The following is a 207278-nucleotide window of genomic DNA, read 5'->3' as shown; positions in this document are numbered from 1 at the left end:
CATTCAGTTCGTTCAGTTTGCTGAATATACGTATCTGCCAGATAGCAAAGCTTTGCAACCCAGTCCGTATTCTCGAACAAGGTGGCATGGGGAGATCCGTGCTCTGTCAGAAAGGTGTGCACTTCAGCTCGTAACTCCAACAGCCTGTTGAGTATCTTCCCTTGAGAGAGCCAGCGCACTTCTGTATGCAGGAGGAGTTGCGTGTGTTCAGCTCCCATGTTTTCACAGAGGCGGCGGAACAAACGTGGCCTTGACTTGATGAAGTTGATCACTGTGATGCTGTCGTTCAAAACATCATGCAACACGGGGCTCATTTTCTTGGACGCTAACGCTTCCCTGTGAATCACACAGTGAGTCCACTTAATGTCGGGATTTTCCTTTTTAATCCGCGCAATGAGCCCTTTCGCACTGCCCGTCATTGATGCAGTCGCATCTGTACAGACGCTGCTGCAGGATTTCCAGCTGATAAAATTTTCCGAGAAAAATGTGTTAACGACATTAAAAATGTCCTCTCCGGTTGTTCTCCCCTCCAGACTTTTGCAGAAAAGTATGTGTTCACAAATGTCAGTCTCAATGTATCTCACAAAAGCAACAAGCTGTGCATTTCCACTGAAATCTGTGGATTCATCCAGCGGGAGTGAAAAAGAGTCGCCAAGTTTTCCCACAACTTGTTCGACAATGTCTGCACCCATTCTGTCTATTCTGCGGCAAACGGTCTCATTGGACAAAGGCACAGTTTTTAATGTATCCGCAGATTTTTTGTCTAGCATAGTTTCGGCCAATACAACAGCGGCGGGGAGCAGCAGCTCTTCAGCTGTGGTGAACGGTTTTTTGGCTTTAGCTATGAGCAAAGAAATCGCATAAGAAGCCTTCAGGGCTAAAGACCAGAAATGTGTTGCGCGGGATCAGCGGCCCGCGCTGATGTAGTGGAGGCTTTTCGCATTGTGTCTTGGGATGACTTGAAGTCAGAAAGTTTCCTCCTGAAGAACTCCAGTGGCTTACCAACATGGCATCCGTGTTTTGTGGTGAGATGCCGCCGGAGATATGCCGGCTTCATGCTAGCGTTGGCAAATTTCTCCCCGCGAAAAAAGCACAGCGCTTTGGGTGGGTTACAACTTGTGGACGTAAATCCCATCAAACAATAGTCTTCTATGTACTGTCGGTACTTCATTGGCTCTGGTTTGGCCTTCATTTTTACTTGTTTCTCCGTGCTTTCAACAGCAGCACCGCTGCTACTCTTTAGCCACATCTCCACGTTACAGTGCGTCATCAAGGCAACCGCAGGTGACTGCTATTGGTTTGTGGAGAGTCCGTTTATTAAGGATTAAAATTGAATACTGAATATAAAACATACATTTGTATTTCATCAAACTTTTTATAACCAATTCTCAAGACGATCAGGCTTACTGTTTTTTGTTTTGTTTTTATATATTTTTGTAAAATCTCAGGTACCCCCTGGAGTACCTCCACGTACCCTGTTGGATTTTGTCCACAATTTAGGGAGCGCGCTATCTGCGCCTCACGGCAAAAGCCATTGCCAATCACCTGTTATCCAATTTACTCACTGCGTGCTCGTGTTTTACTCTGACACCATGTAATATTCTATACTACACGCTAGGTACAAAATGTAGAAGGACGACGACATGCAAACTAATCTTTTAATGAAGATTGCGGGAGCAGGAAAATATGCTGCGTTCAGGAAGGCGTATGCTTTCAACATCCGGCTACGTCACTACGTGCTGCGCCATCTTAATGCTACGCACCAATCAGGCAAGACATTTGGTAGCTAGATACCCAATACGATAGGCTAACGTTACTGGACCGGCAGTCCGAACATATTCTAAGAGAACATTACATCCCCCTTCTTAAATGTAAACAAATGTATTTCAGAATACAGTCCTTTTAGGATAAACAGTATACCAACACACATAACCGATTGCTCTAAACATCACAGGTTAATCACATAGGCTAACTGTATAGCAAAATCACAACTCAGGTTATATGCATTAAACAGAACAGTGCACATGTTTGTCAAGTATCACTATCCTTGTTCAACATCAGTGTATGCCTATAAACAAATGCTTAGTAGTATACCTCAAACAATATTACTAATCATTGATTAGATCATTAAACCAAAATCACATCACAAATGAATCTGGAACTCTTTTACATTCAAAGCACTCAAAAGAACAGTGACAAGATTTTTTTTTTTCCGAAGGGCAGCGATCCGCCTACACCCTTTTACATAGTATTACAAGTCCAGAACCCGTCTGGGCTTGACTTCCCGTCCATACCGTGTCTGGTAGGGAACAGTGTGAGGGACAGCCTCAGATGCCTCTGAGGCGAGGGTAGCAATGCCGGGATCCAAGTCACTGTCCATGTTGTGTGTCTCTTTTGTGTCCAGGAGGTGACGTCTATTTCGCCGATACTCATGTCCTTCAGCTGTGCGGACGTGATATGATCTGTCAGTACCAGCTGGCTGGACGACGGTTGCTGGTTTCCAACAGCCACGCTCTTGCATTCTGATGCTTTGGGCCTCCTGCAGCGGTGACAGTGGTTTCGAAGATCTGTCGTAGTATCGTTTCTGATGCTGCTGCTGGTGTATTCTCCTGGCGTATGGTTGACCACCTTGGGCTGGAGTTGCTGGTGGGTGCTGGGGAGGACTGAGCGTAAGCATCGGCTCATAAGCAGCAGGGCTGGTGATCGGAGATTATCCACTGGGGTGTTTCGATACTCGATGGGGGGTCTCGATGATCAGCTTTGGCCTTTTCCACCAGAGATTTACAGATGGAAACAGATTTCTCTGCAAGACCATTGCTCTGTGGAAAGAACGGTGAGCTTGTGAGGTGGGTGAACTCCCAGGCATTTGTGAAGGCCTCAAACTCTTTGCACTTGTACTGGGGTCCATTGTCCGATACTACAGTCTCTGGTACTCCGTGCCGGGCAAAGGCAGCTTTCATCTTGTGTATCACAGCAGAGGATGTTGTGTTGTTTAACTTGTCCAGCTCGAAGTATCTGCTGTAGTAGTCCACGGTGACTATGTAGTCGTCATTGTTCCAGGTGAAGAGGTCAGTGGCGACTGTTTGCCATGGCCTGCCTGGGATTTTGTGGTTAATCAGGGGCTCTTTTGTGTTGGATGGTCTGTGCCCCAGACAGATGGGGCACTTTCCCACCATGTCCGCAATCTGTTTGTTCATCCCAGGCCAAAAGAGAATGTCACGCGCTCTCTGCTTGCACTTCTCTGCCCATGTGACCTGAATGCACCCGGGACAGCATCTCCGTGCGCAGTGAGGTAGGTATGATGATTTTCTCACCTTTGAAGAGGATGCCGTTCATCTGGGAGAGTTCATCTCGGTGGTTCCAGTAATCGGCTATGCTCTGAGGGCATCTTCTCCTCTCCTCAGGCCAGCCGTTCTGGATAGTGTCTCTTAGCGCCATGAGCTGAATGTCTTTTCCAGTCTCAGCTCTGACCTGTTCCATGCCTTCCCGCAGGCTGTCGTCCTTGTTAGACAGGGACTTCCTGGAGAGGGTGTCCGCCACAGGAATGTCTTTGCCTGGACGGTGGATGATATTGAAGTCGTACCTCTGTAACTGAAGCATCATCCTCTGTAGTCTTGGAGGCGCTGCGTTGAGAGGTTTCCGCATGATAGACTCCAATGGCTTGTGGTCACTTTCGATAATGACGTGGCGGCCATACACAGACTGGTGGTAGCGTTTAAATCCAAACAGAATGGCGTACAGCTCCTTTTCTATCTGAGCGTAGTTGACTTTGCTGTCTGTTAGCGATTTAGATGCATAGCCGATGGGTTTCTCTTCTTGCAGTAGGACTGCACCGAGGCCATATATGGACGCGTCGACTTGCAGCCTGAGCTCTTTGCTGGGGTTGTAGAAGGCTAAGACCGGGCCAGGCTCTCGTGTGACAAGCTCTTTTATCTTTTTGAAAGCCTCGTCGTGCTGTACGTCCCACCTGAACTCACTGGACTCTTTCAGCAGGTGACGCACGGGGGCGTTGATGTCCGAGAGCATGGGAACGAACTTTGACAGGTAATTAACCATGCCAAGGATTGTCTCTAACTCACCCTTGTCCTTGGGTGGTTCCATGTCTCTCACGGCAGCGATTTTGGCTGGATCGGGCCTGATTCCATCCTTGGAGATGCGGTGCCCGAAGAAGCTGACCTCTGTGGCGCAGATCGTGCTCTTCTCTGGGTTGAGTTTTACTCCCCGCTCTCTGGAGCGCTTCAGCATTGCGCGGAGGTTGCTGTCGTGTTCTTTTTTTGTGCGCCCGTAGATTAGCACATCATCTACGATCGCGGTCACTCCCTGGAGGCCTTCGTAGGTCTCATCAACCTTGCGTTGAAACTCGTCCTGGGCCGATATCAGTCCAAACGGTAGACGGAGGAAACGGTACCGACCGAACACCGTGTTGAATGTGGTCAGTTTGGAAGACTCCTCTGTGAGTTTGATTGCCCAGTAACCAGACCTGGCATCCATAACACTGAAAAAGCCGGCATCTGCCAACTTGGACGTGACATCTTCGAGCGTAGGTAAGGGGTAGTGCGGTCGCCTTATGGCCTTGTTGAGATCTTTCAGGTCGAGGCACAATCTCAGCTTGCCGGTGCATGGCTTCTCGGCTACGACCATTGAACTGACCCACTCAGTTGGTTGCGTGACTTTCACGATGATCTGCTGTTTTTCCATGTTTTGAAGTTCCTCTTTGAGGCGGCCACGAAGTGCGTGTGGGACTCGCCTAGGTGGGTGGACTACTGGGACTGCGTTGGGGTCAATGTGAATTTTACACTCACCAGGAAACAGTCCGATTCCAGTGAAAACGTCTTTAAACTCGTCGATGATCAGGATCTCGGGTTTGCTAGATACGGACAGGATGAGCTGTATGACTCCAAAGTCCAGGCATGCCTTCAGTCCTAGAATTGGAGGTGCCTGCGTGTCGACGATGTGGAACTTCAGCATCAACTCCTTGTCCTTGTATTTACACTTCATGTTGCACTTGCCTTTGACAGTGAGACATTCACCACCGTAGCCATACAGTGGGTGATTGAAGGGTTGTAACGTGGGCTGTATTCCCAGTCCTCTGAAGGTGCGTGTGGGAATGACATTAGCTGAGGCCCGAGTGTCTAGCTTGAAGCTAAATACAGTCCTGTCTGGGCCAATTTGCACATCTGCCAAAGCTTGCTCCGTTTCATTGGTGCTACTTGCTTGTGTTAAAGTGTCAATAAACACCTCCTTACTGTCTGCATTCATGTCTGACGTATGTTCATCTACTGTATGTACTCCCTTTCCTTGTTTGGAACGACACACAGATTCAAAATGGTCCCACTTGGAACAGAATTTGCACTGTTTACCTTTGGCTGGACAAAGGTTCTTGTCTTTGTGAGGCTGGAAACCACAGAAGCCACAGGTTGTGTTTCTCTGTGGTCCTCTGGCTCTGTCCGCTGGTTTAGGGGTGCAACTGCGCTCTACGTGTCCCTTTGTGCTGTCCTGCCGCTTTTTCCATGGAGAACTCTTTGAAGTCTTCCGACTGATTGCATGAACAGTTTGTGGGAATGTGTTGCCGCTAGCCATGGTTTTCAGCTGTGCCTGTGCCATATCATGCTACCTGGCAATGTCTATTGCTCTCTCCAGCGTTAGGGTGGAGCCTACATTTAGTAGCTTCTCTCTGATTTTGGGTGAGTAAATTCCAAAAACGAACCGGTCTCTCAGCATCTCGTCTCTATTTGCATAATTGCAATCTTGCACAAGCAGTCTCAACTCTGTCAAAAACTGTTCTAGTGGCTCATTTGCTGCCTGTTTCCTCTCGGAAAATGTGTAACGTGCAAAAATCTCATTATTTTTCGGCATAACATATGCTTCAAAGCCATCATAGTATGTTTTCAGTGCCTTCCGTTCACGTTCTGTGAGTGTCCAAGTGTAGTAGATATCTCTACCTTTGTCACCGACCCAGAGAAGTAGGTCGCTGCACCGCTCTTCCTCTTCTTTCGCCTTGAACGGACCAGAAAACATCAAAGAAACATGGAGTTTGAACTTGCACCATGCTTCGGGCAGATTAAAAATTGAAGTTAAAGTCCCAATGATTGTCACACACACAACTGGGTGCGGTGACTAGCATCCCAGTCCATGACTGGTGCAGGGACTCCAGCGATGTCCATCTTGTCCTTTCTTCTCTTCTATTATCTTCGTGTTTTACTCTGACACCATGTAATATTCTATACTACATGCTAGGTACAAAATGTAGAAGGACGACAACATGCAAACTAATCTTATAATGAAGATTGCGGGAGCAGGAAAACATGCTGCATTCAGGAAGGCGTATGCTTCCAACATCCGGCTACGTCACTACGTGCTGCGCCATCTTAATGCTACGTACCAATCAGGCAAGACATTTGGTAGATACCCAATACGATAGGCTAACGTTACTGGACTGGCAGTCCGAACATATTCTAAGAGAATATTACAACAGGTTGGTTGAGTTCAATCACAATTCTTGTTCAGAAAGCTCTGTTTTCAGGAAAGTACAATACCTGGGCCTTTTTGGCGACAATCCTTAAGAGCAGAAAGTCTCCGTTCAAAAAAAGGCCACTTTCAAGGTTCTTTGGTCAGCTTATATTCAGTTGCACATGCCAGGGTGGGCCGAGTTTGATGGGTGATGAGTCCTTGGGGCGGGGCAAGTTCGCAGGAGAGTCTGATTCCATGGGAGTGGGTGCTGGTTCGGTAAGAGCTGGTTCCGTGGGGTTGGGTGCTGATTATGGGCGATTCGATGTGTGGGGGCTGTTGTTTTCCTTTCCGTCTTTCAGCCTTGACAATCATCTTTGGCTGGGCTGTCTCCCTCTGGCACCTGCTGGTTTTATCTCCAAGTGACCTTCCTGTAAACATTCTCCTCCATTCTTGCACATACACTGTTCCACCTCACCCATTCATCATTCTTTCAATTTTGTACGGAATTATGTGAGCTTTGGGCTGTGACATCATCTATGTATTTATTAATGTTCCCTGACTATGCAAAGTTTGTACTCACCACTTACCATGTTTTTGTTTGTTTATTCTTTTGATCTCCATGTACTTGTTTACGTCATCATATTCTTAGTTTAATTATGCTTTCAACCATATCTTTTCTTTGTTAGGCAAAATATTTCCCTCTGTCCAGAACGTTCAGTAGTAATCGAAAACTGGCGTCTAGCATTCGTCAAAACATAAGATACAATCAAGTACTGAACATTTTTAGACGACTTTGGCAGTGTCAGTGATTTAGAAAGACATCAGGCATGCATTAAACAGTTCCTTAAGGGTCATTAAGCTATTTAGGCAATATATCAAAAGACATTTGTTATTTCAAAGTGCTCAGAAATACATATCAGATCATAAAGTTATAAAACCTTTGTCATTACCACCTATCAAAAATGTCTAGTTATGTCTTCTTTATTGATTTGGTGTGTAGGTATAATTATAAGCTTTAAGTGTTTCTTTTATTGATTTAATATGTGAATATACTTTTCTGCTTATGTACTTTATTCAATGAGGTTTTAGCATATCTGTTTTTGTAGCTAGGCAGGACTTTTTGTATTTCCACCCCATTCCTTCACTATTATATACAGTAAAAGCTACAAAACAAACTGACAAATAACTCGTTTTCAAATCAGACGAGTAAAAACTGGTCAAATATTTTTAAAAAAAGATATTAAAAGTGAAGACAATTTGCAATTCTAGTAATGACACACAAATTTGATGCACAATTTGTCTTCGTGGGCCACGTAGAATGATGTGGCCGGCCGTATCTGGCCCCGGGCCTTGAGTTTGACACCAGTGCTCTAAACCCTTTCTCTTACTCTGCCATGTGACTCAGAGATTCAAGAGTTTTTATTCGCCATGTTTGAGCGTGCCAAACAAGGAATTTGACTTCGGTAAATCACAGCCTCTGTTCAACATTTAGGTGACTAACAATAACACTCAGGACATGTGAAAACTGTAAGATATTCTCAAACATCCCCTGATCTTAAACTCCCAGGAGTGCAAGGAAAACTCAAAACTCCAGCTAGGGGAAATGAGAAACCTTGAGAAGAGACCACAGATGGGAGGGTCCCTCTTCTAGGATGACCAGGCTGCAATGGATGCAGAGAGGACACATAGTACAAACAGTGTAGACAAAAAAGGTTTGGAGAGCAGGATGTTATTGCACAGTAATGACTCTGAGACTCTAAGAGTGGGGTGAGTTCATCAGAGCAACAGCCTGGGGGAAGAAGCTGTCTCTGTGTCTGCTGGTTTTAGTGTACAGAGCTCTATAACGCCGTCCGGAGGGGAGTAGTTCAAACAGACTGCAGCCTGGGTGAGAAGGGTCTGTAGAGATGTGACTTGCACGTTTCCTGGTCCTGGACAGGTACAAGTCTTGGATAGATGGGAGGTTGATTCCAATTATCTTTTCTGCAGTCCTTATTGTCCGTTGCAGTCTGTGCTTGTCTTGTTTGCAGGCCGATCCAAACCAGACAGTGATGGAGGTGCAGAGGACAGACTGGATGATGGCAATGTAGAAGGTCTTCAGCAGCTCCCGTGGCAGGTTGAACTTCTTGAGCTGTCTCAGGAAGTACAGCCTCTGCTCGGCCTTCTTCCGGACAGAGTCTATGTGGCCGGTCCATTTCAGGTCCCGAGAAATTGTGGTTCCCGGGAACTTGAAGGTGTCTGTTGAGAGAATAGTATTACTGCGGATAGTGAGGGGTGGAAGTGGTGAAGGGCCTCGCCTGAAGTCCACTGTCATCTCCATGGTCTTGAGCGGGTTCAGCTCCAGGTGGTTTTGGCTGCACCAGTGGACCAGCCGCTCCACCTCCTGTCTGTACGCAGTCTCATCACCATTCTGGATCAGTCCGATGAGAGTGGTGTCGTCTGCATACTTCAGGAGGTTCACAGGAGAGTCACCTGCGGAGAAATCATTGGTGTAGAGGGAGAAGAGCAGTGGGGAGAGGACGCACCCCTGAGGGGCTCCAGTATTGGTGGTCCGGGTGTCAGATGTGATGCTCCCCAGCCTCACACGCTGTCTCCTGTTGGTCAGGAAGCTGGTGATCCACTGACAGGTGGAGGCAGGCACCGCGAGCTGGATGAGCTTCTGTTGGAGGATGTCAGGAGCGATGGCGTTGAACGCCGAGCTGAAGTCCACAAACAGGATCCTGGCGTACGTTCCTGGGGTGTCCAGGTGTTGCAGGATGTAGTGCAGTCCCATGTTGACCGCATCATCAACCGACCTGTTTGCCCGGTAGGCAAACTGGAGGGGGTCAAGCAGGGGGCCCGTGACATCCTTCAGGTGGTTCAGCACTAACCTCTCGAAAGATTTCATGACCACAGATGTCAGTGCAACAGGTCTATAGTCATTCAGACCTGGGATGGCGGGCTTCTTGGCCACTGGAACGATGGTGGAGCTCTTGAAGCACGAGGGCACCTCACACAGCTCCAGGGAACGATTGAAGATCCGTGCAAAGGTGGGCGCCAGCTGCTCAGCGCAGACTTTCAAGCAGGAAGGTGACACGCCGTCTGGGCCCGGTGCCTTCCTGATCTTTTGTCTCCGGAACATCTGGCGCACTTCCTCCTCGCGGATCTGGAGTGCGGGCGCGGCCTCTGCAAGAGAGAGAGTCGTGACCACGGTGATGGAGGTGTGGACAGAGCAGTTGTGGGGGGAGATGAGTATGTAGATTGTGCTGCAGGAGGTCCCGTTGTGTGGGAGGACCGATCAAACCTGCAGTAGAACCTGTTTAGCTGGTTAGCAAGCCTTGGGCTCTCCACAGGACGGGGAGTTCGTTTCTTGAAGCCCGTGATGCTCTGCAGACCTTTCCACACTGTTGAGGGATCAGGATTGGCAGAGAGGTGTCTCTCCAGGCTCTCCCCGTAACACCTCCTGGCTTTCCCGACCTCTCGGTTCAGTGTGTTTCTGGTCTGCTTGAACAGGTCCCGGTCACCGCTCCTGTAGGCCTCCTCCTTGACTTTGCGCAGCCTCCTGAGGTTCGGTCTAAACCAAGGTTTGTCGTTGTTGTACGTGCAGAAGGTCTTAGTCTGCACACACAGATAACAAAAACTGATGTATGATGTGACAGTGTCAGTGAGTTCATGCAGGTCTGAAGTTGCAGCTTCAAAAACTCTCCAATCGGTGCAGTCAAAGCTGGCTTGGAGGTCCTGCCTTGACTCCACTGTCCACTTCCTCACAGTCCTCACCACAGGCTTAGAAGTTTTTAGTTTCTGTCTGTAGGCCGGGATCAGATGAACTAGACAGTGGTCCGAGAGTCCTAAAGCTGCACGAGCCACAGAGTGGTATGCATCCTTAATTACGGTGTAGCAGTGGTCCAGTGTTTGTGCCCCTCTGGTGGGACACGTTATGTGCTGTCTGTATCTGGGGAGTTCGTGTGCGAGGTTCGCCCTGTTAAGATCACCCAGAACAATGATGAGTGAATTTGGTAGAAGTTTCTCCATGTCTGTCACCTGGTCAGCCAGCATCTGCGTGGCTTCACTCGCGCGTGCGTGTGGTGGAATGTAAACAGCCGCCATGACGATCAAGGAGAACTCCCGTGGTGAATAGAACGTCCGGCAGTTTATGAAAAGTGTTTCTAGGAGAGGGCTGCAAAACTCTTTCAACACCATGACATCAGTACACCAACGTTCATTAATGTAGAAACAGAGACCACCTCCCTTTGATTTTCCGGAGAGCTCCGCGCTGCGATCTTCACGCGTTAGCCGAAACCCAGCTAACTCCATGGCGTGGTGGGGGGGGTTTGTTCGCTAAGCCACGTTTCAACAAAACACAGCGCAGCGGATCTGCTGAAGTGCGTGTTCCTTGAAGTGAGGAGCAGCAGTTCGTCCACCTTGTTCGCCAGGGAGCGGACATTCGCCAGATAAATTGACGGTAGGGCAGAACGGAACCCTCTCTGCCTCAGCTTTACGAGGGCTCCGGCTCGTTCTCCGCGTCGCTGCCGTCGTGCTAGCTTGTATAACACCGCCGCTCCAGCTAAAATCTCCGACAAACAGTCTGAATCAGAGAGAACAGGAGAGAAAATACCAGAAGAAGACTGACCGATGTTTAACAATGCTTCTCTAGTAAAAGTGATCCGGGATGGACAGCAGAAGACACAGAAAGAGATTACACAAAGCAGTGGCGCTGTTTGGACCATTTGCATTGTATTAAAACCCAGTCAATCAGCATTTAAATTCAATTCTTCTGACATTTTGCTCACCAAAAACAAGTTGTAATGAATGTGAACTTTTAATGCATTTTATTCAGAAGGTTACTTTGAACCCTGAGGCGCGGCGTACTTATGGATTTTTACGGCCTCCGGCCTCCAGGGGGCGCACTAGCAGGAAGCAAGAGCGAGACAGGCGAAGAAGAGATAATGCGCCAAAGAAGACGTGCTAGTTTGTGTTTACAACATTTCGCACATCACGCAGAACGCGGTCAAGACGGACATGACTGAAAGGAAGCTTTTATACACAAACCGTCATTATGGGGGACAAAAGAAATGCATATGATGCCGCTTTTAAACTAAAGGCAGTCGATGTTGATGACATTGTGTTGCGGCACCCTTTTCTTTATTTCGTGGTCCCGTCTACGTGTCGCTCGCTAGTTTAATGTAATTTAGCGCTTCGTGCATGAATAAGATTAGCATGAACAGACCCTCATCATGGAAAATGCTAGAAGAAATGGATAAAAACGACGACGAAAGAGATACTGAGAAAGTGTGTGGCGAAGGATATCTAACGCTATTCCAATCGGAAATTGAGGAGGACGACTTCGACGGTTTCACTGCACAGGAGGAAGATGAAGACGATGAAGCTCTTTTTAAACTTTTACTTTAACCAGCCCTGTTAGTGCTGTGCGACCGTGTTGCTGCTGTGATACCACCGCGTTTCAGTGACTTTTACCGATATGTTTTATTTAATCAAACCCTATTAGTGCTGTGTTACTTCCATGTTGCTGCGGTATTACTGCCGCGTCACAGGCAGTGTTTGGAAAGAAATGTTAAGGTATGTTATTAAAACTTTAAAAAAGCTTTCTGTGTCCAGTATTTCTTTGTTAATAACTCGCGTGCACACTTCCGTGTTGCTGCGGTACTTCTGCTGCGTCACAGGCAATGTTCAGAAAGACATGTTAAAGCATGTTATTCAAACTTCAAAAAGGCTTTCTGTGTACTGTCTTTCTTTGTAAAAAAACTCATGTGCACGTGCGGCTTATAGTCCGGTGCGGCTTATGCAAGAAAAAAAAACAAAAATATCCCCGAATTTTAGCTGGTGCGGTTTATACACCGGTGCGGCTTATACACCGGAAATTACGGTATATTCTTAATGTGCTTGTGCCAAAGGAAAGCGTTTCCGAGATTAGTTACAGTATCGCTCTGAGTGATAGTACGGTTATCTATAGTTATGGTGGTTTCCTTAAATAGTGTTGATAACGAGCTGGACCAATTATCAACATCTCAGTTTTATCTGGGTTAAGATGAAGGAAGTTAAGAGACATCCATTGCTTGATCTCCGCAAGGCACGCCCCAAGATTACAACAGTCCCCCGGATCTGTCATCGATAACGGCATATATAATTGGGTGTCATCCGGGTAACATTGAAAACTAATATTATATTTACGTATTATGTCCCCAAACAGAATCATATAAATATTGAATAGAATTGGTCCGAGTACCGATCCCTGTGGGACACCACACCTAACATTATAGAGCACAGAGGACATATTGCCATGGACCACTCGGTGCGTCCTGTCTGATAGATAGGAATAGAACCAGCCTAGTGCTGACCCTGAAATACCAACACAACTTTTAAGACGCTCTAATAAAATATCGAAGTCTACAGTGTCGAAGGCAGCACTAAGATGGAGAAGTAACAATACCGATGAAGTGTTTGAATCCATAGCTATGAGGAGATCATTAGTCATTTTAGCAAGTGCTGTCTCAGTGGAATGATTAGCGCTAAAACCAGACTGAAAAGATTCATATCGATTAATGGCGACCATGTAATCAATAAGCTGCGGTGCTACTACTTTTTCAAGAAGTTTTGCTATGAACGGGAGGTTTGAAACTGGCCTAAAATTACTGAGACAGTCCGGGTCAAGATTTGGTCGTTTAAGTAGCGGTTTAGATAGTGGTTTTAAAGGCTGTTGGCACTATCCCAGAGGAGACAGACAGATTAATTATATTTAAGACGGATGGTCCTAAAATTTGAAATAATTCTTTAAATAGTTTGGCTGGAAGCCCGTCGAGTAAACATGTTGTTTGTTTAGCCGCACTAACCAATAGTGTAAGTCTTTCAAGGGACACGCTTTTGAAATTTGAGGGGGTTATTGCATGATCGTCAGCGCCGGTAATCAGCGGTCTCGACTGAGCGATTGGAATGGACATCTTGATCTCATCCCTAATGGATTCAATCTTTTGAGCGAAAAATTTCATGAACTCGTCAGCTGAGTGGAAGGAGCTATCGGGGGTCGGCTGGCGTAGTGTTAGTTTTGCCACTGTATCAAATAAGTATTTAGGATTGTTTCTATTGAGATTAATGACTTGCGAAAAATAACGAGTTTTTGCTAAGATAAGCGCATCTTTATATTTCAGGAGGCTGTCACGCCATGCCTGATGGAAAACCTCAAGTTTGGTTAAACACCATTTGCGCTCATCCTTTCTACATAATTGCTTAAGTGTACGTGTTTCATCTGTGAACCATGGAGGAGGCAATCTACGGCGAGTTTTCAGACGTAGCGGCACCACAGAGTTGATCGCATTTAACAACGTCGCATTGAATTAATTTGTAAGATTATCAATAGAGCCGATATATGCGGGAAATATGGCAGTTGCCGGCGACAGTAACTCAGATAGCGCAGTTGCAGTCATGGAGTTAATATTACGGCTGCTATAATTCTGATTGCTCTCTTGCCTTTGACAAAGAACTAAAATTTCAAATTTTATTAAGTACCGTATTTTTCGGACTATAAATCGCTGTTTTTTTCATAGTTTGGGTGGGGGGGGCGACTTATACTGAGGAGCGACATATGTGAATTTTTTGCTGATGCCACAAATATCTTTTGTGAAGGAGAGAACTTACAACAACTAATGAAGACCGTCTCTGATGAGCTTGCCAAGCTAAAACTGTGGTTTGACTCAAATAAATGATCTCTTAACATAAAGAAAAACCAATTTTATGATTTTTGGGAAACGAAAAATCCCAGAAGACATAACTATTGAAGTATTGTGTGATAACACCAGATTAGATGGAGTTTATGAAAACTCCTTTCTGGGAGTAATAATTGACCACAGTCTCAGCTGGAAACGCAATTAAAACGCATCTGTTCAAAACTGGCAAAGACCGTGGGTATACTTTGTAAAGTCAGACGCTTACTGAACCAGAAAACAATGTACAATATATACTGCTTGCTGTTTCTTCCTTACATGTCCTACGGTGTTGAGGTATGGGGTAATACCTACAAAACCACCCTAAAGACCAGACCTGGGCAAAATACAGCCCGCGGGCCACATCCCTTTGTGCTTCCCTGTCCGGCCCGCATGAGGTCAATTGTAAATTATATTTGATTACAACTTAATTTAAAAATATATATACCGTATTTGCCGGTGTACAGGTCGACTCGGTGTATAAGTCGACCCCCTAAAATTCGACGGAAATTTACGATTTTATGATATATCCTTTGTATAAGTCGAGCTCAATTGTTGCATTATATTAAACTTCAAAATTCAATATGCGAAATTTATTGACGAAATGTGTTCAAATTCCGGGAGGCCGTGCGCATGCGGCTGTTTATAAGCACCGCGGAGGAGATCGCGGCAGGCGAGCTCGCGCACGCCGCCCGGCACCAACGGGAGGCCGGAAATAGCTCCAAGCCGAGCGGATCGGCACTTTATAAGCACCGCGGAGGAGATCGCGGCGCCTCATTGGACTTCCAGCGGCCGGCGAGCTCGCGCACCCGCCCGGCACATCCGGGAGGCCGTGCGCACGAGCCAAGTGGCCGAAAATAGCCCCCGCCGAGCGGATCGGCTGTTTATAAGCACCGCGGAGGTGCTCGCGGCGCCTCATTCGACTTCCAGCGGCCGGCGAGCTCGCGCACCCGCCCGGCACATCCGGGAGGCCGTGCGCACGAGCCAAGTGGCCGAAAATAGCCCCCGCCGAGCGGATCGGCTGTTTATAAGCACCGCGGAGGTGGCCGCGGCGCCTCATTCGACTTCCAGCGGGCCGCACACTCGCGCACGCCGCCCGGTTCAAATTTTCTAAGTGCAACGCACAATGAGATGCATGAGAAACGGCCTTGGTTATCATCACATTTGAAGCGATGAATACGAAGTTAAATTTTATGACTCGGTGTATAAGTCGAGGTCGATTTTTTTCGGTCGGTTTTGGATCGAAAAAGGTCGACCAATACACCGGCAAATACGGTATATATGTGTCGTGCGTGCAATACAACTGTTTTGCTTTTATTTTGAAAGGCGTCGCACTTCCGTGTAGCATACGTGTATGTGAGCTGTGCGTGAAGGTGAACAATGCGAAGTAATGCTGCCCGAGAAATAAATGTGTGGTGACCCTCAGAAAAGAAAAGTTGACAAGGAGCGCCGTGTTTTCAACAAGACATGGAATGCCAAGTATTTCTTTACAGAGATGAAAGGTAAAGCCTTGTGCCGGATTTGTGGTACACAGGCCGCTGTGTTTAAAGAATATAATTTGAGTCGCCACTACACGACCAAGCATGAGAAAAAATACATCTGTCTGATAAACAGCGCGCATCAGAGGCTGATGCATTGCTAGCAAAACTGCAAGCCCAACAAGGACTTTTTATCAAACTTCACACCCAGAGATGCAGCGGCTTTGTCATTTGAGGAAAAGTTAAAGAAGTTAAGAATAAATTGTACTGATTAATGATTGTGTTTTTATTTGACCTATACACCACAATTTCACACAGCTTAATATAAATATAAACAGAATAATTGTATTCTTCTAATTACCAGTACCAGCTATTTAAAATAAATAATTTAGTGCATTTTACAATGGAAGAAAATTGAGCAGGTTTAAGTTATCGTAGGTGTGGCCCTCTGACACAACTGAGGTTTTTCATGTGGCCCCTTGTAAAAATTAATTGCCCATCCCTGCTAAAGACGGTATGCATAATGCAGAAAAAGGCAATTACCGTAATTTTCTGATTATAAATTGCCTTTTTTTTTCCATAGTTTGGGTGGGGGGCGACTTATAATAAGGGGCGACTAATATGTGTTGTTTTTTTTCAAAAATTCCCCCCCCCCCAAAAAAAAGTGAAACCACGATAAACGAACCGCGATGTAGCAAGGGATTACTGTAATTTGAATTTCAAGTGACATCAGCGGCGCAGCGGTTGTTTACATAAAGGACAAAGATTCGATCACAGTATGACGAAGATGACGAAGGGCCCCACGTACTACCGGCATCATTAGCGGCTTTGTTTGTAAGTGACACGGAGGATGAAGAGTTTAAAGGATTTAATGATTTGGAGTGACACAGAAGGTTTGAAAAACTATTATGGCTTTTAGGCACGCCCGGTCCTACTCTATGGAGCTCTCTGTCACCTCCGTGGATGGAAGTCGGGGGCCGGCGCTCGGCCGGGTGGCTGTCCGGGGACAGTGGATGGGGCTCAGACATGGCTTTTACACATGCCCGGTCCTACGCTACGGAACTCTCTTTCACCTATGTGGATGGAAGTCGGGGGCTGGCGCGCGGCCGGGTGGCTGTCCGGGGACGGTGGCTGGGGCTCGGACATGGCTTTTACGCACGCCCGGTCCTATTCTATGGCGCTCTTTTCCACCTCCGTGGTTGGAAGTGCCACCTCTGGGGATGGAAGTCCACGCCGCCACACGCCTGGATGTCCACGCCAGTGCTTGGGGCCGTGTGGCGGTGAACTACCGTATTTGCCGGTGTATTGGTCGACCTTTTTCGATCCAAAATCGACCGAAAAAAATCGACCTCGACTTATACACCGAGTCATAAAATTTAACTTCGTATTCATCGCTTCAAATGTGATGGTAACCAAGGCCGTTTCTCATGCATCTCATTGTGCGTTGCACTTAGAAAATTTGAACCGGGCGGCGTGCGCGAGTGCGCGGCCCGCTGGAAGTCGAATGAGGCTCCGCGATCTCCTCCGCGGTGCTTATAAACAGCCGATCCGCTCGGCAGGGGCTATTTTCGGCCACTTGGCGCAAAAGCTGATAGCAGCTAGCTGGATTCTCGGGGACCAATTCAAGATGAGGAAACTGCAGCTCAACCTCCTTGAAAACACTGCCAGGACAATCGAGGGCACCTCCGACATCCATTTTTTCATTGATTTTCATATTATGTATTACTTGTGCCCTCTCTGCATCCATTACAACCTGGTGATCCTGAAAGGGGGGTCCTTCCATCTGTGGTCCCTTCTCAAGGTTTCTCATTTTCCCCTGGTAGGGTTTTTTTGAGTTTTTCCTTGCCCTTTTAGGAGCTTAAGATCAGGGGATGCTTTGAGAATAATTGTCAATTTTTGTCTATGTGTAGCCCTTTGAGACTGTTTGTGATTTAGGGCTATACAAATAAACTTGACTAGATCTGTGGAATAACGACGAGGCACGCGCGGCATTGTTGACAAAGGACGAGGAATTTGATCGATGGATTTAATGATTTGGAGTGACACAGATGGTTTGATAATATTACTCCTTATTTAATAATTATTTGATATATAATTTATATATCGTTATATGGGCCTGTGGAATATTTTGAAGTGCAAGCGCCGTCAGCGGCGCGCCCCCGGCCGACATTGTTGACATAAAGGACGATCGATGGATTTAATGATTTGGAGTGACACAGATAGTTTAATAATATTATTGCTTATGTAATAGTTATTTGATATATAATTTATATATAACGTTATATGGGCCTGTGGAATATTTTGAAGTGCAACCGCTGTCAGCGGCATAAAGGACATAAAGGACGATCGATGGATTTAATGAACTGGAGTGACACAGATGGTTTTATAAACGTGTTATTTATGTAATAGTTATTTGAATAACTCTGAATGTTACGTCAGGCCCGTTCTCAGCTCTTCGTTTGTGTTTATGTCACGTTAGCATACCTATCGTTTAGCCTGTTGTTGCTCGTTCATGTCTGTTCTTGGTGTTGGATTTTCTCGAAAAAAATTCCCCCAAAATGCGACTTATACTCCGGAACGACTTCTATATGGGTTTTTTTTCACGTTATTGTGCATTTTATGGCTAATGCAACCTATATACCGGAGCGACTTTTAGTCCGAAAAATACGGTAATGGTCAGACAAAACAGGAGTATATGGCAGTACTGTTATATTTGAGGTTGCCAATCCTCGGGATAATACCAGATCTAAGGTATTTCCATTCTTATGCGTTGCTGCCTGTACGGCTTGCGTAAAACCAAACGTATCAGTTAAAGTCTGAAACGCCGAAGTAAGTGGCTCTGACGGTAAATTCATGTGGATATTGAAATCGCCCATGATTATTATACTATCCGCATTTGTCACTAGATCAGCCACGGATTCTGAAAATTCATCCAGGAAGCCAGAGTAAGTCCCGGGTGGACGGTAAATAACAGCAAGATAAAATGACGGTAAAGCGGTGGATCGGACAGTGAGAACTTCAAATGTTTTAAATACGTTAACCGAACGAGGCCTAAATCTAAGATCGGAATTTGAGATGAGGGTGACACCCCCACCTTTTTTTTGAGGACGCGCCACATGCGAGCCCACAAAATTTGGAGGCAAGGCCTCATTAAGCGGCAGCAGTTCATGAAAGTCAAGTTAAAGTTAAAGTCCCAATGATCATCATCACACACACATCTGGGTGTGGTGAAATTTGTCCTCTGCATTTAACCCATCCCCATGTGATTTTGATCCATCCCCTGGGGGAGAGGGGAGCAGTGAGCAGCAGCGGTGCCGCGCTCGGGAATCATTTGGTGATCTAACCCCCCAATTCCAACCCTTAATGCTGAGTGCCAAGCAGGAAGGCAATGGGTCCCATTTTTATAGTCTTTGGTATGACCCGGCCGGGGTTTGAACCCACAACCTTCCAGTCTCAGGGCGGACACTCTACTACTAGATCACTGAGCTGGTTTTAACCAGTTCTCGCAAAGACCAAAAACGTTTAGATTATGTTCCGTGATGAGGTCATTGACGAGAACTGCTTTCGAATGAATTCATAAAACCGGTTGATCAGGGTTCGTATCTATCAAAGGATTTTTTAAACGAAATGCAAGTAAGATTGTGTTCTCTAGGCCTGACATCACCTCTCAAATGTTTATTAGCGCGGTGGGACGATACGACTGTGGGAATTTGATAGTAAATATTTGGTACACATGTAACATTAAAACAGGCACCGTTTCATCAGCGATACCGGTTGGGGTAGAGTGACTGGATTTGTCTACTACCTCAGTAGAAAGTGTGATCACGTGTACTGTAGCACTATTCAAACTGTGACACTCTAGTCTACACAAGGACCTATGTGCATGCTGGAAGTCTAGCCTAGCGCTAGTTAACTTTAACTGAACAGACTCCAAACCCATCCTAACAGGTGGTCTAGTCACCTGTGCCCTGGCCTGCTCTAAAGTGACCTGTCATTAGTGGCTCAAACAGTAATCTATATTCCTAGAAAGAGTGAAGGCGCCTTCACGGTTAGGATGAAGGCCGTCCTTCCTCTGCAGGTCGGGGCATCCCCAGAAGGAGGACCAGTTATCTATAAAATACAGTCCCTGCTTTTTACAGAACCCAGCCATCCATCAATTAAGGGAGACTAATCTACTAAACTTCTAATCGGTGCCTCTCCCAGGCAGGGGGCCAGAGACAAATACTCGATGCCGACTCATCTTCTCGTGAGATCACAAGTCCTCACTATGTTTTTCTTTGTGATCTCTGATTGCCTCATCCTAACATCAATGGCGCCGACGTGTATCACTATGTCCGAGTAGCTTGTGTTGTTCGAACTACGCTGTTGACGAGGCCTATTGCGAGTCAGCTCCCTAAGATTAGCTTCTATGTTGGGTGCTCTGCCCCCAGGAATACACATTACCGTGGCTGGATTTTTAAGCGTGATATTTCGGGTAATGGAGTCACCTATGACCAAGGTGCGAGGGCCAGTAGACCGAGATGACTTTGGACGGCTATGCGACTTACCTGGCTCATCGTGATTAGCAAGCCACTTGGGGCTAATGGCCAGTGGCTAGCGGGCTGACTACAGTCCGCGTCTGTGTCCGCCACATCTACTGTTATTGCACTATTCTGCTCTAGCTGGCGGACACGTCCCTCTAGCAGGGACAACCTCTCTAAGAGAAGGGTGCAGTTGGTGCACGTAGCCGTACAAACCTCTTGATCCGCAGCCATACTTATCCGATGATCGACGGTAGACAAACGGCCATGAAGCCTCCGCTGAGAGCCAGACATTTGGGTTCTCCTACCGCAATTGGAAGTCTGTCTTTTCTTGACCACCTGTGGAGGAATTACAATTTGTTCTAACTAGCAGTGGTATGTTATATTAAATCCACTAGTAGGAAAAAATATTATAGAGTATTGTGTCATAAAATAATATAATATACACTATATATTATATATTTTTTTATAATATATTGGTTCTCAAATGGGGGTACGCGTACCCCTGGGCGTACGTGGAGGTACGTGAGATTTTACAAACATATATACCGGTATTAAAAAAAAACCTGTAAGCCTGATTGTCTTGAGAATTAGTTATAAAAAGTTTGATGAAATACAAATGTATGTTTTATATTCAGTATTCAATTTTAATACTTAATAAACGGACTCTCCACAAACCAATAGCAGTCACCTGCGGTTGCCTTGATGACGCACTGTAACGTGGAGATGTGGCTAAAGCGTAGCAGCGATGCTGCTGTTGAAAACACGGAGAAACAAGTAAAAATGAAGGCCAAACCAGAGCCGACGAAGTACCGACAGTACATGGAAGACTATTGTTTGATGGATTTACGTCCACAAGCTGTAACCCACCCAAAGCGCTGTGCTTTTTTCGCGGGGAGAAATTTGCCAACGCTAGCATTAAGCCGGCACATCTCCAGCGGCATCTCACCACAAAACACGGATGCCATGTTGGTAAGCCACCGGAATTCTTCAGGAGGAAACTTTCTAACTTCAAGTCATCCCAAGACACAATGCAAAAAGCCTCCACTACATCAGCCAAACCCCTGAAGGCTTCTTATGTGGTTTCTTTGCTCGTAGCTAAAGCCAAAAAAAGGTTCACCATAGCTGAAGAGCTGCTGCTCCCCGCCGCTGTTTTACTGGCCGAAACTATGCTAGACAAAAAATCTGCGGATACATTAAAAACTGTGCCTTTGTCCAATGAGACCGTTTGCCGCAGAATAGACAGAATGGGTGCAGACATTGTCGAACAAGTTGTGGGAAAACTTGTCGACTCTTTTTCACTCCCGCTGGATGAATCCACAGATTTCAGTGGAAATGCACAGCTTGTTGCTTTTGTGAGATACATTGAGACTGACATTTGTGAACACATACTTTTCTGCAAAAGTCTGGAGGGGAGAACAACCGGAGAGGACATTTTTAATGTCGTTAACGCATTTTTCTCTGAAAATTGTATCAGCTGGAAATCCTGCAGCAGCGTCTGTACAGATGCGGCTGCATCAATGACGGGCAGTGCGAAAGGGCTCATTGCGCGGATTAAAAAGGAAAATCCCGACATTAAGTGGACTCACTGTGTGATTCACAGGGAAGCGTTAGCGTCCAAGAAAATGAGCCCCGTGTTGCATGATGTTTTGAACGACAGCATCACAGTGATCAACTTCATCAAGTCAAGGCCACTTAATGCACGTTTCTTCTGCCGCCTCTGTGAAAACATGGGAGCTGAACACACGCAACTCCTCCTACATACAGAAGTGCGCTGGCTCTCTCGAGGGAAGATACTCAACAGGCTGTTGGAGTTACGAGCTGAAGTGCACACCTTTCTGACAGAGCACGGATCTCCCCATGCCACCTTGTTCGAGAATACGGACTGGGTTGCAAAGCTTTGCTATCTGGCAGATACGTATATTCAGCAAATTGAACGAATAAATGTGTCTCTGCAGGGCAAGGACACCAGCATCCTGAACCTGTATGACAAGGTGGGTGGTTTCCTGAAGAAAACAGAGCTGTGGAAAAGGGCATGTGGTTAGGAGGATTTCACCTGCTTTCCTCAGGTGGATGGTTTTCTTTCCAATGAAGATGTGGAGACAGCTCCAGTGAAGTTAGTCATAGTGGGACATTTGGCTAACTTGATAAAGGGCTTTCACTGCTACTTTGCTGACATGGAGGAGAAATCTGCACAGCTGAATTGGTTGAGAAACCCATTTCTCTTGTCTGAAGCAAAGAGAAGCAAGCTTCCTGTCACTCATCAGGAAAAACTGATGGAAGTGGCATCTGACCGTGGCCTGCAGATGAAGTTTGGCGCATCCACTCTCACACAGTTTTGGGTGCGTGTGAGGCAGGAGCACCCTGAGCTGGGACAGAAAGCTTTGGAGCAGCTGCTGCCCTTTGCCTCCACATATTTATGTGAGACCTCCTTCTCTGCAATGACTGTGATCAAAACAAAGCAAAGAAACAGACTGAGCCTGTAGAAGAACTTGATCACAGCAGTTGCCTCCCTGCCACCAAGGATGACAAAGTGAGGTACAAGCCCATGTTTCTCACTAAAATATAGTATGAGTGCAAAAGACTCATTCAAGCTTCAAGACTGTTCAATACTTGTTCAATGCTTGTCAAATCAAAATCAAATGTTCAATGCAACAATTCAATTTTAAGAGAGAAAAAAGTTTCTTTTTTTATCCCAAAAGATTTCAAGTGGATTATTTTTTATGAGCAAATCTTTATTAAGTTATCAATTTATTTTGTAAACAAGATATTTATTTACAATTAAGTTAATTTATTTTTGTGAACACATCTTTAGTTATGTATATTTTTATTTCCTTGCAAGAGATTATTACAAGAAAGATTCATATGAATTAGCAGTGTTCTGCATACAGTATTTGAGTTTTGAAAGGGTTTATGCCTTCTTGGTGGTTACTGTTTACTGTTTAACATTTTTGTTTCTATATGCAATGTTTGGAACATAAATGTGTCTATCAGGTACATTGGTACAAGTTGTTTAACTTTAATAAATCAAACACTGATGGGACATTCCTGTACCTCTTTCTTTCCGACCAGAAATGTGTTGCGCTGGTCAGGGGGTACTTGGCTGAAAATATATTTCAAAGGGGGTACATCACTGAAAAAAGTTTGAGAACCACTGGTCTAACCTGTAGTGGCCAATTCGGCTGGAGTTTGTTTTCGTTCCCTCTCCCCATCCCCCCCTTCCCCGGCTGGGGAGGCGGTTAGGTGACACCCAAGCTGACAGCGGCTATCTGGATTCTCGTGGACCAATTCAAGATGAGGGAACTGCAGCTTACCCTCCTCGAAGACACTGCCAGGACAATCGAGGGCACCTCCGGCAGCTCTTTGCTTTGACTTGGACATCCACTTTTTCATTGATTTTCATATTACGTAGTTTATGTGCCCTCTCTGCATCCATTGCAGCCTGGTGATCCTGAAAGGGGGATTCTTCCATCTGTGGTCCCTTCTCAAGGTTTCTCATTTTTCCCCTGGTAGTTTTTTTTTTTAGTTTTTCCTTGCCGTTTTGGGACCTTAAGATCAGGTGATGCTTTGAGAATAATTGTCAATTGTTTGTCTATGTGAAGCCCTTTGAGACTGCTTGTGATTCAGGGCTATACAAATAAACGTGACTTGAAATAATTGACATCAGCCCAAAAGTGAAAGACCTGGCGTGAGATAATTGTGCCATCTAGTGGTTGTAAATATTTATAACTTGTCACCGTCACGGAATAGAACATGTTTTCCATTTTGAGCATCTGCAGGAGGGTTTAATCATTAAACTCATTTGTTTCGCGGGCCACATTGTAGTCAGAGCTTCTTTCGGAGGGCCATTATGACTGCCAACCCAAATAAATGTATGAGCACCTTATATTATATACAGTAAAAGCTACAAAACAAACTGACAAATAACTCGTTTTCAAATCAGACAAGTAAAAACTGGTCAAATATTTAAAAAAAAAAGATATTAAAAGTGAAGACAATTTGCAATTCTAGGAATGAGACACGAATTTGATGCACAATTAGTCTTCGCGGGCCACATAAAATGATGTGGCGGGCCGTATCTGGCTCCCGGGCCTTGAGTTTGACACCTGTGGCTTAATGCATTTGTCATCTTCAGCCATCGCGCTCGTTCAAGAAAACATTTCACATTCAAGTCATTCGTTTGTTTCTTTGCCCCAGCCCCTCGTCCCCACTCCGATATTTGCTTTATCGTGTGATCCTGTGTGTCTCCTCAAGGAGCAGCACTGTAATTGGGCCATATTAATAGAGACGCTGCTTCCTAATTGGCTGCTGCCGGCTGGACGCAAAGAAGAGGGACAAAAAGCATGGCACGACCTTGAAAGGAACGCTTCACGTGAGTTGACTTCCCACAAGTCATAAAAAAAAAAATATTGGATTCTTCAATGGAGCCGCACAGTAGGATGATGCAATTAAGAGGGGACTGGATATACATTGTCTGAATAAAGTGGGGTCACTGGTGGCTCTTGAATTCACTTTTCATTTGGGAGATAATAACTCAAGGGCAGCTTAATCGATTTATTTCCGCATGCATGGCAAAGGACGATGTAGCTTTTAGGAATCCCCCCAGAGCAGAATAGCGGACATCCTAACTTGATTGCAACCTCAGCCATTCTTCTCCCTTTAATCTCTTCTCATTGACTTGACTCGTTTCTGCGCCGTTGTTTGGCCAACCTCCAGCGGCGTTGTCGTCAGACAAGTACACCCTCCCAAATCCCCTAGCTTCTTTTTTTTTTTTTTTTTTTTTGGTCACTCACAAAATCTTGCTTATTTCCCCATGGTGTCCTCACTTATCAATGTCTCCCTTGACTACCTATATTAATTGCAAAGATAAACCCGCTCCTATTTGAAGGTCAAGCAACGTCAATATTTGCACGGCGTCCGCGGGGATGCAGAACGACTTAAGTCTGGCTCGGCGTTTGACGGTGTCAAATGTTGACAGCTGTCCTTCATGTACTTGAAAGATGTAAGGGGGGAAAGGCTGATGTGATTTTGTCTTTAATGACAAGCGGGGGACTTGTCTGTCTCATTTAAATCAGCCAAGATGGCAGCAATCCAAAACGCGTGATGTCACCGCTGCTACAAATCGTCCGGGGTCATGATAGAGAAGCGACTTTGCCGCAGATGATCCGCATTCAGCTTCTTCTAAAGAGAAAGCCCGATGAAGCATAAACGCAAATTGCCTTCCTTCAAATCACGGTTTAATTGCTTTTGTGTCGGAGGCGAGTAAATGAAATCAGCCGTTGCCGTTTACACAACGGAGCCCGGAGAACGCCGGTTCCTCCCACCGGATTGCTTTGCGCAATAGCAGCTCTGGGAGGATTATCGCGCCGCTTAATTTACTATCAGAGCTCCGGTGGCTGCTGTCGTTGTTCATTGGGTTTTCTCATCACGCCTTTGTGTGGGTGGTGGAAGAGGAATTGAAGCTTTTGGATTTGACTACTGAATGTTAGAGCGTGGCAAAAGTTGACACGGAATTCACAAAGCCAAGACAGAGAGACGGAGATGCTGGCCCAGAGAGAAAAGAAAAATCCAGACAGAAGCTAGACTCAGTGTGCGTCATAACCATGGCAACAGCGGCCCCGCCCTTTCCCTGAACAGAGGCCTCCATCTGCTCCACCATCCGAGCGGGGTCCTACTTGCTGTAGTTCCGCTTTTTACCACCAGGTGCTCCCCTTTGTCCTTTGCCGCATTTCCGACTGACTATCGCACGTTTGAATTCATTTTTGAATGTTAGCAGGCTTGCCCGCAAGGTATTTTGTGGACGGAGTTACTTACGCCCCCTGGATGGACTAGCATGATTGCCTTGAGAGATTTAGTTGCCGGGCGCGGGGGCGTCTGGATCGTTAATTGTTATCCGCAGCCGTCGTGATCACTCGATTCTCCTCGACTGTCCTCGTCTGCACTCAAATTCTTTACAGGGGTGACCGGCACTGCTTAGCTGCCTCCTGCTTCATTTATCCCTTGCCCGTACGTTCTTTTCTCTCTGAGTCTGATGAAGGATTTATCTTTGTTTTATTTTTTTCTCCAGCAATAAGCCTTCTTTATCCCTACAATCAATAATCATGAAGGCCGGTTGCTTTTATTGGCAGTAGGAGGCTCCCCGTTTTGAGTGACAGATATGTCACAGAGATTCTCCATCGAATTGTTTGACATTGGCGCGTCTGGTGGAAGTTGCACGACGATCTTGTTTACGGTTCGTGCGTGGAGATGCAGCCGCTCCTCTCTGACTTATTAGCGCTTCAAATCAACCACTTGGTGGCTTGCCACAGCCCGGCGGGCCGATACACTGGGCGCCACGTTCAGGTGCGCTTGATTTAACTACAGCTGTCAGTGAGGACACAAAAACCCTGGGCCTTCTGCTCCCTTCGACTCGTCCTAATCTCACCCGCTGTGACCTCCTGGTGTTTCCTTCGCAGCTTTCTTCAGACAGCGCCGTGTTGCCAAAGGGTGTCTGCGACGATGATGTCGAACTCAGAAGACTTGGCACGGTGACGTCGGGGATGCGTCGGTCAGGAGGGTTCAGCCTCCTTTGATGATAGTTGTCAGTGGCTGAATGAGGTCACGATGTAGCGGTGGTGGGGGGAAAGCGAGGAGGAATTGTTTCATTGTCTGTAAATTTTCCTCTTTCGTCCAACTTTCACTTTCAGGGCAGCGAATCAATCGCAATTGGTCGTTTCCCCTCAATAATTTTAATTGGCTAGCTTGTAGCCTTCATGTCATTTTTTTTGGCAAAGCGAGCTAACGTCACGCTAATGTACATGTCGCTTACCTCTGCCCCTGAAATTAGCACTGGATTAGCGCGCTGCTCATATGCATAATAGAATCTCATGTTTCATATTTGCATACCAATCAGAAATTAAACAAACATGATCAGCCCAAATCAGTGACGCGCCTTTTTACCACCGCACTTTGGCTGTTTACCAAAGAAGGAGCGACGGCAAGGCTCCTCCGTGGGGAGCCTTATCAAAGCATCCAAAGGCGGCAGTCGGAGGCACGTGCATAATGCAGCAAGATAAATGGCCGGGCCACGACACAATGGCGCTAAATTAAATCACTGATGTAACACTTACCCACCAACCGGCCTCCCCTTTTTCTCACATCGTCCTCACGCAAGGACCTTTTTGTTCCACTGCCTCGAATGTATTCTCGAAGTCACGTTGGAATCGAGGCCGCATTTATGGTGGATTTTTGGTTTGTTACACAAATGATGTCTTGACCCTGTCTTGACTTGTTTTTAGCCTTGACTTGATGTAGACTCTTGGATCTTCTATCTCGTGCAGTTATCACGACGTAGTCCAAATTCCTTGAATTCATAATCTTGACACGGTCTTAACTTTTTGCCACAGTTGAGTGCTGCATAGTTTTAGTTCTCAGTTTTCAGCAATTATCTTCAAGCATTTAGAAACCAAATTCAATTGAGGGTCTTCAAGTATAGTCTTGAAGTCTTTGTACTTGTGTCCTCACACATAGGTGGGGTGGGGTGGGTCGGTTCCAGTCCACCGCACCATAACATCATCGGACAAAGCAGGAGCGGTAGAGCACAAACTGATGAGGATGGATTGATTAAGGAAGAAAAGCAGAGAGTGGGTAGTTTGGGAGCAGTAGGCAAGGTGGCTGGCGGGATTCTGCGTCCAAGTATTGCGCATGCGCACGGTAGGGAGAGCAGGAGAGAGAGGGAAGGGGAGGGAGCAAGCGGAGGAGGACGAGCCGAGCCACGGAGAGACGCAGTGGGGCCACGGTCAGAGCACATCGCTGCACCGATCGACCGAGCGACCGCCTCATCAGCATCTCAGCAGCTTCTTCCCTTTTCCCTCCTCCCCGTCCTTTTCTCTGTCATTTTTCTCTTTTGCTTTCCGCATTGATCCCGAACAAGACTGTGTGGCTCGAGCCTTGCAGGATGGAGAGCTTGCAGAAATACGCGCACTAAAACGTGAGATTTACCGGGTGGAGAGAGAGGAAGAGCGAGCGACAGAGAGGGAGAGAGACTACGTGTGCATGTAAGTGGCCGTTCTCTCTCCCCCCATCCCTCTCACACACACACACACACGCACGCACGCACGCACGCACGCACGCACGCACGCACGCACGCACGCACACACACACACACACACACACACACACACACACACACACACACACACACACACACGCCTCCTGCCACTTGTACTCATGCCCAACGTGTGCTCCCTTCCTTTGCGCAGTGACAAAAATGAAGAAGTTCAACATCAGGAAGGTGTTGGACGGCTTGAAAGAGGCGTCCTCCTCCTCCTCGTCCTCCTCCGCCCCCTCTTCGTCCTCCTGTAACCCGTCGGTCCAAGTGGGGCTGCATGAGAACCATCTGGTCCAGGAGCAGCTCCAGTCGGAGCATTTCCAGCTCTGTAAGGTAAAAGCAGAAATGGATGGTGTGGGCTGCCATGTCATCACCGTGCGATGATCATCTTGCTGGGTGGATGTTGTCAGCATGGAGCACAAGTGGGAGGGGGCGGGGCTTAGGGGGGTATTACCAAATGGATAAGAATGATGTTTTGAACAACAGCTACTTTGAGCATTTGTGTATTTTTAAGAAAGGAGAGGGGGGCGGCAAATGCTCTTGGCCTATGTGGGGTTCAGGATTCAGACACCCAATTGAAGTTCCCGTTGAGGTCCCGCCTCTTCACCACTGCTCATTTACATTGAAACACTACATCAGGGCACTTTGTTTTCATGTGGCGTGTTTTGGGCCTCAAGTGTCATATCGGAGGGGATGGGCTACACGCTGATCCCCTCTTGCATAATCAGCTTGCGTTAGATTAGCGGCATGGTGACGAATGGGACGCGTGTGCGTGAACGTTGGCCCCCTTCCGCACTTTATCCCAACGTCATTGATCCGTTTTGGGGCTGGGAGGGCGGGGGGACTGATGGCATCTTAAAGTGAGGTCTGTTAGCGCAATCAGATGGAAGAAATAGAAAGGTTTGGTCCCCTCCCCTCCACAGCATCCACAATAACAGCATGTGGATGGGTTGATAATGCAGCATGCGCCCCGCACGCTCTGTGGTTGCTCGGTCTCTGTGTCCTGTGGCGTGAAGTAGGGAGGCGCGCTTGTTTAATGTTTACACTATGCCGTGTGGGCTGGGCTAACGTGGAGTTAGCGTTACGCTCCACAGTCTCTGCTCGGCTGCCGTGGCCCGTTTTCTCGCTTCCCTTAACTCATTCAGCGATTGTGGCATTATACAGGCAGGGTAGATATTGCATGTAAATTGCTATGAAGTCTCAGTATTGACATATTATATTTCCATGCCACTCCAAACCGCAACAATCAAACGGAATCTGTCTCCTAGCGTCGTGAATTGAAACCCTTCTCACTCACTTGTGAAGGTAGCTGTCCCTTATGTGGCGGCCAGTGTGCGCAATTCACACCACGGCTCGTTTGCAAGCACAGCAGGTGTCCATGCTGCACCGGGATTCTCTTACGTAACAACCTTTGCGGTCTGCCACTGAGCAAACAAACTGCCAGATGACTGATGTCATAAAGCCACAGTTGCACACCTACAGAGGAGCAAAAAAACTGGTACAATCTTGGCATTTGTTGCAGATTTCCTGTATCTTCAGACTTAATCACGACTTCATGTGGGAGGCGGTTACAGAGAGGAAAAACACCATAAAAAAACGAGAGTCGGAATCTCAAAACAGAGCCGTGATTATAAAAGCATCCTAAATAGTCAAGCCAAATACTTTGACGTCAAGTGCATTGGCTGCGTTCACAATTATTCATGTCAAAGTCTTCTAGCTTAATGCTAATGCACAAAGAGAAACCCCATACATGGGCTAATGTAAATTAGCATAGATTGGGCTTGATATAGTGGAAAGGGATTGATTCAAACGCCGCCTTTGGCTTTTCCACTTCCACATCCATCTGCTGTGTTTGTTTACCCCAACCAGGTGCGCGATATTTCCCAAAGTAACATGGCAGCTGTCGAATGCTAATTGAAACTCTCCTGTCTCTGTGCAGACCGTCCGTCATGGCTTCCCGTACCAGCCATCGTCCATGGCGTTCGACCCCGTGCAGAAGATCCTGGCCATCGGCACTCAAAGCGGGGCACTCAGATTGTATCCTTTGAGCACTTGTTCCTTCCGTGACACCCCTAAAATCTCAGCATCCCCTGGAAACTGGCGGTGGGTAAGTGAACGTCCACAGTGCAGTGTTCACTCGTGCTGTTGTCACCAGTATCTGTGTTTATACTTGAATATGGCGTGTGAATCCACATAAAAGTTAGCAAAAGTGACATATGAGCAGAGCGTGCGAGCAAACAGCGACAACAGCTTGCAAACAAACGCCGCCGCAGGGAGTCGTACGACTTCAGAGGACACCGGGGAGCTTGCCGCTGTCAGGCCGCTTTTACAGGTCCTCCGTGTGTTCCTTTGCCTGTCCGGCAACCCGCGCCAGATCATTAGCGAGAGCTAACGGCTTGGCTGTTCCCTCACAGTCGCTCACGTGGGTTTAGTCATACGTTTGTGCTCATGTTTTTTAAGGGCCATGCCCTTTTATTGGGCTGCCTGACTGGGGAAAATTAAACAGGAAGTGAGCTTCCTGCCAGGCTGAGAACCGGCGGCTTTGAAATGGAACTGAGGGATGGGTTTGACTGATTGCTGGCTCAGATAAAAACAACAACAAAAAGTATTTTCGGAGTCAAGGTCAAGTGTGAGTCGTGCGTCTCCTTTGTTTGATGGCAGCGATAGCGGTGCAGTGCGCACAAATGGAGACGTAATGGAGACTTCATGTTGCAATGGGAGGAGAGGTAGGCGGGTTTTTTTTTGGGTGGGGGCCCAATCAAATTTTAACTTCTGTGTGTTGCCATGCCAATGTAATCTTCCCAGCGCTTTCGAAATCAGTAAATTCAAGCCCATGACTGGCTTGACCAATAGAATTGTTATTGATCTATGTGCGGTCGCGCTCTCAGGCCATCAAGGGCTACTCAGAATTCCCAGTTGTTTTCATAACGTGTTTGAATTCCCTTTCCCTAGTGTTATCGTGCGGTCTGGATATTTATATTGGCATTGACTCGTTCAATTTTTCACCGGTGCCCTTGAAAGATTGTTTCTCTAAAACAGCTATAAAGTATGTGCTACATTGCGCATCCATCCATCCGCTAAAGTGACGATTGAAACTTAATGGGGGATTCACACAGATGTTATGAATGGATGGGCAGATGTTTACATTATCCGTATGTGACTGGATAGGTAGATTTTTAAAAAATGGATGTGATTTTTTGTGTGTATGTGAATGGATATTTAGCATTAAGCTAGCAGACAAAAAGGAAAGCAGTGAATGCGTGTGTATGAATGTTTTAACCGTGACTTAATCAAAGCATCTTTCATGCTTTTCTGAAGCGCGACCTCCATTCCACCACTTCTCGCAAATAGAAAACAAATTGTCCTGTTACAGTGCCGCAACAATTTAGCTGCCGCTTCTTTCGCTGCTGCGGCGTCTGCTGACAGGCTCGTCCGCTAAAGTCCTTTCGCTCGGTCGGACAAGCGAGCCAAATAGGATGGCGCTGTGCAGGATCCATTCGGCTTCGCATCTACAAGGGTCGTGTACACGCTTAACCGAGACATATGACTTTTGAAATGTACTTACCGGGCCCTTAATGGAAAGATTTGGGGGAGTATTAGCTTTAATCCGAGGCAGCGTTGCACACACGCTCGCTCGGCCGTCGCTTTTCAAATGAGTCATCGTAATTCGGGATGCTATGCGCCCTCACGAGTGACTGATTTCAAAAATCTTGATGACCCCCATGCAAGGTTATCAATGAAGTTGTTTGACAGACAGCCTTTCAATTTGAAATAAATTGAAATTAAATACAATATAATCCAACTTTGTCCTCCCTTTTGAAACTAAACGACGAAAAGGTTCAATTGAGGATTAATGAGCAGCACTTCTGCTTCTGCTGCAGTGTTGATGGGCCTGCTTGTGTGACCCACTACATTGCCTATCGATTACGGCTCACGCCCGATATCCTCCTGTACTCTCACGGTGCCGCTACGCCGCCGCTTCTTCACTGTCATTTTCCCAAAGTGAACGCGCGTCCGTCTACGTCGCTGCGGATTCACAATGTGTGGTATCCGTTTGAAATATATATTTCAAATCCCACTCAAAGCCTGTACCACTCAAAGTTTTAACAAATATGTCATATTTGTTCTAATTTTGAAAGCACCCCCCCCATTACTATACAAATTGATTTCAAAGGCAGATTAGATTGACATGGCAACACAATGAAGCTGGGATCTAATTGGACCAAAAAATAATAGTATAGAAGCCCTTGCTAGCCACAACGTAGCGTACATCGATAGCCTTCTTGTCCGACCTGTGATGAAGGCTTCACGTTACGCCAGCTCTTTAATTCAGCGTGAGGCTAATCGTACACGACAGCGACACAAAACTTCATTGCGCTGAATCGAAAAAAAATGCAACCTTTAATTACTTGGGCTATGCACACAGACAGTGGTGACATCCGAGCCTCACGTTTAGAAAGACAATTCCCAGGCTTTTGGTGTGCTTACAGAAATAATGACCCCAAGGGGGAAATTGGAAAAGGCACCGTAAAATGTTGTCCTTTCTACTCGCATTTAGCCAAATATTTCTGGTCAGAGCGTCACGTATTCGCCAGCCTGATTCAAAGTTAACTTTAATTTGAAAAAATGGAAGCAACAGATTCAATTAGCCAACCAGCTTGCCACACTTTTACATTAGAATGTGATAAAAACCCTCATTGTGTTCCAAGCACAAACATAAAACCGCACCCGCCCGGCGAACATTTTTGGTAGTACGAAAAAAAACCCACACAGGAAAAAGCCAATTAAGTTGCAACATAATGCGCGGCGCAGGGGTCATCTTTCACAATTAATCAAAACGTCTTCTCATTCTGGCGATTGACTTATCAATCCATCCACTAATTGTCTTGGCATTCATTAAAACGACACAGCTAATTAGCGGCGGGCCTCGTTAGCCTGCGTCATTAAGGTAGAAATGAGCCATTCTTTGCTCATCAGTATTTTTGTATTTTTTACCAATATTTTTCTTTTATTATGTTGTTGTTGCATCCGTTTAGGTAAATCTGTTTTCTGCAGCCCCCCCCCCCCCCCAAATTACAGAAACTCCCGACTACAGTGTTCCGCTTCTGTGCTTCAGTTCCTTCTGTGGAACCTTGCGCCAACATGCACTTACCTTCTTTTGCTCAGGGCTTGCTATTACTTTTCCTCATGTTCTTCTAAACAACTCCAGCTGGAGAATATTAGCATCTACGTCTGCAGTTGCTAACAAGTCTGGACAGCCGGCCTGCCCATGTGGATAATGTTGCTCTCAGGCATTCCGTGGAGCACACACTATCGCTTGATATTTGACTTTTTTATTTATTTTTTTACTCTTTTTAACTTTACCAAATAGCCTCTAGTGCAGACAAGGATTCTATTTCTATTAGTGTTTGTGTTTGTACGCTACCTAAGCAAATGATGTAAAATGTTTATTTTATGATGGCACAGAAACATCTAAATGTTATTGCTACTTACATTTAGATTTTTAAAAATCCCAAATTTCTTCTGTCAAACAGATGACAGTGCAACGGCATTGTTATGCTAGCTTGTCAAAATTAGCCTGCTATTATACATTGTTTTTGTTTTGTTTTTATCTAACAGATTACGGTGCATCTGCGTTATGCTATCTTGTGAAAAGTTGCTTGCTATTACACTTTGTTTTGTTTTTAACACGAAACTAACATTGTAGGCGTAAATACTCCTGGCGGCTGGCAGCCTGACTGGATGGCATTTTGTTATGAACTTTACTTGAATGCGTCCGGGTGGCCTTTTGCTGGCTTGCTGCGGTGGAGGCTGTGATTCTCCCCCTGATTTGGCACTTAACGGCGCCTGTCAAACAGAGCCATGGTAGTCTTGACGTGCGGCCTCATCCCTGCTGGTTAAAACCTTTCACACAGACACACACGCACTCTGCTGGCTGCCCTCAAATCTGCCATCATGCCAAGACCGCTGTAGGGAAGACACTCATGTGTCCCATGACGGCATGACTCAGCCTTTAATGCCATGCCACATGGCTGATATAAACTCAGCTCCTCCCCTACTGCAGCCTGTTGGTATTTACGTATGTTTGTGTGATATATGCATGAGCGTGTCCAGAACAAAACCAGCCGGGGGGGGGGGGGGGGGGGGGGGGGGGGGGGGGGGCGTTTGTGCTTTTCTGTCCGATCCAAGCGTGGTGTGGATGTAATGTGAAGGAGGTCAGGAGGGACCGGGGGGACGAGTGGGCTAAAGGTTCAAAGCGGACAATTCTGGATGCTGTGTTTGTCACAAGAGAGTTTTATTTACATTTGTTCCCAGACAAAGTGTTGCGGCGAACAAAAGGAGGGAGAAATATGAAGAGGAGGAAAATAAATCACACGGCAAGGAAGAAGCGTCTGTATATGGAGAGCCGCCAGAAGCGATCGCAGCCGTTTCGCCGTGTGACTCAGTGTTGTGTGGGGGTGGGGCTTGCAGAATTTGGAAGTGAGGCCATTTGGAATCGAAGCCGTGTCCGGGGGCCGAAGCTGCCAATCGGACTGGTGTGACTCATAAGAAGTGCAGTCTCGGAGAGGGGAGGGATAAGCTAGCAGCTTTGATTTGGCCTGTAATTTGTTTGATAAGGCACAATTCCTCGCTATCTCGCCGACACAAGTGGATGTGAATGAGAGGTCTCGGCAAGTCGCGCCACCGGACCCCCATTAGGCCTTGATTGGCTTCTATGGGCCTGATTTCTATTGCTGTCTGTCGCCCGACGAGGCTTTCGCATAAAATCGCTGGTTGCGTTGATTGGATTGCCAATAAAACGACAAGCGTAAACAACGGCTAGCACACGCTCGGCGACACCGTTGGCATCCGGAGGGCTAACCCCCTTTTTGTGGGGCTGGTCTCTCTGCTGGCTGAGACACGCTGTAACGCGATGCTCTTACATGGGGCGACCAAATGATTTTCCATGCTCTCGCTCATAAATTGACATTGCGGAGACACTTCCCATCCTCCGTATCATGCTGCGTCCCCAGCTCTGCACGCTCATCAGCAGCTGGTCCCAATGCTCATTTTTAGACACTGTTGCTGCAGTGGCATGAATTTTTAATGGCTCAAGCCATTGTAGCAAGCTATGTTGAGTGTGTATTTGTGTGTGTGTGTGTGTGTGTGTGTGTGTGTGTGTGTGTGTGTGTGTGTGTGTGTGTGTGTGTGTGTGTGTGTGTGTGTGTGTGTGTGTGTGTGTGTGTGCATTTACTGTAGGTGCCTTTGGGAGTATTCAGGTAGAGCAAATGCCAGTATGCAGCGAAAACCTTGCATTGGTGTCAGCATATTGTGCGCAATCGAGTGTCTGTTTCTATTTGCGTTTGGACGTAGCTTTTTGTTTGCTCGCCATGATTGGACGCTGATGCGACGCGACACCTCTTTGCCTCTGACACAATCCCTGAAACCATTTTTGAATAAGACCGGTGGGGCCGTGATTCCCAGAGGTCTCCGCGTTAATGCTTCCGTGGTGTTTCTTCAAAATGAATTTGACGCTTGTTGGCCGACTCCAAAAAATGTTAAAGTACTCTAATTATATGCAGAGTCGTGCCACAAACCTTGCAAATGAATTAATTTAATAAAATAGAAGAGACGTCCAGTATACATTAGAATTCATCTGTCTGGCTAGCTAGCCATCTTGCTAGCTGACTAGCTAGTAATCTATCTAGCTAGCTAGCTATATCCAGTAAGAAATCAGGAATGAATCAAAACATTTCTAACATTAAAATTACTATTATTAAAAATAATTAACATCTTAAGGCCAGGGTATTTCCCAGCCTGCACACTCTCCGCATGTTTTTTTCTTTTGTTCTTTTGTAGTTTTAATGTTCTCACTTGGAACTAAGTGATGGATAGGGGTAGGACATGATAAGCTTAGGCTTCTTCCTACTCTTTTTCGAACAGTGATATATATTGGGTTTTTTTGTTGATTGTTTTTTATTGCTTTTATTCTTTAAATCATGTTCGAAATAAAGATTGATTGATTGATTGATTGATTGATTGATTGATTGATTGATTCATTCATTCATTCATTCATTCATTCATTCATTCATTCATTCATTCATTCATTCATTCAAAGACAAAAGCGGGGGTTCAATCCTTTGGACTTATGTTACCGCCTTTGTAGCATCACCACTGCCGACCCCTCCCCCATTACAATCTGCGTGTGGAGTTTCAGCGCTTATGTCTCTCTGTTCCGCATCCTATCTCTTTTCTAGTCTTAACCAAATTGTAATAATTTTGAGGTTGCCCAAGCCCTGACTGACTTGTGCATCAATGACTACGTGCCATCATTCCCGACCATAGAAAATTAACGTTTCACAGGTCGTAAGACAGACTAATGCTACTAATCAAAGTACATCTTCGGTTTATGAGTTCCGTTCCTACAGCGGAAAGGTAACTCGACGACTAACTTAACTACAACCACCTTTGGCAGGCTATTGAACAATACTTTTCTCCCATGAGACTTCCTGCAGTGTTTGTGACAAAGGTGACAGAACGCGTCCTTAAGCAGTCCGTCTGCTGTCAGTCAAGTGTTACAACTGATTGGCACCTTACAGCTACATGTCCTTGAAAGAGGATCACGGGCTCTTTTACTGGTCGTCTCACTGACAATCTTTCTGGTGGCGGCCAAGCGTGGCTAAGCTGCAAAGATTTGTTTGATAGCATTGCCAGAGGCTATGGGTACAGGCATGGAATTCTGAGTGCTGATGAAATCTGATGACGAATAGACGTTATGGTTTTGTTTGTTTACAGAAACAGCAGTCCTCAAGATCCTTGTTGAACATATTTGGAGTTTGACCCCTCACACACATTCTGAACACAGTTAAACCTATTAAATATTTTTGAAGGATTCTTTTGTTTGCACTCTTTAGTTTGCATAGGCCAAGCGTGCTTGTTTCAATCTGTCTCGGACAGAACATTACTGTGAAATTTACATGTAAAACTAGCCAACGTTTGCTAGCTTAATGCTACCATAGAGTGTTAACTGCCATTGACAGGCTAATGTAAATTAGCATAGATATTGCGATACTTGTAAAAATTTACGGTTAGTGGATGTTAGTACTAACGTGCGATTTTGTGACAGTTCACTGCAGTTCTCCATTTTCTTCTTGTCAAAGCGGCGGTGCGGTTTTAAACTGTCTGTCAGCGGATTCATACCGCGGAGGGACTCATGATCTCACAGAGCGACTATGTTAAAGGTTAATTTGGCACGATGATCCATTCTCCATCAAATATTCCCGCCGCCTGGCATTTTGAGAGGGTAATACATAAAGCCATCTAAATGCACGCATTGGCTCCCGGTCCCCGCTTTAATTATTCATAGACACAAGGAACTCCCGTTGCAAACTTATTCCCGACTTCACTTTCGTTTGCAATCAAGTCATCATCCTGTAAATCATGCTCCCATTTTTTTTTCTGTCTGATGAGATATGTAGGCAGAGAGCATTATATGCTCATTTTGAAAATGTCATTCTGATTTTGCTGAACCGTTCCACCAAAATTGCTAATTGCCACCAAATTTGAACCAAGTTGCTAAACTGTGACTCGTTTGAGTCGTCACTGTTGCGTGTGGGGACGAGAACGTCCGGGGAAATTTAACGAGCTGTAAAACGCTCCTCGCTCACAGCTTTAATTTCTACTTTCCCGCTCGTCCGTCCTCTTGTCTCGTTCCGTTTCACCTCTCCTGACACATTTTCATTCGTCATCATTTTGGTGCAAGCCACGAGCTGATTTGCTGCCTCGACATATTCCTTTGTTTTCCTTCAGGACCCTCCCCTCCCTTCAGTCAGTGAATTTCCAAAACGTCTTGCCACGGTTTCACTCTCTTCTTTTTAATTCCATCCATCGCTTTCCAGGTCATCGCTTCACATTCGCTGGCTTCCGCCCATGAAAGTATTTCATTATAAAAGCCGTAGGTCGAGTACAACCCAATGTTTTCCTGTTGATCTTTACAGGTCACTGAGAGCGACTTGAATATCGTCTTGCGTAATATTTGATGACTATTCATGAGAAAGAGCAGCAAGTGATTCACATCATCGTTAAGGGCAAATGTGAGTCGTATTGTGGGAAACTCATTTGTACTCAATGTTTAATAATAAATTAAAGCCCCAAGCATGTATGAATTGCCCTTTCACCCATTTTCCTTGACAAAACCTTGAAATGGTCTTCACATTTTTAAACTATCCTCAGCTCAAATAAAAAGCTGGGAGATTTAGTAAAGGTGCAATCATTCATTAATAAATCACTATTTGTGATTTTGGAAAATGTCTCAAATTAAGGCCCCACTTGAATAAGCGACATTACTCGAGGACAGAAGATGTTGAAATTGTTTGTCTGCATGATGAATCAAACACGCCTGGGGAAATTACCGTATTGGCCCGAATATAAGACGACCCCGAATATAAGACGACCCCCTCTTTTTCAAGACTCAAGTTTGAAAAAAGACTTTTTGAACATCAAATTAAAATTTTATACAGAAAATAATTACATCGGAAACAAATTATTATAACAATATAGTCGAGAGAAAAAGCATGTTATTTTGCCTCCTTCTAATCATGCAAAAACTGTCTATCACATCTTAATATCTGAACATTTAAATATGTAAACTAAAGTGCAATCACATTTGTAAATGAATGGCTTCTGGTTTTTGAAATGTAAATAAACCAATCTACTGTGATAAAACAACAAAATTGCAATAACTGCATTAACCATCAAGGTGGAGTCTAACTGTAGTCTTGAAACAAATCTGAATAAGGAAAAACATTGCAATAAAATAATGCAAACTGCTACCGCTATTGTTGGGGAGCCTGAGGACTGTATAGGGGGTTGGCTCGGATGGTTATGCTCTTTTCACCCTCGGGTATCAGTCAGAACACAGGAGGGAAGACGTGGTTCAGTTTTGATTGCCTTACTGAATTATTGGCAAAAAAAATGATAAAAAAAATAACCATAAATGAAACACACCAAACATAAGTTATCGATCGAGACAACAAAATACATTTGCTGGCGACCGTTAGTCGCCGTGCCGCTGCGTAACGGCTACGATGCGAGGCAAACTTAAAAGAGCGCGCCGGAGCTGTCAATCAAACGGTGCGCACATGAAGCAAACCGCGATTGGACAAACGGCACAACCGTGGACAGTAGTAACAATGAAATGTATATACTCACTTTGTGTCAAAGACGCACACGATCACAGCAACGTACTCAGTCGATACCAGCAACCTTTAATTTACCGCTGCGCACAAGTGATAATTGGTATAATGTCTAGACCCCGAATATAAGACGACCCCCATTTTTCAGTCTTATTTCAATGCAAAAAACATCATCTTATATTCGGGCCAAAATGGTATTTACACGAGGCCCGCGCCAAACAAATAAATCAGATTTTTTGTTTGTTTGTTCTGTGGCTGCCTTTCGCTTCATTTGCATGCACCCATGACAACAACCATCTTCTTCGGCACGTGCGACACGGATATTCATGAGCGCGTCGCAGTCAAAGCTGCTCCCTTCATGCGCCTTTTATTGATGGCTTTGTGGAACAATGCTTTTTTTTTTCGGGGAGGGGTTGGACCGAGTCACATGAACAGGTCGCATGGCCCTTCAAGAACAAGTCAGTCTGTACAACTCGCAGCCAGATTGTCCCCGCAGAGCATTGCTAGCTTGCCAACTAGTATCCCGCTGTAGTCATTGTTCTCGCTGTTGCTAAGCGACAGCTGCAAGCTTGGCTAAAGCTCAACTAGCAGCATTCTCGACTTTCAGCATGAAATATTGCATGAGACGTACTTGCGCTCTTAACAGTCAACAAGAAAAAATCTTTTAATTCACGTGACGAGATGTGAAGATGACCCAGTTTTTTTTTCCTTCCCTGTTGTCGGTTTGTTTTGTCCGTCTACTCGCTGCCTTGCCTTGTCCACTGTGAAGCGGCGCGACAAGGCCTCCCGAAGCGACACAATCGAGAGAGATGAGAAAACGCTCCTGTCAGCAAGTGTGACACATGCAGCCGGTCCGTCCCGCGCCGACGCGCCGAGAAGCGCTTGCTAACGCTTTAAGAATCGCTTGCCGTGTCATCTAGCTCGGGTTTTATTTTTAGCCCGCAGCTGACATGCATTCTTTATCTGCCGTTGTTTCACTTTGATATCCATCGTGGCACGGCGGGGCTGCTTTCTATTTTTAAATCTCCCTTTTGTTATTTTTATTCATGATGAAACTCCATCCATCCATTATCTAAAGCTGAGCTTTCTCCCAAAAATTTCAGTTGCAATACATTGTTTGTGTGTTCTCAAATCGGTTGTCTTATTTGAACAGGTCTCGGTTTAATTCGCTCTGCGAGTCAACCGATTGTCTCGGTGGCGCTAGTGATTTACAGTGCTAATTATATCTTCGAGGTTCGTCATTTGTCAGCAAAAAAAAAGTTAATCCAGGAGATGAATTACTCGACACTAAAAGTTGGCTTGATTAAAGAAGTTGGTTGAAGAAGTTGGTCCTATTACACCTCCGCCAGGAATCGTTCTGGACATGACTACTTAATAAGTGACACATGCGTCCGTCTGTAGCCTGAAAGCAAAAGTCTGGCTCGACGGGAGAGCAAAAGCTGATTAGACTTTGGGGTGCTCTTTTGGCCCTTTTTAAAATGTTAATTAAAGCCGTAACTCTTGTCCCACTTTTCCTGAATATTGTCCACTGACGAGCATGCATCTGTACAAATGACGTGGCTTTCTTTCCCCGTACAAAGAAAAGTCATTTTTATGTTTTTGACTTTTGCTAAACATTTTTTGTGGTTAGTTAAATTTGATGAACAATACTGTTCTAGCCCTTTGTACTGTATTACATGGTGCAGGTGTACCTAATAAGATGTCCAGTGAGCGCAGAGAGCAGCAGTGTTGGCAATGCTTTAAATATTGATAAGCGGCTGCAGTGGTGGTCTATATAGTTAATGTAGCACATTACAATCCATATGCGAGCCAGTATTTTGTGTGTGTAGTTAAAGCACACACAAACGCATACACACTTACACATACACGTTATGATGAGCAGCGCTGTCATTCGCTGGGTGCCCCCCCCTCCCGCTATGACAAATGGCCTCCCTTTACCGAGTCCGGGAATGAATGAATGAATATAATCAGCCAGCTCACCCGTGCACCTACAAAGAGCTTCTAATTATCCTCCCTGCGTGCATCTTTTTTTTTTGCGGCCATGATTTTTCCCTCAGCTCAAATGTTCACTTCCACTCGGTTGATTGTGTTTATTTCATTACCGTAAACGCCCCCATGCTGACCTCTGTCTTTAGTAGAACAAGCGTGTTCATTGAAGCATTTTAGGAAAGTGTGTGCGCCAGCAGTGATTGTGTATTTTTATTATTTTTTTTAAATATGTAATCTTCAGATCAGGAGTAACACACTGCATATGACCTTCAAATGCCGAGACTCCTGTCCTACGGCTGCCATTTTTTGAACAGATGCGCCGCTCCGGTGCATACTAAACCGCTCAAACACACACACACACACATACACACACACACACACACACACACACACACACACACACACACACACACACACACACACACACACACACACACACACACACAGAGAAAAATACACTTTTTGCCTAATGTATTGCAACAATTTCCTTGACCGTAAATCCTCCAGGTTCGGTCGCCCCGGCGTGGAGTGTTACTGCCAACACGAGAGTGGGGCGGCTGTCATCCAGCTGCAGTTTCTCATCAACGAGGTAGGGAACAAACTGTTTTATTACTCCACAGCGTACAGTTGTAAAGGTACAAGTGTTAGTATTCTGATTTTTCAGAGGTATAAACACATGTACTATAGATAAGAAGAAATGAAACTGCCTTTTTTTTTTTTTTTTTTTTTTCCTGTGCAGCTTGGCGGCCCGGTACCAAGTGACCCACGGACCGGTACCGGTCCGCGAACTGGGGATTGGGGACCCCTGCTTTATACGGTTTAAGTCTGGAATCTGTCATTGGCTCAATTTTGCAGTACAGAATAGCCGTTGACAAAAGCAAGTGGAGAAAGTAATTTGATTTATGATAGTTTGAAAGCTATAAAATCTAGAAGCAGTATTTCATCAACACATCCTAAGTGCTTTTCGACAGATTTATCACCAGAAAGTAAATCTGTATTTCTCCAGCCGTCATTGCGTGCTGTACATTTGAAAATGTTTAAGCAGACTTGCGTCCAGAATGTAATTATTCCAGCCGGGACATCATTTCATCACACTTTTTCCATTTCGGCGCTCCAGGCGACGCACAACTTTTCTGAGTGACAATCTTTAGCTTATCACCAAAGCACGTTAAGCCGTCAGTATTAGCTAAATTCAAAACACGCTGCACTTATTAGAGACATCGGAGCTAACGCTAGCGTCCATAGAATCTTCTTAAGTCTGTTTAGCTGATTTATTTGTAATATGTTTTCAGCAGAGGTGACATGAAAATTTTGCTCTGCAGCTTGTAGAAAAAGTCGTCACCAATACTGAGACTTGAGGGTGCTGTGTCGTGAATGTGACTCTGCAGCCCAACCGAGTCCCTCAGAGAGATGGAAATGATTTTGAGTGCCTCCTACACACATACTTTTATATACATCATGGCTAACCGGGAATGCGCCAGCTGACTCATTCCTGCGCAGAAGACTTTTTCTGACTTTATGTGTCTGCGAGCGTCATCACAATACATTTTTTCTCTCTCGACAGGGGGCGCTAGTGAGCGCCCTGGCTGATGACACAGTGCACCTGTGGAACCTGAGGCAGAAGAGACCGGCTATTCTGCACTCGCTCAAGTTCAGCAAAGAGAGGTGAGTGGGGAGGAAAAAAAAGGTAATCTGCAGCCCCAGTGGCTCATCGCCAAGCAGTAACAGGCGCGGAATCGATGGTTTAAATACCCACGGCTTATCTTTAAGGTTATTGAGTTCGACTGATAAGGCTGAGGTGGGTCGTAGCGTGCACACCAGGCTTCCTATTTTCCCCACAGTAATGAAAACTTAACATAAGGACCCTGTAAATATGCATTGATGCTGTATATGATGACACAACATTTTTCCAAATCACATCGCCAATATAATTCAACATCTCAAGGAAGTCCGACAAACTGTCTCCTCCCATCACCGACGCCGCGGTCACCCATCGGATGCGATCAGATCACGCCGTAGCGGTCGTTCTTCTAAAAAGTCGCAGGACGGTTTAAGTGTCAAAAGCAGTGATCTGACGCAGCGCTGACATGACGGACAGGTGGCCGCCAGCGACTTAAACGGGGCGGCTCGCGTCCTTACGGAATCGCTTGACTGACTCTGACATTTCGCTAACATCGCCGCAACCCCCGAGACACGTTTGCGCTTGGCGAGAGATGTCTTGCTTCCGGAGAGGCTGCAATAGTTCAGTTGTCATCTTTTTTATTTAGGGTTAGGCATTTAGGTTAGGTAGTTCCAGAAATTAATTAGGGCATTGCAGTTGTGTAAGGAAATACAATGTATTACTAGACGTCACTTCCATCCTCTAAAAAAAAAAAAAACATTTGAAGTGAGCTTGCCCACGCTCTAACATCACATCCATATTCGCATACTTAGCGCAGCCAGAAGCCTCCTTTTGTCTGCCGAGCGATCCAAATTTGAGTAGGACGGGCCGAGTGTAGCGTTGCGGAAAGCCCTTCGGGCGCCGGCATCCGTTCATTCGGGATAATCGAAATGAGGCGAGAAGCGAAGAGAGGCGGAGCTGAGACAGACTGGGCCTCCGCCAGACAGCGCTGAGTCAGTCTGTGGGATGCGCTGTTGGCGATGCGAGCGAGAGGAAGGAAGAAATCCTGCCGAGTCACTCTTGGTGGCTTAGGATGCTCCAGTTACCCCGTGGCCTCGCAGCAGACATCGACGTCGCTGATATGATCGGAGATAATAAGGGGTCGGCACACACGGATAACTCTCATTTGGGGGAATTTTATTTTTGCACATCACAAAATCTTTCACAGTGGAATGCGTCGCAAGTAAACAAACAAACCTGAATTCAACTCCTCCCTCTGTCTTTGGAGGACTTGGTCAAAACGCATCAAAGCGAACACCATAAAATATTTAAGCAGCCAGGTGAGCAAGGTTGCACATTATTATTCTTGGGATGATCTGGAGGTGGAACAGGAAGATGGATGAAAGAGCAAAATGATGAAAATGTATAGCCTCTTCTTAAACTCCAGTCTCGGAGTCAGTCTGGGAGTCTCCGATGGTGTTCAATGCGATGTCCGTCTTCGGGTTTTCTGTCGGCTAACTGATTTTGTGTTTTGATTTTTGCAGGATAACCTTCTGCCACCTGCCTTTCCAGAGCAAGTGGCTGTACATCGGCACCGAACGGGGGAACATCCACGTCGTCAACGTGGAGTCCTTCATGCTCTCAGGCTACGTCATCATGTGGAACAAAGCCATTGAACTGTGAGTGTTAGCTATGTCTACTACAAGCTAACGATTAATAATGATAATAACACATTTTATTTATAAGTGCCTTTCAGGTCACTCAAGGTCACTTTACAAAGAGTTTTAAACAAGTTAAAAACAAATTCAAACAATAGCATATACTATACAATACTAGACACAGTAAAACTGTAAAAACAGTCGGTGAGTAGCAAACCGCGCCAGCGTGCACTCAGACCAGTGTCCAAACCGGAATCATGAATTACTGTCAAATATGAACAGGATTACAATTGTGACCGATAGGAGCGGCATCACCTAGCAAGGTTGCATCGATATCCCTTCCAAAGACTTTCTACGGGCCTTTGGAGTAATGAGGAGTCCACGTTACATTTCATTTTTGTATTAGCATCTATGTGGTGCTGGTCTAATGCCTCAACATAAATGGTGCAGCAACACACGTGAACAAAAATATAGCAATACTCACGGGTATATATTCTTTATCCTCTGCAAAAAATGTATTTATTTCTGCCGGTTTCTGAATTACTGACAGTTTAGCAGTGGAAAATCCTGGCAAAGTAATCAGTGAGTCCAGATCAATACTTGAACTCAAGTAGGAACCGGACTCGTATTGCCGTCGTAGCATCACGCGGCCTATTGACTCAACTAAGTGCTGCTGCGTAATCACTACTTTACATTTTCAAGAGGTTATCGTTGTTTAAATTGTAATAATTAATATTAGAAAAGCAAAAAAAAAAATAAAAAAAAACATCATCAAAATTCTTCCTAGGTAGGCTGCCAAATGTTTCCCATAGCGCCTTCAATGGATCTGTCAGCTTGACAGGTTCCATTTTATTTCCCTTCTGTAGAAGCTTAAATTATTCACCGGAGCGTTTTGCTTCACACATTCCCCCTTCCTGTGTGTGTGAGCGCCGCCAGGGACTGGCAGAGGAGGCTTGGAACAGGTGTCCGCCAGGATCACTGTACACTACACGCAGACGTCTGAGCTACGGGGGAGATGAGATGAGGCCAGAGTGGAGCAGGGAGGCATGAAGGAGGAGGGGTGTGGATTTGGGAGAGGTAGGAGAGGAATGATAGCGGAGGAGAACGCCTGCGGTGATAAGAGAGCTTTTCCCGTTACGGGGAGGAGTGGTAGAAGATAGATGCGCATGATGAGATAGAAAGGGCCGATAAGGGCTGCTGGCTTTGAGGACACGCCGTAACTTTGACATCCCTTTGACAAATTGCTTTTTAATGGCGGCCGTGGTGTTCAATATGTATGCGTCATTACGATTACATTAAAATGTACTCAAAGCTATAGCCGGGACGATGCCGCTCGGAGGTCCGCCGACAAAAGAAGATCAGTTTAAAAGTTTTATGAGTGACTTGAAGATTTGGAGGCACATGGACAGGTGACGTAATATTGCGATTCATACACAAATTGCAAATTTATACATACACTTATTTGTATATTTATTCACATTAATATTTTGTGGCCACCTTCCCATGGGCTCACCACTTGTGGGAGGGGCCAAAGGGGTCTGGTGCAAAGTGAGCTGGGCGGCGGCCAAAGGCGGGGACCTTGGCGGTCCGATCCCCGGCTGCAGGGACATGGAATGTCACCTCTCTGGCTGGAAAGGAGCCCGAGCTGGTGTGTGAGGCAGAAAAGTTCAGACTAGACATAGTCGGACTTGCCTCCACACATAGTTTGGGCTCTGGTACAAGCCCTCTCGAGAGGGGCTGGACTCTCTTCCACTCTGGAGTTGCCCACGGTGAGAGGCGTCGAGCAGGTGTGGGCATACTTAATGCCCCCGGCTTGGCGCCTGCACATTGGGGTTCACCCCGGTGAACGAGAGGGTAGCCTCCCTCCGCCTTTGGGTGGGGGCACGGGTCCTGACTGTTGTTTATGTCTATGCACCAAGCAGCAGCTCAGAGTACCCACCCTTCTTGGAGTCCCTGGAGGAAGTGCTGGAGAGCGCTCCTTCTGGGGACTCCATCGTTCTATTGGGGGACTTCAATGCTCACGTGGGCAATGACAGTGAGACCTGGAAGGGCGTGATTGGAAGGAACGCCCCCCCTGATCTGAACCCGAGCGGTGTTCTATTATTGAACTTCTGTGATCGACACGGATTTTCTATAATGAACACCATGTTCAAACATAAGGGTGTCCATGTGCGCACTTGGCACCAGGACACCCTAAGCCGCAGTTCGATGATCGACTTTGTTGTCGTGTCATTGGATTTGCGGCCGCATGTTTTGGACACTCGGGTGAAGAGAAGGGCGGAGCTGTCAACTGATCACCTGGTGGTGGGTTGGCTTCGATGGTGGGGGAAGATGCCGGTCCGACCTGGCAGACACAAACGCTCTGTGAGGGTCTGTTGGGAATGTCTGGCAGAATCCCCTGTCAGGAAGAGGTTCAAGTCCCACCTCCGGCAGAGCTTTTCCCACGTCCTGGGAGAGGCGGGGGACATTGAGTCCGAGTGGACCATGTTCCGCGCCTCCATTGTTGAGGCAGCCGACCGGAGCTGTGGCCGTAAGGTCGTTGGTGCCTGTCATGGTGGCAATCCCCGAACCCGCTCGTGGACACCGGCGGTAAGGGATGCCGTCAAGCTGAAGAAGGAGTCCTATCGGGCCGTTTTGGCCTGCGGGACTCCGGAGGCAGCTGACAGGTACCGGAGGGCCAAGCGGAACACGGCTTCGGCGGTTGCTGAGGCAAAAACCTGGGCGTGGGAGGAGTTTGGCGAGGCCATGGAGAATGACTTCCGGACGGCTTTGAGGAAATTCTGGTCCACCATCCGGCGTCTCGGGAGGGGGAAGCAGTGCACTGTCAACACTGTTTACTGTGGAGATGGCGTGCTTCTGACCTCGACTCGGGACGTCGTGAGTCGGTGGGGAGAATACTTCGAAGCAGGGCCGTGGACTCGGACTCGGGGACTCGGACTCGGTCGGACTCGGTCATTTTTGCTGGACTCGGACTCGGTGCTGATTTTGACCGACAATAAAAAAAAATACGTTCAATTTTATTTTCATCATGCTGCTGAGAATGCGCGTAGGAATACTGTCCACAGCCCTGCTTACGATCAATGCGGCCACGTTAAGTTGCACTTAGGCTAATGTTTACATTATGTACCAATGTCAAGGACGATTATGTCACCCAGCTTATATCATTGATGTGTTTCGATAGTTGTGGGGTCGTCACTAATTATTTGTGTTTAGATAAATGTCTGAGCTATAATGGTTTAATTAATGATTTAAAAATATTATCTTACATGTCCTGTGTTTCAGAATGGTTATTGAATTGGGCGAGAGTGTGTGTTTTCAAGCGTTTTGCCTCATGCCAATGGCACTCAGGGCTAAGGGTGGGCTTCAATGACTATTTTTGTAAAGCCACGCATTTAATACCATGTCAAATAATATATTAGAGTGTAGGTCAGGGGTCACCAACACGGTGCCCGCGGGCACCAGGTCGCCCGTGAGGACCGCATGAGTCGCCCGCAGGACTGTTCGAAAATTAGCTCAAATAGCGGCACTTGTCAGTGAGCTGCATCTATTTATTTTACAGTCAAACCTCGGTTTTAGAACGTCCCGGTTCTCGAACAAATTGGAATTCGAACAAAAAAATCGAGATTTTTTTGCTTCGGTTGTCGAACAAAATTCGGAGGTCGAACCTCGCGAGAGGAGCCGGGAGGACCCGAGAAAACTCGATCGCACGGCCCGGATGCCGACTGACTCCGTTGTTATTGTATTTTCGTTACTTTGAGGATTGTATTAACCCCTAATCATGCCTCCAAAGAAAGCAAGTGGGAGCAGCCATCCTAAAACACAAAGACGCTCTTAAAGCAATGCGACAGTGAGCGCCCAGCGCGCAGCTGTTGCGCGATCGGACCAAATTAAGCTCCCTTCGCACTGAGGTCCACTTAAATTTTGGAAAGTACATCAGGACTTTAAAAATATTTTCTAAATTTTAGCGACGGATCTGTCACAATAATGCGACCAGCGCGGTGCAGTTGCGCGGTTGGCGACTCGCGACTGTTGCGCGTTCGGCGGTGCGCTGCAGTTGCGCGATTGGACAAAATTAAGCTCCCTGCGCACTTAGGTCCACTTAAATTTTGGAAAGTACATAAGGACTTTAAAGATATTTTCTAAATTTTAGCGACGGCTCTGTCACAATAATGCGACCAGCGCGGTGCAGTTGCGCGGTGGGCGACGCGCTACGGTTGCGCGTTCGGCGGTGCGCTGAAGTTGCGCGATCGGACAAATATGCGCAAATGAAATAATGCTTAAAAAAGGCGGGGGTGGGTTTGTTTTGAAACGGATAACATTTTTTCCATTATTTGTAATGGGAAAAGTAGATTCGGAATTCGACCGATTCGCTTCTCGAACCGCCTTCTGGAACGGATTGTGGTCAAAAACCAAGGTTTGACTGTATTTTTGCTATTCTTGTTAAAATCACACTTACGAACTGGAAATGACAATAATAACACAGTGAAAGCCAAATTGAGCAAATTGGCTATTTCAGAAGTGTGTGTCAAACAGGTAGCCCTTTGCCTTAATCAGTACCCAGGAAGTAGCTCTTGGTTTGAGAAAGGTTGGTGACCCCTGGTGTAGGTTATGTTCCAATGTATCCACTTCTATCGGTTAAATTGTCAACCGTACATTTATGACTACGCCATGAGTGATCTACGTTATGAACTAGCACAACTCCGGTAGGGCAGGGAAAATGTTATCGATCCGACATCCGATTGGAATGTCGCCTCACTTTTACGTCCGCGCTCTCAGCAAGGGATCCTATATAAGCCGAACCAGCCAGTGTGAAAGCAGTTGCGTTCGTTCTGGTAGATTTTGATCTAAATTAGCCTTGAATAAAGACTAAGCAGTCACATGAATTAACAGAAAAAATGGACAGCCGGACTCGGACTCAGTGGTCAAGAGGCCGGACTCGGACTCGGACTCGGTGCAAAAATCCGACCGAGTCCACAGCCCTGCTTTGAAGACCTCCTCAATTCCACCGACACGCCTTCCATTGTGGAAGCAGGGCCTGGAGACTCTGAGGCAAACTCTCCAATCTCTGGGGTCGAAGTCACTGAGGTAGTTAAAAAACTCCTCGGTGGCAAGGCCCCGGGGGTGGATGAGATCCACCTGTAGTTCTTAAAGGCTCTGGATGTTGTGGGGCTGTCATGGCTGACACGCTTCTACAACATTGCGTGGACATCGGGGACGGTGCCTCTGGATTGGCAGACTGGGGTGGTGGTTCCCCTCTTTATGAAGGGGGACCGGAGGGTGTGTTCCAATTACAGGGGAATCACACTCCTCAGCCTCCCTGGTAAGGTGTATTCAGGGGTGCTGGAGAGGAGGGTGCGTCGGGAGATCGAACCTCGGATTCAGAAGGAGCAGTGTGGCTTTTGTCCTGGCCGTGGAACAGTGGACCAGCTCTACACCCTCGGCAGGATCCTCGAGGGGGCATGGGAGTTCGCCCAACCAGTCCACATGTGTTTTGTGGACTTGGAGAAGGCGTTCGACAGTGTTCCTCGGGAGGTTCTGTGGAGGGTGCTTCGGGAGTAAGGGGTGCCGAGCCAACTGATAAGGGCGGTTCGGTCCCTGTATCACCGATGCCAGAGTTTGGTCCGCATTTCCGGGAGTAAGTCGGATTCGTTCCCAGTGAGGGTTGGACTCCGCCAAGGCTGCCCTTTGTCACCGATTCTGTTCATAATTTTTATGGACAGAATTTTTAGGCACAGCCGAGGCATTGAAGTTTGGGGACCTCAGCATCACGTCTCTGCTTTTTGCAGACAACACGGTGCTGTTGGCTTCTTCAAGCCGTGATCTCCAGCTCTCACTGGAGCGGTTCGCAGCCGAGTGTGAAGGGGTCGGGATGAGGGTCAACACCTCCAAATCCGAGTCCATGGTCCTCGGTCGGAAAAGGGTGGAATGCCCTCTCCGGATCGAGGATGAGATCCTGCCCCAAGTGGAGGAGTTCAAGTATCTTGGGGTCTTGTTCACGAGTGAGGGCAGGATGGAGCGCGAGATCGACAGGCGGATCGGTGCAGCGTCGGCAGTAATGCGGACTCTGTACCGTTCCGTCGTGGTAAAGAGAGAGCTGAGCCAAAAGGCAAAGCTCTCAGTTTACCGGTCAATCTATGGTCCTACCTTCACCTATGGTCACGAGCTATTGGTCGTGACCGAAAGAACGCGATCCAGAATACAAGTGGCCGAAATGAGTTTCCTCCGCAGGGTGTCCGGGCTCACCCTTATAGATAAGGTGAGAAGCTCGGTCATCCGGGAAAGACTCGGAGTAGAGCCGCTGCTCCTCCACGTTGAGAGGAGCCAGATGAGGTGGCTCAGGCATCTCATCAGGATGCCTCCTGGACGCCTCCCTGGGGAGGTGTTCCGGACAACCCAGGATGCGCTGGAGAGACTATTTCTCTCAGCTGGCCTTGGAACGCCTTGGGATCCCCCAGGATGAGCTGGATGAAGTGGCCGGGGAGAGGAAAGTTGGGGAGTCCCTCCTAAAGCTGCTGTCCCCGCGACCCGACCTCGGATAAGCGGAAGAAATTGGATGGATGGATGGATGGATGGATGGATGGATGGATGGATGGATGGATGGATGGATGGATGGATGGATGGATGGATGGATGGATTTTGTGGCCACAAATGAGCATTTTGTGTTGTTTCTAATATCATGTTAACTCCAGTTGTGGCAATGGTATGTTTAAAAAGTCCAATTGTATTCAGTTTTAGGAAGAAAAAAAAACATGTGGCAAACATCTGGTGTTGCTGGTGACATCAAAAGCCCTCACGACAGCAGCTTGTTTGTGGCATGCTCGCGACATGTGCAGTGTGTGGCCTCGTGTCACCTTGGACGAGGACGTGTTTGATGTAATACCGTTTTACATAAAACTCACATTTTCTAAAAGGCTGTGATATTTTTGATTCGGTGACAGAGTAAATTTACAGTCCTATACTTTACATATTTACTTGCCAAATGGAAACCCAAGGGTTCCGGGATTGACCCCTGGGGAACCCCGCAGGTCAAAGCCATTTGGTCTGTAAACTTTCATTTGTAAAGTCCCATGAGGTTAACACAGTTGGGTTGAAAGTCTTTAAACGAGAGAAAATAAACCATATGGCACAGGCAGACAAGTTACATCTGTAATCTAGCGAGAGGCTAATTGATTGTTATGGGTGTATGTTTCCCAAAGTGGGTGTTAAGATGTGCCTTAATTGCTGTTTGAGTGTGTGTGTGTGCGTGTGTGTGCGAATGTGTGTGTGTGTGTGTGTGTGTGTGTGTGTGTGTGTGTGTGTGTGTGTGTGTGTGTGTGCAGCACATGTGTGAAGGCGGTGAAGTGAGACAAGAAGAAGCATTAAAAAAAAAAGCTGCAGCAGTACAGCTTCAGTAATAAGCCTCCAATCATCCGGAAGCATCGGCCTAAGTATAGATGCGGCTGAATGATGCTTGTTATCGTTCTGAAAGCTGATACTTGTGATGTGAACGTCCAAAATGTAACAAAAATTAGAGCTAGAACTGTCACTGGTTAGAAAAGACAAAGAAAAATAACTTTGGGGTAAAAAAGGTGCTTTAATATTTTAATTTCTTCACAAGCGTGGATGTCTTTAAAGCACATTTCCTTTGCCGATTCGCAGACACTCCTGCGTCGACCTCGACCCCCTCGAGCGTTAAGGGACCCGAGTCAATTACGTTTGTCGCTCACTTCCTTCTTTCCCGCTTGTGTCTCCCCTTAGGTCCTCCAAGGCTCACCCTGGACCAGTCGTTCACATCAGTGACAACCCCATGGATGAGGGCAAGGTATTAAATACCACTGAGCACCCCAGAGATTGAAACGCTGCTGATAAGACATTGATATGATCCCCCCCCCTTGAGAAATAATGGAAATAGATTTTGCCATACATTTAACTGTACAGTCGAGTCAATGCTTAAAATAACAAACTTTATCCTCTATTAGGTGGCACATGAATGTCAAATGCGTCAAGCTTTTTTTTTTTTTTTTTTTGTGTCCCCGCATCTTTTAATGTCTCCACTCTCTATCTGTCATCTCGACCCGTCTCCCGGACCACTGTTTCCTCTCAGCTGATAATTGGATTCGAGTCCGGGATCGTGGTTCTGTGGGATCTCAAATCAAAGAAGGCCGACTATCGCTACACTTATGATGAGGTAGGCAAAGGCTTTTATTTGACGCCTTCCTTCCGGTATCTTTTAATGCTGGCTGGAATTGAAATTACATATTCATGAACAAATAAACGGAGCCATGGTAGACTCCGACAGCAGCTCGCTTTCGGAAAATAAATAAGCGCGTCAATAACTGCGAAAGTGATGATTGGACAAAAATAAGCCAAAAAAATCAACCAAATAATGATCCATAATGCAATTCCAAGAGGCCCTAAAAAAAAAAAACCTAAGTAGCTGTTCTAAAAATAAATCCCAGAAAACACAAAACCCACAAATGCTCACAATATATAATCATTAAGATGCATTTAATCGTTGCATCGTATTTTTTCATTAATTCCAAATCACCCTCAGAGGACTTCATAAAAAAAAAGCAAAATGGCCCCAGATAGGAAAGGTGAGAAATTAAAATTATTTAATTAGATTTCTACAAGGAGGGAACGATCAGCATCATCATTGACATAAAGAATCATCATCGGTCGGCTAATAACAGCCGCAGACGTCTCAGAAGAGTCATCAGCTACAAATACTTAAAATGTGTCTGGATCACCGACATATATATTTTTTGGGGGGGAAGCACAAACGAGTCTCTCGAAAGCTTGGATTGTATGTTGTCGGTAATTGCGCGTGGCTTGAGCCGTCCTCGTTAATTTGCTCTGCCGCCTCGTACACAATAACAACAGACGCAAAGGTCATTGAGCAATCAGAGCTGCAACGATGCGTCGCGGCGATACACCGTCATTGTCCTCGCCGTCGTTGCGTAGGGAACAAATGGAAAAGTTTGGAAATAGATAGCACATTCCATTGAGGTGCGGCGGCGTGGGGGGGGGGGGATAACCTCCATTCCGTCCGAGCAGAGAGCGAGAGAGAAGTGATCTTGAGCTCGGGGGGAGGGACAATGCGAAGGGGATTCTCCGACAGTGTTTGGAGAACCTTTTTGTTCTCATAGAGAAAGACAAAAAAAAAAGGAGAAGGTTTGCCCTTCACTGACCTTTGTGATTGTGTTTGCAATGATTGCTTGTAAAGAGTCGATGCGTTCAGAATGCAAAGCTGCCGTGCTAGTTTACTTCTGAGTCGATCTGATTCCAAAAAAGGCATGTTCCTGGAGGAAATAATGCAAAGCGGATTCATTCATTTATTCATCCTGACATCTTAAATGTCACCGTCATAAAACCTTTAATGAACTGTCAGGAGCATGTTTTAACTAGCATTTTAACTAACTGCCCTGCAAATAAAAATAGCAGTTAATTAATACATGGTGGAACTCAAAATAAAACAAACTTTGGCTAATTCCAATTCCTCTCCTTGTCCTTGCAAATAATACACTCGAAAGACAACCTTGTGCCATCATGTCCAACTGAAGCCTCCATCCCCCGTCTGTTGTTTCCCAGGCCATCCACTCAGTTGCTTGGCATCACGAGGGCAAGCAGTTCGTGTGCAGTCATTCAGACGGGACTCTGACCATATGGAATGTGAGAGGCCAGGGCAAGCCCATACAGACAATCACCCCACATGGTAAGCACCAGCAGCCTCAAAAGAGTCACCAAACTACCGTATTGGCCCGAATATAAGACGGTGTTTTTTGCATTGAAATAAGACTGAAAAAATGGGGGTCGTCTTACATTCGGGGTCTAGACATTATACCCATGCACAACGCTAGATGGTGCCGGATATCTGAACTTAACTCCCATGGCCAAAGCAAACCCCTGTCACGAAAAAGGAAAAATAAAAATAGCGGTAGCACGAAGAAGAAAAATAAAAAATAGCGGTAAGAAAGAAAAGAGAAGTAAATAAGAGAAGAGGTAACAGAAAATGGAAAAAACAGATGCCATTCATTTACAAATGTGATTGCACTTTAGTATACATATTTAAATGTTCAGATATTAAGATGTGATAGACAGTTTTTGCATGATTTGAATGAGGCAAAATAACATGCTTTTTCTCTCGAATATATTGTTATAATCATTTGTTTCAAATATACTGTAATTATTTTCTGTATAAAAATTAAATTTGGTGTCTTTTTTCAAACTTGAGTCTTGAAAAAGAGGGGGTCGTCTTATAATCAGGGTCGTCTTATATTCAGGCCAATACGGTAATTCTGACTCTTCTTTTGACTCTTCTGCTGACTCTACTTTTGTTTTCTCTTCTTCTGACTCTTAACTCTTCTTCTGACTCTTTTGACTCTTTTTCTTCCAACTCTTTTGATTCTTCTTCGGACTCTTTTGATTCTTCGTCTGACTCTTTTCTTCTCACCCTCGATTGATTCATTATTGAATTGTGTCCCAATACTTTTGTCTGTAATTCATCTGAGCCAATATTTGTCATCCCTCCAATGACTGAAAGGATTATTGTCACTTGAATTGTGCTTTTTTTTTTTTATCTTCACTTGCACACATTAGTGTTGCTGCTACATTTGTTTTTATCCTGCCACATCCAACGCTGCACCTGCTTTTCAGCCCTCAGAGGACTTTTGACACGTTCAAGGTCCTGTGAGAAGCCGATGCTCGGTGTGTTGCGGAAAGGATTGTAGTCCTGTGATTTTTTTTTGGTTTTGTTTCTCAACTGACGCTGCTTGCATAATTACTTTGGTATCGCAAATGCAATTATGCAAATTCCTTTGACGGTTTAAGCCGGGTTTATGCATTCTTTAATTGTCCCTCACTGTAGAACTAGTAAGGGAACATGCCTTTTTATTATTATTGTTATTATTATTTTAATCACATTAGTAATTAATGTTTCTTCAACCATGTTTTTTCCCCAATAAAAAAGCAGACAGGGGTTCAAAATTTTGTGTTTTGTGTTTGATTGCAGGAAAACAGCCCAAGGATGGAAAGAAGCCAGAGCCTTGTAAACCCATTCTCAAAGTGGAGTACAAAACCACCAGAATTGGGTCAGCACCGAATTTTGGGTTGAAATAATTCTCCATTTTTATATATATATATTTTTTTAATTGTCGAATGGTTACTAATTAGAATGACGACCACAGTAATAAAAACAAAGTAAAATACAGTAAAAGTACCATTAAATTTAGCCAAGACTGACTCCCATGCTGATGTTTTGGTTAGCAACAGGGTTCAATTTGAACTTGCCTTAGAACTGAGGTAATTACAGTTTTTGTTTCTTTTTCTTGTTTTCCCCAGGGAACCTTTCATCATCCTGTCCGGCGGTCTGTCATACGATACGGCGGGCCGGCGGCCGTGCCTGACGGTCATGCACGGCAAGAGCACGGCTGTCCTGGAAATGGACTACCCCATCGTAGACTTCCTCACACTGTGCGAGACGCCGTACCCCAACGGTGAGCCCCCCCCCACCGCTGCTTTGACAACACTTTCCGCATCTGTTCTTTAATTACATGCGCGCTGCGTTGTAATAAATGTGGAATTTCCCGAGGGTAGCTATGGAAATTGTTTTCTCGTGTCATCTTCTTTTTTTCCACACAATCGCCTCTGCATCCAAATAGAATTATCATATTTTCCACGTGTTGACGAGCTGAAACAAGCGGATGCGAATGTAGCGTAATCCTGTCGCATAAGAGCCTTGGTTTGGCATACGGGCAGCTGCGGGACGGATTAGCCGGCACATTATGTAACAGCGGTGACTTCATTATGTCACTGGCAGCCATCTGATCTCATCTGGTAATAGACATCGCTGAGGATTATTACATTGTGCGCATCTGTGTGTCTGGCTGCCGCAATGATACGGCAATGAGTGATGGGCTCAAGTGTGATGAAGACGTAAACATACCAGAAGAGACAACCGGCCACAGCCGAGTATTATTATATTCGGTCTACATGTGTTGATCCACCGTTTGTATTCAAATAGCCATTGCCTAAAGTGCTTTTATTTTTTTCTTTCTTCAAATTGTGCAATTTTGGACCTTGCAGACTTTCAGGAACCTTACGCTGTGGTGGTCCTTCTGGAGAAGGACTTAGTGGTGATTGACCTTGCACAAAACGGGTGAGTGCGCCCCAGCGTAAATCTCCATCAGCCCGCCGAGCTTACGCGACGGGGGCTTGACTGGCTGTCGCCGGTCTCAATCAGTTACCCCATCTTCGAGAACCCCTACCCCCTGACCATCCACGAGTCCCCGGTAACCTGCTGTGAGTACTTTGCCGACTGCCCCGCGGACCTCATACCAGCACTTTACTCGGTTGGCTCACGACAGAAGCGTCAGGGCTACAGCAAAAAGGTACTTTTCAAAAACACCAAGTCTACTCAACTCTTTTAATTGGCAAAAGATCTCCCTTTTTGGTATTTTGTCATTTCTAAATAGACTGAGTCAGATGCAAACAAAGACAGCTTTTATTGTGCAGGGCAAACAAATACGCCGTTAAGTGCCAAACACAATAAAATGCTGAACGCACACCTCTTTGTCCATTAATGACGCGGAACACAACGATATAATCACGGTTGATTTTTTATTTCACTTCCACCGCCCGACGGTGTTTGGCATGTAATTTTTTGCTTGCTGTGTTCCAGGAGTGGCCCATCAGTGGAGGAAACTGGGGTCAAGGCACACAAAGCTACCCAGAGATCATCATCACTGGGTAAGAGAACCTCGTATTCCAAGCACGCGCTCATGTTCGTTTTTGTCCACTTCCGTCTTGTGTGCCGCCGCTATCAGAATGTTCGGATGTTCGCCAGTGCACTCAGACAAATTGGCGAGGGAAACAAAGACCACTGAGTGGAAAAAGAAGAAAAGCAGTACAAGGAATGCAATTGTCTTGTCTATGTGATCCACTTTTTTAGCTCACAGAAGGTTTGCAAATAATTTATTCCGTTTCTGTCTTTCCTTCTGAAGCGATGCAAAAATGTTATATACAACAATATAAAATATATTGTGAATTAATATATGATGAATTTCTTATTTTATTTAATTTTTTACTGTCTTTTTTTATTTTCTCACTATTTCAGGCATGCCGATGGAACAGTGAAGTTTTGGGATGCCTCTGCAAGTGAGCTCTGTTTTTATTTTTTATTTTTTTCATTAAAGTCAACAGTCAAGAAGACAATTACACTTTTTTTTTTAAGTCTGAAATGTACCTAAGTACAGTATTTGTATTTTGTGACGTTGTGTTTGCCTCAGTAATGCTCCAGGTGCTCTACAAGCTGAAAACGGCCAAAGTGTTTGACCGGAGCCGCTCCAAAGAGGACAAGGGCGGCGCTGATGCATCCGACGAAGACCCTTTTGCCATCCAGCTGATGTCGTGGTGCGCCGAGAGCCGCATGCTGTGCGTGGCTGGCGTGTCAGCCAACATCATCGTCTACCGCTTCAGCAAACTGGAGGTCACCACAGAGGTCGTTCAGGTATACGTGCAATGTAAACAGTACAAAATGGCAAACGCACACGCATGTTGGAAGCTACCCCTTGTGAATGACAGTATGGTTGCCATGCCAACTGTCACGGTCGGGTGGAGCATGGAGCAGGACGACCAAGTGCAGCTTGAACCAGGGTTTATTGGTGAACTCAAAAAGGCAAACTAACAGACTCGGCAACCGACATGGCTCATTAACAAAACCTAACAACAAGACTGACCGAAAAAGACGTGAAACAAAATGACCGGGTGACATTACCAATGACAGCAACTGGAACCAAAAAGACATCATGACGTTGACACATAACATAACTCCAACACCGAACGACAGCAACCAATGATCCGACAGGGAGTGAGGGGCAGACAGGACTTATATACACGACAGGTAACGAGAGGCAGGTGGGAATAATCACACTGATCATGGGCACACAGGAGGGGAGGGGCGAGCACACAGACAGAAACCAAGACAACAGACACAGTGGAGCAGTTGGGGACGAGACGTGACACCAACAGACGGATCTGTGAGGTGGCAATTAAAGATAATCATTATAATCGGCCTCGATGGCGAAGTACTCACTGCCGAGACATTTAAAGTCAAGTTCTGTTTAAGCTCACGCTGGCTCGCTTTGGTTTTCACTGGCGAGCCGTCGCTAACATTTTTCATTCTAATACCGTTTCAGCTACTCGAGGTGCGAATGCAGTACGAACTGAACGATGTGGAGTCCCCCGAGGGCGGGGGTGAGCACACGTCGGCGCACCCCACCCCAGGCGCTTCCCCGCAGACAAGCGGGCCGCCTTCGCATCCCACCACCAGCAGCAACAACTCCGATGGGGGCAACACGCCCTGGCTCAAGTAAGCCATCGGGCGGGCCCCTCCGACGTCACTTCCACGCGCCTGAAATGTTATTCTGACTTTTTTACAGGGTGCGGAGTACACCACTAAAGCAGTCTGCCGGTTACCAGGTGGACTTGGTAGTCCAGTTGGTGTGGGTGAGCGGGGAACCTCCTCAGCAGATTACCAGCCTGGCGCTCAATTCCTCCTACGGCCTGTAAGTGAACGCATCACGGGCAACAGTGACGTCTCGGTGAAGCAGCATGTGGCTCAATGGTTATTTTTAAAGTCACTTGAGCTGTACCGCTAAACATTTTTGGTTTGTTTGTTGATGTGCGACCCTTCCTTCTTTCCTTCCTTCCTCAGTGCGGTGTTTGGCAACATTAACGGTGTCGCGGTCGTGGACTATATCCAGAAGACGGTGGTGTTGAACCTGGGAATGCTTGAGCTGTACGGGTTCAACGACCCGTACCAGAGACAACCGCGCTCACCCAGAAAGTCTCGACAGCCCTCTGGAGGTAAGTGGGGTTTATAAAACATATTTGGTGGATTTTGGGGAAAGATCGAACACAATTTTTGTATTAAAATCCATTCATTTTCATGGCGGATTATTCAGCTGCAGTTTACAACAGGAACAACAGCAAATGCGCCTTGACTTGTGAAATGAAGTGGTTATGGAGATTCATGACGTCATGAGTCACCATCACACACCAAAACAACTTGTTTGATGCAGAAAGGAACAGGTGTGCAGGATCAGCATGGACACACTGCCACCCAGTGGTGGATCGTCAGAGTGTGGTTTAAGTTTGATGACTGAAGTGTTAATGTGTGCGTATGTCGACCCTTCCGGAAAGCCCACGCCCACGCACACACCCACACATATGCATGTGCGGAGCATCTGGCATCAGCGAGTGGTGAGCGGTGGGCTGGCACCTGTCGCAGCTTGGCGAGCAATAGTCAGACGTCCAGCTGTGCTTGCCTGCGCCAATGCGCGGCTGCCTGCTTGGCTTTCTACCTCACTGGATCACCAACACAAATGGATAAAAACACATGAAAGAAATACGACTGCTTCCTGGAGTACAAACCAGGACTGAATGATTTTCAAAAATAACTTGACAATTTTTTCCATCTCAGTATTGCAACTTAATGTGTAATTGAGTTGTGGAGCTTTATTTAGACAAAAGTAGTAGTTTGCCATCATCTTGTCGCATCAACATAGAAAACGAAAATTAGCACGACTCTTTCTGGAGTTGGCCACCAGGGGGCAGTATATCAGTCAAAGAACACATTCACAGCTACTGTGGCTAAGCTAAGCTGCAGTAGCAATATTTATTTTTACTCTTGCGCTCTCCCTTTCAGGACTGTGTGACATCAACGAGGGTTCGGCCACATCAGAGGACCGCTGCAAATCTCCCACTTCAGGTACCACGTCCTTTAGTTTTTTTTAATTCCCATGTTTTGCTCATGCAAGCGTGCAATGAAAGTTTTCCAAAAATGGAGGCTTGTATTTCAAATAATCTTTTTATTGAAACCGTGGTTCACAAAACTGGAACTTTCATACCTACCCACCCCACTCAAAATTGTTATTCTATCACACAAATTTAATGCTCGACTTTCAGGCTTTTTGAGCCCGATTCCATTTTCGCGTTTATTTTATCCCCATTCCCTATTATGCAGAGCTCAATAGACAGGAATAAATGGCTTTCATGGCTTTCGCTAGCCTGCAAAAGCGCGCGATGGACTGGAACCGCGAAGATCCAGTCGAGGTGATGCAAAATGATGAAATAATTATAAACGGAGCGTGGTGACAACGTATTCTGCCGCAGAGACCTATTAAGCTATTCAGAGCGTTAAAGTCACACATGCGTGATTGTGGACTTGGGGAAAACAGGATGCTTTTGTCAAGGATTTGTTTTTTCATTTCAAGGTCCTTTTCACTTTTTAAATGAACTAAATGCTTGACAAAGTTAAATGATGAATAACAACTTTTATTTTAATAATAATGATGACTTCAGTACATACAGCTGTATTACTTTAAGAATGATGTCATGATTATGAGAATAAAATGGAAAATAGTTTGAAAACCAAATGGTAATTTTAAAGGAATTACAAACAATATTATGGCAGTAAAATATTTTTTTGTGAGTGGTGTACCTTAAAAAAAAAGACCATCTAACTTTGACTTTCCTTGACTTCTCCCTCATTGACACTCCCCAAAGTGTTGATGTCAAACAGCAATCTCCAGCAGTTCTACAATGGAGGTGGTAGAGGAGGTAAGATTGGCCAAAGACTTTCCTAAGCGGGTATGTAGGCAGGACAACGGTGGTCCACATTTGTCCCCCCGCACCGCACCTACTGACCCCCTCTTGTCTCTGTCCTCCATGTCACCATAGTGGGAATTGATTAGCTTGAACAAGCGCTAACTCAAGTTTGGGATAGCCTCTGTTCCCTTGGTGTTTGTTGTCTCTTTCTGTAAAAAAAAAAAATAAAATAAAAAAAAATATGTATGTATGTGTGTGTGTGTGTGTGTGTGTGTATATATATATATATATACTATATACTATATACTATATATATATATATAGTATATATAGTATAATATAGTATATATATATATATATATATATATATATATATATATATATATATATATATATATATATATATATATATATATATATATAGTATAATATAGTATATATATATATATATATATATATATATATATATATATATATATATATATATATATATATATATATATATATTCCCATCCAAATACTCAAGTCTGATCCACAAGAACAAAAAAAGCTTGTTTTGTAATACAAAGGAGACTTCATCGCACAGAAGCAGAGGCTAATCTTCCAGCTAGGTGGCAGCTAGACATTAGCATTGCATGCTACATGTATGTAGCACGAGCACCAAACATATGTTCCCGTGCCTGCGTCTGTGACGTGTGTACCCCTCCACCTCACGTCCTCGACACTCGTGGTTTTAGCGTCCTGTTTTCATCCAACGGGTCATACTATAGCACCACCTAGTCGAGCCACGGCAATGTATTTCATTGTGTATTTTTGATGACAGCCAATTTGCGTTTCGACTCCTTTGGGAACAGTGACTATGACTGCAGCTTAGCTGGGGACTTTCTCTGCCTCTTCTTCTTGCTCTTTATTGCATCATCATCAGATCACTTGATTTTCTCTGGGCAACAAGACAGAAGCAGTAATGAGACACTTAAGAACCTTCATCAAATCCACCTTATGGATGCTGCACATCTACATAAAGGATGTTGTGAAGCGGCGTTCATGGCCGGTCTTACCCACCATGTGTTTCCATGTGTTGTTCCGCACGCTGTTGGGTGCATGCATGACTGCCTTGACGTGACGGGTCGCGCTTGCTACGTCTTCATTCGTGTGGGCCAGGACTGTCGTCCCTCTTATTATTGTTTTTTGGTTTGGTTTTGTTCCCTTCTGGTCACAGCATGCCTCTGCTCTCGGAGGTCGCACTGCCGGACCTTTGCATGGCATCGTGTGTGAGCTTGGACGTGTGTTTTGTAAAGAGGGATGTTCTCTTTTTTCCAGCAAAGATGTCACGGAAATTAAGCTTGCCTACTGAGCTAAAGCCAGACTTGGGTAAGCCTTGACTCTGTGTCTCCAAAGAAACTTGTATGATGTGCAATGTAGTCCGGCCTCCAAATTGAGGCCATGTTTGGCCGTGGTGGGCGCGGTCCGCTGCGATCTAAGCTCCGCCCCCTCTGTAACACTCTTCTGCTTTCTATGCTGTCTTCCTATCTGTGCTGTCTTTTAACCGCATCTAAAATGGGGACATATATTTCTACATTTTCAACGGAATGTTTTGAACTCCTATTTCTACGTCTGTCCAAAATTTTGAGATTGTTGTCCTTACACCACAGGTGTCAAACTCAAGGCCCGGGGGCAAGATACGGCCCCCCACATCATTTTATGTGGCCCGCGAAGACAAATTGTGCATCAAATTCGTATGTCATTACTAGAATTGCAAATTGTCTTCATTTTTAATAATATCTATATTTTCTAATATTTGACCAGTTTTTACTCGTCTGATTTGAAAACGAGTTATTTGTCAGTTTGTTTTGTAGCTTTTACTGTATATGATATGAGGTGCTCATACATTTATTTGGGTTGACAGTCATAATGGCCCTCCGAAAGAAGCTATGACTACAATGCGGCCCGCGAAAAAAATTTGTTTGACACCCCTGCCTTGCACCATCACTGCGAAAAACGGAACTAGGTTTTACCGCCTGCGTTTATCTGCTGTTAAGTCAAGTCAAGTTTATTTGTATAGCCCTAAATCACAAACAGTCTCAAAGGGCTTCACATAGCCAAAATTGACAATTATTCTCAAAGCATCCCCTGATCTTAAGCTCCAGCTGTTGTGTCTATGTTGCAGTGCAGGTTCTTTACCTCCCTCTTTTTTTTTTTTTTCCCTCTCACTGTCCTCTTGTCCGTATGCCCGCCGCGGGGTGCCAACCCACTAGACCACCGGGACAATTCCTTCAGCCGTTCGCGGTCCTCTAGCGTCACCAGCATCGACAAGGAGGCCAAAGAAGCTGTCCTGTCCTTCCATTTCTGCGAGAGCTATGCCCGCAAGGGCGACGGCACCCCATCGCCGTGCCTGTTCCTGGGCACATCGCTGGGCGCCGTGCTGACTCTGCCCCTCACGCTGCCACCTCCTGGAGAGCAGAGGCAACTGCAGCCTGTTTTCCTTGCGCCCACAGGTGACTTGTCTCTTGGGAGCGATTTCGCCGCCGCCGCTTTTATTTTGACAACTTTTAACCCCCCCGCTATCGGTCAGGCGTGTTGATCCGACTGAAGGGAAGCATCTTGCGGTTGGCTTTCCTGGACTCGACCGGGTCCGTCTTGCCCCCCGCGTACGAGCCTTGGTTCGAACCCAACGTCTCGGCGGACGGCGAAGAACGGGAGAAGGTCCGCAAGCGTCGGCCCGTGTCACTTTCGCCGTCCGGCTCGCAGGATCTTAACGAGAGCCACTACGCCGTGATGTGCTCAGAGAAGCAGGCCAAGGTCCTGTTGCTGCCCAGCCAGACGTGCATCTACAAGCACAGTATCACGGAGGCCTCCTTTGTTTTACGCGCAGACGTGGTCCAGATGAGCCAAGGCGTGTGTCTGGCCTGCTTTTGCGCTAACGGCCATATCATGACCCTCAGGTGAGACAAACGCATTTCAGCTAGCGCCGCGCCGCCAGAGGCACTTTGAGCAATTCCTCCTTCTTGTTCCTTCGTCCAGTCTGCCGGGACTAAGACCCCTCATGGATGTAAACTATCTGCCTCTAACGGACATGAGGATAGCCAGGACCTTCTGCTTCACAAACTTGGGTCAGGCTATGTACCTTTGCTCCCCCACTGAAATCCAGAGGATCACGTACAGCCAGGACACCTGTGAGAACCTACAGGTCAGTGTAGCCCATGACCAAAACATGAGCTAATAATTGACAAGGCTTTGACTGCAACCAGTCTGATTTTCAGGAAATGCTTGGTGAATTATTTACACCAGTCGAGACGCCCGAGGCCCCCAACAGGGGCTTCTTCAAAGGTCTCTTTGGGGGCGGAGCGCAGTCGCTAGACAGAGAAGAGCTATGTACGTCGCACCGGCGCTAACATCGTTTTAAATTGGACTCTTGCGCTAATGCTAATCCTCTCGCAACTCAGTTGGCGAAGAAGTCGCTGGACGAGCTTCCCGGAGCCTGGCCCAGCACATCCCCGGCCCCGGCGGCATCGAGGGTATGAAGGGGACGGCTTCCGGCGTGGTGGGCGACCTGGCCCGCGCCCGGATAGCGCTGGACGAGCGAGGGCAGAAGCTAGGCGAGCTGGAGGAGCGGACGGCCGCCATGATGGCTAGCGCCGACTCCTTTTCCAAGCACGCCCATGAGGTAACAGATATTGTCTGTAACCACTAGAGGACAGTGTTGTTAGGTAAGTTGTTAAGTAAGTTTTATTCTTACCTGTCTCTTTTTCTGTCCAGATGATGCTGAAGTGCAAAGACAAAAAATGGTACCAGTTCTGATGGGCATTGGCCTTGGCCACCTTGGTCATGATGGCGACCCGCTGCTCTTTTCCGTTCAGCCATCCACCCCAAGCCTTTCTCGGCTCTCTCTGACACTTGGGATTTTCTTCCCTTAGCACAATGTCCCATACTCGTCGGACCTCACTCGGTTGTTGGGGGGGGGTGTCAGGAAGCAAGTACATCATGCGTGTGTATGCGAGTCCGTGTGCTCTCGTCCGTCTCTTATTTATGATTTCATTCTCATTTTGCCAAACCGTCCTTTGACTGATGTCAGTATTTAAACTTGACTAATAGGGAACACTTGGGAATACTGTTCAAATGTACAAACAAAGAAAAAAAAAATCTCAAAATATGTCATGATGTATACATACAAATCTAAATGTTGCAACGCTGTACTTCACTTCAGGACGACCACTACGGAAACAAAAAAGGAGAGGGACACTGGAAGGGACACCGCAGTGACGCCTCTATGCAGAGAGATTTTTTTTTGGCATCTTGCCCCCACTTGCAGACTCTTATCTCCTTCCCCTGTATGAATTCATCCCTTTCTGTCTTCTCATCACTCCTGTATTTATTACAGATTGTTTGGTTTCACAGCTCTGTCAATATTACTGGAAAAGCTCTTATTTTTCTATGGTTGTTAAAGTAAGTGATATTTTTGTTAAGGACTTAGTTATTTTTGTGCGTGCATGCGTGGCTTTCGTCTCACGTTTGGGTTCTCCTTATGAAAAGGGCTGGAATCTACAAGGAGGGCAAGATTAAACAAAGCATAATGTAGTATCTAATCAATCAGAAATCATCCATTGAGTATCCCCCATTGATTAGCCACATTTCTCTCTAGTGTACAAATGCTGCTAGGATCATTATTTTTAATTCTGTGTACTCCTGTCAAAAAAACATTCAACAGCCTTTATTTTTGTAACTTTGTTTCGTGTCAGGAACATTGATATTCACCCGCCCTTCCCATCTCACTATCAGGACGGTTTAGCGATGACGTGTGACAATCTGGAACGTATTAGTGCGTTATACAAATGCAAATATTGCGCGAAAAGGTCATTTATTGTTTCTGATGCCAAAGACTTGAGTTAAGATTAAATTATCATTAATACGAGCCAATTTTTTTCACTTGCAGTATCTCAAAAAGAAGAAATGCTGACTTTAATAATGTCTGTTGATTATATTTTCTTATCTTATATTTTAGTTGAACAAATATTATTTTATTAATATAAATAGAAAGTGTGACAAGAATAGATTTGTCGTTTTGAGAAAAGTCAGAATGTTATGAGCATAAAAAAGTGTAACGTTGGTAAAGCCTTATGAAGGATAAGTCGGAAAGAAGTCTCAAAATTTTGAGGGAGTTGTATAATACGGTAACCATAAAGTATTTTTTTTAATTAAAATTCTGTGGGGATAAAAGTTGGAATGTTGAAAGAATCCAGTTTCTGAAAGTCGCCATTTTACGTGAATAAAGTCTAAATATTACGAGGAGAAAAGCTGTACAGTTATGCTAAAGTTGAAATATAAATGAGAAGAAAGATTTGCATTCAAAAAGTCATACTGGAATAGTCATATGAGAAAAGTATAGCATTGACAAAAAATATTTTCCCACTGAAACTCCTTTGTAACTTTACAATCGCGCTTTAATTCACAACATTTCTCTCCCCCTGCCCTTTTGGTATTCAGACGCAATTTTTAAGTTTGTGTCCTTTGCAACGCTTTTTTCTTATGACTGAACCGTATCTGATTCATTTTCTCATTCATTTCATGAAGCTGTACTTTCCTCTTCACTACAACTCCAAATAAGGTTGATGGTTTTCACGTCTGTTTGCTCTTTTGTCCGTCTGTACTTTCGGGTTGTGCTCTTACGTCATTATTGCGTATTGTTGAACAATGCAAACGTCTTGCTCTGCAGTTTTTGTGTCCTGCTGGGTGTGTTTCATACCAACTTAAATCCAACATGTACAGCGAACCCTGCAATTCACGAGGGATTGGTCCCAAAAAAATTAATTTGCTTACAATTAGTATCCCTCCAAAAGTAATTTTGTACTTCAAACTGACATAAAGCATCAACACAATGCTCATAGACTTTAACAGGCAGACAAAAACCCTATTCAACCTACCAACAACGATGACGCTAATATTCCACGAGGGAGCACCAAAGTAACACGCAAATCTGCAAATTCTAATAATGCCTATGAATATGTGGAGGTTCGCTGTATATGATGAAAAGATCAATTCTTCAGTTCTTCCAGTGACTGTTGTAGCCACATAGCTACGTTGCATTAACTTTGTGTCAATCTTCCAAGGAAAAATAAGTGAAATGTCTGACACACAACCTTTCTTTCAGTACGCAGTATTAGTCCCATCACCAAATACAAAAACACGAAAGCGAGAGTGGAAGACGACAACCGCAGTCATGTTACGTCCTGCAGTCAACAGTTGTGTGAGTGGGTTGCAGTATTTTTCTCATAGTAGCCGACTTTTTCTTGTACAGTTTTATGCAACTTTCACTTGGATGTTAATGGATCTTTCGGATCTGCTGCCAATCACGGGAATTTAGGACGTAGAAGAGTAACTGTGCAATGGGGGTGGGGGGGTGGGGTTGGGGAATAAAAGTGGAAAATGTACCCGGGCTTGTAGTTTATTTTCACGCACTGGAAAGCAGCAAACACAAAATAATTGACTTTATTAATAAGATTGAATGATGTAAAATGAGGAGGGTTATTTAATTGGAAATAATTGGGGGGGGGGGGGGGTACCAATTAGTACCGGTCACTTCATCAGTGGGAATGCACTCCTTTATCGTGGCAGTTCTGGATGCTAGAGGCCAAATTGAATCATGTTGACACGTTCACTTTTTGACGAAAGCCATGTTTGTTGTGAACCCGGGTCGAATAAAGCCAAGATACTCTCAGTTTGGTGCAGGCAGGGGAGGGGAGAAGAGGTTAGGGCTACGCCGGGCCCCATCCGCCGCTCGTACATGACATGTCAGCCATCCTGTTGCCATGACGACGGCAACCGCAAATGACCAGCATCGTGGAAGCGTGGCGGGGGATCCTGCCGCCTACGTCGTAAGGGAGGTACTTGATAGGCACTGATGGAAGGTACTCAAAAACAATTTTTTACCTCATATTTATTTTAATCTGATGAAATATTGATGCGCCAGCACGGGTTGATTCCGTATATTCATATTAATCTGATGAAATATTGTTGTACCAACATGGGTTGAGTCCATTGTTCACGTGACATACTCAAGATGCCTTCGTGGGAACTGTAACGTCAATGTCATTCACCAGCAGGTGGCAGTGCAGACAAAATGGCAGCCCTCCCGAGATGGAGTCAAAGGGTGAATGTTATTCTACTTTATTCATATTCTATCCATCCATGCATTTTCTGTACCACTATTCCAATAATAATATTAATCATCTTTATTTTTGTCTTGACTTTTGCTTTAAAGACAAGTTGCTTTAAAGACACAACTCGGACTGTATTCAACACGACTGCCGAGCTGAGGAGCGTAACGCCATAGGTGAGTACAATGCTTTTATTTGATTTAAAGTTGGCACGTTTTTGTCATGTTATTTGATAAATATGGATTTTTGAACTACAGTATTGTAGTGTAGGCGTTTGGACTTGTTTGGAGGTGACGTACTGGACTGCAGTTGCATCCACAGTAGGTGTGTGGAAAAAATGTTAGAGGTGAATTTGCAAGATGGTCGACATATGTAATTTATATAACTATCATTTTACTGTGACAAATATGAAGCATGTTTGAAAAATGATTTAAATGCAAAAAATGATCGACAATGTCTTAATACATAGTCAATGGGACTTGAGTTGTGACTTATTTAAATCCGAGTTTTGCCCCCTGTTTTTGTAGCCCGTGTTTATGGAATGTTTATCAGTGTTTTTGAACAAACTACAAAGCTATTTTTGCGCATGCGGGAGGCTGGAAAGTTGAGGTTTAGATTTGCGCTACCTTGTGGCGGCCACCTGCCCTGTCGCGTGGTAAACCGTTAAATATCTGAATTCCTGGAGATTTGAATGATGCCTGACATTTTAAGTTTTAATCATATCTGCAGGCTGAGCTAGCACTTAAATCAGACAAGCACCAAAAACAGGAATGCTAAGGGCTTATTTTTTCTTTTTCTTTTTTTCATCTTTCTGTCAGCTGGCAGTCAGCAGGGATAGCAGCTCCCCCGTAAGAACGAATGAGGACGAGTGCTGTAGCAAATGAATGGCTTGCTGGATGCTGTAGCTGATTATATTCATCCTCTATTTGTTTGGCTTTTTGCTCACGGCTTTTGCCAAGCATCTTTTCTGAGAAACATGATCCTCATAACACCAAACCACATAAAGCTCTGTTTGCGGGGAACCCCTTAGATTAAGTTCAACACGCTGATGAAAAAGCACAGCAGCCTTTTTTGACTTTATTTAGACAGAGCTGGAGGGCGTGTGGGATGCGGCCGCCTGAGTAGGCTTAAAGTTGACCTTTGTGGCTCCGTCTGTTTCTTGACATACGTTCGTGCACACGGGGGCCACCCTTGCCTTTAAGTAAATTTAGTTGTGGCTGAAACTGCCACCAAATTGCAAGCGGGTGGCTTGCAGTCTGCTACTGTGCATTTGGTGAGTGATGGCTGCAACCAGCAGGGGCGCTGTTGAGTCAAATTGTTTTGCTTTGTGAAGACAGTATAGAAATAAATAAATAAAAACATAGAAGTCTTCAGCCTACCTGATGAGAGCTACTATAATAGTTTGAACACTTTTTTGGGGGGGGCTGCAATTTTATGCTTTCCTCTAGTATTATTTCATATTGGCTGAGGTGTCACTTCACTTTGCAGTGGATCCCTGATGAAAAAGCATCATTACTAGCTGGAAAGATGTGCTAAAACCACAGTTGAATAAGTCAGGAGGACTGCTTGTGACCTACAACTGTTTGAGTTGAACCACTCACGAATCCATTATGTTCTTTCCTGGCTCGATGTATCTTTAGCGCACAATGAGAAAATGCTTTTTAGTCATACAGTATGATGAGATAATGCCGAGCCGCCACAGTCATTTTCAAACATGGCCGAATTTGCCTCGACTTGACGTTCAAGGCCATGTTCACACTTGTCAGGTTTGATTTGGTTGCTCTACTGCACGTGGGTTGTTTGGTCAAGTGTGAACAGCTGAACTTTATCATCCGCAGGTGCGCGCAAAACAGGTCAAACACGTTGACGTGTTAGCATAGGGCTAGCAAAGGCAAAGTTATGCGTCTGTTTTAAATTCATGCTGGTTAAGGTAGGGCAAAAATATTTTATTCCCTCCGCTTCACTAGGCTGATCTTATTTTCATCCATATATTCTAAAAATGGCCTGTCAGCGTGGCGCATTAAAAGGCCTCGTTTAGCCAGGCACTACTGAAAGCGAACTTTATTTACTCTCCATTTATCACCTCGCATCTTCTTCATACTTGCAATTCACATGTAGTCTAGCGACTGCACGATGCACTCCTAATGGACGCGCGCGGTGCAAAAATGCAAATGAATATGGCTCACCAGGGGAAAGACTTAATAGAAGATTACGACTGACCCACATTTAAAGTAAACTCGCAAGCTACAACGTAGCCCTGCGGCTTTTTTTTTTCTCCCTTTTGACGTTCAAATATCCTTTCTAAATCACACAGTTGCCTTGGAAACGCCAGCAGCTGCCTCCCCCATCCCACCCAAAAAAAAAAAATCCTAAAAGGAACTGTGAGGATCTCTGAAGGTCTTTCTCAGCAACACCTTTGCTATGACAAAGGGAATAAATTAAACTGTCTGATTATTATTTCTACGGGTTAACATTGTCCTCCAGTTATCAATTACCAAACTTTGCTTATCACTTTTTTTTCTGACCTGACCTAGGGCTGCACGCTACACAAAGCAAAACAATCGACTACTCGGAAGATTTGAATGTAAATAAATCAACTTTGGTAACGGTGTGTCGGCCTTGACAGGTTATTAAATCCCCCCTGTGTTATTTGCGAAAGGGTATATGACATGAAAGCTGTTGTGATGTTGATGGGCTGACAGCTGTCGACGTATTTTTCTTCTTTACAACGACAACAAAAGTCTTTTACGGCTACGAATAAAGCGCAAATGAAGAGAGCCCAGAAAGCAGCATGCGAGCATCAGCATTAGACTTTTTTTTTGCGTCTCCAGATTCTCTTTGTGGGGGAAGCACACAGATCAAGCAACCCTGAAATGTCTTTTTTATGTACAAAGAAATGACTTGCTGAAAAATATTCTGTTTGTCTAATAAGCTGTCTTGAGAAAGCCTGTTAGCTCAAATGCTACACACTTTAAAATGCTAACACAAAAACTGCCTATTTAGTAGTTTTTATGTTTTTTCTTTATCTTGGTATCTTTTGGCTTCTCTGTTTAATATCCTCTTAATCTGTACCTCACGTGCTTATTAATATTCAAAACCATCAACGGCCGTCTACCGTGAGCTGTCACCGGGCTGGCGCACGTCGCATATTCGTTCCTCCCCCAGCAATTCTGTCATGGGGCACACTTTTAATTGTTGCGCTGCACTAAAGCTGTCAGCGTTCCACTCGTGTGTCTGCCACGTATATGTATGTGTGTGCGTGTGTGTGTGTGTGTGTGTGTGTGTGTGTGTGTGTGTGTGTGTGTGTGTGTGTGTGTGTGTGTGTATGTATATATATAAAAAAAAAATACTCCTCACCCCCCGTGGGTGGTCTCTTTTTCCCTTCAAGCTTGGGTCCTCTACCAGAGGCCTAGGAGCTTGAGGGTTCTACGCAGTATCTGTGCTGTTCCTAGTACTGCACTTTTCTGGACTGAGATGTCAGATGTTTTTCCTGGGATCTGTTTCAGCCACTCCTCCAGTTTGGGGGTTACTGTCCCTAGTGCTCCAATGACCACAGGTACCACTGAAGTCTTCACTCTCCAGGCCTTCTCCAGCTCTTCTCTGAGCCCTTGATATTTCTCAAGTTTCTCATGTTCCTTTTTCCTAATGTTACCATCATTTGGGATGGCTATGTCAACCACAACGGCTTTCCTCTGCTCTTTGTCCACCACCACAATGTCCGGTTGGTTCGCCATTACCATTCTGTCTGTCTGGATCTGGAAGTCCCAGAGGATCTTGGCTTGGTCATTCTCTACCACCTTTGGAGGTGTTTCCCACTTGGATCTTGGGACTTCCAGTCCATACTCTGCACAGATGTTCCTGTACACTATTCCAGCTACTTGGTTATGGCGCTCCATGTATGCTTTACCTGCCAGAATCTTACACCCTGCAGTTATGTGCTGGATTGTCTCAGGACCTTCTTTGCACAATCTGCACCTGGGGTCTTGTCTGGTGTGGTAGATTTGGGCCTCTATTGCTCTGGTGCTCAAGGCCTGTTCTTGTGCAGCCAGGATCAGTGCCTCTGTGCTGTCCTTCAGACCAGCTCTTTCTAGCCATTGGTAGGATTTCTGGATATCAGCCACTTCAGCTATGTTTCGGTGGTACATCCCATGTAGGGGCTTGTCCTCCCATGATGGTCCCTCCAGCACCTCATCTTCCTTTGATGCCCATTGTCTGAGACATTCACTGAGCACGTGATCCATTGGGGCCTTATCCCTGATGTACTTGTGGATCTTGGATGTTTCATCTTGGATAGTGGCTCTCACGCTCGCTAGTCCTCGGCCTCTTTCTTTACTGCTAGTGTACAGTCTCAGGGTGCTGGACTTGGGATGGAACCCTCCATGCATGGTTAGGAGCTTCCGTGTCTTGATATCTGTGGTCTGTATATCCTCCTTTGGCCACCGTATGATTCCTGCAGGGTATCTGATTACTGGTAGGGCGTAGCTGTTAATGGCTAGGGACTTGTTCTTGCCGTTGAGCTGACTTCTTAGGACTTGCCTTACTCGATGGAGGTATTTGGCTGTGGCTGCTTTCCTTGTTTCCTCGTCAAGGTTGGCATTTGCCTGTGGAATTCCAAGGTATTTGTAGCTGTCCTCAATGTCTGCTATTGTTCCTTCTGGGAGTGAGATCCCCTCTGTGCGGATTACCTTTCCTCTTTTAGTCACCATGCGGCCACATTTCTCAAGTCCCAATGACATTCCGATGTCAGAGCTGTAGATCCTGGTAGTGTGGATCAGGGAGTCAATGTCCCGCTCGTTCTTAGCGTACAGCTTTATGTCATCCATGTAGAGGAGGTGGCTGATGGTGGCCCCATTCCTGAGTTGGTATCCATAGCCCATCTTGTTGATTATTTGGCTGAGGGGGTTCAGTCCTATACAGAACAGCATTGGGGACAGAGCGTCTCCTTGGTATATACCACATTTGATGGTCACGTGTGCAAGTGGCTTGCCATTGGCTTCAAGTGTGGTTTTCCACTGTTTCATCGAGTTGGCGATGAAGGTTCTCAGAGTCCCATTGATGTTGTACAGCCTCAAGCATTCAGTGATCCAACTATGTGGCATTGAGTCATATGCTTTCTTGTAATCAATCCAGGCAGTGCTCAGGTTGGTACGTCTGGTTCTGCAGTCGTGGGTGACTGTTCTATCCACCAGGAGTTGATGTTTTGCTCCTCTGGTATTTTTACCAATCCCTTTCTGAGCAGTGCTCATGTATTGATCCATGTGCCCGCTGATCTTATCTGATATTATGCCCGACATCAGCTTCCATGTTGTGGAGAGGCAGGTGATTGCCCGGTAGTTGGATGGGGCTTTACCCTTTGAAGGATCCTTCTGGATCAGGATCGTACGCCCTTGGGTTAGCCATTCAGGGTGAGTCCCATCCCTTAGCAGCTGGTTCATTTGTGCTGCCAGGCGCTCATGGAGAGTTGTACGTTTCTTGAGACAGTAGCTGTGGATCATGTCAGGGCCTGGTGCTGTCCAGTTTTTCATTCCTGAGACTCTTCTCTGGATGTCTGCCACTGTGATGGTTACTGGGTTCTGTTCAGGGAGCTTGCTATGGTCCTTTCTCCGAGCCACCAGCCACTGTGCATCCTTCTTATGTGATGCCTCCCGCTCCCATGTATCCTTCCAGTCCTGTTCAGTTTCCAGCCTTGGTGGGTCTGCTCTGCTATATTCCTCTATTATATTCAGGGGAATATATATATATATATACATATATATATATATATATATATATATATATATATATATATATATATATATATATATATATATATATATATATATATATACACCTCAGCAGCAGTGATCCTAGAAATGCTTGGCTGCAAGAAGAATGACCATATGCGACCACAACAGTGCCCACCATGGAAGAGAAGGCTGGAGGCCAAAATCAAGATAGCACGGAGAGAAGTGAGCCAAATGACAGAGGCCCAGAAAGGTGCAATGAAAAAGCAAGTTCCCAAGAAATACAGCCAGATGCCCATACCTGAAGCACTCGAAACTGCCAAACAAAGACTCCAAGCCTTGGCCAGCCGCCTAAAGAGGTACACAAGAGAGAATGAAGCCAGACGAATAAACAGGTTGTTCACAACACAACCAGCGAAAGTGTACGCTCAGTGGCAGGGGAATAATAGCAGAGCAGACCCACCAAGGCTGGAAACTGAACAGTACTGGAAGGATATATGGGAGCGGGAGGCATCACATAAGAAGGATGCACAGTGGCTGGTGGCTCTGAGAAAGGACCACAGCAAGCTCCCTGAACAGAACCCAGTAACCATCACAGTAGCAGACATCCAGAGAAGAGTCTCAGGAATGAAAAACTGGACAGCACCAGGCCCTGACATGATCCACAGCTACTGGCTCAAGAAACTTACAACTCTCCATGAGCGCCTGGCAGCACAAATGAACCAGTTGCTAAGGGATGGGACTCACCCTGAATGGCTAACCCAAGGGCGTACGATCCTGATCCAGAAGGATCCATCAAAGGGTACAGTCCCATCCAACTACCGGCCAATCACCTGCCTCTCCACAACATGGAAGCTGATGTCGGGCATAATATCAGATAAGATCAGCAGGCACATGGATCAATACATGAGCACTGCTCAGAAAGGGATTGGTAAAAATACCAGAGGAGCAAAACATCAACTCCTGGTGGATAGAACAGTCACCCAAGACTGCAGAACTAGACGTACCAACCTGAGCACTGCCTGGATTGATTACAAGAAAGCATATGACTCAATGCCACATACTTGGATCACTGAATGCTTGAGGCTGTACAACATCAATGGGACTCTGAGAACCTTCATCGCCAACTCGATGAAACAGTGGAAAACCACACTTGAAGCCAATGGCAAGCCACTTGCACACGTGACCATCAAATGTGGTATATACCAAGGAGACGCTCTGTCCCCAATGCTGTTCTGTATAGGACTGAACCCCCTCAGCCAAATAATCAACAAGACGGGCTATGGATACCAACTCAGGAATGGGGCCACCATCAGCCACCTCCTCTACATGGATGACATAAAGCTGTACGCTAAGAACGAGCGGGACATTGACTCCCTGATCCACACTACCAGGATCTACAGCTCTGACATCGGAATGTCATTCGGACTTGAGAAATGTGGCCGCATGGTGACTAAAAGAGGAAAGGTAATCCACACAGAGGGGGTCTCACTCCCAGAAGGAACAATAGCAGACATTGAGGACAGCTACAAATACCTTGGAATTCCACAGGCAAATGGCAACCTTGACGAGGAAACAAGGAAAGCAGCCACAGCCAAATACCTCCATCGAGTAAGGCAAGTCCTAAGAAGTCAGCTCAATGGCAAGAACAAGTCCCTAGCCATTAACAGCTACGCCCTACCAGTAATCAAATACCCTGCAGGAATCATACGGTGGCCAAAGGAAGATATACAGACCACAGATATCAAGACACGGAAGCTCCTAACCATGCATGGAGGGTTCCATCCCAAGTCCAGCACCCTGAGACTGTACACGAGCCGTAAAGAAGGAGGCCGAGGACTAGCGAGCGTGAGAGCCACTATCCAAGATGAAACGTCCAAGATCCATAAGTACATCAGGGATAAGGCCCCAACGGATGACGTGCTCAGTGAATGTCTCAGACAATGGGCATCAAAGGAAGATGAGGTGCTGGAGGGACCATCATGGGAGGACAAGCCCCTACATGGGATGTACCACCGAAACATAGCTGAAGTAGCTGATATCCAGAAATCCTACCAATGGCTAGAAAGAGCTGGTCTGAAGGACAGCACAGAGGCACTGATCCTGGCTGCACAAGAACAGGCCTTGAGCACCAGAGCAATAGAGGCCCAAATCTACCACACCAGACAAGACCCCAGGTGTAGATTGTGCAAAGAAGGTCCTGAGACAATCCAGCACATAACTGCAGGGTGTAAGATGCTGGCAGGTAAAGCATACATGGAGCGCCATAACCAAGTAGCTGGAATAGTGTACAGGAACATCTGTGCAGAGTATGGACTGGAAGTCCCAAGATCCAAGTGGGAAACACCTCCAAAGGTGGTAGAGAATGACCAAGCCAAGATCCTCTGGGACTTCCAGATCCAGACAGACAGAATGGTAATGGCGAACCAACCGGACATTGTGGTAGTGGACAAAGAGCAGAGGAAAGCCGTTGTGGTTGACATAGCCATCCCAAATGATGGTAACATTAGGAAAAAGGAACATGAGAAACTTGAGAAATATCAAGGGCTCAGAGAAGAGCTGGAGAAGACCTGGAGAGTTAAGACTTCAGTGGTACCTGTGGTCATTGGAGCACTAGGGGCAGTAACCCCCAAACTGGAGGAGTGGCTCAAACAGATCCCAGGAAAAACATCTGACATCTCAGTCCAGAAAAGTGCAGTACTAGGAACAGCAAAGATACTGCGTAGAACCCTCAAGCTCCCAGGCCTCTGGTAGAGGACCCGAGCTTGAAGGGAAAAAGATACCACCCACGGGGGGTGAGGAAAAAGTTTTTATATATATATATATATATATATATATATATATATATATATATATATATATATATATATATATATATGTATGTATATATATGTATATATATGTATATGTATATATATGTGTGTGTGTGTGTATATATATATACACTACCGTTCAAAAGTTTGGGGTCACCCAAACAATTTTGTGTTTTCCATGAAAAGTCACACTTATTCACCACTAAACGTTGTGAAATGAATAGAAAATAGAGTCAAGACAATGACAAGGTTAGAAATAATGATTTGTATTTGAAATAAGATTTTTTTTACATCAAACTTTACTTTCGTCAAAGAATCCTCCATTTGCAGCAATTACGGCATTGCAGACCTTTGGCATTCTAGCTGTTAATTTGTTGAGGTAATCTGGAGAAATTGCACCCCACGCTTCCAGAAGCAGCTCCCACAAGTTGGATTGGTTGGATGGGCACTTCTTGCGTACCATACGGTCGAGCTGCTCCCACAACAGCTCAATGGGGTTCAGATCTGGTGACTGCGCTGGCCACTCCATTACCGATAGAATACCAGCTGCCTGCTTCTGCTCTAAATAGTTCTCGCACAATTTGGTGGTGTGTTTGGGGTCATTGTCCTGTTGTAGGATGAAATTGGCTCCAATCAAGCGCTGTCCACTGGGTATGGTAATGTGATGGTCTGGGGTTGCTTTGGTGCTGGTAAGGTGGGAGATTTGTACAGGGTAAAAGGGATTCTGAATAAGGAAGGCTATCACTCCATTTTGCAACGCCATGCCATACCCAGTGGACAGCGCTTGATTGGAGCCAATTTCATCCTACAACAGGACAATGACCCCAAACACACCTCCAAATTGTGCGAGAACTATTTAGAGCAGAAGCAGGCAGCTGGTATTCTATCGGTAATGGAGTGGCCAGTGCATTCACCAGATCTGAACCCCATTGAGCTGTTGTGGGAGCAGCTCGACCGTATGGTACGCAAGAAGTGCCCATCCAACCAATCCAACTTGTGGGAGCTGCTTCTGGAAGCGTGGGGTGCAATTTTTCCAGATTACCTCAACAAATTAACAGCTAGAATGCCAAAGGTCTGCAATGCTGTTATTGCTGCAAATGGAGGATTCTTTGACGAAAGCAAAGTTTGATATAAAAAAAATCTTATTTCAAATACAAATCATTATTTCTAACTTTGTCAATGTCTTGACTCTATTTTCTATTCATTTCACAACGTTTGGTGGTGAATAAGTGTGACTTTTCATGGAAAACACAAAATTGTTTGGGTGACCCCAAACTTTTGAACGGTAGTGTGTATATATATATATATATATATATATATATTTATTTATTGCCAAGAATGTCATTAGTGGTATCGTCACGACTCGTCCCCGGTTATATTATTGTGTGTAGGTTGTCATGGTTTCTGTCCGCGTCTGTGTACTCGCCCCTCCCTTCCTGTGTCTACTCACAATCAATGTACTAATCACAGTCACCTGCCTCTCGTTACCTGTCTCTTATTTAAGTCCTATCTGTCTGTCACTCCCTGTTGGATCGTTGTTGTCGTCTCATGTCTTCTTGTTTCCTGTCTTTGTTAGTTCCGTTTCGGTGAGCCAGTCTGTCGGTCGGTCACGTTGTTGTTTTGTTAGGTCGTTATGTTAGTTCTATGCTTCTCAATTATTTTCTGTGATGCCACCCTAGGGAGAAGAAAACATTTTGCGCCCCTCCCCCCTCATGTTATTAACAGTAAAGAAAACAAAAAAATAAATAAAAAGGAAAGATCAACTTACAATAAAGAATAACTTTATTAATAACGTTGTTTTTTAGTCTGTAACAGAACAGATTCAAAGTGCATCACTTTGCCTGATATTAAAAAATAAATTATAATCATTCAAACTATTAACATTCTTGACCAACTGCCATTTTATGCTGAAAAAATTTCAATAAAATAATAATAAACATACATAACATTAAATTAAATAACAGCAATAAATATTAAATTCAAAGTAATCAGCAATATTAACTCAGGAGCACAATACATAAAACATTTTAACCTACAAAACAAAAAATGAATAGAACAATTTGTGCAGTTTTTGAAAATGAGGCAACATGACGGAGACCATATCCACGGCTGCAGGTAATATCAGCTCTTCTGCAATGGTGTGTGTGTTTTTTTTTTGCACTGAGCAATTTGGTACGCTGCTTTATATGATGCATACAGTGCTTGCTGATTGACTGAAGTAGCATTCACAAAGTGGGATGATTGTTCACAATATTCTGCCCGTTTTCGCTAAAAACCCTTTGGCATCTTAGCATGATTGAGGTGCAATGACTTTATAAGTGTCGCCTTAATTTATTTGGCTTCATACTGTCCGCTGCCAACATTGTAAGGCACAGTAAACAAACCGGTCTTTCCTCGTCTCCCATCGTAGTCACAATGAAGCCAAGCGCTACGTACGCTTCGGCATATTTCCTTGTTTTAGCTTTCGTGTAACTCTCAATTCTCTTATCTCTGTCTCTCTCCGCCGTTCTTTTCAACCCTGTTAGATATTTTTCCATGGTGTCCCACTGCCCTTTTTATTGCCTGCTCTGTGCTGTGTGTGCGTATGTTCCGTGCGCTCTACACTGTAGAGCAGGGGTCACCAACACGGTGCCCGCGGGCACCAGGTCGCTCGTGAGGACCGCATGAGTCACCCGCAGGACTGTTCTAAAATTAGCTTAAATAGCGGCACTTGTCAGTGAGCTGCATCTATTTATTTTACAGTCAAACCTTGGTTTTCGAACGTCCCGGTTCTCGAACAAATCGGAATTCGAACAAAAAATTCGAAATTTTTTTGCTACGGTTGTCGAACAAAATTCAGAGGTCGAACCTCGCGAGATGAGCTGGGAGGACCTGAGAAAACCCGACCGTGCGGCTCGGATGCCGACTGACTCCGTTGTTATTGTATTTTCGTTACTTTGAGGATTGTATTAACCCCCTAATCATGCCTCCAAAGAAAGCAAGTGGGAGCAGTAAAGCCGTCCTAAAACACAAAGACGCTCTTAAAGCAATGCGACAGTGAGCGCCCGGAGCACTGCGGTTGCGCGATCGGACAAAATTAAGCTCCCTGCGCACTGAGGTCCACTTCAATTTTGGAAAGTACATCAGGACTTTAAAAATATTTTCTAAATAAAAACACAATAATGTGACCAGCGCGGTGCAGTTGCGCGGTCGGCGACGCGCTACGGTTACGTGTTTGGCGGTGCGCTGCAGTTGAGCGACCAGACAATAATGCGCAAATGAAAAAATGCTAAAAAAAAAAAAAAAAAAAGGCGTTTTCTTTAGTCTTGGAAGAGACTAAAATTTTTTACATTATTTGTAATGGAAAAAATAGATTCGGAATTCGACCGATTCGCTTCTGGAACCGCCTTCTGGAACGGATTGTGGTCGAAAACCGAGTTTTGACTGTATTTTTGCTATTCTTGTTAAAATCACACATGTGAACTGGAAATGACAATAATAACACATAGTGAAAGCTAAATTGAGCAAATTGGCTATTTCAGAAGTGTGTGTCAAACTCGTAGCCCTTTGCCTTAATCAGTACCCAGAAAGTAGCTTTCGGTTTAAGAAAGTGAAGGAATGGGGTCGAAATACAAAAAGTCCTGCCTAGCTACAAAAACAGATATGCTCAAACCTCATTGAATAAAGTACATAAGCAGACAAGCATATTCACATATTAAATAAATAAAAGAAACATTTTAACCATATAATTATACCTACACACCAAATCAATAAAGAAGACATAACTAGACATTTTTGATAAGTGGTAATGAGAAAGCCCCTCCGTGAGTCGTCACCTTATCGTGGTGGAGGGGTTTGCGTGCCCCTATGATCCTAGGAGCCATGTTGTCGGGGGCTTCATGCCCCTGGTAGGGTCACCCATGGCAAACGGGTCCTAGGTGAGGGGCCAGACAAAGCACGGCTCACAGAAGCCCCTTATGACGATTGAAATAAATGGACTTCGTTTTCCCTCGCCCGGACGCGGGTCACCGGGGCCTCCCTCTGGAGCCAGGCCTGGAGGCGGGGCTCGAAGGCGAGCGTCTGGTGGCCGGGCCTTCGCCCATGGGGCCCGGCCGGGCATAGCCCGAAAAGGAAACGTGGGTCCCCCTTCCCATGGGCTCACCACCTGTGGGAGGGGCCGAAGGGGTCGGGTGCAATGTGAGCTGGGCGGCAGCCAAAGGCAGGGACCTTGGCCGTCTGATCCCCGGCTGCAGAAGCTGGCTCTTGGGACATGGAATGTCACCTCTCTGGCTGTAAAGGAGCCCGAGCTTGTGTGCGAGGCAGAAAAATTCCGACTAGATATAGTTGGACTAGCCTCCACGCACAGTTTGGGTTCCGGTACAAGCTCTCTCGAGAGGGGCTGGACTCTCTTCCACTCTGGAGTTGCCCACGGTGAGAGGCGTCGAGCAGGTGTGGGTATACTTATTGCCCCCCGGCTGGGCGCCTGCACATTGGGGTTCACCCCGGTGAACGAGAGGGTAGCCTCCCTCCGCCTTCGGGTGGGGGGATGGGTCCTGACTATTGTTTGTGTCTATGCACCAAACGGCAGCTCAGAGTACCCACCCTTCTTGGGGTCCCTGGAGGAAGTGCTGGAGACCGCTCCTTCTGGGGACTCCATCGTTCTACTGGGTGACTTCAATGCTCACGTGGGCAATGACAGTGAGACCTGGAAGGGCGATCTGAACCCGAGCGGTGTTCTATTGTTGGACTTCTGTGCTCGACACGGATTTTCAATAATGAACACCATGTTCAAACATAAGGGTGTCCATGTGTGCACTTGGCACCAGGACACCCTAGGCCGCAGTTCGATGATCAACTTTGGAGTCGTTTCATCGGATTTGCGGCCGCATGTTTTGGCGTGACTGGGGTGGTGGTTCTCCTCTTTAAGAAGAGGGACCGGAGGGTGTGTTCCAATTACAGGGGAATCACACTCCTCAGCCTGCCTGGTAAGGTCTATTCAGGGGTGCTGGAGAGGAGGGTCCGTCGGGAGGTCGAACCTCGGATTCAGGAGGAGCAGTGTGGCTTTCGTCCTGGCCGTGGAACAGTGGACCAGCTCTACACCCTCGGCAGGATCCTCGAGGGTGCATGGGAGTTCGCCCAACCAGTCCACATGTGTTTTGTGGACTTGGAGAAGGCGTTCGACCGTGTCCCTCGAGAGGTTCTGTGGAGGGTGCTTCGGGAGTACGGGGTGCCGAGCCAACTGATAAGGGCGGTTCGGTCCCTGTATCACCGATGCCAGAGTCTGGTCCGCATTTCCGGCAGTAAGTCGGATTCGTTCCCAGTGAGGGTTGGACTCCGCCAAGGCTGCCCTTTGTCACCAATTCTGTTCATGATTTTTATGGACAGAATTTCTAGGCGCAGCCGAGGCGTTGAGGGGGTCCGGTTTGGGGACCTCAGCATCGCGTCTCTGCTTTTTGCAGATGACGTGGTGCTGTTGGCTTCTTCAGGCCGTGATCTCCAGCTCTCGCTGGAACGGTTCGCAGCCGAGTGTGAAGCGGTCGGGATGAGGGTCAGCACCTCCAAATCCGAGTCCATGGTCCTCGATCGGAAAAGGGTGGAATGCCCTCTCCGGATCAGGGATGAGATCCTGCCCCAAGTGGAGGAGTTCAAGTATCTTGGAGTCTTGTTCACGAGTGAGGGGAGGATGGAGCGCGAGATCGACAGGCGGATCGGTGCAGCGTCGGCAGTAATGCGGACCCTGTACCGGTCCGTTGTGGTGAAGAGAGAGCTGAGCCAAAAGGCAAAACTCTCAATTTACCGGTCGAGTTACGCTCCTACCCTCACCTATGGTCACGAGCTATGGGTCGTGACCGAAAGAACGAGATCCCGGATACAAGCGGCCGAAAGGAGTTTTCTCCGCAGGATGTCCGGGCTCTCCCTTAGAGATAGGGTGAGAAGCTCGGTCATCCGGGAGAGACTCGGAGTAGAGTCGCTACTCCTCCACGTTGAGAAGAGCCAGATGAGGTGGCTCGGGCATCTTATCAGGATGCCTCCTGGACGCCTCCCTGGGGAGGTGTTCCGGGCATGTCCCACCGTTAGGAGACCCCGGGGACGACCCAGGACGCGCTGGAGAGACTGTGTCTCTCAGCTGGCCTGGGAACGCCTTGGGATGAGCTGGATGAATCGGCTGGGGAGAGGGAAGTCTGGGAGTCCCTCCTAAAGCTGCTGCCCCCGCGACCCGACCCCGGATAAGCGGAAGAAGATGGTTGGATGGTAATGAGAAAGGTTTTTATAACTTTATGATCTGATATATTTCTGAGCACTTTGAAATAACAAATGTTTTTTGATATATTGCCTGAATAGCTTAATGACCCTTAAGGAACTGTTTAATGCATGCCTGATGATTTTCTAAATCACGGACACTGCCAAAGTCGTCTAAAAATGTTCAGTGCTTGATTGTATCTTATGTTTTGACTAATGCTACACGCCAGTTTTCGTTTACTACTGAACGTTCTGGACAGAGGGAAATATTTTGCCTAACAAAGAAAAGATATGGTTGAAAGCATGATTAAACTAAGAATATGATGACGTAAGCAAGTACATGGAAATCAAAAGAACAAACTTTGCATAGTCAGGGAACAGTAATAGATTAATGATGTCACAGCCAAAAGCTCACACAATTTCGTACAAAATGACAAAATTGAAAGAATGATGAAAGAATTAGGTGAGACAGTGTATGTGCAAGAATGGAGGAGAATGTTTACAGGAAGGTCACTTGGAGATAAAACCAGCAGGTGCCAGAGGGAGACAGCCCAGCCAAAGATGATCGTCAAGGCTGAAAGACGGAAAGGAAAACAACAGCCCCCACACATCGAATCGCCCATAATCAGCACCCAACCCCACGGAACCAGCTCTCACCGAACCAGCACCCACTCCGATGGAATCAGACTCTCCTGCGAACTTGCCCCGCCCCAAAGACTCATCACCCATCAAACTCGCCCCACACTGGCATGTGCAACTGAATATAAGCTGACCAAAAAACGTTGAATGTTGCCTTTTCTGAATGGAGACTTTCCGCTCTTGAAGGGCCCAGCGCTGTATTGTACTTTCCTGAAAACAGAGCTGTCTGACCAAGGATTGTGATTGAACTCAACCAACCTGTGTAAGTCTAATTTGTGCGTCAGTGTCTTAGCATTTTCCTAAAGCTGAAGAAATCAAACGAGCACGCAGTGAGTAAATTGGATAACAGGTGATTGGCAATGGCTTTTGCCGTGAGGCGCAGATAACGCGCTCCCTAAATTGTGGACAAAATCCAACAAAAGGTTCATGATCCCTGCTGTAGAGCGACTACTCCTTGCGCACACTCTTACAGTGATACAGCCACTCCCACCTACTGCAGTGGCTGTCTAATTACCATTTAATCTAGTACAGCCAAAAGAAAAGCATGTTCCCTGGTGTCACACCTTGGTATCGGGGGGGCGCGCCCCACTATTTGAGAAGCACTGAGTTAGTTTGTCCGTCTGTTCCCCTTCATCCTCCCGTCCAACTACCTTTTCCCTCAATAAACCCTGGTCCAAGCTGCATTTGGTCGCCCTGCTCCATTCCAATCCCTGACAGGTATATTCAAGGCACGCTTTCATTGTCTAGGGTAATTATATTTGCATTTCTGTTGGCAATCCATACGCTTATTTATTCTTTGCTGTCTTCCTCATCATTTAGATTTTCAGGGCCATCTGCTTCGTTTTCCTCCCTCCATCTTTGAGGCTCATCACGTTGCCGCTCGGTGTGTATGTCAATGTTGCAGAGGTGCGTTGTTCGCTCCCCCACCCCCCACCTGGCTGACAACCGAATGACTTGTTGGCCTGGCCGTGGATTTCACCTGCTCGCTCGCACAAGTGAAGAGCATTCAAAGTAGCGAGCTATGCTAACATCGCACTTTAGATAGGTTAAGATTGACCAGAATGACCCCACTGTTGCTATTCTTATCAGTGCTCTTCTCTAAACCTCATTAATTGGACCTTCAATCTGTGGCGTAAATGCTTAATGAATCTGTCAATCTGCGACTTTAAAGACGCCGACTTCATTTCCCACTTTGTTCCTCCGGTTCCACCTGGATTCACCTCGCTGGCCTTTTTAGTGTCTCGGTCGCATTTCGTGATGTCTTCATTCCGTAGAGGCATTGAATCAATTACCCGCTTGAGTTCCAATGAATGATTTGCTGTTGGACTGCATTAATAAAGCGCTAAACGTGTTGGCGCCTTGGCAAGAAGAGCAAGGAGTCATAATCTCAAGAATCTTGACCTACACAAATTGTTTCCCATTGTGGTGGCTTTCTAGCAGAGACACGAAAAAAAAAAAATAAAAATAAAGGGGCACATTGGGGATTTGTCTCAACATCTGCTGTTGGCATTCGAATGAGCAGCTCAGTAGCAAAAGATTATCGAAAGAGGGAAGGTAAAAAAAACAACAACGCTTGTTGCACTAATGTTCGATGTTGACGGCGGTGACAGCACTATCAGCGAAGCTATCAGTGATTGCGGTTATTTATGGTTCTGGCACATATTTTATCATCAGCCTGGTGACAGCTGCTTAATCTAACACTGTTATCAGATTGATTATCAGTCCGGAGGCTCGCGGGCCCGCATCAACAAGTCTTTTGGGATTTTGGTGGCTTTGTGTAACGTGCACTGACAAGTTGGGCTTGACCTACCAATTTTTGTGTACAATAAATCTGATATTGCTCGGTGTAATAAAGAGGATCTTGAAATAATAACTGCAATTAGATTATTTTCAAAATCATTCACCTCTGGTTCTGATGTCACAATTTTGCTGACCTGTTGAAAAAACAACTCGTTTACGCTCTCAAGCGCGGAATCGTAACCCCGATTAGCGCCTGTGCCACCACGCTCATGCTAATTGGTGCAATTAGGCGACTTGGGGCCTTTTAATTTATGCAGCTGGGGCCATCACCGAACCTCATTTGGAAATTTGGCTCGATGACTGCGCTCATCAATTAAAGACGAGTTAGCAGGAAACCTGAGAAGGCATCATAGTGATGATCCCTCCTGCTAAAACGCTCGGCCCGATTTGCATGATCTATTAAGGAAGCGCTTAACCATGTCACTCATGAGGGGACTGACGCTTTTTTTTTTTCTCTCGTTGGTTTCCTGGAATAATTTGCTCATGTGGATTCGCTGGGTGGTTTTGAATAATTAGGTGAAATATCAGAGGGAACAATTTTCAGCCGATTGGATAAGTACAGGCGGCTTGCGGTACGTTGAAGCTAATTGTGCATCGGTTTATTTGTTGTAGCAGCTAAATCAAAACTGAGATTCTTAAACGATGAGACAAAAAATACATCTTGGATGTTTTTTTTAACACGCCAGACACATTCAGTTACGTCATGTGTGAAAAGCAACCATTTTTGCACATTCAAGGTGATATAGAGGCAAGTTACGCAACAAGCGTGTCTGTCAAATTTATACAAGTTTTGAGCCAGAGTCTTGTATATATATATTTAAGAATCTGGTTTGATTTTTTTTTTTCCAGAACCGTGAGTTCTGTTGCGCTTTGGCTTTCAAAATGGGCACTTTAGTTAGAATGCTAAGCTTGGAAATTAGATGACATGAAGATAGGGGCAAATAAAACAAGGCGTCAGAGTATTTCCGTGCTCTTGAGAGGACCACTGGCAACGGGGAAGGGTGTTACAGTGAGGGTGAGAAAAGAACTCTACTAGAACTCTGTCGTGGGTGTCACCTTGAGATGACAGATGGTGTTAGAAGAAGAAGCTTAGCCGTTCCTGTGAAGTGGCCTGAAATGACCTACTTAGACGGTATTCGATTGTTTCCTTTTAATTTACCGTAAAAGCTCCTTGAATCTTCCTGAAGAGTCCTTTCAAGCACCCGTCTTTAGACCTGGCTCTTATGTCCGCGTGCTGGTCACGCTGCGATCCAGTCCCTCCGGTGAAAGTTCGTCCCGCTGTATGGTCCCGTGGGCGGCTGGGTTTGAAAAAAGAGTGCCGCAAAAAGTCCGCTGGTTTAATACGGAGATCGGGGTCCAGCTGAAGCATCTTGGTGACCAGATCTACAAAGAGACACCGTTTGCGCTCTTCTCCCGTTTTCTGAACTACCTCGATCTCCTTGAGGGACTTGAGATTTAAGGGTCTGACTTGGACGGCAGAGTCGTACCCCATCTCCTTTGGAGTCTTCAGTTTCCAGCCTTGAGGAGCCATGACCTGTCTCTTGAAGTAAGCTCCAGTTCGTAGTCCGCGGTCCAGCATGGACTTGGACAGCTGGCCTTGGGTTTGAATCATGTAAGTCAAACTGTCGTAGTCAGAGTCCCCCGGGTAGAGATGGTAGCCCGTAGCCAGCTTGACCGCCACAATCCCAAGGGACCACATGTCCATGGCCTCACTGAGGGGAGCACCCAGGACTACCTCCGGAGCTCTATACCACGAAGTCTGGACATAGTCCCCAGGTTTCAGATCACGCACGTTTTTGGCCAAACCAAAGTCAATAAGCTTAAAGTTGAGCGGCAGCCGATGGCGGTCCACCACCATGATGTTATCGGTTTTGATGTCCGTATGCACGATTCGAACGTCACTCAGATGTCGGAGCGCCGTGGCCATCTGGTACAAGATCCGAGCAATTTGACAGATTGAAAGTGTGGGCAGGTTTTGCTCCTGCTGGAATTCATTCAGGCTCTGGTCAAGAAGTTCAAAATTTAAGCAGATGAGGTATTTGTCAAAGAAGAAGTCAATCCAGCGGACAATGTGACACCGATCTGGATCCAGACGCTGGAGTTGTTTCAGAACGGCGATTTCCTCCCTTGCCTGGTGCAGTACTTTCGGATGATTCTTGCTAACCTTGATGGCCGATATCTTGCCGGTCTTTGCGCAACGGCATTTGGCGACGATTCCGAAGCTACCCTCGCCGAGAAAATCTTCAACCTTGTAGGAGTGGCCAAGAGTGCTTCCTTTGCGAATTAGGAATTTGTCTGGATGGAAGACAGAGCATGACAACGTGAATAAATCATCAACAGTTGAGCTTTACCAGGCAAGACCGACGCAAACGTACCAAACTCGTTATTCGATGCCATGCCGTTGGTCGCTTTCCAGATCCATTTTTAGTGCCAAGTGAATGATGACGGTCAACATTTGCTTTTTGACTCTCTGATGGTAAGATTAGAGCTGGATTTGCCTTTCCCTGTCGGACATAGGCATCAAGGATAAAGCCGTCAAAGAGATGCGGAGTCAATTTTTGTCTGGACTAGATTCAGAACTAGTTTGTTGATTTTCCTTAAGTTGTTGGTAGTAGTTGCTGCAAGTACATGTGAGTTACGCATTTCTTTGTATCTTTGACTTTCTCTACAAGCGGCTTTTATATGTGAAAGTGGCTTTGCTAGTTTACCGTTTATCTTCCTGTGTCGCCGGCAGAGTGGTGAATGGTGAAGCGCACTGAAATCCGGCAAAGTGTTTCTGTTGACGGCCAGTTGGAATTTTTGATCTCCCTACGCGCTCGTCGATTGTTTTATCAAAGAACAGACGAGGTCACTGTGACCTCATATACACATAACTCGAGATCTCATTTGTTGGTTAGCACAGCATTTTACACCCTTGTCTGATATCATCACATGACAAAATGAAAGATGAATTTCCATTTGACATCTTTGTGTTGTGCAAAAAATGTTTTGGTCTACCCTTTCTGATTTTCTGCACCAATGGGGTCTCGGCATTAATCCATAAAATGATGTCTTTCTATCTATAGCTCCGATTAAAGGGCAATGGGGGGAAAAAAGCAATCTGTAGTGCCCATCAGGGGACATAGATCATCTCCACTGGTGGCCAGGAGATCGTTTTGCTAGGAAATATTCTCCCTCTCCTTCGCTTCCATTTGTTTCCCATCTTTGATCCAGCAGCTGCATGGCTGCTTTTGATTTCAGCTCCAATTGTGAAATCTCAACGACCTCGACGAACAATATTGCTTGACAGAATGTTAAACCTTGACAAGTAAACAGTGTGACGTTGTGTCGAATTTTGGGTAGGTTTGCATTTAGCTAAAATGTCAATCGTGTTCAATTCTCAGCCTCTGTTTTAATTTGTTGTTGGCACCCGGATAGATTTCACTACTGTCTTCTCTTAATGTTGACGGATCTAGTTTCCCTTAAAACAGGAGCACTGACGGGCGTATTAATTGTGGCTAATTGAAGACCCTGCTGGGAGTAAATGAGCCTTAATCTGACAGCTCAGTGCATAGCATTAGCACCCGAGGGTGTGAGGCACACAGTTTGGCTAGCTTGGGCTTATGCTAACAATATTTACAGTGGAAGCAATTGGCTGCTCTGGCGTTCACAGGAAATTTTCCCCCCAAACTCGGTTTAGAGGATGCTGATCCTGTTTGAAATCAACTAATGCTTTGGGATTGTTTTTTGCTACTCGTGTAGTTCATCCGATTAGATTGGAATAGTTGCTTCTATGTCCAATAATTTCAACTCCCTGGCTGCTTTGCTCTCGCTGTCCGCAGAAATGTTGCTGTTTTCCCGGATAAAACCTGAAAACTCTGGATTGCAGACGTATTTATCTGCCCTTTTTTTGAACGCATTGTTAGATGTGTGTAAGCCTGGCTGACTTTCATCCCATTTGACAGATAAGCTCCGAATCTATAGTTTGCCTCTCAGGCGAGTTCTGCACCCGTTAAAGAAAGTGGAAAAATGAAGGTAGAGCCAGGAGGCTCAACATCAAGGATGTATGCATTTCAAATTTGTTACTTTTGAATAAGGTCCCAGGAAAGATAAGCTTGTGAAGTGTAAAAATAAGATGAGGCTGGATTGTGTCAGCAGCTGCATACTGCCTGCCCGCGTTTGAGTCAAGCCCTTGGAAAAGTGGCAGAAATTTTTCTTTTCACAAGGTACGCAGTACAGTCCTACCGATCAATCGTCCGCATTCACACATTCCTGTAACACCTTCGGCCTATTGAATTTGCGTGCCTGCAAGAATTGCCACTGACTGGTTATCGTTTTTGTGTTAGACTGCAATAAAGCACAGAAAAAAAAGCTCTTGGTAATAAACAGGCGCTTTCTAGGAACCTGTAGGTGACATTGTGTTTGTCTCCACAGGGACAAAATAAAAATAATAGTAATTAAAAAAATCCACTCCGGTCCAGATGGTGGCAGTAATGCACAACATGTCGGCTGACACGTTATATTGCCAAAGCAAGCAAGCAAGCAAGCTAGCAGTTTGCCCTCAATGAGTCTCTCGTAGCAATAAAACCTAAGGAGCTAGCTGGCAAATGTGAAGACAGAGAGTGTAACCGTGCTGAAAACGAGCAGCTCGCTCACATGGCTTTTGCTAATCCCTGTCGTGATTAACACCCTCGCCTTTGTCTTTGCTCGTCTTCTCTGCTGGCGTCTTGATGTGAATCCGTGGAAGCGGTGCAGTTCATATTTGAATATTTCATGTCTTTGTAAATGTCATGGCAACCGTTGCGTTGTGTTATGGTGTTAACATTGAGGGACGTTCAGTCGCCCAGTTTCATGCTGGAAATATCTGTCAACATTGAGATGCTAACCGTTAGCGTGTCTGTGGGATTAGCATGAAGGTACTTAAAGTAAAAAATGGTCATTGTCAAAGCACTTTTGGATTCTGAAATGATGGAATTCATCCAAAATGCTAAACCACTGCTAGCAAAGTGTCATTTCAGCACACACGGTGGCAGACCGGAAGCTTCTCAGCCGCTCCAGCGACTGATTAGCATTGACTAGCCAACACGGGCCCCCTCATCTTACTCTTAATTGTCTTAATGTAATCCTTCTTGCCACCTGGCATCCAAAAGCTGACAAACTTTTGATGCTACCGCTTTTGCTACATTCTACCAAATGTAAACAACACGCTTGTTGCTGCACTTTGCTGTTCATTTATTACGTGGCGACGATTTCAACTGCGGCGCCACTTGAAGCCGTTTTTTTGTTGTGCCTCTTAATGGACTATTCCATTAGGAAGTCAAAAGTGTTTTGATAGCGCCGCTCTGCACGCGCATCGGGCGCCGGTGATGAATCAAAATCAAACTATGCTAATAAATGTCTTTCCTGCTGCACCCGGCATGTCTCATCAGGCTTTTTTTTTTTCCAGCAGACAATTTGTCTGCAAGCGGTGAATACACGGTGGCAGAAGAGAAGGTGGGAGTTTTTTTTCTCCCCCCTATTCTTTGTCTGCTTGTGTGTCCATGCCCACAATTTTGTGACTTTGTTCGCCCTGCTGAATAACACTCTTCATCTCCATCCAAGGTCGCAACACTTTGATTCAAAAATATTCACATACCTGGCGAGTGGGCCATGATTCGCCAGGATTTCGGTTGGGGTGAAATTGATTGCAGTCGCCTGTTCTGCACGGACACGGTTCAATGTGGTAAACATGATTTCCCACCCCCGCTCCCTCTAAGCCATTCAACAAAACGGCTTCACACGTCGACAAAATTTTCGGCTGTTTTGATTTATCTCCTGGCCTTTTTTCTTTTTTTTTTTTTCAACAAGGCCACGTCGTCCTCACCCTCCCTCTTCCTCATTCTGGACGAATATGTATTCCGGCTATATAGATTGTGAATTCTTGTAATGGCGCCCGCCCGCTCGTCATTGGTATGCAGAGCACAAGTAGCCGATATGCAGCGGCGAGCAGAATAGACGTGCAGACGTTTTTTCTTGTTCTCTCCTCATTCTCGTGGCAATTGCTCACACTTTTAGTTTCCTTCTTCTTACACTTCTCCAGCACTTCATTTGAGTCCACTTTTTCATATTCCTTGCGACTCGTTTTATCCTGCCACCCATCTGTCTGGATCCACTCGGTGTGTTAGGTTCCGCTCTCCATTTTCATCTTCATTATCATTCTCGGCGCCCTCACCTCGGCGCTGCTCTTTTTGGTACCTGTAAGATTTGAGCGGAGATTCCATCATGGGCCTCATGAAGAGGTTATGCAGACGTCACCCCCTCCCGCCTCATAAATATGTTGCTTAATACCTTCGCTCGCCACCTCCCAACGGACGCTTCTCTACACGTGTACAGTATGATGCAGTGAATAGAAAAAAATAATAATAATATTGAAAAAAAACACAACAATTACGTCTTCTATTTTCATGCTGTTCTACTGATTCGGACTCATGTGAGTCTCTTTATTGCCTCTCTGGTACTGAACCCCTTTGGACTGTCTCAAAGGGAGCAGTAACTGTGATTTTTATTTATATATTTATTTTCCCCCCCTTTATAAAAAGATGTATCCATCATATGCGTGTGAAACTCGCTGCAACAACTTTGTTCTTCGCGCTTGTCTCCGGCAGCAGCAGCAGCCTCGGTTGCGGTAATGTCGAGTTTATTACGGGATTACATCTCTGCCTGCTCTGTTTTACCATTGTGCGTAAAGTGAGAGCTCTGTCGACACTGGCGCAGTTCAGAGGACGTCAGCGTTCATAAAATCACTTTGCGCATTGGCCAGATGGCCCGACACCAAGACACGGTTGGACTTGGCTCTCCACTCCGATTTTCATTTTCAACCCTGTTGACCACTGGTGGCGACGGCCTGACCTTGGCCCGGACTTGACGGGGAGACGCGACCTTCACCGGACTGTACATTGCTTTCCAGAGCCACTTGATTCGCTTAATAATCGGCAAAACCACACATGGGGCTGCCGAAATGTGCTGGAATTGTGTCATCTCTCCGCAAGCGGAGATCTAAGACCTTATTGCACACGGATGTCTAATCCCACATGCCTCGCTGATTCCAACCTACTTTTTGGTTTCGACTTCAAAAAGCCATCTTCTGTCTTCTGGCCTCGTTTGAGGTTCACATAAAGGATAGTGGGTGTGTGACTCAATACGTGTGTGTCATTTCCATTGTAGCAAATTATCTTCTTCATTAATTTTGACACACCAGGAAATTAGCCAGTTCTCTGCCGGGGGCCATACGTCTAAATTAGAACAGTTGCGGTAATCTGGAGATTTCAAAGGCTGCCGAGCCAAAGTCTATTCATGGCTCTGCTCGGAATATAAAAAGGAGGCTGACATTTCTCCATCATTTATCTCGGTAAATGTTATCAGCCGCTCATTGGTGGTTGTTAAACATCTGTGTGATGTCTCTGTTGGCGACTATTTTTAGCACGGCTCGTCTCTAACAATAGGAGGATTTAATTAAGGTGACCCGAGCTGGCGTGTTTTGCTATCATGCCTTGTAATCAGATGGCTCGATGGAATTTTTGTTGCAACCTTTAGTCAGTGCCGAGACTCTGATGTTTCTTTGTCTGGTGGACAGGGTCCTCGCTTGTCTTTTGGGAGGTCCGGAGAGTAAAAGCTCGCCACGCTTGACTGCCTCGCAATGCGGCTGTGACTTTGGCTTGACGTTGGGCTTGTGTATTGGATTCCCTCGGAATTTATTTCCCCGTGCTCTCAGACGCTCGGATGCCGTCTCGCAGCCATTTTTTACGATTCTTTAAAAAGTCGCTTCCGGAACATGCTTTACTGCCTTCTTGCACTTAGAAAAAAAAATAAAAAGTATGTGTTTCCTAGGCTTGCTTCGCCACTTATGATGAATATTGTTTGTTTTGACGGGCTGGCTCACGCACGTCAAGGGAGTTTAAATCAAATAAGCACCTTTTGGGTAAATATTTTACATGGCCGCCTCGCGTGTGCTAGCAATGTCCGTGGTCTTGTTTTGGAGCACCATCTTCTGTTTTTTAATCACCCGCAGCTGGTTGTAATGTACTTTTGTAATGTATACGGATTTTTTTGCCAGAATTTATATTTACGCCGGTAATTCAAAGCATGTGAACAAGGGGAAACAAAACGATGACGTTAACTCGCGCGGCTAATTGGAGCATTGCTACGACTGTAAAAGGTTGCCACAGTTTGCTCTCGACACAAATCCTCTCGTCTGGTTGCTTTTGAAAGCACTGATCATTTTGTTCATCATTTTACGCTGTTTTACATTTGAATTTTGCAACGCTATAATTATCAAGCAAAAAAAACCTTAATTTGTCAGAGATTGATTGCTTCGGGATGTCGGCATTCAAGTATTTGCCACGCACAAAAAAAAAAAAAAAAGTCCTGAACCTGCAAAAGGAAAACAAAGCCGACAAATCCGATGCATTATTCATCGGGATGAATATCAGATGACGTTTCAAAAAGACGCTGCGAGGGACACAGACAGAGATCGAAAGATGCAGGGTGCTGCTTTTCAAGCTTTTTTAAGGCGACATTATGCAAAACATGCAAACGTTATGTTAGCATTAACCGTTCAGAGAGCCATCAGTCTTGTTTTTTATGGAAGAGCTGGAATGATAACATCAAAAATAAATAAAATAATGGGAAAGTAGAAATTAATATAAAAATAAAAAATTGAAATAAAAATAACAATACAAAATACGAAACAATGTATACGACAAAATAAAAGTAAAATAAGTCAAGTCAGGTTTATTTATATAGCCCTAAATCACAAGCAGTCTCAAAGGGCTTCACATAAGCAAAACAAATTGACAATTCTCAAAGCATCCCCTGATCTTAAGCTCCCAAACAAACACACAAAAATTAAATTAATAGCAAAATAAATATGGTAAATAAATACAAAAATAAACAAAATTAGATATAAATGTATATATAATAAATATAAGACACAAATTCAAAGCCTTTCACAGATTTCAACAGTTTTTTTTTTACACTAATGCTAATGCTAAATATTCATGCTAACTACGCCTGCTCGAGGCTTGATCCATTTTCATGAATTATGTGCCAAATGGAAGCTGCAGATCTTCCATCAGTTTCTCATCTCCATCTGCTCATGTTTATTTTTTAACATCTGAAAGATAAATGAGTTGCTCTGTTTTGTTTTGTTTTTTTGCATCTCCCCCCCCAAACATCCAAACCTTTTGATCATGCTCAAATTACACCACTGAGGACTCTGTCATTTTAAAGATTATCTTAGGGCACAACTGTGGCCAACGATATTTTGCGGCGTATGAAATAATGCCACTAATCCATCACGTAAACCGCGATGCTCCTTCTTCGAGTCCATTTTCAACGTGCATTGTATCGTTGCGGACGAGCGACTCAAATGGCAATTATGCCAAACGCCAGTGCTATCGTTTGCATGCAAATTGCCTTTTTATTTATCCAAGGTCAGTTTTTAGACTCCACGCTGGATTTTGTTTTCTAAGTGTTGGGCGCCACCGGCCGCCGCTCCTTATTTTGATACATAAAATGTTAATTAGTGCAAAAAAAATTCACGTGACGGTGATGAAATATAAATTTGAAGGAATTCGAATCTGCGAGCTGTGCGCTTTTATTTTAAGAGTTTAGTACTTTATGTGTAGCATGAACAATGTATTGAAGCAACATTTGAAGTCAACCTTTATTAAGACTTGACTAAAGACGTACGTGTTAGACTTGATCCAAAAACGTAAACTTATACGTTTCTTACATTCCTCTAAACGGTCACAATATGTATTGTTATATATCAATTTAATTCCCCAATCGGTCGTCTAAAGACATGGATTTCTTTTCGTGTGAGTCTGCATATCTTAACGGCTCCGTACACAGGCGGCTATTTGCTGTAAATAGCCAGCCGGCCGAGCGGTCGGCCTGGGCCGGGCATCTCTCCTGGGAATGCTGTATGGCACGTGACGGCGGGATAACGGCTCTACTTTACAGTCGAGTGCTCCGCTTTTCAATTTGGGCTCCGCGAAGAGGTTAGCGCGCCGCCGTCATCTACTGTTGGATTTTGTCCACAATTTAGGGAGCGCGTTATCTGCGCCTCACGGCAAAAGCCATTGCCAATCACCTGTTATCCAATTTACTCACTGCGTGCTCGTTTGATTTCTTCAGATTTAGGAAAATGCTAAGACACTGAAGTAGAAATTAGACTTACACAGGTTGGTTGAGTTCAATCACAATTCTTGTTCAAAAAGCTCTGTTTTCAGGAAAGTACAATACAGCGCTGGGCCCTTCAAGAGCGGAACGTCTCCATTCAGAAAAGGCAACGTTCAAGGTTCTTTGGTTAGCTTATATCAGCTGCACATGCCAGTGTGGGCCGAGTTTGATGGGTGATGAGTCTTTGGGGTGGGGCAAGTTCGCCATGGGAGTGGGTGCTGGTTATGGGCGATTCAGTGTGTGTGGGGGCTGTTGTCTTCTATCCCATCTTTCGGCCTTGGCGATCATCTTTGGCCGAGTCCTTGGCTGGCTCCCTCTGGCACCTGCTGGTTTTATCTCCACGTGACCTTCCTGTGAACATTCTTCTCCAATCTTGGACATACACTGTCGTACCTCATTCTTTCAATTTTGTCGTTTTGTACGAAATTATGTTAGCTTTTGGCTGTGACATCATTAATCTATTGCTGTTCCCTGACTATGTAAAGTTTTTGCTTTTGATACTTCATGTCTTTGCTTACGTCATTATATTCTTAGTTTAATCATGCTTACAACCGTATCTTTTCTTTGTTAGGCAAAATATTTTCCTCTGTGCAGAGCGGTCAGTAGTAATCAAAAACTGACGTCTAGCATTAGTCAAAACATAAGATACAATCAAGTACTGAACGGTCAAGATGACTCTGGCTGTGTCCATGATTTAGAGAAAAAAACATCAGGCATGCATTACACAGTTCCTTAAGGGTCATTAAGCTATTTAGGCAATATATCAAAAGTCATTTGTTATTTCAAAGTGCTCAGAAATATATATCAGATCGTAAAGTTATAAAAACCTTTCTCAATACCATTTATCAAAAATGTCTAGTTATGTCTTCTTTATTGATTTGGTGTGTAGGTATAATTATAAGCTTAGTGTTTCTTTTATTGATTTAATATGTGAATATACTTTTCTGCTTATGTACTTTATTCAATGAAGTTTGAGCATATCTGTTTTTGTAGCTAGGTAGGACTTTTTGTATTTCAACCCCATTCCTTCACTACTTTTTGAAAAATATTGTCTTGGTAAACATGTCAAAATATAAATTCCATGGAAAGGAACATTTTCATTGTGTGGTGGGAAAAAAACACCTGAAACTTCCCCGTTAGCATTTAGCAAGACTTAAACGGTTGAAAACAGAAAAAGCAAATGACAGAATATTCTTTTTATTGATTTCGATATATAACGTGACATTACAAAAATGCAGGCATGATTTTTGTCCAATTTTGCTAATCTACATTTTCGTGTCTGTAGCTTTAAAAGCCTATGTCACTGACTAACATGGGCAGACATTTTATCAAAAAAAAAAAAAAAGGTCTTATACTCCAACAAGTCCTGGTGTAGGCTGCAACCTGTTGTGCAAATATCTGTCCTAGCATGAATCTCGATTTGCCTTCGTCTGCAAAAAAGACTTGCGGGATGACTCGCAGCCTGGCCGATATATCTTTATAACGCCGCATGGGCGGCTGTAAACTTTGCACTTTTATTTGACAAAGTGGATAAATCTCCACACTAATTTGTCAGCCAGGGCGCAGAAAGACATTGAAAACGGTCATCCTCGAAAAGGTTGGTCCTCAATAAATATCGGTGTCATAAACTTGCCTTTTTTTTTTTTTTATCGCGTGCAAGATGCTGCGGGCAATCTTTGCTCTCGGAGAAAAAAAAAAAAAGCATCTCAGACATCTAGTTCATTTTTTTTCTCACTATGGGCTTATCTCTTGTAAGGCAAAATAAAGATGCAAAGTTCTTGGCTCCTCTCATGTGTAATGATACCAACGTGTCCTGCGGTGAGCCGAATCTTAAATCCAGCCTTGTTTTCTTGGATCTGCTAAACTCTATTTTCGCTTTCCTTCTGGAACGGACACAATTAAGATTTCCTACAACACTGCCAAAGTCCCCAGCGCCCCCCCCTTCCCCCTGTCCTCCCCCCACCACTAATGTAACCAAAGTGCTGAATCTGAAATTTCACTGACGTTCTGCACTGAATTATTTGGCGGGGGTGGGGGGGGCGATCAATTTTGATGGACTTTTAATGTAGTGTCGAAAGAAATTCGCTCGACGACCTCCGCATCCGAGAGGTTGTTTGCGAAGCTCCGGAGGGAACATGTCTCGGTTGCGGTTAACAAGCCACAAATGGAAATCTTGTTGAGTCGGTCTCGGTTTTTGATAAGCGGGCTGCGGTACTGCGAGCATAGTCTTTGTGTCCACTCGATGAGCCGATCCCTCAAAGTTCTCCGAAACGAAGTGCGCCCCATTTGTCATTATCCTGTTGGGGAAAATCATTAAGTTGGAATGAAATCTTTACCCGCAGCCATCATCGTCTCTGCCTTAATGACTCCCAGAGAAAAATGAACCGTCAGATGCAAAGATGAAGCCATCCGTTGAGCCTCGTGTTCGATATCCAATTTGCATGTGCACGTTTTCTTTTTGTTTTTTAACCTCCACAAAGACGTCAAGCAGCAATGATGATTCAAAAAAAAAAAAGTTAGGCCTTCCTGACCATTTTCACATTTAACGACATTTAATGACATTGTTTCCTTTTATTAGGAATCACGGCAGTTAATCTTTTTGTCCACCAAGCGATTTTCAAGGAGTGCCCCCCCGTCCTCCACGTCTACATCCTTCCCATTACCGAAACCCAGTGGACCTAGCAGATAGGTCAAAATGCTGTGCGCTCTATTCATTAAGATAGCATGTTTGCCAAAGTGGGCTGGCAGCCATCATTTTCCCATCCATTTGAGACGGGATTTATTACAGAGAGACTTGCCGTGTCTAATTGCTCTTTTGTCCGTGGTTCTCCCGAGGTTCTGACACCAGCAAAGACCGTTGAATGACAAATCCAGTGTGGTAGAAGTAGAGTATTAATTCTATAATTCAGTGTTTATTTCTGTTTGCCTTGTTTTATTTTTATTTTTATTACAGCTGCCATTCCAAATGCCACGCATCCTTCCACTCACAAGTCAAACAATAACGGACTCCTCCGATTATGACTCGCGATTAAGATGGCAGGAATGGCCATCAGCCATGTGTCAAGCCGGTGTAGACCCGCAGCCGGATGCCAGATGCGGAGGCTCGATGCCATGATCCATATTCATTATGCAGGCTCGGGTACACCGCCATGGCGTATTAGCACTCTCGCCCATGGAATTAAACGGCTGTCCTCCGAGCACGGCGATGGCCTTTGAGCCATCAAATCTCTGCCGGCGAGTTCCTCAGGCGCTGCGCTCCGAGGTCAAAGATGAGGCGGGTCTTATTAAAGTAAAGCTCAAGGCAATAACGAGAGTCCTATTGCCAGATAATTCTCTCCGAGGTTTCCACGATAATGGCTTCCCGCTACTAAGCGGCGGCTTAGTGCGTTCTCAGACTGAACATAAGACCATTGAGGCTGCCGGTCATTTTAAACACATTTCAAACCAGAGAAGTTAATTTTTTGACGACCGTCCGACCCGTTTCAGAAAATGACTTTATTACGTGTTTATTGAGCCGTCTCTTTGTACACAAATCTTGTCGGTTCATTAAGCCGGCGGGCCTTGTGAGCTTTCTTTTCATAGCACAATAAATACATTCTCCTTTTAACTGTTGCTTTGTCCCGCGAGTTATAATTGGGAATCTCTTTATTTTTCTTTCACTCCCGTGTGTGCCCGCGTTTTAGTCCTCGGGAAAGGCTTTGGGCGATGAAAACGCGCCGCTAATTTATGAGCAGATTGTAAACAGGAAATGCTGACATTCCTACGGATGCGTACAAGCCAGCCTGAATTTTCACATAATTTCATGTTATGCCAATAAGACAAATAAGTCAACATGTTCAAAAAAAGGAGAAGGAAGAATCTATTGCTTGTTTTTTCCTACCCCTTTTATATATCATAATTCTTAACGTGGTTGCTGATTAGTTTTTTCGAGGTACAGAAACTTGATCTATCAGAGGAAGATAATTTTGGAAATGAAAAACAGTTTATACAATAATATTCTGGAAAGAAAAATAAATAAATAAGATATGGACTATATAGCTGAAAACAGACCAGCCAAAGATTTCAATTACTATAATTTTCTAGTGTAACATTTTTAAAGTGTTCTTTGAATTGGGCAATGTGTTTACTTTCTTTGATCATTACAGGTAAATTATTCCATAGCCTTACCCCATTGACACCTTAGGTTGTAAAAGATTCCCTCTCCTTCTTAGATTGTGATCACTTTCTCTTTCTATGAACCATTTTTGTATATTATTCGGGAGTAATTTTGTTTTAGCTTTATAAGTAATTTGTGCGGTCTTGAAATCTACCAAATCCATAAATTTTAATGTTTGTAATTTAATAAATAAATTATTTGTGTGTTCACAATAGCCAACATTGTTGATAATTCCACCGTAATTTTCGGACTAAAACTTGCTCCGGAATATAGGTCGCATTAGCCATAAAATGCACATAAAACAAAAAACATATATAAGTCGCTCCGGAGCATAAGTCGCATTTTGGGGGGAAATTTATTCGACAAAATCCAACACCAAGAACAGACATGAACGAGCAGCAACAGGCTAAACGAAAGGTATGCTAACGTGACATAAACACAAATGAAGAGCTGAGAACGGGCCTAACGTAACATTCAGAGTTATTAAAAATAACTATTACATAAATAACACGTTTATAAAACCATCTGTGTCACTCCAATTCATCAAATCCATCGATCGTCCTTTGTCAACAATGGGTGCGCGCTTGCACTTCAAAATATTCCACAGGCCCATATAACAATATATAAATTAGATATCAAATAAATATTATACAAGCAATAATATTATTAAACCATCTGTGCACTCTAAATCATTAAATCCATCGATCAAATTCCTTGTCCTTTGTCAACAACGCCGCGTGTGCGCCCTGACGTCAGCCTCGTAGTTATTCCACAGATCTAGTATATAACTATATTGTTGCATTAACAAAGTACAAGGAAAGACGTGGGTTTGGTAAACGGCTCTTTATTTAACAAAACAAACTTCCAGGTGTGTGGCGGCGTGGACTTCCAGCCACGGAGGTGGAAGAGAGCTCCATAGAATAGGACCGGGCGTGCGTAGAAGCCATGACCGAGCCCCATCCACCGTCCCCGGACAGCCACCCGGCCGAGCGCCGGCCCCCGACTTCTATCCACGGAAGTGAAAGAGAGCTCCGTAGGGTAGGACCGGGCGTGCGTAAAAGCCATAATAGTTTTTCAAACCTTCTGTGTCACTCCAAATCGTTAAATCCTTCAAACTCTTCGTCCTCCGTGTCACTTAGAAACAAAGCCGCTAATGATGCCGGTAGTACGTGGGGCCCTTCGTCATCTTCGTCATCCTGTGATCACTCTTTGTCCTTTTTGTAAACAACCGCCGTGCCACACCGCGTCGCGCTGCTGACGTCACTTGAAATTCAAATTACAGTAATCCCTTGCTACATCACGGTTCGTTTATCGCGGCTTCACTTTTTTTTTTTTTTCTGAAAATTTTTGAAAAAAAACACAAATAAGTCGCTCCTCATTATAAGTCGCCCCCCCACCCAAACAATGAAAAAAAAACGCGACTTATAGTTCGAAAATTACGGTAATTGCCTTTTTCTGCATTGTGCATACCGTCTTTAGGCTACCTTTTGCTTGGTGTTTGAAACCATGGCCTCAAATACTTATTTGAAATTTTCAATACAAGAGTTGGGTGCTCTATAAACACAGCTCACAATGACATTCTTCATTTTACCCACATCAATTTCAACAGTAATACATTCACATAAGTCATCAATAACAGTTGTCATGCTTTCTACAATCCTATACTTTAACCTACTGTCTATATACAGTGCAACTCCTCCACCCTTTTTATTTGCCCTCTTCACAAAATTGAAATTATATCCTTCTAATTCAAAATTGGTCCCTTTGTCATGGCTAAGCCAACTCTCAGAAATGGCAATTATATTGAATTGCATGGTGTAATGCTGTAAATAGTTTTTAATCTTATCAAAGTTTGCGTGTAAACTCCTACTGTTGAAGTGTATTATTGATATATCTTGCTCTAAGTTGAATTTCTCCTTGAATTGATTTTCAGTGTAATAACAACAGTTGCTAGTTACATAGTCAAAGAAATTGCTTTCCGGGTCTATATCTATATCCTGTACCTGCATGGTAATTGTTTAAGGTGAACGCAAACAGTCGTCTTCCCATCCACACACATCCAAATTTGAGCACATACACACCCACAGCTCAACGTCCACACACACACGCACCCGCACACGCATGCACACATTTCATTTGTAATGGCAGCCAAATGGGTGAGACAATTTAACCAATATAAGTCCAGCAAAAAAGTTGCGTAATGGTGGTATAAAAAATCTGCAGGTGTATTTATGAAAAACAAGTCCAGTTTGAGTTCATGGGGGATATTGAAAGAAAGTGTGATTGTGATAGAGTCAGTCGGCGTTCTTAGCCAAAAAAGAAAAAATACCAGTAATCCGGCATAGTATGTAGCAAGACACCTACTCACCACTACCAAGCCGTGCTCTTCAAGTGCGAAAAAGGCATCCACAAGATAAAAAAAAAGAGTACTTCCAAGATGAATCCAGCAACAATAGGATAGAACTGTTTCCAGTAATTCCCAAAAACAATTGGCGGAAGGATACCGAACATTGACAAAAATAATAAAACTGGGCAGCTAGAGGATGTTCTATTCGGCTATGCAGTTTCATATTTCTCCAGGTCTTTGAGGTCCCGGATAAGCAGGACCCTCGCCTCCTCATCAAGTGAACCATTTGTGCGAATCCAGATTTTACAGTCTCTTGTCCATGTTGAATAGATTTTCTTTTGTTTCTTCAGAACCCTCGCACGTTTGGCTATCTCGGCGTTCCTCTTCGTAAGGTGTTTGTTCACGTACACCTGTGTGTTCTTCAGTTTCCTTCCTTGTTTCAAAAGCTCCGTTTTGTGTCTTCTGTTTACAAATCTCAGAATGATGGTTCACTCTGATTGTGCATTTCTTTTGGGAAGAGTATGGCAGGCAGCGATACTCTCCTTAAGATGATGTCGTTTCTGTTGAAGAACTGAATCACCTGTTCCTCCAGCGACTGCTTTTCTCCCTCAGTCAAGTCCGCATCGTTGTTCTCTCCTCGGGTGACGTTGGAGTATGTGCGGTGTGTTGTTTTCAGACCACTGATGATCACGTCCTCTTTCCGTGTATATTACTCCAACTCGTCAACTCTCTTTTCCAACTCCGCAATTTTCTCGTCCTTCAGCGCGAGTAGGTTGTTTAGTTTCCTCGCATCTTCAACCAGACCGCATATTTTTCCGACATTTTCCACCATTCCATCCATTTTCTTTCCCAGGTCTTTCAAGGCCTTCTTAATCTCCTCCATTTTATCATAGTCATCGTCATGTGCCTCCTCCTTCGCCGCCGGTCCGCCATCTTTTAATCAAGTCACTCCGGCGTTTTAGGAGAACCACTTGGAGCTCAAGGTCTTGTTGATTTTTCATCGAAGAATACAAGCGAGCTCGACGGCACAGCAGGGGCTTACACTGCGTCTTGATTCTGCTTGCAAATTTACTGACAGCTGGATTAGGAAGTGATCACCTGACCTAAAGATGAGCTAAGCCTGAACTTCAAACATCGTATTTCCAATCAGTGGCAAATAAGGGCAAACTAATTTTTATAAGTTGTTCGCAATTGCTAGCGATTGACCTGTATATGCGACATTGGCACTAAGTGGCTGGATTCCAGTTGACGTATGTAAACATCAACAGCAGTGTTGAAATTACGATTTTGATGAACACTTGGGTCGAGAAACTACAGCGGTTTGATTGATGGCTTCGCTCGCACTTCAGACTAACACGGACAAGAAGACCCGCCGCCCGGCTCGATTGATTCCGCGGAATGATTGGCAGGTGTCCAACTCCTCGCGTGAACCCGAAAGCGGCAGACTCTGCCTTCGGTTGACGTTTGACTGCCAGCAACTTGACGTTGGGGCCCTGATGTTTGCTTCACCTCTGCTCTCCAGAGATTCGAGCTCGGCCAACCTTTTGTAATTTAAAGCGCACCAAGGCGGCTTTTTTTTTCTCTCTTCGTGTCGGCGGGCTGTAATGAGATCCCCTCAACGTCCCAGTTTAGCAACCTCCGGGGAGCCTTCCGAACTGTTTAAGTTGCCTTTTATTGCATCTCAAGATGATGTTTATTTACCAGATCCTGACTCGGGTTCAAGTCGAGTTTATTCCGTCATCCACGTGGTTGCGGATGTTCCTCATCTCGATGTTAGCCACGGAAAACAGACGAGACAGAGTGACATGCGCGCTCATTACGGGCAACCCTCAGTTCGCTTGGGGATTGTTTCCTCTCATCTTCCTCCGGCCAAGCCTCACATTTATAACAGGAACGATTTGACCAAAGAAAACCGCCAGTGCGTCCACACTATTGAATTTGTACAAACACAATATGAATATTTCTTTTCCTCTTTTCTAAAGATTGCGGCTAATCAGTAAAATTGGTGTCTAGGCTTAGAAAAATAGTTACATAGTTTCTTATGGGAGACAGTGACTGACAAATTGGAGGTTGACTTCGACCCGCGTCTCCACCGTGGTTCAGGTTCACACCCCGAGTTGCAATTGTTGCACGGCGCCGATTATCTCATCGCCTCACCTGACTGACACAAACTGGCATTTGTGTTTTTTCTCCATCCGCCTCGAAGAAGAACCTCCATTTCTATCAGGAGGCTGACAATCAGCCCCGTGCCCCTCCCTTTCCTCCTTCTGACAAAAGCCTCAGCATCACGGTGGACAGAAACCATTCCCCGCTTCAAAGGCTTCTCAAATTGAGGTCTGGAAAGGTGCGACGGAGACCCATAAAGCCAAAATTTCACTCTGCTAAAAAAAATCTCCACCTTCCAATACTAATGCGCAGCTTTTCTTGTTACGGAGGCGTACAGCCCAGACTGTATCTTGACAGCTATTGTCTGTCAGCCTACCCCCCCCCCCCTCCCCCAGCTGCGTCGACTCCCAACCTTTCAGTCTCTCAATCAACATTCAAAGCGGCGCACGCGGATTCATTTTCACCAGCGCTCTGCAGTTTTATCCTATTTATGCAGCTTGTGATGCAGCAGCGGTTTTGGAGCCGACCCAAGCCAGCCTAGTGGAAATATAAGAGTCCTGGCAATGTCCGCACGCGGCCGCCACCGAGCGCCGCACCAGTCTGCCCTCGATCCATCTGTCACCGAGCGAGCATGCCCCCCGCCCACCACACAACTTGCTTCTGTTACCAATCTCGATGCGTGTCGTTAAAGCGATGACAAAACCAGAGCGAGGCTCATTTTCTTTTACGGCTTGCCGTTGATAGATTTATTTAGCTATATTAAGTAAACCGAACGAATAAACCGAAAAGGAAACCTGCGCTTTTCGTTTTTAAGTAGCCGAACAGAAATAATGAATCACAGTGAATGCCAAATACGCTTTTTCAGACAGATTCTGAGATGACCAGCTCGGTTTTCAACCTGTAGTCAGGCAAAAAAAAAAAAAAAAGCTGGTCTTACAATATCACCCCCCCAAAATATTTTCTTACGGTTTTACCCCTTCTTTAAACACATTTAAACATAAAAAGGCATCTGAAGGATAAACCATTGCCAGACCAGTAAATGCATTAATTAACATGAATTAAAATGTCCTTAGAAAATTTAACATTCCATCTCTGATGATGTTTCTGACATCCCTCCTGTTTGATATTCTCGCCCGCAAGTCTGCGAGTAGCATGTTTGTTCCCTGTCATGTTCTTTGACTCGCATCCTGCTAAGAGCCGAGACACTCGCTGTTGCGTCAAACTGATCCCTAACAAGCTGTCAGCTCAAATTCCATAAAGCACGCATCAGCACTCGCCAACTTGGTGTCCGTTTAGACACACGAGACAGTTCTTGTTCAAACATTGCACACTTTTTGGAACCGTGTTCGGATTCATGAGATTGCCGAGCGGCGTTGCCAGACAGGTGAACTTGACTTGCTCTGAGATATTTGCAACAATATTTACAGACTCATCATTATTGTTTCCATTATCAAAAGATAGCACACAATGCCCTGCTATTTCTCTTTTTTATATACTTAAACAGTACCACTGCGCATTATCAATTTCAAACTCAACTCCCTACAATCACGATACCGCTTGTGTGCAGTTCCTCTTATCGCCTTAAGGGGGAGCGCTAAGGTGCTGGAGACACGAGCTTGTAATGTAGTACGTAATGTTTGAATGAGTGAGTGAGTGAGCGTCGACGGACACTCGAGAGGGCGAGAGAGAGACAGAGACAAAAATCACAGTAAACAGTGCACCGATGACGTGAAGTCCACGGATGGACAACTGGCTTGCAAATCCTTTAAAGAGCTCCCTCTCAACTTTGCGCAAGTTGTTGAACGCGTCACGATCCGTGTCTTTCTTCGAAGGGGGGCGTGGACGTCGGAGGAGCTGCAGCGTGCAACCAGCCAGCCAGTCAGTCAGCCAGTCAGTCAGTCAGGCTTGCATGTTGCCTCTTGGCAGCACTTCCAGCTTGGAGTGAGTGACGTGCGCGCCGGAGGAGCGCGCTTGGACGGACCTCGGTTGCTCGCTGCAAATCCACGTTTGTGATGTGTTGCGCGCGGGTGGCTTTTTTTTAGTGTCACGAAAACCGGTCGTGCGAGTATTTTCAACCTGTGTTTTGGAAATATTTATTTATTTATTGTGAACGTCGGGGATGGCCCTTTGGATTCCGAAGTGAGGATCTATCGCGTGTCGACATTGGCAGGTGTTGCGTTCACACGGACTTTAACCAACTCGGCGTGGACGGATTACAGCGCCTATTCTCTTTTTTTTCCCCCTCACGGAAATGTGTTCACTTGTGTTTTAATCCACTAAAGGGGGGGGAGGGGGGGGGGTCTTAGAGGGAGGTTGGGAGATCTCACGATGCGTTCTAGGCGCCGGGCTGGAAAGTGAGCGTCACTTTTATCTCCTTATTGCCTGCAGGCAAAAACGACGAAACCATGACAAGCAACGGACCTGTGATCGTCTACGAGTGGCTCAAGACGCTGCAGTTGGCCCAGTACGTGGAAGCATTCGTGGATAATGGCTATGACGACCTGGAGGTGTGCAAGCAGATCGGCGACCCGGACCTGGACGCTATCGGCGTTTACGTCGCGCACCACCGCCACCGGATCCACGACGCGGTGCGGCGTCTCAAGGAAGAAGCGAGAGACGCGGCGAGCGGGCTGTACTTCACCCTGGAGCCCATGCCGCCTTCCGCGGATGTCTACACCGGCCACATGGTGGACCAGTACGAGTCTAAACTGCGCGCATCCAAGTCGTGGACCGAACCGGCGCGCGGTGTTGGCTACATGGGCGCGCACAGGAACCTGACCCTGGGCAGCAGCAGCAACAGGAGGGAGGTGGTCATCTACCCCAAGCTCAAACTCAAGATTATGATCCGGGATAAACTCATCAGGGACGGCATCAACCTGGCCAGGACGCCCTACTCCAATAAGGTAGGAGGGATGAGAACCCCCGCTGATACTTAACAACACAAATGCATCAAACTTCAACGCAATTATAGAAAGCATCACTATAAAATACAATTACAACATAAGAACGGTCAATTTGCATTTTATAACATGCTAAAACTCAAGAGATTTGCTTTGACAAGTTTTCCCATTCAACAAGACGATGAAAAAAATGTTGATGTCATTGAGGGCAAGTGTACTGAGCTCTGTGAGGACGAATTTGAAAGCTCATCAAGAAACAGTCCCGTCGCTAATACAGTTTCAAGTTTGGGTGTGCACTATAGAGGATATGCACTGACGTCACAGATCGGGGCGGCCATTATTGTTTGGGTGGCAAAAGCCTCGTCCGCTGCCACTGGACGCGTGAGGATGGCGGCCTGGGTGGGTGTCGTGAGTGAATATTTCGTCCAGTTGGACCAAGACAGCTGCAATAGATACATCGAAAAGTTGAAAAAATATAACATTCGTGTTCATCCGCTGTGGAAACCAACCAAGCAAGAACGCCACCAGCTCAAGCGTAGCAGGAGCTGGGACAGCAAGCGTTTGGTCCTCTGATAAGGCGACATTTCCGCCAGTAACATATCCAGACATTTACAACTATTTGATAGATTGTTCAAGTCCATACCAAGGAAGACCTCAGAGCGTACAAGAGTTTGCAACGATATCGCTACCTGACTGCTGGTCATGTCCATTCCGTTGAGTCACAGCCAGTGGAGCGAAACGGAGAAGATGCCAGCCATGGCAGTACATAATATAATAATAATATATTATAATTGTAGATATGTGAACATTTTAATTATTAGAAACTAGCAATTGGACAAACATACTGTAATGAAGCTGTGTAATTATGTATTTCTTAGGTCATAGCCGAGTAGCAGCAGCAAGAAAAAGGGAAAATCCTAGCAATACCTCACAGATTAATGTTGACGTCAATAAAACAAAATTACGTACCTCCCACAAAGTGATCTGAGCAGATGTAAGAATAAATAGTTGGCTTCCAAATGTTGGAGCTGCTGCGGCCATGTTCCGCCCTACGAAGCGCCGCCACCCAGCTATCCTTTCTGGTCTGGTCTGCAGGGAACCGATATAACTTCTTGGTATCGCTTTTTTAGAAGCGATAGGCACACCCTATGGCACAACAACTCTTCACCATTGTTTAAGTTGCCTACGTAACAACTCTGCCACGATTTGCCACCGATAAAATGCTAAAAATGCTCTAGTACCAGCCTTGACCCTATTAGCGCTCGCCGCTTTTTGCCACCCAAACAAACCGTCTGCCGGTCTGTGACGTCACGTGCATATCCCCTATTGATTTAGAAGGTGCTGAGCAGATTTGATTGACATGGCAACACATAGCGGCTGAAATCCAAGTGGACAATCTAATTGCTGCAAGTGCTGGAATATTTTGGCCTGTAGAGAAGACATAAGAGGCTTGAAGTAAATGTCAGCGCGTTGAGGTGGCGCCGCCACACTGTCAGCCTGTCACCGTGACCGATGGGGAAGCAGTCGGTGCGGATCAATAAGCACGCGGTGGATCTCCCAAGGAGGTTTCATCATGCCTATGATTTCCTACGAGGGAAAAGGGGCGGAGCAAAGATGCAGACGGTCCCAACCAATTTGATTGTAAATTGCGAGCTCCGAGTTGTGATCTCAAGTGTCTGAATAAAGCGGCCAGTATTCGCTGACAAAGATGCCCTTTCAGTTCCACGTCTCCAGGCTTTAGCGGTGCTTTTGTCTTGCCCATTTAGAGCGAAGCTTTGGCATTGGACCTCGAGGGAGGTCAATGTTTTGAATTGGCTCCAGTCCAGTGCTCCCCCCCAAAGTGGGAAAGATAGAGTCGTGACCAGCTGATGGAGCTCTAACCAACTGGCTTTTGATTGGTCTGGAGATAAGATGAGATACACCCCCCCTTATCCTTTTCACAGGGGGCAATTACAGTACACACCATGTCAGTCACAAGGGACATCCGTTGTATAGCACAACCGAGTCCCCGCATCTTCCTCTAAAGCTGGCTCGTCTTTGTCATGCTTAAATACCCAAAACAAAACCGATTCCCACCCTTGTGAGACAAGCCATTACCAAACAATTCAGCCAAAGAGCTCAACTGGGGAAAATAAATACGCGCGATCCTTATCAAGACCGCCGAGAGCACTTGTCTGTGAGCAAGGATGATTTCTTCAGGTGTAAATAAACACTTTCGAACTATGTCGTTGCCGCCGCGATCGAATGTTGGCGATGCCACGCGGACAGGCTGAGTCATGCAAAGCTGTTATTATTAGCGGCGGCGGCGGGGGGAAGCGGACGCCGGGCAGGGCCATTGTTTGGGAAGAAGCAGAGGAGTCCTTTCGCCTGTTTTGCATAGCCAATTTCCGTCCATTCAAGCAGACGACGTCCGGCATTGTGCCGACGGCGGTGACGGATGATGATGATGAGACTGAGGTGGCTGTCTGGCGCTTGTAAATAGATGAGCACCTTGTCCTTTATTGTGCTGACGCGCTCCGGCTGGCGAACGCTTCGTGTGGCCGTGAAGGAAGGTTGGCCTTTATGTGACCCAAACACACGACGTTGATCTCAAGGAAAAGCGGACTTTTATTCTTCTGCCGAGCCTCATTGAAAAAAAAAAAAAGGGTTCCTGGATGAACCCTGTAATATGCATGCCGGGCCAGTAGGTGGCGATGTTGCAAAAACGGCTTGCAATTTAACCAAGCACGAAATTAAGACTTTATTGAATACAGCATCGTTATTTTTTCTTTTCGTTGAGCTTCGGGCTCAGCTGGACCTCTGCCAAGACATTTAGTGTGATGTCATCCGTTTCACCTTCAAACACTATTTTTAAAATGCATTTGACATGCTGAAGGGAAAGTTATCTTTTGCAAATCGAGTATGTCCTGTTGCTACAGTTGAGCATTCCAGTGAAGCGTTAAATTTAGCTTCAAAGATTTGGCAAATATTCCTCGCCGTACATAGACAGCTGACATTTGGCCGATAAGAAGGAGGGGAAGATGGGAAAACTGTTGACAACAGCCTCGCTGTTGCCCCCCCTCCCCTTCCCCATTCCAACATTCTGCTGAAAGCACTGTTTGCTTAGTCTTTATTAAAGCGTATGTAAAGGCAGCTTTAACATGTTTTAAAAACCACTCAGAATGTTCGATTGTATTCACCTGTATCCAAATAATATTATAGAATTTGAAATAAAATTGCATTCGTGAGCCAAACGCAGTCAATTTGTGTGTATTTCTTGATCTTTCCTGCCCCTGTCATGAACCGTGTCATTCTGGATCACATGGTACCGTGACGTAGATGATAGGACTCCTCCCATTGTTTACCGATTGATAGCGCGAAGATCCATACAATTTCCTGGTGTTTTGGCTCCAATACTTCACATATAAGCATAATAGAGACAATGGAGCCCCCCCAAGTTCACCCACCCCTCCTCAAAAGTGCCAAGACAGAGCCGTGCAATTGCCAAAAGGGAGATTCTTGGGGCATGAAAATGTTACCTTTATGTTATTTGAAAAATAAAACGTTTAGGCTTATAACTATAGGTGTAACTTCGGTAGTAACATACTGTGTGCAAAGGGAAAATAAGAATTAGCACACCAAAGTAATAATCGTTCATGGGTTTTCCCAGTCCCAAAAATTTATTTATCAAATACATTTTGGGACCCCATAGTGTCTTTATATGCTCTTTAATGGTTTCGTAAAAGTACGCAAGTCATAAAAAAAGCTCTTGAGGACTGCCCCCCTTCTCTGTTATACTGCACGATTGGAGAAAGTCAATTAGCAAAGTGACCTGTTTTCTTTTCGGATTTTTTTTCCCCAGGAAATTAATGCTTAAAAACTCACTCTGGTGTCCAAGGCAGATTTTTTTAAAACATTTTTTTGGACCACTAGGTTTTGGATGTCTTAAAAGCCTTTTGTGAGTCATTAATGACGCGTGCCCGACCCTGTTAAGAGCTTTGTCCACGGCTAATACGATGAACTTTAAACCCTAACCTTATGCTTGGTGCTTGATCATGCACGTTAGCTGAAATGCTCCTCGGAAAGTGAAAAGAAATGTTGAAAAAGTAACAAATATTTTATGGATGTAAAATGAGGCTCATGTGGATTCCCTTTTTTTTTTTTTCATAACAACAGTTTGTTTTCCGCCTAAAGAACAAATCATCTCTAGGGAGCGTTTCAAAATGTGGGAAAAATTTTAATATTATGTGTTTGCAGCTGGCTTGCTCCACTCGAAAAAAAAAAAAAAAAAACACGGGGTGAGAGGTGCTTGCTCTGTTTTTCACATGATCAGGTAACTTGGGAGTTTGCGGACATGTGAATCCAGTTAGTGGGGGGGCGACGACAGTTCACAGGCCTCACATTTACAATTCGCGCTGCGTTCTCCTGTTTCAGCCATACGAGTCCAACGTGATAACCGTTTCAGGAATCGTGCAGATTTCTACCGACGCCCGCAATGGACTTTCAAAAACACAAAACCTGATTTTTCCAAAATCCAGCCGCCAAAGCCACTTTCACTTAACTTTGATAAGCGGTTCAGTCATTAGCCTTACAAAAACACCATCAAATTTCGTAGACATGTGACCTGTTTCCTCAGTCGAGCCGCAAATGAAGCAGGCCAGCAGGCCAGGGAGACGTTAGCTTAGAGCAGTGATTCCGTTTTCCGCTGTTTGCAGAGGAACACGTCCTGATCGCACACGTTCATGACAGATGCATTATCAGAGCTATTCTAGGCCAAGGCTCCCAGACAACCTGTCTACAGAACCACATCTTGTGTGTGTGCGTGTGCGTGTGTCTTTGTGCTACAAAAAAAAAGGTAATGATTAGCTTGCACTTTGTTGTTAGCCGTAAATAGTTAATTTTACTCTACAGGTCATGTCGACGCCCAACCCCCCCTCTAAACTCATAACATTGGTTTTATACGGCACTTAAAATATTCATACGTGTGAACCTCAGGCTACTGTGTGTTCACCAACCACAAACCCCAATGGAAAAATGGAAAATGGGCTCCATGTTAGCAGAAACAATGGTTACTCTTACCAAGAAAGTGTCGCTTTAGTGGTACGATAATATGCTGGGGAGGTTTGTCTGCCGGTCTGCAAAATGTTCCAGTTGAGATTTGCAGAATGTTTTATAATTTTTAGAATTGTAAGGCGGGGATTGGGCTGGTGAGCGACGTGGATGCCTATGAACGAGAACGCCGCGTCGGTTGTCGTGAGTGACACTAACAGTTATTCAATTAATCATCCCAGTACTAATCGGGTCAAAAGCTTCTGTTCAAATTCTCATCTCTGGTTTTTGTTTGGTTTTTGCCGTCGACCTTGAACATGTTGGCAAACCAAGACGTTGCCGTCCCAAAGGGAGCCAAAGTGACAAGCGAGCAGGTGCGAGCATCTGCCGCTGTCACAATGCAGATTGCAGACATGCTGGCGAACGCTTTCAGTCTTTCCCACTCACTCGCCATGCTCATTACTCTGATTACACCGGAGAATTAGCTTTCATAAATAGAAACTGATTTTCTTTTTTTCTTTTTTTTACTGTATTCACTATTCTGAGGCGCCTTGAGGGGTCTCGTGACCTGAAGTGTGGTCATAATTGCCTCTGAGTCCCGCATAGCTCCAAGCAGATAGGTCACACATGCACAAAAGTACTGCAGGTGTTTGGATCAAACAGTCGCCATGGCAACTGTAGATATTTAAAAAACAAAAGCGGTTGCTGTATTGGCATTAAAAAAATACAGTACAAGCTCTCGTGAGTTGATTAAACTGAATTCAAAGATTTGACATTACCGACTTGGCTCACATTTTCCTTATTTTGTTTTATTTTCTGTTCCCGGAGCTCTTTCAGCCATTACACATGTAAATGCTCTCCATGTGTAAGCAAGCTCCCTTTTCATAAGTGCAACTTTGGCCTTCTGAAACAAAACAAAAACCTGACTAAGCACATTGGACGCATTTCCTTCTGGAGGGAGTAATCCTCTTTTTCCAGAGGAAGATGACATCAACATGGAGCGCTGACAGCATTTCCCAAAACTGCGTAAATCACAACTGCTTCCTGGAATGTTTGTATCAGAATTTTGTGGACGTATAGTTGGACCTAACAAGTGATTCTAATTATTTGCATGTAGCTACAGTGCGGCTCATGTCAGTCCATTGATGGTAAACCATCAAAATAAAACATTTTAATCATTATAACGATGCAAAAAAAACTAGTGGACTTTTACCCACAGTAATTTGATTGTTTGTTTCTTATCGATTCATACTTGTGGGGCCCTTTATGGCCCACGTGCTTTAGGTTGTGCACCCCTTGCTTAAACCAGGCCAGTGTGTCATGAGTGAGCGACAGACACGGAGCGCCAGTTTGATGACAGTCTCATCTGGCTTGCAAGGCATGCCAACACTCAACACTTCCTCCCCGAAGCCTAATTGGCCCGTTCCCAAGGTATGAGGGCGGAGCCTGGTTGAAAACTTTGATCCAGGAGACCACACCGGTGTCGACGTCGCAACCTGAAGGCTTTTACCGTCAGTGTTACTGGCGGAGGATTAAGTTGTACGCAACCTGCTGAGTGTCTGCCCGCCACTCCCCGCCGCCAGAACGCCTGCATCTTGCCTCTGGCTCTGCGTACCTGAATGCGGATTCCAACTGTCTGGCAGTTTGCATTCCCCCAAAACGCCCATGTAGGCCGACAATTGCACGTGCCGTCATATAAATGCCAATATTCCATATTTTTTTAAGTTTTGCTCCGCGCAAAACTATCCGGTTGGAAAATGTAAAAAAAAAAAAAAATCTTAGTTATTTTGATAGCAAACTTAAATCCACAAAAAAACTACCCCAACTGTCGGACACACCATTAGCCGATCCATCTCGTCAAAGTTCAAGGCGCTAATTGCTGCCGTTTGACCCCAGCTGCATGCTGGACTTGATAGTTCTATTCATTCGACGCAGTGACGGAGATGAGCTGAGTGCGCCGAGCACAACATCGGGAACGGCGTACTGTGGGGGGGGGGGGGTTCGCGTCCCTGCGGCTTCTGCCAAGACACGTCTGGTCAAGCTGCAACATGCACTGTTATTAAGTTCTTATGAACTTGGACTACCAAGGACTAGTTCAAGACGTCCTGCCCTTAGGAGATAGAAAGAGGGCGGACTATATTTAGACGCGACGCTTTCCAGCTCAGTTCATGATCTTGATTGGCCGAGAGATCGTCTTTTCTTGCGCTTCACTTGGTCGTCCGTCCATCAACCCCGAAGAACCCGCAATTGTCATGTCAGCAAAATCTGCACGTGCCAAACCAAGCCTTGTTTACTTTAACAGCACGCCACCATTTTGAATTTGGTGTCTTCTGTGTTTGACTTTGCTGGTCATGATCACGGAGGAACATTTTTTAAGGTTTTCTTTGACCTGATGTGACGTTGCCTTACGCAAGTGCTCCACTGAGCTTAAGTTCTAATGATCAGTTTGCTTTAAGAGGATTTTGCTCTAAAGTGCTTACTCATTTCTACGTGAGGAAACGTTTGAACAATGGAGTCTTTTTATGACTAGTTTTACTAGTTTCAGGACTTGCTGCAAGCGGAGTTTCTAGCAAATGTGATTGCATAATTGTGTTTTCTGCTTTAAAGCGTGATGTCACTATTCATCCACTGCCTCCTTTGCAACATTTGTTGTATGGCTTTAAATCATCGGCTCATTTCACGTTGCCTTTGGCGGACCTTCATGTCCTGCCAGTCCTTGTGGTTTTTGGAATCCAACGTTTGGCACCTGCGCTTGGCCTAGTAAGGTATTCTCATGACGTTTGTATTTCAAAGAAATTTCTCCACATCACATCACTAAAGCTCATTATTGAAAATTCATTAATAGGCGACCCTTTTGAAATCCACGCTGGAACTAAAGAAATGTTCGTTTTGAGGCACGGCCGTTCTGTTAATCTGCTAAATCTCATCTTTTCCGGCGTGAATCCGGGCGTCCTAAACTGCAGAGGCGCACAAAAGCTTGAAACAATAAACTGGTTTACTGACAGCTCACCGGCCGGAGCTGAGTGAGCGAGACGAGGCGGGGGTCATGCATCTGGAATTTTTTTTTTTTTGTCTGTGCTCCGCCAAACATCCTCGCCCAGTTTCACTTCATGCTCGCTCACTCACTGGAAAGACAGGCTGGTAAACAAACAAACACACTGGCAGGCCTGTCCAGCCAAGGAGAGACTGGCAGACTGGTGGTGAGCAATAAATAAATAAATAAATAAATAGGTGAATCTGCAGATGCCAAGCCAAAAGTATATGTGTAAATATTTCGACCACTCTTTGCAGAGGATAAATATATAAGTGTTTGTCTACAAGTGTTGCGCAACATTTGCTTTACTCTAATATTATATGAATCTTTCCCATTGAAATAAATTAAAACGTTTTACATATTAATGGCATATTCATACGTCAAAAATGCAAATTGGGGCAGTTATACAATAAATAATAAAATACAATAACAATCATTTGTTAATCACATGAATACTTTTTCAAATCGGCCGTCCAACAAATTGGCCCAGCCCTCGTCAGTGAGAAAGAGTCTTTCTGAATTGCCCATCAGGGGGAAAGCATGGGAACGCTTGCGGCGAGCTCCCCCCAGGACGGCCGTATTGTTCACTGAGTCTCGCTGATGGTCACTTCACCATGAGAACACACTGTTCAATAGCCCGCAGGACCCGAGCTGCTTCGCCTTGTGTGCAGCCATCCCTGTCCGTTCCATTTATGGAATAGTGGCGCCCAAAGTCCCCCCTCCAGCCCCTCCTCCGCTCACCACCCCTCCTCGTCCGCCGCCACATTCCTCAAACTGCACACGGTGACCTTAAATGTGTACCAGCTGGTAAACGTACATCCCCCTCGGATCCGGCAGGGTGACCGGAATAGCTGAGTCAGATCGGATTACCCTGCTAATATTTCCCCCCAAAATGACTAAAGGCGTAACTCGGGCCATTAACGGTGCGGCGGCGCGGCGGCGGGTCACCCTTCCCAAGTTGGAGGGCGGCTGGGGCTTCTCTTTTGTCATGCAGAAATCCCACAGCGAGGCTTTCCACACATTATGTAAAAAAAACTATTTGTGTATAAAGCAGCCCTTGCTCTCATTATTTGTCATTAATCACAATGTATTATGGCGACTTCCTCTTTTCAGCACATGTAGGGCAACTTGCAAGCAGCTCATCTTTTAAATATGTTTATGTGGGAAATCAAAGCCGCACGCTGTTCGGGCTGATCATTACCTTTTCAAAAGCCACGCAAGTCGAGTGCCGCTGATGAGCGTAATCCTAATCAGGATATTGTTGATGAAGCCTTTTCACTTTTGAAGGAGACTGATGATGCTTTTGTTAGGCTTTTGTTACATTTCTCTGTAGCTTAATTGCTCCAACATGATTTGGACACATTACAAAAAATTTTTTAAGCATTCTAAAATGTCACTTTGAGCTAGTTGAAGGTCAATTTGTCAAATTGTCTGAAGACTAGATCAACTAAAATGACTGTTAGTGTTCTGGTGTTCCGCAAGGTTCCATCCTTAGCCCACTTTGTGGATCAGGGGTCTCAAACTCCAGTCCTCGAGGGCCGCATTCCTACATGTTTTCCAAGTTTCCCTCGTTAAACACACCTGATTCAAATGATCAGTTCATCCTCAGGTTCTGCAGGAGCCTGATAATTGAATCAGGTGTGTTTAACGAGGGGAACTTGGAAAACATGTAGGAATGCGGCCCTAGAGGACTGGCGTTTGAGAACCCTGTTGTAGATGAATGATCTATCAAACCTTAAAAGGAGCCTTCCCAAAACTCTTCCAGCCATGTTGAAAGACTTTAAGAAGTTTTACTTTTTTTGCCTGAAATGACTTAATGATTCATTAACACAATTAGTGAGCTTCATTTTGTGAGTCACAATTAACATACTAAGCGAACGTGTTTTGGTCTGTTTCCGTGCGTGTGTTGTACTCTGTGGTTAGCAGGCGGGGCCTTGCTGTGATACACATGTTGTTTATTCCTATCAAAGGAAATTGCATCCCTCTAGTGATGCGGCTTTTTATGCGCATCGCCACCGCTAGCTAACATGTGGTGTGGAACCTTTGCCTTCCAGGCCACGGGAGTCTGCACTGATAGTAATTTGATGTGTAAATAGATTTTAAGGTCGTATGTATCATCCTGCCCGAGTTTGCAGTCTCCTTATTTCAAGCTTTCTTTGCCTTTGTAGTTCAGCCCAAAGATACTTCCTGTCTTGATTTGCTGGAACTTGAGACAGCCTTGGGAAGTCAAAGCAGCCAAAGAATAATAAAGCTTTTTTTTCTTTTTTCCACTCACGCGACTGTTTGATTTGTGTCATCCTGGAATTTTTTTCAGTCTCTCCCCTGAATGTATCACACCTACCGCCTGTCTCTGTGTTTACCGTTGACAAAAATACCCTTAGGCCGAAAAAGGGGGTCGGGGAGATAAAAGTGAGCCGGCAGTGTTCGAGGTTGTGTGGCAGTGACAACTATCTGTCCTGGCTTTTCCTTTCCTTGCTGACAAGTAGCATAAAACATTTATGATGGCGCTCCTCACACCCCCCCCAGTCACTGATCCACATTCACAAACGGTTCATTATAGGATAGCAGGCAGACGTGACGTCTGCTACCTCCTTGTTTCCAAACATTGTGTGTGTGTGCACGCGTGAGTTTTTCTGTCTGGTAAAAAGGTTACCAAGGAAACATGGTAGCAAGCTGATCCTGCGCACAAAAGGGTCAGTCCGAGGCAGGTGCTGCTGATGTTGTCTGCTGCACTAATTGCGATTGCTGCTGAGTCACTACTTGACCAATTTTGAAATAGGTCATTGTGTGTGTGTAGTGGCGTCGGATGCCAGAATGTTCTCGAAGAGCCCGTCCAAGCAACAGCCAAATAGCGAGCCCCTGGAGGAATGTCTGAGATGAAGAGCCTCTGCCGCCATTAATCCTATAGGGTCTTGACGCCGGAATGTCACGTCGAGGAACCCGCTGACACGGCCAATTCCGGCAATGCCCGCGAGGCTCTCAGCTGCTAAGCGGCTCCTAACTGCACATCACATATCCCAAGCGGCTGAGGGTCGGAGGTCAAGCGTTGGGCTCGTGCCACTCGGGTGCGGCGGTGTGCCAAGCTCCCGTTTCCAGTATACAGTTCAAAATGCTAATTTGGGGCCACTTGGATGCTACAGGGCAGCTGCTCGCTCGCTTGACACACTAGTCATTTGCCAAATTAGCACAATGTACACAATTTGTTCAAAATGTACATGAAACCTGTACTAAAACATGTTTTTTGTTTCTCTTTTGGGTACACCTGATGTTTGGAAACTAATTTTCACCTCAAGGTAAGAGAGATCTTATGTTTCTAAACTATTGGTGCACACTGAAAAACACATCAGTGTGAGAAAGGATGCAAAATACATGATGGAACTTTTAGTTGTATCTTGCACTCAGATTGCATGTTTTTTATTATTTGATTTCTAAATGTAGCTATTTAAAGCGTTTATCTCCATTTAATTAGATATCTATCAGATGAGGCAAAGCTGCTGACTCATGCACTATCTGAACGTTGGCTTACCATGTCGCTGGGGCGGGGAAGATTAGCGCTCATTGGATTCCTTTAGGAAAGGTCGTTGATGCAGTACCGCACTCAAATCCACTCTCGACCTCGTCGGCCAACCCAACACCCTCCACTCACACTTGACACTATTTTGTAAACGTGCCAAGTATCCAGTTAGCATTTGTCGGCCATGTTTGTTTTGCTGAACTAATGCGGGTACATGTTTGTAGGATTGTGCTTGTTTTTTTTCACTCCACTAAAGTGAAAATTAAGTGAAATATGTATTGGTACTCCCTCATCCTGAGTTATTGGACAAATATTGATTACAAGTTAGAGCACTGCAATGCCCAATGCTTTTGGTTAGCTTGTCTGTGGCGTTCCCGTTGGGTTAGCATTTAGCTATTGACTATGTTGTATTTGAGTCTCATGCATTTTGTCAGGGGCTTTCATCTTTTCATCCCTTCTTGCACAATATTTTGAAGCAGACCTCTTGTATCACCACTGATCATTGTGATAAGGCATCAACAGAAAATGAGCTCTTTTGAATGACCTTGCTTGTCGAAATATTAGTTTCTCCTGCAAATTTGTTTTTAAAAATAATCTATTTATGACTCTTCTTTTGAAACCGTAAAAGAGCACGGCTGTTGATTTATTTTCCCTTCCTATTATTGGCCCACATTCAGAGCTAATGACATCCAGCGCGCCATAAAATGCCATAATCATTATCTCGTCTGAATGGACGTCCTCATGCAGAACTCTTCATTAGCCTCCGTCTCCCGTCTCTGCGAGGGCGCCGTGCCGCAAATGCCACCGCGGCACTCTTTGCCGACCACGTGTTCTCGTAAAAACACCAACTGTGCTGGCTTTATACCGGGTGGGCAGACGCTGCCCACACAGTTTCGGGTCAGGCTGCTGGAGAAAATAATGGATAGGAGAATGTGGTTGGATGCCGTACGTGGTCAAAATGTCACCCTGAAAGTTATTTTTGATATGATGTGACGTGAGATCAGATGAGGTGATTAATGAGGTTACGCGATACATATTTTAAGTGCGTGTTTCCAAACAGCAGTCGACCTTCCTTCGGCGCCCCTCGTGGAAAATGGAGCAGCGCCTCGTTTGGGGCCTCCACCGCCAAGGAAATGAACGGCTGTGTGCAAACATGAGCTCACCCGATGACCCAAGTGCAACGGGCTCATTTACTCGACGGCTCTTCGTCGACTTGGCAACACAAGCAGATGGCTGCTTAACCTCAAGTTATCTGTTTGGAAAATTGAAAATCCAGTCAAGCACAAAAGAAGCGATTTCGATTGGTCTAAAATGGCTCACACGATTCTAGGACCGATTGCTACCGGTTATTGACTCAAATCAATAAGCAATTAAAAGGAAAAACTAACCATATGGAATTTGGGTGAGCCTGTATTGAATCTTTTCTAAGCATATTAACAAGGCTTCAATACAAGATGAAAGTCGTTGCACCTCAAATGAACCTCGACGACGGAGGCGCTCTGACGCCCACGCGGAAATGCCGGTTAATCGTTAATCCGATGAGTTAATCATTAATCGGTTCAAGAAATGACTAGCTTGCGGAGTAATGAAAGCGATGCAAACGGCAGCCTTTGGTTTTTGTTTTGGCAAATGTCAGGCAAATTATTTTTAGCCATAATTATCTGTTAGCCTTTGCTGCGGGAGACAAGGTTGACAGCTTCAATTGTATTTTAAATCTCTCTTGCGCATTGAATCGGAAATAAGGAGTCCATTGGCTCTTTCATCCAGGAAGCTGGCAGAACGCATGTGAGGAATCGCTAAGCAGTCTGGGTAATTATTTTTAAATCAATATTGTGACAAGCCGAACAGCCTTCGTGTGTGCTAAATTCCGTCCGGCCGCCTCATATCTGAGCACTCCGCATCCCCCGCGGATTCTCTCTCCCGAGCTCCAAAATGTCGGCCTTGATTGGTTTCCTGCATGATACCTTTCGCATGACGGCCATCTGCATTGGTAACACGGTCGCGTCATTGACCATAAACCTCGGCGGAGATTTGCTGCTCACCGCTTTCAATGCCTGTCTTTCGAAATGAACTTTTGCTACTGCGCTAAACGTAGGTTTACTAACTTAATGCTTACGCTAAATAGCATCCATGTTTACGCTAACCCAGAGGAGTTTATTTTGCTGGCTGTATTTGCAGAATAAGCGCTTTTCAAGCTGGTCATTTTAGCTCACTCTTCACAGCCGCAGCTGTTGGAAGATCTCGCATGAATGTGACCTTGTGCTTGCACGACCACATCATTCGCCGCAATCGAGAGCACAAATCACAAAATAAATTGCATCCTGTGACCGGCTCGACTAATGAACGTTAAACCCGCGTTGTGATTTTCACTCGGGAGCTTTCATAACCACATCGGGCCACAGTGAAGATATAAAAAGTCACCTCCAGCTGCATGTTTGATTGCCATCGTGCTAAACCGCCATCACCAAAGCAACAGTAAAACTAACAAATTAAGCTTTCGGGTCTATCTCTAAACGGCAAGTCAACTTCTTGTTAGGATGAAGTCGATTGCCAATTTTGACTTCCACACCGAGAAATGTTGCCTCGGCCAATATTATGTGCTGAGACGGTTATCATGTTTTAGGAAGCCAGTTTCATGAATTTGATTGGCGCAGAAATGACATTCAAAGCTTCTGCGGCTTTGTTTACTCTGTCGTTACCCGCATTGATATTCTAGCCATCAGATGGAGAAAGTGGAGAGTCAGAGAATGTCTATTAAATTCTCTGTTTTGTCTTATTATCTCCTCCTTGAGGGATAACTGCTCCGTGCCCTTGCCGTTTGCATATATTTTGCGTGTGCCTACGTTTTTAGTATGCAGAGCGCATTGAAGCAGGTGGCGAAGGGGGGGGGGGGCGGCGTGTTGCTACACACACACTAACTGTATGAAATTAAAAAAGATTCAAATGAAGATGAGCCGGCATTAAATTCCATCTCCGCTAAACACCCTCTGTTTTTGCTCTGTCCGTCACGCAATCCCAGTGGAGGGGGGGTGCGAAGGTGCGGCAAATAAAGAATATCATTATAAAGTGACATTTTCTGTGCCAAATCTGTCGAGCTGGGGTGCACATCTCTCTTGGATTTTTTGTTTTTTTAATAAACTGTGAGGGGCATGCCTTGGGTGCGCCAACTTTGTTGTCAAAATGGAAAAGATTCATAAAGACGATACAATGCCATGCTTCAGGCTGAAAGTGTCATTTTTGGCACAATGCTTAATCCAAATCTCCCGCTACGCAGCGTCAACGCATGTTGCCGGCATCTTGATTGCCGATAGCGCATCTTGAACGAGGTTATCTTCCTCCCGGGAAGACCCACATTCTCGCGTTTCGTCGTCTGAGCAGGCAGTTGGCGTCCTCGCTTTTAGGGTTACTTTGTTCCATTTTGCAGCGTTGGAGGTTATGCAGAGTTCACGGCGGGATTACGCCGAGGCCGCGGGGCCCGCCACTCAACAAAGAGAATTATCAATCCTCACAAATCCACACCGACGGGACCCGCGTGGACAGGAAAAATGGAAATGAGCAAAAACCATAGCGTTGAGCGGTGGCTTTGATTTTGTCCCTGCGTGGGCGTGCGCGTTGGTGTGTTTGTTAATTTTAATTTTAAAGTGTTGCTGCGGGGGCGTGCGTTGGTTCACACATGCCGCACGCCAAGTAGCTTTGTGGCAGGCAGACAGGCGGGACCGGGGAAAGCTTTTCGCCGCCATGACTGTGAATTTAGTGCCAGAATGAGGTTTGTATTGTAATTAATACAAAATCAAACCCAATCAGTTTTTCCGATTCAGAAAAAAAATCTGAATTTATTATTTTTTTATCAATGGGGCCGAACTCGACCTTCCGCGCTGACCTTGTGCGCCGTGCATGACAGAAGACATGTTCGGCCCTGCTCGTGCACACACCTGACCAGGATTAATGGCAACTGAAATATTCGTCATTATTCTCCCTAATGGCAGACACGTATGGCCCTGGGCCAGGAGTGTTGCTGCCAAACAAACACACACGCACATACACACACCTTTCCTGTTGTATTTTAGCATCAGTGACTCATGATAGTCCCCTTTGATTTTTTTTTTTTTTTTTTTACATACCGTGGCCGGACAACCAATGTGAACATTTTGATTATATATGTCGCTGGCAGATTGTATTTTTTAGTGGGGAAAAAAACAGTCCTACATTTGTATCCATTGTAAATTAGGACCTTCGTCATCCCTCCTAATTATCTGGAGATGAGGGTCAAACAAGTCCATTGAAAGGTTTGCAGCAGGGAGACGCGGCGACATTGGGAGCCAAAGCATTGTTGAAGTAAGATGGATGGAGAGGTGTTTGTATGAAGGGATGGATGGAGGGTGAGAGAGGCTAAGGACGTGTGTGTGCATGGGGAAGGGGGGGGGGTGACTTCCTGCCTGCTTGCCTGCTGCCTCCCCTCATTGCAACATCTGCCTTGGAGACGAAAACAGATGCAAAGGCAACAAGGGGGAAAAGATGGCGAGGATGCGAGTCCATGACGGACCAAGCCGGGGCGACTATTCCCAATATTTGTATCGTATCGCCAGAAATATTCATTTAAAACCCTGAAGGAACACGTCATTTGAAGACCGAGTAGGTAATAACGCAGAAAATAACAGCTTGCAATTAAATGCTGTGCAAGGCACGCTGCTCGGACGGGCGCCATTTGTCTAAATTTACCGTAATGGGCCCGCTATTTTCCGTTTCCGTTTGGCGAGCTTCATTTGAGTCGAGTTTCAATTACGTAACGCCAAAGGTGCTCCGCACGCCATCTGTCGCCTAGCCATGCTAATATTTACACTTTGGAAATACCAACTTTGTACTTTGAGAGATGTGATCTGGTACCGTAACCAGTATGGCATGGTGAACTAAGCCCACTACCGATTGGTAGAGGGCACCTCGCCCTCACCCCTGAGGCTTTGCGGGGATTTTTGGGTCTTATCAGCTCACGAAAACCTGCTTTGGACAGTGAGCCGCGTGCACACCAGCGGACCCGCTCTGCTTATCAGCCAGCGCCGGTGGCGCAGACGTGGTTCGCTTCTTATCTCATCAGCGAGGCTGGCAGAACAGCAGCAACGCTGTCGGGAGCTACTTACTCCAGTCGATGGGGCGAGCGTCGGCGGCTTTTACGGCTTCCAGACTTTCTGCCCGACCGTGTTTTTGGGATTGTTTGTCCAATCATCCAGAGATGTCACTTGATACTTTGAAAAGTCAATGCGCCCCGAGTTAGGTTTTTTTTTGGGTTGCTTTTCCTGATGGATGCCAGATGACTGATCTTTGCGCTAAAAGCCCCCTCGAAAACCTCTCGACATTTCACCTGTTGACGAGCGACGGGTAACACGGTGCCTGGGGGGAGGGGGGGTCGTACCCCCATCCGCTGACCTTTTCCGGTGGCGCTGCGAACTCTGATTCGCTCGCTGCGTGTGACTCATTATAGAAGCCGCTAGCGTCGATGACCTTTTGCGGGATAAATGGGAGGTGCCACATGTCAGCGCCGACCTGAAACCACGTCGCATGTTTGCGTTTATATAGGTTGGGAGATGTCGAGGAATAAAGCGGTATTGGCGGTTTCCATTTTTTTTTGTTGCGGAAGGAACGTCAGTTATGCAAAAGGACTTTTTTGTTGTCTGTTTTGTTCAGGTGAAAATGTGTTTGCTTTGCAGCCTCGCAAAATAGGTTCAGTTTTTTTTTTTTATGACGAGCTCGACCTGTTTTGTAACTCTGATGATTCATCATTCAAGTGACTCACTGCCTCCTCTTGAGGTGCAAGGTGGCGTTCTGCAAAAGACCACACCAAATTTGACCAAATATGTTATCTAAGTGGAGTGTCTATCTTTTATCGAAGTGTTATCTGCACCGCCTTAAAAAGAATGACTTGTGCTGTGTCATTGGCCGTGTTCTCAAGACCGGTTTAACATACCTTCTTCTGACATTTGTTTAAAAAAACCAAAAAAAACCAACAATGTTGTCTAAAATGTTGGATCAGAAATATTCAATCCAGTTCTTCATCCACCGGGTTAAATTTAGCGCAGCCCTTTGGGTTGCAAATGGTTTTTTTCTGCAAGGCCATTGGACGCCAACAAAAACAATAGTTGTGATGCGCCAAACCTCTCACACACCCACACAATAAACCGCTGAGCCAAAAAGGAAGAAAGAATGCTTAGAATTGCAGCTGCAGTGTACATCAGCGTTAGCATAATTCAAATAGGTCATAGCAGCAGTCATTGTCGGAACAAGCTAATTCGGCTAGTTTCATTTTGGGTCTCATTGTTTTAAAACAATCTTTTCAGTGGGCAACCTATCGTCACGCATGCTAGCTACCATATTAATGATGCCTTTCGGGCAAGAGTCGTTAGCGTTGATACTGCCGCTCGGAATGCTTTCGTGCCGTATCTTAGTGCCGCCTTTCAACACCCAGCTCTGATCCCTCTGACAAGGCTTTTAAAAGGTGACGGGAAGAGAGGCCTCACGGGAATAATCGGGCCCATTTTTAAATACCCACATTTGAACGCCAAGCCAGCGAGGTTCTGATTGGTGTTCCCCGATTGGTGATTTAACCGATCATCATTATTCAAATCGGGCCAGCGCTACGCTTATAGACGTGGACATCGTCCTAAAAATAACCGTCTGTCAAAGCTCGTTAGAGTCAAATCATATGAAAACGCAATTCAGCACAGGGGAGTCTTGACTTTCTTGAACTAGGCTTGATGTCAAGTTCCCTCTGGGTAGACGGAAGGGTGGAAAGAAGAGTGCACCGAAAGGTCATCCGTCATCCTTCCTTGGGAAAAGCCGTCTCGCCACGTCAGTGTCGTCGGTACGTCTCCTCTCTGTAAAGCTCCGAGACAAACTGGACATTGTAAGGACGGGTCCAATTGCGATTGCACTGCGCGGGATTTCTAGCCTATGATTCCTGACATCCGATTTATCAAAAGCGAGTAACCGATGCCTAGACTCCGTCTGGCTTTATTATAGTTATTGCCGCGCTTTCATTTCAAAGCTCATCCGTCACGTAACAAGCCTCGGTCGCCTTGCCCTGAGCGTGGTTTCTGTTTTGGAGCAGAATGCAAGGCGGCAGGCGGGAGTGTCGCTCTTGCGTGGGCTGCTGACAGATTGATCTATCGCACTCAGGTTTTGAGAGATTGATGAATAACTCCTCAACTTCTTTAGAGACTCTCTTGAGTGGTGAGTACCTGAGGGTGCCCACCTTGCTGACGTTGGATAATTTCCTTTGTAAGTTCGCGATGCAATATGTGCTCGTCTTTGCGTCTGGCTCTGCGACCCGTGTCGTCAAAGAAATGGATGGACTTTGGCAGTCGCATCGGTCGGCTCTTTTTAACAGCAGCCTATGCGCAAAGGCGGAGGGTGGATGGATTAATAGGGGACACGCGGTGACGGATGGGGTGACATCATCAGACGGCTGTTTCAATTTCAGACGCCCACTCTGCATTCTTGCGGCAATTCATCACACCGAGGCCACATCAAGACGTCACGTCCCGCTTTGTCGGTGGATTCTTGGTTGTTATTGCGCGTCAAATAACTGGTTTTGTTGGAAACTGACAATCAAGATGGTTTATAATTACTGTAGCGTCAATGCTAATTTCCGTTAGGCTTCCTATGGTGTTTCTCATTTTACAATAGCATTAACTTTTGTTACAATTCTGACTTTCCGGTTTTTGGTCTCAGCATGATACGTAACTGTCAGCTCTCAGCAATGTTTTTCCTCAACTTAACGCTTCCTCTTGACTGCGCAGCTGCCGTTCACCTCTATCAGACTCTCAAGTCGAAGCCGACACCCCCGCTAACCGCTTGCATGATGCTTAGTCATAAATCGTGGGAACTGCGAGGTGAAAAATGAGAGGAGGGGTATACGAGGAGCACATTAATTATTAACGAGCCTTCCACGGTGGCTAATAGGACTCGCATCTATTTTAATTATTGAACGCCTGACTGTCCGTCTTCATAAGCATTCTCCTCCGGGGAGCACGCTCCCTGACAGATGTTTTCAATTGTTGTTTATGTACGAGCCGGCGGTGCAAATTGATGCTCTGGGAATGATTTATCACCACCCACAGCAAAACCTTCCACCAGTGCTTGCTTCCCTTTCAGTGCATCCCACCCGAGGCAGGAGTCGAGAGCGGACGGTTTTAAGGTCATCTAACGTTACAGGTGAAATACGACTATTGGCAGATGTTGTGAGTCAAAGGATACATCGTTGGCAAGCACCTGTGTAGTCAAAACCAGACCCCCCCTTGGACAAGTTCGCAAAAGTTGGCCAGCTAAAGTTGTCTTTTTGCCTCTCGAGTCTTGCAGAACTCAGATCCGCTGCCAGCTGGCTCTCAGTCAGCCAGATAGCGGCGATACCAGAGTAGCAGATGGCAACTGAAAAGGCTCGAAGGTATCTCCGAGAAACGCGGGGTTCCGGCTTCCGTCAAAGTCAGCAGAAGGAAGTTCAAGATGAACTCCGGTGTTTTGTTTGCGTGTGTCTCGCGCCAGCTCCAAACATAGCATCCACATAGCCATCTCTCTTCTCTCTAATGGGCCCCCCGGGAGCCACGATTGAAAGGCAGAGTAGTCGTAGACACTTATCGGTACCTGCCTTCTGCTGGCAAGCCACTGACAACACCCTAGCTGGACGGCCATTTATCACCTGCCGTTGTCAGACTTGATCAATGCTTCAATTAGACATCACAAAGACATAAGGACGTTTTACTTTGAAATTCTCACTTTTTTAGATAAAAATTTTAATCCCTGAGGACAATCACAGAAGATGAATTGGAATCGGTTCTCAGGAAGTAGACGAACAGCTTTTCATTTTTCATTCCGTTAGTGTTTGTTAAAGTAATATTCAAGAAATACCACACGCTGTTCGTTGACAGATTCAGGTTAGGTTGTCATCATGAAACGGAACTCATGACAAACATTTCCAACCTGATATTCTCCGTATATGTTCCTTTTCAACTTGGAATCAGGAAAAGGGGATAGGCTCGTAATTACAACATCTCGTGAGTCTTTGAAGTGCGGTTTTGACAGGAAGTAGAATTCCGGCTCTAGAAACGCAATCTCACAAAACATGCTTTCATTCATTGTTGGGATCTCATTACAATAAAAAGCCACAATTGTCACAAAGTTGTCTTCCAAGATTTTTCTTGATCAGCCCCAATTATTTGGACCTTTGACCCCAACCCCCAAGTCCTCCTAGAACCAACTGCTGGCACTGCAACAAATCAAAGAAATGTTCCCAACACATGCTTGCTTCAATCACGGCCCCGCCCTATTTTCACACATGCAGACATCCTTGAGGATTAGCCTCCCCTGGCCAGCTCCATTCCGCAGTGCTCCATTTTCGACAAGCCCGGCTGACGAATGAGCCCTATTAAACACGCCTGGAGGACAAGGCTCGTGGAAAGTACGCTGACGGGGGTGGACATGGCTGGGGGGGAGGGGCTTGATGGATGACTTCGGGGATGGTCTTTACCGTGCATGTCATCCGCCATCTTCAGATGTATTGATGGTCTAGCACAAAGGGTTGCGGCGCTCTTGCGTCATGTTGCACAAGCAGGGCTAAAAGTTGACAGGGAAACGCTCCCAAAAATTTAAACTGAAACCGCAACGGACGAAACGAGTCCGTAAATCAACCGAGTGACACTTCCTAATCGGCCGATAAGTGAGTGTAAAAGAAGAGTCGTGGCGCCGCTACCTCTCGCCGAGGTATTATCTTACCAACAGCAAATTATCCCCGGCCCGGCGTTTAATTCTTGATTAGCTATGCCAAGATATGTCACTCGCTAAAGACCTCATGCCAGGCGTCGGGGACTTTGCGCTTCTTCCACCCGCTGGCTACCAACTGCGACCGCTCTTAATCACTGTAAACTCGCACGCCGGTAGCTCGTGCTCTCAGTTATTACGTAATAACACTTGCTTAACGATTTCTTACCGAGACGGTTTGTGGGTTCTCTAGCCTACTGTTTTGACTTTGTTGCCATACATCAATAGACAATGTGTGACTTTGTGTTTGGAGTCTCGTTTCATGTGACTAATTTCTAATTATTACCATGTTCTGTTATTGTCACTGACTGGATTCTCCCATGGCTTTTGCGGTTGGGGTCAACCGAGTTTATGACTTCATCTGAATGTTCCTGCGCGAGCTCCTTTCTGCGCTAGTACTTTAGTTTTTGGATTATTACACTGGATTGGATTTACGGTATCTAGTACACAAACAAGAATGTGATGGAGTCATTGATATTTCTTGTCCCTGTACGCAAGTGGCAGTGTCGTACGTGCATGGCGGGGTTGTCTGAGGGATCATCGGCGCTACACGCCAACTCATTTGTCACCACAGTCCCCATCCCCGCTCGCCAAAAGGTCACTGGATCGTTTTCATTTATGCTACCAGCTCAGTGGCCTAGTAGTAGAGTGTCCGCCCTGAGACTGGAAGGTTGTGGGTTCAAACCCCGGCCGGGTCATACCAAAGACTATAAAAATAGGACCCATTGGCTCCCTGCTTGGCACTCAGCATTTAGGGTTGGAATTGGGGGGTTAGATCACCAAATGATTCCCGAGCGCGGCACCGCTGCTGCTCACTGCTCCCCTCTCCCCCAGGGGATGGATCAAAATCACATGGGGATGGGTTAAATGCAGAGGACAAATTTCACCACACCCAGATGTGTGTCTGACGATGATCATTGGGACTTTAACTTTATCCGGCCGCTGAATCTCACATAAACGGAAACTTCCAGGTGAAAAGGTACACGTGGAGGATGGATGACACACTCCAGAAACCTTGTGTTGGTTAGCATTGTCTCTAATATCCCTTCCAAGGCTGCTAAGACGGAGTCACCTTTCAATGAAGAGCACCTGCGTCTCCCCCCCCCAGGAAGCATTTTTTATGATGTAACATAATTATATAAATTAGCTTCATTAAAAGTGACATATTGTATTCAATAAGGCAGCTTAACGGCTCCCTGTCGACGGCACTTTAAGGCCGCAATTACTCCCGCCACGCTCTTTGTCTTTGTCTTTCGAGATTAACGTCAATCTATCCCCCCTTGAAACGCTCGTGAAGCCTTAAAAATCGGCGAGCGGGATAAATCTAATGACTTTATGCCTTCGCTCGGGCGAGCCAGCGAGTGACGCGGCGGACAAAGCGTGCCGCAAAGTAAATGTAAAATAATTGTGTCATGCAGACAAGGGAGGCCAATTCATGCTTTGTGGCTTTTTATTTAATCAGCGGATGAGCTGTCAGGTTGGATTTTATTTCTAAAAAAAAAAAATGACCGGAAATGCGGCTGCATGTTTGTGCATGTGTTCTTTTTGTCTGGATTTAAGCAAAGCGTAAAGCTAACATCACGCTGACTGTTTATTCAGCAGATCTACCGGCGGCGCTCCATGGAGACCTAACATGGACACGCTGTGGATCAAAGCTAAACCTCTCTGCAGGTAGAAGCGGAAAGAAAAACACACTCGTCCGGCAAATTTGAAAAGGTCACGCCAGCGCCGTCCGCAGCGTGCTCTCGCATCTGTTCGTTTAACACTTGCGTACATATTTGATCATGGGCGGAGCGGGGCGATGGAATTAATGTCGGGCTTAAGCACAGGAGTTTGTTTGAGCTTTACTTTAAAAATTAGTTTCGTCTACAAACCACCGTCTGTTTAAAAGTTCTTGCAAACAGCTTGATCCGTGCGTCCAATAACTTTGTGGGAGTCACCGACATTTTAAAGAGACTCTGGAGGCACAGCCTTTAAAAATATCCCGGATTGGATACATCCCAACATCCATTAGAAAGTTTACCCCGAAAGAATCTGCGGGCTTCTGTCATGTCTGATCAAGGTTTATTCCAAACAGCAGCACCAAGATATCAAGATGTTCCAGGAAAAAATTCACCTTAATCTCCTCTATTATTTAGAAATTATCGCCCTCATTAGATTGGATGAAAGGCACCACTATCACATTAATTAATCTCTAAAATTTTTCATGCTCTGTTTGCGAAGTTTTGTCACGTTCATACCCCTAGTTGCATTTGGAATTGACACTTTCACACATGTTCTCTTTTCAAATCTGTTAGCATACAGATTAGCATAGGTAGCATACAGATTAGTATAGGTAGCCCTAGTCCCGTTGAACAACAATCCAAACAGGGATTACAAGAGACAGAAGCGGAAGGCGAATCGCACATTTCATGCAAATAAATAAATTAGATTGCCACTAGCTGGATATTCCAATCACATAAATGTTTCTCACGGTAATGGAAGCGATTACCAGCTGCAAAAAAATGCTTCGTGATAGCGCTGTTTCAGTTTAGGGATTATGCACATGCGGGCTTTCCTTTTTTAAAAAACAAAGGTCAACTTTGTTTATTGCCTTCGGCTGCCTATTGGGGGGGAAAAAAAACATCGGGTCAAGTGGTAGTCCACCCAGTGTGGTGCCACGGCGAGAATGAAAAATGTATGAAGGCGTAATGTAATATCTGTGAAAAATGTCACGTTTGAACAATGCCCCAGTTTATGAGCTATGACCCGATGAATGATGGGGAGGCCTTAATACTCTTAATTCATTGCACGGCTTTTGTAAATCTCCAAACGACGTCTGTCGGGAATGCAAGAATTAGTAAACGGAGCCTTAAATTGTCAGCCACGCTCCGTTCTGCCCTCTGCGCTGTCAGACATGTTTGCCTCACCAACGTCTTGACGGGATCGTCCGCTGACCCACATATGCTAATTTGATGATCCGTTACTCCCCGGACCCGCTTTGTTGGCTCCGTTTGTCACTCACAGTCGGTCTCAAAAGGCAGAAACCGGTGGCGAGTACTCACAGTCTTGACATTTTGCCATTTGGGGCAGTTTAACACCAGTCGAATTGGAATCGGCATCCGCTGGCCCGTGCCCCAACCTCGACCGTCATTGGCTTTGCGGATTCGCCCTGCCGCGAGGGACCGCCTTGATTCAAACCGGAGAATGCTCGGCGCAACCACGCGCGGAAAACCACAAGTCGCTTTTGACGTGGGTCCATCCTTCATTTTGGCTTTAGCGTCGTCGGGTTGAGGCTAGCTAAGCTTGTCAAGGCCGTGCGGTTCATTAAGTCGTTTTTACCCTGACTGCATTAAACGCCGGTTGTCTCGCCCGGGAAACCGATAAACTATTTGCCTTTCACGTGCGCCAGCAAACACAGAACGCTTGTCTGGCGGCTGGAATTAGAATCGTGATCAGACATTGTGGAGAAACATCTAAATGCAACATTAGCATTCACACATGTAGCACCTGTCCAAAGTGACAAGTTGAAATGTAAATATGAAATTGTGAGGGGGGAGCGCAAGGCCTTGTTTTGATGAAAATGACGTCAAAAAGAAAAAAAGTACGTGAAATCTCGCCGATAAACAGCCTTTGTGATGCTAATTAACCGACACGCTGGATGACAGCCATTGGTTGCGGCTAGGACGAGTGCTCCTTAGCAGCTTTTTATTATCAGCGGCTGGCAGCTGGAAAAGCCATAAAGAACTGGAAGCCTGCTTCTTTTTTTTCCCCCACCCTTTCTTTTTTGCGCGGGGGACTCTGAATGAAAGAAGAGTGAGATGTCTGCAAATAGCCTCGTGAGAATAGCTACAGTACATTCCTTGCAAATTGGGAATATTTAATCCAAGATTCAGACTGAATTTTTTTCTGTGTAAAGTCAACCGACAGAGACCGAAAGATCAAATGTAAAGAAGACTGAAGGTTTTCATTTATTATTTATAGCATACCACTTATTCCACAAAGGACAGTGGTTTGAGCTTGGTCTCAAGGTGGAATTGGTTCAGAAACATCTTCCACTCTGGACGTATTGTCTGACCTCATAAGACCAAGGTGGGTTGTTATGATGCGTCTAGTGTGTTGGTGGAGTGTTGGTGGAGTGCCCAGTGCATGTCACTTCTCACTGTCAACCCTCACCGCTGGCTAGCAGTATGCGAACGGGAGAGCCGAGTGCGTATGTCTCTCCCTGCCAGTACATAGCCTCTCTAACAGCAAGCCCTATGTAGTGCCTCCACGCTTGCGACACATGGTAACTGGGTACAACACGGACCCAGGCTAAACTACAAGGGACTCGGAGGAGGTTTGGCCCCTAGACGTGCGGCACGCAGGCCCATCGATGTGTGGACACGCCCTGGTGCCCACGAACCAGCCCCCAACTATGGGTTAGATAGTACCACTGCCCAGTGGGTTCCTCGAGAGAGGAATGGGCTAAGGGAGTCAACCCCTACAGAAAATCAATTTCCCTTTCGGTTGGTGTCAGGAAGGGCATCCGGCTGTAAAAAGTTTTGCTCCAAAAATTTTCTCAGTATAGGACTCTCAACCACGAGATGGCCATGGACCGCCACCGGTGGAAGAAAGCCATATTGAGAATCCAGTCCAACCCAGCGGCAGCCTGGAAAGCAGACTTTAAACCGATGATGATGATGATGATGACGTATCAACTCACAAGGGCTGACACGCAAGAGTCAGACGACCGTTGAGCGTCCTTAGCAGGATGTTGGCTTTGTCTTGACACATTTTTTCAGTGCCATTTTTTTTAGTGTTCAGTCAGTGGTACCTGGAAGGGACCCAAATTCTGAGTTTGTCACCCGCCTATTATCATCAACCCTTTTTCTTGAGTAATCTTCCAGTGTTGCAAGTAATTGCCGCAATCAACTTCCTGGCAATTGCAGGCCCCCTCCGAGCCGGATCAATAAAAGACGCCATGGCGGCAGGCTGTTAACCAACTCGGACTGCCTTGGCACTCCCCTCCATTTTACGAAGGACTCCTCATCTGTGGTCTCCTCCTCCAAAAGGCTGATGACTAAGACAGCCTCTAAGATTGAACTGAACTTTGTGTACCCCCTCCCTAAAACTCCAAATGCCCTCAGTGTGCCGTTCTACTTGCGTGATGTCAAAGCATGGTTGCGGCAGCTGCCACTTTGCAAATAATCTATAGCATATGTCTCATTACCGGGTCAAATCGAGTTCAGTCGTATCCAGCGGAGAGTTTGCTTTGTGAAGAAGCCACCGGCAAATAGATGGAGAGCCAACTGGAGAAGCTTTCCAGTGAGACAATCACAACCACCTCCCGTAACAACCGCGGTGGAGTGGAACAAATTGTGCTTCTACTCGGGTTTAGCTAGCTGCTAGCATCGACTCGCTACCCTGCTGTGTAACCTCACCTGAGCACGGGTGACCTTATTGAGTTTTTATTTTGGCTAGCTACCAGTGAGGTTCCTTCCAAACCCTCGAATGCATCTATCTTACTACAAAGAGTATTTACACAAAATGTAGTCAAGGGGACTTTGATTAAGGCAGAGTGGCTAATCCCTCGCCGGCCCTCGGCTCAAACCAGCAAGCCGGTCGATGGACGGCCCTCCCCCAGGAGGCCAAGGCAATCGATAGGCAAACGGCATTCATTGATCCCGGCTCCTTTGAAGTCATGTCTCTCCCAGCAGGAGATCTTCGTCTTCCCGGTGCACCCCCCCCCCAACCCTAACCCCCCCACCCCTCTGTCTCCAGCCGCCTCGGCTGGTTAATGGCTGTCAGAAAACAGCGACCTGTTTGTTTTGTCGGTGTTAACAGGCAAAGCAGAGCGTTTGGGGAATACGTAGGTAGGAATCGATCCACAAGTTTTGGACTCATTAAAAATATTTTGTTGTCGCCGTGGCTGCTGGCAGTGACAAACCTCGAGTGGGAAAGATGCTTTTAGTTTTTGCAAAAATTGTATCACTGTTGTTCACAATGCTCATTAGAGGAATTATAATACAAGGTCATATGCTAAAGCTAGCAAAGTCAATACTTTTTGTATGAAAAATATTTCTATTATGTAAATATGAACAAAAAAACATTTGACAATCAGTAACATGTCCCAGATGGCCCGTATTGGACTCTTGGTGGAGTTTTTCGCATTCCCTCCCTCAAACAGGCCACACCGTGTTATTATGTGGTTCTTTGAGAGGCTCCTCTGTCTCTGCCTGTAAAGCATTTGGTGGATTCAGTCTACCCGAGGTGTGGAAATGCAACTTTTCCAGCCCTGAAATTTCGTGCCGGTGATCTTTTTTTTTTTTTGTGGACACCACAATTGTTGGCTGCGCCGCAATGTGCTGAGCGAGGCAATTGAGACAGACGCATCAGTGCTCCCGATAATGCGAGCGTTTCCACTGGTGAGCACCATAAAAGGCTTCGCAAATCCATTCATTTCGCCACAATGGGCTCCAAATGGGACAACGCGCCGTGGGTTGTCATCCCCAGGATCAACATTTAGTGTATTTTATTTGGGTTTTTGTTTTTTTACGGCTGCAAACATTCAGTCTTGTACATTCCATGACACCCGAGCAACGGCTGCCGAGTGGGAATTGCGAGCAAGGTGGTCGATGCCGTGAATCTGTAATTACGCCGAAAATATAAAATGGCAGTATGTTGGGGGAAGGGGAAAGGGCGAAGGGGGTCTGGTCACTGGTTCACTTTGTATCTGGCGAAAGAAAAGTGAAACCGATTTTGAGGTTGAATCGGTAAAGTCACTGCAGCTGGGGGAAGCTAAAATCGTAAAACATTTTCATTGGCAGTTGAGCTGCACAAGGTACATGCTGAAGAACACCGAATTTTATCACCGCATTTCCTCAAATAGTGGCCACATCTGCTGCAAAGAAACATCTTCTTTTTTTTCCCCGCCTGGAAATAATGACTTGTAACTATGAGGCTGGAATTGTGCAGCCAAAATGCAAACGTCTTGCTTCTCCTTCTCCTGGCTGCTGTTGACCTGAAGCTGATTATGAAACACCGCAGACAATCTCAGTCTGAATGATATTTTATACCCCCCTCCCTCCTCCCCCATCAAGCGTGGGAGAAAATTACTCCTATTACAGTCATTCACATTTTTGGACTTTGCGACTTTATGAAACCAGACTTCATTTGTCAGCATTGTGCCCCCCCTCCCCTCCCCAGAGAATGCCAATGCCCGCATTACACTTTTAATGAGCTTAGCAGTCATCCGTGACATATACCCTGTCTCCCTGCTTTGGACCTGCTTATTATTCATGACTTGCTGGTAATTGCGATCATGCTTTATTTCCTGCGCCATTCCGATAGCGCCGGCACCTACATGAGCTTTACACAACAATGGCAGCGGTGTAGCTAAAGTTTAGGGAAGATGTTTATTGATTATTATCGCGGGTGGGGCCGGAAAGCATCCCCCTATGAAAAACAGGGATTCACTGTACATGAATAACACTTGAAGTCGAGAGCGGCGGGCTACAAATGTCTCATTGTTGCCTAGGAGTCACTTCAACCACTGTATAAGTTTGACTTACCCCCCCCCCCCCCCCTGAACCCCCCACCCCCCCTTTAAGAGTGTCATTATTGGACACAAGAGTTTCTTTCAGCATTCGCTAAGTGGCATCTGCAATTAGACGGAGAAAAAACAATCCCCCCCTCTCGGCTCCCACGGATGCTACTTGGGACGCCAAATGGGTTTTTAATTTGGCGGACGCCAGATTCGTATACGAGTTGGTCACTCGCTTTGCAATTAGATGGTTTAAGTGGTTGGTCGGGTGGCCACAAGAGGGCAGTATAATCCAGTCATCGAGAGACTTTCACAACTACTGTAGTCTTACTCTGTAAACCGCAGTAATATTAGTCATTTGCCACAGAGGATAAAGAATATATGCATGTATTGTCTGTCGACCTGTGTTGCGACACCGTTTGTGTTCAAACATCCAGCGCCTGGAGCATTATACCACCGCGATTTTCCAGCATTGTTTTCTTCAAAATACAAATTGGTGAATTTGTTCATCAACGCTACACTGGACTGGAAAGTGTCACCTCACGCGCTGTCTGCTCCGTTATCCGGGGAGCTGTGCTAACATGTTGAATGCTAGTTACGTTGAAGCAATGATTTACCGTTTGGCAGTGACAAGAACATAATTGCACACACTTTTTTCACAGCCACAGAGTGGTTAGCGGTTAAATACGTCGCAATGTTATTATACCTCGTTTTAATTACTGCACAGGCCAAAAATTTTACCTGGGGGTGGGCACTCCAGGGAGCGGGAAGTCGGCACACAGCAAGCAACGCATGATTAATCCCCAAAAAAAGCTGAGGAATGCGTCTCCAGTTACGCTTTGATCCTTGCCGCACAGATGATCAAAGTATCATTATTGGGCTTGGATATGTTTAATCATTTAATGTTTGATAACACTTATGCGCATTGTGTCATAATAAAGAAATACTGTCCATTGTTTCCACTTATTTGAAATTATATTGAATGGTAAAAATCATTAATAGCGTTTACCGTAATTTTCGGACAATAAGTCGCGTTTTTTTCATAGTTTGGGTGGGGGGGGGCGACGTATAATAAGGAGCGACTTATATTCCCAAAAAAAAAGTGAAACCGCGATAAACAAAGCAAGGGATTACTGTAATTTGAATTTCAAGTGACGTCAGCAGCGCGACGCGGCGTGGCGCGGCGGTTGTTTACAAAAAGGACAAAGATTGATCACGGGATGACGAAGATGACGAAGGGCCCCACGTACTACCAGCATCATTAGCGGCTTTGTTTCTAAGTGACACAGAGGATGAAGATTTTGAAGGATTTAAGAATTTGGAGTGACACAGAAGGTTTGAAAACCTATTATGGCTTTTACGCACGCCCGGTCCTACTCTAGGGAGCTCTCTTTCACCTCCGTGGATAGAAGTCCGGGCCCGGCGTTCGGCCGGGTGGCTGTCCGGGGACTGTGGATGGGGCTCGGTCATGGCTTTTACGCACGCCCGGTCCTATTCTATGGATCTCTCTTCCATCTCCGTGGCTGGAAGTCCACGCTGCCACACGCCTGGAAGTTTGTTTTGTTAAATAAAGAGCCGTTTACCAATCCCACGTCTTTCCTTGTACTTTGTTAACGCTACAATATAGTTATACACTAGATCTGTGGAATAACGACGAGGCTGACGTCAGGGCGCACGCGCGGCGTTGTTGACAAAGGACGAGGAATTTGATCGATGGATTTAATGATTTAGAGTGCACAGATGGTTTGATAATATTATTGCTTATATAATAGTTATTTGATATCTAATTTATATATCGTTATATGGGCCTGTGGAATATTTTGAAGTGCAAGCGGCGCGCACCCATTGTTGACAAAGGACGATCGATGGATTTAATGAATTGGAGCGACACAGATGGTTTTATAAACGTGTTATTTATGTAATAGTTTTTTTAATAACTCCGAATGTTACGTCAGGCCCGTTCTCAGCTCTTTGTTTGTGTTTATGTCACGTTAGCATACCTATCGTTTAGCCTGTTGTCGCTCGTTCATGTCTGTTCTTGGTGTTGGATTTTGTCGAATAAATTTCCCCCCAAAATGCGACTTATATATGTTTTTTTTCACGTTATTGTGCATTTTATGGCTAATGCGACCTATATTCCGGAGCGACTTTTAGTCCGAAAATTACGGTAATTTGAATTATTTCCAAATAGATTGCTCAACATGTAAATGTTGGCCTCAGTGTAAGCTTGTTTCATTTTGCGGGGGTTGTCGTCAGTTCAGCTTCCTCATTTGCATCAAAATTAAAACATCATCAGGCTTTAATGAATAGAAGATTGCAATTACAACAGCGTGCAACATATATCACCACTAACTTTTTTTTCATCCTTTGTAATCAGCTATCCCTTTGTTCTGTATTTTGACGTCTTTTCCCTTTTTTCCCCTCCATCAGTAAAAATATTTTCAATTAAATATTGATCACGCCAAGCCATAACTGCAAATTTAATCTCCCGAAAAATGTACGGCGTAAACCAGAGGGCAGTCTGAATAAGAGCAACTGCTGGGCGCTAGTAATTGCTTTATGCCGCTGTTTACACTGTCGCGCAACTGTAAATCGTATGAGAAAATTTTCCAGGTTTTAGGCCGTTTTATTTTTATTTCCGCGGCCTCTCGTGCAGCCGTCGTGGTTGACCCTGAATGAACTGCACTTGCGCAGCCGTTCCAGATAATAACCGTCACATGAGCTGAATGCCAACAAAACAAAGGCCAGGCCTTCCGGGTAATTCAATTCTAATATCCAGGAATTATTGCTGTGTCTGTCTGCTAGCCGATTGGGAAGGGAGTTTAACCAAAGAAAAAAAAATTGGATCTATAGTGCATTGACTGTTTTTTTTGTCTGTCACTTGGCCGCCAGTCTTCCTCTACCAGCCACTAGCCAGGCAGCTGGTGGCTACACGTTAGCCTCTTTGTAGCATTCTGTTGGAAAGATGGCCATTTTTATAGGGGGGGTGGTCCCAATCTGGCTCATTGAGCTTCTACAATTGGATCAGATTAAGATGTATTTGCATGCTGAAACGTGTGTTAAGCGGAGATACAGGGTGACAGCTTCTTGGCTTTTTTCCATTCTTGGGGGTGCCGGTCGCAGCTTTTGATATGTCACTGTAGCAGGCGGGAACATGATTGGCCTTGTCTTTCTCCACCCAGTCTGGAACCGCAAAAACCTCTGCACTGGCTCGAACATGCGACGGAAAAGAAAGAGACATCCACTGATTATGCAGCAGCGGCTGATGCAGCAGTTTGTTGTTTCTGTCATTCAATGCCGCCGTGTGCTTTGATGTGATTTGATTTAAAGCTTGGCATACAATGAAGGAAAAACCCACGCAGGAGCAGGGACAGCCGCAATAAATGATTCATGGAGAATTTTTTTTTTGAGGGCTTTCCTAACTTCAAAGTTACCAATTTTGAAGGGGTGTTGGTCTTAGTTAAAATTTACATCTGCCGTGCTTCCCCTCGGAATGTGAAGTGTCACTTTCGCCAATCAGAAGCCTTTCTGGAAAATAATAGTCTTTGTTTGTTCACGGAGGGTATGAAGGTCATCCGGGTACCTGCTCCACTGCGTCGCCCGCTGTATCACCCTGCAGGTGCCAGCCTGATGCCACTTGTAGCGTGACCGTGCCCCCAGCTTTTATGGCCGCAAAGCTTCCGCCATATGCTTGCCATGCACGGCCTGTCACACAGCTCGGCGGTGGCTCCACCCCGTCAGGGAATCTGACATCCACTACACCCTGCTGCGCACTTGCATTGTACCAGGAAGAGAATTCACAATATTTTCCTAACCTTTTCAAATGTGGGTGTGACCTTTAACCTGTACATCAAGCCCATTCAAAACTAATGTTAATAGGGTGGTGGCTATTTTAGTGTTATGTTACAAACTGCCGCCGAACTATCTTCGAGGCGCTCGACTTGCGAGGCATTGACGCATTCCTCTTAAATCAATTTGCAATCTGTGGCGTCATTAGCCGCCCACACTTTTAGCGCAGACGCCATCACTAATCCACGGGTTGATGTTAATTGTTAATGCTACGCTAATGATTGGCTAATTGTTTTAATGACAGAGGAAGAGCATGACACTAAAACCCGTTTTTGTTTTTTTTTACCTTTGTCCTTCTATGGGTTTGTCTTTACAATGCTTTGTGGCCTTTGATGAATTGTTTACTTCAGGTAAAAAAAAAAAAAAAGCAAAAAAAATGGCACGTTCACTATTGTCTTTGCACAACTCCTAGTCTGAACTGATAATACATTTTGGATGCGCTTTAAAATTAAAATCATTGAGAGAGACACTCAGCCATAAAAAAAGGAGACAAAAAAACCAACAGGGTCACCTCACAGGTCTTCATGAAGGTCCATTGAGCACTATTTACCAATGACGCCCGAGTGTGCGAGATAACGGCCGAGAAGAGCATAATTGAGATATCAATCAAGGGGGTTATTTCGGGGGTAATTGCCGAGGTGCTTTTGGTGTGTGTTTGTGAGTGATGATGAGGATGAGAGAAGATTACAAAAATGTTTTTTGGAGTGTGTTGTCACGACTCGTCCCCGATCGTGTCATAGTTTTGTTCGTGTGTCTGTGTGCTCGCCCCTCCCCTCCTGTGTGCCCATGATCAATGTGATTATTCCCACCCGCCTCTCGTTACCTGTCGTGTATATAAGTCCTGTCTGCCCCTCACTCCCTGTCGGATCGTCGATGTCGTCACGTTTGCTTTCCTTGTGGTTCCTGTCTGTTTCGAGTCTGTTTGCCATCCCTGTCAGTCAGTCTGTCATGTTATTAGTTTGCCAGTTCTCGTCTGTTTCCCTCGATGCCTCGTTCCACTTCCCTTTTCCCTCAATAAACCCTGGTCCAAGCTGCACTTGGTCGTCCTGCTCCATGCTCCACCCCTGAACGTGACGTGTCTTTCAACATCATCATGGAAGAGCTATCATTTCGATTGTTGTTATTTTCCGACACGCTTGGATTTAATATTTACCGTATTTAAAGCTGAGCTCCTTAGTACAGAGCTAATATTAGTTATATTAGTTAGTTAGATCACCAAATGATTCCCGAGCGCGGCACCGCTGCTGCTCACTGCTCCCCTCTCCCGCAGGGCATGGATTAAAATCACACCAGGATGGGTTAAATGCAGAGGACAAATTTCACCACACCCAGATGTGTGTGACGATCATTGGGACTTTAACTTTAACTTAACTTAACTTAACTTATCTTTACAGAAGATTAAAAAATATGTGCATGAATATTGTTGTAGTCATGCCTAATGTTAGCATTAAAATAAGCAAGGCTATTTGTAGTTTTAAATACAGATGTAATTCTCAAATGACTTCGCTTTTTTGTTCTATAGAATCTAAATAAGTTTCTTTGTGTTCATCTATATGCAAAGTCTTAGTTTATTCAACTCCAAGGCCACTTTTTAAAACCAGCGTTTAGCGTCTGTGTGAGCCGCCGTCATCGTTTTTGTTTTAAGGGCAACGCGCCGCTCATGAATATTCCATTTCACCCCGAGATGACTTCCTCTCATAACGCGAGTCCTCATCCCCAAGGACAAACTTGCGCGGTGGTTCCACGCGTCACTTCAAGGGCTCGCTTTCCTAGCTCTCGTACTTTTTCATGTCGCCACACGAACCCGTCAGTCTGCCTACACGTCCAGGTGGATTCTTTATGAATTAGCATACAAGTGTTCACTTTTAATTTGCCATTTTCTGCCCAGCTGCTTTCATATTCTTTTGCTCTGTGCTTGGTTACTTGACAGAAACGTTTTTTAATTGGAATGACGGTAATAACGTTGACGGCCTGGTGTAATGCATGCAAAATAGAAAATAGGCAGCAGCGTGAAAAGCACATTTACCTTCAGGCATTGGAATTAGTTTAGTCAGAATAGAATAAGATACTTCCTAATTTTTGTTGCACGCTCAAGAAATTGTTCAAACCTGGAAGACTCAGATGCTACAAACTGTCGTATATTTACATTACAATTAGTTAACCTTGGTTAGCCTTGTACACTAGCAAACCTTTGAATGCCGAGCGGGATACTGCAAGGTCTACAACCCTGCCCCATTGCCTTTACACAAACTGCCCATTATCCCCCCCAAAAAAGATGAAATGCCATCTGCTGTGCATTGTGATCATCTCTAATGGCATGCTCAGCATCTCACAATTGGCTCCCGTCCACATTTATTCACCTAATCATCGTCGGAGGCCGGCCATTAATGATGGCTTCAGCCGAGCATGACGCAGACATGATGGCCACATTAAAGCGGCAGCGGTGGGCGGCGAGGTGGCAAAAGAGGAGAAGGACTATTTGGGTATGCTGTCAACAGGCTGCAAATGTGAAAGACAAATGAGCAGAACGTGTTTCTCATCAAGCTGCTGTCTTGTCTAATTCACAAGCGCTGTGTCCAATTAAATAATGTCCCCCTTGGCGGTAAAAGTAAGTGATGCGGAGCACCTTTGAAATCAAAGTTGGAAGCTCGTCCTGCATCAAGTACACTTTTGACTCCTGTATTGTTTTTCCTCTGAAAGGCGCTATTGATCAGTGCATTGATTTGTCATTTATGATCTGTCACCAATTGTGTTTTGGGAACACGAAACGCCATATGACTTCAATTGTTTTGACATGTGACCGAATGCCACGAAAAATATTCTTGATTTCATGAATAGTCCACTGCTTATACGGGACATAATGAAATGGCCTCCGCTCGTCTGGTTGATACGGTCGTAAAAGCCATTTGGCGCGTTTGAGAAGTGACGCTATGTACGAGGACTATAAAACTGCTTCTGGGAACCGGATTAAAGTCAGGACTTTTTGACAGGCATGGAATAATCAAATATCACGCACCTACATATGATTACATATCCATCCACTGCCTATCACATGCTGGCTGGCGAGGCAGAGCGAAATAACGATGGTGTGAAAACATTATTAAATACAGTTCAGTGTAGCTTTCTCACAAAAATGGAGAAACTGACGAGAAGGAAGGCTGAGAAATCGCATCGTTATAGCTTTCTGGTCCTCCCACTGGTGTAGTGGATCAATGGACTGTCCCTAGCGTGGCTGTGCATGGCGAAGCAGCCACACACAGCCGCTCATTATGGCATTCGCTATCCATTGCGGCAAAAAAGAATCACTCAAGCTAGAAACAATATGTGCTAGCTTTTGATACATGTAAGTTTTAATAGTGTTATGTACGTATTTTTCACATTTAGTGAATGGAGAGAGGACCTAGTATTGACACTAGTGGAACACCACATTTTCTACTCTGAGTAATCTGTGTACCATGCAAAAATGCAAGGAATGCAAGACTTGACCTGGTTCCCTTTACATTGCATATATCCCTCACAGCATTTTATCTTTAGTGGAGCATTCCCGTAATAAAGCATCTCTCCAACTCTGGGAAGGAGGTCAGCGAGTCCTCTACCCATGCAAGCCCAGTGTGATTTGCATTCGCCCAGACGGTCATTACGGCGCACTGATGCGGTGAGCGCCTCTTGTTTTCTCACACTTAATCAAATGAGTCCCGAGTCGGCGCGGCCACTCGCTTGTCGTTATTTGCTCGCCGTGGCTCTTGATGCGTCCAAAATTGAGTTGGTGACACTCTCTCGGAAGTACAAGTGGCTTGTCGGTCTGCCCCCCCCCCCCCCAGCATACGCCTCCAGTGGCTGGAAAACAAGCTCCGGAATATACAGCTAGGCCCAGGGGTGGCTTTATTGTCGTTTGCTCTCTTACTTACAGTACTAAAGAGCAAACGCGCTCTATTTAATAGTTAGCAAGCTAGGGCAAAATTATTTTTTTGCTGCAGTTTGTGGACATAAAAAAAGCCAGCCCCCATAACTAATGTGCTGGAAGTGATTTCATTCCAAGTGTGTGTTTGTGTGCCATAGTCTTGTTGTTGCTTGTGCTCCGCACATACGTGATTGATATAGAAACCATATTTAAACTCTCGGAAGCAAAGGAACTGATCTAAGCGCTTTTTCATTGGCATTAAATATGCATCGGTCTTTCATGTGGCTGCGTCTCAAGGATATTTTCCGTTAAGAAGCACACCATTTTTTTTTTATCTTCATCTTTTAATTAAGAATTTTGAATGAGGTCTGCGCCAAAGAAGAGCTAATCTTTATTAAATGGAATTTCTAGGCCACTGGGTGGCTTCGGGACCCGGTTAAGAAATTTCACGCTGACGACTGACGGGGTTTGCAATTGCTCATTTCTTGTCAATTAACCTTGGGTAGAAGGAGCTTTGGAATAATGCGAGAGTCACGGGGTGTGCCGCCTAATTAATATTTAGCCCCCTTCACCTGTCCCCTGATAACGCAGAGAAAAGGTATTTTCATCTCGTTCAGCACGCTGGTTACAGGGTGGCACGCCAGGCCTGGTGACATCTTGTAGGCGTTGCAATCCATCATTTTCAGACCTGGGTCAGAACGGGAGGGCGCATAGGAGGGGTTGAATCCTAATTTCAACACTCTGCTGGTTCCTACCCGCTTTTCCAGCAGCTCTTCTCTTATCCTTCTTTTTGTAATTAAACGCAGTCGAGGGGAACTGAGGGGAGCGACTCAGAGTAGGTGTCCGTACTTCACAATGAGAGCATGCTGGCAAGCGGACTAATAAAATCTGTCCTTATACAAACATGTCCACAACCCTTTACGGGGCATTCACCTTTAGTAATTCAACCCTAGACAGTTATTTGAGTGCATTGCAAGATTACTTTTGACTTGTATTCCTTTGGTATTTATGACAGCGACCCTCTGATGTATTGCAGGGAATGGGGAGCAAACCCTGCAAGAGAATCCACAAGTAGTGTTCATGAATGGTTTCTCCCAAATGTTTTTTGTAATTACCGGATTCTTCGGACTAAAAGTCGCTCCGGAATATACGTCGCATCAGCCATAAAATGGACAATAAAGTGAAAAAAAACATATATAAGTCGCTCCGGAGTATTAGTCGCATTTTGGGGGAAATTTATTCGACAAAATCCAACACCCAAGAAGACATGAACGAGCAACAAGAGGCTAAACGATACAGTATGCTAACGTGACATGAACACAAACAAGAAGCTGAGAACGGGCCTGATGTAACAATAAGTTATTCAAATAACTATAACATAAATAACACCTTTATCAAACCATCTGTGTTACTCCAAATCATTAAAGCCATCGATCGAGTTGGTCATCCTTTATGTAAACAAGTCCGACGTCAGCGGCGCGTTGCAGTTCAAATTTTTCTCCAGGCCCATATAACAATATAAAAACTATGTATGAAATAACAATAATATAAACAACAATTTTATCGAACCATCCGTGTCACGCCAAATCAATAAAGCCATCAGAATCTTAGTCTTCCGTGTCACTTGGAAAAAAATAACGCATCTGTTGACACTGCAAAGACTTCGTGGGCCGCGGACGTCAGACTAGATTTATCAAATAAATGTAATAATAACAATTTTATCGAACCATCCGTTTCACTCCAAATCAAGAAATTCATCATAATCTTCGTCTTCCGTGTCACTTTAAAAAAAGAAAAAAAAGAAAAGCAAAACACAGCTGTTGACACCGGAACTACGTGGGCCGCTGACGTCAGACTATATATATCAAACAAATGTAATATAAACAACAATTTTAACAAATCATCCGTGTGACTCCAAATCATTAAATCCACCGGAATATTCATCTTCTGTCTAAAAAAAAAACAAAAAAAAAAAAAAAACAGCTGTCGATTCTGGACCTAGGTGCGCCGCTGATGTAAGCCTCGTTGTCAGTTGGCGGCTCCAATTATTCCACAGATGTACGTATATAACTATATTGTAGCGTTACCAAAGTACCAGGCAAGACGTGGGTTTGGTAACCGGCTATTTCACAAATCAAGAGCTCAACATGTGAGCCAACACACACAAGCGCCCTGGATCGGAAACTTCTGAAGTCTAACAACATACATGTTGCTACTCTAAATAAACTATATATCAAATAACTATAACATAAATAACAAGTTTATCGAATAATCTGTGTCACTCCAAATCATTAAATCTCCCAACTTCAGAAGTCAGTGAATGGAACTCATTGTCAGTGAGGCTCCAATTATTCCACAGCCATAGTGCGCTCTCATGCGGTTTAAAGTGAAAATAAAATGTGAAGTGATGTACTAGTAAGTGTTAATGATCAAGTAAAAATTTGTGAAAAAATTCACATATAAGTCGCTCCTGAGTATGTCACCCCACCCCCCACCCAAATTATGAAAAAAAAAAAAACGCGACTTATAGTCCGAAAAGTACGGTATGACTTCCTACGAGTTGAGGACTAGACTCTGCCTCCTCTAATTTACAAGTTGCTGCATAAGGAATGGGACTTCCGAGGGCTTCCCATAGATAGATAATGATGATGTTCCACAAGGCTCAATGTGAGGTCCTCTCTACATTGTCAAAATTTTTTGGTAAACCTGTAGAAGTTTGCTCCTCCTGTGAGTTGAATTTGTGGGGGTGTGAGTAAAGACGGCAAGTCTTCCAAGCTGTCCGCAGACGCTAACGCGCCCACTCCCCGCTCCAGTCACAAACCTCAAACATTCCAATACAAAACTCTTGTTGACGAGAGGTGGGAAGTCACAACGTAGAAATATTTTCATCATTTCAATTTTTCTAATCTTTCACATCGATTTCCTTTTACTCAAGTAGTGACTACAAATATTTTTACCTCTCCTGAGGTGTTTTAATGCTTCAGTGTTAAGGTTGACCTCATAGCTGGTGCTCCTACAAGATTGGAGCCTGTCTCACTAATGGGGGTCTCCAACCCGCAGACAGTTGAGTGTGTGTGTGAAACCGTCGACACAAGTGTGTGCAGTCAAGGCTGAGGACACAAAGCTCCCGATGGAGCCTCAAGGGCACGGCTCGAGCTACCGTAAACATGTGATCAGGAGCCATCAGTCGGGAATTGATTGTTTTAAATGGCGGCGGTGTTTGGCTCATAAATTAACATTGATTACGCATCCTTGGGGCTGATACGGTTCAATTTTGTTGTCGCTGAAAAATGCAAAAACGTTGGCTGTACCCAAAAACAGATGGCTGTGGATGATATTTAAACCTTGAAGGCTCATTGGAGACAGTTTTAAAGACCTTATATAACAAAGACCTTTGAGAACTACATTAGGTATAAATTTATTGATCAAATCAAGCTTTATAGTGAATTTTCCAAACCTGATGGAGCATGACGGGTTTCGGCTCAGCTTCGGGCTTGGAAGCGTCGAGAGCTTGATTTGTCATTATGCTCTTTTAATTACACGTGGCTGGGCGGCCTCCGCAAGTCCCCCGAGCGAGAGTGAGACTAGGTGGTGGGAAGGGGGGGTTCACTTTAGGACCAGCCGCCACTCTACTGGTTGGCAGCTCGACATTAGCCTACCTAAACAGCCTCCGGGGAGGTGACTTCAATAGTGAAAGGATGACAGCGACATCTGGGGGGGGGGTAATTCGGAAGCAGAATTCACAAGAGCAACGTGCGGCTTTCAGTCAAATGGTTTTTTTCTCTCAGAGGCGGGGATTATTTTTGTAATACTAATAAAAGCCATCAAATGATTGTTAGGGTTCTCTGAATTTCTTTTCACTCAAATGTCATGCTAACTCACAGGCTAACTCACAGGCTGGGAAATTGCCTGTGAGCTTCCCACTCAAGGACAAGAGATTGGGTTTATTGTACTCAATGATCAGCCGTGTGCACAAATTGACAAATTCCAACACTGGGCGCTCCAGAGGGAATAGACTCCCTCGGTCTCCATTTTCCTGCAAGCCGCTCTCGGAAAGCCTTTAATTCACATGCCTCTAACCTCGGAGAGCTGTACTTCACTGAAAATGAATGGTGTCACCTCCAGGCGATGTCAAGGTGGAGGAGTGGAAAAAAAAAACATGTCTGTGCCTCCATTGCAGATTTTCCTCGCTCCGGTTAATGTCTGAGTGCAGAGAGACGTTACCTCGGTCTGGCCCGCCCAGATGAGCCCAGAGGAGCTGGTCGGCGGGAGACATCCGGAAGGATGTAGGCTGTAATCACAGGCAATCATCAGCCTTTAGTGGATTTCTGCCTTGACCCGGCTACCCTGTAAGCTGTCATGTGAGCTGTGAGCTAGAGCGAGCGAGACAAAGGGATGATGACAATGATTATTTCTAACAAGAGCAAATCCAACAGCAGCACAGTGTCTTTACTGTATCACTGCCACCCGAACACCAGGTTTTTACGACTCGGCCCGGATGAATTGGAAAATGATTGCTATCGTTTTGGACTGCGGAGCTTGTCCGCCGGCGACTGGACAAGGACTCGCGGGTTTTAAAATAGCCTACAATTGTGCAGTGTCCACCTAGTACAAACCTTAAATCACTTCTTGTGGATTGTAGCATTAGTTGCCAGCGGGAGGGAGCTTAACGCAACACGTTGTCACTAATTTTTAGCCTCAAAACGAGATGGTCTCCTAAGTTTGCTTGCCGTAAGCCTCCATTGTGTACAAACGGCTACAAACTTCCAAAGAACGTGGTGGGTGGCTGTAAGATGATGATGATGATGATGAAGATGCATGCAGCAAGTGCTTTGTAGCCTCCAGGCCACGTTTAATGGAATGGTGTGTCATCTGGCTCCACTGTCTTTATTCATCAATGCACAAGCAGCACCCCGCTCATAGCTTGCCGTGCACGCTGATGTTTGCTCAGGTGAATCATGTATCTCTAGATAAAATATATGTGCTTCAGCATTGTGGTTATAAAATGAGAGTTCAGCCTTTGACATGTTCGCTGCGTGTTTTTGGCGGCCCCACATTTGGATTTGGCGTTTGTGAGAGCGAGAGAGGTCAGGGCAAACCAGCTCTCTCCTGCTATCTAGTGGACGGGGAGGATATAGCGTCAAATAGAGTCTACCACCCACTTCAGTGCTCCGCTGCGAGTAGTCCAGCAGTGGTGTGGTTGATCGTCATTGAACATGAATCCTCGATAACAGCAATTTCTAGCCGGAGATGGAGCGATTGCATGATGCGAGCGCTTTTATTCAGTGTTAATTTATGCATGTGTGTGTGTGTTTGCCTCGGGAGAATTGACGCTTGACGCTGTCAGTGATTGAATCGCCTCTTTAACGCACCGCTAATAGATTCTGGGGCGCTTTTGTGTAATGTGTTTGAGGGGTGGGAGGGTGTGTGTGTGGGGACGGGCAATTATTAACACAAAGAATTGCAGCACCAAAATAAACCATTTTGAGGTTGAAAGATTGTGTGATATGTGGAATAATTGATTTAATTTACTCTCTCATTTACTCTCTCATTTAAGGTGATCTGTCTGCAATTTTAAATTATATTTTCAGGCCTCCATTGATTGATATTTTTTTGGTATGATTATGGTGTCAACACGTTCAACTTAGTCCAGAAACAAAGTATCCAATGAGATTTCCTCTATTTCGCAAACAGGAAGACATGTCGCCCAAACACTTGAGCAAAGAAAGTCGACCTCCTTTTCTCAGTCCATCTTTGTGTGAGTGAGTGAGTGAGTGAGTGAGTGAGTGAGTGAGTGAGTGAGTGAGTGAGTGAGTGAGTGAGTGAGTGAGTGAGTGAGTGAGTGAGTGAGTGAGTGAGTGAGTGAGTGAGTGAGTGAGTGAGTGTATACGTTTGGGCTTCCTTGGATTTTGGCTGTTTTAGAATGTTGTGACAGCGCATTTAAACAGGATGCAGGGAATTAGCGCAATGCTAACAAGCATCCCCCAATACCATAATTTTCTTTCCCCACTAGTAAACAAAACCCCGGCAAACCTCCTCAATGAGCGACTCATGCAGATAATTGTTGCTTAGAGAGAGTCGTATCCTCTTTCCTTTTATTTATTTTCTGCTGGTCTTCCTTTTGCCTCTTACAGTGCTGTGTCTGGGATACTTTGGTATTTGGGGGTTTTAAAAAAAAATCTGTAAAAACAGAAGGGAACCTAGAAGAGCTCGTTTTACGTTCTGATATGTCAAACTTGTCGGCAGTCACATATTATGGGATTGCACTGACAAGATGATTACAGTGGAAGGATTTTTAAGGTAGTTGGTTGGGTTATTTTGAGAGGGCTACCTTATTACCTCGCGTCTTTTAAAGACCCTGGAAAGTGAAATCAAGTTTATTTTCATTCGCTGTGCAATTAGCTATGGCGCCATCCTGAATCTTCCCGCATTAGAGCGCCTTGTTGTTGAGACATGGAATAAGAGTGAGGACATAAGTTTTGAAATGGGAAGTTGGGGCCACGCTCCAAAAAGGGGAAAAACAGTATTGATCTTTAATCATGTAGAATTAATTTAGAAACAAATACCTGTTTTTAGATCTTTTTTAGATCCTCTGTGCTAAATGTTTAATAACAGGCAAGGAATGTAAGAATTTTAGTAAGATAGGAATTGAGAAGAATCCCTCCCACTTCCAAATTCAGACACAATTCTTGCCTGATCTTCCACTCCCCGTCCCATGTGAGCATCAGCCCGCCCGCCCGCCCGCCCGGCGATGACTGCCCCCGTCTGTCCCTGCTCTGCTGACGTGTTGCTGCGCTCCAGCTTGCGCGCATTGTTTTCCACGCTACTTGTCGCGGCCAAAGCTCGCTCACGCGTGCTCACAGTTAGGCGCCGTTGAACCCCGGCGCGGACAGAGCTGCGTTGTGGACAGAGCTACGTTGCGGTGAGTGTTTGCTTCCAAAAAGTTATTAACCAAAAAAAAATGCTCCTGTGTCAGCTAAGTGAGGGAAAGTGGCTTTTTGCTGACTCATCCCTTTTTTGTGGCTGCCTTAAGGTGGTACCTGGGAACACTCTCAAGCCCACTAACTTTTTGAGATATCCCTTAAATGAAACGGTTGTCATGTTTTTCTTTAAGAAGGATGGTATCCAATTACTTTTGATATTCATTTGCCTCATTTGTCTTGACACACACACATTTGTCTTGACACACACACACACAACAGACACACACAGACACACACACACACGTTTTTTGTCCAGAGGGAGTGCATTGTTTGCTTCACATCATTGTCCCGACTCCTCTTCCCGTTCCCCCTCCAACCACATCTGGATTGGCCCACTAACTGGTAACATGGGAGCGGATGGGATAGAGATTGTGTGTGTGTGTGTGGGGGGGGGGGGGGGGGGGGGGTATTCAAATATTAGGAAAGGGGGCTGCAGATCCTTTGGTGTACTTTTTGTGCAACAACAATATCTTTTTGAAAGCACAGTGTGAGAGAGGAAACACACACACAAGCTGTGCATTCGCACAGGCAAATCATTGTTAATCCCCAAGGCACAGTTTTGGTCAGACTTAAGTCATCGATTGACAGACTTGAACTAAAATTTGGCAAGTCTTGCTTGTTGACACTTGCCGGTGATGAAATGGTTGTGTCGGTGCAGCGGTGCCATATGTGGACGTGTAATTCGGTGCTCCCCTGCTGTCAGCGCAGCTGCTCGCGTCTCACACCGCTAACAAGCTCACGTCGCTTTAGATTTATAGTCAAGCGCCGCCATGTCGTTACAAAGCATGTGTTGAGCTTCAACTTGTCTCCATGCTGAGAAAGGAAACTCAAGAATATTCTAAGGAAAAAATCAACGCATGGCTGTTCGGACTGAGAGGGGCGAGAATTCGTCTGCGCTCGCCAACGGCCGCTATCCGGGGAAGCGGCCGAGCCAGTAGTAATCACAAGGGTGTTTTGTATCAGCACAAACACCCAGCTTGCCTCCCCCTCCCACCAATAATGGTTTTAATCCAGCCCTTTCAATATGATGCAAAACATGGGGGAGACAAAAAAACGCGACTGCGGCATTCAGCCTCGTTTTTTGGGATTCAGCTCGGCGCATTTGCGTTCATTTTGATTTGCCGCGAATGCTCGGCTCAGCAAATAAAAATTGCCAACAAATGAGATCATTGCTACTTTCTCAATTAGCTGCCAAATGCTTGCAATGCGGACAACTTCATAGTCCAACACCAATGTCAATTCATTAACATACTCACTCAAACCGTTTTCTTGTCTTCGGAGCGTCATTGAAAAACATTTATCGGTACCCGAAGGCACAAAGCTCGGCCTTCATGTACACAAAGACGGCCGGACATAGGCTCGCGTTGTTTCCCGCGTCACCTCAAGTCGTCTCGACCGCGTCCCGTCTCGGTTTTCATTGCACGCGTGTGTCGACGCCAAACCGCGTCATTGTTACTCTCGAGAGCGGAACAAATGTGAGCTTTGTGCCGAGCGACGTTTATCCTTCTTTATGATTTGCGAACCAACGCTGAGAGTGGATCATTGCAACGACCAAGCGTTACCTCAAAGGCTCGACTGAAAAAGTTGTCCCGTTGCGTCATTGGCCAGCAGTAGAATTTCAGCCATTTTTTTTTCATACGTCATCGAGGCAACGATACAGTAATTCTCCTCCCTGTCTCTGAATCAAGCGGCCATTGATCCATAAATCGAGAGTCAGCTGCGTTACCAGTCACCAACGAATGAAATAATCCACATGGCTGAACACGGATCAAGAACGTGCGGGCGCACTCGTGGGCACAAACCTGTCCATGTGTCAGAATAAGTTATGGACTCTACTGAGATGTTAAAAGATGGAGAGCCCGACAGCACGGAATGAATCATAGCAGCGTATTTTTTCTTTTTTTTCTTTGCCTCCTCGGCCGTGCATTAACATCTCACTCGGAGGTGGGTGTTTAATTGCTGCTATAAAAGTAAAGGCCACTAAACACGTCAGAGTGCCAAAGTGAGAGGGGGGAAGGAACAAATAATTGCCGTCTGCTTTGGATTCTTTGAGCGTTTTTACAGTCGACTGCAGTTTTTCGGACATGCTTGGTCAACTTTAGCCCAAAATCAGTGTGCGACTTTGAAGGCCAAATGTTGTGCAGATTGAGTGTATTCTCAGCTCAGCCCCAGGGGGCGCTGTTTCTCCGGTTGTTGACGGTAAACCGTGGTTGTGTCGACTTCCGTTTTTCCACCGCGAGTTCTAAACTCCAAGCGGGAGTCTGCTTGACGTTATGACTGAGCGCCGGTTCTGGAACCAACCAAACATCTCGCCCGGACTGACTGCCAGCGCATGTGCTGCAGCTTGCCCACGGCTTTCCACTCCTCGTAGGCTTTGTTGACCCTTCATGTGGGTCAACAAAGCCTACGACGGGTGGAATGCCTTTCACCCAACATTGATATTTATTTTTTTCACTAAAATAATCTAAAAAAAGACCTTGTTCCCTCCTGGCTGAATGCTTATGGAAGAGCACAAGACATCTAAAACAACTGACAGATTGAAGTCTGTGATGGTTTCTGGGCTGTTATCACGACTTGACATTGGAACTCCAAAGGCATTCCTGCCAAAGTATTTTATGATGACTGATGATGGTCCGTCCATATGTTATGTTTTTTTTTTTTTTCAAGATCATCTTGAGCAAACATGCTTGATATTTTCCAGCCATCTGCATCCTAAAATCGACCTGCTTTTAATCTCACGGCTTTATTAGCTTTTTTTTGTTGATTAGTTTCTCATCTGTCTATAATGGATTTTATATTTAAATCAGAGCTTGATTCAATTTCAGATGTTGTTGCCATGGGAACTTGTACACAGAATTAGGAAAATTGTACGTTTGTTTTTGTTTCTTTGCGGCTCAACGCCATGCCGGTGGGTTCATATTTTGTCGGTGTAAGCAGGGCCGGTCTGGCCTGCAATTCGGAGCGCGGGGGTGCGCATTCCTATGAAAGCGGAGGGCTGCATCAGGCTGAGCTTGCAACTTTCTTTGTGTGTTGCTTGCGGTTGACGCTCATGTAAGCTGACAGACAGACTGATCGATTGAGTTTGCGCTGCACGGTTTGTCGTTGCGGGTGATGAAGGCTGCCGTTTATTATTTGGACTGACATATTAACGGAGGTTGAGCTTGTAAACTCGTGCTTCTTGACCCATAGTTGACAACCATAAATAGTTTTCTGTCAATGCAAAGACAACTTCAAATAGGAGAACTTCCTCGACACAATTTTTGGTTAATTTTGTGATGCTAATCGTTAGCCGGTATATGGCGTTTTCCATTATACATTAGCATTAAGCTACACTTAAGGTGGTTAGGTTAATTGTCGGGTCACACTAATTAATCTGCTTGTTAAATTTAATCAGCCGATATCTCTTTTCTTTAGGCAAAATTAGCTTAGTCACTCGCGCATTGCGTTTCAAAGCGCGACTGATTAACCGATACAAATTCGATTAAGGGTCTTCGTAAGGTATTTGTTTATTGCAGCATATGTGTGTGACATATCACGTGTGTGTTGCCACTTCTGTGTGAGCTACGCCACTAACTACCGGCCTCGGCCCTCGCTTTGCATAACGTCTCATTTATAACCCAATTTGTGCACATGTGACCCCGAGCCAAGGCAGAGTGAAGATGTGCGCTCCAACCAAACTAGTTATCAGAGTGGAATCACAATATTTTTAGATGTAATTTATCATCTGCGCGAATAGAGCGAGCGAGTGCTCTTCCTGTTTCCGCACCGGATGCGGGATGTGCGGCAGACATGATGTGGATGCTTGAGAAATGCAATCTGGCCCACTGACAACTCAGTCAAATCTGCCAAATGAACGTTTGTTCTTGTTGTTTTCTCACCATGGTTAGGGGAGTACTGTTGCTAGGCAACTCAACTCTCATATTTAAATAGTACAATTGAATGAACCTGGGGTGAAACTGCACGTTATTGAGACATTTTTTTTATTCTGCTCTCCGGCCTGCAAGCATGCTTGTCACCAGCAGAAGGTGCTAATGTGCGCAATTTCCCTCCCTGCGGTCTTGCTTTCCACCCAAAACAACATCTGTCCCCTCTCAGGTGACTGAAGCGCTTTGGTATCTGGGCCCTCTCACACTCACAATTGGCCAACACTTGGCCATGCGAGGCCTAGCAAAAGTTATGCTTTGTATTTGTTTTGATTTGATTCCTGACTTCAAATGACTCTTGAGGGACTTTAACTGTCACACAAAACAAGGTTTGTTGCCTCTACAAGCTCGATGTGGCACGGGGGTCGCTCGCGAGCGTGTGTTTCCATGACATCATTACATCTACCCTTGTACTTGCGTGACGGGACCTGTGGGTTACCCCCACCCTCTTGTTTAAAAACACGGAAGGACGTGAAGTCATCACCCGCCCTGCCCAAATACAAGACTCTGTCACCCTACCTGCAGAGGGGTCAGACGGGTAATGAGGAGGGGAGGACGTCTGTTGACTGCAAACAAGACCACACTCTGTATGCGTGCGTGTGCGCACACATCGAGGCGTCACGTTGTCAGACGAGACGAAATTCGAAGTGGGCTTTCCAGCTTTTGAACTGTATGTTAATTCATGATGGCGAGGTTGCCCTTTATTTTCATAAGAGAATAAATATAGGCGGAGCGCACGACCTTTAATTAAACAAAATAAACAAATGAGGCGGAGGTAGCAAACAGTTGCGAAAAAGCTTGACCTCCTTGGCGGAATGCAGAGTGCGTGTTTGTCACCGCAGGATGATTTGATGATTTTTGCATGGCTACTGGAAAGAATGTGCGGGTAAGATCTTGTCTGCTCTTTCTGTTATGATACTTTTATATGCGTCGTAGAACAATCCTGTCACGCGCAAGCAGGACGACTAAAATTCCCGGGGTGATAAATTGCCGATTGTAAATTTGACTGGGTGCCTCTGATGGCATCTGTCGCATGACTCGGCAGCTGTTGTCACCGAGCAGAGAAATGGTCGATCGCTAGTTTACGATGGTGTGCATTGCATGCATCATGGGCACAGAAGACTGCACTGTTGAATTTTGTTGTATTTTTAAATAATACAAAATCTCTCATTGAACAGTGCAGGGAGGTGTACCTAAAGAGCTGTCCCGGTGCGTGTGGTTGCGCGTGCGCGCAAAGGTCCGACGGGGGAGGGACTGAAGGCTAATAATGGGAAGAGCCGCAGAGGGAGGTGCAATGTTTGGGAGAATTACTCCCCCTCACCCACTTTTCTCTCCCCCTCTCTCTCTCACGCTGTTTTCCAAATTTTCCAAGGAAGTGTGCTCTGCTCTGCTGATACTTTCTGCAGCTTTTTGCCAGTTTTGACGCCAGTCGACGTCGCGCTACAAATTTCAGCTCCGAACGCAAACGTTGGACTTTGTTTTTTCTTCTAAATCTGGACATTTCGGGTTTTGAAAGAGCACCATGACCTCACGCTGAGAACATAGAGCAACAAATGTTTACCTGCATTTTATTTTCGTTGGTCAATTTTGTGACCATGTGGAGTTGGACTTTTACGCACCGCTCGTTGGATCGTACAATGTCACCTCAGAGCGTTCTACCGGTGTTGTTGTGAATACCCGCGTTTTGCCTCCCCCCGGGCCGACCCCCACTACTTTTGCCCATTTGTTGTTCGTTATCTTGCCCCCCGAACACCCACACCCATGGAAGGCGACCAGGTGACGGGACCCCCCTCCGAAAAGTCCCCCCGGGCCGACAGCGTCGCTGGTTCCGACAGTTTCTCTCAACTTTGGAGCGACGTGATGGGGATGCTGGTACGTTTAAAAAAAAGAATGGGGGGGGCGCACTTGTTCAAGCCACAAGCGTGCGTGACCTTTAACTGGCTTTTAACTTTAAGTAGTGAAGTTTGTTGCATACTCATTGCACTTACTGTTCTTGTTTTTTGCCCAGCAAATACTATGCTCTGTGTCAAGCCAAGAGGTGTCAATTTGGTTTGGCTCTGGAGATGTGAAAGGTGGGGAAATATATAGTGTGTTTGTGTTGTGAAAGGGGGGGAGGGCGTGACGCTGTCCTGACCTCTGACACTGGGTGGGAGACCCGGCTCCTGGTAGGCCAATTTATTCAGATTTATTGCTCTTGAGGCAGATGTCTGCAAAGGATGTGCTCTTCTTCCTGATGTTTTTCCTCCTCCTGTTGCCAGCTTGCTCTCACATACACACATGGTGATCCCTCCCATGTCAACATTCTGCATTTTCACCATGCCACGATAGCTGCGTTATCTAGATTACATGTGTGTGTTGTTCTTCGTCAGTCCAAGCTCAATTAACTCATTGGTCGACTCAACCGTGGATCATAGCCAAACCAGCTCACTTCTCGATATCTGCCCCCTCCCCTGACTGGTCTCATCGCTGAGTTCCCGCAGGCTTCCTCTGCTGGAGCCACGGAAATCCTCAGGAAGTTCTCAAAAGGTCTGGGCTGGGACCCCTTGCCCAATTTTCTTCATTCTCTTTGATTCCTCAATTGCATTTTATGGGATTCTGCCTGGTTGTATCCATGGCAGACAATTCCCCTTCCAAGCAGACATTAGTCGTACAACGCAAAACAAAACAAGTCAGCTGCCGGTAATTTGAACCGGCTGAGCCTGTCCAAAAGTTACGTAGCGTGTGAAAGTGATCACGCCGCTGTCGTTCTCCTGACATAACATCGGGCACCTGGCACCTTTGTCATTGTTCTTTGAGCACAGTCACAAGGCGAGTTGGGTAACAATGCCGCGGACGTCGCCGTTCGACATCACTCAACCCCCGGCGCTGTCAGGAATGTAAGTCCAAAGAATTGAGTAGAATTAGCTTGGCAGCTAGTGTTTTAGCATTGTTGTTCTGATATGTTAAAAAAAATTGACCAAGAGGCAAGAAGTGTGTTAAGGCAAGCCTTGGTGATTGCTGAAATGCTATGAGAGGAATTCCTCGGCCAATTGATTAAGCACGGAGACTTGACCTTATAGCTCAATTATTGTTTTATGACAATATCAAACGTGACGCTATCTTGACAAACCCACTTGTAGTAAAATATAATCCATGACATAAATCTGTGAAAGAACTTGACAGCCTTTCCTGTCACATTTGTATTTTCTTTAGCTGTATGGCTCCACCCTGCTTGACAAGCGCGTGACGCACGCTTCACACACGAGAAGCATTCCGACGTCTTCCTTCTCGGGTGTTGAGTCGGCCCCTCCCTTTTTTTATTCTGGGTGGAGGAGCAATTACGTCATCCACAGCAGTTTTGATTCTTTCAAACTTTCTCGCCACATGGACTTTAATTGAGAGCGGAGATTTGTTTTTTTAAGGTAAGATCAGGCGAAGTTCTATTGAGGCCACTCTCCATTTGTTTTGAACTCTCCTGCATGTTAATGCATCCCAAGAAGACCCCTCGCCTGTGTTTGCATGTGTCACTGGCAACTCTCACTTCCACTCACAGTGATCCATTCATCCACGTTCTGGCACCCACATAGCGAGTCCAGTTGAGAACATCTGAGAGGAGACTATCTGGACCTTGGCGTGGTAGCGACTCAATTCTAGTCATCCGCTAGGCACAGATTAGATCAACACCGATAAATATTTAATGAGGCGGGTTGACATTTTTACCGAGACTCGACTCGGAGAACCAAAAAAACCAACAAAGTGCAAGTCCACCAGACAAAGACAGGAACTGTGTTGTTTTGGGTTCAGTAAACGTCTAAGGAGCAAAAGACCATGCGGGGTATAACAGGACAAAGACCAGGAACAAACAAAGTTGCAAAGTTCAACCAAAATGTATTGAGAATGTTTTTGTTTGTTTGAACTTCCTTTCTTTGTGTCTCCTTCCAGGATGGCTCACTGGGCAACATAGATGACCTTGCTCAGGAATACTCGGAATACTACAACACCTGCTTCAGCGACGTCAGCGACCGCATGGAGGAGCTCCGCAAAAGACGAGTGTCCCAAGAACTTGACATGGTGAATAAACACCATCGCTAATCTCTAGATAGCGGCTGGGAGTGGAGTCGGGTTCTCCCTTTTCACACGGATGTCGGGTAGTGGGGCACCTCTTTGGTTGCCTAGTTACGGGCAAGCGTTAAAGGAATGCATTCTTGGTGGATTGATCCGAAATATTTCTTTGTAGCTCGGTTTCTTCGGCGGGTAGTAAGGAAAACAAGATTCAAGATGGCGTTCCTACTTTGTGTCAAAGCTGGGAAGCCCCGTCTTGAATTAAGTGGAAAATGATGAAGTCAGGGACAAAGTTTAAAGAAGAAAAAAAAAACTGATCTGCCAATGTTTGAGTTCGGCGATGAAATTACAAAAATGTGCTCCAGATGCCGATGGCGTGAGGCAACTTTGCACGCCGTTATTGCTCACATATGCTACACGTGCCTTCACAGAGAGAATCGGATCCTCAATCGTGTTCCTCCTTCGCTCATTTTTTTTCATTTTGTAAAAAGCGATTACGACGCAATCTGCGCCGACTAGGCCCGAAGCAGATGCGAGCTAGCTGGGGCCGAAGGGATGACGGGAATGAAGAGGAGGAGAGTTGAATTTGAGAGCCTGCAGCTGTCACAGCGCACTGCGAAGTTTGGCAGCAAAAAGCCCATCCATTTTTTTTCTCCACAAAATCTAAGACAAAAAGCGTCAAGGTTTTAACTTTTAAGCTACCTTATTAAAACAAGGAGGCAGAATGAGCTTTAATGTCATCCACCTGTTTGCCGCTGGATTGATGGTGGCAGAGAAGGTCACAATCAGCTTCGATATTGGCGAGGCATTTCCAAAGCGGCTCTCCACGGAGACCAAAAGGCCAGAGAAAGATTGTGCTCGACAACACCGAACTCTCTTTCCAGTCATTGTCCATTTTTATTTTGCCAGATTTTTCTGAGTGGATCCATCAAGCTTCTCCTGGCATATTTTTTTTGCCACTACCAAAGTGTTGTTTTCGCTCTGTTTTGGTTCCCACACGGCGTCCACTCGGCCTTTCATGGGCCTCTTGTTAATACGGCGACGACTGGTCGTGTCAAACATGTCGCTTCTCCGATTAAGAGCTGATGATGGAGGCGCTCAGAGATCGCTATCCACTTCCTGCCGGGGCCCCCCAGCTTGTTGTTTCTCTGTAGCGTCATGTTAGCTTGCTAACAAAGGGGAGTAAATCAACATCCCCTCAGGGAACGTATGGATTAGCGCTAGCATGCAACGTTTCCCAGCAGTCTGGACACAATTCATATGGCTTTGAATTTGAATTTCCGTTTTTAAAGAAGGAAATTCTGACATAGTTGAAGCCTCGGGAATGACCTTGGGAATTTTCAGCGATTGCTCTCGAGACCAAAGTGTTTTGCTTAGCCATGAGGCGAGCACCGAGTTGTTTGTCAAAGTGTGTCGGTTCATCGAAGTCAGAGAAGAAAGAAAATGCAAACACCGAGGCGCTTTGTTTATTCTTTCTGCCTTTGGGCTTTAGCATGGGAACGTAGCCCGCAGCCCTTTTGTTACGCTAAGATGTCCTTCAAATCATGTCGGCACTCCTTCGATGTTGCGATAACCCGTGGGCAGGTGTTGGATTTGTAATTCTTATTGCGTGATTTATTTGTGGCTCTACAGGTGTGACTGTGTCGTTGGAATTTCTCTGATGTTTGCCTTTGAACTGGGCTGCCGCCTTTCTGTTTTTACTATTAGCTCATGCTAGCTTGTTTACATGTTTTATGTTCTGCCTGCTTGAATCACGTCATACTGGTCCTGCAGCTTAACGTCTATTTTTTGGGGGGTCTTTTTGGGCTTTCTGCTTGGTGCCGCTTTCTCTTGCAGCGCTCGCTCGCCCGACCTGATTGGCGAGACCGCGCACGCTAGCTAGCTAGCTAGCTAGCTGGCTGGCATGCCTCCATCAAGCCACCTGGTCTTTTGGGTTTTTCCTCCGCCTACCTGCGGTCTCGCTTTGCAGTTATGTTTGGACCAACTTTTGCTACTTCACACTCACTCGGGGTATTTCTGTCCTGACTTTACTGGCTTCCAACTTGAGCGTGCTCCTCATTAAGGCCAACAAGCTCGTGCTTTGCTCCTCTCACCTGATCTTTGATTTAATGCGGTCACATGGAAGCCACTGATCTTTCTGCATTTGTTAGCATGTACGCCGGTTCACGTCGAGGTAAGTGGGGCAACATCTCGGGCTGATGCTGCCAGCCGAGTTCATGTAAAGGATAGCGTCGCTTCCCGTGGGATCGCTTTGCGTGTGAACTATCCTTCACACACTCACATCCAAATATGGTGAAAACATTGATTTTTCTCTGTCAGCAAAAGCTTCTAACAGAAATCCCAATTTTACCCCTGTGAGCTTTTGCATGAATTTTTCAACACCATCGCCCTGCGCTACTACGAAGTCGCCCCTCACGCATCTTTTTTTCTCTCTGATCACTTTCAAAGTCTCTGTGTCGGTCATGAAGTGAGAGGAGCTTTGTGTCTTCATCCTCATCAGATGCTGTGCTTTTCATGTTGGTCTGCCAAAAAATGGCAAGGAGTTTTCAAAAATAGATTTTGGAATACTTGCTGAGACTGCCATCGGCGGCGTCCTACTACTACTTTTGTCCTACTACTCTGAATCTTAGCAGCGTAAGAAGAACTTCCTGTGCCTCTGCTGGCCCCGTTTTTTATGACGAGAACCACATAACAGAAACCTGCCATCTCACTTAAGGGAACATCCCAGAATTCTCAGTCGGGACAAATTGTGAAATGGTTTTGACATGGCCTAGTTCACGTCTTTTTTCTTTGGACACAATGCCGACGGTAGTCAGTGTGACTCATTAGCCTTTTACGTCCTGACTCACTGCCAAATGGTCACAAAAGAGGAAAGCAAACAATGGAATCCACAACTGATCAGGAAACGCGAAGGCATGTTTAGGAAGGCGATATTAGCTTTGATTTCCGATGAGTGTCGTGCCGTGATTCATCTGGTAGGACTCCTTTCCTCGTTTCCTGGTCATTTAAGATGACTTAATTCCTCTTTTGTGATAAAAGGTCGGCCGCCGGCCTCCTGACATGACACATGTCGATTCCTCACTGCAGCCACATTTGAGATTAATGACATCACAGTTTTGTTTTTTTGTTTTTTCTCACGTGGGCTCCCACATGAGGGTAATATTATCAGTAAATATGCCTCTGAACAGCCACTTGACCCCTTTTCTGCTTTTGTACGTATAAACACAAAGCGCACTTACTCACTGGTTGGTTTTTTTTGCCCTCTCCTTTAGGAGAAACAAGATCCAAACAATATTTCCTTGCAGCTCCGCAACGAGATCCAGGTATGAAGATTAGATGACATACACATCCGACAGGGGGCAGCTACTACGCCGAATGAGCGTCACGCTATCTGGACACAAGTTTGAACTAACTTGTTCTTCTCTTCAGGAGTCGCTGGGCTTCAGCAGTGAAGTCTCCACGCCGGAAACAGACAGAAAGTAAGTCCACAGGAGACGGAGGACATGTAAATGCATGAAAAGACGGATATACTGACACGCACAATGCAGTGGGATGCACGAAGAGTGCAGGTTAGCAAAAAAAAAACCTAACCCTAACCTATAATATTTGTTTTTGGACCTGTACTTTGTGACCCTGGGCCACATCGTCGCTGCGCTGACAGGAAAACGGCTGGCCGCTTCCTCCCAGCCAACCAGCTCACTCCAGCAGGCTTTTCTCCTTTCCTTCCTGCCTTTGTGTCCGAAGGGTGAGGAAGGCGCAATTTCGAGGGCGATGGCAAAATGATTACAGCCCAAAGAGCACGGATCGAGGGGCTTTACAGAACCGGGTTTGGGAGTGGCTACTGTTGCGCAAAGTGTATGACATCACGCCGCAGAAACGGGTCAGGAAAGGTGCGGGCGTGCAGGCGGGCGGCTTGGGATAAGGTCTTTGCATTTATGTTTGGGGTGGAGTCACCCCTCGTTGACCCTCGCTGGAGCATGTGCGGCAGAGGAAGCGCATACCGCAGGCCGGCTCGATGTATATATGCGCTGCGCAGACAAAAGCCCGAACATGATGGCAACCAGATGCCAAATAATTCGGAACGACGTCTCCCCTTCGCTTTTGACTTGGGCTGCTGCGCCGCTCGTCTTCCTGTCAATCTGCTTTTCTTTCGCTTAGATGTCGCTTAAAGATCACATGACATTGTTTTTTTGGGGGGTTTTTGTTTTGCTTCTGCCAATTAAAGAACTGCCTGTGAAAAGGTGTCATTGAGTTAGTGCTTTAGATTGAGTTGATCTGCAAATGAGTGTAGGCATAACCTGAGAAATACTTTTTGTGGTCCTGATTTGAATGTGAAGAATCTCTTAAAATGGCTCTTAAAAGTTTCAGCCACGAATAGTGGAAAAAGGCTTTCGTGTGCTTCTCTGTTGTTATGTTTCTCTGTTAATTCTGATGATTTTGGACGCTTTCTAGATATGTCAGGACTTTTTCTATCTACTGAATGCTTTCTACGTCGTAACATGTCCTCCTCAAATGCCTCTCCGTGTCATGCTTGTGGCCACCAGAGGAAAGTGGAAACACAAACAGGCTGAGTCAGCCCTCTTTGATTTAGATTTTTTTGTATTTCCTCGCCCCTTCTTACTGTCCTCCTTTCCCCTTTCTTCCATATTTTTGCTCTCTCCTCCTTCTGAGGATGGTCACAGCAGCTTTTTATTTTTGATCCATTGCTGACCTCTAATGGTGAAAATACGCAAGTGCAGTTGCGTTGAAGCGTAAATGGTTTTAAATGCAGGTTTGCAAATATGATTGTTTATCCCCAGGATGTCCCTGCACAAATCCAGCTCTGAAGATGGATCTGGAGGTAATGGATTAAAGCCTAGCCTGCTCAACACGTTACAAATAATGTCTTATCAATTAATGATGTCCTCTTTTAAGGCAAATGGGACAACAAGAAGAAGAACAAGTCGTTCTGGCAGAATTTCCGCAAGCCCCAGCACAAGGCGGTCGTGCGACAGACTTCCAAAGGTGTGTGTGTTGCCGTTTTTTGTTCTTACGCAAGCGCTGATGTTTGACCCCTGACACCTCTCAGGCGAGGACATCGGCTACGTGGCTAGCGAGATCACCATGAGTGACGAGGAGCGAATCCAGCTGATGATGATGGTGAAAGAGAAGATGATCACCGTGGAAGAAGCGCTGGCTCGGGTAGGAAGAGCGTCCGGCTGCCTTCGCCCTTTATCCGAGACTAGTTATCCAACTAACATCTTACTAAAATGACTAACAATGATGACAAGCATGCATTGCTAACACATCCTTTTGATGCACACACAAACTTTTTAAATTTTTTTTACTTCTTGGAGTGTGGTGTGCAGAACTCGGTGTAGCATCTGGGTGAGGTGGAGGACTTTGGTTCATAGACGATTAGTCTCAGTAGCTGGACATGGTGGATTCTCATTTAGCCCCGCCCCCTTTTAATCTCGCCTTCATAGAGATGCAAAATTCAACTGCTGTGTCCCCCTCCTTTTCCTCCTTTTCCTTCCCTTCCTTCTGACACTCACCTCCTCAACCGCACGATGCCCCCGCCCTCTTCTACTCCGCTTCTCTAAACTCTTCTTCCTCCACGTAGCTGAAGGAGTATGAGCGCAACAGACAGTCCGGCAGTACTGACACTGCAGAGTGCACTGATGGAACTGCGGCCGGTCTAAACCAGTCCTCAAACTGCAACGTAAGTACATCCCCCCTCCTCTTCCTACTTCCTGTCCATTTCCCCACTTTCCTACACTCCTGCACCACTGGGCACATCCCGCCGTTCCTTCTCTCCACCATGTCATTTGACTCATTACATTTTGGTTGAGGTTGCGTGAACGTGTCTCGGTTGTGTTTTTGTCAAGGATGTATCCAGGTAGACAAAAGTTAACCTGCACACCAAGATGGGTCAGTTTGCTTCTGCACTCTTCTGAGTTTTCAGTCTGCTGACTGACTGGAACTGCCCAAAACCACAGCACAATGTGGCCTTTTAGTCATAATTGTCTCTCTTCTATGTCTTGGTTAGCTTTTCTCATTTGTAATCTAGGTCACAGCTGATTTTCATCAGCCTCACGCTGTATGGTATCATATGGGCGAAACGCGCAATTCAGTCCAGCCACACACCCGACCCACTTTTTGTGCAACAGGATGTGAATTAATTCCAAAATCCAATAAGTAATGCGTCTATTTTCTGCCGCTCTTGAAAACACTCTGCGACATTTGACCCCCCCCCTCCCCCTTTCGTGATGTCAACCGCCACTCGACTGGAATGGAGCTCATCCGCAACAGTCGTCCACGACGTAATGACACGCTGGTTAATAAAAGCGCATTTATGGCGTCTCCGCTTCTGCATCTTCCTTTTTGGCCGCACATTCCGGGATGGGCCATTAGGCATGTGGGGGCCGCGGCAGGGTCATGGGGAGCTCAAATGCGAGGATTGTTCTCCGCGCACAACACAGGCGTTTCTCTCGCAGCGCTACACGGCACATCCCAACCGCCCCTTCTTCTCAAGCTCCACGCAGCTCCGCCTCCCCCCGTGCTGTGCGCGCGCCAGCGTGCTAACAAACGCTCGGATGTGATTTTGGAACTCGTGTTTGAATGTGTGAGCGCGCCGTATCGGTTGCGCGACATGAAGCCTGGATAGTCCGAACAAACTGGTAAGGCTCTTTCAATGCTTTTTGGCTTTTGTGTTGACTTTAGAGCTGCTTTGGAGTAGTTTATGTGTGTTTTTTCTGTCTTCTTTGTGTTGCCGTGTCTTGCAATTATGGGACATTTTTTCTATGATAGATGTAGCAAGCAATTGTCTCGGTTAGGGCAATATCCTGTTTTGGTCGAGTTCTGTGTAGGCAGAGAAATGCTAAATCTTTTGTTACGGCTCTGAGGGAAATTTGACGACCTCGGGGAGAATTGCATGGTTTGCAAACAGACACGCTGGACTTTTTTTTTGTATGCGAAAGGTTAAATGGTTGGATGTGTGTGTGTGTTGAGGGAAGGACTGCTGATCGATGTGTTTTCCAACTTGTCAGAGATTAATAAGATTTTATTAGACAGTTGCTGGGAGGCATTGGAAACTTGGAACGTTACTTGGGTGATGCTGAGCCATCGAGAATTTTCGAAACATTACGTGCGCGCTTGCCAGTGCCTTCCAAGCCGCAGTTGTTTATATAATCCTCGCTGGATGTCAGCTGCCATCTTGTGGTCAAAAGTGGAGGAGGGAGGGTCGGTGGGGGGGCAATTAAGCCATTTCATGGCCCGTCGGTCTCGACCAGCACGACGAGGCGGACTTGGACAGGACAGATCTGTCTCGTTTTGCGTGCATGAGCGTGCATGATTTTTTGCAAACTGCGGAGCCAAACTTGGCGAGCTATGTCGCGGTGTTGCCATGGAGCCCACTAGAAACAAATGAAGCCATTGTGCCAGCTCTCTATGCTAGGCGGCAATTATGACAGTTTCTCGGGCAGACATCTTTGCCTTAATGGAGTGTCCTTGCACACCTGAAATGAAATGTCCTCCGAAGGCAACGCAGCCTCGCTGATTGTGTCACTAATTCATGTTTGGTCCATTCATGGTCCTCGAGTCCATTTTGTGGTGAATTAATTGTGGTCTCCACCGTGTCTGGTCTCCATTTCTCACCCCACTAAATCATCAACAATGCTCTCGTTGACAGCATAGCCTTTTTATTGCCAAATTCTTGTGCATCTGTGATTTTTATCCACTTCCATTTCTGCTGTTGTTGCATTCTTTGGCGCTGGAACGTCAAGCCGCTTCCTCTCTGTGTCTCTCTTAACGGCAGCAATCCCGCGAACAGTCCGACGACGAGCAGTTGGAGGATTCGGTGAAGTTCAAGCGGCTACACAAGCTCGTTAACTCCACCCGGCGAGTCAGGAAAAAACTCATTAAGGTGGAGGAGTGCAAGAAGCATGGATCTCAAGGTTTGTAAACTCAAACAAAAAAACAGTCTTAGAAAAAGATAAAGATGTGTAAATCTTCCACCACTTCCACTTTTCTGTCAGATTTCCTAAACGTGGAGTCAGTGGCCACCTGTGACGACAACGCCGCGTTGTACACGGGGGTCCTGAAGAAGCACTCGTTGCCCCAGGAGACCTCGCCAGGCCAGGACCATCTCTCTCTGGACGGAGACACCGACAGCCTGACCACCTCCCCGTCCTCCAGTAGCTTGGACACCTGGTCCGGACACTGTCTGGTGAAGACCTTCAACAAGTCTTCCAGTACCCACGGCCTGATCCGACCGCCCCGGAGAACCCCGGTGGGCTCGGGCGGCGGTGGCAGCGGCTCCTCTTTCTCTGAGCTGGATGGCTGCGGCCTGGACGACGAAGGGAAGTTGCCGCGCTCCACCACCGACGGCGAGATGCGGAAGGCCCTGAGCTCCATCTCCCACGGGGTAAGTAACAACGAGGCCCTGTACGCCTTTTACGGGCTGACCAAACCCCGCTCCAAAGCCCGATCCCGCCGCCTCATCCCCCTGGACGATGAGAGCCCCAAATATCACACCACCGACCGGCACCGCGGCGGCTGGACGCTCACAAAACCCGACCCCAACTACTCGTACTCCACCAAACACCTTGTGTACCAGCGTTCTCGCAACAGCAAGAACCCGGCCTCGCCTCTGTGCGTCGCCGCGCCCTCCCCCGCCCGCACCGTAGCCAAATCCAAAGCTTTTGGGCCAGGAGGGGCCTGGCCGTTCCCCTCCCGCCGGCTACGGGGCCGCAGCGCGGTCAGCGAGCTGAACATCACCTACGTGGTAGAGCGGAGCCTGTACGGTCACCTCAACTGGGCCCAGCTGGTCCGCCCGGTCACCCGCAGCCGAGCCGAGCGGCGCTGTCTCTTGGAGGAGGACTGCGAGGCGGACAGGAAATGGGCGGCCAGCATGGACCGCTGCACCAAGCGCGTGCTCTTACGCATCCAGCAGAAGTCTGTGAGTCCAGACCGTGAGGTTCAAGTCGGCCGCCTCGTGTGAGCGGGACTCGGCGTGCGTCAAAGCTGCAGAATAGCGTAGAGAAGCGAAACGTTGCAGGTCACATTGAGTAGAGATGGGTTAAGAGCCAGGTGGGGGGCTATCCTGCAGCTTCGATGCGACCTGAATCCTGTCGTGTGCCAGTCAGGTCCTCCTCATCCAAACAACTTTTTTGGACTCCACTTTTTTCTGTTGTAGCTTTTTGTTTTTGTGTTCTTTTTTCTTTTTTCAAAAGGGGGCCCGTGCCTCTCTTTAATTTTTCTGGATGGCTTTCCTTTCCTTGTAATTATCCCCGAAATCCTTTTTTTTTTTTTTTTTTTTTTTTTTTGTGCAAATCTTGGATGCATGTCCATTCCATCCAGTATTGCCATCACATTATTTTTGGACGCCGCTTCAAACGTGTTTGTTCTGCAAAAACCCTTCGCTGGGAAAGCTGCAATGTGGTCCGCAGCTGTGGATGCAAAGAAAAGCCCAAGTCACTTTTGAGGGATCTTCATGCTGGGGTTTATCCTGAGATTAAGTGGGGAGATGAATTTTGATGTGCACGTGCGTGTGTGTCCTCATAGCTTTGGGAGGATCTATAAGGAAAAAAAACAGATAAGCGATAAGACTGGATCTCCCAGTTATCCTTTCATTTCATAGTTTGCCATCAATATCAGAGTGAGAAAAACATTCCCTCATCAGAACCATCTCTGAATGTTTCTGCTAAAGCTAACAGGGTGTCTGCGTGCGCGTGTTGGCATAGCGCAGCAAGCCCCTTCCCTTCCTTCCACATGTCCAGGTCCCACCAGTAGAGGGCGCCCTAAACGTATGTTCAGTCCCTTGTTTTATGTGGCCACGTCAAGAGACTCCACATGGTGGAACCGACTTTTGGGCTTTTTGACTTTAATAAAACAACTCATTCGCTTTGAAATTTGGAGGGAAAAAGCACACAAGTGTTTCCATCACGTCCTTCGTCTGCCCCGTCTTGTATGACATCATGTCCCCCCCCCCCCCCTCATGTCATGCATGAATCACAGCGACGCGCATCCCGTCGAGGAAGCCGTTAAAAGCGTGGCTGATTGTCGTTTGGCTCTGCTCCCCCCTCAGAGAACGTGCAGCTTCGGCGGCTTTGACCTGTCCAATCGATCCCTCCACGTGCTCAACACTGGCTCCGATGCCCACGTAAGTGCTCGACCACACGGAGGCATCCAATTGGATCACATCTAGAATGATCTTTCCTGACCCGACAGAATAAAGATCAGGAGGCCATCTATAGAGAAGTGGTCAAGTCGCCCAACACTTCGCGGATCTCGCTGGGCAAGAAGGTCAAGTCGGTCAAGGAGACCATGAGGAAGCGTATGTCCAAGAAGTACAGCAGCTCCGTGCCCGAACAGGTAATGTAGTCAACCGAGGTCAAGGTTTCTTTTCAGACATTTTCAGGATGTTGTGCTGTGTTAGTTCACCGCATCATTAGCCCGCAGTGTGTGTGGGAGTATTTGTGTTGGTTACAGAATAAACAAGAGCTGGGAAACTGGGATCTGCTTGTATTGGGCGTGTGCTGCATGCTGAGCCCATTTAAGTGACGCAAGTCTCCCTCGGGCTTGTTCTCAAGGCCCAGCGCGAGTGTGCATGTGTGCGCACAGTGTTGTTTACTCTGGCTAAAATTTACTGACCACTGCCATCTGCTCCACCAATTGGCCTGCGATGTCCATACTCTGCACAGCAGCCAAAGCATCTGTCAATGGTGACAAATTGACCCACATTACTAGCCAGGCTTGCGTCATGCAGCCAGCCGTTGCTTGTAAAACAACAAAACAAAATAAGAAATGGGTTCAGAATAGTCACGTGTGTTGTTTTCCAGGCAACACTGCCCTCTACTGGATCACTGAAAATAACAACATAATCAGTTTGGCCAATTGAATTAAAATATAATTTTTCATAAATGTCTGCCATTCTAGGTAGTTTCTAAAATGTTTTTGTGCATTTTTCCCTTCCCCTCCCACGCGTCAACGTCTCTTCTGCCTTCCAGTCGAGTCCAGATGGAACAGCGGGTTCTCCGCACTGCCCGCAGCCCGACAGGGACTCACTAGAAAAGCCCAAACTCAAGGCGGGAGGTTCAGTGGAAAGTCTCCGAAGTTCACTGAGTGGGCAAAGTTCAATGAGTAAGTTGTTCATTTTCAAGATAGAGCTTCCGCATTTATCTAAGTGTGGCAATAATAATAATTGATTTTCATGTCCAGGTGGTCAAACCGTGAGCACCACCGACTCGTCAGCCAGCAACAGAGAAAGCGTTAAATCGGAGGACGGCGACGACGAGGAGCTGCCGTACCGAGGGCCGTTCTGCGGCCGCGCTCGAGTGCACACGGATTTCACGCCGAGCCCCTACGACTCGGACTCCCTTAAATTGAAGGTAAACAAAAAGGAAAAAAAATCTTCCAAGCTGTTAAATTTTGCTGACTAATAATTTTTCGGTGGCGGCAGCACGGCGACGTGATCGACATCATCAGCAAGCCACCCATGGGTACCTGGATGGGCCTGCTCAACAACAAGGTGGGCACCTTCAAGTTCATCTACGTGGACGTGCTGTGCGAGGAAGAAGAGAAGCCCAAACGGCCGCTGCGGCGCCGCCGGAAGGGTCGACCACCCAAGCCGACGTCCGTGGAGGAGCTGCTGGAACGAATTAACCTCAAGGTGGGAATGGACCTCACCCGGGCCAAATGGGAACAAAAACATTGTTCCGGATACATTGAAAGAAATGACAGACAAGCGGAGGCAAATTTATCGCAGGAAATGACAGGCTAACACATAAACATTGACACCCACACGGTTTAACCTCCATCTTCTGAAACTTCTCATCACATTTGTACAACTGCTGTGTAACGCATGAACATTGGAAAGAAATATAAATAAACCAAAAGTTTGGATTGCTCATTATGACTGCTGCATCCACACAGGAGCACATGCCCACCTTCCTGTTCAACGGCTACGAGGACCTGGACACGTTCAAGCTGCTGGAAGAGGAGGACCTGGATGAGCTGAACATCAAAGACCCCCAACACCGAGCCGTGCTGCTCACGGCCGTTGAGCTGCTGCAGGAATACGACAGTAAGGAAGCCATGCTTATCACTCGGTGCTGCTGTTTGGGTTAGTGACACCATTCAAATGGGTTCAGCTGTTTTGTTTTCAATGAGGCTTTCAAAATAGCCAATCATACTGTGCCTTTTGTGGCCTGCCACTATTTGTGCTCAAAGTGAAATCCATTTTTTTCCACGTGTCTAGGCAGCAGCGATCCAGAACGCAGCTCCCAGGAGAAATTGCTGTCGGAGGGCCGGGGTCTGATCGGAGACTCCCCACGGGACTCTGGCTGCTACGAGAGCAACGAGAACTTGGAGAACGGTAATATTGCCTCGACTGGGATTTGGTTTTGTGGTGGAATGTATGCACGCCATGTTTTCACGCTTGTGCTTTCTAACCCCATCTGTCACAATCCTTCGCAGTGCTGTCTGATAATCGAGCGGCTTTTCTTGTTTATCGGAGGCGCTTGGTCGATCCTGCCTTCTCCCGCCTTTGTCCTTCCATAGCTGGTTTTACCAAACTGTTCCAGCTCAATCATTTGATCATTTTGTTGCTTAATAACAATTGACTTGGCAAATGAGCAACCCAATCGAAATTCTCCCGGGACCCATTTTGTCCCCCAAGTCACAGTTTGAGAGCCATCCGCTCTGCAGACGGCGCCTCATGACATCCTCCTGTCATCACTCTCTCCGTCTTTATAGGCCTTGTGTGCCCTCAGTACCGAAGTCCGCATGCTACCCGGAAGGAGCCTGGCCCCAGAGCGCTAAGCCTGGTCTACCGCACAATGCTGGGAGCCCAAGGCCAAAGGGAGCGAGCCTCCCCTAAGCGCACGACGGGCGTTCTCGTCAGAACAAAGTCACTGCCAATCAAAGGATTCCAAGCTCAAACCCCGCCCGTGGAGTCCACATTGATGACAGTATACAAAGGGGATCATTTGGAATATTTCTAAGTGCAGCCGAGTGCAGTGACATCATTGTGATGTGCCCATTGGCTCTTTTGCACGAACACGTCTTGCATGATGTGCCTAACATTACTGAAATGCGCCAATTTTTATTTGTACTAAGCTTTGACAAGATTTGTGATCGTCATTTTTGAGAGTGCTCGTATGTCTTCTTCCTCCCGCGTATTTTTAACATCACTGCCACTTTCCTTTCTGATTGTTGGTTTCCAGTGTAACTACTGGCCTTAATGTGTGTGTGTGCGTGGTGGGGGTGGTTGGGAATTGGCCGCAGCCTTTGTGTGCCTCGATAGAGATAGAAGTATTGAAGAAAAAAAGAAATCCTAGCGACCCCACCCCAAAAACAATAAAGACAGCCCTGCTTGCTGTTTTGTGTTTCGTCTCCTGTTTTCCTTTTCATACCTATTTGATGAATCGACATCCGTCGAGATGACTTCATCATTTTCCACCCTTGATCGATTAACACGTCAGTTAATGTGCTGAAGTCGTCGTTTTCTATCCGCCACATTTTCGTCTTCCGCGGCGACATTTCATTGCATTCCATCTGTACAATTTCTCTCTGTCCATCCCATTAAAACTTATTCTGGCCGTTCTCACCTGTTTCACCCATCATGCTTTGTAAATCAGAGGATGATGACCTGGTAAGTTGCTTTTGCTTTTCATTCTACCATGCCAGATGCCATGATGTCACATTTGTGCAAATGAAAGAGCAACGCTCAGCTAATCTTAAAGTTTATTTTATATTGAGGAGCAGCTAATTATTCACTGAAAAAGTCGCTGTTTTGCTATTTTTCCCTTTCTGAAATTTAAGAAGTCACGAAGCCCTGTCTAATGCAAAATTAGCGTTTTGAGGCCTTGTGGAGTCTTTGTGCCAAAGATGTTGAAGTGAGGGGAGGAGCTTGTAAGAAAAAACGAAAAGTAGTACTTTGGCGCCCTCTTGAGGCAGATTGTTGCTATTCGCGTGAGATTACAGGAAAAGTCATCACGTTGCCTTCTACGGTTTTTCTTTTGCAGGCAAGAGCAAGAAGGCCTCCCGCTCGGGTCGTTCTTCCGCAGGCCAGTCTCCAGACTATCCCACTCTTCCCATGACCATCTCCAGTGAGGCCTTGCAGCAGAATGAAAAAAGCCAGCACTCCAAATTCCCCAAAAACCTGTTCAGCAAGTCCTCCCTGAAGGGCTTCAACCTGCTGGGGCGCCGCAAAGGCCACAAACGCTTGCCTATCCCGGCCAGTCGTAGCTGCGAGGACCTGGACAAACCCTCCCAGCTGGCCGGGTCCTGGAAGCGTTCCCACTCCCTGGGAGACATGCACTGGGAGCAGAGGCAGGATCACAACGAGGAGGTCCAACGCAGCAAAGAAGGGCCCAGTTTGGACGCAAGCGGGCCCGTTATGGCGCCTTCAACAGCTTGTACTGCAAGTCCGCTGGTGAGTCCGAAACCGAGAGTTGACAGACCACCCGTCCCCTCCCAGCTCCCTCTGAGACCCCCTTGTCCCATAACCCAAGCCCCGAGTCCCCCGGAGTCCAACGTAAGCAGTGAGAGGGTCATAAGGACTCATGCCAAAAAGCCACCGGTACCGCCTCCGGTTCCCGCCAAGAGGTCCAGAGAAAGAGTCGCCAACGGGGTCTGCCACTCCCCGCTCTCCTCGCCGTCTTTCGGCCCTTCCCCGACGCACTCGCTCACACGTTCCCAGCCCAGCAGCCCCGTGACACGGTGCGCGAGCAGTCCCGCCCCGCCCCTTCCCGCCAAGACTCCAAGCAGCCCTCGCAACTCCTCATCCGCCGGCGAAGAGACGGTGGCGACGCCCCCGTGGCTCTCGGACCTGGGCGGCAAGGTGGCCGTGTCAAGGAAGGCGTCCCACTCCAAGATGAGCCCCGACCTGCTCACCTTGCTGGAGCAACGGCTGGAGGCCGAGGGCATCGATCTCACAGGGGAGCCCTACTCAGACAAGGTAGCCCAATCCTTCCATAAAATCTTGACCTCATCTAAATTTCATATTTTGCTTCAAAGCAATTAATAAAAGACACCTCAGTGTTTTTATATCATTTTTTTGCATCATGTGTCGTATGTTCATTTCCCCCAGCACGGTCGCTGTGGCATCCCGCAGCCTCTGATGCAGCGCTACTCAGACGACCTGCAGCAGCCCGTCAAGGAGGTGGCCTCTACCATGGACCAGCTCAGAGTCCGGGAGCTTCGCAAACAGCACCGGATGGCCGTAAGAATGCATAGTTAAATTTTTTTTGCTTCTTAAATAACAAAGAAAATCACAATAAAGGCCTGATGGAATTTTGTGTCATCAGATCCCCTCAGGTGGTCTGACCGAGATGTGCCGGAGAGCGGCGGCGGCGGCGGGCGCCGTCAGCACCGTCTCGGACTGGCTGGTGTCCATCGGCCTGCCCATGTACGCCTCTGTTTTAACGGCAGCCGGCGTGGACTCGCTGAGCGGCGTGGCCTCGCTGACAGAGACGGACGCCTGGGAGGCAGGCGTGCGCGACCGTGCCCACGCCTGCCGCTTGGTCGGCGAGGCCCAGCTGGTCGCCGAGCGCCAGGACACATAATCCCGCCGCGCCAGCCAGTATTGGCGCTATGCACTTGCGTACTTCCAATTTGCCAAGACGCTTTTTTTCCCCAGCGTTCTTTTTTTCAAATGTTTACGGTAACTTGGAGTCAATCCTGGATGCTAAAAGGATGCCTTTAAAAAACATAATGCCTTTGCAGACGATAGCACACCACCATTTTGTTGAATGGTCACAAGTGCTTGGCTTGTGAAGTGTTTTTATTTTCTCTCTCCAGGGTCCACTACTCATCAACTTTGAGATCTTGCATACACTGAACAGTTCCAATTAATTTCATCTGGAGAGGTTCCCGTGCATTTTGGGCTCATCCTAAAGGCCAATTTTTGGAAGGCTTTTTTGAGTCGTGTTTTTTACTCCGCCAGAGTGATTCCTACGACTTAATGCTTACCACAGACCAAGAAGTGACAGGTTTGATGATACTGTATTTCTGTATTATAACCTCATTTTTGTTCATGTGTCTTCTGGTTATTAATTACCAATCAACATTCCGGACGTATCCAAGCACATTTTTTATGATATGTTTTGCCTCAGCCTCATGAGTTGGATAGTTTTGATGATAACAGTGGATGCAGGGCAAGGCCTTTTTTTCCCTTTATTTCAATTACAAAAAATTAATCTTATTTTTACTGATTAAAACCTCATTTTAAGATCTTAGTAACCATATCCAAAGAGACAGAGCTGATGTTGGGAACTGAAGCACAATTTTATGTCTAGTGGAACCTCTAAAATTGACCCACCCTCAGGTTGTGTAATTTGGAATATCAGAAAAAATATCTGTGAAATTACAATGTTTTGGTCAAGCAGTTTCCCATATTTTTTTTAAGATAATTTAAATTTTTAATTAAAACATGAATTTTGTTGTTTTTAATATTTAGGCATTAACACTTTTATTTATATTTCATTTAAAAAAAAATGTTTTCCCTCCAAATAAGGGGAAATGAATTGTCTTGAACTCTGGAGTTTCCTCTATATGTCAAATATGTTGCCAACATAATTTACAGAGTAACAAAAACAAAACAAAAGACGACTTCAGGTGGAAATCTACAAAAAATCAGGGATGAACTGAGGGCACCCATGGTGTGAAATCACATAACTTTTTTTTTTATTAATCTTTTTCCTCATGAAGAGGATCCCCCCCGCCCCCCTTTTCAAATGTGGTGCCTGAGCGAGGCGAAACAAGTGTTTAATATGAAAAATACTGACACTGTAAATGCACTTTAGAGGGTGACGTCATCTAGCTGAGACATTGGCTTTGTTTTTGCAAAAATAATTTGGTGGATCTTTCATGAACGCCAAGCGTATTAACTGAATAACAAAAGAGTAAAACTTTTCCCTAATCACTTATTTTGCACCATCTTGATTACATATATGAAATGCTACGCAGGCATTGCACATTCTATATATGTAATTAATATTTAAATAAGTTATTTCGCCCAATTTCTCTTTTCCTTTCCATATAATGTGGACTGTAATTAGCTGTCTTTTACGGATAGCGGATACCCTCGTGCGTGATGCAAGTGAGGAGCTGCGTACAATTTGTATTGTAACATATGTACGTGTACAAATGATTGTTTTATCTGCTCTTCATCTACTTAACGATTGTTCATACAGATTTGCTTGTGGATTGAAATTAAAAAAAAACATGCCCATAGCTATTTGTTTTTCACAACTATAATGGTAATAAAATGTTCTTGCCATATTCAGCCCTTCTGATATGGTTTGAAAATGATTTTTTTCTCCAGCGCTCGCCTTGGTTGTGATTTTTAAAAAAAAGTGCTACAATTATATACACTGCGTAATTACAAATGAAGAATATATTATACAATTAAAGACAAAAAGGAAGTATATGACTATTGTAAAAGTCACGATTTGACTCATGTGTATCCAGCTTGTAAAAAGACATTTTGTTGGGAACAATTTCAAACCTGCAACCTGCGAATGAGTTGGCTGTCTAAGCAAATGGAGCACACGTACTTAAGGTAAGTGGCTTTACTTTTTCCATACTTATAATGGAAATCCACAAATAATTTGATATTTATCTATTTATTTCTAGAAGAAGTTGTAAAATAGATAAAAGTAATTTTAAAAAATGCTAAAAAATTGAGTAAATTGTTGAGAAAACTGCGGAATATGTAGAACTCTAGTTGTTGTTGTGATGAGCCACCTGAGGGCGCTGTTTCCTTTTTATAGTGTGAATGATAGAAATTAGAACTTTTTGACTGTTCGGTACTCCCTCCTCTCTCTCCACGTCCAGTAATCTGACACCCTTCAAAAAAGTGGGAAAAAAGAGGGGGAGCCGGGCGAAGAGAAGAGTGGGAAGAAGGATGGACCCTTGAAGCAGCCTGCACAGAGCGAGCCGGAGCGTGCACAGTGAGGCAAGCCGAACGAGAAGCCACTTCGAGCGGACTGGAGCGCAAGAGAGGAACCGGTGACGGGTGGGGGGGATTTTGTTTTTTTCTTTTTAATTTTTTTTCCCCCCTCTCCTTCCTCAAAGTACGACTTTCCGATGCTTCTCCAATGGGTAACTTTGCACGGTGCCTCGTGAGGAGCAGATGATGAAGAATTACAGCAGCAGTCCGCCTCACAGCAACAGCCAGAGCCCCCAGTTAGCCCACTTCAGGGACCACCGTAACCACCACAAGTTGTGCTCGCTCGCCTCCATTCCTTGGCGCTTGCCCCTCCGAGCGTATGGATTCTGCATGGCGGCGCTCTTCGTCTTCTGCCTGTCGTCCCTCTTCTACCAGCTCAACGGAGGACCCCCCCGAGTCCTGCTGGACATTCGACAATACCTCGGTAAGCCCCCTTTAGGGGTCTCCGCCGCTTGGCTTGCGCGCGCAAAGGCTGATCAGTCAAAATGTGTGCGTAAAACTCTCGCTTTTACTTTTTCACGTCAACAAGTTTTGAGATCACGCTTTTCTGTGGTTGCACTTTAAATTTGACAGTCGTGTGCTCACTTATGCACTTTAGGTAACTTTCGCTTTTGCACTGTCACGCGTGCACAAGTTTGACTTTGGCACAATTTACACTTAGAAGCTGTTCCGTCTCCAGCGTAAACTAAAACGAGAAAATAAATAAAAATAAATATATAATAATAACGATGATAATAATAATAATAATAATAAATAATAATCTAGTGCACGTGCATATATCTCATTTACACAATTTTACTTGATGTTTCGTCACAACCACATTTTACATTTCTGTCTAAAACATTCACTTTTACACAATTTGTGTCTACAACTTTTACTTACTGTGTAACACAGACTTTTGCACTAGTGTGGGTGCATGCACATCCATCACTTTTATATCTGCAGCTGTCAGTTTTACACCGTCAACTATAAGTGCGGTGTACAAGCCCACTTTTTCACTATTTTTTTCCCTTAGTGTGTCAAAATAATTTACAAGAAGCCAAGTGTCACTTTTCCACTGACATGACTGCAGCGTGTTATCAGTATCCAGTAAATGAAAATATGATTTAATGAGTGCTAAACATATATCACGTCTGACGGACAAGCCTCAGCAGTTTTAATTAGTGATTAGATGATTTATTGACCTTGCGCCGGCTCGTGTTTCTTTTGGCCGCAGCGTGCCAAGATGAAGGGGTCGGCGAATGTGAATGTGCGTGTGTGTAAGCATCAGAGAATAGCAGCTTGCTTTCACCAGGGAGGGCAAGGAAGGCCCAACAGAGGATTTTTTGTTCCGTCCAACGAGGGGAGGCCACGGTTTGAGGATGTCACTCAACGTGCAGTGGGAGAAAGGTAGCAGACTTCAGGGTGAAGGCGGATGGAGGGTTTGACTGTTGACCTCTTGGCTGTTGGTGGTGTCTTTTGTAAGAAATCCTTGTTACCTGAACATTTGAACCCCATACTCATGACTGTTTTTTTATGTTGTTGTTGTTGTTGTTGTTGTTGTTAAGCCTCCAAACATGAATGGAATGAATGCCAAATAGCTCAAATTCGGTTTAATCTGACCACAGCACTTTCTCCCAAGCCTTGTCTGAGTCATTTGAATGTTCACTGGTAACATTCAGACGGGCCCATGCTTGTGCCGTCTTGAGCAGGCTGGTACTCTTTTAAGATTTCAGTCACTTACAATGACTATAAAGCAACTGAAGTAGGTGAAACAGCAACGTGTACATATTTTGTTAAGTAAGACAAACTTTTTCATGTTCATATGTGGGCAAATCTTATTATTATTTTATATAAACATAACTGCTAAATCAGAACACGGATACAGCACCAAGAACTTTGTGGCCACATGGGCACAGACAGTGGACACACACACACGCACACACACACACACACACGTACACGCACACACACACACACACACACACACACACACACACACACACACACACACACACACATACACAACAACTGGCTCAACAACAGACATCCCAAACAACATGCAGCACAACCAATGGGTATGTTACTCATTGGAATAAAACTGCCGTTAGCTAAATGCTAACACATAATGTGCATCTTGTGGCTTTTTTCCCATACAACCCTACATACACCCACTTCCTGCTAAAGGATATTAAAACAGAATAATAATAAAAAACAAGCGGTCTAACTGAATTAGTCCAAGTAAGTGACACTTTTAGTTTAGCAGACTTTAGCAAAGGTGTCATAAAGGATAGAAGGCTGCCACGGCACGGTCATACTCCAGACTCTATTTTCCCCACATGGAGGCGACAGGTTCCCAGTTGGCGTCACATCCGGTCCAAATGCCAAAACAATCAGACGCCTCGTAAAAACCTTTCAGCGGTCGGACTGGGTAAAACAAGTGTCCCCTCCCTTCTAGTCTCCTCCACACCTCCAGTTGGCTCGTTTATGGCTTTTAATGGTCAATAAATGAGCGATTTAGCATTTTTAGCAAGCAATTCAAAAACGACATTTGGGCTGCTTCCTGCCTTTCCCCAGTTGAGTAGACAAACATTTCTAATCTTATGATTAGCGCTAGCATTCAGCATCAACATTCTGGAGAAGCGGCTAGCTATCTTCCAGAAGCAACAATGATGCAATCAGATCTCCATTCTGTTTGCTTTCCCCTCACGGCAAAAGAGAGTGAATGCATATTGATGGTTCGAGTTAAGCCCAGATGCATTCATTAGCGCTTAATGGACTGTGACTGGAAATTGCGCACTAGTTGAAGACGGGAAGGATTGATGGGCCTTGATGGAAAATGCTTTTTCATAATTATTTGATTGATTGAATGCTTAAAAGTTGAAATGCAAAACCAAGGACAATTAGCTCCACTTCACTGTTTCCCACATTTGTGAATGAGCGCTAGCTAATGAACAGACTACCCAACAAACATTCACCTCACCCTGAAATAAAATAATAGTCTGGTCCTGTCGCTTGGCCTACATATGTCCAAACATTTTTTTAAAAAGCAGTGTTGCATTCAAGGGTTTCCGATCATAGTTGGCTGAGATGTGAAAGTGGTGGGTGGCTGGTCAGCCCACCACGGGGTGGTACCATGACTGGATGTCTGCATGAAACGATAGCCCATAATTTAGAAGATCAGAGCCATGGATAACTCGTTTTCTTGTGAGAAAATTGCGCGTTTGCTTACATGTAAATTGAGTGTACGCCTCCACGGCCTCCTCTGGCCTTTCATGTGCATCCAGCTCGCTTACAATTAGAAACACGATAATTGCTGCTCCTTCTCGCATGTTAGCGCCACTTTTCTGTGCTTGCCTTTTCAACATTCTTCCCATTTATCGCCGCACAGGAGCGACATGTTGCCGTTTCTGTTCTTTCCGTTTGTTTTTTGTGGATCAAACATCTGAAGGCATTCATTACTGGCTTAATTGTGTTCTCACAGTGCAGGGTGGCGGACGCTCAAAGCGTGTTACACGGTGGTCACTCACAGCGTGCATACCTTGTTGTTGTTCCGTCTCTATTTTGGCCGAGTTTGCCGCAAAGAAATAAGTAGTGGTTTTGAAAATAGCGGCCTTAAATATACAGATGGAACCGCTGTGCCCCGCCCGTGTTGGTAAAACCGCAAGGCGCTAGCTTTTAAGTTTTTATATAGCATACATGCACTGTGAGTTCAGATGAGTTGAACTGGCGAAACGTATCTTAGCACAGAGAATTTAAAATGCAAAAGATGTCAATCAAATCATTGGAATGTTGCCTCAAGCATCAATCCTTTGCTTACAAACTTGGGTGGCTAGCATAATAAGCTAACGTGTGAGACAACATTTTCTCCCAGCATTACTTTAAATTGATTTACATACATATAGTATGTCCTGACGCCAGTGGCAGAGGATCCAAATCATTACGTTTATTTGTTGACCAAAAGCAGCTCCAGACAGGCTGAAAGTCAGACTGGCAGCTAGCATTATAAGCTAGCATCCTAAAGTCATCTATTTCAAATGTATTTTTTAAGTAGACTACGGAAATAAAGGCACATCTTAGATTGATAGTAGGCCAAGCGAATGCTCGCCACCTTGTTCATGACAATAACGAGGCAATCGTGACTCATATTGTCCATCGCTGTAGCATTCTGCCGGCGTACAGTCATTGGTGTGAAAGTGCAGTGGACAGATTGTTATGAGAGAAGGCAGCGAGGAGCATTTTTGAACTCCTCAGAAGGAATGTGGACGTCCCCCGTGGAAAGCAAAGCTCGCACCTCCGTCTCAAAATGCTTCCTCTCTCTTCTTCTCAAACCAAGCTTTGTGTTCAGCGCAAAATATTTCCCTGACACGTCATTACCTCTTTCATGTAAGGGCGAGTGCTAAAATCCTCATCCGCCCATCACTTGTCACACTTCGGGACTCTTCGGGACGGTGATGGGTTTTCCCTTCCCTCGCCGTCCTTCTGTTTGACGCTCACAAACGTGCTGGACTTTCTTGTTTTTCTCCTTTGCTTGGAGAAAACTACATTTTCCAGATGTTCAGAAGAGACGTTTTGAAGGCCATTCCAAAGTTAACAAACCCGGTGGCTTCCAGGAGCAACCTTTTTGTAAACAAGGAGTCAAGGGTCATCCTAGGACACGTTTGGCTTTTTAAAGTCAGGCCTTGCGCCATTTTTCTGGCTCGGCTTGATGGTTCTGGAGTGTTTCCGTCGGTCTGGGCCAGAACAACCTGGCAGTCCCTCGCTCCACTCGTTTGGACGTTGACTGTGTGGTGAAGAGCCATCTGTCAGTCCTTCCACTCAGCTTCCACCGTTGATCCGCTCTATCCTCAGAATAATCACGTCAATCATTTCCTAGATGAAAAGCTCACGAGTTGCTCTCGAACACTGCAAGTCTTCAACATACTTTTTTTCTTTTACAAGCTTTTGAGTAGCTGGAACGAACAGAAGCGCGGCCCACCGGGCTGTCGTTGCCTACGTAATTGAACGCCCATCTCGGTTTTACACGTGGAAAAAAGTCCACTTAGCTTGAATGCCTTTGAGTAAGTCGTCGTACTTTGTAGTCATCACCCTCCATTGAGTTTCTCCCTGAGCTGCTTTTTTGGCCGAAGTGCTCCCAGTGGGCTCAGTTAAATAAAGGCTTTGTCGGATCACTCTGAACGGGGCCCCGGTGGGTTATTATCACTGCAAATATTCCGTGACTTTCCTGACTTTTCCAAAAGTGCAGGAAAGCCGCAAGCCGCGCGAGCGTCGAGGCTATATCAAAAGTTGTGGGAGGCAAAAGACATGTCGAGTGTCATGGCGGGTCGCCATTGTTATTGTTGCTTTTGATCATCACCATCAGAGATAGTTACCGTAATTTTCCGACTAAATGTCGCTCCGGAATATAGGTCCCATTAGCCATAAAATGCACAATAACGTGAAAAAAAAACATATATAAGTCGCTCCGGAGCGTAGGTGGCATTTTGGGGGGAAATTTATTCGACAAAATCCAACATCCCCGGACAGCCACCCGGTCGTGCGCCGGACCCCACGGAGGTGAAAGAGAGCGCCGTAGAGTAGGACCGGGCGTGCGCAAAAGCCATGTCTGAGCCCCATCCACCGTCCCTGGACAGCCACCCGGCCGAGCGCCGGCCCCGACTTCAATCCACGGAGGTGAAAGAGAGCTCTGTAGAGTAGTACTGGGCGTGCGTAAAAGCCATAATAGTTTTTCAAACTTTCTGTGTCACTTCAAATCCTTAAATCCTTCAAACTCTTCGTCCTCCGTGTCACTTAGAGACAAAGCCTCTAATGATGCCGGTAGTACGTGGGGTCCTTCGTCATCTTCGTCATCCCGTGATCAACCTTTGTCCTTTTTGTAAACAACCGCCACGCCGCGTCGCGCTGCTGACGTCACTTGAAATTCAAATTCCAGCAATCCCTTGCTACATCGCGGTTCGTTTATCGCGGTTCGTTTATCGCGGTTCGTTTATCGCGGTTTTACTTTTTTAAAATTTTTTTATTTTTGAAAAACCCCCACATAAGTCGCTCCTTATTATAAGTTGCCCCCCACCCAATCTATGAAAAAAACGCGACTTATAGCCCGAAAATTACGGTACTCACTAAGTCGCAAATTTTCACTTAGAGAAGGTCAGCGTCAAATAGTTTTGATAGTATGTGCTAGTTTGTGTTAGCGCTACATTAGCATGAATCCACAACCGCGGCTCGCACACGAGTCGACTTGCAGCACAGTGTGTCAGTGTCCATGCGTGGCGCGCGCCATCCAACCCTGCCCTAACACTTTGCACCTTGGGCCGTGACCCCGAACAGAGCCCAGTTGAGTTCTGCAAGCGCTTTTAACGCGTCACTGAGTGTAGCTTCCTCATGACCCTCCACAGACTCATATTTCTTGCCTCATACATGCGGTCTGGCATGGCGTCCTCAAATTAGGATTAGCAAAACGTCTGAATTACTGAAAGACTGAGTGAGACTGGTGGCTGATGTGAAAACGTAGGCTCCAAAAAAGAAGCGTTGTTCTTTTTTTAGGCTGGAAAACGAAGTGAGAAGGATTTATTTTCAAGACCACTTTGTCATTTCACACTCCGTAATTAGTGTGCTGTACATTGTGTGAAGCGGCACAGATGTCTGGCTCAGCGTGATGTTGGTTGGTTGTTTTCTTCTTTTATTCCTTTTTTGTCCTTTCTGAGCTTCATTTTTGAATAATATGACGCAGTCACGTGCATTGATTGTAAGTGCGTTGCTACAAAAACAAAGATTGCGTCTTTGTTTGTCGACAGCCACCTGAGCCTTTTCTTCAGGTGGATGTTTGAAACCATGACGTCCACTTTGACCATCCGTAAACCTCCTTTAAAGGCTTCGTCTATAAATATGACTTTGCGGTTCTTGGAAGTGAGAGCCGCCATCTGTTGTTTTGTTTTGGGGATGTTGCTTTTTTGTGCTCTCGGATGATCGGCCGTACTTTTCGCCGTCCATCTTCGATAGGGATCGTTTCGGGCTTGACGTTAGCGCTCGGATGCCCCCACCCAAAAAAAGTGCCCCCCCCCCCTTGCTGACATGTGCTTCACATATGGCACAGGCACTTTATTTGGCACCTGATGAGGAAAATAGCGAGGCGGGAAAATGCGAACGTGGACCTCTTTCGGGAGGCTTTCCGATGATGTCATGGGGGTTACAAGGTGCTTCTGCTCAAAACGCACACACTTGTTCACGGGTACATCCCGCGGGCTCCTGTTTTCTGTCCTTGATATGTTCTGACAGTCCAAAATTCACTCGGTCATCTTTTGTCCTGAAGCAAAGCCAAAACGAGGGCGTGGCTTTGGTTGAACCTTTCCATCAAACGAGAATTTCTACAGCGGATAAAGCCAGGCCTGCACCACCACACGCCATGTAATTAGTGGAGCGCTGACACACGTGCACCAAGACATGTTTTTTTTGTTTTGTTTGGTGATGCCAATTTTTTTTTTACCAGAAATTACAGACAATCTTGAAGTAGTGAATTTATAGCAAAGGCATGCAGATGAGTTGGCTACTGCGCACTAGCTGAATGCAGAGTCTCTTTTTTTCTTTAATCTTATGATACAGTACATCTGTCTATTTAGCACCCAGACATCTCATGAGATCAACGTGACTTTATTATGCTGTTCTCCTGTAACTTTGATTAATCCTACCTCGCAAAAGCCAACAAATTAGACTAGATATCAAAAAGGAAGTCACATGTGTGCATGCTCCATTCCGCTGCACTACTACAACCTTCCCCTCCCCCCCCCCCCCCCCCCCTTGCAAGTTGGAATGCCGTCATCGCATTCCATGATTGCAATGTGTCGCATTGCTCCTTTATCCTCTGCCATTTTCATCATCTGGCCGCGCATATTTTTCCCCTTTTGTCTTACCCTTTTTTCCCCTTTGTGTCTTCCATCGTTGTGGCTGCAGGCACAAAAATACAGGATTTGCTTAGACATCAGTAGAACTCATTTGCTAACCCAAACAGCAGCACCAAACGTAGGTTATGTCAGCTTGTCAGTGTTAATTTTACACAAGTGTGTACTGATAATAACAAAATCAGAGAGACAATGATATAATTTGAAGTGGTGTCTTATTTTAAGCTTTTTATTGTATTCACCTTTGTGTTTGCTAATGTAGCCGACATGCTTACCAATTGAGATGCAAGTAGGGATTGAAGCCACTGCTTACTGTGATTTAAGACCGTTACTAATTTTTACTGCTACTTCAAGTGACATTTCAAATGCAAATGAATAGAGAGGATGTCTTATTTAGTGCTCCAACTGAATGTGTCTCCTTTGTTCAAGTGGAATCATTGAGTGTTTCTTTTCCCCGCGAGGAATGTCAAGCCACCGAGGAAGCTGCCAGCAATTAATCTTACGCTGACGTCAGCTTCCAAATCCATTTTGATAATTTTTTCCTCCTTCTTTTTTTTTTTTGTGGGTCTCGGACTTGTGTCACATGACCAACCAAGGGGGTGATTCGATCCCCCCAACAGAGCCAAGAGTCTAAAAATAGCCCTCAACTTTTGTTTTGTTTTGCATATCTAGAGTTGCTTGTGACTCAGCAGCAAAACTGCTTCACCTGGTATACAACTTCTTCCAAGGGATTCAATTGACTAGGAATGGGACGAAACTACATTTTTGTTAGATCTTGGTGTAATGGCACAACACAGTGAGTAGCAAGTTTTGGGCTCAATCATTGTGTGCTTCCCTCACACCTGACTTGCTTTTATCCTCTCTGCATGACTTGGCTAGCGGTTTGAATTCGGAGGAATCAAATCGTCTGAGCGAAAACGATTTTTTCCCCACCGTTGGTCCGAACGCAAATGGAACGTTTACGAGAGTCGGTTGTTAGCCGTCCGTAGGCGTGAATGGTTGTCTGCTTGTGACTCAACCCAGAAATCATTTTGATGTTGATGAACAGTAAATTAGGATAGTCAGGCATTGAGGGTCTTCATTCCACAAACAAATTGTATTTATAAATTTCTATTTGATTTTCCAGCTCTGCTCGGTAGTCCGTTTCGGTGGTTCCATCCATGTCCCCAACCTAAATTTTGGTCGTCCGACTTCTGCATTACGGTCTGGAGCACCTGCAAAAACAAAGCGATGGCGCGGCTTGTTTTATTTATATCGGACTTTAATTTCCATTGACATGACTAGCCAAGACCGTGACCCTTCTATAATTAGGGAGGTGGTGGAGCTTTGGGGCCGCTTCTCCAACACACCTAGTCAAAGGGCGGGGTGATGACACATACGTATGTAAGCGCCTGTATATAAGTACATACTGTGTTTGTACATGGTGTCAATTGTGGCCCAAATGTTTAGTCAAAGCATGTCCGTGTTTCTAAGTTTATCAGCACTAAGTGCACAAAGCTAGACAGTGCATATGAATTTAGTACAGTGTAGTTTGAAGATTTTTTTTTTCCAAGTAAAATTAATTGAAAATAAATGTACTCATCTTATTGTGGTAATTATTTTTAAATGAGCATACAAATTAGTTCATTGTTAGCAAGCTTTTTGCTTTATGACTCTCTGGTCAGTTTGAATATATCAGCTTATTTTGACTCACTTGCAGCTGGCCTTGGACTTTTTGGCTCCCGATTTGATGGATTTCTATTTTATTATTATTTTGCTGACTTTTAAAGCCGCTGCCATTGTTATGAGTACGTATTTTTTTTGCTGTCATTGGCGTAGTAATGTGTAAATGCTGTGCTAGTGTGTGTTTATTTTGAGTTAGGTTAAGTTGTCCCTTTTAATACTTTAATACTTGCTTTCACTAAATACTATACTTTGATGATTGTTGGTTCCTGGTTGGTGACTGTACTCCGGGACATCATTGGAGCATGAAGCTATCATTTCCTTTCTAAAAATAGTTCTCAAAAATCAGGAAAAGATCTTGCTAACTGTCTAAACGGAGAGTGCGCACACCCTCCAGACAGCAGCGTGTGGTGAAAGATGAGAAGGTCTGGTCTTGACACTCACTGAAGAACCTGTAATCTGCTTTTACATAAGCGGAACATTCCAGGCCAGCAGTCTGGTGACCTTCCGGGTCCCCTTTGGCTTCATCATCAAGCGGTACTGCGCCTTCCTTAGTGGCCTCGCCTACTCTCATTGACGTTTATGGTTCTCGAGCGTAGCGTCTCATTCTGGATCGTGATTGGCTGTTTCCGCAGTACAATTGGGAATTAAACATTCTTAAGGAAAATTATTGGAGGCTGTGGAGACTTTTTTTGATGAGCTGTAGTGGTTTTGCGGCCATATTGATAGAGATGCTAATTGGGGCCGCGTAGCTGCAGGCCAGCAGCAAAGCCATAAATCTTGTGACCCAATAATCCAATTAGGCATTTAGCTACATGCCGAAGCGCTGCCGCATTCCACTTAGCTCGGCCATCAGTCACTTTCTGACTCTCACACACGCACACACACACGAAAACACGTTTATGTTTGACTTGTTTCCCCTCGTTAAAAAGATACTAAGAGGCTGACTCTGTCTTCATTAGTTGCGGGCAGGAATTTTAATCGTCTGGCTGCGTTATTATCACGGATGATAACCCAGTGGGGGGATCAATCGTGTTAACACCATCAGGCCTTGTCGCACCATTACTCGGAAGTTCGGAGACCTTTGGGGAACTCTGGATTTTTTAATTCCTCCCCCTGCGGGGTCAAAGCGAGGTGGAACCAGATGACTGAGTGCTCTAGTCATCTTCATTTCATTTAAGAAGAGGCCAAGTTTGAATTGTTTTAATCGGGCATCTGATGTAAATTGACTCGCTTTATGGAGAAACAAAATGTTTTATTTATTTCTTTTTTGTGCTTATTTATTTATTTATTTATTTATTTATTTATTTATTTATTTATTTATTTATTTATTTATTTATTTATTCAATTGTAGCATATGCCAGAGGTCACTCGTATTAAGAGCCGAATGGGGAAACCTTGGCTGTGCGTATTTATTTGTATCTCATTTCAGAAGCGCAATATTGTTCTCTTATGTAATATTTCCTCTCCTCGCAGCTTTTATTCTCTTGCTTGCTCGCCTGTTTGTCTCCCTCGCTACTTGGCTCCCTCGTTGCGGGGCCGCACCACCTGGATGTCAGGAAAGAGGAAAAAAAAAAAAAGCATGTGTTGCTTGTGGCCGCAAGAAAAGGCAGCTGTCTAAAGTCAGCGCCCCCTTTCAGAAGCGGCGATGAAAAAGCCTTGAATGAGCTCAATTGTTCCCACATTGAGCATCTTTGTGCAGGTTAACTGTACATGTCGCTCCTGTTGGGAGGATAGAATGAAATGCAGTGTAGCTGTCCAATAAAAAGCTTTTTATAACATTCATAAAAACATGTTGCTATGCATGTTTTCATTGGACAGTGAAAAAAAAAATAGCATTACCACGGGCCTTGTTGCTAACTAGGATTGATGGAGTCCACTTCTGTTCTTTTGCAGGGTCATCTACGTACGAGGATGACCACGGACCTCCTGCTCCAAGAGTAAGTCTTAACCCCCCCTCCCTCCAAGTGATTAGAGCTGATTGAAACAAAACCATGTCTCGTTAGACAGTTTCAAATTCAAAACAACAGCCAAGAAAAAGACCAATTTCCCGACTGAATATTTCTGATGCTGTGATTGTTCGGCAATGTTTTTGCACAACCCAAGAAAGAGAAAGTCAGTATTCCGCCGCACACTTCCAGGAAGCTGATTAAGAAACTAAAAAAAAACAACAAAAAAAAACAAGGTGTTACGTAACATGACTGTTTTCCACCCTGCCTGGAGCTCTGACACACACGCTCGCCATTTCCTCAACTTGAACTCTTCTCACCACCTTGCTTACCCGCACACATTTTGACCCACTTTCAGATATGAACTTGGCTCATCTCCCGTATGTGGAAAATTTAGTTTAAGCAGCTGTGACAGGTCGCTGTCCATTCAAGTGTCTTTAATGGATTTCCATTGGACAAGCTGTGATTAGCGTATCCAACATCTGACACACTACTGCATTAACTTAAAGTGTGTCATAACTACTTTTTTTTTTGCTCTTTGTCACCGCGAAAAATTACTGGATGTTTATTTTAAATGATGCCATGTGATGACCCTCTTGAAATTGTTGCTACCGAATTTGAACTGCCTGTTCCAGACAAACGGACAAAGTCAGAAAAGACCAAACTTGATAATAACCAGACTATCTTTTTTTCTGTAGCATCTACTTTAGTCATATTTTCAAACACGTGTACAAACCAAAGGTGGGGCGCATTCTTGTCATGCCAGTTTATGTGTAAAGATGTTATTCCAAGCTTTGCGTGGTTTTTCCAAACATTCTCATTTTTGCATGGAGCTCCTAACTGTCATATGAAAGTTATAATCTTTGGCCACATTTACTCGAATCCCCTGCACATTTGCGCACGCATTGTCACGCACAGATTGCAATGCAAAGAAAAAATCAGTCATTTGGACGTTGACAAAATACCTTGGAGGGGTGGATGTAGCATTCGCCTCTGTCTGGAAGTTGATGATGATAAATATAGAAAGAAGAAGAATGTCTTTACTTTGTCGCAACAAGTTGTAAGCGAAGCGCCACGCTTGTCAAAACATGCTTGAACTAGTCCAAGTGCCGACTGACGCGACAACCTACGAATCACTTTTTTTTTTTTTTGGCATGTGCACATTCACACCTTGTTGGTACATGGAGACCTTTTTGCTTTGGTAGTCTAAACGACCAACAAGAAGGGTGGCTCGCCTCGCTGTTGCTTTCGCGGGCTTCTCACCTTCCGTTCGGAACTTGTTCGCAGTTCTGAGACCAACATTTTATCTGTGATTGGTGGAAAAAGTCAGAATTGGTTCTGAATGGGCTGACACATGGACACCGCCCCACCTCCCCCACCCCTCCCTTAGGATAACATTATTACAATTCCAGACTGGGAATGTTAACAAAAATTCATCACTCCCTAGATTTTCTTCCCATCAGGAAAAGGAGATAAAGGGGAACATGCTTTTAAGTGCTGCACCAAAACATTTTTGTAGATACTTATCAAGTTATTTCCTCATCTTTTTCTTTAATGGAATTGTTTATCTCTTCCTAATCCTTGACTCACTTCCTGTCAAACTTTGTTACTCTCACTGTTACATTTGCTTCAACGAGGAGGATCATTGACCGAAATGTGCATTGTTTTTCCAAATATTTTTGTGCTTGGCTGACACTTGTCTTCAATTATTTTCATTTTGTTGTCATGTTGTTGACTCAATGACTCATGCCGGCTTCACTGGCATGTCATGATTGCCGTCACTAACTTCAATTTTTATTATTTATTAATTAATTAATTTATTTATTTATATATTTATTTTCAAATTTATTTTATTTGTGTTCCTAGGTGCTCCCGTTCCCAAGTCAGGTGGTGTACAACCGCGTGGGAAAATGCGGCAGCCGCACTGTCGTCATCCTGCTGCGTTTACTGGCTGAGAAGCATCGCTTCAACTTGATCTCGTCCGACATTCACAATAAAACGCGGCTCACCAAACACGAGCAGGTGAATCATCGTGGTAATTTTCCAGGCTATTTATTGCTGGGTTTTACACACATGTAAAGGGACCCCCACAAAAAAAATGCTCCACAAAAATTACATTTTACAAACCCAGATTTTTTTCTTAGCATTCCCCGTCCGACTAAATTGATTTACCAAACAAATCAAACCGCCTGAGTCATGCTGTATGAAAACCAAATGCAACCTTTCTGCAGCAGAAGACCCCCGCAAAGCACCCCCCCCCCCCCCCCCCTTCTTGAGTCCTGCGAGGACGCCACGGGGCGCAGGAAGAACGGAGGGGCGGGGGTTGCAGGTATGCTTGGAATCTCTCCGCATTTTCCCTCTAGTGGCCCAGCTCTGTGAATGAGAGGCAGTCTGGCCAGACAGCCTTTCGGGTTAGGTCAGAAAACACACAAACACGCACACTCGCTGCCAAATGTGCTTAGGGTCTACACATACACCAGGGAAAGGAGTTTAGCACTTTACGGGGGGGGATTCATCAGGGGTTAACATTGGGCTAATTGGTCTGGACTCACTATGGAGTCTATACAGACGAGATTTCAGGATTCTATACTTGCTCGAGCTTTTAATAAATGCGAGCAAGTGGAAATGTACTGAGCGGGAGTATGCGAAGCCCAAAGCTGACTGAGGCCCAAGATTAAGAGCCTTGTGTACATAAACAAATATACATATTGCCGCCGCTATGACATAACTGCCGGTTTATAAGAGCCACGCATTCAAACGACCGGGGGCAGATAAACGCCGCCCTTCACTGAAAGGCTCCCCAGTAAGAAGACCCATTCAGGTGGGAAAGACGGAATATTAGCTTTTTGCGCCAATGTTACCGCCATAAAAGCCGGAATTGGCTGCATTTGGGGGTAAAAAACGGCGAGCGGTGCAACGAGGACATTTAAACTAATGAGCAATAATTCTTGTGTATGTAGCTAAAAGTAGTGACTAGCTACCGCGGCGGGCTAGGTGAGGAACAACTCTTTCTCGGCGTACACGTGTGAAGGAGATAACCGAAAAATGTACGGCAAACGTCTTTTGTGAATAATGTGTCGGATTGCATAACCTCCAGTTGGCATTTGCGCAGCCTATGACATCACTGTCATATTTCACGTTTGCTTTGGCTGCCGCCAGCGCGTGCTCCGTGCAGACCTTGAAAGCCTTCAGGAGGCTCTTTCATTCACAACGGAGGGAAGAAGAAGAAAGCTATTGTTTTCTTTTTATCTTCAGGTGGATCTTATGAAGAACATCAGTAATATCCCTCAGCCCTTCCTCTACACACGTCATGTTCACTTCCTCAACTTCAGCAGGTGAATCAACCCAGTTGCGTTGGCTTGTTGTTCTTACCGGCGCTACTCAACTCGAACTCGGTCTTTGTCAGGTTCAAGATCGAGGAGCCCGTCTACATTAACATCATCCGCGACCCCATCAACCGCTTCCTGTCCAACTACTTCTTCCGTCGCTTCGGCGACTGGAGGGGCGAGCAGAATCACCTCATCCGCACTCCGCAGATGACAGATGACGAGAGATATCTGGTAAGACCGCAGATTTGTGCATCGCGCATGTTTTGACGTTCCTGCTAATATTCAACATATTGCTATTCTGTTTTTATTTTTTTATTTTTTTTTTGATCTTCTAGTCACGTAACAACCGACATGTACATCTGACGATTGTCACGTTAGCAGCCGCTTCCTGCATGCAAATCAAAGTGGGACCTGTTTTAGTTTGAAGCAGTCAACCCAATAATTAAATCCACTTTGATTTCGATTAGAGACCCGATTTCAGTTTGACCACATTACAGACGACATGTGCCTCACAGATCTGTTTTTTTTGGGGGGGGGGGGGGGGGGGGGGGGGGGTTCAGTAGCATGAAATTAAAGCATAGACAACATCCCATAACAATTTTGTCACATAGATTATAATGCTATATGGTCCGCAAATTATATTTTTCAACTTCCACGTCTTACAAATAACCCAGCACATGAAGTGTCCTTGAAATGTCGAATCCACACCACAGGCAGCACACCAGAGGTGTTAGCGTAAATGGCTGTCAGCTGCCTTGACCCAGCCCACGTGGTCCCAAGACATTCCTGCGGTCACTGTGCATTTTTCCCGGCATCTGCACAACATTTGGATGCATATTGTGCACACGCCCCTGTTGGACCTGCCACAAAAGCATGTAAACACAACATCTCAAGACAAAACGGCTTGTTTGTTTCTTACCAACCAAAAGGGGATTTTGGTGACGGTCGCCGTCGGGGTGCAGTAAGACCCGAAGGTGAATTGATTAGCGTTAGCTCATGATCCCAATCCGGGAGTCTGGTAGTCATCCAAATTAGGTTTGTTTTACTTTGGCCCAGCTCTGCACTCTACTGGCATTCGTGTTGTGTGTTTATGTCATATAGTATACAGTGAACGCTCGTTTAAAGCCAGGATATCTTCCAGATCCACCCGCTATATAAAAATAATCCTCATCAAAACACACCAAATTTATTACAAAGCATTGTATTGGATTAAAATAAAGAAACTATCCAAAGTACAATTAAAATCGTAATATAATAAAACACAGAGAAATGATCCTCACATATAAGCCAATCCAAGAAAAGATATTTACACCGTTGCTTGTTTTCCATGAAGTGCACTGAGAGTTAGTTTGACAGATTAGCGCCTGTTTTGCTCCATTTTGAAAGACTTTTCAGTAGGCCTAATCCACACAGAGAATGGTGACAATGAGCTCGAGTGTGCACGCTGGCGCTCTCCCCTAAATACTAATGACTTGTCTGAAGAGGGTTGTGTTGTGTTGTGCGTGAGTGCGTGTACGACGGACGTGCGCAGATATATATTAATAAGCCTTGAAAAAAACAAGAGAAATACAACAATAAAACAAAAAACAACAAAATTATGATTATTATTAACATTTTCTTGCTTCCCTGTGAGAAGAGAGGGGAGGGAGCAAAACAAAAAAAACCCACTGTACAAACACAGATGTTTTTTTGTTGATTAATGTGGGTTTTTTTTTTTCTGTAATATATACTGCCAGGGGCGGCTCGGTGGCGCACTGGGTAGCACGTCCGCCTCACAGTCAGGAGGGTGCGGGTTCGATTCCACCTCCGGCCCTCCCTGTGTGGAGTTTGCATGTTCTCCCCGGGCCCGCGTGGGTTTTCTCCGGGCATTCCATAAACATGCTTGGTAGGCCGATTGAAGACTCCAAATTGTCCCTCGGTGTGAGTGTGAGTGCGATTGGCTGGCAACCAGTTCAGGGTGTCCCCCGCCTACTGCCCAATGACGGCTGGGATAGGCTCCAGCACGCCCACGACCCCCGTGGGGACTAAGCGGTTCAGAAAATGGATGGATGGATGGATATAATGCCAGTAGGTACTAAGTAGCCCCAAGGATAACTGCTCTTAAAAAAAGACTTTATTCACCCAAATATCTTTTTTAAAAAAAAATATTTTTCCCCATGGTTATCATACCAATCTGAAGCCTCTTTAAAAGAGAAAAGACAGACTAGTATTATAACGGTAAATATTTCCCCCCTTGCTCGAGGGAGTTATAGATAATCCTCGCAGAATCCACCTGGCACATCTATTTGACAGTAGCAATCCTTCCTCTTTCTCAGGAATTACCTCAACCCAGTAGAGACCCCAAACACCTGAAAGGGATTTCAGTCCTTTTTAAAAAAAAAAAAAAAAAAAGAAAAAGAAATCATGATGGAGAACATTTAGCCTCGTGTTGGTTCCCCTCGCCAAGGTTGAGGCCCGCCTGGCTGGAATATGTCGGAATTGGCGTTGGCATTGACGAATGGCTCCATTTAATTCAACCACCGCCTGCTCATCCGGGCATAAATCTTTTTATTCATCATACTTTCAATTTATTTTCACTTTCCCGATCACGTCGGCTTTTCGGTACAACAGGCTTGTAAAAGTACCCCCCCCCCCTCCCTCCGTTATATTGTCATATTTTTAATCTTGCATAAAACTGTTGCTTTGGGTCCCTGAGATTAAGAACGTCCCTCAACTGAAGTCATTGAATAGTAAAATTGCTCCTTAAGTCATTGCTGGGTGCAGCTAGGGTGAAATTGTGTGAATGGCTCTTATAGCAGGAATTGATGCACGGCTTCCTCTAGTGGGCACAAGGAGTCAATACAGTCCAGCTCTGCTAAAGAGCGCTACATCTAACAGCAACAATACACAAACTTGAACACAGGATTTTTTTTTTCTTTCAGGACATAAACGTGTGCATTCTGGAGAATTACCCAGAGTGTTCCAATCCCCGAGTCTTCTACATCATCCCGTACTTTTGCGGGCAGCACCCGAAATGCAGGTATCTGCAGACCCCTCAATGTCATCTTGTCAGGCACATCTATTATCTCATATTATGTTTGTTTCTTTTGTCTGTCAGAGAGCCAGGCCCATGGGCTCTGGAGCGGGCCAAACAAAATGTACTGGAGAATTACCTGCTGGTGGGTATCTTGGAGGAGCTTGAAGACGTGCTGCTCCTGTTGGAGAGGCTGCTGCCACACTATTTTACCGGAGTGATCAACATCTACAAAAGCCCTGGTAGGTCCTCCTCGGTACAGTGCTAGCCTCACGTATCAAGTATATGTCACAACAAAAAGTGTGTTTGTATGTAGATCACAGGAGGATGGGCAACATGACGGGCACGGTACGTAAGCACACGCCCACCCTGGAGGCGCTGCAGGTGCTCTACCACCGCATGCGCTACGAGTACGAATTCTACAACTTCATCCGGGACCAGTTCCACCTGACGAAGAAGAAAATCGGCCTCAAAACGGACGCCCACCAGCCGGCCTACTCGCCCGACTTCCTCCGGGAGCTAGACCTCCGGACCCCCGAGCCCCTGGACGAGGACGAACAGCTGGACACGGATATGGAGGACGCAAACAACTGGCTCATCCATCAATAAACACATTTGTTTTTGACAGCAGTTGCACGCTCGCTCCCTCCCTCCACGGAGACGGTGGCCTGAAGGCGATGACAGTTATGAAGGTGAGGTGCAGACTTGCGGACGGGCTCAGCGCTGGGGACGACTCGGATGGAGGTTATTTAAACGTTGACTGAAGATCACGAGGACTAACGCTTAACTCGGTTCTACATGAAGCAAGGCTTTCCTTCTTTGTGCCTGTTTTCCCACGTCATTCTTCAGCGGTTATTGCTGCATTCTCCAGGAGAGATGAAGCACCGGGCTGTGGAGACGTAGACTGAGGCTGCACAAGAATAGCCGTAAAAGATAACAAGGTACATCATGGTAAGAGTTGATGTCTGTTTATGTATTAGGGGAAAAAAACAAAGCTGAGAAGCCAAACATGAAGAGTGCCAAAATTGTTTTACGCTACTCACATATCGAAACAGGAAGCTGTATCCAAGTGCGCTTCCACCGAGCGACACAGTTTGATTCAGTTCCGTGCGGTACGGTTTTTTTTATCCAAACAGTTGTGCTACAAAACCTGAAGCAGATTCAGCTAAAATCAAACTGTACCACTTGGTAGAAACGTAACTATGATTGATTTGTGCGTTTTGTTAAAAGATGTTATCTTTGTTAGGAAAGGTATAAATGAGGGTTAAAGCGTATGCACTCCATTATGAATTCAAAGAATTCCAGCAAAGTGCGCAAGTATGACTGAGTTTGACTGAAGTAGCTTAGCAGAGATTTAGTTTGCTTTCACTTTGTTGGGACTTGAAGTTGGCCAGAGTTATTTGTTAGATTTTCCCGTGCAAAATTGAAAAATATCGATACAAGAAATTCCAGCGCAAAATAAAATTAAAAACCTTGAAGTTGAGGGTACCTGCTGCAAAATACGTTTTGCTTTGAAGTCCTTATTTTGTTACGGGAGGAGCTGTGATTGTACAAGAAAAGATGTCATGAGATAACAGGCAATTCCAAATGGAAAATCTGATATTTATATTTTTTTACGAAAATAAAATCTCTTATAGAAGATGTAAAATTTTTAAATAGTTTTACCCCTCCCACACTTTAAACACATTTAAACTTGTCAAAACACACTTCAACCTATAGTATTAAAACACACTTTTTAAAGTATTCCTTAGCGCCTCTCTTGCTGTCAAGAAATGAGAGACTATATTGTATAATATCACTTTGAAGAAACAAAGACAAGACTCGCTCACAGTGCTCTAAATAAGAGGTCAAGCCTGCTTGCTTCAAGCTTTTTGTTTGTCACTCCCAGAAGTTGAAGTTTACTACAGTATGTTAGCTCAATATAATGCAAAATGCTATAGACAGGCTAACAGACATTAGCATCAAGGATACGGTAAATGTAAACAACTGTTACATACACAGACAGTGAATACAATACCCACAGTCTTATAATCTCTATACACTGTGGGAATGACTAAAAGTTTGAACTAACACAGAATTGTTTGTATATCCGAAATGTTCTTAAGTAGGGCAGTGCCTGTACACTGTAAAAAAAAAAAAAAAAACATCGCTCTAAAACCATCAGGATATATAGCGACTTCCACCAGCAGCTAAACATAATTCACAATATTCTTTCACATTTACAATAACCTTGAATAATAACTGCGCTCGGTCGGTCGGTCCTATCTTAAAGTTGTCCTGCTTTGTGTTCACCTTTCTTTTAATTTATTGTTCTTATTTTCTATTCATTTCTATGCATTCCGCATCCATTTCTCAGGAAGGAAAGACAAAACTGTTGTAATAATAATTGTATAATTTCCAAAATGGCGGCTATGAAAAAAATCCCAGCATTTCACGGGAAGCCTTTGGATGAGTTGGTCTTAAAAAAAAAAAGGGCAACATTTTACACTCTTCCAAAATAAACTTCCTCAGAATAAAATAGTTTGTGTGCTTTTTCCTTTGTTTTTTTTTTGTGTGTGTGTGTTTGGGATCTCATCACAAACGTTTGAGTGAGAGTGAAGAGACCAAATAAATGTAATACAATGTGCTGATGCTGCTGCATGTATAGATTTGTAATACTGCATATTTATTTTCCAAAGTTGCGGCAATACAGTTTTGGTGACTCAACAAGCCCATTGGAAGAGGTTGTTTATGTAATGACATTTGTAGTCAGCAGAGAGCAGCAGAGCACCAAAACACGACAGGAATCTTTTTGATACTTTTCACCACCTAAATAAAGATTTGGCGCTCCGAATGCAACATGGATTAAACTACTAAACTTTGGATTTTTTTTTTAATTTTCCAAGAGTACACAAATAGTAGGATTAATAATGGATTATATACTAAATAGAAAACAAACAAAAACGTAGGCGGAAGTAACCGGACGTACCAAAGTGCGGCGCGTGCGCTCATTGGCCCGTGCCGATGCTATGTCCCGCCTCTTGGGCTGTCCTATCTCGTGACAAGCAGTCAAAGCAGAGAAGACAGCAGCCACAAACTGACCCAGACGCCGGTGCCAACCTCCTGCCGACACCGTGACGTGTCTGCGTGGGACTGAGTGGAAGTTAGACATGGAGACCAGGCAACAAGGTAATTCATTGTTGGCTCTTATACGTGGCTTATTTGAACGGAGAGCCCCCCGGTTTTCTGTTTTAATGTACTTGCTGTCCTTAGAGCGTCCACGAGTTCGCCACAAAAGATAAACGTCGCGTATCCACAACTTCATTTCTTCATAAAAGCTACCAAATGTTAAAATGTAATAGATTTGGCCTCATTCAGATAACAAATAGCGTTCAGTTAAAGCCATCACAGGTGAACTTGATTTGACGTCATCACTTGCGAGCACTTCATGGCACTTTTGCTGTTTTCGACTTTACACACAGAGGCCACGCTTGTGTACATGGATTATTTTCCCCCCTCTCCAGCAAGAAAATGTCACTTGTTTTGTGGAAACCCCCATTTTCTACGGACGTAACTGTAATTGATGTGTGGCTATAGTTCCCACATCATGAATTGCTGCTGGACAGTCAGAACAAAGTAAAGGCAATAAATCTAAAAAGATACATATTGAGCGTTTAGGCATAGTGTTTATTTTGTAGGAAAATACAATTTATTTACTGCAAATAATGCATTTTTGTTTATTCCTGCACCTTAAAATACCGGACAGTGCCCCTGTGTGTCCACTAGCCAAGCGTCGTTATCCATCCAACAAAATAAAAGCTTTGTGTTCATCTTTTAAAAAGGCCCATATTCCACCCCGATTACATTTGCAAGTAAATTTCAGTGATATCGGTTGTGGCATTTCTGCTTGGTGAGGTCACGAAAACTGGATTGACAGGTTACTTATGTACCCGCTGCCACTGAGCTCATCCGCTCAGCGCATTTACTTGTTCCACCCACTATCAATTGGTGGCATAGATAACTGAACTGGACCTATTGGCCTTTTTTTTTTTTTTTTTTTTTTTTTTTCCGTCATAAGTCTGTGTTGCTTTGCTTCTCATTTGATTAGTTCAGGTCTGTCAGATGCCGTTTGTTGATCGAGTTAGTTAATTGCATTCAAGTTATAAGTTTTGGTGGTAAGCAGTCTGTCAGTAAGCTAGTGAGGCACAGCTTCCAAACTTTCCGCATGCTGAAATTAATTGAATTTTTTTTTTTTTTTAAAGTTCAAATGTGCACCCTTTTATTTTGCACTCCGGTTACTGTATGACCATCCCCAGGCCTCTGATTTAGTTTCACCACATGACACAAATGGGAATCTTGTGACCAGAGAGGTATTCAAGGCAACACAAAAAAATGCAGAGGGAGGCCCGAGACAAATGAGTGCACTGTATGCCGTTCTAAGTGCTACAGTCAAGTCTCTCCCTGTCAAATTAAAGGCGACATGCAGTGAGTCCTTGACTTGTAAGTGCCCCAAATTGAAAGATTTTGGACTACAAGAGCCACCATTGTTTGATCCGTTTAAAAAGAAAATGTTTTGCATTGACACCCATGGGTATTTTTTTGTTTACTTTGGTCATGGCTCACCTATTTTATAGGGTTGGTCACATGACCTTAGTAATACGAGCCCGAGGGCACTTTGATGTTAATTCCAAACGACAATAGAGATCAGTAGAATGTAAAAACGGTTAAAAAAACAACAACAACAACGTTGTGGCTTCATAATTAAGAGCTTTCATTTCCTGGAAATTGTCACACATTTGTGCTTGTGCAAAGACCAAAAGGCTTCCTTCCCGCAACTCAAATGCGGAAGTAGACATTTTGACACGGGACTTGGTGAAAACCACTGACACAGCAGTTCTAGCCAAGGAAACGGCTCAGAGGAGTGCTGATGTTGTGCCACATGTTTCCTCCAGTCATTGTTGAGGAAAACGGAGGATTTCCTTGACTATAAGCGTGACTGATCATTTGTAATGGTCATTAGCTCCACAACTGCCTGCATTTTTAATGTATTGTGGCGTTTATTTTTATTTTTTATTGGTATTCAATTCAATGACTCGCGATGTCCGCGTTTGCATGCGACTATTCAGAAGTGTCACTAATGTTGATCTTCTACTTTGTGCTACATCAAGATGGACCGTATCTCACAGGTACATTTAAACAAAAAAAAATCTCTTGTGCATGTGTACGCCTGTGTGTGAGCGACGTAATCCACGTCTGTTAAGATGGATTACAGCAGGCTGCAGCCACACATTATCTAACAGTTTGCCGTGGGAGGGATTCAGAAAATATCCAAACACATGGGAACACAACACTTGAATGTACCAGAAAGAAAGTACAGTAATGCAAATTGCTCTCATCTCTTACTGGGTCAACACATAAATCGGCGAATTTTCGGGCCTTTGGTGGCACATTAACATGCTGTGCGCGTGCGTGTGCGCGTGCGCGTCTGTATGCGTTTCAGAATTTCTTGACTCTGAACCCCTGAGGGAAGCAGATGAACACACGTCGGACCTCAACCTTAGCAACTCTATCATGACTGAGGAGGAGCGAGAGGAGATCCAATTGGAATTAGCCAAAGTACCACCGCACAGTGTCGATGGTGGCGTCGGTTGGGCGATAACATCAGCTTTTTGTTGCCCCCTGCGCAGCTGGAAGATGAGATCAGCACGCTGAAGCAGGTGCTGGCGTCCAAAGAGAAGCGGCACGCCGAGCTGAAGCACAAACTGGGCATCACTCCTCTCAGCGAGCTACGCAGCAACTTGAGTCGAGGATGGACGGACATGCAGAGCTCCACCGCGTAAGAGCAAACGGATACACACATATACGCGAACACACGCTCTCTCACACACACACACACACACACAGCGTGACGATTAAAACATTGTGTGTGTGTGGCACTTTGGAAAATACAATTACTGTGGTGCACTCATGCTCATCAATAATGAAGCACAGCGGTGTAGGATAATACAAACACAGAGCTAAGTGTCTCGCATCAATTAAAGGATTGCATGAATCATTTTGAGTGTTGACATAACATATGTAAGATATGTGTTGTAAAGTAAGCAAGGTGGGAACGAGTGCAAAAAAGAAGTAATAAAATAATGTTTTCACACATTTTGAAGCAGTACATAATCTAAACGTCACAGACGAGGATGTTGACCTCTAGTGGACAAAAGTAATATTTGCACCTCAAGGTTTAAGAATCATTTTTAGCCGGATAATCAATATAATGCTCATGAATTGCTCATTTTCTCTTGTACTTCTCAGATACAAAAGAACATCAGAGACACTGAGCTCGGCGGGTCAGAAGACCACGGCGGCTTTCAGCACGCTGGGCAGCGCCATCAACAGGAAGTTTGGAGACGTGAGGTGCACTGCAACAATTGCACATGTGCTCAGCTTATATAAATTAAGATCATTCATTTAATTTACCTTTCACTTGTGAGCATTCGTGTGTTGCGCTAATGGCTAAGAATCACGTGAGTGCATTAGCATGTACACTTGAAGTTGAACTGAATCTCATCTAACTGAAAAGGAACAAATGTATTATTCATACAGCATGGCTGGGCTACAGTTACTATTTCCTAGAAGGTATGTGTGCGTGTGTGTGTGCGCGCGTGTGCGTGTGTGTGTGCGCGTGCACGCACGCGTGATTATAAGGCATGTCTATTTTCTGTACTCAGTGCAATGTTTTTGCCTGACACGTGTTTGCGATTTAAGAACATTTCATATTTAATCACCACGAACTAACCACAAACACAAGCCGTAGTTTATGATTGATGACAAAATAATTGAATGATTACTTTTAAAACTTTCTCACCGCCGTGTGTGTTCATGCGAATTGTGCAATTGTTCAATTCCAGCATGATTTTAGCTTTTTGCTGTGCTCATCTTGCATTCAGCTTTGTTGTGATCTGTCTTTGTGTAGTTTTAAGCCTCAATTCTCATGTTACGATTTTGCCTGTTTAACAACTGACAAAGCTCTATTATAGCATATTTAAAACATATTTAATGCTCTAGTTTCAAACATTCATATTTTTCCTCCTCCTGCATGCGCTCAAGGTCCAGCTCCATAGGGTAAGGACTTGAAGCTGCTATCATGTAAAATTATTTCATTTACATTATCTTTTATGTAATACTATGCTTGATTTCGCAATGTACCCTCTTAGTATGAAGTCCTTCCTCTTTTTTTTTTTATGCCTTTTTCTTTAAATGCCTCCCGTCTGCCTCCATGTCTGTGTGCTAGCCGCTAACTCTGATCATCACTAACTCCTCTCTCTGCGAACAGCTATTCCATCTCACACTCCATGAGCATGCCTGCCATGAGGTAATTGTATGAATGTGGAGTGTGTGTGTGTGTGAATAGAAATGAAGAATGACCATGCTAAATGGGAATTACATTTGTTGATTTTTATTTTTTCTAATTTTTTTTGCCCCAGAAACTCTCCCAGCTTCAGGTCTTTCGAGGAGAAAGTTGAGAGTACGATGTCGAGCATCAAAGTGTGTACAAATAAATGATTATACATTCCACATGCTTTAAATGTATTGAAACTCGAGTCTGTGGCTTTTTCCCCTTCTACCTTACATTTGCTAGACTAAAGTTGGAGGTCCCGGGGCAGGAGGAAGCTTCGAGGATGTCCTCTCCTCCACGGCGAAGGCCAGCTCACAAGACACTCCCACAAACAACTTGACGGACACGCCTGAGAAGTCGCAGTAGTAGACTGTGTTTGCGTCATTTTGTAGGATCATGTTACAGTATATTGAAATACACTTTGTGATTGGTTTGGTAAATCAATACTTCATACAGTACTCAATAGTTCTCCCCACTAATTCACTTTACTGTGGTCGCTCCCTTCACTTTATTTTGAACAAAGACAATAAATTTATTGCGCAACATTTATCGGCTGATATTTTCAAATATCGATGTATATTTTGCTAACTACGTAATGTGTAAATGTAACGAGCACAGCAAAGTTTCTCAGTGCGAGATACTGTTTGTCCATTTTGTGAGCGTCATTTGTAAGTGTTTTTTTTTGCGGGATTCCCATAACTGCCACGATGACAAACAAAATCTAATTGAGCACTCCGGGCTAATTAAATAATGCTAAAGGGGAAAGATAGACAATGTTTTTGGTCAAAGTAATAATGCAAATTTCAAATTGATACAGAATATCCATCCATCCATCTTCTTCCGGGGTCGGGTCGCGGGGGCAGCAGCTTCAGGAGGGACTTCCCAGACAGAATATATTTTTATTAAATTTTTGTTACAGAATAAAAAAAAAAATTACTCTTGACTTAATGTTATACATTGGGGTAGATTTTTAAGGGGAACAACAACTTATTTTACCTGTGATCAAACCCACAATCCAGTTTTCAGCCTGCTTGAAGTTCTCTGTCTTTAATATTGTTTGGCGTGGTTGAAATGTTAACACAATGAACAGATCTTATGTTGAGCTACATTCAAGTACATCTCAGACCCTGTTTTATAATAAAACGTTTTTTAAAATCAACACTTAATGCATTGAATGTTATGTTCATTTGACATTGATGACTGAACTTATGGAAAAATGTTGTGGTCGTGACACGTTTGAAGTGCATTGCTAGTTCCAGGAGATGTTTTTTTCAGTCATGTGACTTCTCCTTTCATCATTCAAGGCCTTCACCAGCTGGAGAACATCGGGATGTTGGAAACAACCTGCAAAGGCACAAAAAAAAAAAATCTTATTCATCCCAGTAAAATATTTTCTTCAATATACCTCTAATTCAGTGGTCCCCAACCTTTTTTGCCCCATGGACCTGTTGCGTGTCAGAAATATTTTCGCGGACCGGCTTTTATATAAATAAAAAATACATTTATATAAATAAACAAATACATTTATAATAAATATATAAATACGATGAAATAAAATGATACGACTGGCATAAAAAGTATAAACCACATAAAAATAAAACACCATTACGTTGAATTAGTGGGAGCACTGAGCTTGTTTCTCAGAAACGAGCAGTGTTACAGGTTAACTTGCTCCCATGTTATCTTGCTCCCTGTCCCTAGTTGCGCTCGTTAGGGTAAAGCGATGTGCGCAATCTTGTGTTTCGTGACTGCAGATTCATCACAAGTAATATGGAACTTGCCTGACTGCAAAACTGTTCAAATTCTCAATAAAAACGTTGAACGAAACATCTAATTTACAGTTCCAACTGGCTGCAAGAAATTGCAAACACAAAAAATAAAACAGTCATAAACGGGATTTGAACCCGTGACCCAAAGTAATAAAGAATGGCTCACCGGCCATCGGATTAACCGCTATGCTATCGTACAGTCACTGTGGCCACAGCTAATTATCTTAAATATAGCCAAAACCAAATTACCCGGCAAGGGTACGAGTTGATCTGATGCCTAGTGTATACCCGCCCATGTTAACTTGCTCCTCGGAACCAACTTGACATGGCCGCGTTCCCAGGCTTTCATGCCAACCTCACAGTAGGGCATTATGCATTTATTACATGATCAACTTTCTAGACACCTAAGGAATGGGTCCAAGCACTAAAGCAGTGGTGTCACCAATGTTGACCTGAATTGATCGAAATATTTTTTTTCTGTGTGTGTGGCTTGGCGGCCTGATACCAAGTGACCCACAGACCGGTACATGTCCGCGGCCCGGTGGTTGGGGACCACTGCTCTAATTGACACCAGGTATGTCATCTATTGTGAAAATGAATCCCAAGCGGATGCTGTGCTCACCTCGAGTGGAGTTAAAAAACTCCTGCAGTTTCCCTGGCGTCCCCTCTAGCTCTTCATACTCATGAGCCTGCAGGATCATCTCCAGACGGTCAAACTCTTTTACCAGCCTCGCCTCTGCGCTGCTCTGATGCTCATATTCCTAATTAAACAAAAAATTCCGTTGTTGTAAATGTCAGATCCAATATTGTATAACAATCTTAAAGGATAATTAAATCTGACAAGGCCTGAGGATAAAGCCAGTAAAGCATTCTAACTTTACCTCCCATAGTGCATAAATCTCATCTCTGAGGCTATCTGGCATCAGACTTGAAAGCTGCCTCATGGCTGCCTGAAGGAAAATACATTATAAATAAACATCATTTAGAGCTGCGCCGCCTGCTTACCTCCTCCCGCCGGTGTTTCTCTGCTTTGCTGACGTTGTCCGACGGCGTGATATCTCCCACGATGCACTCGGCCATGTCATGAACCAAAGCCAACTTGATACACCTGAGGGGAAAAACAGAGAATAACGATTACTCGCTCAAAGGAGACCAACTGCAAATTAACTCACTTGTCTTTATCCACTTTAGGATCTGTGATGACCAGAGACATCATGGCCATGCGATACATGTGGTCTGACACACTTTCTGGGTTCTTCACCTTTCTGTACACCCAGCCTGTCCGTGGGACCCTCTCCAGGAAAGACTAGAGTTATTGGTTGTGCATATTAAAACAGCATATAACAGTGCCACGAAGTCGAAGTTTGTTGTAACAGGTTTAGCTTTGAGGGCTTTGAGGGGGCAATGCTCTGGGCCTGTCAAGATGTATTAGAAATCTGATTGCTTAAAGCAACAATTCATTTAACAAGTTTGAAGAACCTTAGTCAACGTTGTTGCAGGAATTATTAGTAGGATATTAAATAATTTATTTTAACTTAACATTTGTATTCCAGTCTATCGTTTTGTTTTGATTAATGACAATTTCTGTGAGGTTGTAGCAGAAATTCAAAGTAAAATGAATAAGATTAAAACCCTGAGGTAATACAAACTCATTTGAAGAATTGTACAGAGACAAATATAAATAATTATTAGTGTCTTACTTTAAGATGGCCAATTAGTTTTAAAAATTGGAGCATTTTCAGGTTGTCGTCGGGGGCCGCCATGTCTTTTTACTTCTTCTACGCTCAATATGCAGAACACAGAACGCACAGCGCCGTCCATCTATGAAAGGTACTCGTGGGATTAAATTTTAAAAATACATAATAATCACCTATATTCAAAACATAATATGTGTATAAGGAATACAACTTTTACTCATTTCACATCTCGGTTGTTTAACGTACATTTTTAAAGAAAAAAATATGCTCGACTTGATCGGCGGAAATGACGGTTGGAGAAAACAGGAACTCTAACAAACCGTAGAAGAAGAAGGCTAACCCGGAAAATTTACGAAAGCGGGCGTCTTGAAACCGTAAACTCGCCTTTCTCGTATTTTCAACCTTTCAAACGTCTTGCATTATGTTGAAAAAACCACCGAAATTCAAGCCAAGTGTCAAATCAAAGATGGAGTTTAACAATACTGTCAGACCGTCGTCTGAAGCAATGGTAAGGCGCCATTTGTGACCGCTTTACGTGGGCTACCTTTAGCATGTTAAGCTAACTACGTGTGTGTTCGTAGATGGAGCTCCTCACTCTACTTTTCCTCAACAATTTGGCCCAAGAGGGAAAAGCCAAAGCGTTTGAGCAGAAGTCCGGAACAATTCGGGCCCACCACGTCAAAGCAGTCGTCAAGGTAATTCCGCAAGCACCAATGCAATTTTGTTTCTGCGCTGTTAAAAATACTCACTCTCTACTTGAGTAAACGTACAGAGGTGTGTAAAGACTCGTAAAAATACTGTTTAAGAAGAGTGTGGACTATGACATTTTGTAAACAATTAACGTTTACTCATGTCAATGTATCAGTTGTTGGTAGTAATATTACATCCCAGCCTGGATATTAAATTATTCACCAGTGTTTGTTTTTTATTTCCCTAGAACGTTCTGAAAAATGCAAGAGGATGAAGACCATTTATGATCTGATTGATGGTCATTGTTTCAGTCTCCATGAAGCACTTTATTTTTGTGATGTTTTAATTTGCTCAATTAAAAGTAGCTGTCTTGTTGTTTTCTCAACTCTGTGTAACGGTTTTCATAACCACAACTTTTCATATTCTTCAATGGCTTGACGCAACTGTTTTCTCTCGTGTATTTCGTTGATGTACGTACTCTTTTCCCGCAATGCGGACATGCTGAAATGTTTCAACACAAATGAAGCCCTTTCAAGAAGTTTATCAGGATATGATGGCGGTGAGTTGACATTTTATTAATAACTTGCTCGCATGCTAGCAACATAATTTAAGTGAGAGCTGTGAGTTAGCCCAACCTCAGCTAGTTGACAATGTGATGTTATTCAACATACTGAAGAAATGCAGTCGAAATACAAAAAGTCCTGCCTAGCTACAAAAACAGATATGCTCAAACTTCATTGAATAAAGTATATAAGCAGACAAGTATATTCACATATTAAATCAATAAAAGAAACATTTTAAGCATATAATTATACCTACTCACCAAATCAATAAAGAAGACATAACTAGACGTTTTTGATAGGTGGTAATGACAAAGGTTTTTATAAGTTTATGATCTGATATGTATTTCTATGCACTCTAAAAATAACAAATGTTTTTTGATACATAATACTAAATAGCTTAATGACCCTTAAGGAACTGTTTAATGCATGCCTGATGATTTTCTAAATCACGGACACTGCCAAAGTCGCTTAAAAATGTTCACTACTTGATTATATTTTATGTTTTGATTAATGCTAGGCGCCAGTTTTGGATTACTACTGAACGTTCTGGACAGAGG

At 45.2% G+C, this 207278-nt stretch overlaps 8 protein-coding genes across 23 annotated transcripts; 6 read left to right on the top strand and 2 right to left on the bottom strand.

The window, feature by feature from the left end:
* Window positions 1–20872: 20872 nt before the first annotated feature.
* On the top strand, window positions 20873–22886 carry LOC148382003 (protein ZBED8L-like). The gene is made up of 2 exons (XM_088362365.1): window positions 20873–22133; window positions 22209–22886. The coding sequence occupies exons 1-2, from the start codon at window positions 21171–21173 to the stop codon at window positions 22623–22625; spliced, it is 1380 nt and encodes a 459-aa protein (XP_088218491.1). The 5' UTR covers window positions 20873–21170; the 3' UTR covers window positions 22626–22886.
* A 4218-nt stretch (window positions 22887–27104) lies between these two features.
* stxbp5a (syntaxin binding protein 5a (tomosyn)) lies at window positions 27105–66945 on the top strand. Of its 6 annotated transcripts, none has more exons than XM_088361558.1 (28): window positions 27311–28175; window positions 28380–28561; window positions 30168–30265; window positions 41899–41980; window positions 42956–43056; window positions 44536–44670; window positions 52387–52450; window positions 52733–52816; window positions 54220–54343; window positions 55640–55718; window positions 55969–56123; window positions 56713–56785; window positions 56870–57017; window positions 57308–57375; window positions 57743–57783; window positions 57915–58135; window positions 58824–58996; window positions 59067–59192; window positions 59342–59493; window positions 60335–60397; window positions 61195–61248; window positions 62557–62607; window positions 63492–63731; window positions 63809–64178; window positions 64258–64423; window positions 64497–64608; window positions 64680–64900; window positions 64993–66945. In XM_088361558.1, the coding sequence occupies exons 2-28, from the start codon at window positions 28388–28390 to the stop codon at window positions 65032–65034; spliced, it is 3417 nt and encodes a 1138-aa protein (XP_088217684.1). In that variant the 5' UTR covers window positions 27311–28175; window positions 28380–28387; the 3' UTR covers window positions 65035–66945. The 6 variants fall into 6 exon arrangements, 5 of the variants coding, with proteins under 5 accessions (XP_088217684.1, XP_088217683.1, XP_088217685.1 ...); XM_088361557.1 differs by having other exon boundaries at window positions 27312–28175; window positions 63450–63731; XM_088361559.1 differs by lacking the exon at window positions 62557–62607 and having other exon boundaries at window positions 27312–28175; window positions 63450–63731.
* Window positions 66946–68510: 1565 nt separating this feature from the next.
* On the top strand, window positions 68511–176178 carry sash1a (SAM and SH3 domain containing 1a). 6 transcript variants are annotated; one of them, XM_088361066.1, is made up of 21 exons: window positions 68511–68563; window positions 106779–107293; window positions 158752–158880; window positions 162144–162194; window positions 162301–162350; window positions 163671–163711; window positions 163786–163875; window positions 163940–164052; window positions 164474–164572; window positions 166667–166805; window positions 166887–167809; window positions 168938–169012; window positions 169081–169224; window positions 169860–169992; window positions 170071–170240; window positions 170312–170521; window positions 170785–170935; window positions 171110–171226; window positions 172878–173812; window positions 173945–174076; window positions 174162–176178. In XM_088361066.1, exons 2-21 carry the CDS (start codon window positions 106796–106798, stop codon window positions 174417–174419), a joined length of 4458 nt encoding a protein of 1485 aa, XP_088217192.1. In that variant the 5' UTR covers window positions 68511–68563; window positions 106779–106795; the 3' UTR covers window positions 174420–176178. The 6 variants fall into 6 exon arrangements, with proteins under 6 accessions (XP_088217192.1, XP_088217191.1, XP_088217193.1 ...); XM_088361065.1 differs by lacking the exon at window positions 68511–68563 and adding an exon at window positions 106048–106560; XM_088361067.1 differs by lacking the exon at window positions 68511–68563 and having other exon boundaries at window positions 106052–107293; window positions 166887–167275.
* On the bottom strand, window positions 85995–88405 carry LOC148382001 (homeodomain-interacting protein kinase 2-like). The gene is made up of 3 exons (XM_088362118.1): window positions 88290–88405; window positions 87957–88085; window positions 85995–87876 (listed from the first exon to the last, which is right to left on the bottom strand). Exons 2-3 carry the CDS (start codon window positions 87976–87978, stop codon window positions 86732–86734), a joined length of 1167 nt encoding a protein of 388 aa, XP_088218244.1. The 5' UTR covers window positions 87979–88085; window positions 88290–88405; the 3' UTR covers window positions 85995–86731.
* A 515-nt stretch (window positions 176179–176693) lies between the features above and the next one.
* usta (uronyl 2-sulfotransferase a) lies at window positions 176694–197151 on the top strand. Its single transcript, XM_088361071.1, has 8 exons — window positions 176694–177230; window positions 188239–188282; window positions 190158–190313; window positions 191547–191626; window positions 191698–191851; window positions 194542–194639; window positions 194718–194875; window positions 194950–197151. The coding sequence occupies exons 1-8, from the start codon at window positions 176990–176992 to the stop codon at window positions 195240–195242; spliced, it is 1224 nt and encodes a 407-aa protein (XP_088217197.1). The 5' UTR covers window positions 176694–176989; the 3' UTR covers window positions 195243–197151.
* A 492-nt stretch (window positions 197152–197643) lies between these two features.
* tpd52l1 (tpd52 like 1) lies at window positions 197644–203161 on the top strand. 5 transcript variants are annotated; one of them, XM_088361724.1, is made up of 9 exons: window positions 197644–197801; window positions 200113–200228; window positions 200300–200448; window positions 200919–201020; window positions 201210–201242; window positions 201714–201728; window positions 201940–201978; window positions 202091–202151; window positions 202246–203161. In XM_088361724.1, the coding sequence occupies exons 1-9, from the start codon at window positions 197783–197785 to the stop codon at window positions 202366–202368; spliced, it is 657 nt and encodes a 218-aa protein (XP_088217850.1). In that variant the 5' UTR covers window positions 197644–197782; the 3' UTR covers window positions 202369–203161. The 5 variants fall into 5 exon arrangements, with proteins under 5 accessions (XP_088217850.1, XP_088217852.1, XP_088217851.1 ...); XM_088361726.1 differs by lacking the exon at window positions 201210–201242; XM_088361725.1 differs by lacking the exon at window positions 201714–201728.
* On the bottom strand, window positions 202882–205638 carry hddc2 (HD domain containing 2). 2 transcript variants are annotated; one of them, XM_088361731.1, is made up of 6 exons: window positions 205472–205638; window positions 204944–205065; window positions 204777–204879; window positions 204653–204721; window positions 204394–204532; window positions 202882–203346 (listed from the first exon to the last, which is right to left on the bottom strand). In XM_088361731.1, exons 1-6 carry the CDS (start codon window positions 205532–205534, stop codon window positions 203252–203254), a joined length of 591 nt encoding a protein of 196 aa, XP_088217857.1. In that variant the 5' UTR covers window positions 205535–205638; the 3' UTR covers window positions 202882–203251. The 2 variants fall into 2 exon arrangements, with proteins under 2 accessions (XP_088217857.1, XP_088217856.1); XM_088361730.1 differs by having other exon boundaries at window positions 204944–205077; window positions 205472–205580.
* A 136-nt stretch (window positions 205639–205774) lies between these two features.
* cenpw (centromere protein W) lies at window positions 205775–206543 on the top strand. The gene is made up of 3 exons (XM_088361732.1): window positions 205775–205976; window positions 206050–206163; window positions 206406–206543. Exons 1-3 carry the CDS (start codon window positions 205890–205892, stop codon window positions 206430–206432), a joined length of 228 nt encoding a protein of 75 aa, XP_088217858.1. The 5' UTR covers window positions 205775–205889; the 3' UTR covers window positions 206433–206543.
* Window positions 206544–207278: the final 735 nt, after the last annotated feature.

This window comes from Syngnathus floridae, chromosome 19 (assembly GCF_059516105.1).
Source record: "Syngnathus floridae isolate MCC-2025c chromosome 19, RoL_Sflo_1.0, whole genome shotgun sequence".
Classification (NCBI taxonomy): domain Eukaryota; kingdom Metazoa; phylum Chordata; class Actinopteri; order Syngnathiformes; family Syngnathidae; genus Syngnathus; species Syngnathus floridae.
This window is presented reverse-complemented; position numbering and strand designations above follow the sequence as displayed.

Excerpts from the sequence above, each read along its gene's own strand:
- LOC148382003 (XM_088362365.1), top strand. The coding sequence starts at position 21,171 with ATGCAAAAAGCCTCCACTACATCAGCCAAACCCCTGAAGGCTTCTTAT. Across the intron at positions 22,134-22,208 it reads TCCTGAACCTGTATGACAAG|GTGGATGGTTTTCTTTCCAA; the intron begins GTGGGTGGTTTC and ends TGCTTTCCTCAG.
- stxbp5a (XM_088361557.1), top strand. The coding sequence starts at position 28,388 with ATGAAGAAGTTCAACATCAGGAAGGTGTTGGACGGCTTGAAAGAGGCG. Across the intron at positions 30,266-41,898 it reads CAAAGCGGGGCACTCAGATT|GTTCGGTCGCCCCGGCGTGG; the intron begins GTATCCTTTGAG and ends TAAATCCTCCAG. Across the intron at positions 57,018-57,307 it reads GTCAGGGCTACAGCAAAAAG|GAGTGGCCCATCAGTGGAGG; the intron begins GTACTTTTCAAA and ends GCTGTGTTCCAG.
- LOC148382001 (XM_088362118.1), bottom strand. The coding sequence starts at position 87,978 with ATGGCATCGAATAACGAGTTTG. Across the intron at positions 87,877-87,956 it reads GGCATCGAATAACGAGTTTG|ACAAATTCCTAATTCGCAAA; the intron begins GTACGTTTGCGT and ends TCTTCCATCCAG.
- sash1a (XM_088361066.1), top strand. The coding sequence starts at position 106,796 with ATGACAAGCAACGGACCTGTGATCGTCTACGAGTGGCTCAAGACGCTG. Across the intron at positions 162,351-163,670 it reads ACGCCGGAAACAGACAGAAA|GATGTCCCTGCACAAATCCA; the intron begins GTAAGTCCACAG and ends GTTTATCCCCAG. Across the intron at positions 169,225-169,859 it reads GCAGCTCCGTGCCCGAACAG|TCGAGTCCAGATGGAACAGC; the intron begins GTAATGTAGTCA and ends TCTGCCTTCCAG.
- usta (XM_088361071.1), top strand. The coding sequence starts at position 176,990 with ATGATGAAGAATTACAGCAGCAGTCCGCCTCACAGCAACAGCCAGAGC. Across the intron at positions 191,627-191,697 it reads CACTTCCTCAACTTCAGCAG|GTTCAAGATCGAGGAGCCCG; the intron begins GTGAATCAACCC and ends GGTCTTTGTCAG. Across the intron at positions 191,852-194,541 it reads CAGATGACGAGAGATATCTG|GACATAAACGTGTGCATTCT; the intron begins GTAAGACCGCAG and ends TTTTTCTTTCAG.
- tpd52l1 (XM_088361724.1), top strand. Across the intron at positions 200,229-200,299 it reads TCCAATTGGAATTAGCCAAA|CTGGAAGATGAGATCAGCAC; the intron begins GTACCACCGCAC and ends CCCCCTGCGCAG. Across the intron at positions 201,021-201,209 it reads AGGAAGTTTGGAGACGTGAG|CATGGCTGGGCTACAGTTAC; the intron begins GTGCACTGCAAC and ends TTATTCATACAG.
- hddc2 (XM_088361730.1), bottom strand. The coding sequence starts at position 205,534 with ATGGCGGCCCCCGACGACAACCTGAAAATGCTCCAATTTTTAAAACTA. Across the intron at positions 204,880-204,943 it reads CCTAAAGTGGATAAAGACAA|GTGTATCAAGTTGGCTTTGG; the intron begins GTGAGTTAATTT and ends TTTTCCCCTCAG. Across the intron at positions 204,533-204,652 it reads AGATTTATGCACTATGGGAG|GAATATGAGCATCAGAGCAG; the intron begins GTAAAGTTAGAA and ends TTGTTTAATTAG.
- cenpw (XM_088361732.1), top strand. The coding sequence starts at position 205,890 with ATGTTGAAAAAACCACCGAAATTCAAGCCAAGTGTCAAATCAAAGATG. Across the intron at positions 205,977-206,049 it reads GACCGTCGTCTGAAGCAATG|ATGGAGCTCCTCACTCTACT; the intron begins GTAAGGCGCCAT and ends GTGTGTTCGTAG. Across the intron at positions 206,164-206,405 it reads ACGTCAAAGCAGTCGTCAAG|AACGTTCTGAAAAATGCAAG; the intron begins GTAATTCCGCAA and ends TTATTTCCCTAG.